Source organism: Hippoglossus hippoglossus, chromosome 11 (genome assembly GCF_009819705.1).
Source record: "Hippoglossus hippoglossus isolate fHipHip1 chromosome 11, fHipHip1.pri, whole genome shotgun sequence".
Classification (NCBI taxonomy): domain Eukaryota; kingdom Metazoa; phylum Chordata; class Actinopteri; order Pleuronectiformes; family Pleuronectidae; genus Hippoglossus; species Hippoglossus hippoglossus.
Genome location: NC_047161.1, coordinates 5,545,429 through 5,827,885, shown reverse-complemented (window position 1 = coordinate 5,827,885; position 282,457 = coordinate 5,545,429). Strand labels below are relative to the sequence as shown.

At 42.5% G+C, this 282,457-nt stretch overlaps 21 protein-coding genes, 2 long non-coding RNA genes and 3 other non-coding genes across 31 annotated transcripts; 16 read left to right on the top strand and 10 right to left on the bottom strand.

The window, feature by feature from the left end:
• The first annotated feature begins 9,868 nt into the window (after window positions 1-9,868).
• On the top strand, window positions 9,869-28,889 carry LOC117770903 (TGF-beta receptor type-2-like). Its single transcript, XM_034600747.1, has 7 exons — window positions 9,869-10,188; window positions 13,837-13,978; window positions 14,773-14,963; window positions 18,147-18,910; window positions 20,379-20,520; window positions 27,021-27,145; window positions 27,793-28,889. The coding sequence occupies exons 1-7, from the start codon at window positions 10,116-10,118 to the stop codon at window positions 27,970-27,972; spliced, it is 1,617 nt and encodes a 538-aa protein (XP_034456638.1). The 5' UTR covers window positions 9,869-10,115; the 3' UTR covers window positions 27,973-28,889.
• Window positions 28,890-40,537: 11,648 nt separating this feature from the next.
• stt3b (STT3 oligosaccharyltransferase complex catalytic subunit B) lies at window positions 40,538-106,241 on the top strand. Its single transcript, XM_034599169.1, has 16 exons — window positions 40,538-41,126; window positions 68,694-68,802; window positions 75,329-75,616; window positions 82,388-82,453; window positions 88,338-88,437; window positions 89,858-89,956; window positions 91,849-91,995; window positions 95,256-95,304; window positions 95,953-96,107; window positions 97,757-97,968; window positions 99,321-99,508; window positions 100,299-100,470; window positions 100,950-101,123; window positions 101,904-102,017; window positions 103,793-103,999; window positions 104,425-106,241. Exons 1-16 carry the CDS (start codon window positions 40,867-40,869, stop codon window positions 104,497-104,499), a joined length of 2,415 nt encoding a protein of 804 aa, XP_034455060.1. The 5' UTR covers window positions 40,538-40,866; the 3' UTR covers window positions 104,500-106,241.
• Window positions 105,327-107,526, bottom strand: LOC117770127. The gene is made up of 2 exons (XR_004615350.1): window positions 106,561-107,526; window positions 105,327-106,529 (listed from the first exon to the last, which is right to left on the bottom strand). It is a non-coding gene; the product is annotated as an uncharacterized LOC117770127 (long non-coding RNA).
• A 2,164-nt stretch (window positions 107,527-109,690) lies between these two features.
• On the bottom strand, window positions 109,691-160,673 carry LOC117770113 (oxysterol-binding protein-related protein 10). 2 transcript variants are annotated; one of them, XM_034599170.1, is made up of 13 exons: window positions 160,003-160,670; window positions 150,289-150,464; window positions 144,984-145,063; window positions 141,696-141,764; window positions 137,109-137,306; window positions 130,013-130,253; window positions 125,271-125,401; window positions 114,776-114,925; window positions 114,200-114,698; window positions 112,605-112,791; window positions 111,825-112,007; window positions 111,585-111,738; window positions 109,691-111,024 (listed from the first exon to the last, which is right to left on the bottom strand). In XM_034599170.1, the coding sequence occupies exons 1-13, from the start codon at window positions 160,296-160,298 to the stop codon at window positions 110,980-110,982; spliced, it is 2,409 nt and encodes an 802-aa protein (XP_034455061.1). In that variant the 5' UTR covers window positions 160,299-160,670; the 3' UTR covers window positions 109,691-110,979. The 2 variants fall into 2 exon arrangements, with proteins under 2 accessions (XP_034455061.1, XP_034455063.1); XM_034599172.1 differs by lacking the exon at window positions 137,109-137,306 and having other exon boundaries at window positions 160,003-160,673.
• Window positions 160,674-166,971: 6,298 nt separating this feature from the next.
• LOC117770125 (transmembrane protein 42) lies at window positions 166,972-169,894 on the top strand. Of its 2 annotated transcripts, none has more exons than XM_034599189.1 (4): window positions 166,972-167,276; window positions 168,661-168,807; window positions 168,920-169,115; window positions 169,213-169,894. In XM_034599189.1, exons 1-3 carry the CDS (start codon window positions 167,100-167,102, stop codon window positions 169,064-169,066), a joined length of 471 nt encoding a protein of 156 aa, XP_034455080.1. In that variant the 5' UTR covers window positions 166,972-167,099; the 3' UTR covers window positions 169,067-169,115; window positions 169,213-169,894. The 2 variants fall into 2 exon arrangements, with proteins under 2 accessions (XP_034455080.1, XP_034455079.1); XM_034599188.1 differs by having other exon boundaries at window positions 169,208-169,894.
• A 4,412-nt stretch (window positions 169,895-174,306) lies between these two features.
• zdhhc3b (zinc finger DHHC-type palmitoyltransferase 3b) lies at window positions 174,307-181,366 on the bottom strand. Its single transcript, XM_034599176.1, has 7 exons — window positions 180,735-181,366; window positions 177,555-177,886; window positions 177,338-177,462; window positions 176,647-176,743; window positions 176,476-176,557; window positions 176,064-176,194; window positions 174,307-175,121 (listed from the first exon to the last, which is right to left on the bottom strand). The coding sequence occupies exons 2-7, from the start codon at window positions 177,855-177,857 to the stop codon at window positions 174,963-174,965; spliced, it is 897 nt and encodes a 298-aa protein (XP_034455067.1). The 5' UTR covers window positions 177,858-177,886; window positions 180,735-181,366; the 3' UTR covers window positions 174,307-174,962.
• A 13-nt stretch (window positions 181,367-181,379) lies between these two features.
• exosc7 (exosome component 7) lies at window positions 181,380-184,156 on the top strand. Its single transcript, XM_034599177.1, has 8 exons — window positions 181,380-181,514; window positions 181,676-181,777; window positions 182,120-182,214; window positions 182,877-183,042; window positions 183,157-183,227; window positions 183,343-183,466; window positions 183,546-183,701; window positions 183,989-184,156. The coding sequence occupies exons 1-8, from the start codon at window positions 181,458-181,460 to the stop codon at window positions 184,091-184,093; spliced, it is 876 nt and encodes a 291-aa protein (XP_034455068.1). The 5' UTR covers window positions 181,380-181,457; the 3' UTR covers window positions 184,094-184,156.
• A 1,286-nt stretch (window positions 184,157-185,442) lies between these two features.
• On the top strand, window positions 185,443-187,322 carry LOC117770123 (tetranectin-like). Its single transcript, XM_034599186.1, has 3 exons — window positions 185,443-185,643; window positions 185,817-185,915; window positions 186,830-187,322. Exons 1-3 carry the CDS (start codon window positions 185,556-185,558, stop codon window positions 187,234-187,236), a joined length of 594 nt encoding a protein of 197 aa, XP_034455077.1. The 5' UTR covers window positions 185,443-185,555; the 3' UTR covers window positions 187,237-187,322.
• Window positions 187,323-189,589: 2,267 nt separating this feature from the next.
• cdcp1b (CUB domain containing protein 1b) lies at window positions 189,590-200,223 on the bottom strand. Its single transcript, XM_034599168.1, has 13 exons — window positions 199,974-200,223; window positions 197,636-197,860; window positions 197,192-197,527; window positions 196,693-196,908; window positions 195,722-196,072; window positions 194,889-195,104; window positions 193,943-194,296; window positions 193,014-193,373; window positions 192,620-192,814; window positions 192,076-192,432; window positions 191,357-191,713; window positions 191,179-191,260; window positions 189,590-190,490 (listed from the first exon to the last, which is right to left on the bottom strand). The coding sequence occupies exons 1-13, from the start codon at window positions 200,035-200,037 to the stop codon at window positions 189,986-189,988; spliced, it is 3,618 nt and encodes a 1,205-aa protein (XP_034455059.1). The 5' UTR covers window positions 200,038-200,223; the 3' UTR covers window positions 189,590-189,985.
• Window positions 200,224-202,541: 2,318 nt separating this feature from the next.
• Window positions 202,542-204,593, top strand: limd1b (LIM domains containing 1b). Its single transcript, XM_034599187.1, has 7 exons — window positions 202,542-202,691; window positions 202,855-202,956; window positions 203,514-203,581; window positions 203,691-203,756; window positions 203,837-203,967; window positions 204,133-204,184; window positions 204,325-204,593. Exons 1-7 carry the CDS (start codon window positions 202,658-202,660, stop codon window positions 204,406-204,408), a joined length of 537 nt encoding a protein of 178 aa, XP_034455078.1. The 5' UTR covers window positions 202,542-202,657; the 3' UTR covers window positions 204,409-204,593.
• Window positions 204,594-205,225: 632 nt separating this feature from the next.
• nrm (nurim) lies at window positions 205,226-208,893 on the top strand. Its single transcript, XM_034599181.1, has 4 exons — window positions 205,226-205,424; window positions 206,566-206,759; window positions 206,990-207,166; window positions 207,548-208,893. The coding sequence occupies exons 1-4, from the start codon at window positions 205,274-205,276 to the stop codon at window positions 207,872-207,874; spliced, it is 849 nt and encodes a 282-aa protein (XP_034455072.1). The 5' UTR covers window positions 205,226-205,273; the 3' UTR covers window positions 207,875-208,893.
• On the top strand, window positions 205,611-205,683 carry trnak-cuu. The gene has a single exon. It is a non-coding gene; the product is annotated as a tRNA-Lys (tRNA).
• Window positions 208,894-210,372: 1,479 nt separating the features above from the next.
• On the top strand, window positions 210,373-219,807 carry ppp1r18 (protein phosphatase 1, regulatory subunit 18). Its single transcript, XM_034600316.1, has 3 exons — window positions 210,373-214,335; window positions 217,407-217,626; window positions 218,767-219,807. The coding sequence occupies exons 1-3, from the start codon at window positions 210,388-210,390 to the stop codon at window positions 218,808-218,810; spliced, it is 4,212 nt and encodes a 1,403-aa protein (XP_034456207.1). The 5' UTR covers window positions 210,373-210,387; the 3' UTR covers window positions 218,811-219,807.
• A 721-nt stretch (window positions 219,808-220,528) lies between these two features.
• Window positions 220,529-229,049, top strand: cratb (carnitine O-acetyltransferase b). Its single transcript, XM_034599173.1, has 15 exons — window positions 220,529-220,932; window positions 221,765-221,989; window positions 222,708-222,826; window positions 223,607-223,660; window positions 224,258-224,423; window positions 224,918-225,092; window positions 225,238-225,328; window positions 225,641-225,728; window positions 225,804-225,904; window positions 226,016-226,135; window positions 226,847-226,969; window positions 227,081-227,216; window positions 227,307-227,369; window positions 227,682-227,819; window positions 228,297-229,049. The coding sequence occupies exons 1-15, from the start codon at window positions 220,882-220,884 to the stop codon at window positions 228,498-228,500; spliced, it is 1,854 nt and encodes a 617-aa protein (XP_034455064.1). The 5' UTR covers window positions 220,529-220,881; the 3' UTR covers window positions 228,501-229,049.
• A 602-nt stretch (window positions 229,050-229,651) lies between these two features.
• On the top strand, window positions 229,652-243,035 carry ppt2b (palmitoyl-protein thioesterase 2b). 2 transcript variants are annotated; one of them, XM_034599175.1, is made up of 9 exons: window positions 229,666-230,136; window positions 231,383-231,536; window positions 232,075-232,170; window positions 232,321-232,428; window positions 232,532-232,615; window positions 232,738-232,822; window positions 233,289-233,343; window positions 233,880-234,035; window positions 242,987-243,035. In XM_034599175.1, exons 1-8 carry the CDS (start codon window positions 229,948-229,950, stop codon window positions 234,021-234,023), a joined length of 915 nt encoding a protein of 304 aa, XP_034455066.1. In that variant the 5' UTR covers window positions 229,666-229,947; the 3' UTR covers window positions 234,024-234,035; window positions 242,987-243,035. The 2 variants fall into 2 exon arrangements, with proteins under 2 accessions (XP_034455065.1, XP_034455066.1); XM_034599174.1 differs by lacking the exon at window positions 242,987-243,035 and having other exon boundaries at window positions 229,652-230,136; window positions 233,880-235,787.
• Window positions 236,963-239,972, top strand: rps5 (ribosomal protein S5). Its single transcript, XM_034599185.1, has 6 exons — window positions 236,963-237,094; window positions 237,971-238,074; window positions 238,343-238,552; window positions 239,075-239,203; window positions 239,625-239,723; window positions 239,860-239,972. Coding segments are annotated over exons 1-6 (612 nt in total). The 5' UTR covers window positions 236,963-237,093; the 3' UTR covers window positions 239,929-239,972.
• On the top strand, window positions 238,126-238,257 carry LOC117771174. Its single transcript, XR_004615528.1, has one exon. It is a non-coding gene; the product is annotated as a small nucleolar RNA SNORA3/SNORA45 family (small nucleolar RNA).
• On the top strand, window positions 239,418-239,548 carry LOC117771173. Its single transcript, XR_004615527.1, has one exon. It is a non-coding gene; the product is annotated as a small nucleolar RNA SNORA3/SNORA45 family (small nucleolar RNA).
• ddah2 (dimethylarginine dimethylaminohydrolase 2) lies at window positions 240,318-246,698 on the bottom strand. Of its 3 annotated transcripts, none has more exons than XM_034599178.1 (6): window positions 246,555-246,698; window positions 244,307-244,817; window positions 243,544-243,732; window positions 242,167-242,286; window positions 241,700-241,843; window positions 240,318-241,080 (listed from the first exon to the last, which is right to left on the bottom strand). In XM_034599178.1, exons 2-6 carry the CDS (start codon window positions 244,604-244,606, stop codon window positions 240,961-240,963), a joined length of 873 nt encoding a protein of 290 aa, XP_034455069.1. In that variant the 5' UTR covers window positions 244,607-244,817; window positions 246,555-246,698; the 3' UTR covers window positions 240,318-240,960. The 3 variants fall into 3 exon arrangements, with proteins under 3 accessions (XP_034455069.1, XP_034455071.1, XP_034455070.1); XM_034599180.1 differs by having other exon boundaries at window positions 244,307-244,796; XM_034599179.1 differs by having other exon boundaries at window positions 244,307-244,805; window positions 246,555-246,689.
• A 4,630-nt stretch (window positions 246,699-251,328) lies between these two features.
• Window positions 251,329-255,424, top strand: lypc (ly6 domain containing, pigment cell). Its single transcript, XM_034599190.1, has 3 exons — window positions 251,329-251,543; window positions 252,997-253,116; window positions 254,223-255,424. Exons 1-3 carry the CDS (start codon window positions 251,498-251,500, stop codon window positions 254,432-254,434), a joined length of 378 nt encoding a protein of 125 aa, XP_034455081.1. The 5' UTR covers window positions 251,329-251,497; the 3' UTR covers window positions 254,435-255,424.
• clic1 (chloride intracellular channel 1) lies at window positions 255,311-262,990 on the bottom strand. Its single transcript, XM_034599182.1, has 8 exons — window positions 262,777-262,990; window positions 262,443-262,507; window positions 259,997-260,106; window positions 259,577-259,702; window positions 259,019-259,125; window positions 258,454-258,635; window positions 256,396-258,357; window positions 255,311-256,111 (listed from the first exon to the last, which is right to left on the bottom strand). Exons 2-7 carry the CDS (start codon window positions 262,482-262,484, stop codon window positions 258,196-258,198), a joined length of 729 nt encoding a protein of 242 aa, XP_034455073.1. The 5' UTR covers window positions 262,485-262,507; window positions 262,777-262,990; the 3' UTR covers window positions 255,311-256,111; window positions 256,396-258,195.
• On the top strand, window positions 262,083-262,931 carry LOC117770128. Its single transcript, XR_004615351.1, has 2 exons — window positions 262,083-262,514; window positions 262,785-262,931. It is a non-coding gene; the product is annotated as an uncharacterized LOC117770128 (long non-coding RNA).
• A 3,040-nt stretch (window positions 262,991-266,030) lies between the features above and the next one.
• Window positions 266,031-267,764, bottom strand: LOC117770102 (sperm acrosome membrane-associated protein 4-like). The gene is made up of 4 exons (XM_034599162.1): window positions 267,662-267,764; window positions 267,552-267,624; window positions 266,756-266,866; window positions 266,031-266,362 (listed from the first exon to the last, which is right to left on the bottom strand). The coding sequence occupies exons 2-4, from the start codon at window positions 267,601-267,603 to the stop codon at window positions 266,139-266,141; spliced, it is 387 nt and encodes a 128-aa protein (XP_034455053.1). The 5' UTR covers window positions 267,604-267,624; window positions 267,662-267,764; the 3' UTR covers window positions 266,031-266,138.
• A 111-nt stretch (window positions 267,765-267,875) lies between these two features.
• LOC117770103 (lymphocyte antigen 6 complex locus protein G6d-like) lies at window positions 267,876-270,579 on the bottom strand. The gene is made up of 3 exons (XM_034599163.1): window positions 270,329-270,579; window positions 268,836-268,946; window positions 267,876-268,238 (listed from the first exon to the last, which is right to left on the bottom strand). Exons 1-3 carry the CDS (start codon window positions 270,378-270,380, stop codon window positions 268,018-268,020), a joined length of 384 nt encoding a protein of 127 aa, XP_034455054.1. The 5' UTR covers window positions 270,381-270,579; the 3' UTR covers window positions 267,876-268,017.
• A 2,120-nt stretch (window positions 270,580-272,699) lies between these two features.
• On the bottom strand, window positions 272,700-274,942 carry LOC117770662. Its single transcript, XM_034600315.1, has 3 exons — window positions 274,672-274,942; window positions 273,414-273,689; window positions 272,700-272,944 (listed from the first exon to the last, which is right to left on the bottom strand). The coding sequence occupies exons 1-3, from the start codon at window positions 274,844-274,846 to the stop codon at window positions 272,700-272,702; spliced, it is 696 nt and encodes a 231-aa protein (XP_034456206.1). The 5' UTR covers window positions 274,847-274,942.
• Window positions 274,943-275,975: 1,033 nt separating this feature from the next.
• Window positions 275,976-282,250, bottom strand: LOC117770661 (lymphocyte antigen 6B-like). The gene is made up of 3 exons (XM_034600314.1): window positions 282,199-282,250; window positions 277,309-277,419; window positions 275,976-276,338 (listed from the first exon to the last, which is right to left on the bottom strand). Exons 1-3 carry the CDS (start codon window positions 282,248-282,250, stop codon window positions 276,109-276,111), a joined length of 393 nt encoding a protein of 130 aa, XP_034456205.1. The 3' UTR covers window positions 275,976-276,108.
• Window positions 282,251-282,457: the final 207 nt, after the last annotated feature.

Below are 282,457 nucleotides of genomic sequence, written 5' to 3'. Positions count from 1 at the left end.
CTCGGTCAAATTTTCCAGGACATTACATCACATCTGAGCTCGGACCTCGTGATGAAATTCCCAGCAACAAATAAATGATTGAACAAAACCAGCCCTCGAAGTCGCACCAGAGCAGATCTGAGCGCTAGCGTCTGATTTCCCGAAACATCTAAATCATCCCGGAGTCAGAGGAGGTGGTGGGAGCGCTCCGTGAGGAAATTCCTTGCAGCATGAAAAGCTGGCAGCCGCTCTGTTTGGATAAGCACACTGGGACCTGGCAAAGGGAAAGACATGGTTTGGCTCCAGAAACCACAGAGAACTTCATTAGATCTGATGAGTAAATGTGTAAATGAGGCCTTTTTGTGCGCATGGAAAAATCATTTTATCCGGTAGCATTGTTTTATTCTCGTCAGCTGCACTGTAGGCGACTGCCGTGCGGCGGTCGTGCAGAACAAAGCCCTCAATGGCTCTCTGGGAGGAGGGGATGCAATTTCCCTGTCATTAACATGCTGTGTTGATGCACAGACTGTGTGGGAACATGCAGAGATTCAATCTCACTTTATGTCAAGTACAGTTTGTTTAAAAGGGAAGAATCTGCGAGCAGGTTTTTTTCAGTGATCAAAGTCGTCCACCAGAGCTGAGCTGAGCCCCGATTTCCACGAAGTGGCTGAAAATAAAATGCATGTTCGCCGTCACGGTGAATTTACAAACCGGCGAGGGAAGAAATGATGGCTTCGGCCGGGAAAAGACTTCAGGAAGGAGGCGTTAAATTAAATCCATTTGGGCTGCTGACGTCACCGCGCAGCAGTTTCAGCTGCTTCTTAAAATGTTTGGCATATTTCTCACTGGGCCTAGAGACGGAACATGTTGGCCACCGGCCGAGTGATGTTTCACTGATCTGGACTCTTACAAGTGATCCAAGGATTGTTTTTCACTTTCTTTAACGTTGCAACACAGGGCGTGATTCAACATTTGTGTTTATTCCCCTGAGAATAATTCAAGGATCTTGATTTTAAAAGACATGTTTAGGGGACTGATCCAAATAAAAATGCAGATCTAGTGAATTTAAATGTGTTTTCACAAGGGGACTGTACTTTCTGAGTGACATTCTAGTTTAATTTCTCCATTAACTGAGCACCTTGACATGCTCACAGTATTTATGTAGCACTTAGATTTGCCTTATAATCAAATTACACACAGAAAGCCCACTTTAAACAATATATTAGACCTTTGGACAATTTATAAAATATTAAATAATAAGCTTTGGAGATGCTGGTAGGTCCATTTTTTTACTTTGAAAATGTGTCTCTCTGTATTAAAGTGTCAAACCATTAAAAAATTCTCATCCTTCCACCTGTTGTAGGTTATAAATAATTCGATAACAGCTCATTATCTGCTTTTTGCGGAGGAGGGATTGAAAGTGAAATGTTACCAGCAAATTCCAAATTACTGTCAAACTATGACCTTGCACATGAATCTTTTTATTTTCTCATTTCTATCAACCTCTTCTTCGCCTTCTCTCTCCGCTCGCTCTCACATACAGTTTTTACACATATGTGGTGTGTAACAGGGTTCTTCTATTGTTTACCACGTGGCCCTGGTTCAGCCTCTCGCTCTTATCAGTGTTGGGTCATGGTGGTATTTCCTGCCTGCAACAAGAGCATAAGGTGGCACAGGATGAGCGCTGCTTCCTGTGGTGGTACACCCAACATGTACCCACTGGCCCCGGCCCCTGCAGTGTGTGTGTGTGTGTGTGTGTGTGTGTGTGTGAATGTACAGTGAGATTTCAGCTAATAACTGTGCATCTGTTTGCCTGTGTGTTCACAATTCAAATGATCTTTACTTGACTTATTGATGATTTTACACGTGTTTGTGCTCTTTGGACAAAACACTGCTGAGTAACATGAGGTAAAATGATTCTGTAGCTCGGTCCTCACAGGATGTATTTAAAAGGGAGTCAATGATTTCTCCTGATATCTAATCAAGTGAATATCATCAAAACCCTTAAAAAATTCTGTTGAATGATAGAAGATCGAGTCAAACAGCATCTGAGACGTCAGATCACAGGACGTTAAGACTTAAATCGATCATGATTCAGATGGAGGAGAAAAAAAACTGACATCCAATTAAAATGTCAGTTACTATTCAAGGCTTTGTGACAAGAATCTAAATGCGCATTATTAATCTAATTATGTCTTATCAAAAAATCTGTTATGCACATATTTTCACAGGACTTTTACTGCAGCGTCTGATTGTACATGAACAGATAAATGTCAGAATTAGTAATTATCCGTTAATTTTGCCTGTGATACTCTGTTTTGATTTTAATTCCCCTCCAGCTCCTAACGGGCCCCTCTGACATTAATACGCTGCTCACACTTTTAATTGTGGAAGCCTGGAATGTCGTTTCATCCCGATCCCAGCGCAGCCTGTTTGTCCCCTGGGAAGCGCACAGAGGAATCTTTGCTCTCATCAGGGGGAATCTGCAGATGTTTGTAAATACAACGTGTGGCTGCTGGGACCAGGGAGGACTTGCCCTTCAAACACTCTGATGTTGGATGTTTATTAGAAGTGGGTTCCTCGGGAAACCATGATCACTGGGCTCGCTCCCTCTGCGCTTTTTCTCTTTGGAGTGCGGCCTGTTGCATGTCATTACCGATCGGGTTTTCGTTGCACACGCCCATCCCCTGCATCTCCGAGCTGCGTCGCACAATGAGCCGACTATAAATCAGTAGGTGCTGTTTGTCTATTACAACCTTCAGTGGACCGCTGCCTATTTCTGTCCCTGAGGCTTGATGCTGGAGGACTTTGAATTTACCAAGTAGAGGGCAACAGAAACTTCATCTCAGTTCCCAAAAAGAAAAAAAGAAAGAAAAATCAAAAGCATCAATTTTGCAGTCTCATGCATAAAGATGACCTTACAGCCACATGTGCTTCAGGACAGAAACCACATGTTTCTTGATTTACAAGGAACAATAAACATTACTTTACATGTATGTTAAGTCCAACCTGTACATTTTGATTTACATTCACATGTTTTATACGATCTCAGTCCACAGAAGCGTTTTGGCTCCGTATAGGTTTTAATCCCAAACCATTCCAACACGCCTCTCGTCTTCGAGGCATGTAAGCATTAAAATGCGGAATTTAACTGCACAACAGCATTCAGCAAAGACAACAGGGTCAGGAACGCTTGTAATCGATTCTCCATGTTGCGTTCTACACTGGTAGCCAATGCTCATAGTGTTATTGATGTTTCTTTCTCGAATGTTGTCATGTGATAGGAGCCTGACAAATCACGCGAGGGCTACACTGGGACCAGAAAGACACATATTAAAACACGTGTCATCTACCTACGAGATTTATTGGACAAGAACTTCAAGAGTGGTAGTTTTAACGCTGGCGAATCACATCGGGTGTTCACCGCCACTGTTTAAGTTAAAATAAGCTCTCTGCTGTGTTTTTCCCGGGCTGAACGCAGCTCCATGGCAACAGGCTGTAAACCGCAGCACTGATATACTTTCAGTTTATTAAGTTGTTTTGTAATGACTAATGTTAAAAGCTAAAAACACATTTTTTTCTCAACCAGCCGACAGGAAGCAGCAACAGCTGTAACCTCATGTTTCAAAATGCAGCGATGTGATTCTGTGGTTAACAGGTCTGTGAACACACAACCTATTTCTCATGACTCTTATTAATGCAGAGATCAGATGCAGTGCATATGTTCCTCGTTTAGTTTGCATGAAATTCTTCGCTGCGTCCGCTCCCTCACGACAATCCTGGACCACATCGCAGACCCACATTGGAACATTTTATTGGGGGCAGGGAAACTGAATCGTTCCTCTCTTCGCTCAAATAGATGTTTCTCTGTAATCTAGGTTTGGTGAATAGCATGACCATCATCTTTGTGCTCATCTCGCTGCCCTCATCACAGCAGGCCTCAAACTGACTTAACCCTGCACTGCACAGATCACAGCCGGTTTCCCCCTTGAAGCAACTGGATCCTTTGGACTCGTCTGATCTGTGGTAAAAGCCACTGAAGCTGGTTGACGAGAGACATCATGCACAAAGGAAAGAGTTGCTTTATAAATCATTTCCATAGGAGAAGAAAGAAAGGGAGCTTTTTTTTGGTTTCTGTTTGTTTCCCTTTCCTCTTGTCTTGCTGCTTTGTGGTCTTTGGTGGTCTGGGGGGTTAATTCTACATTTACAGTTTGTAACTGCTTTGATATGTTTTCAGATAATGAGAGTTTTTGTTCATTAAGCTCCACAGAATCCCTGAATATACAAATTTGTGGTTTGCGAGGCTGCAGTTCATGTCCTGTACATTCAGGTCAGTACAAGGGGCTTTCATAAAGTAAGTAAGAATTTGTCATCCGTCAGTCTCCACCCCTCGAGAAACAGGATGTTGTCACGCAGCGATTGGGAGTCACATGCTGCAGCTTTCGCTCATGCACATGTTCGCTTCCCCCTGCGATAAATTCTCTTTCTAAAACAAGGTCTGGCACAGTTTCGGACACCTATTGATGTTCTACCAGAGAACAATGGCCCTGGCCGTGTTGTGATACCAAAGGTTGTAACCTTTGGAGCTCTTAAGATAAACTTTCCCTTCCTTCCCAGTGACAGACTGACGCTGGGAGACAAAGTCAGTTCACAGCGGCAGCAGGAGGCAAAGAGGGCTGTTGTTGTCGGAGTGAGCCGTTGCAGCTTCCGTAGGTTTTACCAGTGGCACCGAGGGAATTGTGCCAAATCACTGTGTGGGGGTGTGTGATATTGTGCGTGGCTGTTTACTAAGAGTGTGTTTGTGCACCGAACCCCCACATGCAAGCCACAATGAGTCAGATTTCCTGTATACTCTTGTTTTTTTTCTCCGGCGGATCGAGCAGCAAAGTGCGTGCAAGGAAGTTAAAACCACAAGGTTGTGTTTAGCACCCGTATCTTCAGCGAGCATAGCCTGGATTCCTGCACGTGTGTGTGAGTGGGTTTGAAATGATTTGAATGTGTTTGTATGCACACTATAATGAGTCCTGTTCCTGTGGGGAGCTCCAGTTGTGTTTTTCTGAGCGTTAGATGGGAATAACAACCCCCCTCTTCGAGTGTGGATACTAAATATGAAGATACTGCAAACCAGTAAGACTGAAAACAAGGAGACAAAAACCACCAGCCCCACTAAACTCTCAATTTAACTCCAAATGTGTTATTTTATCTGTCCAAAGACTGAGGTTTTCACTCCCCTTTTATGTCTCATTTGCTTTTCCATTTGGTTTCCACCATAATATTATCTCTGAGCCACCTGGAGTCTTGCTGGGTGTCGGAATAATCCGAAAAAGTTATTTCCCAAATGGGAAAAATCATGTGCACGTCCCCTTAAGTCGGACCAACAACTCAGAAAGTCGGCAGAAAGTTTGGTACGTGAGAGGCTGACGTCATCACTCACAAACCAATTAAGATAATTTAACAATCAACAATCATGCATACATAAATTATTTATCTACACCTGTTCCTTTTTCTTTGGCCTTCATTTTAATGCAAATATCGGACAGAGGCATCAAGGTGCTGTCTAAACGCGTCCAGGTTTTTTGCCAACAATAGAATAGCTGGTTTGTAAGAAGCTGCTGGCGTTCACCGCAGCTTCATATTTAAAGATGAAAGACTTATTGATCTTCTCATCTGATGCGGCTCCTAATAGACAGATCACATTGTCAGCTTCTAGTCACTGGAGGCTGTTGATTTTCTGTTGCTGTGAAAACAGGCACAATAGATTTGATTAAATCCGAAGAACTCCAAATACACAAATCCTGACACGGGCACTTATTCCTGACACGTGAAATAGAAAATGAGAAACAGTACGAGGAGAAAGTCTCTGCCTCTCTGGTTTATTTTGCTGTTTTTTTCACCTTCTCTCACTTACTTGATTTCACCTTTTCACTCTCTGTTTCCCACATCTCTCTCTAATGAATGCGCATTCATCTTGAATTCTTACAAAGCTACCACTGACTTTAGTACAGTGTTATTGTGGCATTATGAGAAGTGAACTCTCCGGGGACGAAGCCGCACGTGAAGCACTGAAGAGGCACATTCAGACAGATTGGATCCAACGGCAGCGCTGCAGGTGAGACAAACATTTCATATTCCTGTTGCGTAGGCACCTTAATCATGTGCAGTGTAACTGAAGAAGGCACTGATTCAAAATTGTTTTGTGCCACTATTCTCACAAGCAATTTACAAGTTGTATTACATTACTATCTGCTGCGCAAACACACCCGCCCCAGGTTGTGGGAGTCGAGAGCAGAGTTTAAAGATGTTTTTCTTGTGGTGTGAGCGGCATTTGTGCGTTTTATCTTGTAACAAAGACACAATTTGAAGTGGTTTATAGTGACAGGCGACATTAGGCGGCTGTGTGAGCAGTAATGCAGCAGCTTGTTTGATTTAAAAGTCAAAGGACTGAGAACGTCGGCGGCAGATCAGTGATTACGCCTCCTGCCTTTAGTTGAGGGTGGATCTGGTCAGAAAGAGAAGATGGTGCACAGTGTTTACAAATCCGTCGTGTTCAAGGTCACCTGAAGAAGCAGATTTCTCATGACGATGCCAGAAATCTCAGTATAATCTGAGGTTCAGATTTACAGGCTCGACATACATCTCTGTTTTTTGTGAGAGATCTTCCTCCTCTGACTCCCGACACCAGCGGCCTCAAGATGACGGTGTCCAACAGGGGCTAAGATCCTGTGCCAGTGTGCATTAATGAAAAAAAACCCTGTTTAAAAGATTTGACAAATTGTTGTCAGGGTGGTGGCAGCAGGAAGGTTCCCGGTTTGAATCCCATTTCAGCCAGGGTCCTTCTTTTAGGAGTTGATAATACTACTAATAATAATCATAACAAGAGAAGAACTGTAAGATGACGCATCTTTAAAAGCACACATGCTGATCTGTACTTGTGAAACTTGTTTTGTAACTGATTTGTCCCAACTTGTAAAACTATGACACACTAACCTGGCAAATTAATATCAACAATTTCCCAGTGAAAAGAAAGACCAAGCCTTAATATTTGAGCCAATTCTATGACCCAACTCTAAAGAACTCTTTAAAACTCACGCTCTGCTTCATTATGAATAAAAATGAAGACAATCCACTGCAGTAGAGGGAGACGTCCCCTGTGTAACATGCTACCGTGTCTAATTTTAAATACCGAGAACATGAAGTGAAAAATTCAAAATGCCGTGGGAATCCAAAGCACCTTTTTCTTTTAACAGTTTCATAAGTTTTAAATCCAACGTGACCGACTTAATGTCCAGAGAAAATGAATTCAAACCCTTTCGGAGCTGAACTTTCTCAGAACGCTCACGTGTCTCTGTTAAGAGCCATAAATTCACAGTCTCTAACAGCGATTCAGCATCTTTCTCACTTTGCAAGACTTTTCTTTTTTCCGTGACTGAGCTCAGTATCCAGTGATGACTCAATATTCCTGTGTGGCACACATTCAGCTGGCTCTTCGTGCGGAGGAGAGAACTTATCGAAAGTGGGCATGCACTATATGCATAGAATCTTGTGTGTGGGAGAGACACCACTTATTTTCTTCTAATGGAGACCGAAAAAAGAAAGACGCAGAGAGACTGACACCTCCGAGCGCCTCTGTAATGTGCCGCATGCTGCGTTTGTTTGCCGCCGGTGTTATCTTGAGGCGTGCGTCCAGAGATTTGTCATCAGGTTTCGCTGTTTGCTTTTCACTCGACCAAAGCAGTTTACAGGAATGTCAAGCACCTGCTCTTGAGTATAATACGACTCAGGATGTTTGCCTGGTACTTGTTTATCTGTGTTTGTGCAACGAGGGGGAGAGAGAAAACTGTTCAAAGGCAGAAGGAACGCCAAGGAGCCACAGCAACAGAGGAAGAGCTAAAAGTGACACATGAAGCAATGCCAAAAAAGAGCAGGTTTAAAAAGGCCTCTCTGGACACACTGGAGTGTTGTGTATTCCCTGCTGAAATGAGGCAGATAAAGTGGAGTTATAAAAGAGTTTGTTTGGGTGTTGTGGTCGGCGAGCAGGATGTTGTGACCCGCTGGGAGCCCACATGTGCTGAGGTCAGCAGGGAAAGGGACGTTTTGGGCCCGCAGCGCTGTCGGATCTCCACCTTGTGGCTTGGACCCCATCCTGCAGAGCTGAATGGCCGCCTGGCACACGGACTTGAACAAACACACACATCCAACCATCCGCACCGTCCACACCCACCCGGAGGCAGAAGTAAAACAAGGTCAGTGAAATGGGCTGAATGAAATCCCTCCCTTGTAGACCAGGGCCTTCCAGAGACTCAGAGTTTGGACAGCGAGGCCTGTTTTCTTTGCCTGTACTTGTTTACATTATGGCAAATATGCACCATGAAATGTATGCTGAATTAGCCACTGTCAATCCCTATGGATCCTGGACGTATACGTATCAATGGAGTACTTTAATAATGAAGTTAACTTAAAGTGTAACTTCAAGTTGTGGGTGATGTAACTCTAACCCCACCCCAAACACACACACACACACACACACACACACACACACACACACACACACACACACACACACACACACACACACACACACACACACACACACACACACACACACACACACACACACACACACACCAAGTAGCTTGCTAAAGCTAAGTTATTGTCGCTCAGTTATTTTCTCGCTATGACTCCAGCGATGACACTTTTCAACACACACATGTCGAATCAAGTAGACGGCATCTCACCTTCTGAGTTTCCTGACAGTCATTAGGGTAAGTTAGGGTGTGTGTGTGCGTGTGCGTGTGCGTGTGCGTGTGCGTGTGCGTGTGTGTGTGTGTGTGGGTGGGTGTGTGTGTGGGTGGGTGTGTGTGTGGGTGTGTGTGTGTGGGTGTGTGGGTGTGTGTGAGACAGTCGAGGGGCAGGAGAGGATGGGGGAAGTCTCTGAATGGTAGACAATGCGTTGGTTTAGATGTTTAGTTACAACATGGATTTGAAAAGGAGCTCAGTTTTCCAGATTCCTCCTCGTGAGCGGTCGCTGTTTGCGGGGGGGGCACCCACCTTTAATCAGATGGTATTCACTTTTTCAAACATACATAAAGTTCATGACGTAGGGGACGTCCCGGAGGATTGACATTACGTTCAGCCCTGAAAGGTCAGAGACGGTTTGAAACACTCGTGTTATGACCCACGTTCAACCCCATCAATGTACATTTTTTTACTCAATTGGTAATAAATGTGATTTCAAAACACAAAACCCATGTAAGTGCTGCATCTCTTCGGAAACTTGATGATTCTCAAGCTCAGCGAAAAGCAGCGAGGGGCGTTGATGAAGCCGAGTGAGTCTCGGTGGTGTGAGGAGTTGACATCCTGTGGGGGGGGGGAGAGATGCAGTGTGAGCTGGTCACAGGGTCAGGACTGAAAAACCTGACGTCACGGCTGGAGTATGCAGAGCAGAAACACATGTGGGCCATAGAGGGTGTGATTTATTGGTGTCACGGTGGACTTAACCTCTGTGTCTTCAATAAAAAAGCAACACTTTGAGATATGGAGGGGCCCTGGGCTTTACTTATGTCACCCTTGATTAACTGGGAGGCCTGGACCCCCTCCAGGAAAACATGGAGCAGGGGGACGTGATGTAGGGACTTGGCTTAAATGAGCAAAATGTGTAAAAATAAATAAAAATAAATGTGTTTTCTTTTCTGATTATCAGTTTTCTGTGAGATCTGAGGGCTGCGAGGACACTTTGAAGAGAACCAGGGTGTTTTTGCTTTTACTTGCAGGCTATAAGGTGAAGCCTCCGGTTATGTGAGAGCGTGTCATTTCAAGTCCCAGCCTCTTAATGACAGGGTTCGAGTCTGCCACAGGAGTCAGGCTGAGAAGAAGAGGACGAGGAAGAGGAAGAAGAAGAAGAAGAAGGGGAGGAAGAAAAAAGTGTCCAGCCCCTCTTAAGATTTCCTGTTTCATGAGAAGTGCACGTTACTGTGAGACGTGTTGAGCAACTCCTGCCTGCGTGTGTTTACTTCCACCCGGAGCCGCGCGCGCGTCTCTCTTCTCTTCTCTGGTCGTGGAGCGGCTCTAAGTTCGGAAACCCAACCAAGGCTTCGGTGAATTCATGAGAAAGAGGGAAGTGTGTTGTCCGTCTCTCCATGGAGCTACTTCGCTTTTCCGCTTTCTGGTGCGGAACGATACTGTTCGGTGTTTTACTGCTGGAGGAGACGGGTGAGTCCAACTTTGCGCACACGAGTCTGGACGAGTGTCGGTGAAGCGACACCTAAGTTTGCTTGAAGTTTATTTCACACGCGATGTTTCCCCGCAGACCTGCAACACTTTTAATAATTAATAAAAAAGTCCGAATAAACTTAGTAAAAACAACAGAAACCGCCGCAGTGCGCAGGTTATTGAGATCCAACAGTCACCTGTAGTCTTCCTCATACGGTTAAAGTTTGTAATGTTTGTTTCAGTCCATATCACGATTATTATCATATTTATCGCGATAAACGTCACTTTGTTATAACTTTTAAGTTGTCAGACTGATTTTTGCTTCTGAGTGAAGGTTTTTGGTTTTAAACTCTTAAAACGACAAACAGCAAAACATTTGTACGAATCTGAAGTAGATCGTATGTGTTCAAACTCGTCACCGTGCATACAAAGTGTTCGTATCAGTCCACATCGTGATAATTAATTCCATAAATGTCTTATTGTTGTTTCTTTCAAGTTTGAGGACTGATTTAGCTATTGATGAAAATGATAATCGTTATTTTTATTGATATTTCTTTATTGTCCTACCTCCTCACATGGGTTATCTCTGGGGTTGGGCAATTTTAATTTTAATAAGATTAATCAGAAACAACAGAAGCCGCTCTACAAGTGTCTTATCTGTCTGATATCACCTGTTAGCCTTTAAAGGCCTCCTCATAGCATGCTGCTAAAATGATATCAGGTAGAAAATGTTCATTTCAGTTGATATCGATTATTATCTTGTGATAAACCACGTGTGGAAGGGGGGCTATTCTATATTTGTCCTTCTCTGTCCCTAAAGACGAGTTTCAAACCACAACTCAAAACTTTAGAGTAATAACAATGTGACATTTATGGTGCTAATCATCGATATCTATAATTGTCACCTTGATAAAGTTTTGGCCGTATCGCCCTGCCCCAGTTTGTCTCCATCTTTGATGTGGCAGCCACATGACTTCCTCCGAGGAAGACTGGGTTTTACCTTCATCTGTCCCAGGCTCAGTCCCAACGGCACCAAGTGGCTTTGGCTGCTCCTAATCCTCTTCCCCCCACCTCTGTGCAATTATATGTAGCCCTGGGTGACAATTACCACCATTCATCCCCTCCATCGCCCGCCCCCTGGGTTTAAAACGACGCGCTCGTCTTTCAGAGGAGTCGCTCTAATGATATAATTACTCCGGCTCAAACACCTTCACACCACTGGACTTATCCCCTCACTGCTGATTTACTTCAAACCCCCCCTCCCCCCATTGGCCCACCGGGCAGAGCTGAAGAGGCTGAAATGGCTCTGAAATGATTCAGGCCGGAGTTTAAGTGTAATATCTTGATGGGTTTTGTTTGTTCGGGGGAGTTCCCTCAGTCAAGAGGCCGGAGAGAAATATTTCTCTGCGAGACTTTGCTCTTTCACGCTGCAGGTTGTACAGTATTTCTGTTGCTCTGTCGGTCTAACCCCACCCTGCCGACTGGGGAGGAATGACACAGTAGGCTTTTTGTGCCACAGAGCACACACACACACACACACACACAAACACACACACACTGTATCACACACACACACCACAGCACCTTTTCAGGTCAGTGTGAATTCAGGGGCGAACGGATACTGAGCAGACTTCTTCGCTGACTGCTGACACCGTCGAGATGTCTGTTTTCACTTGCACTTCCCTGTCTGAAGCGTCTCTCTCTCTCTCCATGTGACTTGTAGCTTCAGACACCCACCCACCACTTCACACATATCTCTGTGGTGTTTTTGTGCAGAAGTTATTGTCATCGGTAGAAGCGAAGCCACTTTCTCTCTTGGCCTGCTCTCGAGATGCATATTCTGATGGAAGGAACAGGTTCCTGTGCACGTGGTGTTGGCGTACAGTAGAAAGTGTGGTTAAGTGGTTTAACTGTAGCAGTGCAGTCACACGCTCATTCTCTTCCTCTGCTTTTATAATTCAAATGTTTTCCCGTCAGACTATTCTTCCGTTTTTTCGTTTTAAACATTAACCTAAAAGATCTGGAGGAGTGGAGTTCAGTGATCCAGCTCTAACCACGTGGAAATCTCTTTTTCCCTTCTCCTTTTCTGTTTACTCAGTAGACTCGCAGCGAGAGGCTAAAGTACACATGATCATCATCATTACCGTCATCATACCACGTTGTATACGCCTCACAAATCATGTGGGATTGTCTGTAGAGAGATTGCTCACCCTCCTCTTCCTCAGTCTGTCCTCTCTGTCCCAAACAGAGGCATGATACCTGGCTGCTTTTATCTTTCCAAGAACTAACAGGAAACCTGTCTGCAGAAACTAAATTCCTCACAAACACACACACACACACACACACACACATTACGCCGTCCTACCTTTTTTTTGATATTCATGAACAGAGTTGGCGCGGCACCTTTCTTGTCGAGGAGCCGACTTGACAAATTAGAGAGTTCCCAGCGAAGGAGATGAGATGAATCCATGTTTTTCTTTGTTTGTTGTTCTTGCCTGTCTGGCAGTTGTCTCCTCAGATGATTATCAAACCCACAGGCACTCATCACACAATCCTGTCTTTCACTGATATGGGCCTGCCTGCCGGCAAAGTCAAGTCTGAACAAGACCAGAGTGAGGTGGAGGCCTCTGAACGCTGCTCTTATTGTTCCCACTTCACAGGCAGCGAACATGTCCGTGCAGTAGAAAGACATATTTTGGATTTGTTTCGTCTTTGCTCCAATTTATTGGCAAATTCCAAAAGAATCCCGGACTTTATGTACATATGTGCGTTACTGATCAAGCCTTTGTCTGATATTTGATCAAATGTTGCTTAAATAACCAGTTAAACATACAAGGCATCAGGTTTGAGTCTGTATTCATTCCTATGGAAACCTCTGTGATCTCGGATGTGTTGCGAAAATAGTTAGCGGTAGTTTTTCGTCCGGAATTTGCCTCCATGTACGTTGAAAAACTGTAACTTTTGCGTATGTATTTCGGACAGATCGTATGCACTTTGTACCACAGGAAGTTACCATGAAAACTCATCATCTAAGAGGCTAGTTGTTTGACATTGTTAGCTTTTGTCCCGATATTGCTCCGGACATATATTCCGTTAAAACAGCTGGCGCAAAGAAAGGCATTTCCCTTCATCGAACACTTGGGGGCACTTGGAGTCAGTGTATATATAACAGACTTATTTACGAGGCGTTCATTTTTTTTAAATTATATTTTGAAAATAAAAGGTCTTAAAAAGTATTAAACTGCCTTGAATTTAAATTGCATGGGTCGTAAGGTTTTTGGGCACATCACTGCGATAATGTCTCTACTCTGCCAGACCGAAGAAGGAACATTACTATGTAATTATACCAGTATGCAAGTTTAATGATAAGTGGCTTGAGAATAACAAACTGTGCTGTGTGTCGAAAGTGTTTCAACAACGGGGATCAAGGTGAACGGATATAAATGTGTTTTGGAACAAGTAGATAATTTCACTTTTTGTTTGTGTGTATTTCCATCACAAGTTTGGTCTTAAATCTCATTTCAAGTGTCTTAAAAACACTTAAATTCAACCTGTTGTTTCGTGTTTCGACTCCGTGTTACAGTTTGGACTGAATTTTTTTTATTTACTCACCAAACTTCCTCTGTCAAATCCCTTCTCTTTCTCCAGAGGCCATGATAATGAAGATGAAGAGGCTGTGCATGTTCTGTGACAGGCAGCCAACCAGCTGCATGGGGACAGGGAGGTGCAAGGTGGAGTGCAACATCACGTCCATCTGCCCCCATGACGACGAAGTGTGCGTCAGTATATGGTGAGTGTCCACTGGATGTGAATAATAACAAGTTATAGTTGGTTAAGTATTAAAGTAAGTTGTATGAAGGTTATTATATTCAGATCTTAGATCATAATAGTGAGAAAAGAGGTGAGGAAATGATCTTTCCTCATTCAGACCAGTTTCCTTCGCTGACCTTTTCCTCTAAACACTCCGTCCGTCAGCGTTCTGGGGCAGACGATCGCACATGAGCCTCTAACCACCCATCAGCATCAGATCTGACTCCAAATGTGAGAAGCAGCAGGAAGCCGATTTGTGTCGGTATTAGAGGCTTAAGGCCACGCTGCTATTTCTAATTATATTCGCGTCGTTATGGGCATGTGAGGTGCTGAGGTTAGCAGAACGCCAACGGCACGTGGACGGCTGCACCTCTTGAAAATGTCGCTCAGGACAGCGCCGCTCTGCAGGGAGGCGGAATTTAAATATTTATGTATTGTGCAGGTTCAGGGTTTTTTTCTCCTTGTTTCCTGTTTGTAATGATATTTCAAACTCACGCTGTTTGTAAATGTGACCTCTGTGTTGCAGTGATTTACATAATGCTGAGGCCGTGGACAACCCTGGCCTTTACACTAACCACTTTATCACTGTACGGCTGAAAAACTGCATTATTTGCACAACTTCAGTCCTGCCAGTGTTACACGATGATACAGATTTCTGAAAACGACTTCATTTCCAAACTATTCTTTGTCGTTTTTGTTCCAAAACAAAGACTACAAATCAAATCAAACCAAATAGTGGAAGGGTTTTCAATGGGTTTTTTTTCTGTTTCTCAGGAGGAAGAAAGATGACAACGCCACCTTTGAAACAGTCTGTCACAAACCAGCTGAGAAGCTGTACGGCCTCGTCCTGGAGGACTACAACAACAGCAAGTGTGATATGAAGGAGAGGAAGGGAATGGGCTCCGAGTTCTTCATCTGCTCCTGCTCGCAGGATGAGTGCAATGAGCACATCATTTTTAACTCATGTAAGTTAAAGCAGCAGCTCTGTAGTTTCTTCTTTTGGTTTTGTTTCTTGTTTTTTGTTTTTGGGCCAAAACTCTGACTTATAAAGCTGAAGCGAACATGATAGAAAAGAGTTCCCTGCAAATTCAAAGCAACATTAGCCCGATCTTCACCATCTCTTTCCCTCGGACCTGTGACCTGCTCAATAGCTGCTCGTGCTCCAGAGTTTTCACAAACTATGTGAATCATTGTCTCTCTGCTGTTTGGTGCAGAGCGAGTCTCCCACTGTGGGTTTATCAGAGCTTGTTTGCTGAAACAGCTGGAAACGAGGCTGATGAGAGCAGAAATACTGAACTAAAGCAGTGAAACTGCAGGACGTAAAACCAGAGCAATTAGATAAAAGATGCCAAAACACTCCCCAGAGCTGAGGGGAGCTGCAGTCTGCTGATCATGAGGGGCTGTTTGTGGGAGAACAAATGTCCAAGTCGGTTGCTCCGCACACTTTCCGGAAGCTCAAGCACAAATGTCAAATGTGGGAATACAGCAGGATAATATCTGGAAAATTCACAGCAGGAGAGTAGGTGTGTTGATGACACTAATAACTTGCGACAGACGTGAAACTGGAGGAGTTTAGTGTCTCAGAATGAAAAAGAGGCATCGTACATGAGATTTGAGAGCTTTTGGCGATAAGAACAGACTCCAATGTCAATGTGCTGTAAACAAAAGGACTCATTTCTGCAATTTCCACGTCATGTCGGGCCTCCTGCATGATCGACCCAGGCGACACCCCTCGCCTGAGTGTTCCGGACATTTTCCTGTTGTTGTGAACACGTCTGACCTGGAAAATCTCCTGCTGCATTCTTCAGAAGTTAAAAGGCAAAGAGTCATGTTTATTATACAGCTTTTGGTATGGGTACTTTTCTAAAAGCAGTGGACAAGTGGTGCAGAAACTCTGCATCAACATGTATGAGGTGGGAGACCTCACGCTTCCCACATCTGCACAACACAACATGCTAACGTCATAGTCACGGTCCACCTCATATTATCATGCCAGATCCTCTCGGCTTGTCATGTAAGGCGTCATGCATGAAGGCTAACACGTGTGCACTTTAATTCTCTCCGGCTATATGATCACAAACAGGCCTTTCGGAGACGTTGACCCGCGGACTCCAGTTGCAACACGGGCCCTGGAATCAAATGTATTTTGACTACAGCATCCAGGCAATAATAACACGGAGGTACATTTCCGAGACCTGGCTCCGAGCAGGGAGCCAAATTGAAAGCATCTGCACAGTGAAAAAACCACGTCATGGAAACCCATTCGCTCACTGTCGAGAATGTCTGAGCACTTTCTGTAACTTCTCTGTCACTAACCCGAGGCCGAGCTGTAATGAAAGAGCTGCAGCAGAAATCAAATATATATATATATACATATATATATACTAGTTTATGTTTTACGAGTTAGTGACTGTGATGATCCTTTGAACAGTGTTGTTTTTCTGATTAAACATTCACTTATGTTTCCTAAACTGTATAACAAGGGTTACTGCAAAAATCACAGAGCTAATTCATAGGTTAGAGGAAAAGCCAAGTTGTTCACATACCAGCTAAAATATATTTAGAGTTGCTACGGTAACGGTTGTCAGTCTTCTCATCCAAGTCTCGGCAAGAAAGCAAATAATCTTTTTTTCCCCTCAAACTATTCATTTAAACAATTTTTTCAGTTTAAAAACTACAGAGCAAAAACTTTCAATTTAAGGAAAAGCTTAATTTGATGGTTTTTGATTTAACCAGCTGGACATCAGATCCTTTCTCCCTCAAAACGTGAAGTTATACAACGTGATGCTCTGGCCAAAGCCGTCTGGGAGCGCTGTCTGGCAGAGGCACGGTGACAGGTTTGTTGTGAGAAAGAGCTTCTCACTCTACCAAAAGCAAAACAAACTGGTCGGGGCCATGTTGAGGATTTCAGACATGTGGTTTCCTGTTCAGGAAAAAAAAAAAAACCTGAGAGAGAAGCAGAGGGCTTGACTGGGCAGACGACTAGATCCTGTACTCCTCCTTCATTTTGACCCGACTCTGCTCCTCACATCTACCATTCATCTGAAATCTCTTTTATTCATCTTTGTAATTCACCTGTCTGCGATTCTGTTTAGAAACAATCGTCATCTAAAGCTAAAGGGGAAATTAAGGTCTGTAAAAGGGGGAAATTGGTAAATGTTGATCAAATCCATGTGGGACTGGGAGCAACTAGACAACACAGTGTACAAGTAATTAGATTTAGATCTCGTCACATTGTGAACCAGTGGGTGTGCTCTCGTTCCGTATGTGTTGTCTGGTTATATACAGTTTATAGGTCTTCTCTTATAACCGCAGCTCAAGTATAAACTTTCACTCCTCGCCAAAACCGGAGCAGCTACCAGACGCACCGCCTCCTAAATTACAAGAATCAGACGTAAACTATAAAGAGACACAATATGTGGTTGACTGGGTCAGGGTTTGGAGCTGTTTGCATTTGCGGCCGAGACGCTAACTTTAGCTTTCTGATGCTTATGGACATTCCTTATGGGAGGGTAAGGCCCCCCCCCCCCCCCCCCCCCCCCCCCCCCTGCTCTGAGAATATACTACTTTAGTCCTGACCAGATACGATCTACACAGATACGAGTTTGACTTTAATTTGTTTCTTGTGGGAAACAAATTTTCCGTTAGTCATCATCCCGAAAAAAGGACAAGTGGGAAAGCACAGGGTTTTGAAAGAACCTTCGTCTTGTTGACACAGAGAAAAGGAAATCCAAGAGATTAATCTTGAATTATACAAAATCCCTTTATAATCATAGTTCTGGGACTTTTGATCATATCACATGATCACAGTTCATCTTGTAGATGCTCCAATCTTCATTTTCCTTGGCCAGTTCTGAATGTGGCGTATATTTAAATGGAATCTACAATTTTATTACAAGTGGACAAACTGATAAATGGACCTTGCAGGAAAATTATTTTTTGTTATCAAGTTCAAGAAAAGGACTTTTAAACCCGGGTAAATTGTTCTGGTCACTTGGGGTCAGAACAACAAGCTGTTGACATCACATTTTAAAGTTGAAATGCTAAAATCCTGTGCAGAGCTAAAGAGAACAGTCCAGCGATCATCCTCTGGGGACATATTCACGAGTGTAGTTTTAATCTTAGTCTTCTCACTTTTGTTCCCTCAGACATGGACTCTCAGGTGGTAGCGGTCATCTTGGTGAGCCTGGTGCCTCTGCTGGTCATGGCTGTTCTCGTCATCACTTCCTTCTACTGCTACCGGGTCTACCGCCAGCGGCATGCCAGCTCCAGGCGCAAGAAGGGCTTCAGCGACGCTCACGCCATCATGATAGACGACGAGGGTTCGGACAGCAGCTCCACGCTCGCCAATAATCTCAACCACAACACGGAGCTGCTGCCCATCGAGCTGGATGTCCAGGTCGGAAAGGGACGTTTTGCAGAGGTTTACAAAGCGAAACTGAAGCAGGGCTCGTCGGGCAGCGAGGAGCAAGGGTTCGAGACGGTGGCGATAAAGATTTTCCAGTACGAGGAGTACGCCTCCTGGAAAAACGAGAAGGACATCTTCTCGGACGCAGACTTGAGACACGAGAATGTGCTTCACTTCCTGACAGCGGAGGAGCGGAAGGTGCAGAGACAGTACTGGCTCATCACGGCCTATCACCCCAGAGGGAATCTGCAGGAGTACCTGAGTCATCATATTATCACATGGAGCGACCTGTGGCTGCTCGGGAGCTCGCTCGCTGGCGGAGTGGCTCACCTGCACAGCGACCACACGACCTGCGGCCGCTACAAGGTGGCCATCGCACACAGGGACATAAAGAGCTCCAACATACTGGTGAAGAGCGACCTGACCTGCTGCCTGTGCGACTTCGGCCTCGCACTGCGCCTGGACAGCAATCTGTCAGTGGACGAGCTGGCCAACAGTGGGCAGGTAAGGCTTTTCTCACTTTGGCTTTTGATCCCCTTCAGAGATAAGACATAAATCCTCTCCTGCTATAATTTGCACCGGCACCCCCCCGACACAGGCCATTCCGAGCCCTGTCATATATTTCTTTTGAAGGTATTTATTCGACCCTGAAACGAGCCACACCATCGATCAAACTTTTCATTTCTGATCCTCATCGCTCAGGGAAACCGGCTCTAAATATTTGCCATTCTCTGTATCTTATTCCCCCGATGGATCCTGTTGATGGACATTATGCCGTAATTCTTCCTGGGTTGTCATTTTATTATAGTCACAAGGCAAACAGGCTAGATTGATTCTTAATGGACTCATTACGCTGAATAGACCAGAGTTATATTAGACTCCATTATGAAAATGACTCACACCTAATGCATTGCACTGCCCTTGGAGGGAAGCGCCATTGAAAACATTTTCCAAAGCGGTAATTATGTGAAGATAATCAACATGTTGTTCAGCTCTGAGCTCCCTTTGTTTTCTAAGTTATTTAATACATCAAACATGTTTGGATTCTCATGAATGTGATGTGACATCTTGCTGAAGCAGGAAATAACCACCTGTCTTTCCACCTCAGGTTAATGTTGGGGTGTGATTCTTACTGACTAGATGTCCTGTCCTGTTTAAAGCAACACCATGTTACTTTTACTGAGCAACAGCGCCCTCTGCAGCTAGGCGGGGTGATTGAATCTGTCGGGCTCCGTGTCCCAGTGATTTACATGTAGAGAAAAAACTGTCTATCACTCTGTTGACAGCTGCTCTGAGTGCGTGGTCCCACTCACTGAACTGAAACACAACTGAACGGTGGATATTACCCATAATCCCCAGCTTCCTGTCACAAATCCACAAAACTCTGTTTTTAAATTCTTCATATTTTAAAAGATTCCTGGCTGGTTTGTTTGTTTGTGATCAAGACCGTAAAATTCAGTAGAAGGATGTGGTATGGGTCAGGGAAGAAGCCATTACATTTTGGTGCAGATCTGGATCAGGGGGTGGATCCAGGAATCTTCTTAGATTTCCCAGAGAATATGTTTAATGGATCTTGATGGGAAAAATCTGCCTTTTTTTCTTCTGTGTGCGATTTGGTGCGGATCCAAATAAAAATCTGGATCTAGTCAATTTAAATGTGGTTTCGTAAGGGGAGTGTTGGCAGAGGTGTGTTCTCTGCTGATTGCCAGTTTAAGCTGCAACTATCAGTCAGTTGAAGTTACACAGAGCAACAACATGCGTTCAGGGTGACGAGTGGGAGTAGGAGCTGCACCATTCTCTCTATTCCAAGTCAATGTACCATCACACTTATTTTGAAGCTTGGACTTTTGGGTAAAAAGGGCGACATACTGTTGCTTTAACCCATAAAAAACAATATTATACTATGTTATCTTTTATTGTCATCAGCTGACTTCAGTGACACGGATCTCCCTTTCTGTTTTTCCTCCTCCAGGTGGGTACGGCCAGGTACATGGCCCCAGAGGTGTTGGAGTCGAGAATCAACCTAGAAAACATCGAGTCTTTCAAACAGGCCGACGTCTACTCCATGGCTCTCGTTCTGTGGGAGATCATTTCCAGGTGTAGTGCAAACGGAGGTAAGATGAAGTGCACGACTCAATAATCTGCTGTGGTGCCTCCATGAGAGAAATGACCACTTCTTCTAATGACGTTATCTGATCAGTGTTTGAAACTGAAGGCCAATGCATCAGCTTTACAGCAGCAAACATTTTGTGGAGTAAACTGTTAAGCTGTTTATTTTTTTATGCCAAATAGTTTAGTCCGATCCTGGGACTTCAAAAGCTCCTCTGAGTCCTCATCAAAATATTTTGCTCTTTCAGGTTGAGCTACTGGTAAACAACTCTGGTAAACTGATAAATTAGGCTTTGAATTAATAAGTAATTGATTTTAAAATTACTGAAGGATTTGTGAAGAAAAACTGCAACAAAAAAAGAATCACAAATTTAAGTTCACAGTTTGCAGACCTTACTTACTGTGTATTCAAGAAAGAACAGTTAAGCTGTAAACAACAATCTGGGCCTGTATCCAGGCCAAAGGCAGTTTAACTTAACCACACAGTAAATATAAGAATAAGTATTTATATTATCCATCTGGCTGGTTGCGCTTTAGAGATTCTGAGTCAGCAGAGAACAGCAGGGCTGACGGCAGCGTCTCTCTCAGAAATACTACAGTGGATATTTGCTCTCATTGAGGATTTGAACGCCTCCTGAAGGTTGGACTCCGTCCTGGTGGATGGAGGGATCAACATTTTGGGGGAGATGCACTTAAGCTGCTATTTCCGTGAGCCCATGTGAGGAAAAACAAGAGAATACATATCTCAGTATGAAAAAGAGGTTTCATACACGTAGGAGACGCCGACAAAGACGTCAACTTGGAAACCACATTTTTCCGATATTTTCTGGAGTTTATGTTTTTTACATATGAAGAACGCAGCGGGAGAGTTAGATGAGAAGATTGATGCCACTCTCATATCTGCAAATTAAACTACAGCCAGAAAAATAAGAACAACAACAACACAAACTGTAAAGTGTAAAAACAAAAGATTCAGAATGTCGGCCAAAAATAACAGTCTTGCTCATAAACCCTCGTGGATTTCCCCCAAAATGTTGAACTGCTGTGTCACATCCCTCAGTTTCCTCTTTGTTAATCATGATCAGTTGTGTTGAGTGCACATCTTCTTTAAATGTATTTTTACCTCTAAACCCATCATGTGTTGCCCCACTGTTCACACATAAACATCACTGGTGACCTTTAGTTAAAAATAGAGATAAGTGTGTGTTTCCTTGGTAAATTAGAGATTAGCCCGGGTGATTGAGGGGAAAGGAAATCCATAGCAGCACTGATTAAGGAAATTCCCTTTGGACTGTGTGCAAAGATCCTCAGAAATACTGTTAAGAGAAAATTTGCCTCCCTGGCTCTCGCTCCACCTCTAAGGAGAACAAGCACATGGACGACTTTACCAATTAGGAGCCCGGTGACCAGCTCCACCTCGAGCTCACTCACTGGATGTGTGACGGGACCTGTGTGTGTGTCCTCCATGTTCCATTAATCACTGTGGGAACGAATCCTAAAAGGGACCCAATCCATCTTGTCGACGTCTCAAGGATCAGCTTTCACTTCACTAATGTCGCGTTACTCGCGTTCGTCATGCCGAAGCAAAAACAAGGCCAGGATATGTGCAAATAATAGAAATGGGTGATTACGTGAAGGAGAACTGCGCGGCAGTATTTCACGTCGACAGTCAGTCATTTGTTTTCACTTCCTTTCAGTGTCTCTGTGGTCCAGTTTGTTTCTGTGACTGCTCCCGTCTCCATTGTGTCAGCGTCGTGATTGAAAGCCGGGTTTGGACATGAACGCGTCTACTTTGGTGTTTTCCTGTTTTTGCCCCCACTACCCGAACCCCCAGGGGGCCCCCCTTGAAATGTGTCGCACCGTTATTTTGCCCAGGAGAAAAAAAACATGGTTATGTGACCCACAATCCCCTTTGCTTTTCCTCTCCCAACAGTAGGAATATACAGTATGTGCCCTGTGGGTACACCTTTGAAAACAAAACAGACGATTTCCTGTTTTGCAAAGAGCACGGTCCCTGGACGCACTGTTTTGAGAGGGAAGTTAACTCTGTGGATGATGTTTTGTGGCGAGTGTCTCCTGAAAGCAGACCAGACAGGATACATCGAGATGGATTAAATTAATCCAGGCTGGATCAACGTTAGCTTCACGTTGTTTCCTCTTGAGGGACAAAGGCTTTATTCATCCTACTCATCCATCCACTTTATTCACTTCTCCGTTTATGCTTGTGAGTCTTTCCGCCGCTTATTTGGGATTTATTTACATCTCAACAAACGGGAACTGTGGACGACAGCAAACATTATTATAGACCCAGTTCAACCATGTTTTTCTGAATAGACAGACAGTAACTACAGAGGTTGATAGATTTAGTTTTGGGGGCAGAGCTTTGATGAGAGGGGGGGTGGGATGTATCTGTTGCAAGTGTTTCAAGTTTCCAGGATTACCAACCCGAGCTTTAAACCGGACAAACACATGACTTCCTACCAAATCTTGACAAATAATGTTTTCATATCAATATCGTCTTTATTTCAGGGAAGTGAAAATATCGCTTCATTTTCCTTCAATACAGTTAATTTACCAAGTTGTAGCGTCTCTGTCTTAGTTTGGAAGCTAGCTAGCTAAAGGGATAGATCAGTAGGATGTCAGGTTAAGGGAACCTGTTTTGGATTTTAGCTGCTGTGTCAAACCAGACATTAAGTAAAAACATTAAATCCAATAAATACATTAAATAACGGTATAACATTGGGATTTGGTGTTTGATATGGAATGGTATGGAATCTACAATATGGATTTTACTCACACAAGAGAATAGTAATGAGTCGCACGTGCAGCATACATGTCGGATTCATTCTTCGTCGTCTAAACTCGTCGGCCTCAGCTCAGCTTCTCTACATTTCTCTCCCCCATGTATCTTTCTTCTTTTTACCCTGAGGCAGGTGAAGCAGCGATTAATTACTCTCTCGCTGCGCCGCAACGCTGCAGACAGTCACCCAGCGTTACTCATGGCCGGCACAGGCAGACAGGGAGGACAGGCCGGTGAGGATTTACTGGAGAAAGGGGGGGGGGGGGGAGCAGATGGGTTCCCGTCCCACCCTCGGACCAGAGCAGAGACTAAAGATAGAAACCGCTGGGGTAGCACATGTGTTTTTCCCATGTTCTGCATATCTTCATCCACGTTTTTCTTGCCTTGGCAACTCTCCGAGGCGAGCGGGGGGGGAATCTGTGGATCGTTAAGCTGAAAACCCAAGGAGACGGTTCTCATCCTGAAAGGTTAAGATGTTGAATAAACGGTGAAAGTTTTCCACCTTGAAGGGCCCAGAGGAAGGAGGCAAGAGGCTGCGCAAATGAGATGCAGTCGTTCAGTTGTGCTCGACTGGCAGATAGTGATAGTACGCTGCCAGAGATCTGGAGTGAATGAGTGAAACTGATGTTGACTGAGTGCTCAGAAAGTCGTCCTGAAGTTGCCAAGTTGTCCCTGGAGGTCGCTGACTCACTCATGACTCTCCGAGAACTCACCTCGCTGGAGACGAAACACGCACGGCTCCAGGAATGACGCATCCCAGACGATCATTTTAATGACCCGGGAGAAGTTTCCACTCATCGCTCTTGTATCTGATGCCACCTGCCTGTGTGTGTGTGTGTGTGTGTGTCTGTGTGTCTGTGTGCGTGTGCGTGTGTGTTTGTAGAGGACAGATGTCTGATCAGCTATCTCAGCGCCTCAGTGGCAGGCAGCCACCTCGCCGCTCTGTCACGGTTCCTGGGGCCGTGGTCTGCTCTCAGATGGCAAGGAGAACACAGCCGTCTGTCGACAGCGCCCGTCAGCCAGGCAGCCACGAGCCTTCGCTTTGCTTTTCTTTATCTTCCAACTGTAAAGACAGAGGAAGGGCTGGAACGAGAGAGAAACAGGGAGATTAACACACCTCGGAGAGAAGGGAAAAGCTGGATCCAAGGCTCAGGCCTTTTTAACTCCGCCTCTGTTCTCCTGTATAATTTAGCTGGTCCAGATTTAGGGCTTGGAAAAGACTGCGAGGGCGTTCCTCAGGCGGGTGGGGCTAAGTAGTGGGATAATAGTGGAGTGGTGTTTAACGTGGAGCTGCAGACAGAGAAATACCTTCGGTCCCTGGAGGGAGAGGTTGGGCTAGACTGGAGAGGAGGAGAGGTTAGGGCAGCTGCGCTCCAGATGTCAGACCAGCAGCTCCTTTGGAACTGGAGGGCCTGGTGGACTGGTGTGTGTGTGTGCGTGTGTGTGTGTGTGTGTGTGTGTGTGTGTGTGTGTGTGTGTGTGTGTGCTCGTCTATATGGGTGTGGGTGTGTGTTGGTTCTGCCATATCCCACAATTGGGGGAACTTATGTCTTGATTGGGGACGAATCTGGGACAGAATATTCGGGTTTGTGCCCAATTCGGTTTCATTGAAGCTTCATCCAACCCGAGCTGGAATAGCTCCGGTCTTGTTTTAATGGGGTTAGGTGAAGGTTAGTGTATGTATCAGCCATAGTTAATGGTAGGGTTAGCCTCCAGGGTAAGTCAATGCCATATGTCCAAAGTAAGCTCCGCACATGTATGCATCTGCACGAAATGACTTTAACAGCCTGCGAGCAACACAAAACAAGTGTCACAGCCACCGCAGCCTAATCAAAACCAGCAGCGGCGGCTGTGAGTGGATTAGTCATCAAGCTGTTCCTCCAGACGCAGACTTTGGAAAACAGACAATGTTATTGTGATCACATCACTAATTTATTTCCAAGTGCTTGTTCAAACTCTGCTTGGATCAGCTTCCCTGCATTATTTATGTGTTTAGGTGATGGGATTCTCTTTATTTACGCCTTATTGAGAATAATTAGACAAAAATGTTCACTGGGAAGGGCAGCGGCACCAGGAAATCTAACAAAATATCTGCTTGTGATGACGTAGAAGGGTTTACAGATCTCCTCGAGCACCGAGATCTAAACATTAACCACAAAACTTTGGAAACTTCAGGACTTGTTTGACTGAAGCTAAGAGTTTCTCTCGTCTGCAGATTCCTGACATCTGTCCTGAGAAACAGACATTTAAGGATAAAATATGTGCCGGCGTTGCAGAATTCACATCACTGCATGTCAGCTGTCGTCGGAGACACAGCAGAAGTTCTTCTCTCTGTGCAGAAATCTTGTCAGTATGCAGCGTGTGACTTTTGCAGACCACAGCATTCCTCTCTGACCCTGTGTTGTGTTTTTTCAAAAGCTTTTCGCCCGTTCAGAGTTTAATTTAAGGTTCGCCCTGGAAAAACCACCTCTCCTTTTTCAAGCGGGATTCGCCGGCCCCTCCATCCTAGAATACACACAGAGAGCTCACGAGTATGATTCATATATTTTGGGCCCATTGTTTGGGGATGAACACGTAAACATGTTTGCCTGACGGTTTATAAAGTCCAGAATACGGTTATACTCTCGCTCAGGCCTGTCAAAACAAAGAGAAACATCTGTCTCCTTTTCTCTTCAATGTTGACCGAAGGCTGGGTGGGGCTTTGTTTCAGATTTTACCCCCGAACCAGAGGAATTTCACTTGCAGAATAAGTTTCAACTTCTGAGAAAAGCCCCCTGTTGTATTGGTCTGTGTCCCAGAAGTCTCCATTTCCTGTCTGCAGGCTTCATAGCTTCCTGTGAGCCTCTTTGTAACCATCCACGGGTTCATCCCACAAACAGTTTACTTAGAAGTGGATTGTCTTCTCCAGCATTCCAGACATTCAGGATCGGTTGTGGATTTCTCATTCCTTAACTTTGACATATAAACGTTACAGGTGGAGTCAGTGAACTTGCAGCGAACAACATGTTTGCCTCGTGACTGAACTGATTCCTCCACAACTCGCTGCGGCTGGTCCAGTTCTCTAAACTCTGTGGGAAAGATTTTCATCTCGAGCAAAATGCAGAACCAATCTGCTTTTACCTTTTTTGTTAGTTTAGGTGTGTGTTTAGGATATATTATGTAAGGTTACATTTTCTTTGCAAACGGTTGACCCGGGGTTTGCAGACTGCATCGTCCTCTTCAGTGCTCTGAAGTCTTGCCCCCGAGTGAACCCGACTGCTATTTTGCCTTTGAGAAGCACTCTGCGTTTTGTTGTGCAAGAGAACTGACACAAAGCCAGAGCTGAGATGGTGAGCTACTTAAAGCCTATTAATGCTGACGGTAAAAAAAAAAAAAAAAAGAAAAGAAAAATGTGATGGAAAAAGTGTTTCTCCTCAGCAAATCTCCCCCTCGGCCCTTCTATCAGTGGAGTTGTTTGTGCTGCTGCGCTGCTGTTTACACTTTGCAACCTGCAGCTTTTAATTTCCAGCGCACAGTGGCTCCTTTGACAGGTGTTGTGGCTGCGTGCGATGTGGGCCGCTGCCATCTGATCCAGCCGCTCCATTCAGGAGAGCTGCACCAGTCCTGCACATGCGAGTCTGCTCTAAAGTGCATTACTGAAGCGGAACACTTTGATGATGTTTTTTTGTTTTTTAAACCTGTGTCTTGTTTCTCGTTGACGTGCAGAGGTGAAAGAGTACGAGCCGCCCTTCGGGAACCTGAGGGAGCACCCGTGTGTGGAGAGCATGAAGGACAGCGTTCTCCGAGACAGAGGAAGACCTGAGATCCCCAACACCTGGAACAACCACCCGGTAAGAGGCACCAGCACCTACTGGACACAACCTGGTAGAAACCGGCTCCATGTTTTAACTCAATGATCTCCGGTGGGATGAAGCGACTCTGTGACTACTGAGGACCTCAAAATGAGGTTTTCATTGCATCTTAATTATGTACTAATGCTTTTTATCATTGGTCAGTTTTAGCAGCAACTATAAGCACAGATTAGCTGGTGAGCTAAGAATACATAAGCAACAGCCAGCAATTGGATAACCTACAAAATGCATCATATAATGCAAACCCATATAACTAGCATTAATATCGTTAATAAATAATTATCAGTGCAGCACTTATTTCCTAATTAGCTCATTTCTATTCTTTGTGGAATTTCTGCATCGGGAAACTTGGTCTCTTGAATAATGTTTCCTATTTAAACAATGCAAAAATTAAATATTCAAAGCGGTTTGATCATGAAGTCAAGAACAGGCCATCTGCTAAAATCAAATATCCATAATTCTGTTGCATTATACTTCATTAATAGAAAACACACTGGTTAACAGTGATTTCCATCAACACAAACACAGATGGAAGCACAAACACACATGAACGTTGATGGTTTCAGCCACAGACTGAGTCAGTGTTCCTGACTGATCATACCTGTGCTCCACTGCTCCCCCTGCAGGGCATCCAGCTGGTGTGCGCCTCCATAGACGACTGCTGGGACCACGACCCAGAGGCCCGCCTGACGGCCCAGTGTGTGGCCGAGCGCTTCGACGACATGGAGTACCTGGACAAGCTGTCGGACCGCTCCGACTCGGAGGAGAAGATCCCTGAGGAAATCTTTGTTGTGGATGAGAAGTAGAGCGCAGCAGAAACACCGCCCCCGCCAGGAGGGGTGAGGAGTTACAGCCAAGCAGCTGGGAAGGAGAGAACCTCCAGTGGACGCTTTGCAGTGGGTTCGTCAGAGATGAGTGTCGGAGGAGAGCACTGGAACATCGTCGAGAGGAAAGTGAACTGTCACCACAGAGAGGATTACTGCAGTATATTCATCAGGACCAACACAAACACCAGAGACTTTATTTGTTTTCTTCTTCCTGCTTCAAAGACTGGATCATAAACAAACAGGGAAATCACATTATTAAGCTTTTTTTTAACCAAATACTATTTGCACTTTATCAATATCTATGCACACCAAATGATATATATATATATATATACATATATAAATATATATGTATTCAGTGTTGTTTTTGTTTTGAAAATACATTTCAGGTGTAGGAATTAAATGGACCGTATGTATTTAGAAAAGAGGGTAAAAGGGAAAAATGCAAAGATATAAAGATGGGTTAATAACACTAATGATATATATTGGATTTATTGGTCTGGTGGCTTCAGATAGATAATGATGGAAATCACCCAAAGCAAAGGAACAGAAAACCCATACAAGGCAGTTTTCTACAGGGAAATCAAATCTCAATGACAATGAACTGTTGGATATGGCAAATCAGTCTGAAAGTTAAAGGTGTGTGTGTGTGTGTGGGTGTGTGTGTGTGTGTGTGTGTGTGTGTGTGTGTGTGTGTGTGTGTGATCTGACAATAAGGGACAGAGATACAGTATGTACAGTATAAAGGATTTTAAACTGCTCGCTGCCCATAAACCATCAAGCTGAACTTGTTTGAAGATATTTTTTGAACAGAAAAGTGAACTCTGGTCTTGTTTTCAGGGGAAAAAATAAAATAATTTTTGTAAAAAAGAGTGTAAAGTCATAATTAAAAATGTCCAGAGTGTCCATTCACTGTTTTCATTGCTTTTTAAAATATGTCTCTTTTGATTACTCTGAACTGCTTCACAGCCCAAAACACACAACAAAGCACATAACCTTCTCTATTATTCACTATATCCTGCAAATGTTGCAAATCCTCATTCTGCTTTAGCCATTCAGTTCCCTCTGGCTCTCACAGATCGCCACATAGAAGATTTAGCATTTTTCTACAGCGTGCACGTTAAATTGACGGGATATCATCAAATGAAATAAAACATTAATGAAGTACTACGTCTTAAGAGCTAATATTTAGGATTTAAAGGGATCAATTGACCGAAATAGGATAAAATATGTATGTTTATATGTTTTCATTAGTGTATAATCACCTGTGTTTTTGTCTCACCCCTTTATATCCTCATCATTTATGTGTCTCCTCCAGTGTCGGCCATGTTGTAACGCCATCTTTCTACAGCAGCTCAGAAGGGACAAACCAGACATTCTCCTACAAGAGTGGAGACGAGGGCTATTCAGCAACTTGCAACTCCACCACTAGATGTCACTAAATCCTACAGACAACCTTTAATGTGACAAATTGGATACCCAAACATTGTACGTACTGAAAATACTTAGAATATTTATACTTTCAGCTTGAGAACATCTAATTCTATTTGTCAGGTTGACAACTTCAGGTTAATGTGACACGACACTGTACTGATCCATCAGCGGCTGTCAGGCTTGGAACAGGGAGTCCATGTTCCAGTCCCCGAACACTGTGAAACCAACTTTAATCATATCAGCGTGTGTCATGCTTGCATACTTTATGCACAACACATATACGTGCGCACACTTTCTTCTTAAAGATATTTAATGTTTCATCTATCGTGCAAGATACTGTGCGAATGGTATGTAACAAAAAAAGAAGGGCATAAAATAGTAGAGCTGAATGAATGAGTGAATGTGTCTTATAATGTGTCATAAAGTCCATTTACCACCGTGTTAAGAATGGAGTGTATCTTCAGTATATGCTGCCGACAGTCTATTCATCTGTCTGTCTGTCTGTCTGTCTGTCTGTGTGTCTGATTGTTTGTGTCTGATTGTCTGTGTCTTGCAGGCTTTTATTCATGACTCTCTGAATCTCTAGTGCAGTGCTGTTAAAACAACTCCTCCATGCAAGAAACGGCTGCTCAGCCTCAACCATAAATCTGTTCTCACAGCATGAGAATCCCCAGGAAGAGAATCCGGTGGTATGTATGTGTAAGTGGTCGTGTCAGCATGTGTGTGTGTGTGCGTGTGATTTAACTGTTCTGCACCTAACACTCATTTTTACTACGTCAAATTAGTCAAATTCTAAACACATAAACCTGCTGCAGTCGTGAAGCAGCAGCGAAGATATAGAAACGGTTAAAGAGATGCACTTGGGAACAATAGGAAAGTGATTAATCAGCTCCACGGTGCTGAGTTGTCATCGAGGAGATTTCCGTTTGCCCTTCCTACGCTTTACATGCTCTATTTACATAAACTATGCCCCAGGCACTGTTAGTGTGGGTTGCTCTGCAGATGAATCGGGCATCGCCGTGGGAGATACAATACTGGTGATAAATGATTTATAGTTTTACAATACAAAAGGATTATTGCAGTCGTGTCAAAAAAAAAAAAAAGATTCACAATCAAATAACGTGAGGGCAATCTTGTCTAAAGGGAAAGTGAATTCCGCTGAATGTTTCCTGAAGCACTTTATTTTGTTTTATTGACACAACCTTTGTTGGTGTCAGTGGAGAAACTACAGTATATCTTCATTTCAACAGCAAATTCAAATCAGCTTTTACCATGTTATTGCAGCAGCCACAGAATATTGATGCCACAGGAAAATCAATTACACATGAATCATGTAACATACAGGCAACCATAATTCTGTTGTGTTTAATCCTGTTATTCTATTTCATACAGCTGTACCATAAATTAATGCCCTCAATTTTAAATTTAGGACTAGTGATTAATAAATAGAAAAGATTAATTGTATGTGAAGTTATTTTGTTTAATTAAGGGAACATGGGAGCTTTTGGACATTTATTTATTAATTCCCAGGAAACACATATTGCCCTGGATGTGCCCAGCGCCCTGCATTTTATATTTTGACCAGTAGAGGGCACACTGGTTATACTGATAATACAAACAAAGCCACCATTTGTACCTTTTGCAGCCAAGTAGGTTTCACTGCTAAAGGTGCAATTTGCACCGAGATTACATTTATTGTCTGAGGCTGAAAGAGATGGAAGCGGTGCAGCGTGAGAACAAAGACGCTCAGCTCGAGATGTGACAGGTTTTTTCCTTTGCCAAGACTCGGTGGCACCGACCAATCACCAAAACACTGGGGTCATTTTCTACCCTGGTGGAACCTGATTGCATTTAAACAGCTGCTGTTGGCAAGCATAACTTAGCAGAATTTCCCTCCATCTGATTCTCCCTCCCTCCCTCCTCGTGTTGCTTCTCTCTCTTCATTCTTCTCGCAGCACTTTCCGTCCGTTACCTGTCACCGTGCATCAGAAGGCATCAGCTCACAGCCACGTGTGTTCAGGCCTCCATTAGAACTGGTTGAATCCCGTCATCAGCTCCTCAATCCTGCTACTTTCTAACCCACTCCATCCTTCTGAGTGGGCAAATGCTCAGATGCCACCCCCCAGGAGGTCTCGGTAATCCAGGAGGAGATACTCCCCATGCCAAAGTCACTCATCATTCCCGCACGCCGGTTGCCATGGCGACGCTTCGTACATCAATCAAAGGTGCCGAGCGCTGCGTTGGTTGGTGAGGGCTATAAACAATATTTTAAGCTCCAGTAAGGAGATGACAAGGATGACGAATTACTGCTCGCTGCGATATCACCTCCTTTCCCAGCTCTGCGGGTCCAGTAAACGTCAGAGGCCATTCACCCCCCCCCCCCCCCCCCCCCCCCCCCCCCCCACCGGCCCTGGTGTTTATAGATCTTTGCTTTTTTTCCTCATTCCAAATACCCATTTGATTTAGACGTTCACTTGACGTATCACAAAGCAGCTCGGTTGCTGGCAGCAGCAGCAGCAGCAGGAGTCACGCGTTTTGTAGAAAGAGTCACAATCGCGTGCAGCAGTTGTCCAGAGGATGATGGGCCTGTTAGGACGCGAGCAGCAGGCAGTCAGGGCCCAGGGATGGACAGATGAGACCGCTGGTGTATTAGGAGCCATTACCCCCGCTGTCCTCGCAGACGTTTCTGTCTCACGGCACCAAACTTGATAGTTCCGACATTACTTTAATTTGCTTACGCCCGAGTGAACTGTTGTGTCTCGGCTAGAAAGCAGCTCGGTAGAAAAGAGAGACCAGCCCATCACACACAGCTGTGTCAGACATGGAAGCAGGCTATGTTAGATCTGACAGCGTTTGTCTTGGAGGACACATCCAGATTCTTGTTTGCTCACATTTAACAAGACCAGTGCTCGACACTTATATCGCAATTTCCCCTTAAACAAAAGCTGGGATGATTTGATCATTGGAGCCGACAAGGACAATGCCAGTCCGCTTAATTTCCTGCATCAATCATCCTCTAGTTGCGTGTGGGGTGTGATGATGATTTGGGACTAATTCTGCTCGGTATATCCTTTAATCCGTGCTCCATATTAATTTGTCTATTTAGCAATAATTTACTGATTGCTGTCCTGTTCCAGTTAATGTTCCATAAAAGACTGCAGCGGCCCTGCTGTGACGATAATAATCTGAAGCCATATCCACTGCATCACAGTTAAAACCTGTCGGCACTTTGCAGTCGACTCATTATTAAATTACGTGTTTGAATGTTTTCCTCAAAGAAGGGACAATAAATAAATAAGACATACCCGTGACTTTCTTGTTGATGTCAGAGTGGAAACTTCAATCTGCAGCTGGATTATTAAACTTCCTGAAGGACGGGCCCCAGGTGAATCAGCAGCCTCCTCGATGATCCTCGACATGGGCATTCCACAGGGTTGTGTTCTCAGCCCACTCCTGTTCCCTCATCACAAACAACGATGACACAGTCAACAAAGGGAAGATGAGGACATAAAGCTCTCTCTCAGCATCAAAGAAAGCACACAGATGATCGCGGGACAACGGAAGACAACAGCGGGGTGGACATCTGCCCACACACAGTGATGAGGAGTCAGTGTCAACATCACCAAGGCCCTCTATTGGTCACTATACCCTTACTCCATGCTGGAGAAAGCTCAGCAAGTTTGGTTACATCTTGCTGAGCATGTGCTGTATAGGAGTCGCTCTTCTTAAAGCTGCAAATCACCACAAAGACAGGTGGAGGCAGCGCAGCACGTCACTGGCACCAGACTCCAGGTCGTGAAGGACAACTTTCGTATAGCTTTACCTGTGAAAGTCACACAGCATCATCAAGGACTAAAGCCACCCAGCATGCAGGCTGTTCTCCTTGTTACTGTCTGGCAGACGATGCAGGAAAAACTGGCTGTTGAACCACCGGGCAGGTCATCATGCCTTTTAAACTCATATCTAAATATTCCACATAACAAATTTGCTTATGCCTGCTTGTCTGCACTGTCAACGTTCACTGCACTACTTACATAAAAAGATGCAACCAAGCAACAACGACTACTGCTACATGTATTGAACCAGGACTGCTACATTCCCCATGTGCAATATTATTTTTATACATATATCCTGATTTACATGCTTTTAGATCTCATTACATCTTATTCTATATTTTAGATTTTATAAAGGTAGTGCTCTGATGCTGACCTGTTTTCTCATCCAACACATTTGATCTGTGTTAACCTCCATATGATGAATAAAGCTGAACTGAGCAGTGTCCACCTGCTTCTAGTCTTTATGCTTAAGTTAAACTAACCATGTTCTGGTTCTGATTCCTTATTGAAAAGACAATAAGAGGTGTCTCCAGGTCTGCTTTGACATGCATTTTTTTGTGTTGATTGCCTCGACACACCCTCATTGTCTTGTTTGTGTGTTCAATAATGTATTTTTAAATGCATTGGATCATGGTGATGAGCGATGTAATGTCCATCAGTAAAGAGCCTGCAGACAGCTGGCTCTCTCTCCCTCCTCCTCCCTGTTTCTGTCCTTTCCTCACCTTCTCTGCTCATCCTTCAGCCCCCCCCCTCCTCTCCACCGCATCCCATCTCTCGCTTATTCATTGGAGAGGCCAGCTAAGTTTAACTTTATTTGGGAGGCGTGAATTGTGTTCTGTCAGATGAACGATCGAGGGCAACCAGGAGGAGAATCGATTGGACACAGGCTAAGCACAGAGATGCACAGTCCTGACCGAGAGGCCACTTTGGTATTGAACGGCCTCCTCAGATTGCTGCTTGCTCAGAAAATACACCGGAGTAGGCCTTTAATTTCATGCATTTACACATTGGTCTATACAAAAGGGCCTCACAACAAAGGAAGTAAAAGCAGCAATGTGGTGATCATATAAGAGGAAACGTTAGCAGCATCCGTAAAATCCTTCCTTACAGGTTAGATCATGAAACGAGAAATGCACTTGCAGAGCTCATACCTCCACCAAGGCTGATTGGCCACGTTGTCACCGTATTGAGTTCAGATACAAATACTATGAAATATTCTGCAAACCACTCCCATTAAACACAGGCAGAATGTCCAGTCTGTGATATAGTTAACCCTGAGGGAACATTTGTAACCGGACACTAACTGAATAAAGATCAACGCCCAAATAAAAGTTATTATATTATCATCCGAATCCGCACATAATTTCCCCAGTTCACAGATATTAGCAATGTCTACATGTCTGATTTTTTACATAAAGATCTTTGAATTTTTTCTGGAGAAATTACAACAACAACAAAAAACTGCTATTTGACATGTTAGAGAAAGCGAAAACAACTCGTGGATCAACCCTTAAATCGATTCATGCATTGATCTCTGTATGAAATTTGAGGGAATTGCACAGACATGCTTTGTGAGCTTTGTGTCACATGATGTATAAAATCATTTTGCTGCCATTGGGGTTTCAGGGCTGTGATTAAAGCCACGTCACATAAATCTGTTGTCTTCCCAACAGAAACAGGCCGACCACTCAGGGAAGTAAAGGAAGGGTCATTTGTCAAGCTGAGGCAGCTGGGAAATAGCGAGGCACGCTTCAATTTTCAACACGTGAGCCATATTTTCCGTGCCCCCCCCTGGTGATCATGTCAGACCGAGTTCAACTGTTTTCTACACATCGTATTTCTCACATGAGAATGGCAAGCCCCCCCCTGTTCGCTCGCTCTATCAATCCAAACTTTCTTATAAAGTTTTCATGCGGCATGCCAATAGGATTTGAAGAATTACCTCCGGCACTTGAAGCCGTGTCGACGGGTCAGAATCAATGTTGATGAATGTGGTGAACTGTGAAAGTTTACAGTGCGTCTTTATATGCTGATACATTTTTAAGGTTGTTCTCGGGAAAAAAAAGAGGATAAACTAAAGGTTGTGCTTCTTTATTTGTGTGTAAAACAAGGATGCAGGAGAGGATCGCCAGCATCGCGGCTGCAACCACATCGTGGATCGTAGATCGCGGTGGCAGCTGAAAGTTTAGATATACAAAATGTCTACTCTTATACACAACTATTACTGGTAATACCAAATAAAATGTGATTCATTAATTGCTAGAAGAGATTTTTCTTTAATTGCATTCCCCCGGTGAAATTACTGTGATTAAAAGCCTGATTGAAAATTTAAAAAGCGATAGATTCGGCAACTGTGCTTTTATTCAAAAATGGGATTTCTGCTTAAATACAGAAGTACGGGTCCGACTTTCATCAAAAACAGATTTGCTTTTTATTCAAGCTGTCAAAATGAAGCGCTTTCATTGACACCATTATTGCATTGATTGCTTTGTCGTGGTAGACGAAAGCGATTTGTAATGAAAGGGGAAAGATATCGTCAATGAATGGGACGGATTGTAAAATGAATTGCCCTTAATAAAGTTTCCTGAATCTGAATCAATCATAGCGGTTATTGTGTCGCTAGCTCGCATTATTTTAGGGAGAAATAACTTTTCATACGCTTTGGAAAATGACAGATGAATGCGAGAGCGTCCTGAGGCAGAGGCAGCCTCCTTGTGAATTGAGCAAAAGCCCTGTGATCTCCAGGATGATAGATCACCCCGCATTGTTACAAAATACCGCAGCTTATCGCACTATTTCATATTTTATCACAACAGGTAATTTTCTGTAAAGCAGGAGTCTGGGCTTGACTGCTCCATGGTGCTAATTAAAAGCCAAGCAATGTAGTGATATAGATAATCGCCGAGGATCAAGATTAACAGGCCCATCGTATAAAATGAACCTCCGAGCCGATCCCACGCCAGCACACCTTCCATCAAAGTCAAGATGGAGATGTTGTTTGCTTGTAGAATATCATCTAAATGCATAGTGCTCAGTGTAATGGTGTGTCACTGATGAGGCCGCACAGGTAACCCCCGAGACCGGAGGCCTCCACGTCGTCAAATGCAATCTAACTCAGGTAATTTAATTGTATATTTACGTTATTAGTTTCATCCTTTGACTTATCGTTAAGACTTGCACTCTGGATGTCTTTAAACTGTTGTCATAGAAACCTCTTCCACGCTTTTCACAATAAAATAATGACTTCTTTTCAACGAGATGAGAAACTTGACCCTGAGCCAATTATCATGATGCTGAACCGTTAAAAACCGGCTGTCTAAGTCTCTGCTGGCTTCAGGTAAATAAAAGGTTGATAACACTTGGACTCCCATCATCCTGTTAGCCTGGGTCACACAGCCAGACTCTGTGGAGTCTTTAAAGCTCGCTTCTCTCACAACGAGCAAAACCTGTTCTCTTCTCATTCTTTTTATAGAATATATATGTAAAGTGTTACAGTTGTAGTCCTGTGTTCTCGCTTTCGTTTTCTCCAGGTTCCTCCCTCCACCATTTCCATGCACAGTGGATAAAAACTGGATCCACCGCCTGGATCCACATTCCTGATTTACCTCACCCTTTTTGACCTGGAGCAGCGTTTCAGTGGTGCCAGTGGGCCTGTTGCAGCCAAAGGAGCTGTATGTGAGCACATAGTCCTGCAGCCAGTACGTGATTATGACTCCTGATAGAGAGGAATGTGGCATTTATTTCTTTTTTCTGGCCTGACCTGATCTAATCCATTTGCTATGTTTCAGTTTTAGATCAATCTTACTCACTTTCAGTTTTTTTCATTTCACGGGTTCAAAGTTCACCGAAGTTGAACTCCACATGAAGCCATATTACGTTTTTGCTTTGCAGCAGGAAGCGTAAATAAATTCTTGAATTATCCACATATCAGTTTTCCTCATCTCTCTTTTTCTTTCCCGGTTTTGAATTGCATCATTTTGTTGCTCCCCTCACCCCCTAAATTTTCCGGGGCATAACATATAGATGTATGAATTTCCCGTCTGTTGTGCTTTGCAGGGAGATGATGCATAATGCAATAGGTGAAGAGCAATGCCAAGTAAATCAATGTCTCAATTTTCCTTTTCTGCGTGTAGTTAGAAAGACAGAGGGCTGATGAATCAAAGACTCTACATAGGTGTGTAAATGTATTTGACACCGTGTGTTGTCCCAGAGATGGATTGGCAATCAATCCACTGTGCTTTTCTTCCTTCCTCCCTTTGCATTCTGGGGAAAGAAGCCAAGCCTGCATACCACTGACTGTCAATAGGAATGAGTGGGTATGGATGATATGTAGGCCTATAATTCTCATTTGTGAAAAATCCCAATTTCGATTGGGATGCGGAAGTGTGCTGCAACGATGTCAAGACTCCGAGAACACGATGTGCCGGCTCCCCAGACATCCCTCGCACTGCAGGATGTCTCTGCCATAAAAAAACTTTAAAAAAAATACACAACATCAGTTGCCTTCCTACTGTGCACCTCACATGCCATCTGTATTGGATTGGATGTTTCCTTTAAAAGTATGCAGCAACTTTGCTCTCATCGGAGACAGCATATTCATGGAGGATTCTCTGCTTTGTCCCATATGCTTACATAACACCGTGTACAATTGATTGAGAGATTTGAGATTATTACCCATCGTGTGGCAAATTGCCGAATCCAGTCCATTCTGCATCGAGATGATGCCGCGGCTGTTTTTAGCTCCGAGGCTTTCGCAGGCTGCACCATATTTCAGATATCAATTGAAGCAAAAAGTGCAAAAAAAAGGGCGTAATGATAATCATTTTCCTGACCAATTATGACACCTATCTCTCGCTTTCTGCCTCTATTATGCATGCATTCAAAGCAGAGGGCCGATGACAGAGAGAAAGGTGCAAAGAGTTCCTCATGTCAGGCATCCTAAGCTATTGTTTGCACGACTGGCCTTTGGCAAGTAAAGAAGTGGAGACGCCCAAGAATGCCAAGCATAAACTAAGTCTTTAATGTTCTCTGGAGGAGGAAAAAAAAAAGTCAAAAAGAAAGACAAAGCAAATACAAACATTCAAGTCTGCCCCTAGAGACGGAGGAAAAGCAAAGCTGCCCTGCCTGGCAACTGCACTCATTGTGGCTGGCTTTCATCTGTGCTTGGCCTTTTGACAATAGATGCAATTGAAGTAATCTTACAGTCTGCATTTCTATTTGTCTCAAAGGTCATCCATTTAAAATGTGGAGGTTCGGGGGAAAAGGTGAAGCGGTGGCGTGTTCATCATAGCGTCAGCAGGCCTTGATGAATGATGAAGGAGCTGGGTGCACACTTCAGTTTGTGTACTTGTGCGTGCATAAAGATGTATCCCTCAGTATGCACGGGCTCATGCGGGCGCGTTCTGTGAGGGTGTGCACAAATTCTTTTTCGGCAATGAGCTTTCAACACATTCCTGCGATGCTGCCTGTCGAGGCTTTGGTCTCTGATCTTCTCATGAACCCAAAAGTCTTATCCACTTCTGCCACTCCATCTTCTCTCCATGACGACCCCCATCAATTTTCATAATCATCCTTTTACTCTTCTTTATTATCTGCCGTCCATCTCCCCGTCTCTCAAATGCTGTATCCTCGTCTCCCTCTTATCTTCCTCCTCGTCTCCGCAGAAGATCCACAGCTGGGCTATAAGCTTGCTCAAACTTCTGTCCAATTCTCCTACATGAATATATCACTTACATTTTTTCCTCTAAATCATGATCGTATGGGTAGCAGGGAAGCTGTGAAAACTGTTGAAGCAAAATGAGGAAGTGAAAGTTTCCTCATAGTGGATATAATCAACAACTGGCTTTATAATGCAAACAGAAAGATGTACACTCTGTTAAACATAAGCAGTTTTTGCATCTGTTTAAACATGTTGAATAAATAACACAAAGCAGTAGGAGTTGAAATCAAACTGTAAATTCCTTATTAGAATTCATAAGTAATGTCTTGGAGGTCAGTGATTGAACTATATTGCTGTGTGTGCAGAGACAGGCTCCTCTGATTGTGCAAAGCTCCAGGGGTTACCTCAGAGCAGCTGGTACAATTTACATAAAGCAGCATGATGTGCAACAAATGCGAGCGGAGACAGTTACTTCAGGATACATTTGTTTCCCTATATGATGCAGTACAGAAGAGAAATGCTGGACTATTTTTCTTCCTCCTTAGGGACTGAATCATATCTCGGATAAATCAATAACGCTCCCTGCCACTGTCTCGACGTTATATGAAAAAGTGCAAGAGCAAAATGAATGCATGCAATCAATCAAAAACAAGAAAAACTTTGAAGATTCTTTATAAATGTAGGAAAAAGAGAAAGGCGTCTTATTCTGACACTGGCTTTCAAGGTTTTGGAAAGGAGAGGGGGTGAGTTGTGAAAAGTACATCCCAAGTTTAAGCGGATGATGAATGCTGTGCTCTTGTTTTCGCTGGGGGACATAATAATGATGAAACACATCAATCTTTATTACCACTCCAGCACCCAGTCCAGAACAACCAAGGGCACCAAAACAGAAAATATTGCACTCCCAGATAGCATCTCTACTGTGGCCGAGAGAGCTCAATGCGCATGCAAATAGAAAATAAATTCAACAACACATGCACTGCAAGAAGTCACAACACATGCAAATACAGAAAGGCAATGCAAATTGTTGCATCACCACTGACAAGTAGCAGACTTCAGTAACTTCACAAAGTATTGACCTACAGCCAGGTTTATGACTTATTCCATTGTCGTTTTTCGCAATTTGCAACGTGTTTCTGTATTTGCGTGCATTGTGACTTTTTGACATCAAATTGATTAAGATGTTTTCTGAGTTTGCACGTGTTTTTTCTCCCATTTGCATGCGTTTTTTCTATATTTGCAGTGTGTTGAGCTCACTCGGCCTCCGTACATCTACCTTCACAGAGCCTCCTGTGGCCTCTAGCTTCAAAGGGGGAAACCACCTCCTTCTTTGAATCTTTGAACATGACCCTGTCTTTGTTATTCTCTTTGAAAATATCTGAAATTCAACTCAACACAGACAACTTTAAGTTGAGTAATAACTGCTGAGCATGACTCTCCTTCACACACAACAGGGGGAGGTTAGTTATCTCAATCAGGAACAGCCACAAATACTTGGTCTGTTTCGATTGGCGGGCTTATCCGTCTTTCGAGAGGGTGCGTGATTCCGATTGGCTTGGACACGCAAAGCCCCGCCTTCTCGTACCTGTCGGCGCGCGAGTGGTCGAGAGCGCTCCCTGACGCGTCGCCCAACCCCAGAAGTCCCGCCCCCTTTCCGCCGGTTCAGTCGTGAAGCAGATTGACTGTTGCGGGCTCGATGTGGCGCATGAGCGTGCGTGACGGGACGTAACGGCGATCTATCGGTGGAACGACACTGAATTCAAACCCCGCACACTCGGTTGCGTATGACCAGCGGGCCTCGGTAGGTCGGATACCGGAGGAGAGCGGGATCGACGTCGGGGGAGTTTTACGGCAGCACGGACCGGGAGCGTGGCAGCAGCAGCAGCAGGGACGCTCGAGCCTGAAAGGAGAAAAAAAAAAAAAAAACCGTCACCGCGCGCAGAAATGGCGGAGCACCACGCAGCCAGCGACGGGAAACACAAAGCGTCCGCCAACGCCGGGGGCTCGCTGCACGGGAACAGCCGAGCCGTGGCCGCGGGTGGAGCACCGGGCAAGGGAGGCCTGTCCGTTGGACTGGCACAGCCGGCAGGGTGGCAGTCCCTGCTCTCGTTCAGCATCCTCTTCCTGGCCTGCCTGGCGGGATTCAGCTCCAGACTTTTCGCCGTGATCCGGTTCGAGAGCATCATCCACGAGTTTGACCCATGGTAAGCTAGCTAACGTCCGCCAGGCCCCGGGTGGCTTTCCCCCCTCGGTCTCCGCCGCTCGTAGAGGAGGCAGAGCTCCGAGTGGCCCCCGGGCGGTGTCAGGTTTCTTTCTTTCTTTCTTTTTTAAAAATTTAAATTAAAAGATCATTCATATGAAATCCACTGTTTTTTATTTGAATCTGTAGAAGTCGGCACCACAATGGAAGCTGGTTTTTTGAGCACATACGTGTTCCCGGCGGTCGCATGTTAGCTCCTCATGCGGAACAGTTTCTCCACAATGAACAACGGCCGGCTCTCATCGGGACGATCCGCGTGAACATGGGGGGGGGGTCCGCCGGCCTGACGTGTGTCTCCGCGCCGGGGTGGACCCTGACATTTTAAACCACGCCGCTAGCTCGTGCGCTTTTGCTTTAGCCTCCATTCAAGTTTTATACAATAAAGACATGTGATGCACTTTCATCCGCAGACACAACTTTTCTTTTTAGGTTTGCTGGGGGAAAAAACGTGCGTGAACAAGCAGGTGGAGCGAGTTTTAAAATCGTCGGAAAGTGAATTCAATGCGGTTGATTGAGTGTTTTTAATGCGTTGATTATTTAATTTTTTTAAAAATCCATATGCATTAATGTGTTTCTGAGATAAATGCACATTGGGAGAAGCAGGTTTTTTTGCACCAAACGCCGCCGGTGCTCCTCCCACCAGCAGGCTGTTTGTAACCCGGAAGCCAACTGATCCGGTCTGGTGTGCCTGTCATCACAATGCAGGATTATTCCGCTTTGTAACAGTGTCACATGGGCCCACGTGTGTGTGTGTGTGTGTGTGTGTGTGTGTGTGTGTCTTGGTGAAATGAAGGCACTGTCACTCCCCTCGCAGATCCCATGCACATGTAAACTCCCGTGGCGTGCAACCACACAGCATGGCTGAGGCATTCCTTTATTAATCTTCAAGGGCAGGTGCTCCGTCTTGCCCAGGGTGACATTCCCCTTTTTGCAATTATGTTGATAACTTGATTGCATTTTATAGCCAGGGGCCAAGGCGCGGGGTTAGGAGAGGTTTACCGCGTCCGCATGGTTCAGGTGAACTCGATCCCGCTCCGAGGCTGACATTCGCATCAGGGATCTAACCTGAGCACCGATAATGAGCACTTCCATGTGTCACACGCTTGTTAGGAATTGTGCTCTTTCTTTACAGCCCAGCTATATCCGATTTATAATCCGCGGTGGCCACACACTTGGTACATGCACCGTGTTACCTATGGTATTTTGTCACGCTTCACAGTCCCATTAGGAGATATGTTGCCGCGGTGTAAGGCTATAAAGTGGGCATCAGTTTCCACAGTTACAGAGCAAGAACTGCAGAGCTCTTTGGCAATGTGTCCAGAAATGAAAGCAAAGGCATTCTTTGATATATATAAAAAAAGAAAAAAAAAGCCCTCACAGCGTTGAGTGGTCTGCATCTGTTGTTCTCCCAACATTTTTCTCTTGGACCCTGAAAACAAAGCCATGCTTGAATGGAGCCTTCTGTTGCAGGCTTAAATGTGCAACATGGTGAAATTCAGTCACCAAGTGCTTCTTTTTTTTAATGAGAAAAAACCCATCTTGCAACAATCACCCCCTCCCTATAGCCATCCTTTGACCCTGCGTGTAATCCTGATCAGCTCGCTGAGAGCCGCTGGCCTACATTATTTTGCAATAGTTAACACTCTCGGGCGTTCTTCGGTGTGTATGTCAGCACCAGTGCGAGATTAACACATAAACCTGACCCCGGAGAGTGGTGTTTTTTGCCCCCGAATACTAAATGGGCCATTATTCAAATATGTTTCCTGTGTTTTGATATATTCTGTTGACTCCAAGAAATGAGCCTTTATCTCTCGAAAAACGTGTTTTTCTATGATTACGCTGCACAGTGTATTATTGCTTCCTCATATTTTCGACTGTGAGGAACAAAAATGCGTATTCTACAACTGCAGGCACATGATTGGAAGTTGCCGTCACTCCCAGACACGCATGATTAGTGCCGTTGTCGTCTGAATGCTTGGATGCTGTTAGTGATTTTCCTCTGCGCAGAGCTCCAAATTATCTACAGTTAACCATTACATTAAACAAGCAGGCAATTTCAAGAGATTTGATTTACAAGCACCAAAATAACAAGCTTATTCTGCAATATGCAAACACCACGAGCCGTACTGATTGTGCAGGCGAGTCCCTGATATGATGTGTCTGTTATCTAGCCACGCTCATTTTGGTTTCCTGATATTTAATTGTTTAAAAACCAGGCAGGCTTTAGTTGTTTCTTTTTCTCTATTTCATTCATCGAAAGTAATGAAATTCAAAAATTGTGTCCTGTGCATTTTACTTTCTTAAACCAACTCCATATTAATGCTCAGTCTTCTGCAGGCAAAGAGTCAGTGGCTGCTTGCTAGACTTTGCCTTGTGGAGGTTTAACTTCCCAAGTGTGCAGGTACAAATATACACCCCCCCCCTTTTTTTGAAGTAATTGTATTAAGCTACTGCTGCCCCTCAGAAGAGTGATATTTGTTCCTGCTCCCTATGTTGGCTTTTATACAAATTCTTTGTCCGGTTTATTGAGTTAGCGGCAGGAAAATTGAATTAGACTGGAAGCTGTATGGTGAAGGTTCCATGGAAGCAGTTGAGTTTTTTCCACCTTGGCTATGTCGGGGAACCATTCAGTCCATTCTGACAGTAGAAAAAGGGGAGAAGAAGCATCTCTGGCAGGCAAATAATGAGCTGGATACTCTGGTATAGCAGGACAGACATGTACATTCACACTCACTATACTTTCCCCTCAGCCTGTCAGCATCACAACTGCTGCTTCTTGCATGACCGGAGCTGTGCTCGAGGTCTAGATGGATGCTTCCTATGTGTCATATAGGACGTTAGCTTTTAGTAGCCAAGTCCATTAAAACTGACATGCAGGGTTCTTCATAACTCTGACACTTAGATGCAGCAGCTAAGAGTTCATTCACGGCACTTTAGCTGAATGGGGGGGAAAAGCTATGCAGACAGGTTTTGACCACATTTTGCTCTCATGTATGGACGGGCTAGCTTCTCAGTCCTCTGCCTGACCGAGGAGGGCTCTTATCTTCTGATGTTACACACGCACACACAACACATCCCTCTCGAGCTCTTCCTTGTTCTATGTGCAAACACACACATAATCATTGTTTCTGCTCATAAAGACCAACAATGTGTGTGCAGAGCAGAGGAGGTGGGAGCAGAGCTAATCAATGCACTGCACAGTCGTCGGCATTGATCTACATTGTGATTTTTCATTTACTACTGACGATATAGAAAGAATAATTTGGTTATATTCAAAATTTAATTAAATTATAATCCTGTTCTAAATGAATTTTGTTTTATGATAATTTAATAAAGTGCATGCATCAAGGTGCACGGAAATCTTAACCAGTAAATGTCTAATTTATGTCGAGTTCTTTTAAACTGCCCTATTAACCACCGCCCCCAGAACCCAGACAGCACCCGAGAGTTGAGTTGATAATCGATAAGTACATTTTTCAGACAATCCTCATTTATTTTGTGGGAATACCAAAAAGTTTCAGGTCACAATTAATTGGAACATTTTTTTCGTGTTTGCTGTTCCATGTTAGAGCTGTATGGGTTCATCTTACCATCAGTGGAAAGTGCCTCACCTAAAACTATCGTCTTTCTTTCTGTTCCTCAGCTCATCCTGCCCGTGTTCTCTCTCTCACCTGCCTCTCAATGGGTTTATAGCAAAATTTGGATGCACGGGTTTGAACATTTTTCAGGCAACACACAAACTAAAAAAATCAAGTGATATTTAACACCTAAAATGTGTCAACAGTTCCACAGAATTTCTCCACTATCTCAAACAACCGTTTGATAACAGCACACACAGGATGCAGTAGTGTTTCTGACTTCATTGATAACATCGTTTTTTGCTGCAAAAAACTTGTTCAGTGCTGTGAAAATGAAATTGCCCCACAAGTGATGTTACCAGCTCAGCTTTTTTTCGTAAGGCCAGCAGCATTAGTGCGGTTTGCAGCTTTTTTGTGTGTTCACTCTCTCGCTCGCACGCACGCAATCAAACATCCTGTTTTTGCTCTCCTGTCTTTTTCACACACTAAAAACATGACATCTAGCTGAAAGTAGATTAGGCCATCCCAGTAGCAGCTGCTGGCACAGCAACACTGTAGCCAGAGCAGTAGTGTGGGGAAAATGGAGAATAAGTCGTGATTGATCTTCCCACCAGACACTTGGCTGGTGCTGTGATCCCAGCTTAAACCCCCTGACTGACTGTCCAACAGCTTATGAAATATTCAGTGTGGATACAGTGTCCAGTTACCTGCAGCACGAAACATTTTGGTGTGCTCCCTTCGTTGGTCATTACAATAGGCAGGTTTCCTAGACCCACATTTAATAGATTGGAGTAACCACGGCAACTTATTTTCCATTTCACAGCATACTTCAGTGCCAAAGCCAATGACTGTTTTGGCTCATGCTCTGTTGTCTCCACTAAAGCCTCACAGTTCAGGCCCTCGTGCACTAGAGTCGTATCACAACATGTAGCGCACACAAGAAAACCAAACACATCCCCATTTTTATCCCCTCCCTTGCAGAACTGTTTTATTTTCTGGTTTCTCCCCAGTCAGAAGGCTTGATGTCAAGCCCCTGATGATTAAGTGCTATTTCCCAGACCGGGCCTCCCAGCGGACTAGTGTCAGGCATAGCAGGGGAGTCTGTGAATCCGAGGTGTGCTGCATGTGTGAGAGACGGATCTGTTCCGGAGCACCTGGGGCATGTGTGGATGAGCTGCTTCTGACGGGAAGAAGCATCCGGCATGACAAAGCCACTGGCTATCACAATGAAAGGCACACAAACACATTAATACCAGATTTGGTTGGCTGGTGTTTGTTCTACAGAAGCCTGGGTTTACAGTGAGTTATAATAATTGTGCTAATTATTCAAAACATCTGCAAGAGAATTTTTTATCTCCCATAACTATTAATGCCAGCAAGAATGAATTTCTTCCTTTCTTCATACCCTCGATTCTGAGGTTATCCTCTTTGTTGTGCAAACATTTGTGTATTCAGGTTTTTGCAGGCTTTTCTAGGATGCTGTCCAGGACAGTAACAAAAGGCAACCTGCCGTATAAAGAACAGCACTGGTCAATTCAATCTAAGCTGAATTGAGGTGGGAAATGGCCTGGTTTTTAGGTCCCACTTTGCCTGTCAGCCAGTTTGGTGGAGGCCATTGGAAAAAACTACCACCTAACAAGGGTTCTTTTCAGCAGCTTTGAGGCCACACGAGTCACAGATGCCTCGATGGCGACACCTTAATGGTAGCCCAATTTGTTAGCATGATGAATTACCTCTGCTGCACATTCTCAGCGATATTAGTGTGCAGACTAGCACAATATAAGCATCACAGGATGTTTGGAGCCAGTTAAGTGTTTAAACTTAACATTTAATTACGTGGGGTGGGAGAGGCTTAGCATAGCTCGCTGTTTGCATTAGATTCAGCACAATGCTGCCATGGCTATTATTCATTGCAAATTACATTTTGTCTGTCCTCTGCCCTACCTTTCTTAACGACAGTCCTGTAGCTGGTGTTGGCAGTCATTCACTAATGAGCTTTTAAGAGCAATGTCCTCTGACAGCTACGACCTGTGTATTACAACTATTCTCTCTTTATTGAAGTCTAAGGAGTGTGATCTTATGCTCTTACAAATTTCAGATGTGAAGCAATGTCTGCGTGTCCTCACTCCCCTGCTAACCTGTGCTCACTTTACATGTTAAAGATAAAAAGCAACACATCAGAAATTACAGCTAACGCCGTTATGTTAACTTCATTGTTGCAGAAGAAGCGACGCCCCATTTATCCAGGAACATAAATATTAATTCAGCAGGTTGTTATAAAGATCAGTTCTACGTGTGAGTGATTAGAAAAGAGCTAAGGACCGGCGCTGGGTTTGGCCAGCCGGTCCCCGCTGCTAAAGAAATCCTTAGGGAAACACTGATGTTTTCCCCCCTGTCTTTGTCAGTAGGATCACGCAAAAACTATTCGAACAGATTTCCATGAAACTTTATGGAAGGGTGGGCGAAAGAACCTATTAAAATTTGACCCCCAAAAATGTAATGCTTGCATTTGACAAACACTGAGCAGAGCATTGATGTCGAAATGTGAGCCCACATGACATGGCACAGTTGTCTTTGATAATGTTATTTCAGAGGTGGTTATTTTGAGGAAGACAAGTCTTGCTCTGATGAAGGGATTATCTAAGTACTTTTATCGTGCTACAGTTGTTACAAGGTTCAATTTAATAATGCTTACCATATCATTAGATATTTGCACCAAAGGCAGTATTTACCTCTGCCAAGGAGGTTATGCTTTCATTACCATTTGTCTGTCTGTCAAAAGGATTACTCAAAAACTACAGAAATGATTCTATGACATTTTGTGGAGGGGTGGGGCACGACCCATGGATGAACCTGGATAAAGGGGCAGATCCAGGAATACCTTTTTGCTTTTTTTTTTACTTGGCAGGATAGGGCGTTCTCAAAAAGGCCTTATTTTGATCTGTTTTTCTTGTTTTGTGAATACCCTAATAGGTCTTGATATAACAGTCTAAGTAGTGTTTTCCTTCACTGTATCCACAACTGGAACTGATGTTGTGGGTGTGGAACCATGAACAAACCTGGATAACAAAACAAAATGTATCCTCCGCTTTCTCATCTTCAGAAAATGCTACAGGAACAACTGGACTAACTTCATGCACACAGACTGGCACATCAGTATGTGTCAGGCAGCGTGGGGATGTGTGGCTGATGCAGCTTTTGTCTCGCAGTTTGTTCTGTGTTGTCATGGGTACTTTGATGTGATTGTTGTTCCATGACCACCCAGCCTGCAGAACCCATCCTCCCAGGGAAAAGCAGAAGGAGCGGTGTTTGCGTTTAACAAATGCGAGGCTGTAATTGACTTCGCTCCTTTCAAGCTTGTTGGTTTTTCTATAGCGGTGCTTATGTACATCAGTAGTACAACTGGTCAGCAGGCGGTCCCCATGCTTTGAATTTATTTAGTTACACCACCAAGCAGAACCAACATCAAAATGAACACGTTGAACAAGTAATATTAACCATAGTTTACAGGGTGTGCTCTTTTTCAAATTGGGCTGCAAAGTGGGGGGTTGTATTCCTTCTAGATGAGACCAAACAACATAAGACCAACAGGTGTAGATGATGCATGTGCTGAGACAAACCTAAAGTAGGGCTTATCCTGAGGGTAAACAAGATGTAGTTGAATAAGAAAATAGCTATCTGCTTGTTATGACACTCATGTGACTTTGTCTGTGGTTACTGTAGATTACTGTTGATTTTACAGTTCTCAGAATATTGGCTCGCTTTATCCCCCTTCAGCTCTCCTCCACGTTAGCTTTGAAGTATTCATTGATGCCCTCTGGATGGAAGGCAGAGGTTGGTGGGGTGGAAGTGGGGCAGAAGGAACAGAGATCATATCATACATCCCTGTCCTCTTACTGACAGGAGTCAGCATGCAACTCTGTGGGCGAGCGCACCTGTATACAGAGAGGAGAAGAAAGGAGGAGTGAGAGAAACTGTGGTAGGAGGCGTGAAGGAAGAGAAGAAATGAATGCCTGCCAGACATCCAATCTGAGGGAGGTTTTGGTGGTGGAGCCAAAGAGGATTTAATTGTTCAGAAAACTGCTTCATCAGTTTGTGTGTGCGCATGTACATGCTTGATGTTTTTGTTTTAATGCAGAGAGGATAGGTTTTTTTTAATTTATTATTATTGTTATTTTGTCAGCCTCTGCCTCAGGTTAAATTGAATGTCTTCTGTAGTTGATAGATTACTTACAGCAGAGCCAATTTAATAAGATCAGCTGCTTAAAGCATCTCTAAAGCATTACTGAATACTTCAAATAGCTCAATGCAGCTTACTCTTGAGTAATTTTTTCTCCTTCCAACTTAATCCCTCCAATGTTTTGCGGAAAGTCCCTAGAAATTCCCTGTTTAGCATCAGCAGCAAACCAAGGTAGATGGCTAAGAGCGGGCTTAATCAAATAAATCCCAAATGTAGTGGTTATTATGAAGGTTGGGTATTTGTAGCAACCCCGTGGTGTTTGTGCTCTCTATTCAGTGAGCCGTTAATGTGTTGTATTAAGTCTTCACTGCAAGTTTTACATTGAGAATTGTCTGCTTATTTCTGTGTGTTGTGCCCATTGGCTGGATCTCTGCTTGGATGATTGGCTAGCTGTCAGTTTTGAAGTCTTTCAAATGCCTTTTGTGCTGTTGTCATTTAGATTATTCCGTCTTTTTTTGGAGGTATTTTATTCCCCCTCCAATTTTCAAGGTAAGATTTCTGTAAGCCTATTGCATATGTTCATATCGTATGCATTTGAATCTGTTATTTAGTTTTCAGATTCTCTTATAGAGTTGTTGCAGTCAGCACAATCCGTTTCGCTCTTATTTCTATGCAGATAAACTAAATCCATTACTAAAGCTAATCTCAGAGCTGATTACTGTATTTCCTAGACAGGTTTATGTGTCTGCTGCCTCTTCTTCCACCACTCTGTTTTAAATGTCACAGTAAATCCCTTACCCTGCCATCGTTGGTTAGAATATCTACACTTTGGTGGAGCTGTCATCTTTTTGGGATTCTGATTGTATGTTAGACCCTGTGATTAAAGGAGTTGGTTGGGTCTTTGGTTGTAGTTCACCAAGGCACCGACCTCACAACTTAAACTGGGACCCACATGGTGGCTTCCCACAGCTCAGAAGAAATTAGGATGTATCCAATGGAGAAGAAGGTTTACTAATGAAATCATGTAACGAATGCTCAGTTTTTCTATAAGAAAGTGAATCTATGTTGAGGACAGGAACTAATTAATATTTTCACAACAGATTAATCTGCTTCAATCTGCTCTGTTCATTTTAACAATTATTGTTTGACTTATGAAATTATAGAAAATAGTGGATAAACTAACATCACAAGTTAGTTAAGTCTAAAGTCTTTTTTATTATTATTATTATTATTATTATTATTATAGCTGAGACTGACTCGTGATTGGTTGAGTGCATGGATCAGTGGCACAGGTCAAAGTGCAAGATGGTTGCACCTTTTATCCAGGATATTATGGCCTCATTTTTTACTACAGGAGGAATTGGAGATGTTTCATGCATCCTTATGAGGTCTATTCTTTGACCATTTCCTTTAAATATAAGAAATCAATACTGATTCTATCCTTGATTAGTTGAGTGGGTTTGGTTTTGTTTTTAAAACAATGTGTCCAGATTATCACATCTTTCCATTTTGGCAAAACCTACTCATGTTTTCCAAATTCAGATGTGTCCATTGTTCAAATGTTTATTGTCTTGATGGTCATTCTCGTCAACCCATTGAGAGGGGGATTACTTAATTGTCGCAGCCTGGCCACTGGCAAGCCCACCTGGTGTGACATTACGAAGCATTATGGTCTGAGGCTACAGCTTTGTATCAGGTCGCCAGAATGGATGACAGCCAGGAAAGGACACCACTGCCCAGGGTTGCTTTCTGTTGTTGCAGGGCACAGCTGAATGGAGGAGTTGTTGAGGGGCGGACTCAATGTCATTGACCTGCAGAGCCAGAGAGCTACTGCAGATCTCCAGCTCTACCCCCCACCTTTTTAGACTTGTGCATGTGTGTGTATATATATATGTGTGTGTGTGTGTAATGTAGTAATTTTTTTAATATAATTGTAATAAAAATAAGCCTTGATAGAGTTCAGTTCTCCTGGTTTTCCGCGTAAGTCAAACTGGTGGTGCATGCGTACATCTCTACGGTGGCTGGGGGATTTGCGCATGCGTACTTCTGGAACGGTGGGGGCTCTGAAGGGGATGTTTCTCGGCGGAGTGGGCGGAAGAAGAGTCTGGGCAGAGGATGGGAAATGACAGCTGGACGAATGGAGTGGTGTCAAGCGGGACAAAATGACAGCTGGAATAGGTTGTCAGTGTGTGAGTGGCAGAGAAAGACGAACTTGTCAGGAGGCTGTCATATCATTGTGGTTATCGAGCAGAGCAGCTGGCAGGTCGGCTGGGCGAGCCGCACCAGCTATAAAGCAAGGTAGAGCTCGGTCCACGGCAAACACTGAAGTGGGCCTGATGTAAGGCCACGTCAGAGATTTGTAGATCATATTACATGCAGGTTGCAAATATCTGGTCCTACTGTTGCTCTTGCACATTTCTTTTCACAAAATTGTATTCGCTTAGTTGTTAGGCTATTTTTTACTGACCTCTAAAACCAATGATGGCTCTGGATCTCTATGTGGCAAAGGTGACATTTCTGCTCAAAAGGGGTGGAGGGAAACTTAGATTAAAAGTAGTCATCTGAAACCAATTAATCAAGAAAGTTAAATGTCCCTAAAAATCCATTATAGACATTAAATATCCCATGTGAGAGGTTTTGAACCCCTGCAAGGATAGAGCCATAGGCCTATATTTGTTCAAACTGTTGGCTTAGGACAATGTCAGTCAGGTGTGTTTTAGTCATATTTTGATATTGATAAAACTTTTCACTATCATCTCCATGCCAGTCAGAGTGACAGAAGGTATACTATATTGTAAGAGCTTTCTGAGAACATGTTCCTTCATGGAAACAGTGGGCATTGTTGGCATGCATCTAACCTGCTGCTATAAAAAGTCAAAGGAGTGCTTTGAGAATAGCATGAGTCATTGTGGCTCCAGGCAACCCGCAGCAGGCATCAGTGCAATTGCCGGCCATTAGATAAACAGTTTGTTGTTCGGCTTAAGACGTTTCCAATTTTAAAATGCAACCCTTTCAAATTCAAGTGAAAGATATAGGCTTATCACTGAATGCTTTTTAACCTTGTTGGACTGATGAATAAAGTAACATTGTATAGTTTATAGAGGCCAAAACGATTTGTAATTCCCTCTGTCTTTCACCATGTACAAAAAACTCCTCTGCTGCTGCATCAATGACAGTCGAGCCACACAGATGCATCAACAGGTCGGTTTTAGTGGCCAATTTAAGCTAATTGCAGATAATATCTGTTTTAAGTGTTTAATTGACAATAAATATATAATATTTTATAATCGTTTTCTCTTCCCACATCACATTTCTACAGAAAAAAACACATCTTCCCTCTCACTTTACCATTTAACATCCCTCCACCTGATCCAGCCAAGTCTTCCAAACAGATTCTCTGATATTATTAAATAAAACGACCCCCCCAACTCTTCAATTTAATGTGTCCTTGAGAAACGAAGCACCACAGGAGTAGAAGAGCTTTTCCTTCCAAATGCTAATCATTGTCCCAAATGCCGCAGTCCCCCACGTCTGCTGTGGTCGCTCGGCTTTTTCCAACCACAGGATGTACTGACCCACTTGATTTTCTGCTTTAGTCTTTTCTTACCACTGATACGCTGGAAACTTGCTGTCATCCTCAAAAGCTTTTGGTCTCATTGTTCACATTTCTGCCAAGCTGATTTTGCTCAGTAGGGAAGAAGAAACCCAATGAGTCTTGGACTCTGTAGTTACTGAGTCAGAGCAGAGTCAGCTGCCATATGGGCATCATGTTGATGCCAACATATCCTTCACAGGCCTCACATCTTCTTGTTTTGTCAGGAGAAAACATGGTGAAAATGCAGTGTCTTGTATGTTGTTACAACATCATCACAATGCATGCTGCTAAATTCTGGGCTGCATGTAGATGCCCTGCACACATGTAAAACAAACAATCAGATTTTATTTGTATAGCCCATATTCACAAATCACAATTTGTCTCATATGGCTTAACAAGATTCAACCTTCTCTGTCCTTAACCCTCAACTAGGGTAAGGGAAGAAATGCCTCCAAAAAAAACTTCCAAAACCGGAAGATATAATTTAGAATTAGTTTTTGATCTAAGCACAAGAGGGATATTGTACATTCTTCCATGGTTTTCATTTTTGCAATTTTAATCAAGCACAAATTTGATTGACTTCCTTCTTTTTGGACCCATGTTCTAAAGATTTGATGTAAGAGCACTGCAGGAATAGTGAGAGGAATCCAGATGAGATTTTCTGCTGTGTAAGAAATAGTAAAGAGGCTTGGCTGACTACCATGTGTTTTAGGCCACCACTGCCAAGTCCTTGTAAAATTGAATGATACAATAATCATAGGGTCTTAAGGCTGCACTTCTTCTTACTTCCTTGTTGATTTCTTTTTGTGTAACAATATGTTACATTTGCTCTACCTCTTAAGGGTCCACCATGAAAAGGTCTCTTGGGTTGACCTGCTTGCTTCATTTGAGATGATTGATGTTTTTCGGGAAGTGTCCTTTTGTCTTTTAGTGCATAACCTATAAAGTTACTTCTGGCTCTTGGTAAATGTCTGTCATTAATAAAATACAGCCAGTTGTTAATTTTCTTGATTTGTCTTGTCCCTCAACTAATCTGCTCAGTGTGATGATGTCACTGCTTGGAAAATATAATAAATTATCAACTCTGTATTTCAATGTTTCTGTTATAGCTCTTCAATAGGTTTATTCACTTATTTTACTTTTGTGTTCTTGTTGTTTTTCTCTTTGTGACAATAACTGCCTTCCTGCCTCCCCCGGCCTGGTCCTTTTTGTATTTGACAGTAAAATCAAAGCCTGTGAAGTTAAAGTCAGGCTGTGATGGTGTCATCTTCTCTCTGAGAGGTTTTCATTTCAACCTGTGGCCTTCAAAGCTTGTTTCTTTTTGAGCAGATACACTCTAGTTAGCAAGATCAAGAGGATAGTTCTTACACTTGAGCAATGAATCCAGCTCTGATGATGACATCTCTCCATTAAAAATGCTCCCGAAGCTTCATTGGAATATATGAAGGAGATCATTAGGCACTTGATATGATTTCACTCAGGAGAGCTAAGTGACCCCCGACTTTGACATTTCCCTTTCAATGCAGTCCCAGCAATTTGGACGATTACTGTGGTCATTAGGATTTCATTTACCATGACTGCTTATCTCGACCTTGAAACATACTTTTTCAATTCAAGTGGCAATCTGACTGAGATACTATTCTGTCATTCTCAGTTTTTTATTTGCCACTTTCTTTGGTTTCTTTTATGGGTCTCTGTTCTCTCCCCATGAGTGTGTCTTTGTAACTTAGCAAGCAAGTCTTGTTCTAAATCTGTGATCCAACTCCCAGCCAGCCCTCCCTGCAGCCAAGAGTTTCATTTCAAAGCGAGATGAACTTGTATAGCTCTGTCACCTGTCATCCTACTTTTCTTAAAAGTCACACAAACTTGGACCCTTCCATTGGTCTAGAAAATTATACTGTTATAAACCTCAGTCTATCACAAGAAGCACTGTTGTTTTTATGGCTCATGTGTATGTTCTGCTGACTTTGATTGCATGCTTACCCCCTGCAGTCAGTGTGCCGGCAAGGTTGTCAAAGAATATTATTTTTTGACTAAGCTCTTACTGTTACCGTCTGGTCACATTTGAAGTAATTTCCCATGTGATTTGGCTGCCAAAATCCATCCATGTTTCTCTTCATCAGGTCTTTTAAGGCTATTTTGCTTTGAAAATGGCAACGTGAACTGTTTTTTAAACCTTTGGTGTTGAATATTTTGGAATGTAGAACTTGCCTTGTGGAGAAATAATACATTTTGTTTTTGGCTGTTTTAGCAGATGATTTTATTTATTTTTCACCTTTATCTTGAGCTGCCCTGTTACCACATGTTGTTGAAGATAAAAAGTATAACTACTTCTACCTCTTCATTGATCAAATGAAGATAGTTGTCAAGATTTCTGACATTAGCACTAAGCTTGTCTCTTTTAGAGGTGCAGGGACGTAGGGTCTGTGACATTAGTCTTGCTGTCTGCATCAGCATCATTCACTTGCAAAGGTAAATCAACGGGTCTGTTCCCTCTTCTGCATTTCTGGGCTGCAGTTCAATCAGGAGTCTTGGGGAGTCTGAGAGAGTCATCTGTCTCTTTCTCCTGTTCCATCACCAGCTCTCATCATTGAAAACACACACTACTACAGCTAGAGCTGGCATAATGTCATTACAACACTCCTAGCGAAGGCTGGGTCCTATTTGATGGGGCCTTTTTAGACCAAAGCTGAATTTGGCTGCAAATGAAACGTAGTCCCATCTCTCAGGCTCCCTGTAATAGGGTGCTGGATCTGTTTCCCCCTCTGGCTGGGATTTGGAGATTTGCTACCCAGACAAGAGAGCGGGCGGAAGCCTTTGGTCTCATTCACTACTCCAAATCTGCTGGGAGTTGGTGAGAGAGTGTGGAGTTTATATCCAGGATGAGTTCATTGTTGTCCTATGTATTCTCTTTGCCCGGAGCCCCGTTTTCTACTAAGATGCTATCACTGCGCATTTCACACAGATACATTATCTGACTGCTTGTGCTGCTTGATTTTTATCTTTGCTGAAGTTTCAAAGTCAGATCAGGGCAGCTGTGTGTTTTCCGTTAGGAATGAATGATTCGATTTTTGTTGGTGGGGCTGTTGTAGACACCATGCTCATACTAGAGCAGCGCTGACCATGAAAAGCTTTGATATCCGTAATGAGGAGGCTGTGTTGTTCTAACACATTTTTTCAGATGTGTTGTTAGTTTATTTTAGTGATAACCAGAGGCTGTGCAACAACTTGACAGTAACTGACAGTAATAAAACACTGGATGTTTTCATTGTCTTTCATGTTTGAGGAAAAAGAACATGTATCCACATTACAGCAACTTAGAAAGGTATTGCGTTCAGAGGATGTGGAAAAGGTTTCTCAGTTCTTCTCCAGTGTGACTAAAATAGGTCATGCAGCTGTTTTAGTTGGCACCACATGTCAAAAGTTCCACAAAACTGTGGTTACTTGGACTACAGTGACTCAGCTTGGGAAATAAGATCTCTTGCTGCTCCGTCTCAGTCACAGAACAAAACTCGTCCCTGTGCTGAGATGCATTCGGGATGCCTCGACCTAAATGAAGAGCAGCAGGGCATGCAGCTACAGTATTCTCCATTTAGCCACAAGCAATCCTTCCTCCTTGGTACTGAAGCCCTTAAGCGTGCAAGCTTTACCATGTCTGGGGTTATATTCTATTGGAGGAATGACAAATGGCTAATTGTGTTTCCTCTACTGGAAATTACCAGAGTCATTTTGCTCAACACCCCTCTAAACCAAGCAATGTCCTCTTCCCTCAGTACATTTATGCATGCAGAGTCACAGTTATGACAAAGTTGCTTTTCTGTGTTTTACAAGTTCGGGAAACCCCCCGTTGATGTCTGTATTCGGCATGGTTGCTCATTAGATTGCGTGGATCATTAAGGACTGCTACATCAAACAAGTGCTCTCTGGGATGCGTGCACTGGGCTCATGTTGCCTATATTGTCGATGTTCATCTTAGCTTCTACAAAGAAGAGCTGATCTGTCAATGGATCTTTGATTGTAGGGTTCATTAGCAATTAATATTGTAACTGAATCTAATATGATGACATTTGTTTTTAAAATGCGTGCCTGTAACTGTTTTCCAATCCATCCAAGGAACTGAGTAAAGCCTTTTTAAATTGCTTGTTTACACATTGAGTCACTGAACTACTGAAGATCTTTCTTAGCATCTTTTGTCATCGTTAACAATGCATTCCATCACATTAGTTCAGTCATTCAAGTCCTTACACAAGCTCAGTATGCAGAGGACATTTGTGCAGTCATTAAAATGGCATCTCTAGTAATAGTCCAAACAAAGGCTGTCCCCCTAGTCTAAAGATCAAGTTCAAATGTAGTTTTAATGACTTTTCACTTGAAAATTGGAAAAACTTACAAAATAGATCAGGAAATGCAGTTGCCTTTGATTGACGTCTCCTCTGTATGTCCTTATCACTTGTTGATTCTACAGCAGTACATGGCAGAGCCCTGTCTATCAGCAGGGCATGTTCAAGTCTCACAGGCATCTTTTGCTATTCAAAGAGCAGTGTTCTTCCCTCGAAGGTTCATTTTGAATTAACCAGTTACAGCAAAAGATCTAAATTTTCATGCAAAAACAGCGTATACCCCAGGCTAGTTAGTTAGTAGGATAGATACAGTAGGTCGCACAGACTTCATGTATTTGTGCTCTCTGTGCACTGAAGAGGCTGGAAGATGTGGGAATTTATAGTTCCTCAAAGAGTCCCCTGTGGGAGAATGAAACATTGCATTGTCACCACTCTAGAGAAAAGGGAGAGTGGGAGAGCAAAGCACTCTGCTCTGTTATCTTTCATTATCTCACAGCTATAGAATATGAAGTGGCAGCAATGTGTTTGGAAATAATGATGGTGGGACCACAGTGTTACATAAGACTGTGTATAATTACTCAGCCCTGGCAGTAAATCTTGACCCCTCAGGATTTCTGAACCAGAGTGACAAGCCCATTCATGCAGATATGGCAGCTTTGGGGCACCAGTAACTTGTGTTATGATGTAGGTGCACTGTCTTAATGATTGCCAAGTTTGCAGTGAGGGGTTGTGTAAAGTGTTTAGTATCTTCTTGACTTGAGTGTTATTGAGCGTCCTGCACTGATGTTTAACCCAATGAGGCGTAAATGTCTTACTGGCTTTTTCTACTGTCTCCTAGTGGCTCTCCAGCTCATAGCAAAGGCATTATGCTCAAAGGCAGAGCAATAATAACCTTTTGTCCTGGGGAATCAGTTGCATGTAGACAGTATAATTGTCTGCAGCTGTGTTCCTTTTTTCTTCCAGCTTCTCCCTTTAGTGCAGAAGGTGGATGTTTGGCTGAAGAGAAGAGGATTTTTAAGCTGTAGATGGCTGTGGGCCGCTGCCCTGAGTTTACCCGCACTACAGGATTTTAAGCATGGACCCTCACGGGGGGGGGGGTTGATATGTGTTAGTCTGGCTCTTAAGCTTTGATGTTGAATTCATTCACATTTGTAGCATAAGGACATTTTGAGGGCAAACATGAGTGAATAATCACAGGTTGTACCTGTGTGCTAATTTCCTTGCATCTTGGTAATAGTTTTACTTTCAACCTAAAATCTATTTTTTCCAAATTATGATGAAACATGAGACATTATTTCTTTTGAAAGTGCCTTCAATAGAGATTTCAGCCTGTAATGATTAGGCATGTAATTATTGCTGCTGCTGTTGCTGTATTTGTGATATCGAATTGATTAGCCGCTCGTTATGGAAGCAAGCTCCTTGCACGCCAGTAATTACTCCCATTTTCCGGGATTCACTGCTGCCTGCTGTTAATGCCTGGCTCTCCCAGTGCCTTCCCTATTTTTGTTCAATGGTAACAGTGGGTTTTTGATAAAAGAGAAGCCTCTGCCCCAGTGGACTTTTTGCTAAATGTAGAATTGGCACGCCTTTCATCCATTCCCTTTGATTCACGAGCTGCAGTTTGAATTTCAGTGACTTGAGCTTTTGGGAACGTCACATTTCTTATCCCCTCCTTACCTTTTAAATTGGCTGAGAGTACAAATCTTTAGTTGCCTTTGAATCCTTCCTGTGTCAAAGACATTTAACATTATTTTAAATCCGGCATTGTGCAAAGCTTTGTCACCTGAAGGCCCGACTTGGAAAAATGCGCTTGAAGAAAACTTATTGAGACAAGTCTAAATTTCCTTAACACTTACTGTACAAGCCATTTAAACACAGTGACTGCAAAAACTGTTTCTGGCTTCTTGGGAGCAGAAGAAAGGCGTGAATAAAACATGTATAATAGGAAATTGACATAATGACGTTGTTATTAAGGTGTTGCCATAATAATTGACTGTTGCTGATAACCTGGCATCACTACTCACTGTTTTAGCTCGATTTTTGGTCTCTACAATGTCCTGAGGCTCATTTCCCGGAAAAATGCTTCACCCCATTAATAGTTGGTCCATTTATGGTCTGGTCTGTAAGAGCTAAAATTGATGTGAGCCAGCTGAACTAAAATTTGTTATTACGACAGTTTCTGGCAAGTAGTTTTAATTTAGTTTTTCCAAGAAAGCTTTTTTACCATGTTTTTTTGAGGTAATGATGAGTGGAGACATGGCAGACTCAAAGTGGATTATCATTACCTCAGATCTCAAAGAAAACAACGTTTTGGATTTGAAACAAGGTGAAATGGTTGTTGTAGGACATATTAAAACAATAGATCTCATTTGTCCTGCTGATTGTGGTGCTGCTTCTTACTTAGGCTTTATTGGCCGTTGGTAAACCAACTTAGAGGTGTATTATCACCAAGCGGATCAGAGACACTACACCCTAATTCTTAGGCTTTCTCTGTCCACTCCATGTTCCACTCAGGAGTGTCAGCTGAGGGAGGTGCATCAACCAGTAGTAAACTTTGGTTTACGAGACCAGTGCATTGTTCGGTTTAATATCAAACTGGTTTGAATTTAGCCCCACCCAAACCCTGCTTTGTTCACCAGCTATTCACGAACTATGTCTGTCTGCTTTTTGGTGCTGAGCAGGTAGTGTACATTGAGTTTTTGAAGCTTTTTCAATAACTCACTACTGTGGCTGAAAATAACTCTTATGAGAGCAGCGAGAGAGAACCAGAACAGTAAAGTAGCAGGCAGACAGCTAAAACAATGAGCTGAAACTCATTATATAGCTACTTAAAGCAGAGGGGAGCTGCAGACGCGGGCAATAACTCTCTGAAGGTTTCATCACTTGGAGAATCCCCTTTCACACACTCTCATTGCTATGTCATTTCAAACTACAGCTGCTATAAGTTTCAAGGCTTTTCAAAGCTCACAGACACAAATATATTTGAAGTAGATTCTTGTATTGCCTTTGTGTTATCCAAGCTTGATGTGTTAAACTTAAGTGAAGCACGCGGTTGAACATATGGTGCAAACAGGTATTTTCTATCTTGACTGGTATATATTCTTGATATACCTGCAGAATTAAATTTGATCAATTTTTCATGACTAGTTTGAATATTGAACGGTTTTCTACCTTTTTAACATCATTGTCCACTCACGAGTAGATTAAACAGCCTTCAGTATTGACCGTTTCTCCTTTGCTTGTCCCCTACAATCTTTAATTATCCTCAGCGATTTAACACTGACCTGTTTCCGTTGGGTCTATCAGAGGTGGGAATCTCTTATTGGCTTTGTAAAATGAACTGCTGTGAGCTTAAAACTTTCACTAGCTGACTTATATATATGTGGAAAATCAAAACCCCACAGTTTGCACATTCCTGTTAGTGATGCTCATCTTTTCGCTTGCGCTTAATCTCGACTGCTAGGATCCATGCTTATGATTTGCCCTCTGGCATCCATGTAGCATGCAGCAACTGGCACAGCAGCATCTGTTGCAATTAAAGTCCACCCATCAGTTGTCAAACCAACGTTCAGAGCGTTCCTTTGGAGGAGTCACATACAAATATGGATAACTGCGTGTCTGAAAACAGATTTTTAGCAAAGATCATTGATTTATCCCAAAAATAGTAGGCTTTGGGAAATGTTAATGGCCTGTCGATCAGTTTTATCTGTTAGGAAAGAGATGACATTTTGTTTTTGTGAGCTGTACCAAAGTATTATTATGTATGCTAATTCTTAACGTGAAAAGTTCAGTATCTCGCTGCATGTTGGTGTGTATTTTGAGAGCTCGATATAAAATTTGTTGTTGTGGAGTGATATTTCAGTCGCTCTTCTGAATCTAGTGTAAAGTGTTATTGGAAACAGAGAGCACAGTTGCTTCGTGGTTTTGTCATAGATGGTTTTCCAGTACATAGTACTGATAATCTTAAACTAGCCTTTTAGTGCTGACCCCCAAGTCTCTGTCCTGTTTGTTTCTACAACAATATTCTAAGCATGTTTTTTTTTATGAAGCTTTTCCCAATCATCATACGCTCAGGTTATTTTCAGACAGTAGACCCATCTGCCTCCCTCTGTTCTCCTTTGCATACTGAATGACCAAAGAGTAGAGTTCCCTGTGCGATGAATCAAATATACCTCTGTGAGACTTAAGTGCCTGCAATTCTTTGTAGGGAAAGAGTGGTATATTTTTAGTCCAACCCAGATGCATACAAGGGCGGGGGGGAAGTTCTGCCTCTACTGTCTGTACAAAATTCTGTGCCAAACCATCAATCAGATTTTTTTATAGTATAAATGACAACTTGTGACTCGAGGGTGGCGCTAGAAGAAAGGTCATGGTATCAACAAAGTAATGAGGAGGAACGATTCACACCAAGCAGTAAAACAAGGCTATTTCTCACATCTTTTTAGATGTCATTCCTATATTGGGAGAAAACATTTTATGGTTTTAGGGTGAGGGTCTGTCTCATTGGGTCTGCCTCATTGGACGCAGTTGACCAGGCACATTCTTCGACATCTTCCTGTCATGGTGATCACAGTGAGCACATGCTTTTTTGCCATCACAAATGTCTTTGTTGTAGTTTATTCCTGAAAGCTATCGAGTATGAAATGACTGTTGTACAAAACCTCCTCTTTAGTTTTTTTAATAGACCTCCACTGGCAGCAGCAGCAGACCTCCAGCTTAAGCCACAAGGTTAAAGTTTTATACACATGCATTTAGTCATTTGCTTCTGAACAACTGCAGAGTTGTGCTGCCTCTGTTTAAGCTTCCTTAATTATCACTTTATCTTACATGCCCGTACCTCATCACTCTGGACCTATCACATGGTTTTAGTTTACCAGCAGCCAAAAGAGTAATTTCATCAGCTTCTCTAGTCCTGTTCAGCAATGAATGAGCCACTTAAATGAATCCAACAGTTAGACAAGGTTTCACATTCTTGCCTTGGACTCTTTGTCTTAGAACTGCTCCTACTGCATCCTTGATCACTGTGCATTCTCGACCCTGTTTGGATAATGTATTATTCAGTGCTTCTCCTTGTCTGCGTATAGCTTGTGTAAGCATCTTGTCTAGCTTGGCTAAGGACATAGGCTAATTTAAGATCGATTGTTCTATTAGACCCACGGGGTATTATTAGTCTCTGCCATTGTTGGTTATTACCAAGCTGTTTTCACACAGGTGTGATGAGAACTTATGTGTCTGCGGAAACATAATTAGGATGTCAATAGCAGTGACTATATGCTCCTGTCTAACGCTGCAAATTAGGGATATGTGGAGCTCATTGGCTGATTGCCATTATAACTCTGTTATTGTACAAAAAGCAGTATGTTTCAAAACTGAAAAAATATATTGAACCACAGACTTGTAGTGCGACACTGAATAAACACATTAACAGACCAGCACCAAGGCATAGACAAGTCTATCAGACTGTGCTCAATTTCAGAATTGTATAACTCTGCTTTGAATCTTTATTTTGACTGTCAAAATGCGGAGGCATTGGTGCAAATAAACAATGCTAGTTTATAGCTGTTCCGTGTCTAATGGTCCCAGTTAGAGCTGAAGTAATGTGTATTGAAGTTATTCCCCCCAGGCAAGTCAATATTTATGCCATTATGTCTCTTCACCTCAAGATGCAATGGTGTTTTTCAATTTTCATTCATTAGTTTACACAGGCAGCAGTTTGGCTGTTTTGCATATTGACACGATGATCTTACACCCCATCCCTGACGTAGAAAACAAAACCATCTGTCTGTGTTACTATTGCCAGCTGGTTTATTCTGAAAAGTTATGATCAGAGGGATATTTTTTTTGTACCAACAAAGCAGTAAAGACTGTTACATATTTAATCAGTCCAATATTGTGATGGAAATTCCTGTGTGGGTTGTTCACAGTGTTCTCTTGCAATGTTCTCAGTATGTCCTACTGAGTACCCATTATTTTTGTAAATGTTGCCCCCGTTTTCATTAAATTTGGAATACCCTTGCTGTAAGCGCTGCAGTTTTCTATTTGCTGTCCTTGGGATGCTAGGGAAGGTTATATGACTCTGCTGAGCCACATGATGTCCCTATCCACTGCTTTCGACCTGCTTTTGTCACTGCAGTCCCCCTGACCAAATGGTAAGACAGGAACCCCAACAGGCTTCACACTCATCTCTACATGACCGCAAACTAAGTATTTAAGTATGTATGCTGAACCCTTTGCTATTGGACTGTATTTAACTTGAAAGAATTCCTTTTAGAGAGCTTTGTTTCAAGCAGTGTTTAATATATTGCTGTGATTAACAGGTATTTTTATTGCCGATTAGTTTCTCGATTAATTGGTTTGTCAGTAAAATGTCAAAGTAATAAAAGGGTTCCCGCTGTAATTTCCTAAATGCCAAGATAGTGCTGTGTATTGAAATTGTTTTATTCAGCAAGCAATCCACAACATGAAGTTGTTCAGAATGACAAAGAAAACCAGCACATGATCTCAGCTGAGATGATGAACCTATAAGAAAAACAATTATTAAAATCAAAACAATTTTCTAAAGATTGGCTGTGAGATTTATCAACAAAACAGTGAAGCTTTATGGTATTGTTGAGCTATTTTCATGTTGGAGTTTCAAGCGCTGCCTGATTTACAAAAGCTTTGCTCTTCCTGGGCATTTTTAATTCAAAAGAGCAGCTCTACACTCAATATTCAGTGGGAACATTGCTCACTGCAGTGTCAGCAGGTGTTCACTCAATGAAATTGGGATAATAATGTTCTTTTCCTATTTGGGATTTTGGAAATGGTTGACCTGGCAGAGTAATTAGTTTTATATTTATTATTTATTTCCTAATGATTATTGTTCTCGTGTTCTTTCCTTAGCCCGTTTGTGTAAACAACTCTGCATCAACCAGGACAGAGCCACATTGAGCCTTCTGCACATCCTGGTTAGCCAGTAATTGCAGCCAATATTTCATTTCATATTTAGCAGCTCATAAATCTTGCAGCATTTCCACAATATTGCAGCCCCACATCCACAAAATGCTGTTACCTTGCACATGCACACACGCCTCCACCTTTAAAGGATGCGATGCCCAGGATGCCTCATCTTGTCAGGTGATGGCAGGAATTCTGGACACACTATTAAAGCTTTGGCAGCTGACCAGCAAACCTGTGCATTTGATGATCCAGGCCACCAACGTCACCCTATCTTCATCTAAGGACCCCTCTTTTCATGGCACACTCTTTGATGAGATGTCATGTGCTGTGCTCCTTTCATTAACTACTTTTGAGACTGCTGCCTTTCAAAAAAAAAACCAATAACATGATACCGTGGAGATGATCAAACCTGGCCATCTGATGTGTGAAGCCCATGTTGTATTTGCTCTCCTTCCTTCTGGGTCCCCGAGCAGGCCCTCATTTACAGGTTATTCATTCAGGCTTTGAACAGAGGTGGCTAATTAGTCAAGTCGGTGATTACACCCCTGGATCCAAAAGTCTATTTAGACACATTTCACCATATTGAGAACAAGTGGGGGAAAAGCAATGATGCATCTGATTATATAGTCGCTGCAGAGTGAGGCATTACTGGCTTGTAAACAGCAATGGAGCCCACTTAGTCATGCTGCTGATGATGGCCCTGTCTCAACAGGAATCTGATAATCAGTGAAACGGACCTTGATTAAAATGAATTATGATGCCTGCAGGAGGCCTCGAGTGATCTAAAGTGCACAATATGCCACTCCTAATTGTCTTTTTTTTGGCTTTGAGATATTATCTGAGGATTTGATACAGGGGCCCCCTTTTCCCCTTCATCTTCCTTGCTATTAATCCCAGGGCTCGACAGTGCCACCATTTTAGTAGCATTTGATACTAAAAATAGACGTACGCTGTAAAAATCTATTTAGTAGCAATCACACTGTTAAGAATTCAGCACAAGCAGGTTCTATTTAGAAAGTCTTGAGGCGTTAAAGCGGAAATGTTATAATTTGTGTACTTATAGATTCAGATGGATAAGATAACATTGGAGATGACGTTTTTACCCCTGTCTGCTTGTTGGTTGTATTTTTTGCATGTTTACGCGGAAACTACTGGAAGCATAACCACAACCAACCACCACTTGGTGGCAGCTTGGGAAATCGGACAGCAAGGAACCCATTAGATTTTGGTGTGGCTCCGAACCAGGACACATTGTGATTTAGACCATTTTGCTCCATTTTTCTTGACTTCTCAGAGAATGATTCATTGATCTTGATGAAATAAATCAGGCATGTTAACTGGGACTGATATGTTTGAGTGTGTGCAATTTGACGTAGATTCAAATAGAAATCCAAATCTAAAGAATTTCCTGAATGTCCTTGACGCAGAGTTATTCTTCTTAATAAAAAGCACATTTGTGTTAATGTGCTATTAAAATTCTTCATGCTCTACTCTTTTTTTTTTTAACTGAGTACCACATGTGCTCTTCGGGGAAAAGAGTAGGAATCAAGCCATGAATCCAGGAGTGAATTTTGTGGTGTAAAGGGTGTGTTGCTCAGCATGAAGTTTCTCTTGCCAGTGGTTGGAGGTGCTGCAGTGGCATCACGAGTAATCATGTGCTCTGTCGCTTGAGACCATATTGGCAGCTGCACATTAAATTGCTAATGTGGCTGGCAGAGCTACATTATCCGCACCATCAAAGTGACAAGGGCAGGGATAAAGCACTCTGCTTGGCTGTCCATGAGATCATTGGAAAATGGGGTTTTCTGGATAAGGCTTGGCAGTGTACAAAGTTGTCTTTTATAATATTTTCTTAGAATTTGCTTGGTTTCCGCTGATTTGACAGATGCAGAAAGATGAGGCAGAAGTGGCCAGTTCCACCTGCATTGGAGGTCCCACTGTGCTCGAGCTTTCTCACAGCTGGCTGCCTCGTAGCTTTGTACTTAATAACACCGGGGCTCTTTGCACACCTCAGTATGTAAGGAAATGGACTCAGTCACTGGAAGAACAATAGTATTGTCTGGACTGCTATCCATGGAACGAAATAGCAGTTTGATTAGTTTGCGGTGCAAGTAATGTGAAGCCAGTTAAGCTTTTCCAGGACAGAAGAATTACATTGTGAAGGACATGAGTCTTTAATTGCTTATTAAATTTAAATATAATTTTACTTCACCAGCACTGAGATCCAAGTATGTTTGTGTCTGTGTGGCAGTTTGTTTGTCCTAGACTGTCCTGCACCCAGATTCCAACCCTCAGGCCGCAGGTTGTTGAGTGATATATGATTGTCTGAGGAGCCACAAGGATAAACACTCAGGCCAGCTCCTCATAGCGTCTCAAGATCACTTTAAGAGACACAGTGCCCTTTAAAGTAACACTTTCTATTCCCCCCCATGTTTTCATACAATGTATGGAGAAGATTTCACATTTAATTTCTATTCTCTTCACTCACAGCAGCAACCTTATAATAACTGTGACTTAAATTGTAAGTGGGGATAAAAAAAATCTAGGATATTTTGGGAAAAGTGGACTTTTTTCAAAGGATGAAAAACTGGGCTCAGTATGGAGACGAGATCAGTTCCCATTATTGGATTTGAAGTGAGGGGCCACCCCGTGCTGTCTGGGAAAGAGAGCCAAGATGGGAGGCCCTGGATGATGGAGGAGGGCTTCAGGTGCAATGTGAAGGCGTTAGAAAACCAAGCACCTTGTGATGATAAATGAGCCTCACCTCATGCCAGCATTTTAAGCACACTGTACTGATCGCAAGTGTGAGCAGCCCACACTGCTGCTGCTTTGTGACCACGACTGCTTCCTCTCCCTCTAGCATCGGCTGACTTGTATTTACACAAACACTAACAGCCATAAACCGAATAAGTGCCTGCTGAAACTCAAGTCTGGGGATTTGGTTTTGGGCTGATGACGTGCTTTTTTCCCCCTGCTCGTGTGTCTGAGTCGACTCTTATACTCAGGCCATGATTAATGTAACAGGAGACTTAATTGCCAGAATGTCAGTAAAAATTTATTTGCTCATAATTACCTCTACTAAGCAGGTTATGTGTTGGTCCCATTTAATTGTTAGTATTTAAGGGTAGTAGAGCTTTAAATTAAATTTGCGGAATGTTACTACTGCTGCAAGTCCAGAATGGTTTTATTTCCTGATTGAAGGTATTTAAACATTGCAAAATGTTCTGATATTCTCATTAACGATTGCAACTTGATAAATAAAACATGCACGATTGTCTGTCAGTCCATTACGATGCAGATTTTGATTTAGACGAACATAAAACGTTTTTTTTTTAATTTGAGCACTCAACTGTACTTTTGTGGCTCTATAGGTTTCTTCCATACTACTATGTTTTTAGTTTTTAAATGTATCACTGTTTACTTTTACCCCCAACAGCCACACAACCGCAAACTTTTTAAGCACCTAAAGCGGAGAAGCATGGGAGTGCTGCTGGCTCAGTTTTATTTTGAAAACATTTTGACACAATGACGCAGTTCACTTCCATTCAGTCACAGCTCAACCTCCATAGCTGAAGACAAAACATTGTAAAAACGATCTGTAGCAGTTCTTATCCTTGGTTCAAGAAAATAAATCCCTTTTCTTACTTTTTACCATTAGTTTCTTGTTTCTTTATGTAACAGAGCAACCAGCTGCAGAGTAGAAAATCTGCTTCTCGTTCACACCAGTACGCACATGCCCAATGTATGTAAATAGTCATATGATGTGTGTTCATTATGGACAGGGAATATCACTGATACAGAGATTAAATGCTCAGTCAAAGATAGTTTTAGAAGGTTTTGGATGAAGCCATATACTCTCTCTGACATGATGGGTGATGAAAGCTTAGTAGTGTATTGAGTGAGTTGTGGTGACCAGATGATTTGCGAGTGCACACCATGATACTGACAATCCGCAGCTCACCAGCCATGCATGTGAATGTTGCACTGTATTATTTGGAATTGCGTAAGCTCCTTATTGTACTCCTACCTTTTGTTGGTTGACAGTATTGTCATACATATGTAATACGAATCAAAGATCCTCTCCTGAGCCGATTAGTCACACATACAAGGTTATCACTCCTCCTCTTTGGTATACTGCACATCAATATTAGACAAAGCCAAAACGGGTAACTGTCTTTTTTTTTTTTTAGCTGTGGTGTGGGTTCTTTATGCATCAAGTGTATCGGGTACACGGGCCTCTGAACATAAAGCAGCCCACATTAACGAGTTGTGTAGGGAAAAAGGTGCCTCTGAAAATGTACCTAACACTTGCTTCATTCTCGTTGGCAGCAGTCCTCTTAACACTGTCAGCTCTTTCGTTCTGCTTCTTGACAGTGATCCAACCCCCTCAGCTTACCACAGCTACAGTGTGAATCAAGGCCTGTTTGCAGTCATATTCCTTATTTTGAGTATTTTTTTATAGTCATATCTCTGTTCCAACACCAGAGCCATTTATGTCTTTGTCACCTCAGCACAAGCCAGTGGTTGCTGTTGGAATTATCTGTACAATAAGTGGGCTTTGTTCTGAAAAAATGCCACAATGTGTTGGAGTTGTTGGCGTGAGCACAAAAGCTCACGCAGCGAAATTGAGGCTTTATCTGCCCAATTCTAACAAGGCAACGTCTCCGCAGCTTACCCATTCCTCCTGCCCCCGAAAATCTGAAAATAAAATAACCCATTCTTCCTCGAGTTTAGTGTTTTTTTTTTTTTTGCTCTGTCAATAGCTATAACATTCTGTCAAAGTGTGGTCTATAAATGGAAATATATAGTCTTCTGTGTGTGGTTAATATCTTACAATCTACTAATCCATGCCTCTTCTCTTTCTCTTCTGTTGCCTCAGGTTCAACTATAGATCAACACACCATCTCACCACAAATGGCTTCTATGAGTTCCTCAACTGGTTTGATGAAAGGGCCTGGTACCCCTTGGGCAGGATCGTTGGCGGCACAGTAAGTTTTTCCCACATTCACTTGTTTCATTATTTGTCATCTCTGGGGCGTCGTTAGTAGAGTTCAGATTCAGTCAAAATGTCATCCCTGTGAAGTAAGAAGGAAATTATGTCTTGTGTTTGAATTATTTGACATGAGCACATACAGCCATGGGAGTGGTGGTTTGCCCTTTTCAAATAAGGGAGGAGAAAAATTATGCTTTTGCGGTATCGTACTGCTCCTCCTGTCCCGGAGGGCTTATGGAAAGCAGATGCAAAGGAGGCTCCATCCTACTGACGAGGAGCAGTGCAGCCCTCCTGGACAGTGTCCCACTGGGTGTCTGGTATGATGGGGCGCATTTTGGAAATATGAAATGCTGAGGCCACTGATAGAGAAAGTTGTTTGCTAGAATGAGAGCTCTGTATGCAAGACGTTGGACTCCACCAACGTTTTTTCTCTAGTTTTCATGATACAATCTAAAGGAACAGCAGAGAGGTAGAGAATTCCTAATTTGGTCATCCACAGATTGGTTTGCTAATTTTTTCCGGTGATGCACAGCTGTCAGCTTAATCATTGTGTGACCTGCGATGTGAAGTGTTTTTGTGCATCATAATATGAAGTGGCTGGGCCGAGAATCAGATACTCTGCCAGAAAAAAAGAAAAAAAACAGTTTGGCCACTTTGGGAGTCTGATCAGGAAACCACCCACACAAGTCCCCATGGAGATGGTCAAGACACAGAACATGCTGGAGGGATTACTCACCTGTCCTGGAAATGCCTTGGGATTCCTCAGGAGGTGCATGCTGGGAATAAGGAAATCTGAAGTGCCTCGACATGGTTTCTCTGACCTGGTTTTAAAACGAGGGATGTGTGAAAAAAAGTTTAATGTGAAAAACCACATCAGCCTTTCTGTAACACCAACCTGTCTTTAATCGTCCCAACAGTAAGTGTCAGTCAGGCATTGAATTATGATTTAAGTACTTATATATATATATATATATATATATATATATATATATATATATATATATATATATATATATATATATATATATATATATATATATATATATATATATATATGCTGTTTTAGCGACATTGCAGTAATCGTAGTACTTTTGATAAAGGTAAAATGTACTTGTATCTTAATCACAATGTGTTGAAATTATCAAAATAAAACATTTTGTGTGTTATTAAGCCCTATTCATGAGCACACAGCCATTATTTATGTTGTACTCAATGATTAATACGAGGAACAGTCTGTTGTTATGGGAGCGTGTTGTGGGAGCATGGGATTATCTGAGGTGAGGTTCGGCAGTGCACAGATACCATAGAGCCGTCCAAGACTCCGCTGGGCAGCATGGATTTAAGTCACTATCAAGTAGCAACACTGAGCTTTCAACTTGACGGATCCCCGTAGACCGCCACTGCTTCCCTGTTTACCTGCAGTAAGGATGGTTGTGAAACATTGAGCCTTTCCTGTGAAAAATACAATGCGCTGATTCCACGCAATTTATCTCCCATTTCCCTGCCTCCCCTCCTCTGTGAGTCTCTCCCCCCGACCTCATCTTCTCAGCCCTGCCTCCTGTGAGCGGTGAGGTCTGTGTGAGTAAAATACCTCTGGCCTATCCATCTCCCTCTCGTCTTTAACAACTCCACCTGCCGTCTATTCTCTCAGCCGAGCTTCACGGACCCACCAGGGCTGCACTCTGAGCTGTAATTGCACTAGCTAATGATGCATCAGGACTACATAATCCGGGTCCTCCGTGTAAGATAAATGCTGAAATTTCTCCCAACGTGTGTTTCCGTTATTGGGTCCAGCTAAGAGGGTGTTAGCTCTTTCTTCTTTCTTCTTGTTTCTGCATAGACTCAGACCTGCAGATTAATTTGAATGTCTCTTTGCATAGTTGAGACAGGGAGGCCGGTTAATGCTGTGCATTGCATGTTGTTACCGTTACAGCACCCAGCAGATGGTGCAAGGCAGGAGCTGTAGCTGCTCTACATTCTGATGTTAGAATATAGTATTCATTACTGAACAGGAGACCCTAGGCACTGGAATCCAAAAGCCATCCATCAGCATTCATCCGTCATAAGCAATTACCATCAGCTACTGGTAATTGCATATGACAAGCCTGGCTTATAATAATGGATGTGCTGGTTCTGTACATGGATACTTGAGTTAGGCCTCGTACCCACAAGGTGCAAACTGAAACTCATGATTAGACTGGTAATCAGAATCGCGATTCCTGGGAAGAACAGCGCTTTATCTTCTGCATGCAAATAAGAATATCCTTCCTCTGTAAACTTCTATTGGCATTTCATAAATGAATGTGCAAAGAAATAAATAAAACCACTGAAAAAGAATTTACGTCAAATTAACCATGTTCTTGAAGGAGCCTTTTCAGATGAGAGGTGAGATGTTTTTAAAAGCCCCAAGCAAGTACAGTTGCCTTTGTATAGCACTTAAAAACTCCCCTGAGCTCACATTTAGTTTCACTTAAAAATCATTAGATTTTTCATTTGATCATTGCTTTAAATATTTAACTACGCTCACCAGACGACCCTCAAACTAAACCAATGTGAAAATAGAAGACATGAGAGCTCGCACTCTATCACAGCTGGGGGTCCTGTGTGAGGTACAAAGACAAATGGGTGCAGTGGTGAGTCAGTTTAATGTTTAACTGGGTCTGGAGCGGAGCTGACTTATATCTTTAGATGATTTCACTTTATGAACATCGACTACGTTGCTCTGAACATAATCTGTCATAAAGTATAACATTTATCTTAGATATAAAATGTTGCTTTGACCTTGGATGGCTTTGTCAGGCAGGTAAAAACTGAAAACAGTTAAATATCATACCAACACACAATGTACAATGACTTGAATACCTTTTTAAAGCAAAGACATTAGAATTAAAAGTGACTCTGAGGCATAGCCGTGTGAATCCTGATGCCCCTGTCTTCGAAGTGTTAAACCGAGCAGTGAGTGTGAGCAGAGCGGTTTCAGCGGGTATAATTTGTGGAGCGATTCTTCTGGCCAGGGTGCGTCTCTTAGCAATTACAAAGCCATTACATAGGTCATGTTGTCCTTGCAACGTGTGCTATTTTGAACAGTGGATGAATGTTTCCACACCACTGCCACTAAAACAAATTACACCTTTAGTTCTAGACGCTAAAGGATGCTACTGTTGGGATATGTTAGACACAAATAGTAGGTCTACTGGCATCATTTTGTTGATTTACGTGCCACTTTACGCAACCAACTATGTCCCAAAAAGATGCGCTGTAGTAGAATGATTGTATCAGACTGAGAAGGTGTCAGTCTAGTCAGGTGATAAGACCACTATCGACAGTGAGATCAAGTATTGTCTGTGTACGGCTATTTTCTATGTGCCAATTGAGTTCCATTGCCGTCCAAAGGCTATTATAACACATCAATGAGCCCCTTCATTGTAATGGGTTGGCATTTCTTACCATAACCCTGAGTTCTCAACAGATTAACTGTTTTCTTCTGTTTTGTTGAGGTTTGTTTAAAACTATAGTTCCTGCTTGTGTTAGGAAATTACTCTGAATGTCATAGTTATATATTTCTGACAGTTTCTTAAGGTTTATATCGTAAGTAATTAATCTTAATTGGTATGACTGCCACAGAGAAGGTAGGGAAGTCAAACTATTGAGAGTAACACTAATGCATTGTTGTTTTGGTCTTTTAATGGGATTATAAGAGATGACAGCAAGAAATTAAATATATCTTATTCTTGAAGGGAGCAGATCGGTTGTAGCCCACAGTGGACTTGGAATAAGTTGAGTTGCCAGATGGAAAATTAACTCTTCTGCCGTTAACTGGCCTCAATAGCAGGTGGACGGGTCATTCTGTCGGCCGTACTAAAATGCAAATGTCCTCCTATATCATGCAAATCTATGCAAAATAGAGCAAGAACCATGAATTGATGCATAGAGGAGATCTGACGGCTGCTGCAGAGACCTGACCAGCTGGCTCAGCAATGGATCCATGTCAATTTCTGGCTTTTACCTGAAAGCCTGAAATTGACTCTGAGCGGCTTGGCTGTGACTGGTTGCGAGGACAATCTGATGCTTTGCTCAGAGGCACCACAAATGTAGCTGCTGCAGAAACAAATAGCCACTCACTCATTTACTGTGAAGGTTAATTGTCAAAATCCCACTTGTTTGCATGACTGAGCTAGATCAATTTTTTTGTAAGGCATAAACAGGCTTCGGGGAAGGAAGGCATTTAGCTGACTCCCACACTGCATTCACAATCATAAAGTCAAAGTGCGAGAGGTCTGATTTGCATCAAGCACGTGCCTGTAAAGCATGCAGGGGTGTTTTTATAAGCACCGGGTTCGTCTCAGATTGGTGGTTTGTCGCACAGACAACAACACACGGCCTAATGCTTGAATTTAACTTAAAGTACAAGCTTCTCTTCTTATTTCCACCTGTCGCGACATGTTGCCAGTGTGAGTGGTGGTCTGTTACCCCTCCAGATCCAGGTGGAATTCGTAAAACCACCTTTGTTCCAAGGGCCGTGATGGAGACTGTTTTACCCAGCCTGCACTCTGTTTTACACGTCCCTTCTCCCCCTTCAACCCCTATAGCTCACTTTATCTCTCGCCCTCGCCCTCTCCCTTTTATCTTTTATCATCTCTCCTCTACTGTCTGCCTCTGCCTTTCTCTAATGGGCCACTGTCCTTTCTCACCCCCATGGTCGCTCCCTCCCGTATCCTTACATGCCCGACTTTCTTTTTTTATTCAAAATCAGACGGATAATGCTGACTATCCTCATTAATTGTGTATGGTAGCGTTAAGTCTCTGAAGCACTCAGATGGGTCACAAGACAGATGAGCCAGTATCAGTTAATGTGACCAGTCCAGCTGCCCCCTCCCTTATTGTTTGCCTTTGACTCCCACCGACCCTCTGCTCCCCAGAGGACGACTGCCAGTGGCTTTTTCCTCCTGAGCCACAGATGAGGAATGAAGGCCCCTCTAATGTGACAGTCCATATAACAGGACGCAGCCGATGCCACTCTTTGTTGCCATAAGGACAATGAGTCAAATGCATTTTTTTGTTAACAGCTTTTGTCACTTCTAGTTGCTGACATTGTCTTAATGAACAGGCTTTGTAATGCGTTTTGAATGCCAATTTAGAGACCATAGACTTGTACCCATCAAGCCGAAGCTTGTGCAAGAATTAACTTTGCTGTGATGAATCAAGATCTCAATCATCTCTAACATTTTGGGGACCTTGGCCCCACCACAGAGTTCAAAATGACTAATAATTACAAGAGTAGTTTTATAAATGGCAGGATACTGCTCCATTAGACAGAGTTCAATCCCCAGAGCCAAGAGGAAAGTCGAGGTTGATTTTCATTGAAGCAGATTGGTTGGTGAAGCTCAGGTCTCCTAGGCACTGGCTAATTAGAGACGTGAAAACCTGAGTTTATTAGCTGCAAGGCAAAGTGCATGGACTGCGGCTACAGTGAACACACATCAGGGACATCACTCACACGTTAAACATAGCCTTGCTTTTTACTTCAGACAGCCAGTGCACTGCACCGGGCCCTAATTGGATCTGCTCATGTACAGACGAGACAGGGCCACGAGGCCTCGCCAACTCAGGCCCCAGCCTCAACTGTGTGGAGGGTTTAATTATTCCTCAACTTTGTTTTGGAGAACAAACAATAGTTTTTGATCATTGATTTTTTTTTGAACACAAGCAAAAACTGCCTGTTCCAGCTTGTTCACCTCTGTTGTCTGCCATCGGTTTGAAGTGTTAGTCAGACAACCTCGGGCTCTGGAAAAATTGGATTCTGCATTTCTTTCACTATTTGCTCACATCGTATTGACTGACTAATGACTCGATCAATTCATGAGACAAGAGAAGACTGAAGTGTAACTGTCAGAATGAACTGTAGATTAATTTAGTTGTGCCACTAGGTGATGTCCGTTGCACGTATTTGCAACTCTGTGACTTTTGCAAAGCACTGCTTTAACTACAAACAGCCACAATACATGTTGAAGTTCAGCGGATTTAATGTTTACCATGTTCACCGTGTTATTACAATGTGTTAGCATTCAACCACTTACAGATCTACCTACAGAGCTACATGCCATCTGTAGAACCATGTCTCTGCTGAAAATATCTCAGAGGAATCTCAGGAACACCTACAAGCAATGTCTTTGAATTTAGCACAAAAGCTCACTTGGTGTCGAGGATGAACTGAGTACATTACGGGGTTCAAAGGTCAAGCTTAATGTGCAAATGTTGCAGAAAACATTTTTAAGTGGAGCATTCATGCACTAACTAATGGCCAAATACAGAAATGCCTGCACAGACACAAATATAACCCACTTCTTGACTGGTTGGCAGAGACATACAACTGTGAGGTGGTAATTCTAGTTTTCTCATTCTACCTCCACAGATTCTCTGTCTCTTTCCCTCAGCCACCATTTCTCATGTCGGACTTGCAATCTCACCTACTTTTTATGTTGCTCTCCTTCTTACAACCTCTCTTTTCTCCCCCCCCTCAGGTATACCCAGGGTTAATGGTGACTGCAGGCCTCATCCACTATGTGCTCAACTTGCTCCACATCACTGTCCACATCCGTGATGTGTGCGTCTTTCTGGCACCAGTGTTCAGCGGTCTGACCGCCATCTCCACCTTCCTGCTGACACGGGAGCTGTGGAACCAGGGTGCAGGGCTGCTGGCGGCCTGCTTCATTGCCATCGTCCCTGGCTATATCTCCCGCTCGGTGGCAGGCTCTTTCGACAACGAGGGCATCGCCATTTTCGCCCTGCAGTTCACCTACTACCTCTGGGTATGTACATTTTGTACTTGATGGAAAAGTGCAATAAGAGAGAATCTTGTTGCAAATGTATGATAGACGAGGCTCGCTAAGGTATTAAATCTGTTTTAGCAGGAAAAATATGTCAAAGTCGACCTCAGTTGAGTATATGCTTTTTACTTTGTAGGGGATATGCTTTATGAAGCCAGAAAGGAAGCCCTGTTTTCAAATGTAGCCTGGCCTCAGATGTTGAATTATTTATCCAGAGCCTTGAAAGGCACACCGACCATGTGGAGCCCAGGAAACGGCATGCTGCACTCTAAAACCTTCAGTCAGATGACCTTTTAAAGAGTTGAATTGAAAATATCTCAGGTTAAAGGTTGAATTGCCCCCCCCCCCCCCCCCCCTCCTTTTCTGCTGTCCTTTCCAAACATACTTAAGGGGAGCACAGCAGGTTACGCCACAGGTTAACTGACCTTGTTGAATTTATTGCATCACTGTTTTCAACACGTTCACATTTATTTTGTGTTAGATGTTATGTTTTTTTTGTTTCCTTCACTGCTTAAAACATAATTTGTCCAGTTCAACCTTGTCTGTACCTCAGTCTGTCCTCTCCTCAGTTGCATCAGCAGCTGCCTTGCAAGCCTCCAGCCACAATACTTTGAATGCTGTCTTTGTGTTTTATGCATTTCTATAGTTGTGAAGACAAATTTTGGTATGTAACAAACCTCACATGACTGTTTAATGGTTCAGACTGTGTTTTAAGGTTCAGCTCATTTATGCTGAGTGTTTCTGATAGTTTAGGTTAGGGGTAGGATGTCCTTACAACTATAGAAAGATCACTGTTTGTGTATGTGCGTGCGCGTGTGAAATTGAAGAGCACTGCTTTTCAAACAATTTTATCAGCATTCCCTTCTTCCTTGTTACTGGAGTTGACCGTGACTAGTATTGAGACAAGTACAGCTCAATTCATTCTGCATTGAGCCGTATTCCGTTCAGTGACACGCGCTTTTATCTTTTACTTTTAAACCCACAATAAACATGGCTACACCCAGAAAGGATGCAAGTGAAAATACAACTTTGGAAAGGAAATTTGAGATGTAGAAATACTTAATGTATCCAGATAACACGCTTAATGAGTAATCAGCTATTTCTAGTAAACCAGGTTTCTCCTAACATTAAAAAAATGGGTTGAGAATGTACACACCCTTGTGTATGCTACATCAACTGATAAGAACAATGCAGTAGAAAATAATCTTGTTGCAAAAATACAATTGAATGAAATAACATCAATTAATTTATAAAAATAGATGTGGAATAATGTTGATTTTGCTGACATTACTTCGAACACGTTAGATAATCAACACTTGTGGATTTCAAACATCTGTGTTCTTCTGTCATAAAGATCATAGATGTGATCAATGCAGGATAATGTAGAAGTCAATGTTAATCTTGTTCCTGCCTCTGAGGCTGGATGGAGGCAAACTGCGGATACTATGAATGCATAAATATTACTGCCTGTCGTTAGAGCACAGTGGGCATACTTCTCATTTATAGAGCATCATGTCATCTTCTTGAATCCATAAAATGATTTTCTATTAAGAAAATTGCCTCCTTTTCATGTCAACAGCATTGATGGAATATAAAGTTAGAGCAATTACCGTCATTGCTGTTAAAATAATTTTAAACGCCGCAGAGTTAACCTGTGCGGGAGCAGGTGTCAAATGAATATGGCAGCATATTTAAAGTGAGACTTGATTTAATGTTGTAGATTTTATCAATGTAAAAAGATATATGGCAAAAGATAAAATTTATTCTAAGGGGAATTGTTTGTAATTTGCACAGGGTTTATTTATTAAATCCAAACCGAGTCATTCACCTCCACCCGATGAACCTCTTCCAAAAAATTGCATACAACAGTGAGACACTGATGAAATGATTTATTCTTAATACTTGGCTGTAAATGAAAGCCTGATTTTGACTATTCTCCAGTTGTGCCAGTAACTTGGTGTTTAAACCATATATTTATTAATTTGTTAGAGCAGAAATAAAAGAAACTCAGATGCCAATCACACGCTGCTTACATTCTTTGCCTTTTCATTGCACCTGCTGCTCAGTTTACTTTGCAGAAAGGACACTGTCTTGTTTTTTCTTAGCCCAGAAGCTGTTATTATTTAGAAGAGATTACTCCATGGTACGATGCCGCAGTGAGACTAGGGCAAATAAGCCGCGTGTCTTTTATTGACCCAACGAAGCCGTGTAGTTGTAGGGAGATGCATCATTCACTGCTGCTTCAAAAGCGAGACTCGAGCTGCTCAAATAATGCATACAAACGCAACCACAGTTTTATTTAAACTAGATTGATTATTTTTTCATGATACCCCCGGTGTTCAAGCGTGATCGCCTGCAGCTGCAGCAAAATACCATCGCTTCTCAAAACAGTGCAAGACCCGCAGGAGTCCCACATTTATGTGGACGCGTATTTAGACGCTAAACAACGGTGCACGTCAGCGTTCAGGATAAATGTTCTGGCTTAGCCGAAAGTTTGGTGAGCCGGTTACTGCACAGCACACAGTCGCAGATACAAAATACATAATCTATCTACACAGCTAATGCAAAGACACGCGATGATGAGCAGGAAAATGTAATTCTCCAACTGTGTTTATATATGACACGAGGTGAGTGGTAGATTTTACTTTAGGCTTTCACATTGCTTGATGCTGTATTGTAAAGACATGCTGCACAGTGGCTTTCATCCAGGTGGATGTAGTGAGAAGTATTTTAGCAGGTATTTCATCATGCCATGTCTTACTGGTGTTTGGCATAGCACAACAAGCTTTGCAGTACAGTTGGCGCCAGGTTGGAAGGGACCTTTTTATCCGTTCAAGGATTCAGCCACCCCAGTTTGTCACTTTGTGTAAGGCTGCATCACTGCATGTGGTTTCAAGGTAGCATGAGTCACTAAGCTCGACTGTGCTTGCACACAGCTCTGTGGCTTTTTTGAATTCGCTCACTATCACTGATCTGGCAACGACCCACCGTTTAGTGTCCGGGTGGCTGGCTGAGCGCGCCTGTTGTGTCTACAGCTAAAGTCGCAACACAACACAACTGGATCAGTGTCTGTGGGACTGTGCACAACGGAGCGCAACCAAGCAGCTGAGAGTGTCACTCACTGGGAGAGTCTACACTACAACATACAGCCTGGCTACAGAGAAACATAAAACAAACCCTAACCCACAAACCAAGATATGTATTGTCTGGATATGCGAGATTAGAGTGGATTAGACGTCGGCCTGACATCTGCAGAGAGCTGTTCGCTAAGTTTAACAACACGACAGGGACAGATTGAAGAACATAGAATTCACACGCGGGACAGTCGACATCCTCACATCAAGTAGCCAGAGATATCTCTTCAACAAACACAAAACACGCTCTGATCAGTGTCTTTTCCACATTCTATCCATTTTGTAGATATAACTCTAGAGCCACAACAAGATAAGATAAGAGTCACAATCCGTCCCCAGTCACGACAGTCCCCTGTAAACTTCAGCGAGTCCACAAGTACTGTAATTATTCACTTTAGAGTGCGTAATGTCGTGACTCACAGCGGCTCATCTGTCAGCTCTCTCGTATATGACCGTTAAACCTAAAATTACCTTTTTTGCAAAAAGAAACCACTTCACACTTCATCGTGCCGCCCCGACTGAACAACAAGTAACCACTTCATACCGGATTTACACTGAGAAAAGGCTGATATGCAAAGACTGAGTTCAAGATTTTAAAGAATTGATATATCAGATTTTTTTTTTTATCCACCACTAGTAGCAACAGAAGGCGAATGGTTTGAATAATGTGTCTTTGTCAAAGAACCCTCACAACTGTAGCACAGCTCAATCAACCCTCCCTTTTTAATTGTTGTCTGTGAGCTTCTGTAAAGCCTGTTAGTTCTCATTAGAAACATTATTTGTGCTTAAACGGTAATTAAGCTAGTTCTTTGTCTCAAAATGTGCTGTGTCGGGTTCTTTAATTTATTGGACTTGGGCTGAGAAAAGTCATTGAATAGGATTTTTGAGTAGATGTGTGAACCCTAATCCAAAGTCATTTTTTTATTCTGCAGGAGCCTTCAAATCCCCCCATTTAACTTTTCAGGGCTCATCGAGAAAACTGTCACCATAATTATTTATCTCGCTCCTGGAAATGTGTATTGGGGGGGGGGACATCTGTTTGTCTCTGTGTTATTCTAATGGCCTCTTGTCATCTTGTGTGTATGGACAATACACAGGTAGGCAGGTGCTCCTTGTGGCAGCCATCACTGCCTCTCAAGGTGATGTGTCATCAGCGGAGCGGTGCCATCAGAAAAAAATCCCCCCGCCACTCACCCACCACCCTCTTGCGTCGTCCGTTCTATTTGGCAAGGGGCCGGAAAAACAATCATCCCGGCCATGCACCACTGCTTCCCATTATCAGTCCCATTTACCCACATTTGTCTTTGTGTTTTCCTTTCCTCCACTCTGTCGTTCTTCCATCTCATCTCTCTCTAATTGTCTTTGTCCCCGCCATTGTTTAGCTTGTGCTGCGTTCTGCTATCTGCCTTTTGTCTTTCATCTTGTTCTTCCTGCCTTGGTTTCTCTCTCTGTAACTCATTATTGCTCATTCTTTTCTCCTGCTCTCTTCCTCGTCTCTTTCCAGCCGTCCTCTCCCCCACATGGCAAACGCGTCGTTCTCTCAAGTCTCAGCCCAATCTTCATTATCCCACTCCTTCATTTTATCCACTAATAACCCATCCAACTCCAGCCGCTTAATCTGTGTTTACCCCCCCTCCTTTCTCCCAAAACACACACGCGCGCACACACACACACACGCTCTCTTACCCTCCCATAATCTATAATTGAATCCTCCCTAACCCAGGAGAGCTACTCTTTTTAACACTGTAGCTCTTCATAACATGAATACACATACAGATGCACATACACAACCACCCACCCACACAGCGTTGCCCTCCTGCCTTCCTCGTTTGCTCTAACCCCGTGCACCATGCCTACATTGTTGTAACAGTAATTCCACTCTTTCTCCCAGCTCAAATTTAATTAGCTGGACCAGTATCACGCTGTGACTTCTGTGTCTTCACAAAAGGAGATGTGGCTGGGAGGGCAGTTGGAAGAGTTGGGCTGAGGCACCAGTTGAGCATGGCTCGTACATGCACTGAAGGGGGTGACACACGGCTGAACGCTGGCTGTGACTGAGTGTGAATATTGTCTGAGGAAAACAAAGCAGTTTGTTGTCCTCCTACTCTCATCATCATGCGGTTTCACCCATGGGCAAAGGGCAGTGTCCACTCAGTTCTTCAGTGTAGCTAAAGCTAATATAGTCTTATACAAGAATATAGCAATACATTCCACCATCATGACAGTCAGGTCAAGTGTGTGATATGTGTCTTTCAGGTTCAGGTTACTGTTTGTACCTGTTGGTTTGTAGTCTAAGAAAGAGGCAACTGTTTGACAGAGAGCACAGTAAAATCTAAAAAACATTCTAAATAACATAATGAAATAAGAGTGAAATAAAAGGGTTCCGGGCTATCAACACTTTTAAAGTAATTCAGTGTCTCTTAAATGTCAACTTTAATAGTAAGAAAGGCACTGCAACAAAATTATTTACAAAATGAACTCACAACAAATGATATCAGTTTAACTAAAGCAAAATCGGACTAATTAAACCAGAATCATCTTCTAATGTGACATTACAGCAGCACATTAAATTTCAGGTTCTTGGTCTCATAAAATCTGTTTTTTCTTTTTTCTCTTTCCCTGTTTGATTTGACTGCCTTTAAGAAACGATCTATTGAGTAAAAAAAATCCTTTTCTTCTTCACTTGCAACACTGCAGAGCTGACGGAACTTGGCAACAATAAACCAAGCTCTTTGTAAGAATCCACTTCTAAAATGGAAAATGTCTCTCCAGACTGGACCTAAGTTAAGGAACCAGCAAGTTCACTGTAAGCAAGTAATTACTGGCTTTTATCATCACCATCATCGGTGTGATCAGAGAATAGACGGCAGAGAAAAATCAAATCAGACATATGCTCTCTGGGAGGAATTAAAATCAATGATCAGTGCACATATCACCCTGTGTGCCCTGGAGAAATAAATCCCAAGTGAATGGGGCTTTGGTCCTCTTATGTGATCAGAGCAACAAGAGCCTAAAACGCTGTCATTTCCTTCTTCAACAAGCAGATCGTCCACTTTCTCATGTGACAGAGTGATAATCAGGTCACTACAGACCTACTTACCGTGGCCTTCCTCAGCACGCGGGGAAACTCGAGGACGATTTATTTTAGTCTCAAGTTGTTTCTGCGTGCATCTGCAGTCTGAAGAAGTGTGTGTGCATGTGTGCGTCTGTCTGTGCAGCTGATTGATTGGTGTTTGATCCACGGTCGGTCTGTGCCGGGTATTTGGGCAAGGCGAGACCACCTTAGGTCCAGCCATCATTAACGGCCCCTCATCAGTAACATCTCATGCATTGTTGGATGTGATCAAGCCTCTCGACCACAGCGACAGCCGTGGACTATAAAACAAATGGCGACTGAAAGAGACGCGCTGCCCTCTGCACAGATTTCAGATGTTCCTGCTATGATTGAAAGAGAACATGTCATTATCACAGAAAATGTGCCGCCTGCGACGCTTCAGTTTGTAGTGTCCCCGAACCGCAGACTGTAATTCTACGCGTCTCATTTGATGTTGAGGCGTATATGGAAAACATACTGCTGTGATTCTTGTATCACTGTTTGTTCTTTCTTTCTCTCTTGCAGGTGAAGTCGGTGAAAACAGGCTCGGTGTTCTGGACTATCGGCTGCTGTCTCTGCTATTTCTACATGGTAAGAATATCAAACACATGGGTATTTACAGTTTTATCCATAGGCTGATTTGACTTATTTCAACAGGAATTTTTTATATATTCCAAAAAGATATGTGGTACAGATGATTGTATGGATTCCTCTCATCCAAATTTTTTATTTTAATTCATTCATATTTAACTTAATATATAATTTCTTTGAAATTGTGCAATCTGCTTTTACATATGTCTACGATAGTATTTCTATCACACATATGATGTGAATGGTTGATATTTTTATGTTTTTTGTTTCTATTTCACTAATGTACTAATAATCTGCAACTATTTTGCCACACATTCCAGTTCTAGTTTATCATTAGTGAGGATTTTCTGTTCTTTTCTGTTTTGTATGGATTTTAAACTAATTATGTTTACAGAACAAATCATTTCTAAATTAAAAGTTTTTCCCTATTCTCCAACAAAACAATCAGTTGAGAGAATAATAGCAACTGTTCTCTGTGTAACATGGACAACCCAATGCATTGTGCACTTAGGCCAGCGGTTTCTGCATTATTTATAAATTCAGGCACAGGCCCATCGAGGGTTTGATAAGAGAGATTAGATAAAAAAAAGATCCAGGCACACTGCCTCAGCGACAGATTGTTTGGTCGTATGTGTGAGTGGGAGTGGGAGAGCCTATGATCTCCAGTTTCTTGCCCATTCCAGGCTAAATCTCTATGGCCAGCAGTGAGATAGATGTCAAATGAAACAGATTACTGAAATCTACCTTCATCGATCACTCTGGGCCACAGCATCCAATGGCAGTGCAGAGTATTGTAGACAAGAGAAGGGGAGACAGGAGTTACGGAAAGACGAATGGGAGACAAAACCGAGAGCAGAAGAGAAGGACTGGAGAGAGGTGTGGACTGATAAATATAATATATTGCGATGTTCCACACTCTCAGTTAGAAGCAATGGGGACATGAATCTTCATGCTTCTTTCTCCGTATTCCTTCTTCTCCTCCTTTGCACCCTCTTTCTTTCCTCTGTGATGTGATGTTCCTTTGTACTGTTTCTGCGGCCCACCCACTGATGCAGATGATTCCTCTCACAGGGAGTAAAAACTGTCCATGTTGGACCTGCACACAAAGTGCCGCATACACTCGTTGACCCCATCTACCTTTTTTTTTTTAACCACCCAGACACGTTATGCTGTTATTTGAAGCAGGATATAGCCATGGATAGATTTTCTGATGGGATTTAAGTGAACGTGAAGGCAGATATGGTGACGGAGAGGGAGAGAACTCCAACCTGGAAATTGGTATGATCAGAGAAGAGAGGGATGGGATTAAGAAGAGGATCAGAGCAGCCATAACCACTGAAAGACAGCAGCCACAGGAAACGGGCGGTTGGCATTGCAATATCCTCCTACTCTTCATCCCCAGAGAGGGTGAGGGTGGAGCGAGGGGGAGAAAAACGGAGGACAGAACAAAAGCAGAAGAAAGGACATTTTGTACAGACGACAAGATGAAGCCTTTTACTAACGCCAGCAGTGGGTCAAAAAGTTTTCATTTGTCCAGCCAAAAAAATCTCAACATCTGCAAAATAGATTGGCACTCAAATTTAATCTACTGAAACGGCATATTTAAAAGATATGGTTTTTTTTCAGGGCCAAAATCGAATCAGGGAGACTGATGGGAGATATGTGGAATCAATATGCATTTGCAGTAAAAATCAAAACGGTGGTGTTAAAATTTTGAATAATACAAACTCCAATATAAAATTTCTGCTATATGAAGTCTATTGACTCTATTTTATCCATCCCATTTATAGCAATGAGAGGAGTTTCAAAAACAGGATCACCTCTGTTTAATCCAAGTTTAACATCCTTCAGAATCATCCAACAGTTGCTTCTGTAAAACAATTATGATTCCAAACTGGACCCTGAGTAAGGGAGGATTAATGCAGGTCTGTTTTAGACTGCATTAGTATTAGCTACATGTACCTAATAAACTGCCACCTCAGTGTATATTTGTAATTATCTGTTTGCACAGGCTGCAAAGTGCCTGACTGCAACTGAATTAGTTGCTTTCGGTGCACTTCTCTCCTGGGAATGGAGAGAATACGCTGGTAGCCCCAAGATGTTCCTTTAATTACAGCAACTAAATACCCTCTGTACATTTAAACTTACACTAGCTGTGCTCACATTGCTTTCTACTTCTTTAAGCAACTTTCTGGCTAATCATTTACAGGCTATTTAGACCTGCTTCTTCCTTGAGCTGTAACTATTGAACTTGTTCATGAGATGAGTGTGTTTTTAAACTTGAATGGAGAAGATGTCGATGTAACAAGGCTGACACACAAAGACAAGCATCTATTCTCTCACACATTCACATCTACATCCAATTTAAAGTCTCTGCTATTAGATCGATAGTGCTAACCACTGTACCACCATGCCACTCCCAGTTTTTTTCAATGCACATTTTATCCCTGCAAAGCTAATGTCATTCACATCCTCCCATTAGCCTCCGCTGTAATTTGGGTTTGGCTTAACAAAAATATTAGCTTACTAACACTCTGAACTAAGAGGAGGAACATGGGAAACATTATACCTGCTGATTATCAGCATGTTACCATCGTCATTATCAGCATGTTAGAATGCAGACATTAGCATTTAGTTCACAACCATCCCTCACAGAGCTATTAACATGGCTGTGGAGCTGGATAGTCCTGTTTAATTATAAGTAAGTGATAACAGTCTAGCTTATCAGGAGAGTAGAATATTACCGTGGTCAGAGAAAAGCCTGCAGGGGAGCGGCCTTTGACCGAATTTCGCTGTGCAGCGATCAGCATCTGACTTGTGTGCATACACTCTAATACATGACCTGCTAAAGAACTGTCATCTAGATTCACAGTTTCTGTTACAGCCGCACAACCTCTGTTGACCTTGATCATGAAGTCCACTTAAAGTCTTTTTAATGAACCTGAAAGTCTCCAATGTTATTAGAGAGGAGTACACACACACAAACGGAACATTAATTTTCACTGTCATAAATAGAAGGGAAGATGCAAATACACTGGCTGGTAACAGATGTGCGCAGACACACAGAAGCAAACACAGTAAAGCCTTTCTTCCTGTTGCATGCGGTGTTCTCTATATACTGTTGAATGTGGCCACATGGTCATCAGATAAGCCCTGCATGAAATGCAGAAAGCGATAACGGCAAAGACTTTGCTCCCAATATTTTCCGATTCTTGCCCTCAGCTGTTGGCCGCTGGCTCGGGCGGATGACTGGCTGTTAGAACCACGGTTTCAAATGGAGCCTGTTCGTGCAGACACACACGTATTTGGTATTTTGTCACAGGCATTCATCTTTGCATGGTCCTCTAATGTGACCAGATGGCCACTTTCTCCCAATCTTTTTTCCTCCAGTCGATTGTTCGCTCTGCTGGTTGGACCATTTATTCTGAAGATTGGGGAAGTAAATCTGTAACCTGGGTGCATTGTGGAGTTGGCTAAATAACAGACGATCACACCATCTTCACATTTATATAGAAATCAAAGTATTGACTGGTTTTTTAAAAAACCATTCAGGACAATATCCAAATGACATTGGTGGTCATCTGAATTTTGAGTTGCTTTGTTGCCCTGAACATTTGAAAATCGTGACTATGGGAACATTTCCAGTCAGTATCTTTCATCCCATTGAGCTGGCATTGAGCCTCCCACACTGGTGCCCAGCTAAGTATCCAAATGGGGAAAACAAGCCAAAAATAATGTTGTGTAACTTTGAATTTCTAAGTCAACGACAAACCCTGCTGAATCAGGGAGTCGATGTTTGAAAAAAGCTTTTTTTTATTAGTTTTACCTTGAGGAAATCTGCTGAGGTTGCCAGGTATTTGTAACAAATGCAGGTAATGGTTATAAGCCAATGGGTAACTCCACTATCTTTAGTCCTTCTCTTATCATCTTGTAGGTTTGAAGTAGATTAGTTTGTTTGGTCAATCTGTGCTGCTGGTGACCTCCTTCACTGGGATTTTCAAGTCTTTGTTCCTTCGAAGTAAATTGGCACCGACAGTTTGTATTGCATCATCAGAACAGTGTTCACAGGCAGGTGTTGCCAACTTTGCACTTTTGCAGCTTGATTTACTGACTTTTCAGAACCTTTCGAGACATTTTTTCGAGTGACAAATCCAGCAATTTGTTAGATAGACTCACTGGCGGCAGTATTTCCCTGTGACAGAGACACTCACCTTCCTGTGTTTTCTCGGAGTGGCAAAGAGGCGGAGCCATGCACTAGGTTTTGACCTCGTCTTGTTAATACGTTCTCAGCCAGTCAGCAGCAGAGACTCTTTCCGCCGCCTCTGTTCCAAAATGAGTCTTAAATTAAAGTCATCTCTGGTATTCATTCAAATTATGGTTCGCATGATACTGACTGACAGTCACCATCTGGAAGAACAGATGCAGATGGCTGCCAGAACATAATTGTACCTAAACATTTAGCAAGGAACTTATTTAGGAGTTTTTTTTCTTGCGTTAATGTAGCGCATTAATGTGTTTATCAATTAGACAGGATGTTCTTGGTTTTCCTGTGATACCGGAAGTGTAGACTGATCATTGCACTCAGCAGGTGAAATGGAGGCGTTACTGACAAGCTGTTGTCTTCACTCCCTTTTTATTCTTGCTAAATTCATTTTTCCTTTGCTGTTAACCTTCTCTTTTTTTACTCTAGTACTCACTCTTTTCTTTCCCTTTTATCTTTCTTAACACCTTATTTTTTTCTGGTTTCTTTTACTCTTCTTTTACTCCTTCTCCATGCCCCTCTACCTTTCAGTCTGGTGCTCTCATTGTTTCAAGTTGCAGTCAACTGAAAACTAATCATGGACGGTTTTAGGTGGTAGATGTGTGGACCTCAAAAGCAGTTTGGCTAAATTTGAGTGGAGCTTTTAAGGTTTTTGTGCATCTCACATTTTACAGAACATATATCTTTGCCTAGTTTTGATAGATAATATCTATGTACTCTATATCACTTAGCTGCTTGTGTCTAATCGTGTAATCTAAATGATACAAATGAGTTAAATCATTGTTATACATGTATTTTGCACCTATTTAGTTTTTGTAGCTCATACTTCTCAAATGTGGGGGTTTTCTGCTTTTGCAATAAAACGTGACTGATGTTATTTCAAAGTCTAAACAATTGATAATTGGGAAAATAATCAGCGGGCTAATTAGCAATAGAAATGGTAATTAATTGATCCTCTAGTCATTTTAGGACTGTTTAAGGGGCTAAATGAGAATTGTCTGACAGCTTCATTGCATGAAACATTCAGTGTTGCCAGAGGTTAAAAATTGATTGTCGAAGCTGACTCTGTAGTAGTAGAAGACTGCAAACAGCAGTGAATCCACAAGCAACACTAATTGTGTCATGTGATCGCACGTGAATAAACAGGTTTTTGTATCTGTCCTTTCCACAGAAACCTTTGAACAATAAAACGCTTGTTTGCGTTTGATGCTCAAATAAATTGTGTTATTGTTGCTGTTTTCATGATAACCCTGTAAACCCTCTTTTTGTGACAGGTATTTTTCCATTTTGTTTCTAAATTATTCCTGTTTTCAGTTTGAGAAACAGGAGAAATTTACTAACACAAATAAATATTTGGTCTTGCAGTTTTGCTTTAAAAAATTGTAGAAGTATAGTTTTCCTTTGACGATGAATGTGCTGTGTGTCTCCACTGGACCTTTTTGAATAGCTCCCTTCACGGGGGCAGACCTGAGCACATTTCCTGCTGAGCTAATTTGTTGGAGGAAAGCCTCCACTAGACAGGGTTGGCTCATTTAATTCAGAAAAAAACAAACCCAAGAATCTGAAACAAATGAAGAACAGTGACAGTATGTTTACCAGTGTGTGTTTTTGTGTGTGTTCCAGGTGTCGGCATGGGGAGGCTACGTGTTTATTATCAACCTGATTCCTCTGCACGTGTTTGTGCTGCTGCTGATGCAACGCTACAGCAAAAGAGTCTACATCGGTAAGGGGCACACGAGCACAGGCAATTAAACCAGGCAATCACTTTTAGTGTTCAACATGATGTTTAAAACTCCCCCACATACACTATCTGAAATGGAAAAGTGTTTTCGGATCTTCTCCCATTAGAATAGCAGTGAATGCAATAAGCAGACAACCTGCTTGTCCTTTCCCGTGCGTCTCCCATCATTGTTCCCCATGCATTTGACCCTGAAACGAGCTCAAATGCTCAGTCATGCTTGTGCTCATCTCTCACTTCCATAAGCATTCCATCATTGACAGTGCAGACAGCCACACACCCACACACCACTTAACAGTAAATGCAGCCACCTGCTACCTGATCCTCATTTTGTTCACAACCAGACACCGAGCGCTGGTGAAGTGGATAGGCTCTGTTATTCCACTGAACATCCTGGTCACTCGGAACACGTGGCTGCTCCAGCGTAACTCGAGCTCAATCCTTCCACCATCCACACTGCTTAGCATTGAGCTCGCAGCAGGTGCTGCTGCTCTGGTCAAGATAAATGATACCATGTCAAGTATCATTTACATATGATTATATGTTTTACTCAGTCTTTTGAGAGCTTTGAAAACGAATTATGGCCTCTTCAAAGTAACCTACCTCTGCTGCATCGGTTCTTCAACAGTGAGATTCTACTTGGTGATACAGGCTGTCAGACGAAGTGGAAAATTTCCTTCTCCCTTCACTGTTCCTCAAGGATATCTGCAGCCTGAGCATCATCCAGCAACCCCTTTGCACCTTTAGGTAGCAAATGAGAGCCGGAGAAATATATTTGTAGACATGTTCTGTCGGCGGAACAGATATTAGGTCTTCAAGCGCTTTCCGTGCTCCTCACCTTCCCTCCTCGCTTCATCTTTCAGCTCTTCTTTTCAGAGCCAGGTGTCTCTCGGCTGCAGCACGGGAACATACAAAAGGAGAAAAAGTAATAAAAAATGCCTCGGAGTCGATGTTCCTTCACTATTCATCTCGCTCTGTCTTGAGTCAATAGCAGATGTGAGGAAGAGATCGCTGAGGGCGGTCACAACTAAATCAAAATAGAGGCATACTCTTCAGGAAGAGTATGAGATCTTAATTTAGCTGCTGCATCTGTGAATCGGTTTCATTCGCAGATGCTACGAAGGTGCGAGTTCAAATGTTCTCAGCGCCGTTGTGTCACTCCAGACTTCACCGCCACACTGCGCCAAGCCAACTCTCATTAAATGTCATTGAATTAGGTATTTTGTATTTACTCCCTCTGAGGTGCCACAGTGAAAGTCAGTCGACTTTAAACACCAGGTTTGAGGTCGATTTACTCCCTCAGTGGAACCAGAACTTGAGTGGTGGAGAGGATTTTCAGTGGTGAATTGGATAGTTTGATTAATTGATTTCTTGTCTGGTCTGGTTTGTCCTTTTCTCTTCACAGCGTACAGCACTTTCTACATCGTGGGTCTCGTACTGTCGATGCAGATCCCTTTCGTCGGCTTCCAACCAATCAGGACAAGCGAGCACATGGCTGCTGCCGGTAAGTGAAACTATAACTTGACTCAGCAGTTTCCCTCAGCTCTGCCGAGTGTTTTAGTGTCTTTCAACTCATTAGTTTGGTTTTATGGCAAACTTTACTGTCTTGGTTCACTCTCATCAACTTGGTTTCTCACTGCACGCCTCCTGCCAAGCACCTACCTGCATATATACAAACTGCATATTAACTCTTATTTAGCACAGGTTAAATAATGCATAGAGAATGACTAATAATAGAGGGAGGCAGAAAACCCAGTGAACTTACTTTAAAGCCCTTATTTAACATTTCACAAAATTAGAAAATGCTAAATTAACAGCAGAAAATTGTGATTAGCAATGAGAGTCAGCAAATTAACACCATGTGTAGCCTAATAAAAACATCATCATGAAGTGATGCTATGAATATGTTATATATGATGAATTATGCTAATGTTGTATTTTAAATGTCTTAATAAGCAGCTTCAGTTATATCAATTTAATGGGTGAAACTGGGACAGTGTTGTGTGTGTGTGTGTGTGTGTGTAGAGCTTGTTACACAACGTACGACTGACCCCAAAAACAGGAAACACTAACAAATGTGAAACACAAAGCTCCGGGGAGAAGGTTCAGGCTGACTGCAGCAGTTCATGTATTAAAGGTGTGACTTTCCATAAGCCACTTGCTTGTTATCCCAAGCACCTTACAGCAGCGTGGATACACACTTGAGATTAGTTGGCTGCAGCGGGACTTGAATCCGTCTGCTCTGATTGCGTTAGTCATGCTTTGTCTGTAGAGGAACACAACAGGACCTGCCTGGAATACATTAACCAAGTAGAAATAAGTAAGCAGCTTCGCGTGTCACCCATATAGGTGTTTAGCATAAAGTACTTTTTAGTTTTGGCATGTTGGTACCTGATTAAAGCTTCATCTTCGCCTCCAGAGACGGCCCATCTGCTGCCTGACAGCATGGATGTGTGCATTTACGTGCACAGATCTCGTGTTCGTATACATCCAGATTGGGAGGGTGCCGTCGTTGACATCTTTTTTGAGAATTCTCTTTACACCGCAGCACGCGTATGTTGAAGTGTCCCGGTTTTCCTGGGTGTCGGCTGCACAAACAACATCCTGAGAGGCTTTGAAGAATGCACCACCAAAAATCATCTCTGCCTATCGCTCAAAGAGCAAGTGTGTTTTTTCATGTCACCGGGGTAGCAGCTGCTCAGAACATCTGGTGGTGGCATTCAGGGAGCTCAGTGGGGGACGGGAAGAGAGTGACAGCGCCGTGGACCTGTCGGTAACGCTGTGATATCATCCTCTGAGGCAGGCGGGCAGAGAGTGACAAGAGTGTGAGCCCCAGTGGCGCCTCTCCAGGAGACGTTCAGGAGCGTCACCTTAGAAGTGGGTGAGACCTGCTCGGGGTGGTTGTGGGCCAGAGGAGGAGTAAGGCTATTTCACACAAGGTTTGTTAAAGGATGGGAGGTGACGAAACGGGGGGGAAACCAGGCCTCTTCTCAATTTTTTTTATGTTGAATTCACCAGACAAACAAAAAACAACTCACTGGAGAAAACGTGACAGAGCAGAGAAACGGGGGGGAGCGTGACCGAAGGAGCTGCGACAAGTAAGACAAGGCGAGGGAAAGAGATGGGCTTATTTACACAGATCTGTTTCTTGAATTTGAAATGTATTGTCCTCCCAGTATTTGTCTTTCACATCTGGATGAGCAGCCAAAGGGGCTATTGCGATTTGCTTTGTCTGAGATTCTGCCGAACTGACAGTGGCACTTCTCCACCACCTTAAACCCAGTTTGTTCCCTGCAGGAGGCAGGATGAATCAGGCCCTTGTCAGATATTCAATGCGAGATTCACTTTTTTTATGTCTGCTCATTCTTTCTGCTCCTCCCTGTGGCTTTCTCTCAGGTGTGTTCGCACTTCTGCAAGCCTATGCCTTCCTGCAGTACCTGAAGGACAGGCTTACCAAACAGGAGTTCCAGACGCTGTTCTTCCTCGGAGTCTCTCTGGCTGCCGGTGTGGTCTTCCTCACTGTGATCTATCTCACGTACACAGGTCTGTATGTCCTGCTCACATGTAGAAACAGTTTTGCACTCATGTAAAGACCATTTCATTTAGTGAATTGTGTTTTATCTTTTGAAGTAATTGCCATTAATACTTGATTTGTTGATTATCTGAAAATCTATTTGAATTGTAATCAATTACTTATTTCAGTCAATTATTAGGTGAAAATTCTAAACATTTACTCACATTTGGTTGTTTTCTCTTCTGTTAGTTTTCGAGGTAAATTAAATGTCTTTTAAACCACAGACTTTATTTAAGATGGAGGACAAGATGGCTGCCTAAAAGTCAAGCCAAAGCATGTTTATCTCCACCTGGTGGCTGGCTGCAGTATAGGTCATAAATCCCATCTCCTCCTTGTTAATGGAAGGGGGACCAAACTAAAAATCACAATACAGGTCAAATCAGTTTTTCTCAAAGATGGTTTCTGTCATTTGAGATGCAAGTGTTAATTTTACAGGAAAGTTTGGTTTTAATTAGTTGTTTGATGCTATAAAAACAGAGTGAATATTCAATTCTTTGGTCTATGGTTTTAAACCGTTGATCAGACGAAGCAAGAAAAATGTAGTCATCACTTCAAGATCTTGGAAATAGTCGGAGTCTGTGTGTAACACTCCTAGAATGAAATAAATTTGTCAAATTTACATATGGTGCTATGAACCAGACAAACAGCCAAAAGTGGAAATATCCTCTGAGGGTTGGTGAGCAAATGGCCTTTTGTTCAGGGATCAGTTGACTTGAATTTTGATGGTGATCCAGATCTGGGATTTTAGCCGTTTTAGCCGATTTCATTTGAGTGTTTATTTATGTGGTTAATGCACTATCCCATCATGCCCTGACCTCCAGTCCCCTGCTATAGTGGGCTGCTAATCGGCGCATGGATTGTCAAAAAATTGCCCAGAAGGCAAATGATAAACATATCTAAACTGATGCGTTGAACATTGGTGGAGGATCGTGCTCTATTATCCAGTGACTTTTTGTGAACTTGTGTAGTTTTAGTTTTTGACTGGCCTCGTTGAACCCTGGTGTGCACAGCCAGCTGCTTGATCTTTGTCCCGGTTAATGTTTTCCTCCAGTTTTTTCCCCAGCTCTGCCTTTTATTTCAGCTCTGTCTGGGTTTGGGTTCACAGTGGGGGGGCTGGAGGTTTCAGGCAAAGTGTTGCCTCCTTGCTATTTATTAATTGTATGTCTGCTGAAGTGTTTAGATCCAGGAGGACCAATGCGGCATCTTGAACTACTTAAAAGAAATACACGGAGTTCAATCTTATTATAAAAGCACCGAGAGACAGAGAGTTTAGTGCACAAATTCCCCAACAGAAACTATTTCTAAATCCTCTCCGCAGCATCTCACTGGCTTTACTTCTCTCATCTAGTGGTGTATTAGCTCAGACTGGTCCCAAGAAACCTAATAGAGTTTATTGCGTAGAAAGGACACTCACTTATCCCCTTAGGTAGTGTTCCTGCTGTGTAATGAGCCTTAATAAAGTATGTGACTGTTCTTACCTGACATCACATATTGGTTTTCTCGCTGTGATCTAGGTAGCAGATTATTTACTCGCCTTAAACCATAATCTGACTTTATGTCAATCCAGTTTACACTGCAGCCACACAGTAGAAGGAATGGTGGCACATTACATCTGCAGTGATATATCGGCGTCCTCAGATTGGTCGCCCGCCTGTTTCAGAAGTGACTGGCCGCTCCTGTCTGATGCAGACGACTGGTCTGTTGGGGATACTGGCTTCGACTGGCCCGGCCTGAAAACGTTGCTATCTGTCAGCCATCTGAACGGAGTGGGGGCGGAGGGGAGGGGTGCAGGCAGTCAATGCTTGGTGATGAGCCAGTTTTGCAGCAAAGCTCTGCATGTCCTGCCCTCGTCCGTCTGACAGACGTTTTCATTTCATAAAGATGAAAATGGCGGGTTGGTTTCCTCTGTATTGTGAACACGGAGCCAAGTATTGATTGGTTGAATCAAGTGTCCTCCTTTAAATCACCTCTCGAAAAATATCTCCATCGCACGTTTGCTGCTTTTAAACTTCATTTTCGCGCCCGCCCTGGTTCAGTGCTCTGTAAATTACGTTAGTGCTCTTTTTTCTTACGCTGTTCATTACGACATCATCGGGATTAAATGTAATTTTCACAATGACATGATACAGTTCTATATGTTGGAGGAATTTTGAAATATGGAGCCAAGCCTGTTGTGTTGTTTGTGTACATGCGTGTGCGTCTGTGAGCCTCAAGGCAACAGTTCACAGCTAAAATGTATTCCAGATCAAAGCTAAACCAAAGTAAGACATATGTATGTGCACATAAATGCCCTGTGCGCTCTCATTTGCAGCTTAAACGGTTTTAGTTACATTTATAAACAAGTCAATTGCATTAATTAGGTATCATCAATAGAATATATTTCCAGCGCTGACGGAGCCTCTTCTGAGTGTTGCCTTGGTTTTGAACCTCAGTTGGCACCGTCCAGCGTCTCACAGCTTTGTCACTGAACACATGAACGTTCTGGAAACCGATTTTCTCCGTCAAGTTCTTAGTATAAAGAATGTGTGCACGCGCCAATCAGAGCTTTGCATCATTTCAGTTCTAATGTGATGGTAGATGAAGGGGTTGTTTGTGTATATGCCAGTGCTGTCATTGGATCAAACCACATCCACACAGTCCTGATGAAGCAGATTAGCTTCGGGCTTTATTTTTACCGGGAGGGTCTGAAACTGCAGAGTGGTCATTTAAGTTGATTGTTAAAGCCGTCTTCTAACGAAACAAAAGTTTACATTCACTGTTCCTCACTGAAAGTTTTCTTTAACATGATGAATGAGTTTACTTCCTCAGAAAGCTCTGGTGCTTTAGATAAGCAGATATAAAGTTTATATTCCAGTTTAGTTTCCAGCGGTAAACAGTAAGACTTGTACTGTAGATATCTGTTGTATTATCCTCAGGCAATTTCTGCCTCACATTTCTTCTGCTCTTTAGGTCAAATAGTGTTTTATTCATTCAAAGCTGCACAGTTGGGTTGAATTTGCCGTATAACAATAATTAAACTTTGTTGTAACAAACAAAATGAAGTAGTTTTAGGGTTGTTTTAATGCATTTTTATGTAACTGACCTTTAGCTCACTTGTCTCTTTACTTCACTCAGTTAAACAAACTTCCTGCACACGTATCAACAGCTCTTGTTTACCACAGCTCAAGTGGAAAGCTTTTAAGTGGAGAAGTTAACATTTTGCTTTACTGATTGTGTTTTCCTTCTCTAGGATACATTGCTCCTTGGAGCGGTCGTTTCTACTCTCTCTGGGACACGGGGTAAGCTGCGCTGACCTTCACGCTCTCACTATCGATGGATACACTTGTTCAATCGAATGCATGCGTTTGTTTTCCAAGACGGCTCTAAACCCCGTCTGCACAATCCTACATGCAAGGACAGCACAACACGGGCTCTGTGCTGTCCGGTGCTCAGTAGAGTGCACTGCAACATGTGTGGTATATCCGCACATCATCAATTCTTCTGACGTTTGCTGACTCAAGCAGATTAGAATGTGTTTTTGTTTTTTTCCCTCTTTCCTTTGGAGACCTATACTAATTTGTTAATGTGCTTTGTGTTTTCTTTCCCGGCTGTAATCACAAAACACTTAAGAGAGAAAAATGTAGAATCATATAGAAACTGCTGTGTAAAAGCACATAATGAATAAAGAGGGAAGAGGCAGATCAGAAACTAAAAAGCAAAACAAAGAACCGTACTCATCAGCAGAGCTAAATGTCTTCATATTTTACCAGAAGCATGCTAGGGGAGCTGAATTATCTATTTTGCTGCTCATAATTCTGGAGTTAATCGGGAGGATCTATTGTATAATTTGTCTCGACACTCCCAATGCGCTAAACCCAACATGAATTGCATCTGTCTGTCTCTCCCCCCTCACCCCCTCTCCCTCCCTCCCTCCTTCATATCTCCAGCTATGCCAAGATCCACATCCCCATCATAGCGTCTGTGTCGGAGCACCAGCCGACGACGTGGGTCTCCTTCTTCTTTGACCTTCACATCCTGGTGTGCACCTTCCCAGCAGGCCTCTGGTTCTGCATCAAGAACATCAATGATGAACGGGTGTTTGGTAGGAAACCTTTAATCTAATTTCCCAGCTCTATATTTATTTTACCCCCAAGCTTCAAAACCTTAATTTTTCCTGTGGCACAGAGTTCTAAGGTGCAAAGAGCCGCCGGTACCAGAATTATTTTATATTTCAACAACTGTTGGATGTACTGCCATGCAATTTTGTACAGATAGTTGTGCTCAGTAGAGGATGATCTGCAGCTTGGTGCGTACCCAGAAGTACTACATTACCCAAAAGTACTTTCAGGTCTGTGGTTCGATCTCTAGCTCCTTGAGTGTACATGCATAGGTGCCCTTGGGCAAGATGCTGAACCCCAAATTGAGGGTGTATGAGTGTGTCTGGGAGAATAAAAGCTATATATAGAAGTATGAATGTGTGTGAATGGGTGACTTGTATTGGAAAGAGCTTTGGGTGGTCGATGGGACTAGAAAAGTGCTACATAACTACAGTCCATTAAATACAGTCCATTTACCATGAGCCTCAGCTGCAGTTGGAACAGAGGCCGGAGTCAGCGGTTACAGTTGTGAAAGCGTTTCAGTTCAGTCGTTGAATTCATCCAAGAGAGAGAAATAATTGTGTTGAGGTTTCACATCAGCATAATTTGTAACTTCCTCCAGCTGTTAGCATCACACATCGCAGAATTTTACTCTTTGATTGGACTGTTTTATCATAAATATATGAGAGAAAAAGCAGCTTCCTTCCTCAAGTGTTTTATGAACAAAAGGTTTGCGCGTTTAGCGTTTTATCAAAGAAGTGGTCGAGAAGTTCCCTTTCTCACCTACCTTGACATTTTTTCTGCTGATTCATAGTTCATATCCCTCCAGCCGTCAGCCACCTAACTTTCTGAATGTGATCCTCAAACAGCTCTTCCTGCATCACAACTCTCTTCTGTCATTCATCATTTCTGTGTAACAAGAACAGTTCATTACTCACTAATTGTTCTGCTATTACTGTCGTTTATCTGCTTTATTAACACTAAACAGTGATGAACGTGCCTGATTTGTAAACAGTGTATAAACCATAGACTGTGTATAATGATGCATCAAATGAAAACCAAACACATACACTAGTGTGATAAGAACTACCTAAGATTAAAGAATCCATCAGGGGGCATTTGAAGCGCTTGGCTTCACTCATGAGTGGATATGTCCTCCATCTTTATAAACAGTCTCTAAACATAAAACATGTCCAGATCAGAACAGATTCCCACCTGTACCCGTTTCTTCTCTGTCTCCTGTGTGATGAGCTCTTATCATTTAAACTGCACAAGAAAACAACAAGAGAAAACAACTTAGCAGCCACATGACGGCCCGGATCAAGGGCAGAGAAGCTCCGAGAAACACAGTCCTTCGGCTGCTTGTTTCTCCCTCAGACTTAATCAGCCAATTACAGCTATCGATTAGCCGTGCACCTGTTGAGCCGGGTCGACGCTTCTCAAGGACGGAGAGAGACCAGCTCTGTCTCCATGGAGAGTTTTGAACACAGCTAACACAGACTGATTATGCAGCGTTACTTTAACAACTAAATTTCTCCTGTTCATGTCTATCTCTTTTTTTCTCTTATCTCTACATTTCACACCATCCTCCTCCTCTTCTGACCTGTCTGTTTTATTTTCTCTCTCTCATTATCTCCCTCCTTCTCCGTTCCAGTGGCCCTGTACGCCATCAGCGCCGTGTATTTTGCCGGTGTGATGGTGCGTCTAATGCTGACGCTGACCCCGGTGGTGTGCATGCTGTCGGCGGTGGCGTTCTCCAGCGTCTTCGAGCATTACATGGGAGACGACACAAAGAGGGAGAAGCCCCCCGCCGAAGACAGCAGCGACGAAGACGACAAGAGGAATTCTGGGAATCTCTATGACAAGGTGAAGGCAGAATAATGCATAAGTCTACAGTGGTACAAGTTATTGAAACACCTTTTCAGGTCAAATTGTCAGGACACTTTAACCTGCCAAGTAGAAGGCTAGAAAAACAAGATGATTAAAAAAGTATCATAAAACAGCAGTAGCTGAGATGTTTTTCCCAGTTACTGTTGTTAACCTCTTTTATAGCACATACTGGGATTTGGATTTGTCAGCTCCTCTCCTCACCCCCCCACCACCACTTTTGATAAACTGCCATTCAACTGTGAATCAGCCACCACGATTTTAGCAGTTTCCCTTTGGTCAATTTTGAGCTGATTGGTGTAATCACAGTTGAGCTGTGTGTTTTCCCTCTATTCCAGTTTGTGTCATAATTACATAATTTCACACCTTTCATCCAAAGCTGCGTGAGACGTTCTGTGAAAATGACATGTTTAGTTTTTGAACATGAAGACTTCAGTATGATTGTGATGTGTTTTATGCTGAGTCTGGTTGTTACACATCCTCGCTGCCCTGCACTGGCAGAAAAATGGGCAGTGATGCACTTTGGATATACTTGAAGTCTTCGCCTTATTTTAATACTTGCTGCCTGCGCATTTTAAATAAACTGATAAGTAAAACAGAGACGTGCCAATCGGATAGAAACAAACTGGGCTTATAAACAGAACAGCTCTGTAGAAAAGAAATGTTTTTTCTTCAAGATGAAAGAAACAGAATTTATTTTTGAAGGAAAAATAAATACAAAGAACAGTTTGACATAGCAAGTCAGCTGTGATCTCCACAAGTGTTTGTTTTCTTCTCAAGCAAAAAAAAAAAACATCTTTTAGAGGCTCACTGGATTTTCTGTAAAAACTGAACACCTGAAAAATATTTGATTTTAAGGTTCACATTGAAAATGTAAGTTTCTTGTAGCCCAGTTACTTTTATGTTGATGTAATGAGTTATGTTTGTAATTCAGCCCAACACAAGTGATCTCAGCGTTTGGTTGTTTCTCACATTGACAGAATTCAGATGTCGTTATGTTAACTAACGTCTGTCATTGCACATGATTAGCCCTCGTTTCAGTGTCAGTGAAAGTAGTTGGAGGAGAATGTGAAAGAAGCACATTCATATTGTGCAAATCATCGTCTCACCAGCATTTCTCTGCAGCTGCTCTAAAATAATATTAAATAATCACAGGGTTCATCTCATAATCCCCACAGATGTGTCTTCAGATATAAAGCTTGAGGATACGCTAAGATACAATTACTTCATTCAATAATTCATTTCAATAATTTATCACACACATTAATTCATAATTCTGGAATGTGTCAGGCTTTCCCCTCCTTTACGAGAGTGTTTGTCTCCCCCTGCAGGCCGGAAAGGTGCGCAAACATGTGTCAGAGCAGGAGAAAGCTGAGGAGGGTTTGGGTCCAAACATCAAGTCCATCGTGACCATGTTGATGCTGATGCTGCTGATGATGTTCGCCGTCCACTGCACCTGGGTCACCAGCAACGCCTACTCCAGCCCCAGCGTGGTGCTCGCCTCCTATAACCACGACGGGTACAGACACACACACACACACACACACACACACACACACACACACACACACACACACACACACGCACCTGCATTGTAACGTGTAAATGGATTTTTAAATAACTGCAAAGAGTGGAGCAGAGCCCTGAGTAATGGGTCATAATGCAGGCGGATGGAGTGCTCCACCTCGTGTGCAAATTAGCCCGTGTGTGTGTCTGTGTGTTTGCATGCAGAAACACAGTGCAGCAGAATAGAGAGGGAGTTCATGTATATTTCATAGTAAGAGGTTTTGTGGAAATATTGGTAAGTGCACCTATAAGCTTCAAGATGATTGCTTAACTTAGAGTTTCTAGGTCACAGAGAAGAGAATGTCTGCGGACCATCGCTGAATTTACTGAAAGCTGATATATTATTCTCTCTGAGCTCCTTTACAGGCGTAATTATTCTCTTTAAGCATTAGGGGGGAATATCGAAGGCCAAGACTAAATGCTAGACTCGAATTCACACAGCAATACACTGGCAGTTGCTCTTTCTTATACACACACACACTCGCGGACACACAGATGCGGTGCGATTACCATACCTACTGTTAATTAGATGTCTGGCTTCATATCTTGCTGCTGCCGCTCAAGGTAAATTGAGGACACAAGGGTTTAAAAGTGTGAGGTCTTCTTTTTATTAATATTACTACGCATGGATGCTCTATCTCCAACAGTTGCTGCCCTTGTTTATTGAAAGTCTCAGTCTGAAATATTAATAGCCTCCGCAGCGTGTCAACACCGTTACCTGTCAACCATGTTTTCCTTGTTAGGACGCGCAACATCCTGGACGACTTCAGGGAGGCTTACTACTGGTTGAGACAGAACACGGACGAGCACGCGCGGGTCATGTCGTGGTGGGACTACGGTTACCAGATCGCAGGCATGGCCAACCGGACCACGCTCGTAGATAATAACACTTGGAACAACAGTCATATAGCCCTGGTGAGCCCTGTTCAGTCTTTATCATACTCTCTTTCTCGCCCTCATCTCTACGCTCGCTTCCTGTTTCTCTCTCCTGATTCAGGCTCTTCACTGATTTTTTTTTTTTAATGTAATTACCACAATGTATAAAAGTGCTCTTGCCAACAAGCCAGATAATCTTGTTTGTTTAAACTTTTTCCTGTTGACTTTACACTGTAGGGGGATGTAAGTTAATTGCTGTCAGGTTCTGCAGTTTTGATAGATTTTTTTTTTATTTCTCACCCTGCTGCCAAACATGGAGGAATGATTTGTCTTTTCGTTAACTCTGTGAAAGCCCTCTAGCTTTCTTCTCTTTTCATCTGTCGTCTCCTCAGCGTCTATGATGGATCTCTGTTTAATGATTCCCGTTTTTTTTTTTTATACCTCTGCTGCATTTAAAGCACTGTTTGGTGAAATGGAGGAAACCCCTATGGAAGTATGACTTGTTTTTTCGTTTGTAGGTGGGGAAAGCCATGTCATCCAATGAGACCGCGGCCTATAAAATCATGAGGTCGCTCGATGTGGACTACGTGCTGATCATCTTCGGAGGAGTGATCGGATACTCGGGCGACGACATAAACAAGTTCCTGTGGATGGTGAGGATAGCGGAGGGCGAGCACCCAAAGGACATCAGGGTAAGTGTGAGACGTTCTGCAGGAAATCATGTGGTAAACACTGTGAAATCAATATTCTTCAGGCTTCACATGTTGCTTCGGGGCCAGACTGATGTTTACACATGTTTGTAGCTTAGACGAGACTCTGTTTAGCCAGTTATGACATATTCATTATATGTAATCATTGACTTGGAGTTACCAGTGGAACATCCACCTTTGAGATCAACGTCCTTCAAATCCAAAGTTTAAAAAACACAAACTAGCACCTTTTTAAAGTTCACAAATCAACTATTCCTACACACAAACACTGATTGAAGAATGCAGTCAGTAGTTATTGCAGAGATCTACTGTACATGCCATTGTGTAGCATTCAATGTGATAATTGTCATATTTATGTGTATGTGAACATTATTAATTTGACCCATCAATTAGTAGCTGCTTTCAGACATGTCCTCTTTCACACATGAAGAACGCAGCAGGAAAATGTCCAGAACATTCAGGCGGGGGGGTGCAGGACTCTCTCACTGTAACCTTTCCAGACATTTTACTGTTGTATTCTCTTGTGGGCTCAATCGGACATTTTACTTTGGGGGTTGACAGGAAAAATTTCTGAAAATGTCCCGGGCAGCCGACTTGGACATTTGGTATCTGACATACAGCCCCTGTGGAAAAAATGTCCAGACTTCAGTGCATGTCTGAAAGCAGCTTGTGTGATAACTCCCCCCACCTCCCTAACCCATACCATCATCATATCCATCTCCTCATTGTCTGGACCTCACTCTCCCTCCTCGTCTTCTTCAGGAGAGCGACTACTTCACCCCACAGGGCGAGTTCAGGGTGGACAAGGCCGGATCACCAACCCTACTCAACTGCCTCATGTACAAGATGTCCTATTATCGGTTCGGTGAGATGCAGGTGAGGAACACAGACTCATCACTGAAACCATGCGTTTGATCCTTCTTCCACCTCTGTCGGGTAAAGTCAGAGCTTCAGAGAAACTCTCCACTGACTACAGGTACAAACAATAAGTTCCAGGTCTGTGCTGGGATCAGAAAGGAATGAGCAGCCGCTGCCACCAGAGGTGTCGAACCTCTTGCTACTGTGTCTTAAAAGCAGAGGTGGCTGACAGGGGAGCAGAGCAGGATTTAAGGAGATGCCTCTGGGATTTCCTGAGGTTCAGAGAGTGGCGAGTTGGAGGAAAGAAAGGGATGGAGGAGGAATATGAAGGATTGGCAGAAGCTTTGAAATGTGCCACGGCTACTTCTGGCAGGTAGGAGCGCAGAGATAAGAGGGATCCTTCCTGCCAGGTGCTTGCTTCCCCTCCCCCCCCCGTAGATGTGGCCCGGCCAGCGGCTCGGCTGAGATGGGAGAATCAATGCAGCCGCCATCTGCAGACAGACAGGCAACGCTCTGTGCAGCTCACAGCCATGATTCAGGGTAGAGACACGGAGGATGGGAGGGGAGTGAGTCCATCGAGGGAGGAAAGAGAGTTAGCATCAGGGGAGTAGATTAGCTTCATGGAAACGGTGTGACGAGGGGAAATAAAGGCTATGAGGACAATAAGAAGAGTGGTGGGTAGAGGATGGTTGAGGAAGCTGTTTAGAGGCAAGTGGAGAATAGAGGATAATAGAGAAAATGTGTAATATAGTCCAGAGTAGAGAGATTATAATGAATAGAATCGATAATCGCTCCCAGAAACCGGCACATCTATCTCCTTCTCTAAGCATTTAAATAGAGAGTGTGAAAAGCAATATCTTTGTCAAGAGAATAACCTTCGGTGGCTAATAATAAACTTAACATTTCATGGTCTGTGTCCTCTGAAGCAGCTTGAACCCTCACAGGAAATACTGTAGATAGAAACATGGGGAGGAGACTGGAGGAGGAATAGAAGAAGAATAGAGGTGATGAGGGCGCATCAAATGTGAGAAGGACATTTTAACAGTAGGAGACACTGGAGGAGACGTCAAAGGCTTTTGGAGCAGAATATTAGGAAAGAGTGGGTGAAAGTGGCTCAACCCAAGTGAAACGTAGATGATGCTTATTTAAGTTCTATAAAACAGTTTTTCTCTTTTAAACCGGTTTTTATTTTTAAAAAGCTAAGGTTTTCCAGCTCCTCCCAGTTAACTTCTCGTCTAACTCTCAGTAAAAAGTGTTGTTTCCTGGAATTCCAAGCCATTACTGTGCATCTGCGGCTATTAAAGTCTTTAAAAGCTTCATATTCCTCAGTGAAAAGCTTTATAAGGTATTAAGAAGTCTTAGATTTTAAAGACTTGGATATTTTCTCGCCTGCTGTTTTATTTTATCTCTACATTGATCTGAAGCTCAAAAGATATTTTCAGCTCCTGCTCTACGCGACTGAAAAAAGATCATTTTGTTTTCAATTTGCTGTAAATGACACGAGCAAGATTAGTTTATGATGAAGAGTAATTTTCTTTTGACAGACTCTGGCATTCGTTGACTCATCATTGCAGTTCAAAAATAGTGAATTATTTTTAATTGGTAAATCCATTAATCCGTTCTGCTGCTCATCCAGTTTCAAGACAGAATCATTTAATTAATCATGACCTTAAGTCAGCGTGATCATGGATCAGGTATCATCTCGCATTCATGTCTTTTCATGTTTCTTTTTCAAAAGATCTTAGACGTGAATTTAAGTCTAACTTCAGATATCAACCTTCTCCGTTTCCCAGCTGGACTTCCGGACGCCACCCGGCTTCGACCGGACGCGTAACGCTGAGATCGGCAACAAGGACATCAAGTTCAAGCACCTGGAGGAGGCGTTCACCTCGGAGCACTGGCTGGTCAGAATCTACAAGGTGAAGAACCTGGACAACCGAGAGCCGCTGGACCACAAGCTCCGCAGCGTCGTGCCCAAACAGAAGTACACGTCCAAAAAGGTACCGGGGATATTTCCGTGATTCATGTCGCCTCACAGCGTGTGGGTGGTTCATTATGTCTCCCAGCTTTAACAGGATTATTATTATTATTTTTTTGTACTAAAAACTACATCATTGTGACATTATTGGTCAAAGTACATTTCATTTAGAGAAAACACTGCGTCGTCCCACACAACTGAACAGAGGATATTACTCATGATCCCTGTGAAGCTGCTGTTTTAAGGTTAAAAAGTTGCATCGTGTTTTTTAAAACCAGTATTAATCATTCATCCGAATCATTAGGTCGTAGGAAAAAAGTTCAGTTTGATACCCAGTGATTCATGTGCAGTGGTTTCTCCTGGATTCTGTATCAAAGCTGTTTTGGTTCCAGAATATTTTGTTGAGATATTTTTTCGATATATATTTCCTCTTCTGTCTCCGACCAGACGGCCAAGAGGAAGCGAGGACACATCAAGAACAAGCTCGCCCTGAGGAAAGGCAAGAAGCTACAGAAAAAATAATGACGACGATGACGAACTCTTCTAGGAAAACAAACAAACAAACAAATGCGAAGAAACCTCTAACAACCAATGAAGAAGAACACGGGGGGGCCGTTTCTGTGGCACTTGGTCTCAAGAGCTTCTCATTAGGGCGTCCCTGTGTGTTGAGGAAGTTGAAGTGTAAACGTCTGGCTAGCACCAGAACTATTGTCCGTTTTTTCCCGAGGACTGCTGTCTTGCTTTTTTTTGTTTTTGTTTTTCTCCTCCCTCCTGTTTTAGTTTTTTCTGCTGTTGATTTTTTCTTTTGTACTTGAATGTTTGGTAAGGTATTGGGCTGCTCTACGTGTTTTTTTTGGCGTCTGTTAATTTTTTTTTCGTGGTACGTTAATCGATTGCTTATCAGTTGGGGGTTCGGGGGTGAAGGGGAAACGAAAGAAGACTTAGGAACATTTGCACCAAAGACCCATCGACCTTGCTCCGAGGCACATGTGAACTTCTTGCTGAGAATGTGGAAGTGCGGGAGTGAAAGCTGAGGACTTTGTTCCTGACACGTGTACAGAGGACAGTATGCGGTATGGAGGAACGTTACCGTCTAGGCACAGCTCATCTGTAATATTAACCTTTTTATCATCATCATCATCATCTTCTTCATCTTCATCATCTCCTTTCTGTCTGCTTGGCTCCCTGACCTTTATTTTTCAACTAATTCTTAAGACAAAAAAATTGGCCGAATGTGTAAATATGTGATGTAAAGAAAATGTCTAAAAGGATGATAATATATTGGATTATTGTGGTGATTTTTAAATATGCAGTTTTTCTCTTAATTACATTCTGTGATTCTTTTCGGAGTTTATTATTTTTTTTTGTATGACAGCAAATAGAACAGTGAATGCAATAATTCTTGTACAGAGGGGCTCGAGATTTTGTTGAAAAGAATGAATGTGAATTTTTACAACGTTCCCCCCCCCCCCCTGTTTTTCATGAATTGCGTAGATTGTATATTTCTGCTGCTAGGGTTTTAAAGACGGACGCGCGCGACTGTGTGTAAAAAGTAGTGCTAATAAATTAGGCGGAGGGAGCTCTGCAGTTCAGCGAGCGAAGCCTAGTGCCTCATCCCTGGTCATCGTCAACCTCGTTAATTTGTAACCGTCGCCCTCGTTAACGTTTCGTTCGACTGCTTCAGCCGCGAGCCGGTGAAGAGGTGGAGTTCGTTCACAGACACTGACGGCAGAAAAAAGAAAAGAGGCAAGAACTTCCATCACTGTCTGAAACTTTAGGATAGAGCTGTGTCCCAATTCCACACTACAGGCGAATCCTTCAAGTCCGGCTGCTGTTCTCAAAACATGTCACTAATCATTAGAACCAACTGTTAATCAATGACTTCTTTTGCCTGTAAAGTAAAAAAAAAAAAGAAGCCTGGTGTGATGCATTGAAACATCTCGTCTTGCTGCTAAACGGTTTAAAAAGAAACTACGATAATTGATCCTGATATTGAACAGGAAAGCAGCAAGTTCTCACATGTATGAAGCGGAAACAAGTATTTGTTGATGCTTTAATGATTAAAATGATTTATAATTAAATAACTTTCTAGATGTAGTTTTAAGTTCTCTGCAGAATTAACAGCAGTTCTCAAATACGTCTCTAACAAGGCGTTTTGATTATTGTTCATCTGCCAATTTGTTTCTTGATGATTCGATTAACTTTGTTGTGTTTAAAATGTTGAAAAATAACAAAAAAAAATAGGAAAACGAATAATACAAAACCTAAAAATATAAAATCTTCACATTTGAAAAGTTGGAAATACAGAAATCTACATTTGGCTTTTTTTGCCGAAATCGTGACTCCAATGATTGACAGTAAAAACAATACTGGGATTTTGCAGCGACTGAGATTTCCTGACTTAACTTCTCTTATGTTTTTCAAATTGATATCACTTTGTCTCATGTGTAAAATGGTGGAATGGCCCTTTACCTGTCTTTATCATGGTTTCAGCTCTAGAACAGATACGAGATTCAAAATGTTTTTGGTTTTTTTAAACCCTTAAATCTGCTCTATGATAATACTTTAGAAATAATTCTTTACTTGGTCCATTCTTTGTAATATTAGTAAACAGTAGAGCTGCAAATCACTTATTTCATTTTCAAAAATCCAGGTTTGACAATATTGTGAATGTTTTTCTGTTTCTGTCCAAAAACTCAAACAAATGTAGGTTAATATCTTAGAATTTGCTTTAAAAATGATGATTTAATAAATAATTGTTTTACTTCTGTTAATCGATAAGTCATTGGATCTGTGGATGAACAGACTGGGGTTGGGACATGGCTCCGATCAGCAGTGACCTCTGACCTCTGATCGGGCGCTGCACTGTTCTTTATGTTGGTTAAACACGAGAGGAGTTTCTGTACGTGCACGCTTCAGCTACCTTTTTATTTTCTTTATCAAGTGACACATCAAACGACTAACACATCAAACAGTGACTTTATTACTTTCACCTGTTCCTTGTTTTTTTGTTTTTTTCTTCTACTTAAAAACAAAAAACAAAAAAAAACTTGTCTCCATCACTTTGTTCTCTTTGCTTTTGATCTTCTCGGAAACTGAACGCCACCGTTTCAGGCGTCAGACCTTCAGCTCGGTGCCGCGTCGTTTCCTCCTGTTCGCACAAAGCCTGGAACTGTGTCACGTTTTTCGGCTTTTAGGCTCTTTTTGATTTCTCATTTGTGGAGAGGAGAAGAAGTTGAGACTAAGCCTTAATGTGATGTACAGTTTGTCGCCCTCTTACCTTCTGATTTGTTTTTTGTTGTTTTTCTTTTTAGAACAAGTAACGGTGGAACAGTTCTTTCCTCTACTAAGTTTGCTCATTTCTTAGTAGCTCAGTGCCGTCTGTCCCAGACACCGTTCTTTTGTTTGATGCAGTCCCCCCCCCCCCCCCCCCCCCCCCCGCTTCTCTGCTCACCTTCAAAGTTTACATTTTTACATTGTTGTTCTGTTCAGTCATCGTTAAATATACACTTCAATGAAAAACTTGTGTCAGTTGTTTATTGTTGTCTCCTCCTCCTCAGAAGTGTCGGTTGATTAGACCGTGCTGTGCTGTCACATGGTGAAGACAGAGTTAACCACTAGATGGCAGCAGTAGCCTCTGAATGAAGATGGTCGCTCTGGAGTCTGCAGCAGTTTGTGCAGAAAGTGACGTAATCCTCAGTGTGTTGAGGGAAGCTGCTGCTGGTCCTGCTGGTGGTGGTGGGGGGGGGGGGGGGGGGGGGGGTGGGGGGGGGGGGGGGGGGGATTCAGACGCAGCCACTTTGCATGTGCGTGAAAATTGGTCGGGTGGTGTTGATCTTTCGAGTAGAACCTCGTGAAGCGTTGTACTTGTACACACAGTTTGAAAAGCTGCTCGCCACACGCTCAGCAAATCCCTGAATTAAACATAAATTGGATGTAGCTGGTAGCGGCTGATCAGCGGCTCCTGAAATAGCACTGACGTCACTTTCCTCAAAATAGGACTTGGGAGGTGCCGAAGTCTAAAATTTAATTTTCAAAAATCTGAAAACACTTGTTTTGTCCGTAAATCCGTCCAAAACACAACTATTTTTAATGTATTACCATGAACGTGAGGAAAAAGAAGGTATTTACAGATTGTGGGTAGAAATTACAAATTTATGTTTGATCCATGACCATTAACTGTCAAAATATTTGCTGCTTTAGCTTCTTTTGAGAATTAGTTGCAGTATTTTAAAGATAAATGTTGATCCATCGTTCCAAGATCTACTTACTGCCACCGAGGAACTGATTATTTAATGTTATAAGTTTTCAGTGGTGGGGAAGTAACAGAATACCAGACATGTAACATATTTGATACAAAGTATGAGTCATTGATTACTACCTGTATAAATTGTAACTAGCTATAGAGTACAGTTACTAAAAATACATTGCATACTTTTTAAACTTTGAAATATAAAAAGTAGTTGAATGCTTAGTGGTCTTATTGGCTTTTGGTAAATTCAACATCAACCTGTTGGCTTCAACATATTTAGAGGTCATCAAGTTGTACTCATACTAATTTGTCTTGGTGGAAATATAAAAACTGATAAGTAAAATGAGCAGTGACACAGTGTAGAAGTACACAGTAAAAACTACAATAGATAAAGTCATGCATTTTAAGTCTAAAGTAAAAGTATTCAAACTGCTCCGTTCAGTTGATGAGGATTAAATGATCCATGTTGAAGTGTGTTTGCCAACCAGTGGCGGATCTAGGATTTGTCTCAATCGGGGGCCACAGTTTACACAGAGGGGCCAATTATATGTCGAACATACATACAACATACAATACGATATTTTGACCAGTGCCCCCTGGTCCCCCTCCTGGATCCGCCCCTGTTGAAGAGGAATCCGCAGATGCACGACATGTCACAGTTGCACATTCACAACGAGAGGACATTGTTTTAAAAAGGTACAAGGTCTTTATTAATGGACATTTCCTTCATTTATCCACAATCACTGTCTACTCAGGTGAGTCCGGATCCTCTGGAATATAGAAAACTCCTTGTTGACAGTTTCACGTAAGGCGAGTGTCGGAGAACAGGGTGGAGCAGAGGTGACGGGTTTCACTCTGCCCTGCAGTGAGATGGAATCGGCCGTGTGCTGTCACGGCCGAGGCTACAAACTGGCATCTGGTAAATTCACCTGGCTAAAAATATCAACACTACGAATACAACTGAAGGAAGAAGCAGTGAAGAGTGAAAGAAAAAAAGGCCATAAAAGCAAACGTTCGGTGACGAACAACATGATTCATTGGATATGTTTGTATTTCAGTCTGGTTCTACAGTCGTCTGACCCTTTTCTATCCAACGGGCCGTTACCTTCACAGAACCAACTTTCCAACACCCACCCCCCATGATATGAGAACATGGCCGCTCTCCTGTAAGCCCTCATCCATATTCATCATGAGGGGAAGCGTTGCCCTGGACGTGCGGCGGCTGCTTAGTCACCTCGGCCGAGGAGGTTTTCATACCCGTCCAGTTTGCTTGTTTTGATTGTGAGCGAGATTCTGTTAAAAACTACAGAACAAGACGTGGGTCAGGGAAGAACCTGTTGAAATCTGGTGCGGATCCAGGAATCTTTTCTTTAACATAATCTCCTCTTCCACTTGTCAGAAAACCCCACAAACATCAGGCTTCTGTGGCGTTTACGGGACAAACAGAAAGGCAAACTCACCTGGCGATGGGAAAGGAGTTCATCACCTTTTTTGGCAGGTTTACCCACATTTTAAAAAACGTGCCATATGGCGTTTTTCAACATTTTCACCCTTTTCCCAATTCACGGCTCACGGGATCAAATCAGGCAGGTTAAGGGGACTGGTTTCTATCTGTGTAATTTGGTGCAGCTTGATTGAATTCAAGGGGACTGGTGGAGGTGTACACTCTCCTGAGAGCCAATCTAGTTACTCAAGTGCCATAATGAAGGGCACAGATTCAGAAAGGGCTTGAATAGCTCGATCTAGACTCATCATTTCCTTTTTGAGTCCTTCCTGTGCGTTTTGTGAAATCTTGCTCACAAACAAAAGGGGTGAAAACTGTCTCCTAGTGTCGAGGTGATTCTACTTCACCACAGACAAACCTGTGTTTTCCTTTTGGAGTCATAACGTCACGATGGAGAAGCTGAATGAGAGAGGTAGTAATGGAAAGTGGAGGCGTCTCACTCGGTGGGTGAAATACAACAGGAGACACAAAGAGCGTGAGGTGAAGTCGTGCACAGGACAAGATGGGGAAATGTGGCGTTCCATTACAATGTGTCCAGATACATTCATAGTGCAGACAAAACAATCAGGACCTCTTACTTTCTAGTAGCTCACTGTAATGTACTGAATAATAATATACTTTAACACATGATCTAATGTAGCACACACTCGGTTTCTATCTGATCAGGTGGTCTTAGTTTTCCATAAAGCTCTTGGAGACGACCCTGATTGGTAAAAGCCATAGATATAAAATATTAAATTTATTTCTATGGGAAAAGTGCTTCTTATAAACGACTCTTTATATGTACTCACACACAGCTACAGTATTATGTGTTACAGGGAACGTCCATCCACTAACGCTGCACGACAAACTAAAAGCTCTGAACCAAATGATGTCTGAGAGAAAACCGATTGATCATAAAACACCAGTGGCAAACGTCATAACTGTGCATGTGCAAAAAAGGCCTTGGCAAGGTGAAAAATAGAAATACTCTACTTTGAATAGTAATACTATTAACTGTATATAAAAATGTACTTCTGTCCCAAGAGCTCTGGAACCCCCCCCCCCTGTCTCGGTTCTAACAGTGGAGATCCCTTTGGCACCTTGCTTGTTTGTATGATTGTGTCTCCGTGGTGTCGCTCTGAGAGTCTGTAGGTCCAGAGGCCTGCGGGAGGCGCTGCTCCCTGCGTCCGACCTCCGGACCTCCGCCCTCGGGGGGTGGGGGGGGGAGGCAGGGTCTCGGTTGTTGAGAGGCGTTGCTCTGGTGTCAGGTCGACTTCCACAGTGAGTTGTTGTAGATCCAACCGTCTCCCTGGAAATAAGATCGTTACCAAGATTGTTTTCAGGAACTCAGCTGGATTACTCAAAAAATACTGAACCGATTTCCCGGAATAAACAGGGATCCGGGAATTATCTCTGTCTCTGTCTTTAGTTTGGCCACAGGGGGCAGTAGCCTTATCCGAAGTACAGTTTTCACCCTACAGTTCACAAAGTAAACAGCGGTGGCATCATAATACGTTGAGAGATGGACATTTCCTGTTGTGTTTCCCGACACAGTAAAAATGTCTGCTTCAGAAACGCAAACGGGATTTTCAGTCCACAGTTGACATTCTGTGGCTTTAGATCCTGGAACATTTTGGTGCGCAGGCGATTGTTGGTTAATCTGGATCAAACGTGAATTTGCTGAAATCAGTTTTCAGAAGAAACACTTTCGACTGAAGAGGCTGTTTAAAGTGACGTCAGGGGATCAGCAGGGTTCTAACAGACAACACTACAGTAGAGTGTGTGTGCACCTCCACCAGGGCCCCACAGTCTCCTTATGAAACCACATTTAAATCCTCTAGTGAGTCGTATCAGGAGAAGTTCATGTACCTCTTTAGTGAAGTACTTGGGCGTCCATGGTTTGTTGTCGGCCGCTCTCTTCCTCTCCTCCCCCCTCTGCCGCTCCTCCAGTCTGTGTTTGTGCTCCGTGGCCTCGTCGATGTTTCCTTCCTTCAGCGATTTGGTGACGTGTTGCCATAACAACCTGTAAAACACACGGTTGCATTAAAAGCTCCCAGATCAGTGACGTCACTCTGCTTTAAGTCAGTGTTTAGTTGTTGTCTTTTTAACCTGGATTCCTTTCTCCCCTGTTGTTCCACCGGCCGCAGCTTCTTCCTGGTGACCGGGAGTTTGGCCGTGTCGATCACTTTGGTTTCCCCGCTGCTGTACGTGAACTCCAGCGTGCCGTTCCACTCGCCCTGCGCTTTGCACACGATGGTGTTGGTCGGGTTGTGTTTGACCTCTGCCGTCACTCTGCAACACAACACACACAGAGAGTTGGAACTCACAGACCCACACATTCAGGACAGCAAACTTTATCTTGAGCGTTTTCATTTGGCATTTTTGAAACATTGTGTCCTGAGCCTCACAAGATCATTTCTGAGGGCCACAAAAAGGTTGTGGAGAAAATCAATTTAATATTTTATTTATATGTTAATATGAAATGACATATTTTAGGCAGGGAATTAGTTTTTACATTAAATTGTCTGCACCAGTGATGAGATCTGATCTTAAGATGTTATTGTTATTAGATATGTTTGTGAGAATCAAAGACTGTGCACATGCTTGGAAGAAATATTTTAAAAAAGTGAAATTGGCTTAAAGCGCCACAGAGAAATTTTGATTTGTGTTGTTTAAAGTTTTACTTGAGCAGCTTTTTAAATCTATCTTTTAAATCTACACCTATTTAAACTTATTAAATGTTTTTTATGCAGCCATTGCTTTTATTACATCAGTAGTATGTGACATCCTCAGCCTGATATCTGATGTTACACCGTCAGTGTTTGTGTAACGGATGAGTTTTAGGTGATTTCTTCTCTCAGTGACGTGGACGCGTGGAGAGTCTCCCACCTGTGCACCTTCCCTCCGTAGAAAGGCTTGGTGTGGAAGGTGACGGTGGCTGAGTAGCCGCTCTTGACGCAGCTGATGGACACTTTGCCCCCCAGCTCCACCCAGGGCACGGTGAGGATGGAGCGGGCGTAGGCGCAGGGCAGCGTGAAGACGTACTCCTCGTCGTGCTCCAGCAGACAGAGGACTCCTGGAGGAAAACGTTTAAACCGTGATAAGAAAATGCTGAAATTATCTCCTCATGTTGGGAAAAATATAATTCTGGGGAGAACTTAAAATCAGAAACCCACAAGGATAAACATGAATTCCATCGTGTGCCTGCCACTGATTTTCATTATGTATTTGTGAAAGCCAGCAGCTGAATATTCCATATGAACATCACATTAAAAACATTTTATAGTGCTTTTAAATGCTGTTAATATTATTCAAGAAACCGTCTCTGAAGCTTTTAATCTTCATGTTATGTTTTAAACTCTGGGTGCTTCTGGGTAAATAGGGAAATACATTATTCATTAACCTGGCTGGAGGCAGCAATAATTGTTTTCTATTACATGTGATGTAAAATACTCAGAATTGATTTTCACCACTTGTACGGACGTTACAAATACACATTCACTCGATGTTTTACTTTAGACACAAGTCATCGTGATCAACGGGTTAATTTATCTCGTCACCACTTTTCCCAGGTTCCTCAGCTCCTCACATGTTCTTTGTAAAAACTCATGATTACAAGAGACGACTTGTGCAGCTGCGTTTCTCCGACTGACGCCTGCAGGGTTGAACTGCACGAGGCGTCGCTGCGGCCACATCGTGACACAGAGCGATAAATCCACTGAGCGAAGCCCCAGAGCCACGACACAGAGGAGGTTTCAGTCTGCTCTCATGTGAGGAGAGAGAGAGCACCTGGTGGGTTATCAGTCATCGTCTAAAAATGTTCTGTTCCTCCTGTGATTCAACTGACATCATAAAAACAAGTAATTTATATTAGAAAGAAAGAACTGTGTTTTAAGGGCAGTGCTCTTGTTTTGATCTTTGGTTTAATTCAAAGGCTTTTTTTGAAAACTTTTAGTATTGTTTAAAAAAAGATATTTCACTGACTGGCCTCTTTCCCTCTTTAACTCATTGGTTGTTGTGACCTTTCAATTTTCAATGTTTGCATTATTTTCAATGAATAACAATAATCAACCTCTATCAAGTGAATGATAAGTTTTAATTGTGCATCTGTGCATCCTCCATCCATCCATACACATTGCATTGTCTTTTAGCTGTAAAAGAGCATGTGTTGATTGTTTAGCCTATTCTGTACAAATAAAGGGTGAATAAATATGTGTCATTACTGTATTTATACTGGCAGCCTAAATGAACAAATAACCTAAATAATCACCTAAGGTTTCTTAAGCCTGTTAACTTTTCTCATGTGTGAACGCTAAAGTGAGACGTGTCAAAAGTGACAAATAAGACCCGTAAAAGATTCTCCAACACCACTCGGAGCGCCTTGTTAGCTGGACCTTCATGACCCGTAAAAAGAAAATTTAAGGGTCCAGATTTTAAGTGATTGATATAAATATTTCATGAGTGTCGTGTTGTGTTTGATTCACCTTCTCCCACCATGGACACTCCTATCGACATCCCCATGAACTTGCTCTTGGTCCAGACGTGTGCGTTGACGCACATCTGCCTTTCCCGACACTCGCAGTAAAACCCTGACACCGGTGGATGATGGGAAACCTGCTCGGCCACAAATCGCACTCTGTAGCAGCCTCCCGGCGACTCGTCCCCCTGCTGCGTGTTGTTGGGGCCCCTGCTCGGCTCCCAGGTCGACCCCTGGTTCGATCTGACCGAAGGCTTGACTTTGTCCCGCGGCACTTCCCACGAACAGTGAAAGGTCTCCCCCAGCACAGGGTTGTAGGGCTTCTTGGCCACGGCCCCCTTACGTCCCTCGTGGAAGGCGGTCAGGTAGTACTCCACGAAGCGGACGATGCGGTCTTCTGCCGTGGCCCCGGCTGTGATGGACAGGAACATATCGGGGTGGGCCATGAAGTTGGCGTACATCTCCAGCAGCGATCGCTTTTCCAAAATGAAGGTAGGCAACACCACCTGAAGAAAAAGAAAATGTTAAAGGGATAGTGTTTGTTCAGGGAAACACAGAACATCCATCCACACTTTGTTCTTACCCGTGTGAGGTCCATGCCCAGTTTGAGCTGAGAGAGCAGGTGGAGGATGATGCTCCGCTGGTCGTCCAGGACGCCGAGGTCCTCCTCGTCGTTGTCCTCCGTGTCTGTGACCTCTTCACTGGGGCTGATGTCTTCCAGCCCTGGGGGGTGCTGTGAAGACAAGAGGAGCGGGGAAAAAATCTGATGAAGGAGCATGTGAGAGAATCAGTGTGTTGTGTTTTCACCCTTGTTTGTTTGTTGGTTTGTTTGTAAATTACACGAAAACTACGGTTGACACTTGGTGGAAGGATGAAGTATGAGTCCGGGAAGGAATTCAATACATTCTAGTGCAGATCTGGATCAGGGGATGGATCCAGGTATTTGTTTTACAACTTTCTCAAATAAAACCCTAAATGATATAGACTATTACGAGCCAACAAAGGAAATTAAAAAAAAACCTTCCATGTAAATTATTCTGACTTTTGGAGAGGACGAGAACAGAGCAACTCAAATTATTCCACTTCATCCTCTACACTCACTGCTCCTCACAGGTTCCTTGTGGAACCTGTCACTAGAAAAGGCCAAACGGAGGAAGATGAAGCCGTTTTTCCTTCGCCCCCAACGTTCAACTGTCGATACCAGCGATAAGGTCAGCCGGCTCATTTAGAGACGAGGCGACGACCTGTTCGAGAAGCAGCCTACAAATACCAAAGGGCACAACCTCATTTACTTGACACTGCCTTCCATTCATACTCCGTTCAGCCATGTCTTTTGAGCCACTCTCAGAGTTTCACGTGACAATGGAAGCAGCGTATTTCCTCCGAGCAGCCGGAGCCCCCCCCCCCCCCCCCCCCCCCCCCCCCCCCTGTTCGCCTTCAGCATTGATCCGCACAATGCCTCCATTGGCCGGAGCACAGAGACGCGTGTTTCGTTTGTGTTCCAGCATTCAAGTGGAAATGGATCCAGTGGAGGTTAAAGAAGAGCACATGTCTTTGATATCTCCTGCAGTGACTCGGGGCAGGAAGGAAGACGGAGAGGAAAGAAAAAAACAAGAAAGAGGCTGATGTATAATGCAGAAAGTGCTCTGGAGCCTGTGGGCAACAACAACTCCCTGCACCCCCCCCCCCCCCCCCCCCCCCCCGCCCCACCGCTCTTTATCCTCCGTCTCTATCTGTGTCTCTGAGCAATTACAATCATTTATACATGCGTCCTGTGTTCAACTTGATATCTCATTTTAACGCAACTGCAGCTTGATTTAAAAAAAAAAAAGCTAAGTAAGCAGAAAAGCTGAGGAAAGATCTGAGATGAAACTCCAGGCAGCATAATTACATCGAGTGGCCCTGCAGAGACGGGGGGGGGGGGGGTAAAACACTGAAGAAAACGAGATTTCCAGGACCGGCGTGCCTGCCTGTCACCTGAATATTTCATTCAATGCATGCATGCCAAAAGCTCCACACATCCACTCACACATTAACACAATGAGAACACGTTTATGCACAAAAGTCACACACACACACACACACACACTGACAAGGGAACCCACATACAGGAGCGGGTTGCAGAGTGATATATATAGACGTGAAGGGAGAAGGAGGATGGGGGAGGTCTGTTATGATTCCACTGGTTCTAACTAATTAAAGAGGCTCCTGGCAGCAACAGGATATTACTGCTGTACAGTGTAGCCAGATGATTATCGTATTTGTACGATCATTTTTGGCCTCTGTACGATGTACGATCAATAATTCATCATGTGCGATAATTTGATCATTTTGTGACACTTCCTGTATCATGTTTCAAATTAAAAAAAAGAATCGTTTCTGTGACTAAATCGCTTCGGAATCTCGACACTTGGAAACGTCGATATGGAGCGTCCCATCCCTACTCTGATCATGTACGATAATTTCCCCCAAAATACGATAAATTTAAGCTTCTGGTACGATACTTCAACATTTCCCATGTGGCAACGTTATCTTTCCAAAAGTGGAAAAATAACGTGTCACAAGTCACACATTAGCACAGAGTGTGTTTGGGTTGATGATCTGACACTTTGAGGGGAAAGAGAGGCTGTAAAAAAACACAAGAGGTTTAAATCACGTTGGTCATTACAACATGAAATCTTTTCACTTTAAGTTGTAATATGATTTTACGCCGCGAATTGAAATTTCCGACCCCCGAGTCGGAAGTTGCAACTTGAAGATCGGAGGCACCTCACCGGGGTGGTGACTTCAAAATCCAAGATGGCCGCTCCGCATATCAACAGTAGTGAAAGCTGTAGTTTTTACTGTTGATCAGCACTTCCTGTCATTAAATGTGTTAAATTAAATATTCGTAAGATAAACATACACATTATGTATCATTAATGTTACAGATGCTAAAGCTGGGGCTAATTTCTACTAGCCTACCTCTCGCAGTGTAGCTTTATCTATAGTAATGTAATAATAATAATAATCAGAAATTATAGTTGATTTATATTTTGTAATAATAATCAGAAGCTGCTGTGTAACCAAATAAATGATTTAGATTAAAAAGCACATTATTTGCCTCCAAAGAATCGAGGTATTAAATAAAATGAAAGGGAAATATAGTTATTAAAGATACTTGTTTTCATTCTACCAAATCTATAAGTGGATTATTTCTGAATAGAAAGGACCTGACCAGAGTAAGTTTTATGATGTATACAGCATTAGTTTGTTTAATATTCAAGTACTTTACATCATTTTTAAAGGGTCTATTAATAAAAACTTGTTCTATTGATCAGATTTTTTATGCTTCACAGTAGAAACAGATCCCATTTTCCATCGTCTTCAGTTTGAAAAATAATTCCAGCAACTTCTGCAGATGCTCTAAATGTTGAGCAGCCCTGGGGAGATTACTCCATAATTTATGAAGTCAACAAAGAGCCTCGGTGTTGCAGGAAAACTGGGCTCAACATTTCACACGAGAGATGTTTAGAACCAAAATGCAAAGAGTGCGCCCACAGGCTGCAGCTCCACTGTTCACCCCACATCCACAGCAGATAACACTTCATCCTGCAAAGTTGCATCCACACAAACACCAGCTGATACTCACGCTCACACTCTGCACGCTGCATTGCTGTGTAGCTACAGGCTTGACCTGCATGAAGCTGGATCTCATCTCAGAGCGGCCTCAGGTGAACACCAACAACCGTGAAATCCAGCACGAGGAGGGAAGGGACGACCACCGCTCAGACAGGACGGGACTATAATCCAATTACACAGGTGAACTCTGTCAAAGAGAGTTTCGAGGGTCTCTTCACAGAGCGAGGGAGCCGCTCTCTTACTGGCGTCCTGGGTCTTGTTATAGAGACAAAGTGTGAGTGGAGGTGGTGGTGAGCTGCTGTGCGTGACAGAGAGAGTCTCTCCTCTCTCACCCACCACCCACTCTGAGGGAGAAAGAGTGAGAAACAGGGAGGAGGGGAGGAGGAAGCTGAGGAAAGTCCCTGTGACGTTTCCCTCTACACCCTCCTATCGTCCCTCTGCTACATCTCCTTCCAATTTTCCCTCCACCTCCTCCCTCTCCTCGTCACTACCTCCCTCCTGTTCTCCTCTTGACATGACATCCCTCCTTCCAGCTTCATCCCTCCTTCCACCTCTACTCTCTCTCAGGAACACATGGACAACACGTCTTCTCTTATTATTTTTGTCTTCCTCCTGCCTCTGTGCCCGTCTTCTCATCCCGTCAGCGTCACTTCTAACTCACTTCACTCTTGCCTTTGATTCATTCTTCTTCTTCTTCCTCCTCCGCCCTCGTGCTGTCATCTCCGTCGCCGCTTCTTCCATTCACCCTCCCTCCTCCTCGTCTCCTCATTACATCACACCATCCGCTATTCTGTTTCATCGTCATCCGTCTCCCCCTCCATTCGTTTTTTTTTCCCTAACTTTCCTCTCGGTCTCACCCTCTGCTTGTGTCTCTCTCTCTCTCTCTCTCTTGGAGCATCAGGGGAGAGTGTGGGCGGCTGCAGGAGGCTCAGATTGGGATGAAGATGAGCCAGAACTCCTTTTTCCTCCTCACTTCTCCTCCTTCACCATCCATCCTCCTCATCGCTCTATCCATCTATCCATCTCCACTCACTCACTTTGTCCTTTTGCTGTGAAGTCACTGACAGACGTGCCCTGTTTTGTTTTAGTTCTGTCTTTCAAGTGTGAGTTTCAGTTCATTTCTCCTCCTTCTGCTGCTTTTTGTACCGTAAAGAGCAGAAAAGATGGTAAACTGAAGTTATACCTATCACCAGGATCTCGAGCAGCAGAATAAATAAAACTGCATCTACTAAGATGTAGTTTTCATTATGTTTAGCGGCTACGATTCAAAATAAAATCGAGCGGCTCACACTTCTTTGGCTGAAGTTAGAACATGTTAGAACAACAGATCCATTTCAATAGTAGAGTAGAGAGTTGTCAAGGCAACGAACAAATGTTGTCATTATTATCTCCATGTGTTTTACACCTATTTTTGTTTGTTAGTAGGATAACGCACAGATTTCAAAATAGAAACAAAATGCAACTTTAAAAATGAATTATTATTTGATAACTAAAATAATCTCATAAGCAACAAATCAGTGCTATTTGTGTGTCCACATAATCATGTCATTGCTGCCCAGACACATAAAATGCCATCGTGTTATCCTCCTGCCTGTTGATACTGACGGATAGATCACACACATCTGCAGCTGTTGTGGAACATCTGTTTTGTTTCACATCATTTCTCAGTTAAGTATCTGACACCAAATATCTCAACAAGCTTAAAAAATCAACCTCCTGTTCGACAGTTTGACATTTAGTCAAACTGTGACTCAAGTCCCTGCGTGAGTTGAACTCATCCTTTATTCAGACCAGGATCGCTGCCTGCAGGAGCCAGACATTTAAATAACTTGATGAGTTCACAACTTAAGTGGGAATTTTTCTTCTTTTATTTTTTCCACCCACTCCTCTTCCTTCCTGTTAAATGTCAGGTGTGTTTTGAATGTCAGCTTCTTGGGGGAGATACTGAGAAGCTTTTGAGTTGCAGCTTCTAAAGTTTCCAGCTTGGGTCCCGGTTGGCATTCATCTCAAAGATACTGTTTATTTACCTGGTATGTTACTTTATATTAAGTACATGAGTGTTCATGGTTTATATTTAATAAGATCCACAGCAATTTTAAGTTGATTATGAGCTTTAAAGAGATTTTAGTGATGAACAGATGTCTGGAAAGACTAAAGCACTAAGCAGAGACCTGAGGCACAGACACAACACACGTGATTAACAATAGATTTTAAAGCTATCCAGTTATTTTGGGGTAAAGCTGCAGATCTAAATCAGCACAAGGTTTTCTGCCCAAACTGTAGCGACAAAAATGATGAAAACATCATTGAAGCAGAGATTGAGACAGACCAGACAAAAGCATAATAGTGAATGTATTAAAAGCTGTAAAGCAGTGAAGGTAAAGGGAGCGGCCCAGTAGCACCAGCAAGACAAAAAACTGCCACTAATAAAATTAGGGTCAGAATCAGAGACAAATCTCCTAAATCTCTCCCTCCTCCTCTTCTTCTTCTTCTTTAAATAAAAATGAGGCAAGTGGGTCTGAGATGTTGAGTTCCAGGGCTTCATATATAAATTATAATGAGCAGTTACATCAGTGCAGCATCTAATGAGGATATGAAATACAGCCGGTGCAGACTCACACTCACACACGCACACGCACACACACTCGTACCAACGCCAAGATTAAAGGAACTAATTGCACTTGAGGGTGAGTCATCTTCAGGCTGCTACAAGTTTAAGCTCTAGCAGCTTTTAACAGTAAAACAATATAACACGTATCCATGTTGAGATAATAAACAAGTCAGTGATGTGCTTTATGATAAAATTGTGTCTTTTATCAGTTTGCTCTGAAAAAAACGAACAAGTGTTTATGTTTAAATTGTCATTTATATTTTACTCGAAAAAAAATATTTTCTGCAGTAAAGTTCTATATATTTTGGTTGTATTTGTGTATTTATATACAGTTATGTGTTTAATATCGAGTGTTTTACTTATAACTTCACATGGAAATCTCTTTAGTGCCAACTTCTCCATCTCTGATATAAAACCTGAAGAAGATCAAACACTGAGCATCAAACTGTCTTTGTCAAGGAGCTTTGAGGCGATTTAACAACAAAGAGTCGAAGCAGCCGAGGAAACTAATTTTAAAATGAAACTCTTCTCGTTAAACACTCAAAATAACCATAGAAGGAGCAGAGGAGCAAATTCATTCCTGTTGTTTCAGCTGCACTTCTACATTATCATCAGGTTCAAAGAATCCCTTTGTGAATATAACGTAACTCAGTCTGATCAGAGGATTCGTTAACTGGATTAATATTAATTAACTCTGTGTCAGTTTCTAATAGACAGGCGTCATATTTACTGTCCCAAACTAAAACTGTGCTTCAGGAGCAGAGAGTAATTCAGTGGTTGATGCTGAACAGACAGAATAAAGGTGGAGAACATATCGAGTGATTTGGAACCGACAGAACATTTATGTCTATTGATAAGATTTAGGAAAAACAACATTTTAACATTTTGAAGCTCACTACAAGAGCTACAAGCCACAAGATTATTAGAGGCAGATTTCATTGACACTATTTAAACAATGTGACTCATCTTGTGTACACGTGTTGTGCTTCCTGGGAGAAACTTAAACACTCTGCTGCCCTCTGCTGGGAAAACACAGACACAAACTCAGAGAGAAGGAAAAAGGAAAAGAGTTTTTAGCTTAAAAACACAGGAAAAGGACAAGAGAGAAGGAAGATGAAACTATTTTTTGACACAACCGTTATTATTGTTGTTTTTTCTGTTTATTCTGCACACACAGCACCAAGAGGGCAAAGTCAAACACAAGCAAATATGACAGGGCAAAGTTCCCCAGAGTTTTTAAAGCGAAAAAATAAATTCTGTCTGATATCAAAAAACTTCAGTAAAATAGTGAGTCTGTGATCAGCGCTCTGTTCTCCAGCAGCAGGTTGAATAACAGCGGACAGGTCTAATATGTGTCTGGGGAGTTTTGCTGCTGCTGTTTCCAAATGCATAAATCCTCCTGATTTCTGCCAGCATCAGCAATTCTTCCTCCATAAGCCCCTGTGCTCGCTCGCTCGCTCTCGCGCTCTCTCTCTCTCTCTCTCTCTCTCTCTCTCTCTCTCTCTCTCTCTCTCTCTCTCTCTCTCTCTCTCTCTCTCTCTCTCTCTCTCTCTCTCTCTCTCCACACTAGCTGCTGCGCTGATACATAATTCAAGCAGAAAACCTTTATTATTCCGAGGTAATGCGTTTTCTCCCCAGCTCTGAAGACTACTCCCGAGATTACAGGGGAAATGGTAAACTGGCCAGCGACCAGGATTATAAAAGCAAGATTAGATCGAGGAACTGACCTTGAGCTCTGATGTTGAAGGTACAATGTCACGGTGACACCTGAGTCACAAAGGCTGGAGCTTGCAGCAGTGCAAGAACATTTAATCAAAAGTATTTCTGTCTCTCGTTGGCCTCGTTCTAAGAATAAATATCAAATATCACTTTTAAAGTCGTCTTGATCAGAAACCTCGTGATTCAGTGGCCCAGAGCACTTTGCAGTTAATCCTCTGCATTGTGTTTGCCTGCCACAAGATGGCAAAATAACCATCTCACCACATCCACCTTCACAGTGACAAGCACGTAAATGATCATACAAATCACTTCACTCCATCATCTAAACATTAGCTTCCTAACTAAAGGTAAGACGATCGACTGAAGAGACCTCAACCTTCCTCCGTCTCCTGCTCTGTTCTAACTTTCACTCTGGACGTGATGCAATCAGACGCATGACGCTGCTGATCGTGTTAAAACGTGAATAAAGTGTCAAGTTGCACTCATGTGCCTCAGTAAATCCGTGCTGCACAGATCATAACATCTCTGTCCTGCTTCTTCAAACAGCAGCCAGAGCATCTTCCAAAGGCTCTGATGAAACCTGCCACAAGCTGCAGAGCACAGCAACGTATGAGGAGTGATGGGGAGCAGCTACAAACACGACTTTAAGTCTGTTGTTGCAAATTAAGATGTTTACGCTTCTTTTGACATCACAAATGTTATGGTACTATTTCAGAAGGAAATGTGCACATCTACACAAGCTAGAAAATACTTTGATTTGATGTATGACGGGTTAAAAAAGATCCAGAAAATAGCACACACACATATATATATATAAATATAAATTGACAGGTTTCTCGTTTACAAACAATAAAGGCACGTCTGGGGGTCAGTGGCCATCCAGAAAAGATTTTACTGTCTTCAGCAGTGACGTGGTGACCACACCCCCACCCCGGTAAAAAGGAACAAATCACCTACTGGGTAAAACCCACGTTGACACCAGGTCCACACTGTTTCCCTAATGTCCTGTTTTTCCAGATTCTGTCACAGACAGCACTTGGGCAGAAAACATATTTCCTCGTGTCGTAACAGCTGATCATTTCCACTAAAGCAGCTGCAGGAAAATCCCTGTTTGACAGTGAATTTGTAAGCTGCACACACTCTTGCATTGCTCACATTTTTTTTTTTCTTCAGTTGACAGACAACTCTGGCAGCAACTATGACACATGAGAAACAGCAGCTAGTCGCAGTGATAATGCTGCATATGATGATCTTAAAATATTGAAGGGCACAGCTTTCATTTTTCTGGCCTGACAGATTCATGTCTGAGGCCTCAGTGTTTAACACAAAACAAAGATCTACGTCTGACTTTTTTTATAATTTCCTTAACGTCCATATCGTAGTTTCTTTCATTTTAAGACTTGGCATTAGTGGAGCACAGTATCCTACTTTATTTGGCAGAAATCTCTTTCTTGGCCGTGGCCTCCTGAATCATAACTGCAATAATATCATCGTGAATTGTCTTTAATGCGCCAAATAGCCGTGAGGAGCTGCCCTCGCTCCTCCGCTCTTCGCTGAGGACCATGACGAACGTTGAACAGCTCGACAATTAGCAGTAAATTAGCTGACACCTCAACGCTGTTATATCCATTTTACACTCATATGTCAATGGGAAAGGATCATTAACGTGACAGAATACATCTCGGTGTCTGTGGAGGAGAAGGCTGTGGGCACAGGAAGTCCCTCGTGGGGTTGAGGCTGATTCACTGCTTATGTGAAAGGTGAAATGTCCCTTCCTCTTTCTGCAGTTTGGATTTAACACCACAGCGAATGACACGAGTGTAACATTTGACATGGAGGATGTTATGGGCGGCTGCTGAGAAGACGCCATCAATCATCACCTTGTTATGAAAAGCTCATTATTCTGCAGAGTTTGAATAACAGAGCCAAGGATTTTCTTTTCCTGATAATCACATTTAAAAGTGCAAGCATCAGAAGTGGAAGTTTTGATTTTTTGACGCCGCAGCCTCCGAAGAAAGCGACGCCTGAATTGAGACACAGCTGATGCACCCGCCACTTTATCAGACCTGTGACCAAGCTCGAGAAATAGTTGATTAATCGGTGAGACTATCGAAAGAAACTTACGTTGGATAATGACATGATTGATAAATGTGACTATGATTCCGTCCAGTTAGGATTTGGCGTCTCTGTGTTCCCTCTAATCCGTTTACAACAGAATAACTGACTTAGTGAAACTATAAGAGACGATGTGTCTCTGATATTAGAGCATATATCTATTGTAGCTATAGATGACACATCTCAAAGTGATCTGTTTCCAAGGCAACAGGCCAAAATACGCCTCCAACATGCAAAATGCAACATATGGAAAAATTAACAGCTTTTTAACAGCATTAAATCTCTCATGTACAATTAACGCAGCAGTTTGTAAAAATGATTCCAATGGATTAAAACAAGTTATCAAACAGCAATTTTAACTAAATTATTGAGACGTGATTTATCCATGTGGGACTGAAGCCAAAGCACCGATGTCAAATCCCTTCTGAGCGTCACACGTTCACCCACGACTCCTTCTCTCCACCTGACTGACGCACGTTCACGTCATCGCCGAGCGGCCCCACTGAAGCGGGGGGGGGTCTAGACAGTCAGACAGCCGCTCTCTGCAGCAGGCAACCAGGCAGGAATTAATGAAACCCCCTCGCGGGATCGGGCTCAGTTCCAGCTCTATACTGTGTGACCCACTTATCCGACAGTAGCTCTGTTCAAACTTTGAGAAGCCACGGCTGCTTCCCCCCGCTGCGCAACAAGGGGGCGAAGAGAAGAGAAGAAAGCGAGAGGGAAAGATCCTCCCTTCCTTTACATCGTCATTACTGCGGAAATGTTTCAGAGTCTGCAGGCACAGCGAGGAGGATTCAGATGTAGGAATGAAAATGGTTTCCTTAATTCTTCTTGATTGTGCAGCCCGACAGAGTCTCAGTCCCACATCTGACACATTATAAACCCTCCAACACAGCGAGGAAGACAGAGAGAGAGAGAGAGAGAGAGAGAGAGAGAGAGAGAGAGAGAGAGAGAGACGAGCACGATGGAGAGCAGAAGGTGATAATTGACAATGTGACATCACGTTCCTCACCTCAGCACCATGGGACAGACTCCTTATCCTGAGGGCCGGCGAGGGCTCGGCTGATCGTAGAGGGGTCAGACCTCCGTTCTTCAGCTGCTCCCCTGAGGGCGACTTTGGTACAGTCCACACAGGAACACCATCTGAGGACATGACAGAGCCGGGTCAGAGCCGGTTACTGGCTGCTAGTTAACAACAGTGAGGGGAGGATACTGTATGTGTTTTACACTGTTGTGTTGTTATAGTGTGTGTGTGTGTGTTAATGCTTAATTTAAGGTTTGGCAGAATCAAAGAGGGACGAGGGAGAAGACTCACACGCCTCCTACTCATCTCCCACATTCAATATTAAAGTTCTCATAAATGTTATCGAGCTGAGGGTGTGTGATGGACAGAGGCTAGACAACAGGAAATTGTGTGTGTGTGTGTGTTTGAAATGTAATATTTGCTCTTTATCATATCCTGGATCTGTTACGATGTGCCGATTCACCTCAATAAACAGAAAAAGACTAAAAATGACGATCCGTTTTCACTCCGAGCCACAAACAATAAACTGCAGGGATATAAGAAACCTACGTCCAGGACTGTTTGTCTCATATACAGTAACTGAGCCTGGAAACAGCTGCAGTTATTACAGTTATATAGGAAATAAATAGTGTGAGAGCAGCCGACTTCTACTGACTTTGGACTTCAAGAGGTGATAATTCAACGCCAGGGTCGTCTTTGAGGCCATAGTTTGCGGTGCTGTTCAGATAAATCTCTACAAGTGACTTTAGAGTCTACAGCCACACTAGCTACGAGCTCAGAGCCATTGTGTTGTCATGTGTTCGATAATGTTTCTTTTCTAATCTATAAATGAACTCGTGACATTTAAAAGTTTTTTTTTTCATAAAGCAACTTCATAAAGTATTCAGACCTCTTCGTCTTTGGCAAAAGTTGTGTTGTAGATTTAACTGGGAGTTTTGTCCATCAATAACCCAAAGTGACGATTATTCAGACCCTTAAATTCTTCATGGGAAAGTCTCTACAAGCTTTGTAGCCTACATCTTGATTTGGGCAGTTCTTTCCTTGTGCATCCTCTCAAACACCATCAGATTGAATGGTGGTTCGGAACTTTTAATTGATTACAAATATTCTTTTGTAGTTGTAAAAATAAGAATAGTTCCCAACACTTGATGGACAATCTTAACCTGTCTTTTGACTCTACCTTCCTCTGTCCATAATGTCCAAACTGTTTTAGTTTTGACTCATCAGACCAGAGAATATGTTTCCTCATACTATTACACAATTTACTGTGGAGGTCCAAAGGGGTTTTTAAGATTTCATCATTTGGGTTTTGTCCTGAGTAAATTATTGGATCGTATGTACACAGCTGTTCGCTTTTCTAACCTGTGTCCAATCGGTCCACTTCAATCAAATTCTACACACATCTCAAGCATAATTAAAGCAACAGACGACAGTTGCGAGCGCCACAACAGGTCGGAATAGTTCTGTGAACAAGAGATATATCATGTCTAAATTCCCAGGCATCCAGAGTGGTGGGCAGAAAGGCAATGTTATCCCCTGAGAATATATTTCACAACACAATAAATAAAATGCGCCAAAAGAGATTGGGTCTGAGTACTTCCTGAAGCGACTGTGCATCTATGCAGTAGATCCCATTTCAAAGTACTGCTAATGGAACAGCCCCGGAGGCCCCTGCTCGTCTCCAATCCCAATACCGAAATTGGGTTAAAAGTCTAATGCACCAGGAGGTTTCTTTAATATCCATTAGTGAGAAGCAAGCTGCGCTGACACAAGTCAGGACGCTGCCGAGCCCGAGGCCAGACTGCCTCCACCGAATGTGCTGCAGTAGCCCTCAGGCCAGGCCGGCGCTTCAGTCGACTGACAGTCTGAGTGACGGGAACATGACGAGTGTTAGCGAACCCGCCTCTACAGATCCCTGGAAATGGTTCAGCGGAGACATGAGCTCGAGTGGCTCTGTGAGGCGTGAGTGAGCTGGAAATACGGCGAAAATTGAATGTTTGAGGTATTTCTTGAAAGTGTGATTCTCAAGACATTTGGAGGTTAATGGGTTCCTGAGAGTTCATTTCAGGATAAAGATATAAAGGGACACAAATGGCTGGTTTACAAATACAATCACAGACACGTCTACGTTCTCAGAGATGTCACAATGAAGCACCAGAAGTAGAAATATTCAGTGAGCTTGGGGGGAGGGGGGGGGGGGTGTCTGGGCCATTGGATAAAAAGCATGCAGGTGAATCCAGAGGCTGTTGCAGATCAAACAGTGAAGAGACAAACATTCATGCAGAAGATGTTTCCAATGACTTCACCTTCCATTTCTGGGCAGTGACATCAGTTCAGATTTTGTGATCCAGCTCTGACACTACGTGTTCTTCTTGCCCTTTTTTTCAATTTCTCATGGTGCTTTAAATTCTTTATGTTGGGCTGCAACAAAGGTGTTTGCAAAGTAAATTTCCTTTATGGATTTTTCAGTCCTTTAAAGGAAAATGTGTGTGGGTGGTGGAGAGTTGGGCTTCAAGCTCTTTAGGGCAATAACAGAGGGAAGGAGGGATCCACAAAGAGCTGGAGCAAGCAGCAGAGATCCTCCCTGACTTCAGCTGATAACACACTGTCTGGTTTGTGACTGGCAGGTTGTTGGTGGCAAGATCCATTCAAGTTCCTTGACTCTCTCGAGCCGACACAAACAAGCTGCTCTGGTTCTGTCGTAAGAGGAGCCAGGAGGGACCGACGTGCCGGCCAAACTCAGTCCGACCTCATGCTCGGCTCTCTACCAAAGGCTTGTGTTGCCCATGCAGTGGCAAAGCTTCCCCGTGTGGTCGTAACACAACCATTCAGCCAACCAACCAACCAACCAACCAACAAACCGACCAGCCAGCCACTCCCTTTATCAGCTGCAGCAAATCTGGATGCTGCCCATGCCAGTGAACCACGCTACCCTTCCCCCGGTTGAACCGAGGGTCCTAACAAAAGACTCCTCACTGAGGTGTGGGGGGTACATGCCGGAAGCAGGGAGCAGCTGGACCCCCACAGGACTTATCAGCCAGGCAGCGGAAGGAAAGAAGTTTGTACTTGCGGCCCGGCGTTCCCACTCCACACCACCCCCTGTCTGATGAACAGGCACAGGGCAGGGGGATCGCTGGTGCAAAGAGAAGACCAACAAACTGTGAGGACCAGCAGATTCTGGATGGGATCCAGCACCCAACCAAACCCAGATCCCAAAACACCATCTCAAGGTCATCGGTGGACTACGCTCAACATTCATCACGGAAGAGACGAACCTGTAGGGTTTAAAAGATGGCTCTGAAATCTTTGTAGTTTGCTAACTGGGAGGAAAACCGTTGGCATCAGTTTGGATTCACGGCAATTACAATGGTTTCCAATGACTCTCATAGGATCCATTGTAAACAGCTGTGAATCCAAACTCACTACGCCTGCCATCGCACAGCATCGGAGCAAGTTATAAACTTCCAGAGCCACTTTCCAAAACCTACACACATTAAGCTCAATTCATGCTTCTGTGTTGAAGCTACGCTGTAGCTACGCACGGGGCCGGGTATTTATAGTTGTGCGTAGGTGTTTGTGAGTCGCGCTGCAATTACACAGCCGAAACACTAGTGGTGGTAGAGTTTCTATGCTGGTGTTGAGTGTCTTCCGGTTTCCAGTTCACATATTTACAAATTCTCTGGCGTCTTTGTGAACCTCAGTTAGTAAGCGGATCGTGTTGGAGCTGATAGATGTTGAAGAGCAATTCGTTTTTCTAAAAGAATTGCAACGAAGAAAAGAAAGAGCTTCGACGAGGAAGCATGAATTGAGCTTCACGATTTTCAGTGGAATATTACTTTAAATCATCTCTACTACTGGATCCTGGAGGAAATATTTCTGTTGCTGTTGATTTACAGTAACCAGGAGACTGTTACTTGATTACAAATGTTTTTTTGTACTTGGGAAAATGAGAATAGTTCCAACACCTGATGTTTAATCTCCACTTAACCTGTATTTTGGCTCTACCTTCCTCCTTTAGGGAACACTTTGCTAATCCTAATCCTTGGTGTTATGCCAATAGAACCACCCTCAGGCTTCAAATGGTTTAAATCGAAACAACTTTATTGGATCCATCCTGACCTGGCACAAAGAGGGTTAAACATGGCAGAGCTCTGACATTTTAGGCACCAGTGTGGATTCCTTTGGCAAATTACGTAATCCTTCGAGGAGATTCAGAAGTGCATAGTATACGTCATTATAATTAGTTTTACCCATTCACACTGAACCCTGATTTTTTTTCCGACATGCACGTAAGGTCACAGTTTGAAATGCTATCAAAGGTTCTGTAAACATTATTATTATTGACGAGAAGTTCAAACACACTTCACATTCATGCTTGTACTTGGCACAACCATCTGGGAGGAGTTACTGTCATTTCAATGCAACTCAACGTACAACACTTAATGGAACACAACACAGAACTGCACAGACAATTATAAACTATGACAAGAATGTGAACGGAAAGAAATTTACACTCAAATGCGACGTTCAACAACATTTACTACAAACACGGAAGTTCATGGTACCAATCAGGCAGGGACAAGAGCCACAGTTCAGCTGCCCCAGCTGGCCCTTGCCACTGGTGCTGGGATCTGGAGGAGGGTACTGGAAAGACAAGGGGGATAGGGGAGATGGAGGAGTCGGGGGCTCCAGTAGCAGCACTGGAACGGGGCCCGGGGCGGCAGACTCACCGGAGGTGGCTCCGTGGTCGGCGTGGTTGCGCTGGGAGGCCTGAGACTGAGGTGGCGCCTGGCTGTGGCTCTGGCTCTGTTGGAGGATGTTGAGGCACTCTCCCAGGCAGCTCAGTGTGGCGGCAGATGTGGCTTTGAGTAGCAGCAGGTCCTGGTCCAGGCAGGAGAGGGGGCCTTTGGTGGGTAGAGAGTCAATGGACTGGACCAGGTTCTTCTGTTGGCCCTCGGCTTGGGACATCACCTGCGTACAACAGTGATGCACAGTATTTAAATACACAGTTAACAATATCATTACTCAAATTAGACACCGTTTTCAGAAATGCACTCTGGAAAACTGGGTCTGGACATTCTCCGGATTATTGCCTCTCTTTTTCCTCCACTTTCATGTTCATTTTTCTTAGAAACATCATCAACACGTCCACTCGCTCGCTGTGAATTCACATTTTCTTTCTGGATTTTTTACGAGGGGGCTGGCAGAGAAGGTTCAGAAAAATCTGACTCTGACGTTTGCATTCTCACAAAAGGCCTCTCCAGAAACTTGTAGTTCAGTGCAGGTCTGAAAGCAGCAATACAAATCTATGCTCCCCATCCCAGGGGGTTACGTCCAACAGTAAAAGAACCACTGGTCCATACTTTTTCTATTATACCCGACATAACATTAATTCTTGTGGTCTTCAACACTGACGTCAACTGATCCACACAAGCATCTGTTGCGTTGCCGAAACTATAATCTGCTAAAACTCTGCAAATAATAAAACTTCTCCACATGCTCTCACTCTGAGAATTATTTATGCGTCTCAACCCAGCAGAGTCTAAATGTATCAGAAAAGTAAAAAAGAAAACACGAAAGAGTCAGTCCTCGCTCGCAGGTGATAAGCTTCTCCCGGGGCTAATGAATCTGGGTTGTTTATCAGCCTGGAAATGTTGTATTCATTAATATTGTATGGCTTCACGAAATCTCGTCCTCCACACGCACCTCAGTCGCACACATCTGTCTGCCTGCATCCGAACGCAGAGCTGTTTCCGAGCCACCGAGAGCAGCGTGTTTATGTGGCAGAGATGTTCATGTGAAGCGAGTTTCTTTTAGAAAAAAGCACCGAGCTCGTCCAATTATTCTGCTAATTAAACTGGGGTCGGATGTTAAACTCCTCAGGCAGACGGAGCTCAACTTTTTGTTTCCGTTGCTTGTTATAAATAGATTCTTGGTGTTCAGCTGAACTGATCCCCTATCGTTTCCTCACTGCCCTTCAAATAATCATGACTCGCTATTTCATTTCACACAGCCCTCTATTTTTTTTTAAAGCTATGAGACAGATGTTGATGTGGCTTTTTAAAGATGGACAGAATTTTTACTGCATGTACGGAGTTCACACACGGCTGAATATCATAATTTACCTTTTTACTTTATATCGTGACAGTTTTTCTCCATTACATCAACATATAACAATTCTCATGCAAGTGTGATGAGTTCAATCTGACCAATCTGCTGCAGCGTGAGATCATAAGTGCTTAATAACATATTCATGATGGGAACATTCACTATGGATGACGAGGGGATTAGGATGCAGAAGTGGCTCCAGATGTTACTCTGGATGTTTTTAATCATGAAAAATGATCTTTAATAATAGTCAGACTGTAAGATAAGATTTTTGAAACAGATGTGGACCTTTAAGGGTTATTACAGATCGGATAATGGTATTTTGTGAAGAGCTAAAAAATAAGTCTATATTAGACGACTGAAGACTGATATAGTTAAAGAAGTTGTACGGCATTTATTATCTGTATGTATTTGTTATCCAAAGAGTTCCACCTGAGGCCAAACAACAATGATAGCATCACTTCCATACAGCGTTAGTACAGCTGTGAAAACACACTGTATCATTCATTTGGTGTCTGATACAGGTGTCTCTGTATATGCCGACAGAGAACATCTCTATTTAAAAGTATATACTCTCATTTACTGGAGCATAGGCATCATGTAACATAACACTGAGATTTAGAGGACGTATAACTGCATCTGTGCTTGACTAATGATACCAGAAATCAGAGCTGCCTCTGCGCCTATATTCTCCAAAGTGGCCTTTGGCGGGTGGCAGTACATAAAGTGTGTTGCCATGCAACCATATAACATAGTCGAAAATAACACAGCTCACTGGGTTTTATAGTGCCGAGTAAAATGAGACTGAGCCACCTTTTCTTGACAGAAGCAAAACATGACATTTTCCCAGAAGCATGAAAAAGCGCCTGTAGTGGAGGATAATCAGACCGAGAGAGACGCAAGCACGAGATAAAGAGGACGAGATGAAAAGAGATAAATAGCTACTGAAAAAAGGAGAAAAACAAACATAGTATTTTTTTAAAAAAGGAGAAAACCAAGTCTAAAGAGTAAAAGCTAAATATGAACTAAGGTTTAATCCCTCAGAACACCTGACAGAATAAGGACACACAACACAAATCCTTGTACAGGTCCTGAGTGTAAAGCTGTCAGCAGGTGAAGATCATAAATGAGCCTTCAACAAGAGTCACCTTCAAACCACCACACTAAAACACTCATAATAAATGTTCTGCATAAAACTAATTTCTTCTTCCTCATATTACAACACAAACAAGCTCATAAATGTCAAAAAAGACAAATATATGCATAGAAATTGAGTTGTGAATTGATGTTGTTCTCTGTGATACAGTTAATATTACATAATACACATTTCTTTGGATGGTTTTAAAGCAGGTTATTCTAGTGGACATGATTATAAAAGAAACACAAAGAGTCAGAGGGCTGACGGTAAAGGCAGTTTGGTTGTGTTGTACACACTTATAGAACACACACATGCACACACACACACACACATATAGACATGCACGCACACACACACCTCTGGAGCCAAGAGGACCAGTGCTGCTTCCAGAAATAGCCTAACCCAGTGATCCAGCTCGGCTGCAGCAGAGTAAGTGCCCAGTGGTGCTGCTGCGCCAGGAGGCGTTTGATGAGTTCGTGCGGTGACAAGCAGGCGCAGGAGAGACAGTGATGTGGTCTGACTCCCACTGTCACACACTCAGTGGACAGACAGATGCGTTCATGGACGGACAGACGGATGCAAGGCGACAGCACGACAGCGACCTGATCCCGAAACACAAAACCACGGCAACATGCTGCTGCTTTACAGAGAAGTCAGCGTGAAATCTGTTGTTTCAAACATAAAGAGGAATATTTTAAAGTCTACTCTGGACGTTAAATTATTCCAGAACAAATTATGCATTTTGTAAAATGCTACAACCTGAAATTTATCAGGACTAATAATCACAAAACATATATTGCATAAGCATGTTGTGCTTAATTACAACTTCAAACATACATAACAACAGTATGTACAGTATGTACTGGTATAGAGTAATTCGAATGTTTTATCGTTAAGATGAAGCCAAATCCAGAAACAATACAATTATACCTGTTTTACACCAAAATTAGCAGGTATACATGTTTTTTTTCAATGCAGGTAAATCCAGAAAAAAAAAACGTTATTCCCTCTTTTCCAATTGAGAAAAGAGGAGTTTGCCTTTTTGACTTTCTTCTCAGCTGAGTCATGCTCGATGTCACAAATGCGTCAGAAACAGAAGTGACAGAATCGGGGAAACAACACACAACAGATGAAAGCCCCAAATGGAGAACCAGTGACAAGGCTTCTGGTGGTTACACTTTTATATTGTTACCTCAATCCCTCTTTCAACTCTAGCCGAGACTGAACTTTTTTTTGATCACTTGCATCTAAGCATGATACACAGAAATGATTGCTGTTTTCCCAAGATGTAAAAACAGAAAAGAACAAATATGTTTCGCTAGAAGCAGTGAAGGCAAAATACTTCCACCTCGCCCTCAGTCAAAGAAATCCCTCATCTTCCATTTCATCATTGCCGTTTCTCCTTCCTTTTATTTTCTGTAGGTAAGCGAATCGGCTGCAAGGTAGACAATCTACTTCCTGTTTACACTGGCGCACACATACCCAGTGAAGGTGAATGATCTGGGGATGTGCATTTTCAGGGTTGTTAGTTTGAACGGGGATTATTATTACTGACACCGAGCTAAAATCATATTTGTATGCACGTAGCTTCAAAGTTCTTTATTGTGCCGCTTGTTATTGCTGTTCTCACACCTCTAGCTGAGCCACAGATCCAGGTGAGCGGTGAACACTCAGAAACAACAATCATGTCCGACTCGGTGGTGTCTCTCGTTGTGTCTCTCGTTGTGTCTCTGCCTGGTTCAGCGAGCGCTGCAGGGACGGAGCTCCACAGGGCAAATCTGAGGAGGGAGATCCTGTGGAGATTCACTGAGGTGCAAGAACCACTTTCCCTGCACGACCCAGTTGTGTTGGACAGGAAGAACCAGAGTGGTGTTTATGATTATCATCAGCAATAGTGACCAGGAAATCAAATGGATAACGCAACATCTTCTGCTTGACGATAAATCGCCTGACAATCAGCACGCTGCAGGTTTCCGGTCTCTGCCGTGACCAGTGGTGCATTAATCACATTTCAAGCAGACTCCTTTACCGTCGACTCAAGCATCCCCCGGCCCTTTGCCAGACCCGTCAGACAAGTTTATGAGCCTGTTATGAATAAAGGGATGGAGAACAACAAATGACAAGAGGAAGGAGGGGGGGGCTGAGGCAGGAGGAGCAGTGGATGCGGAGCGAGAGATGACAAGAGGAGCTAAATCACAGATAAGAATCAGGTCACAGGAAGCGGCAGCCAAGCTCGTCTGGACCGCAAAGAAACGTGAAGCAGAACAGAAAAATGAATCGCACAATCACAGAGGGGCCTCGTTTTCTCTGTCTGCGGAGACAACCCGGGCACCAGAGGAGTGTTTGTTTTGCTTAATGATCACACCATCTGCTCGCTATTTACTCAAAGTGTCCCAGGTCGGTTTGAGGAGGCAGGCGCCGCCCCTGAGAGGTGAGAAATTAGTCTCCGCTCACATTGATCGCTGGTTGCTCTGTTTCTGTGAAAGAGTGAATCATTTAGGGGAGATATTCTTAGCAGAGCGGCGCAGACACACAGCGTGACGCATCCGAATGGGGAATTTAACAAGTCGAAGCCAGGCAGGTCCTCAAAGAGAGAGAGAGAGAGAGAGAGAGAGAGAGAGAGAGAGAGAGAGAGAGAGAGAGAGAGAGAGAGAGAGAGAGAGAGCTTTGCATGAAATACTGATGCTCCTCAAAGAGTCATCAGGAAGACGCGTAGAGGAGCCAGATGAACTGCTGGGGTGAATACCAAATTTCTGTTTAGCTGGTGGTTTTAGTCAGAATATTCCCAATTGTTCCAGTTTTACTGAAGGTGCTCAGATCCGACTGTGAGGTTTCCATCACACAACAGGTTATTAGGCAAAATGTGTGTGATTCTTTTGTTCCTGTGGGGTGTTGACTTTCAGACAGGTCACAAACTGAGAGTCGTACAGGGGAAATATTGTATTAAACTTCAATGAGCAACAAGATCAAAACCTTTGCTCGCAGTGTCTGAATAAAAACTAAACCTTAAATAGATATTTACACAGAAAAGAGACGGAGCCTTCTGTCCGTACTCTACGTTCATTTCTTCCGTATTTGACGATTCACTTTTTGTACGTAAAGGCAGCATAAATAAGCCTCAAGAAGACAAAGTTATACGGGTAATTACTGCTGAAACAATTTGTCTCACAAAAAAATATGTATTCACTTCCTTCATTTATTCAGCAAAGACAAACGTCCAGTGGTTCCAGCTTTTGAAATGCGATGGTTTGCTGCTCATCCTGCGAGGATCGTACGTCAACTTGTATTCTCATCATCTGCACCAACAGTTTACAGCAGCAGAAGTATTTTACATTTAGAAAGCCTCCTGTCTCTCCCGGTCCACGCTTCTTTCACCTGTGAGGACATTTCATCTCCATAATTCAGAAGCCAGGTACACACAAGCTTCCTGGTCACGATCCGAAAAACCACATTTCATCTCCAAACAAAAAGGGGAAGGCAAAAGTAGTGCAGCTGATGGATCTGCAGTTTGCGGGCCAGGTATACAAACATATATTTGTTTCTGTATCTTTTTCTCTCGCCTGCCTTCTGGTCAAATCTCTCGTAATTAATCACCAAAGCCCAAATGAAGACAGGCTATTAGGACGAGACGGGGGGAAAACAATCTTCTCCAGAGATAAGCAGAGAACAGTGAATGACTGTGATGAGTGTGTAGAGATGTAGCAGATGAGGACAACGTGTTAACCACAACTGACAGGTCTGGTGACCTATTTTTAATTAAGTCCGAATGTGCTTGCACAACTATAAATGTTTAAACTCATGGAAATCGTGGCAAAAACTATTAAACTGCACAAGCTTTGCTCCATATTCATTCAGGGATTAAATAATATGAAATGTTCCATATGGACAAGCTCAGTCACTTCTCTCCGCTCATCACCTTCACAGTTTATCTTCTTTGCCAACTCATCTCATATGTTGATGACTGAACACACTCCACCACACGGACCCTGAATCCGCAGCCTAAGCTCCACCAGCTCTTGCCTCTGTCACAGACATGTTAAGCAGTATTGATATACTGCACACCGCGAAAATGCCAACAAAGCTAAAGGTGCAGCGGGGCACTGGGACGCTCTGCAGTCAGAGTCAAGGCTGCCAGGACGCCACAAATATCTGCTGAACTCACTGCACCACGGTCCCACCTGAGACCAGAGGAAAGGCTCTGAAGACAGAGGCCACGCAAACTGCAACGCAGCTGTGTGGCTGAAGTCACTGAGGACAAACTGTGTCCACGTTTAAAATTGTTTTATGTCTTAACTACAGTGTATGAGTTCTTTTGAAGTTGTATCCATTATCTGTTCAAATATCACCTCATTCTAATTCAGGACAGGCACCGAGCGCCTGGATGTCATGCTGAAATGTAACCATGGTAACCTAAAGACAGCGTGGCTGTGTTTCCAGATCTCAGCAGCAGATGTGGTGACTACGACAACGTGATCTTAACCGGTATAAATAATGAAAATGAGACCAACTGTCCATTCACGCTGTCTCAGCTTGTTGACTCTCATACTGTGCAGACAACCGTCATTCCTTTCGACACCCACCTCTTTGACCTCCAGCAGCCGACCCGGGTACTGACTCTTGGCCCGCCGAGCCGCAGCCGGAGATTTGTGGTGGGTGATGGAGACGATGTTGCCGGGCGCGGGCGCGTGGCCCAGGTGCCTCTGGGAACCCGGGGATGAGGATGGGGTTAGGTGGGGGAGCAGGGAGAAGCTACGGGTCCGACCGGAGGACGAGTAGCCCTGGAGGAGGGATGGAGGGAGGGAGAGGGTGAATGAACAGCAACAGCATGAGCTATTAATGTTGGGTAAACAAATAAAGTGCTAGTAGCTATTTTGATATCAGCCATTAGTCGGCTAATATTAACCACTAGCATTCTTCTTGGTTCTCGGATTCAAGAGAGATGCTGCCCTTCACTGTACATCAATACAATTCAAATTATCTATGAACCTAACAATAATTATTTAGAGCTGGCAGGTCGTCAATGTTCTGCTTATTAACCTTGAGGAAAGTACTTCAAGAAATAAAACAATAAATCAATAAAGAAAATAGCCGAGCATCATTAATAGAATGATTATTTGTGTACATGTAATCAGATTTATGCTCCTGTATCACTGTATATTTGTGTGTAAATGCAAATACTCTGTGAAAGTCAAGAGTTTAAAAACATTTTTGGGAATACAAACGATTTATTCTTCTGATTATTATAACGTTTATATCCAAAGGTTCAATATAGAGAAGTTAATTATTCTTTTTTATTATATATGCAACTCAGGTGGGTAAAGGTTCATAACATAATGATTTTATGACTTAAAGAGCAACATAACACCGGGGTGTAACAGTGTTTTGCTGTTTAAAGTTTCACCTGCGTGGTCATAAATGTGTTCTGAAGCTGTAGCCGCACCCATCAGTGATGTCACCGTGCATGTGAGTACACGTGCACGGAGCTGCAGGTGAGAGGTTCAACGAATGTTTTTAAGATATAAAACAAAACTTACAAATCCCTAGAAAGTCCAATAATGTGTCCCCTGATGAGTCATGACTCCAAAACATTTGTCCCTGACGTGTGCAGCTACATTTGATGGATTATAACAGTCATTTTGGTGTCTAGGTCTGAGAATTGAGAAGTTTTATTTAAAAAAAGTTCCAACAAAGAGGGAGCCATCCATTATGTTGTTTTGTTTCTCTCTGTGCCAAAGCAACAGTCACATCACATCCTTCATGCTGACACCTCCTGCACTGCCCCTGTGTGACTCTTTCCTCTTCCGCCCGCTGACCTGAGCGCTCACACACGCAGCCATGTCAGACCAGTGTCTCTCTCCCTCTCGTCCGTCCTCGCACTCCATTAGTTTACAGCAGCGCAGCGAGGAAAAAGCCACCAGAGATTCATCCTCCAGAAGACACACAGAGGTCTGGTCACTGCAGCCGTGAAAATAAAATGGATCAAATAAACAACTTCCACCCCAGCGCACTGCTCACCGAGAGGGACACAACTCGCATTTGTTATTTTGCAGAAACGCTGCCAGCTCTGCAGCAAAGCAGGAAAATCAAATCTATGGCCAATGTGCGGTTGTAACATGTCACATTATGATTTGGGATAACAACTTTATTGTTATTCTGCTTGTTTGAGTTGTTCTTTTGGGGGCAAAAACATCACATTTATACAAACATGTTAATATAAGTGTCAGAGGTTAATATAACTGCAAGAACATTCTCCTGATTAGATTAGATGCAGCCAAACAGTAAATAAAGTGAGTTATAGTAGGTGGGTCCTTGTGTAATCATTTTAACGGAATATAATCAGCTTACATGAGAGAACACTGTCGTATTGTGCGAGGCTTTGGGCCACGAGCCGTGAGTAAGCAGAAAAAGGAGCCGTGCTGAGAACAGATCGACACTCGGAGGTTTTGTCCTCCAAAACTGGCACAGAGCCCCGAGAGTTTCCGTAGACGTCCGTAAACTGGAAGACGTCCGACCAAGAGGAAGAGGAAAAGAGGGGCAGCGATGGAAGGGAGGTGGAGAAGTACAGGTGTGAGCAACGCAGGGAATATAAGAGCTATAAACTAAAACTGAGGTGTAATCACATCACACAGCAGGGGGTCCAGCTCCTTTGGGCTCGTCACCGTAGACTGTGGAGCTTGTGACTCCTTTAAAATGAAGCAAAGTCTGATTGCGACCCCACGTCACAGGTTCTGGCCTCAGCGTGAACATTTGCTGTAAGTGGTTTCCTTTTTCCCTTTACAAGTGAATATCAACTACTACTAAAAAGTCCGGAAGAATGAATATAATTGTATTTCTTTTCCCCCCCAAAAATCTCCCTCTTATCAAGTCATTTGCCTAAATTTACATTTTAAAACCCAAATTATCTTCAAACAAGTGAAAAAAAAGAGAGGATTCCAGTTTATAGTAGAAACTTGTTTTTAAAATGTTCAAGAAATGAGCGACTTGTCTCCAAGAAGAAAGATTTTACATTACTAAAGGAAAAAAGATTTGTAAGAAGAAGTTAATATTATTATTATTATTATTAGCAGTAGTAGTAGTAGCATTCAAATGTCAGGTTTTCAGACAAGTAGACTTAAATGTCAAACCTGTGAAATCTGCCTTTCCAATTCAAATTTTAAATACACTTATGACATAAATTGTCATCCATTGGAAAATTAGGGGACTGGTGTGACTTAAGTTCTTTCTGGGTATAAAACACTGTCTCTTCTTCACAGGTGCTCTGTGGTCACTCGAGCGTGGGCGGACTGGGCCCCACGTGAGGCAGCGTGGGTCGAAACCAGTCAGCTGCCGACCTGTCATATTCTACACAACAGGGAACAAAACCAATTACACGCTCTTCAGCGTGCTGTTCAGGAACAACCTTGGTTCAAAGTTGCATTCAGATAAAAGTATCAAGTGATTCTGTTTCAGGCCTAAAGGTTTATTATTAGGAAAAGCCTCGGAAACAGCCTCCTGGTTTCTTCTTTCCACCCGTATTTCAACATGTGGAGATTTGAGCTCAAGCTGAGTTTGAAAGACAAACACAGCGGTGGAGCCTGAGCTGTGCAGCAGCCGCAGAAATACACTTTAGTCAAGCAGAGAGTAAACAACATTACCAGCAACTCAAAGTCCATGGTTTGACTCATGTGCCCTTCCTGTCAGGAGTTGTCAGGAGTGTGTGTGTGTGTGTGTGTGTGTGTGTGTGTGTGTGTGTGTGTGTGTGTGTGTGTGTGTGTGTGTGTGTGTGTATAGATTCAGCTTCACAACAAAAACAGCGAGCTCGTGGTTCACGGCTAATTCATCAGCTCGATAACCTGCAACTACCCGACCGAGCCGCCCCGTCTCTCCACCTGCAGCCAGCTTCCCGACACACCTGTGGGGGGGGGGGGGGGGGGGGGGGCCTGATATCTAGTGTCTCCTACAGGGACACATGATTGTAAAGCCACAGACTGATCCACAGGTTTCTCCTTCCTGCAGCTCTGCTCACACACTCGCACTCTGCAGCTGCACGACTAGTTCACTCATTCAACTGTGCAAAACCCATTTGTTTGTGGAACTAATATGTCCCTGTATTTTCAATACATAAATACTTTCAATACAATTTTCAACACTCTATTTATTCTGTTTACATTGTCCATATAATTGCTATTTTCATATTTGCGTAGATTTTTATATTGTATATTTACTTATTTATTACTTTTAAACTAATTAGATTTTATGAACCACAAGGAATATCCTACCTCACCCACAGAAGCACCACCAGGTCGTTACCCCCTGCAGATTTATCCACAGACCAACTACTGTATTATACAAAACGCTGCGAGAAAACTAGCACCCCAACATACTAAACAAGATGAACTTCAAAATAAAGTATACTTTGAAATATGCATTTACTGCACCTGCATCGATCAGCAGCGTAAAATGAGTCAGCGCTCTGTCAAACAGCTTCTGACCCTTTTTTTTGTGATAAATAAATTATTCTGCCCAAGCTCCCGTGATCAGAGACGGTGCAGAGCCTCCCACCGCTGGCAGCCTCATCACCAGAGTAGCTGCGATAACGATCTGAGAGGCAGACAGTGCAGCTCAGGGAAGGATTAGACCACAGCAGTGGGTATCGTCACAACAGCTGCTGCCGGGGAAAAGCCCCACAGTCACCGAACAGGAACAAAACGCCCGCTCGGCTCCGCAGGGCAGAGGAGAAACAAAAAAAGACAGAGAGAGGCCGTCTTTCTACTGCCACTTTTTCCTCACTTATCCAATTTTCTCTCATCTTTTGATTGCTTTTCTCATCACGGCTGAGCAGAGTAATAGGACTCCCCCCCTCCCCCCCCTCGCTCCAGCTGTGCAGCAGTTTCAAGTGTTGAGGAGATATATACATGTTGAATAAGCGAATCGGCAATGAGGCATTATAATGAGGCTGTAGTATTTAATTGTTTAAAAAGACACATGAAAGAGTGTGTGTGTGGGGGTGGGGGTGGGGGGGGGAGAGTACAGCTTGAGGGAGAAAATGGACATTAGAGGACAGACGGAGCTTTCCCTTTCATTTCCTCTGTTTGAAGGTGAAACTAAGTTTGTGAAAGTAAAGTACAGAGACGTCAGGTGCTCTGAGATGTGTGTGTGTGTGTGTGTCTGTGTGTGTGGAGACCCACCAGCACCTCCTGGCCTCCTCCTGCTCTCTCCACACTCAGGTGCTCATCTGAGCCCTTCAGTTTCCTCACCTGAAATCAAACACACACACACACACACACACACACACACACACACACACACACACACACACACACACACACACACACACACACACACACACACACACACACACACACACACACACACACACACACACACACACACACACACAAAGAGAGCGAGAGAGAAATGAAATGAGTCGCCTGAACAACTTTGAGAAGAAACAAAACAATTGTAATTTCCTCGCAACAGGAAACAACTGGACACTGAATGGTTTGAAAATGTGTGAAGTATTCACTTTAACTGTGTTGAGATCTTGGAGGCTAAAACACCTGTGGAAGGTTCTATGGTAAAAATTGTCAGTGCTCATCATTAAAACTCTAAATGAGGGAATATCTTTGATAAGTGGTGTTTATATATTTGGTAGAGACTTGGACAATCTCGTCCAAGGTGCATTAAGGCTGTTGTGGCAGCTTGTGACCCAACACCTTGATAAGACGCCTTATCTTCCTTCTTTATCTTTAATTGGTTAACTATTTGTTCAAGTAGTTTAGACAAAACTTTCTGAAAGTTTCCCCAAATTTGCTGTAAAGTCACAGTGATATTTATATAATTACTTGTCCCCTTATCACTACGCATACATAGTACAATTGGAAGAGTTTTACTACATACTATACAATTGGAAGTATTTTTATATTACAGACAATTAACAAAACCACGTAAACCAATAAATGAAAAAGTTAGTACAGTGGGAAGTAGTCGGATATTCATGGACACTTTGCTTTCAGCCAAATTCTCTAATAAATTTGTAAAACAACTCATGTCTTGTATGAAAAATGTACAGTATGCAGCTACTCGTATGTCTGCAAACTGGGTGGATACAGTAGAAAGATCTATTGATTTAATGCAATCAAATACAATAAAATCTCTAACGAGCATAAAGCAGAGTTTAATCAACACCTGTCTGACAGGGTCAATAAAAAATACATTTTATAAGCTTCACAAAGTTCAGATTTACTGCAAGGTTTTATTGAACTATAGCACAGATGCTCCTAAACTGATAAAGTCATGCATTTTCCTACAATGATAAACGTCAGTGGTACGAAATTAAATCTTTACAAGGCATCAATATACACGAGACACGAACTCATCACGACCAGCATCTCAACAACATCAGCTCGTTCCTTCAAAGCTGCAGCGAAGAGCAAGGAAACGACCTCCCTTCACAAAGTCAATGTACAAAATCCACTTTATTGGAAAAGTCGACGATGGAAATGATACATCCTGGATTATTTCTGTCCCTCGAGTGCCGCTGATTCTCACATTGTCACGAACTGTGGTGCAGCTCCAGAGGCAGCTCGATAACAAGCCTCATTCTCCACTGGATCCGGCCAATGGAGAAACACCCCACGGAGATACAGTCAGCACACAAAGACACACACTCACACACAAAGACACACAGACACACACTGTCTAATCCCTTGAAACCCACGCTAAACCCCCCAAAAATGCACATGACTAAATATTAATCCATGCAGCCCACGTTAAAGAAAGAGTGGTTGTGGATAAATGTGGTTAAACTACGTCCGACACAGTAATCTTTCAGAAATACGCCCACAGAGGGATTTGAGGACGACAGTGACACCAGGGACATTTAGCTAAACACTCAAGTTGAAATGAAGCAGCAGGAGCTTGCTTCCATATTTACCAAAATCATCTTCTGTGGACGGAGGAGCTAAAAATACACTCGAATTAGACAAGTTTCACCTGGTGGGTGGAAACTCAGCTCTTCACTCCGTGCAGAAGAAGCTGTGTTTGGAAAGACCCACATCTTTATGTATTTTACATTTTTAAATTTCAAATTCTTTATTTCTCAGTTCTAGTATCTTATCATTAGTTTTGCTTTTTAAAATAGCTTGTCTCATTTATCCCCCCCATGCTAAATTTTTATAATTTCTTCTTTTGTTAAACAAATTTTTCCTCACTTTTCAATAATTTCCTTACTTTTGTTAAATGTTTCCTTTCTTTTTTGAGCAGAACGCTGAGTTCTCATGTCAGAGACACGCTGACAGATTTAATTAATTGTTGTCTGCGGAGACGTGGCATTTATACGGATGACATTTGTTAACGCGTGCGACTGTGGATTTGCTCTGTTTGTGTTCACGAGGAGAAAATGAAAGGGAGTCCGAAAATTAAAGGAAGCTCTGAACAGCACATGAAAGAAAATCATGTGGTGCATTGAGACGAAATCCCCCTTGAGTTGGCTCAGTCGTGTTTTGCTTTCATGCTAAAATATCTGAAGAAGGCTTCCACCATCTGCTTCAGGTCATTCATCCGCCCCTCAAAACCAAGTCACTGGTAAATCCACACACTTATATTAGCTTCAAGAAATTCAAGATACAGAAGGAGGACATATTTTATATTACAGCTGTTTGGTAAATGCCCACAATAAAACAACAAGGTTTTACCAAGTAAATAAATTCATATTTATGTATGAATATGAAGAAATATTTGATTTAGACCTAAATAGTTTTCACACTGTTCAGAGAAAACAGAGCAAAGACAAATAGCCTCACTAAGTGTTATTTAGCCAAAAGGTATTAGCATAATATTCTGTACATTTATTATTATTTAGCAAAGTGATAAAATAGTCTTTTAAACAGCATTCTAATCAATTACCTGTTTAGATATCAACCACATTTCATTAGTTTGTACTTTTAAAGAACTGGTGTCAATTCAAGACTTCATAGAAAGAACAGCTAGTTTTACATGGACCAAAAAGATGAAGGAAGGAAAAGAGACGAAGAAAAATGCTGAAACTATTTAAAAAAACACTTCCCACCACTTCAAAACTCTGGAGTGTTAAAAGAGACTCGAGGGAAAGGAGATAACACCATTTAAATTAAAACGAGAAGTCACCTTCACACTCAGTAAAAGCAGAACAGAAAGAAAGACAAGGCCGGACGGAATGTGGTGGAGATCCTGCTCATGTGTAACAATGACCAACAGCTGAACTCATGAACCTGGGTGTACTGATACAGTCGCAGTTATAAACATACAGGAGAACAGGAATCCACAGGGAAATGTCGAGGCATTTCCTCCTGAGCAGCACACAACAAGAGCTTAGCCAACGGTTACTGTTCGTGTGTGTGTGTGTGTGTGTGTGTGTGTGTGTGTGTGTGTGTGTGTGTGTGTGTGTGTGTGTGTGTGTGTGTGTGTGTGTGTGTGTGTGTGTGTGTGTGTTTTACCTTGGCGCTGCTGTCGGAGTGGCGTCTGGCACATGCTTGGAGCTGAGTGATCCACAACTGCTGTTCTTTGGCGTCAGAGGCTGCAAAGAGACATTCAACAAGAAGATGTTGATAAAATTACAAGACACACGTGACATTCAGAAAGATCAATAAGTCCTTACATGCGTTCACAGTTGTGTCAATATGCAGTTATAGAGTTGTCTGTCTGTTGAGTGTCTCCACATCCACTGATAGTTACTATTACATTGATATTATTGTACTGGAAACAGCAGCTTGTGGAACACAATGCTTGTGATCGAAGACAATTCAAAAAATTGCACTTTTTATAGTAAAATTATTGTCTGAGCACAAGGTACGAAGCGAATGTTGAATCTTGAGAATTTCTAGGATTTTGTGACTTTTAATGATAATAATTGCAGGTTCTTTTTAGGAGAGACAACAGCCAACATCAGTGTTTATGTGATTTAAAGAAAGTTTCCCATGTGGACAAAAGGTGACGAGGACAGTGTTTGACTGAGGACGTCCTGCCGGATGTCACTGATCTCATCTGCTGCCACATTATTATTATTCAACTTGTCAACAGTCTACCTGACCATTTGATCCCGTTGCCCTCTGAATGATGTCCTGTAACATTCAGTATTCAACAAACACCAGCGACACATTCGGCCGATTTGCACGCAGCACAGGAAGTGGATTGATTCCCCCCCCCCTTGGCACAGATTCCGTCTATCTGAACAGAAATAGCCAAAACTTGATGACGAACACGGAAAGCTGCAGAACTCCAGGTGAAGGAGACGCTGACTGTTTGCTTGTGCTGACTCGCTCCAGGTCAGAAAATGATATCCTTCTGATCCCATTTCACTGACTAATTATTGGAGAGGTCAGTATCGGGGCAGATGCCAATCCGGCGCACCTGGTGCATCCCCAACAAGATATCTATTACATAAAGTATCTATTAGTTTTTCTTTGCCGCCAGGTTTGGAGGTGTCAAACTACATACGTCACTTTTTGCATATAAACCCATTCACAACACTTAAAATGCACAAATGTTTGCACTTCCTCCCCCTATCCAGAAATGAAACGCTGCCATGTTTGTACACATGGATCCAGAGTTGGATCAGAGTGGGGAGCCGCAGGGGGAAGGTCCCCGTGATACACATGCTCCACCAATCACGTGTCAATCAAGGCATTTCATCCTGTTTTTATAACATCGAATAACTAATCAAGAACAAACTTACTGTGGAATCGAACACTTAAACACTTAGATCCACTTAGGTCCATGTCCAATTCTTTAACATGCAGGAGGTGGGGTTTATTTTACCGCAGCCCGCCCCCTGGTGGCAATCAGGACGCTTTGGCTTCACTTTTGCAGAGCTCTCAAGTCGTCCGTCTTTCTGTTTAAAACACACTTAACACTTTAGTTTTATATTAAACTTAACTGTATTCTTTACGAACTACATTAAGCGTTTTCTCCCCATGCTGATGGAGGCTATTTCAGAAGTATGGAGAACTCAATTCACACTTGTCAGTCACCTGCACCGCAGACACCTGCCACCGCCATGAGAACACCTACAAAAGTCCTTTTTAAGTGAAGAGGCAAGTCTTGAGAAAACGAGATGAAACTCTTGTCAAGTGCTGCATTTAGACGTGCGCTCTCCCACTGGGAGCGTCTGCTCGCCTCGTACAGAAACACCTGAACCAAGAAAATATACCCAGCACCCAGCACTTTTCCTCTTCTTGTCATCCGAGTCAAAACGGGACCTCGTACCCTGACAGTGAGCAGGCATCTAAATCTGATATTTTCCTATGTGATGTGCACAAGCTTAGCTGTGATTAAAGATAATTAGTTGTCTGTATTGAGCAGAGCAGCCTCCGCATGTGGCTATGCTAATAAGCACCTGTTCGTGATGTGGTGACGCAAACGACATACACACCGCTCTCCGCCGACAGCAGGACGTGATGTTCTCATTCAGGCAGAATTCTATGATCCTGATACTTAAAAAAAAAATAAAAAAAAAAGGCACAGCTGGTTGTTTTTGTCACAAGAGACCTGGAGGTGACGTTGTGCCATTTCCGATTCGTCTGATGAATTCACAGGGCTCGTGTCGGAAACTGAGGAGATTAACAATGAAATGAGAATCTGGTCCATCTGCAGGTTTCGAATGAAAAACAACAGACACCCCCCTTCCGGGTCTGTGCATTATATTCCACTGGAAATATCCATCCCAGAAATGATATCAGGACATTACTGAGTAAGAGGGAGAGAAACTTCCTTCCCACTCAATCATTCATCACCACCATCATCATCTAATTACACAATTTTTAATTACAGCTTTGTGAGAGATGTGGTTATGACGATGGTAAGTGTGAGGATTGATCGGCAGTTGGATTTGATTCAAGTGCTGGGAGGTATTATGAGCAGGGCACTTTAAACATATGTATTTGGTCAATATGACACAATGTAATTCGACCCTGTGATAATTCATACTCGGGCAGTAACACTATATTATACACTAAAGGTGAATTAGTCCTTATTTCAGGTTTAATTGCTTTGAATGGGCTTGAATGTCATATTTAAGCAGAATGATATTTTACCACATTGGCACGAAAGGTGACACAAGTGAAGCCAAGAGCCTGAAACATCCAGGTAAATTAGCTTTTGCCACATATTTGTGAATTTAATCAATTTATTCGAGATACAGAAAAGTACGCACAGGCTACTCAAAATTGACTTAGAGGAATAATTGTGTCTTTCTTGCTGAAAGTAAGACGAGAAGTTTGATATCATTATATTTTCTGTACATATAAAGCTACAGTCAAAACCACCACACGCACCAAATAAAGACAGTTGTACAGATTAAATAAAACCTCACTTATCAAATTGTCATATTTAGACGTGTTAGTAGGCCGATGTTGTTTTAGTGACCAGGGTTAGCTTTGTCCCACTGCCTTAGATTCTAATGCTAATCTAAGCTAAGCGTCTCCTGATGCTGACTCCATATGTAATGTTCAAATGTAAGAATGGTATCAATCATCTTCATCGGTAACAGCTTTTCCGAATGTCAAACTATCCATTAAATCAAGTCGGAGGACACTTAAATGTTTGTAGCTGGCGAAATGTGATGCTCACTTCCAGCAAGATAATAACGTGGAGGACGCTGCTGTGGATAATCACATCAGCTGAAAATGTCAAGTCTGCAGCTAAACGGCCTCATGCTGTTGCAGAACGCCGCGTTTGTATCGTAATGTCTCGGCGGGTTTATAACCATCAATCACGAGGACGTATCGAAATCAAAACACAGGATGAAATGTAGAGTTTTCATTCTTTCTGATGCATCTTAATCAGCCCTGTTGAACACAACTTGACCCTTCCGTTGGCTGACGTCGTTATGATTAACAGCTTAATTTACAATCCGAGCATTCAGACATGATTTAAGTCCCCCTGCTCTTCACCTCTGCTCAGCAGCACAGACGGAACACAAGGCCCTGCAGTCTCCCTACATCCAATAATGAAATACTCCCTTTCTATTCCTCGGCTTTAGCTAATTACACTGTGCTCCTTTTGGTTCGGAGCCAGAAAAACCCTCAGGCTACATTACAGCTGTGTTAGATGTCACACGAAAGTCCCCTGATGGATTAAGTTAGACGTTGAGATCAGTGGTTGCACAAGAGACACCTCAAGGCAGCTGTGCAGGTTTGGATTCAGGTATTGGTGGTGTGGTTAGGGGCCCCGAGGAGTCGATGGTAAATGGACTGGATGTATCGCCAAGTGGCAACCCACTGTGACGTCATCATTTTGGTTAGTGGGCTGCTGTTTTACAGTCTTTGGCATTTTGGGCAGCGCCATCTTGGTTTTTGTAAAGCCCACCTACACCTGACACCTGCACCCATTGGATAATAATAGCTGTCAATCAATCGGTATCTATGCCCCAATGCATATGGTGTTTTATTGTCTATTTGACTTTAAATGGGACCATAATTCATAAAATGAACATCATGCTGTATTCAGGAGGACTTGAAACAAAACTCCTTGATGACTCCCAGACCGTCTCTGATCTGGATTTGGGCAGTTTGACATTCAGAGGAGTGAATGGTCTTTTAGAGCGTGAATTGAAACTATATAGGTGAGGAGTGGGCTCTTTGCATTAGCTCCAGGTTCTCTCTGTGTCCAGTATCTTCTTACACCAGTTAGCGATAAGGAAATGAATTCAAAACCTTCTTGTGAAAAGAACCACAGAACAAAGGTGGCATTTAAAGCTTCTGTAAGATGATACGTGCTTATAAGTGAAGCCGGAAAAACAGTGACTCTTGACTGAACCTTATAGCCCCCCCACTCCCTTAAGGTGGTCTTTTGGGATGTTCCCATGGTAACCACATCTTAGTGTAATGGCTAATCTTAATCACAGGTTGCAGAGGACTCACACATGAGGCACTTTGTCCCCTGCTGTTCAAACAAATTGAAGTTTTTTATCAATAATATTGCTTTTTCGTCGCTGGCATAGTTTTGGCAGCAGCTGAACCTCAAAAAACAGATCAACTTCAAAAGATAAATATTTTTCCCTCAGAGACTTTCTTGATATTTCTTGAATCTCACAGAGCTGTTGGAAATGAAAACACCTCCGTCTGTGAGCTGCTCAGCCCCTCAACCTCCTCTCCTCAGTGGGATCAGTGTTTCCTCTTAGCTTCAGTACACATGGATCACTGCGTTACACAGGGAATATAGGCCATGTTATTCTGATATCCTCCCCCTTGAGAGTGCGAGGGGACATTCCAGCGACTCAAGTGGAGCAGCAGTGAAAAGGAGTCTCTCTTGAAGCAGTGGATACAGGTCACTGAAAGCAGCGGCCTTCAGCACAGGGACCAGCTACAGGCGCTTTGTCAGGAACCAGGTCTTAAAGAAATATTCCACTTCGGTGCAGCGGTGCTCAGAGTTTGGCCTCGGAAACATCTTTACTATAGTTGAGGATTGTGCCGACCAAGCCAGTGAAGTTATTGAGCGTTAAACCCAAATAATGAGCTGCAAAGTGCGAAATGTTCCATCACTAATAACAGACTTCTTTGGTTTTAAGCATAATAATTTCATAAAAATATGAATTAGAGCAGCTTTAGAAATAAAACACGTTCTTTTGATAACCAGCGGTTCTGCACATTCAAAAATAACACAAAGAAAAATTCAATTCAAATTCATTCATAACTCCCAGCATGCACTCTGCTCTCCAAGTGACTCCCAACATAAAACACACACTCCACTCAGTGTTTGTGCTTTGCCATATACGGGCAGCCTGAGGACGGCGTGAGGTCATACCTCTGAGCTTGTACAGCTCTCCGTTGACGGAGTTTACGACGAACATGTGCGGAGCCTCGTCGCTCGGGGTTACGGAGGCACCAATCAGGGGCAGGGACCCACGGGGCTTCTGGCTTTTCCCCTGCTCGTTGACGAAATACTGCAGCTGTCCCAACTCTGGATCCAACACAAAGTACCTGCAACGGAGGAGACGGAGAGAGGGAAATAAGAAAGTAATGAACCAGAGAGGGAAATATTGGAAGCGCCAGCAATGTTATCATCATTTTGTTTTATGCTCTCATTATCTTGTTTACCAGAGAACCTTTTTTTTTTATTTCCTGCATACACAAACTTTCCAGGATGTGGGAGGGAGAAGGAAAGATGAGGAGGAGAGCGAGGAATGTGTGTGAGATGACACCGAAGGGAGATGCCGTAAAAAAACGAACGCCTTTAAATTTCTTACCTCTCATTCCAACGACACCTGCGGGATATTGTTCTGTTCACACAAGATTCATAAAAAAAAAACTCCCCTGTGTGCATATTAAAGTTTGCTTTAACCAACATAAAGCTGGTAATCCTCGTTCCAAATTACTAAAGGTAGCGATTAGTGTGGTCATCTTTGGCAGAACCCGCAGCTCCAGGCGTGGAAATTAAACCCCACATTTCCCCTTTTGTGATTAATGAATCACATTCAATCACTGTGTAATTGACTCGCTGGATGGAAGATTTAATGCCAGCCAGACACACAATCATATGCACACACACACACACACACACACACACACACTGAGAAAGGCAGACACATTTCATTTCCTGTTACCAGAAAGGTTTCTCTATGACATTTAAGAAACAGGCCACTCCACTCGACTCTTTGTTCTGGTTCTGCAGCTCAACACAGCGGAGAGCCACTAGGACACTTTGGCTAACCTTTGCATGTTTGTGCAAAGACACCCGAGGTCACGGCGGTCGTCTTTGTCCGCGTCTTTCGGTTTGGAACACCGCTCCTTGCGCCGCCCTCATTCCTCCCCCGCCCCCGAGATTCACCATTTTACCAATCAATGCTCCCCTTTCATCCCCGATTAAAGAAGCTGCAGTATTGATCGGGCGTTTATCGAGCAGCTTCGTCCATGGCACAGATACAGATGTTGCTTCTTCCTATCGCCACATCGCGGCTGCATGTGATAATTGAAGAGACTGCGAGGAGACACCTGTCCGCCCCGCTGTCTCTCAGGGTTTGATTTCTCCACGGATGTGTCAAAGAACAGCAACAGTTGATTTCAACCTGCCCTCTTAGACTTACTGCTTTTTATTCAACAAAAACTGAATCATAAAACCTACACAAACGCTGGGTCTATTGCAAGACTGTTTTAGTTTTAGCGAGATGTGTCTAAAAACCTGGTACCTAAGTGTATTAAGATTAGGAAAAAAAAGCCCTGGTAGCAGTATTCTGCAAAAGTTGGATCTAGTTTCTCGCCATGTTAGCTTCGTGGCTGCAGCGACGACACGTGCGTCTGTGAATCACTCAATCATGTTGGTCCAGACTGAAATACATTAACATCTGATGGATGGACTATATTGATATTTCTGAGAGGATGAAGCCCAGTAAATGTTGCTGGACTTTTCCGCTAGCGCCACCATTTGCAGCCTTGAGTGAAATGTCCCAGCGTGTGGATTATCATGAACCTTGCTTCAGATATTTGTGTTCACCTGCAGGATAAACTCAATAACTTGGCTGTACAGTCCTATTATATTTTTTTAATAAATCAATAGTCTATAAAATGTCAAATAACAAAAACAAAGTCCCCAGAGTCCAAAGTGACATTTTGAAATTGCTTGTTTTGTCCGATTAATATTGCAAAACCCAAATATTTTCTGTGAGCAATTATATTTCGGCACTAGAACATCGAACAGTTGTTATATATTAGGACAGATGACATCAGAAATAGCTTTAGCTTTCAAATATGCCAGCAGTAAGAGGAAAGGGCGCTCTGTGTGTGTGTGTGTGTGTGTGTGTGTGTGTGTGTGTGTGTGTGTGTGTGTGTGTGTGTGTGTGTGTGTGTGTGTGTGTGTGTGTGTGTGTGTGTGTGTGTGTGTGTGTGTACATCCTTATTACTGGAGGCATTTTCCCATGAACCCTCTGGAGTTCCCTGAAGAGGAAGCAGTGAATGGTGCTGTCTGAAAATGTATCCCTGCTCACAGGATTGCCGCCTTCTACCAGGAGAGCTGGTGATTTATGTCGACCACAGCCAACCAGGGAACAATCTGCCTGCGTCAGTTTCTATCCAGGCTTCTCGCACACACACACACACACACTGTCCTATGTATGAAGTCTTATCCCTTATTCCGTCAGCAGTTATGTTGACCCCCCCCCCCCTCCAGGCACCAGTTAAACCATAACGCAGACCTTTAACATGATGGATGGAGCTGGACAACAAAGCTTGGTCCTTACATTCGCTGGTGTCATAACAGTGCTGACATCACCCGATCAGCGACGCTGCAGACTCTGAGCTCAGGCTGAACTCTTAACCTTTGGAAGCAAGAAGCTGCAGCAAACCGGAGAAAATGAAATAGATGATGGACTGATGGATCAATGAAGTTTGGCACCGCGCTTGTTTCACCACTTAGACCACGAGCAGTCAATTTCACGTCAGTTCCAGTGAATTAGTTTCACGGTGTCGAGTTGAGCTGAAGATGTTGTGAACTTAATTTAGTCTACATATTTATCTGTGTATTTTAAAGATATTTTTGGGCCTCAATCCCTTATTTGACAGTATAGATTTAAGCGTGGAAGGAGGAGACAGAGCAGGGACGACGAGGGAAGGAATCAAACCTGTGGCCACTGCAGGACGACTGTACTGTGAATGTACCTGGAGTGTGTGATAGAAGAATCGCTGCACGGATGTTTTAGTGTGTGGGACTTAAGACTAGCAAAGTGCTAAATGAATACAGTCCATCTTACATGCAGGTTCGGTTCATTGGAGATCGTTTGTCGATATATGAGAGCCCTGTGATACACTGGCGACCAGGGTGTACCACGCTTCTCAACCAATGTCAGCTGGGACTGACTCCATCCCCCTCACGACCCTCAAAGGATAAGCGGTACAGATGATGGATGGACGGATCTAATACCACGGCCGTGTACTAGAATAAGGGAGGGAGATAAGGCGATGTAAAAAAGGAGAGCCTGCATAGTGGGTGAGGATGAAGCAATATGCTTGTTTGGTTCGGTGTAAATGGGAAAACGCCAGAGTAATGACTCGTGTTTTTGATGTCTGAAAAACCTCAAGATTGCTTTTCTCAAACTGGGCTTACTGGGTCATGTTTTCTCATCGGCTTCTTGATACATCACAGGATTACCACTGCAGCTCCTCGTGACGCAGGGCTGTTTCCAGTCCAAACACCAACATGCCCTCACCCACAAAAAAAACCCAACTAAATATTTCCCCCTTGGGCATTAATGGCATGATTTTAAATGATTTGTTGTCAGGGTTTGGGAAATAGAATCATAACATTTTCAGGCAAATTTCCACCTTATCTGTATAAGGACATGAACACTTTCTAACTTTTTCTGGCAAGGAAAATTCGGATCTATATATAGAGGCTTTTCTGATCCCTGGCTCACAGCTCAGAAATCACTCACCCACTCAAGAGCAGACATCTGTAACAACAGAGAGCTTTCTACTACTGAGCATTTGTGCTGATATCATTCAAATAAATCACCGACATAACGAGAATGACGCCGTGACAAAGAGCTTAGTCGAGCACATTCGCCCACGTCCACAGAAACACTGCTACTTCCTAATGGCATTAACACGGATTCTGCAGGAAACCGCTCGTCAGCAGGATTTGTTGTGATGTCTCCTTGCTGCTCTTTTGGCAGATAGTTCTTTAAAAAAAATGCTCAGACGATAATCGGAGCAGGAGGAAAGTTGTAAAGCACAGCGGTTATTGGCAGGAGATGTGGCTGATGCTTGTCCTGGAGTCAAATGTGTAGCACTGCAGTGTCACAGAGGTGATGTGAGCCAACGTTTTACTATCACACCCTAATCAAAGGAAAATATTAAAGGAGCAATAGATGATTTTTAACTAATGTGGGGCAAAAAAGGGTTGAGCCATTTTCAGGAAAACGTCTGGACTTCAGTGCACGTCTGAAAACAGCTATATTGACACATCACAGTAAAAAAAAAGACTTTACTTTATAATTTATATAAAAGGGAGACATTTTCAAAAAGTTAACATCAAAAATATTGATGCCGGACCATTTGGAGCTGCAGTTAAAAGTTTGTTTGACGGGTGATTCCTGACCTGAGAAACAGAAGGTGACAAAATGATCCATGCTTGTTCTGGAGCTTTTAACCGCACTTTGAGTTTGAGCATGTACAGAAAACACAATCTGCCAACGAAGACATGTGATCAAAAGCTCCAGAACAAATGAGGAGGTGAACCTTGACTTGAGATGTTTTGTCAACTTCTACCACACCTGTTGTTTTGAAGCTACCAGCATAAGAAAAGAAATCATGAATCCAAATCTTCCTCCTCCTCCTCCTCCTCCTCTTCCAGAGAGACAAACAGCAGAGCCACATTAACTCAACTCACAGCTTTGATCTGAGAAGGCGCAGCGGTGCAGCTTTCCACCGAGCACATCTGCAAAGAGATGATTCATCCCTCACAATCCTTAACTCCCCACTCCACTGGCCACTTAAGACCATATAAATGCAGAACAAACACGTGTAGCATTACTTACAGCCTGATTTTCTACAACGTGATGTCTAAAGAGGAGACTGAGAGAGAGCTCTGCACGATTTCTGTGATCTGCGTGTAAATGTTGGGCATTAGGTGCACAAACAATCCTCAGGATAAACAGATGACAACCTGAATTAAAAGCTGAACGCAGAGGAATATCTCCCACATTTGTTTGATCAGTTTGCAAATAAATCTGGTCTTTTTGCGACAGCCCGACCGATTTATAAGCAGCTGGACGATGACAAATCGTCCGATATGACTTTCACAGACATATTGTATCAGGGTTTATGTTTGTTGATATGTTCCAATATGATACGTTTTATCTTGCAGAGAAACAGTGCAGAAAAGTTATGTTTAATATTGTATTTCTTGTATCCATTTTCTACTGTATACACACCGCTTATCCTTTATGTGTGGTGGAGCTAATCAAAGCAGACATTGGGCCAGAAGCGTGGTACAGCCGGGACAGGTCGCCATCATATCGCAGGGGGGCCAACATCCCCGAGTACCCATATGCGCTGAGAACATGCAATGTCTATTATTATTATATCATGAAGAAATGTATGGGATCTTAGGAATTATTGCCTTTTTTTTATATACATATGTCAAACCTACAATAGTAAGAAACTAATTATCTTTTAAAGGTGGAATTCAAATTGCACGTTAATTTGAGGGAATCCCGAGAGACAGATTAAAAATAGAACAGTCGGGGCTCCAGTGATTAGGTCACATTCCACAAAACCCAAACATACACGGTTTGACTCCTGGCTGCAGAAGCTTTGTTGCACTTCATACGCGACTCTGACCCAGTCTAACAGAACCAAGGTGATTATCTTTTGCATTATTATCTATTATGGGTCAAGCTCCAAAAAACGCTGAATCCTACGTTTCCTCCAAAGCAATTCAAAAGCAGCTTTGTAGAGCAGCCTATCTGCATCCTGACTGCACAGGAAACACCACACCTCCAGTTTGTAATGCGGCCGTTCTGTTGCAATTTACTTAACATGTCTTCATACATCTGTTTTCACAGGCTGAGTCTGAACGTGTGCAAATATACGTGTGTGCGTTTGTGTGTATAGAGAAAAAACTGCTACCTTTTCACATTTTCTCTGACACACACACACACACACGTCAACCTAGCAGCACTTCACATTGACACATGGCCACCCACACAGTGGCAGAATTAGCTCCACTCAGGTCCGCGGCCCACCACGACACCACCAGCCAAACACACACTACGACTCCCTCCACGTGACGAACACTGAGAACGTGACTGTTATTACTCCGGCACCGAGTTCCACCAGTCGCAGTCTCTCCTGCTTCAAACGATTCTGTGTTTGAAAGCTTCTATAAGAACCAGAGCCATTTATCCCATGTGACCGAAAAAGAATCCGCACTGAAGTTTTTCCTGAAATGTATTACACACACACACACACACACACACACACACACACACACACACACACACACACACACACACACACACACACACACACACACACACACACACACACACACACACACACACAAAGGAAAGCAAATATCTAGAATATATTCAAGCTGCTGATAAGAATCTGGAGGACAACTCTGCTTTTGCAAATCAAAGCCCCCTTTCAGTGAATGACATAATGGCTTTATACAACATAATAATAGCACGACCCCAGGAGTCATTTAAATTCACGTAGTGTAGAATTAACTCATCTTCATTTCAGATTCACTTCACATGAACAACACGTGTATTGGATGTGTGGAACGGCAGCATTCAACAAAATATGAAGCCTTTCCCTTCCTTCTAAAGACTAAACTAAGAAATTTAATTTCATAAATTTGCATTCAAATGACACGATGATTGTTCCGTCTTTGTGCGCGGCTCTTTGAGAGATCAAAACTGCTTCCTGATGAGATAAGAGGAGTCTTGGTGATAATTATTAATCTTCACAGGCGACCTGGGAGGTACAAGTCATCATAGTTCTAACGAGGAGCAGTACTGCAGAAAATCAGGGGTTTGTGCAAACATCTGATCTGATAGCATTTCCAGCTCTGGGCTACATATTCAGGATCCTTTAGTCGATGCTCACGATCTGCGTGTGCACAGTGGAGCTCCAGGCCGAGGCTAAGGCTCTGGTCAATGAACTGAAAGGAATCTCCGGTTGAAAGCGAGACCTTTGCCTTCAGGCTCTGTGACACTGGAACAGAGCAGGGCACCATCTCAAAGGAAATAACCTAACCCTGCAGAAAACAGCCTGCACAGCATGTCTGTTTACATACATACTGTGTGTGTGTGTGTGTGTGAGTGTGTTCAAGCAACTGACGACAAATCCCACATGAACATCGCAGACATAATTTTCTTTTGATCAACGCCACCTCGCTGTTTCCTCTTTGAAGAGAACATGTGTGTATTTTTTTACCCAGGTATCTCAGGGGGTGCAGATCGAGATCCAGTTCAGTGCATCATCTGTCTGTCAGTTTGATAGGAGAGCAGGGAGCAGCCGTTCGTTTTCTCCACCTCCACCTCCCTATATATCCCCACACCTCTCCCACTCACACTGGCTTCCCTCTCCTCCGCAGCACTGCTACAGCGAAGCAGCACACATCAGCTATTTTTGTGTGCATATGGGTAAAAAAGAAGAAGAAATTCCATTCACAAAATTATACAGCTGCAGAGCCGAAATCCTGCATTATTCATCAGCTGTACAGGTGTTCAGCAGGGCACAGGAAATTTGCAAGAAAAGGCTTTTTCCATTACATTAAAAAACCTAAACAGCAACCAGATGTTGTATGTGTTGCTCAGAGCAACAAGTGCAGGCTGCAGTGATGTTTTCAAATTAAAAGCACACTCACAGTTTCTCTTAAAAACTTGGTTTCCGGCGTGGGAGTTGAGTTAATCAGGGAGCGAACCCATAAATGCTACATGACGTTCAGTCGCACAGTAAAGCACTGAGATATTCTGTTCCCAACGAGCAACGGAATATCACACAACCACAGGTAAGATGTCTGAAACAGTAAAATAAACCCAATAAGTCATATTATTACTACAACCTGCAGCAGGAAGCGCACAGCGCAGCGTGAACGCCCCCTATACACTTTTATGCTACCATATTATTAGGTACACCTGTACAATCCAATGCAGCAGACCTTGAGTAAGTCCTATCTTATACAGTTGGTCAATTAATCAATTAGCCTCAGACACCACACACACACACACACACACACACACACACACACACACACACACACACACACACACACACACACACACACACACACACACACACACACACACACACACACACACACACACACACACACTAACTGTCTAACTGTCACTTATCCTCAGGAGTTAAAGAGCCACATCAAGCTTTATGTCTATAAACATCAGACTGATTAATGGATGATCTATTCATTATATTACTATTTATTTATGATGAAACGAGATATCTAAAGATTTTCTGACATCTCACAGGCCAAATGATTAAGCAATTAATGTGAAAAAGGAACCAGGAGATTAATCGATAATTAAATTATTAATTTGTTCAGCTCTACTTATAACAATTACTTTTTGCTGACAAGAAATCATATATATTTTTAATAAATATAGAACATAAACATCCCTTAAAGTGACCATCATGTGTATTTATGTAGTTAAGACATACTGAAGTTGAAAACAGTGTGAGGATGTGAGTCTGCAGCTCCTTTGTACTCCCGACTCATTGTTTCTCTGTCCATCTCACAACTTCACTCGTCTGATTCCCTCTCGCTGCTCTTACCGAGTGATTTTCAGCCGCAGCGGGCACCTGTCTCCAGAGAAAAGCCTCTAAAAACTCCCACTGGGCTTTACCTGCTCAGCACCAAACAGCAGACACACACAGCCGAGGGATAAGCTGGTAGAAAAGAAGTTGCTAGAAAGCAAACACAGACTTAAGAGAGGGTCAGTGTTGGACTTACACTCATCAGGTGGCCAGAAACACGACTGCACATGAATGGTGATGTTTCTCCATAGCTGCTGCACGACTGACTGTATTTAAGTATTTCTGCCATAAGGGGAAATGTCAATGACTACTTTTAAATGGGCAGCAATATTCCTGCTATTGACATTATTTCCAAATAAGACATTATCATGATGTTTATTATATGAGTTGCTAATCGAATATTGCATTCATATTCCTGTTTACATGTCAGAAGTATACATGCTCTCATGAGGGCACTTATTTTCTTTATATGAATGCAGCGTGTGTTGATATATCCTGTCTTTAATAAAACATACTTGCCACTATACAAACATGAGGCAACTCAATATTGGAAAATGCAATCCAATAAAACTAGAACGACAAAGGGTGATTACTTTCATTATCAATTAGTCTTTAATATTCTCACTGTCAAATGTCAAAATAGTGGAAATTGCAGTTCACAACTTTCCAAACAGATATTCCTCTATTACCATTATTGATGCCAAAGAAAACCAGCAAGTATTTAGTCAAAAATCATTGATATCTAATAGTTTTTAGTCAAAGAATGGCTTAAGTAAATTATGAATCAATGAAACACCTGCTGATCCAGGTCTAAATGTAACACGGGCCATGTGATTCAATGCAGGAATCTCTGTAAATACTTATTTCATTATAAAATTTGCAAAAGCAGAGTTGAACTTTAGATTCTTAAAATGCATCTCACCATCAATACACTGTACAAAGAAGTTTGATTTTACTCATTTGAAATGTACTGTAAATACTTAATATATGAAGGTATTAGTGATAATGGTCAGTCACCATCAGGCCTGTGTGTGTGTGTGTGGGGGGGGGGGGGGGGTGTTTGGATCTGAACCCCACAACCTCCCACCTCCCTTCCCCCCCCCCCCTCACAGTGACGTGGTGGTAAAAGTGCAACGTGGACGGAGCCAAAACAACATGAAGCCACGGACACATGAAGCCAACACCTCCTCACACCTCCTCCCACCTCCTCCCTCCACCTGAACTCCATCCGTGCTCCTCTTACCTGTTCTGCCAGCCCTGGATCAGGTTGGTGTATTTGCTCAGCACTCCTTCCAGCTGCCTCCTCCTCTGCTGCACATTCATGCTGTTCCCCAGCCCCGCTTCCCGGCTGCCTCCTGCTCCGGCCGGGCCGCCCAGGGAGCCGGAGCCGGAGCCAGAGCCGGAGCCGGAGCAGGAGCTGGAGCCGGGGCTGTGCGTCCCGGTCCGGCCGCCGGGCTTCCTCGCTGAGTTCCCCCGCTCCGTGGAGGGAGAGTTTGTTTTGTTGGTCCCGTGATGCGGACTGCAGAGAGACTTGTCCATCCTGGCGACGGGACGGTGAACAGCAGCAGCAGGAGGAGGAGGAGGAAGGAGGAGGAAGAGGAAGAGGAGGAGGAGGAGGAGGATGGACCAGCAGCAGCAGAGAAGCCTTCAGAACATAAGTGTGGAACCAGGCGGCGAGTGTCTGCTCAACTACAGCGGAGGAGGAGGAGGGCGAGCTTGGACCGCGCTGCTCCGGTGGTGTGACCGTCCCTCGGTGCGTGAGGAGGCGGACATGTTCCTCCTGGTGTTCCGCTCGCTCCTCTGCAGTGAGTGTGCGTGTGCGTGCGTGCGTGTGTGTGTGAGTCCGGTTCTCCTCCAGCGTTTTTCCTGGTAGCCAGCGCAGACACGCCCACTCCACTGTGGACCCGCCCCCGGATGTTACAGTCTTGATGGACACATCATCGCACTAAAAGAAAAAGTGACAGAGAAAATTTATCAAATACAAATACTGCAAATACCTGCAGGAAAAACTCAGATGACTCATGCAGGAGGCTGGTGGAGCCTCATGGAAAATGGATCATGAACATGGTGGCATCTGATCATCACAAGACTGATTTTCCATTATGCTAAAATCTGTTTCTTCTAATCAAATGCACTTCTGTCCGTCTCTGACGTTTCTACGTTATTTTCCCATGATAATAAAAAAAAATTCTGGTAGTTTTTCCTTACACTTGTCGAGGGTTAAGGGCAGAGGATGCCGTGTTAGCCTTGTTAAGCCCTATGAGACAAATTGTGTTTTGTGATTATGGTCTATACACACATGTATGTCCTTGTGATATATAAACTATCATTATACATTTCATCAAAGTATTATGTAATCCACTCATATGCACACTCACACGTTAAAGGTTCAGGGTGTAGAATTTAGTGACATCTAGTGGTGAAGTTGCGTGTTGCAGCTGAACACCCCTCACCTCACCCTCCCCTTCCAAACACGAAAAGAGAACCTGTGGTAGACTTCAGTTGTCATAAAAACTCAAAAGGTTTAGTTTGTCCAGTCTGGGCTACTGTAAAAAACATGGTGGCTTCCATAGAGAGGACCCGCTCCTGATGTAAATATAAAGTATTTAAATATAAAGGGCCCATTCTAGGGTAAAAAAAAAAAAAAAATTGTACTATTTAGATAAAACTAGTGAAAACATCAGGTTTATTTTATATTCAATTTCTGCCAATAGATCCCTTTCACCTAAATCTTACACACTGAACCTTTAATGAAGACCAGACTGAAGAGCACTGCAGGCTATTAGCAGGAGGCCGAGATTGCGCTGAGCAATCGAAGGCGTGAATCTCCACAGGACACTTATAAGAGCACGGATAGATTCCTGCTGCTTGTCAGCTGAGGCAGCCACAAAGCAAAGATCAATACGAGGCAGCGGAAAAGAAAATCCCTGTGCAACCGAGAGTTAGTGGTTTGGTAAAAGCTTGAGCTGAGAGTCAAGCAACGGTCAGCTGCATTTCATTATAAGAGGCCATGGCAGTTTGACTCTGAGGCCTTCATCATCCCATTTCAGTTGATAATGTATCTAAAATATTATAGAAAAATGTAATCATCATGTTCATTTTTCAACATAAAGGAAATTAGCATTTGCTAAACCCTTCCTTCACATAGTCAATGTATAGTTTGATTGGCTATGTATCTTTTTTATCACCAGACCATAAAACAATATGCAGCCAATGATTAAACTGTGAGTTTATCTGCTCTAATACGAGCCGTCAACATTAGCATGCTTGGCTAACTAGCTTACAACCCACAGTGATTGGTGCATAACCGTCTGTGTGTGCATCCCACATAGCAAAATAGTTTTGGCCCAGATCGTCAAAACAATTGGGATGAAGTGGCTCACTGATTGTTAATAGAATAGGAACATTAATATATTGCATGTCCATATTTTTTCATCCATGAAGTGTAGTGGGAAGTAGTTTTGTTTCAGAATTTTTCAGCATGTTGCCGCAGCAAAAGTTAAGCAAGCAAAACTTTACTTGATCAAAGCGAGCGGCTGTCCAGCACCGGACGTCTGACAGCCTTTAAGAAAATAATTGATGATTGATCACAATGCTCAGCAAATAAAAAGCCAGAGACTCAGCGTTAAAGATAAAGTCGTGCGATGACGTCCTCCCTCAGGACACATCTTCATCTCTCACTTCTAATGCATCAATTTCCACGACATGATCTTTCACAGTTTTTAATGGATCCTGGCATTTCGAGCGCGTCCGTCGTGAGTGGCAGGACAGAGAGTTTTCGTTGATACTGTTTGTCGGAAAGACCATCGTTGTGCAGTCGGTGCACATCTTCAAAGGTTACCGGAAAAAAGTAGTGCAGGTTCTTCTGGAGCAGGCTGTCAGAATTTGAATAAGGATGGGTGTATTTCATCAGTGAAATCTCATCAGCGTTTGGCCGTGTGAGCCTCGCTGTCCTTGCCCCTGACAGCTATCTGCACCCTGCTGCTGTCCATCCCATAATGTACAAATACACATAATCCACATCCTCGAGTTTCTGAGAGCCCAAAACAAAACACAACTATATCGTACAGACAGCTTCGGCCGACCTTGGATTGTTTCCGCGTTCTGCTTATGCTGCGTTCACAAAGAACAGCTGGATCAGATTAGCATCTCACCTGCTCTAATTGTTCCTGGCAACAACAGGAACGGACATTATCTGGAGTCTGTTTGTTTTAGGAACATTTTATCTGCTCGATGTGAACTCTGCCGCCCGGCAACATGGCTCCATAAACCGTCTGGAGAAGAACCCCAAACGAACTTAACTTTGTCTCTGGGCTCTTACTTTGATTTGACCTGGGGTATAACTGTGATTCGGCTGATTTCATTTCTGCCTCGGTTCAGTCTAAAGTACAACCGATGTGTGGGGATGCTCGACTTGCCAAAAGCTTGAAACTGTTTGCACAACAGCCTGCATTACTTACAAAGAGCTGCAACCTCGCCAATAATGGACTGGAGGGGGGCTATTGACCCTGCATGTTGACAAGGTCAGCATAGAGCGTGTGTGTGTGTGTGTGTGTGTGTGTGTGTGTGTGTGTGTGTGTGTGTGTGTGTGTGTGTGTGTAGCTGATAGCAGGAGCGAGAGATTTTATAGTTCAAGGATGTGGGCCCTGCCTGTAAGTGAACATTTGACCGTACCTCTCCCTGTGCTGCCTCTTTCCATGCAGAGCTGAAAGATGACGCCATGACTATCAATTGGATCAGCTGAAGAATAAAGCTCAGTGATGAACAGAGATGAATATAAAGGCTGTATATTCTTACTATTTTTACGTCGTTGTGTTGGAAACCCTCAGTTGTCAGGAATCTCCCTGAAGGTCAGAGCATCTTTACATCTCTAAAAGAAAGAGTGAAGAATTAGGAACAGCACATCAACATCCAAGAGACCATAAACCGATGGAGAACATTGTTTTCAAGTCATCTTTCGTGTTTTTATATCACAGACACTCAACAATCGAGCAAAAGTAGCCTGATTATTGCAGTTTGACCAAAAAAGAAGGTTTGTTCCTAAGGTATTTATGTCCTTGAACATCCTCTCTGCTCCATGCTATGTAAATTTAAATATAGTTAAATGATTTTTAAAGAAAATGTGATTAACTATGTTTCGATGCATCTCAAGATGAAATGAACAGGTCTCGTATTTAGATGTAATCAGGTAAATGGATGCAAAGGAAATGGAGAGAAAAATCCTGCAAATATAAGAGGTCCATTTTAAAACCGCTAAATTCTTCCTTTAATTCATTCAAATCTATTTCTGATTTATAGGAGCTGACATCAGACTTAAAGGTCATAGTAAAGGTTCTTACACTAATGAACCTTACACTTTGAAGAAAGCTGTTCCCCCCCTATTAAATCACCTCACTGGTCCAAAAGCACAAATGTGGACAAAGACACAGGAAGACGATGACAGACCTTCTGTAAAAGTGTCACTGAAGCTCTGTGGGCTCAATTATCGCTCTATTGAGCAGCAGCACGAGGGTCCCAATTAGTGCTCTAACCTGACACTTGTGTTTGTCAGCGGAGCTTCTGGCGACAACAGCTAATGGCTCAGTTGGATTTCAGACTTTTCCGACGAGGCAGACAGAACGATGACTGTGTGACGGACTGAGGGCGGTCGGCCCCCTGAAGCTTGTTTCACAGAGATCAGAACAGAGGACACTGTAAGAGAAACAACAACCTCTGCTTCTCGGCTCCGTCACAACAGCTCTAATATCCTTTTTCACAAACAACAGGAAAACACACAAACACAGACACATACACACACACACATGGAAGTCTTGGCTCTACATTTTTATTTTACACCTCCACGCTGGCGACAGCTAGTGGCCGGGGGCATTATTTTTTCTGGTTCTCCATCCGTTCATCCCGTTTTGTGAGCGCATTATATCCAGAAAGCCTTGAGGGAATCTCTTCAAATTTGTTACAAACCTTCAGTTGGACTCAAGGATGAAACAATTTGATTTTGATGGTCAAGGTCACTGTGACCTCACAAAACACATTTTTTGCCTTGTGAACGCGATAACTCCGGAACACATGGGGGGAATCTTTTAAAATTTGGCTCACACGTTTACTAAGACTCATCAATGAACTGATTAGATCTGGGTGGTCAGAGGTCAAAGTGACCTTAGATCAATCTGACCTTTTTTTTATGTAGACAGGTAAACAGGTAGAGGTAAACAACTGCAGGGCGATACATTTAGTTTTACCTTACTTCCTCTGTGATCCCTTAGCTTAACTTAACTGAACTCACTTTATAACTAAACTTCATGCGGATATATTCAAAGCAGCGATGACGCCATAACAGCTACTTTATAAACTAATTCGAATTTTATTGCTCACAATTGCTCAAAATGACAATGTAAGACTGAGCTGTGTAAGTAAAATACAGATTTACACATGTACAGCCAGTTGTGGTAAATGTGGACGTGTCTCTCTACAGAAGCACACTGGAGACATCTGCTGGGCAACAACACCAATTTAGTTTACATTTGGTCTGGCGGAGAAAATGATGAGCTCATCTTCAGTGTGTGATGTATTTTTCCCAGGAGCATTTAGGAATTCCACCCTCCTCACTGAGATACAGCCAAGTAGACTTTCAGAAGACATGTCACAGAAGGAAAAGCGCAGTCTTTAATATTTGAACAGTTGAATTCTATTTGTCTGCTTCCATTTCCGGACCCTGGTGTTGTGCGGCTGCCTCCTAATATAGATTATTTTCCGTCTGTAAACTTTTTTTGTTACAGAGAACTTTTAATGAACCGAAATTTGGAATTTGTCTTTTTGTGTATTTGCTTTTTTGTTTATTTGTCAGCAGGATTACCCAAAAAGAAAACTACTACAATTACCATCAAACTTAGTAGAGGGATGCGGGTTAATGGGGCGGATACAGGGTCTCACTATTTTTAACAATGTTTTTTGATAAATAAATCATTTAGGTCTTCAGCCCACTTCCTTTTTTGTATAAATATATTCCTACCATAAGAACTAAACAATCGTTAGTAGGAATGTCGACCTTGGCGGAGGTACGAGCCATTCTTGCTTGCCATCGAATTTAATGGTAACTTTTAATCGTGACGCTCTGATTAATACAGTCAGTACAGGCCCATACATTCATGACAATGGCTCCTTTCACTTCCCTAATAAGAAGAAGAATTCAGTCCTATTCTGGTTCGTCCTCTTTGACGAGCTCATCTCTCTGTAAAGGGCACAGAGCAAAGAGAATGAGGATCATGTGTGGACGTACATGTGCAGCCATCTACTGCCTATACGCTCACCTCCCACACATCCCATTTATATGCTTTGTGTTATAATGATTCTTTATAATGCAGCTCATCAGTATGCTGGAGGGAACTGAGGTCTGACCCTGGGATTCAAGCCGTTTGGATAGAGTGGAGTCGTTCCCACACTCAAGGACATTACGTTAGCATTGATTGCCCCCTTCTCCAGCCTGTATCCCGGTGCAGAGGAACAGGAGGCTTTGCTTGAATACCTACAGTCCCTCTTTAATAAGAAGAATAATAGTTATTCTTCTTTTTATTATGGTGTCAATTATTATAATTCCAGCATGTTCAGAGACACCTTTTACTGCATCAAAGTTATTTTTTTATTCAGCCATGGTTATGAAATTATTGAACTACAATTCCTAGAATAAGGGTACAGAGTAGGTGACTGCATTGTAAAAATACTATATTAATATATATATTAATATACGTGTTATTTGAGTATTTAATTATTGATTTTGTATTATACATAACATTAGTATTATTTTATTATAAAAATGAATTCGCAATAAAGATGTAGTAGTAGTAGTTGCTGTAGTAATGATAACAAAAACAGTAGTCATAATAAAAGTATTATTATCAATAATACAAAATCAATAATACAATAATACTCACACATATAATAATATATAAATATAATGAATACAATATAATCATAATATGTACTTTATAAAAAATAAATCCCAGATTAAAAAAAAGTTGTTGTTATTATTTCAGACACCTTATTGCAGCTACTAAGTTATACAATTTTTTATAAGGTTATAAAATTATGTAACTACAATTCCCAGAATGCCACGGGGTCTTATCGGTCCAACCACTGCACTGCTCCGGGTTGAACATGTGCTGTTTGACTGCCACCGGACGGTTGTGGGTAGAAAGTGCAGGAAAACGTGCTCGGTGACACACACACACGGACACACACAGTACGATGCGGGCAGCTCGATCCGGACCAGCAGCAGCAGCAGCAGCAGAGATGTGGAGGTTTGTTCGAGAATAATGAGCCTCGGCCGCCGCCATCATCCTCATCATGTTCCCGGGAGTTTGCTATGCACTGCTGGCGGGTTTCCTCGGGGCCGTGGCGTCGTCCTCGGCCAAGCTGTCCCTGGGAGCGGACTACCTGAAGGGAGTGTGCGAGACCGGACTCCGGACGTGGGGGGAGCAGCGCAGATTCAGACACGCGGACGAGACCACCACCTGTGACCGGGTGAGGAGGCTCCGCCGCGGTTACTGTGAATTATTCACCTGATGAGGATGTGATGTGAATAATGCAGCGGCGAGCGTGTGTGTGTCCGAGAGAGGGCTGGGTTCTCCCGGAGGAAGTTGGGACGGGAGGTGCTGGTGATCCCTTCTTCTCCACCTCCTCTCCTTTACTCTCCACCTCCTCCATTACTCCATCTCCTCTCCTTTCCTTTACTCTCCACCTCCTCCCTGACTCATCTTCACCTCCTCTCCTCTCCTTTACTCTCCACCTCCTCCCTGACTCCATCTCCTCTCATGTCCACCTCTTCCCTGACTCCATCTCCTCTCCTGTCCACCTCCTGCCTGACTCCTCTTCACCTCCTCCCTGACTCCATCTCCTCTCCTTTCCTTTACTCTCCCCCTCCTCCCTGACTCATCTTCACCTCCTCTCCTCTCCTTTACTCTCCACCTCCTCCCTGACTCCATCTCCTCTCATGTCCACCTCTTCCCTGACTCCATCTCCTCTCCTGTCCACCTCCTCCCTGACTCCATCTCCTCTCCTTTCCTTTACTCTCCCCCTCCTCCCTGACTCATCTTTACCTCCTCTCCTTTCCTTTCCTGTCCACCTCTTCCCTGACTCCATCTCCTCTCCTTTCCTTTACTCTCCTCTCCTCTCCTCTCCTCTCATTTACCCTTCACTTCCTCCCTGATTCCTCTCCTCTCCTTTCCTTTACTCTCATCTTATCTCTCCTCTCCTCTTATCCTCTCCTCTCCTCTCCTCTCCTCCCCCCTCCCCCCTCCCCCCTCTCCTCCCTGATTCCCTCAGCATCAGCAGCAGCATCACACGGGAGACCCCATGCTGCAGCTGCCGTGTCCTCGTGCTGAATGACATTGCAGTGTGATGTGTTGTTGCGTTGCTCGGTCCCTGACGGTGTCTGAGCTGGGGAAGGGGGGGGGTCATGTTTCCTCAATGACCTTCATGCTCTCTGCACACAGTGATGTCAGAAACCTCCGCAGGCAGCAGTTTGAAGCGTGAGGCAGTGGAGACGTCAAACAGTGACCTCTAATCTGCAGGAGAACCAAAGAACTGCATGCGTCTAAAGCCCCAGGTTTAAACTCGGCACAATTAGATTTCACAATAGAAGTCACGTCCCCGTGGCCCTGGCTGGCAGAGGGATGTTATTTTTAGTATTAATCATGTGAAACTGTAGGAATCCTAATTTAGTTGCCTTAGAATGGATGTTTATATACAGGGTCTCCTTCCACGGAGGCCGCCATGTTTCTAGAGTAGCCCAGAATGGACAAACCGAGCCACTTTGCTTTCTCAATCGAATGGCAACCCCACTGTCTTTGAGTTTGTCTCGAGTTGTCGTGAGCTGTCTGTACGAGCTCGTGTTTGTGTTTTCCAGCTCCACATCCCTCTGAGGCTGCTGTGTGGCGGACTCCTGTTCACCTGTAACGCTGTGATGTGGACCTTCCTTGCCAAAGCACTCAGGTATTCCTCCTCCTCCACCCAAACCACTGTGACCACCACCGCCTCCAACTTCGTATCTTCCGTAAGTAGCCGCCTCTCGCACAAGTCCTCTCGTTTGCTCTCATTTCCTTTCTCGTCTCAGACTCTATTTAGAAGGAACTAAATTCACCCTGATTTATTCTCCACCTCCGCAGGCTTTCCTCGGGCAGCTGATCTTTGGTGAAGCCCAGATAACACTGTGGTGGGTTGGGATCTCTCTGACCTTCTCCGGTCTGCTGGTACTGCAGAGGGTCTCACCACAGGAGGGACACCGGAGCGCCGTCGCCCAGAAGGATGAATAATATGTCTGGTCTCCACTAGTTCAGTTCAGCCTGGCTCCTGCTGGCTGTGGTACGTGGTGTGTTTCAGTTCAGCAACTCCTCTGATTTTAAAATAAGATTTAAAATACGTTTTAAAAGTATTTATCCTTCTTTTTGTAACAGTGCAGGTGGTGAAGCCGTGCCAGCTGCTGTTCTGAAATCAGAGGAGATGCCGTCTCTGTCCACGGTGCAGCTTCACTGTGGCTGGTGGAGACAAAGTAACAGACGCCTGCATCCAGTTTCCCCTGAAGTCCCAATATCCTCCTCCTCCAGAGACTCACAACGAAGCAAAAATTACACTCGCTTTATGTTATGTTTTGGAAACTATTTATTCAACAACAGCACAACAAGAACTCATGGGCTAACACAGCAGATGTGAAGGAAGAATAATTCTACATTTTGTGAAATACTTTTAGTTGCTTTCTTGCTGAGAATAGAGAGGATTTGTTATTTGAATAATGCCCTAAACTCGCAATGTAGTTGAGTGATAAAAACACATTCTGGATCCGAACCTTTAACCGGATCCACTCTGGAGCCGGTGATTCTCTCCTGGTCTTTGCCTCAACCCTCCACCAGGTTCGGTGCAAATCAGTTCTGTTCTTTTTGTGTTATCCTGCTGACAAATAAGGAAACAAACAAGACACAGACACAGACATCAGTCAAAAACCCAGAAGATTCACATTTGAGAAGCTGGTGTCATTATATTTTTTGTTAATTTGGCTTGAAAATCTAAAACGTTAAATCAAAAATTTAAAGTGCTTGGAGCTTTTTGGAGGAAAAGCACTGATCCTCTCTTTTAACTCTCAGCAGGAAAAACAATAAGCGTATTTCAGGGAGGAAGAAAACACGTTATGTGAATATAATGTGAGGACCTTTGTTCATATTGACAGAATCTTTTGGGTAAATTGCTTTATTTCCCATGTGCATGTTACCATCTATCAAACTGTGCATTATAAACTGCAGCTGTTGGATCACGACAGCTTTCCTTACTTACATTTTCCTTGAGTTACTAAGACACTCACTGTAAACATCCTACACCGACATTCCATCGTCTGCATGCTCAAAGCGATGTTGTATACACGAAGCTAACGAGGTGTATTTCACAAGTAATAACCCCAGTGATGTAGCGCTGAAAGGCTCGACCCTGGTGTGACGACTTCGCCCCGGCACCAGGGTCTTTCTTCTTCTTTTTTCTTCGGCAGCTTGAATCTTAACCTCAAGATACGAGCATGCCGCGTGTTGTGATCCGGAAGCAGCTGGTCTCTCCTGCAGCGTCACTTCACGTCGGAGGGACGTCCCTGTGAGCCGCATCGTTTTATTTATCTCCTGACTTAGGCGGTCAAACTGTCTCTCCAGCGTCAGACACATCACACTGGACTTTTTTGGCTGCTTGAGATTTATATATCCCTGCATTTGCAATCTCGTATTATTCTGTTGCACGTCGGAAATATCAGTCCATGGCTCGTCATCTTTGTGGGTTTATTAGAGCCCTAAGCTTCCCTCTTCATCCCTGGAGTTGTCTGCAAGAGTGCAATAACGTACTTCCTTTAAAGTCTCATGACACTGTGACGTGTGTAAGCGAGGGAGCTCTGAGCATTACTAATGGAACATAGAAAAATGGCAATACCTGCTACAAGACGGATGTTTTCTGTTCGCATGACATCTGAGGCTGCTTCGTTGAATGGCGTTTAAAAAAAAAAAAAAAATCACACTGTGCTGTTGTTTGGATACATATCATAATATAACTGCATAATGGTAGCTATCATACCGGGCTGTAATATCCCACAGCAGCGTCGCACAAACATTCCTACCACACGTCCTTCCAACCGCTGCTGTGCAGGAATCGTATCATGAGATTTACATGCATCCCTGTTAATGTGACTGCAGTGACAATGTGACTAGATCTCATCCTAAGGATCAGCTGAGTGGTGTTTGTAGCAGGGCCGTTCACTCACCGTGCAGGATTTTTTCAGCCCTTGTTTGTGCCTCCGTGTTTTGGGATCCTGGGTGTGTTGAGTCGTTTATAAGAGTTGTCAGACGAATTGGGAAATTCTGCTTATTCGCGTTTTGTTTTGTTGTCTGTAGCTGGAGCCAGAAGTCAATTAGCCTAGCTTAGCATAAAGAGTAGAAACAGAGGGAACAGGTAGCCTGGTCTTTGCAAAGATAACAAAACCTTCCTAGGAGCATCATTAAAGGTCCAGTGTGTAAGATTTAGGGGAAAGGCAAAAATTGAATATAAAATAATCCTCATGTTTTCACTAGTGTGTAGTCATCTAAATTGTAGTGAGAAAACGAATACAAGCAGACTTTCCCAAAACGTCAAACAACTCCGTTAACATACGGTACCTTTAATATCTGTGATTTCTGCTTTTATTTTGAAAATGTTATGGTGCCTGGCTTTTGTTTCCACTTAACGGCATGACATGATGTGACCTGAGGGGAAACCATGGACCTGTGAACCCACTCTGTGTAATATAACCAATCAGAGCTCTGCAGCCCTGTGGCAGAGGCATGGCCCTGAGTGGGATGTATTTATGTCCATGTGCACATAAACTGTAGATGAGCGTACGGAGAAATTATAAAACTATACTGACGAGTTCATGTGCTGCACTGCAAGGAAACAAGTATCAGAAACCATTGAATCAATTAAGATGTTAAGTATAGAAGCTGTTCTGTTGACAGCAGAGCCACACAAGTGTGTTCAGTCCTAATATTTTGAATTTAAAGTGAAGGAAGCTCATCTTTGTTGGTTCTCTCCACACGAGCAGATCCTAAGAGAGAGAGGCTGATTGCTCTGATATAAACCTGACAATGTGTTTTACAGATGTTTGTAAAAGTGTAAATATATTCTGTTGATAGCAGACACTTAATGGATGATGGGTGAATTGTTGTCTCCGCCCGAAAGAAGAAACACTGTTAAATTATTAAATAAACATCTTATCCGACAAACAAGTTTCCTGTTTCCGTCGCTCACGTTGGCTTTAGGGAGACGTTCAGGAGACGGCCTCACACAGAGCAGCTTCTCCGAGCTGCTCTTCATCCACATAAATACAATTAGATGTGAAGGTCTGTGGTTTTCCTGCAGTGAAGAGGAACTGAACCCATTAAGCTCAGTGTCCTTTCTTGGACAAACCATTAAATAATGGTATGCAAAAGAAAATAATCAATTAGTTTAAAGGATATTTGGCTATTTCCATTACAATTTGTAATTTTTTTGTTTTAGACATAGTATCAATTATATCCATTAAATTAAAATCTAGTGCCCAAATCTTCCTCAAGTGAGACCTTATCTACCAAAGCAAAGTGATAGAGTCAATAAACTATAACTAAAACTATAAAGCAGTCACATAGTTTTATTTCATTCCCATTTAAACATACCACAGTCAAAATTAACAAAGAAAAACAAAACGTGGTCCTCGGTAATTCAAACCCCGACCACGCAGAACACTGAAGAAAAAGAAAAACGCTGGTTTACTGTGTCTGTGCACCGTGTAGCAACGTTTTGACATCGATTAAAAAACTCCTAGTGATTTTAAAAATCTAAGAAAACGTCACTCCTGACAATGCATGCTCTACACTTGAAATGGTCACTTCACTGCCTCCGGTGATCAAGGGGGTTCAATTTGGCAACACGTAGGTTAATGTTCTCAGGATTCTGCTCATCATCTATAAAACATGATGCAGTAATAAGTAAGGCGTTCAGACACATCTGGGCAAAGGCCTTTTTTGTTTGTGTGGAAATGTTCGGAAGTGGCCCGTTTCCTGTCCGGGTGAAATTCTCCTCGTCACACTGGGTGGCCCCGGCAATGTCCGCAGCTGTGACGGGCATTTCTAGACTCATTCTTTCAGGCAAACGTTTTCCACTCGCCCCAAATTTGTAATCACACTTTCACCCTGTGAGGCTTCACCGCTGCCTCCAGTCAGGCTCACGTCCACCATCTATGACAAACTGGATTATCCATGAACTAATTCCCTCAAATGAGAGCGTGTCAATTACACTCCAGTGCATTCAGAGAGCAACGTCTTTTTTTTATTCCCTGACTTTTCCATCTAAGCTGGTGACTGTGATGATGATCAAAGCGAGGAGGTCGTCTACGTTTACTGCACAGACGCGTCAAATGAACAAAAGGACGCCGGTCAAACTGCCTGATGGGAGTTTAACACACAGCCTTCCACATGTTTCCTCTTAGATTAAAAACAATTGTCTTCACCTGCAATGTCTCAGATTTTAAAGTTGTAATCCTTAAGATTGTCCTGAAATGAATCAATAGTAATTTTTTTTACAACAAACAGCAATTTTTAAATGTTTTTACGCTTGGCTGAGGTGGAAAAGTTTGTGTAACGATAAAAACAGAATGCGACAAAAGGTCAACGAAACTTAGTGACTTAGTGTAACAAAAATAAATCACAAAACATTCAATTAATACGTCCACTGCAGAGACAAAGAAAACTGCTGCAGATTAAAACATCCGATCGGGGCTCCTCCACTTGCGTCATCTCATTCTTCTGCAAATACACACCAACTGTCTCTTAGAACGAATGTGGAAGGAAACGGGTACTTCTATTTTCTTTCGACTCATTTCTGCAAATTCATTTAAAACCTGTGCTGTGTTTACTGACACTCTTTACATTTACCGTTCACACTAAAAGCACTCAACTTGCAAAACACTTACTCGCTTTCACTGTGAAGGAATCCAAAGGAAACAATTGATTTGTCGCAAGAGTTGGCACTGACAAGCAAGCAGCACTGACTGAGTGAGACCACTGGCCCCTTCTCCATGTTTGTGGACGGGACATAGACCAAAGTAAGAAGTCAAATTATTATATATAATATTTTTGACATGATTTCTGGATAGCAGGAGGCAGCGGATACTCGTCGTTCGTCTATGGTGGTAAACTACTTGTGCAGCATGAATCAGATCTAATTTGCTGATGATCATGTAAAACTACTAATTATTGACCCACTTCTTAATTAAAGCAGCATGAGTTTGTTTGGTTGCAATGTAAATAAACGCCAAATCAACCAGGACTAAAATCTTAAGGATTAAGACTTTAACTGGCCACTGTGAGACTAATGCTTCTCTACTTCTTCTTACAGCACTAAAAACTTACTCATATTGCTCTTACATGTGATTTGTTCTAACTTTCTCGGAGGTTTACTTCCAACAAAAACTCCACAGAGTAAATCAAAACTTTATCAAATGGACAAAGATCACCTGAACAAATCCACCAAAAGTCAGACTACTTTCCCCATTTACTTCAACGAGACTCGGGATTTAAAACAATATGAACTGGTGTCTCACCCTGACTTTCACATTAAGGCAAAAACAACATTTCTTTTAAAAACAATAGATGCCACCGTTCACTAATGCACTGTTCTAAGGCAACATGATCCGCAGCATCCAGCTAAATACTATTGCATCAAGAGAAATACAGAAAAAAACAGGACAGGATCACAGAGATGGTGAAAAAAAAAAAAGAAATACATGGACAGTGCTGCTCCGTGCAAAAAAAAAATCCTGCACTTCAGTTCCCATTGTTTAGTATTGGAAGCAGGAAATGATGCAGGAACATGGACTCGGGAGAAGGCGGAACTCTCTCTGTGTCGTTTCACCAACTCTTAGTAAGTGCTCCTTTGCAAGTTGCTCAGTTGGTTTTGTTGAGCTACACGTCATTAATCTCAGTCAGCACCAAGAGGGAAACTATAAAATGTAAAGAAACAACAACACTAGAATACCCTGAAATTTCAATAAATGAAAGAAAATGTGTATGTGGTTGAAAGGAGTTCATGCTCGTTCAGGTCCGGCCAATAGGACGTCAGACCCGGGACCGATCAGTCTTATTCCACAGCAGCAGAGCTCAGCTTCGTTTCCGGCTTTCACACTATGTACTGGTAAACGTCCGCCTTGCCGTGGTCGGGTTTAGCAAACGGGCTCAGCCAGGATACGGAGAAGGGATGGCCAAACACCAACTTCAGATTCATCCATTTAGACCTTTTGGCCCATCGTCGCTCCTCCTTCTTCAGCTGCTCGATACCCTGCAGGAGTGAGATAGGATGGAAGACTTGAGAAGATAGAAAGAGTCTCCAACACTCAAATTCAAAGCTGATGCAAAATACAGGCTGTATCAACTGTGAAGATAAAGCTGCGTCTTTAAAATTGAATGCACAAACAGAAAAATAACCACAGGGATTTAAAAATGAAGCATAAAGCTCTCTGAAGTCTTTATCAGGGTGAAGTGACCCACTCCCAGGATTGCCTGATGAGACACACACACACACACACACACACACACACACACACACACACACACACACACACACACACACACACACACACACACACACACACACACACACACACACACACACACACACACACACACACACACACACACACACACACACACACACACACACACGGCTCTATGAGACAGAAGTCGACTGAAACAGATGATCTCTGTGGTGGATATTATGACAGTGTGAGTCACCCTCCTAATGGGGGTTTGGAGCAGATACCTTATGAGTTCATCTCCCTGGAAACTGTCAATTACCTGTTGTTATTTACATCGGAGTATTATTGTAAACACCAACTGTGTGAATTTAGAACCATTAACCCTGTGTGACGTACTTCAGGATGACAGATCTGAGGCATAAATTGCAGCTCCACTGCAAACTGTTTTCCTGTTTATAACCTTCACCTGTGCCCGGTTAACTAAACTCGATGGATCGGGCCTGGTTCGGACAAATATTTGAAATGATATTTGGGCTCGGGTCGAGTTCTGTCACGCTGCAGATGCCTGGAATCGGCAAAACGTTGGGTTCGGGCATGTTCAAACAGAAAAAAACAAAATGCCTACATCCTAACTCGACTGCCTGAACCCAACCGTCATCACTGACACTGGGCACGTGGCTGAAATTCATTTTCAGGAGGGTCACAGTGGAGCGACGAGGAGGAGAAATTACCGCAGCCTCACTCACCGTCTCATCGGTACAGATGGAGTGAACCTGAGTCCCAAACATGACGGCGGTGAAGATCAAAAAGAGGAGAGCTTCAAAGCAGAGGAGGATGAGGAGGATGACGGTCGCTGGTGGAGAGAAGTTGCTGCACTCTGAGGAAGAAGAGGAAGAGTTTTCATTTCAAAAAGAAGTTTGGTAGCTGTATAAAACCTTTGGAAATGGAGTTGTACATTGAAAATACAGCTCCAACTGATTGGTTTTAAATGCTAAAAATGACTTGTAATATATATATAGTAATGTATCCTAGGCCCTTTTTAAAATAAATCAAAATTATAATCCTGCAGTTTTCCATTCAAGAAGATCTACCCCCAACCAGTCCCTTGAAACTGAGGTGGTAAACCAGTACAGTCACTGGTGGAAAGTGGTAACTCACTTGTCCAGTCTTCTTCAAAGCAGAGCACAAAATGAAAAGCCACCAGGATGAGTGCATGGAAGGATATAAGTGCAATGTACATCTGAAAAACAAAATCAGACAATAATGTAAGAGGTGAGCATTAATGCGATTCCTTCATTATTCTGCATCATGTCGTGCTCCAACACTCACTGTGAAGAGCACAAAGTATTTCTGGTTGCTCTCTCCGACACAGTTGTTCACCCAGGGACAGTGGTGGTCCATCTTCTTGATGCAGCGTTTACACACACTGTGGACACACACACATTCATCATGACGGTGAAAAAATGGGACAAAAATAGGCAACAGACCAATCTAGATGTGGAGTATATATATATAGAACTTTAATAACAGACTGTCAGTCCATCTTCAGCAGTTTCAAAAGCTCCCAAACTGTGTGTAATATATGATTGTTACGGGTCATTAGAGACGAGAGTGTCATCTGAACCACAGGCAAGGATGACTCAATACTAAGCAAAAGAAAATCATCCATTTCTTTCAAACTGACTCACTGCCGTTACAATTCAATTACTCCGCAGTGTTATTGCACTTTTCATGCCTCCAGATCCCAGGATGCACACTGAGCAGCCACAGAGGAAACTCCCTATGATCAAGCTGCAGAGTCTACAGGGAGACGCCTCATAGCTACCCCTTAAAACAAAACACAGAGGGGAGACGGGGGAGGGGCAGGAACGCAGAGGAGAGGAGTCCCTGTGGGAGAGGCTCTCCAGGACTCTCCCCTGGAAGCTGCACACATCAGCAGAACGCTGCACGCCCAGATTCACAATCAGGGTGCAGGGTTTTGCAATGAATCTTCTCACACATTGACTCGGTGTCAGTGTACCTGCAGTGATGAGCTCGGTCCGGCTTGATGCTGCAGCACTTGGGACACTTGTACACCACCTGTCCTGGTTTGAGCTGCAGGCTTTCGATGAATTCTTTGGTAGCGTTTCCTTTAGGCACGGCTCCCTGGGTGAGACGGGGGAGAAAATAAATTGTAGTATCTGTTACATTGGGTGTCACCTGATACGTTTCCTATAGTCTAATTTAGTCTTACTGACCGGGTCTGTGCACATGGCCTTGGCGTGAGAGGCGAGGGCGAGGAAGGCGAGGCTGCTGAAGAGCACCCCGTTGAAGAAGCTGTAGATAATGTTCTTGGCGGGCAGCAGCATCACAAACCCCACAACGAACTCGGCGTAGAAGATCAGGAGCCAGGTGATGACGCCGCACACGATGCCGCAGCCGTCGCGGATGAACCACATGGTGTCGGAGCTGTTGCGGAGCGGGGGAGGGGCACAGTGCTCGGGCCTCAGGTAGCCAGCTTGGCGCTCGATGTCCCTGGTGCGGTGCGCCGGGCTCTTCATCCTACAACGCCCGTGGCCTCGACCACATACTGCGACGAGAGGGGAAGAGACATGAAAAGAAAACAGAACGACAGAGTTAGACAGGGGATTAGGATTAAGTTTGTGGTTTCATCGTAGCGCTGCTAGTGGTGATTATTTTCATAATGAGTATTAATCTGCTGATTATTTCTTGATAAAGATGTTTATAAAGATGGACGATGCATCTCCACGTCCTCCCACTATCCAAATATGAAGCCAAAACATCCCAGATATCGATCAAGAGATGAAGCTGCAAACTCTGCACACAGAGAATTCTTCTACTGGCAATGGGAAAGGAGTCAATCGCCCTTTTGTAAGCAGATATGTCCCGACTGCATTCAAACTGTAGGAGTGCTGTCCCTCAACAATTAGCGGTCTGTGTTAACAAACTAATGAGGACACTACATCCTTGAGGAGTATGGAGAAGGATGGGAACTAATAAGATAAAGAGAATCAGCAAATGAGGTTGAGGACAAATCTCTGGAGGAAGCTTTAACTGCAGGAGGAACAAACACTGACTGATCTGATCCCAGGAGGCCAACTTTCCTCTCACACCAAAAAGAAGATGGAGTTGGATTTAGAGGCTGAAATTCACATTTGGTCTTAAAACACAGTTGAATCGTGAGCTGCACTGGACCTGAGTGTGAGTCCAGGTCTGTCTGGAGACGAGGCTGATGAATAAGCGATCGGTCTGAGTGTGTGTGGACGAAGATGAAGAGACTTCAAAGAGGATAAAATGGCAGAAAACCTACAATAGGCCTCATTATTATACACATAACAAAGAGTGGAATAAAACTGCCTCTTCCCTGAGGACGTCTGGACCTCAGTGTAGTTCTAACCTAAACCTGAGCTTTCAGTTAGCGTATTTAAAAAGTCTGGACATTCCTGAGGATTCAATCCAACCATTAGGTTTAACCTAGCGATAGACTAATCTCACTTTTAAGTCCGTATCAATTAGGGCCCGGTTAGTGATCCTGGCAGAAACTCGTGTTCACAGAGGGCAGGAGTTTAATGGGTGAGTGAAAACGACACGTCTGGGAGCAAAAATAATCAAAGTCAAGTCTGGTTTAAACAAAAAGGTCCTGGAATACAACTTCCGTTAAAAGCTATGTGTATGTGTTGTTGTCTCAGTATGTTCACTATGTGGAATCAATGTTTTTTTTGTTACTTTCCATTGTAGTCTATTTAAATGTTATATTTTTACATTTAGGCTAACAGAGACGTGAAATTCATATATTTTTTTAGGAAGGAACCGTAGAATTCTGCAAAACAAACATTTCAACCCAACCACTTCTCTTTTCCAGTTTCAGCACAGGCAATCTCATCGAGGCAATTTCACACATCTACGTCAGAAAAAGGACAAAACAATTTCAAGTTCTTGGACGAAATCCTCGTTAAGCAGGTTTTGGTTTCATCAGTCAAAATGACTGTTAGTCATCCATGTGACTGTGTGTCAGACCCATTCAGATGCTGGAAGCGGAGCCATTTCAAGTCAAACTGGTTCCAGGACGGGGGATACAGAGATTGAAAACTGCTCGACTGCTTTAATAACTTTACTCCACCAGACAAAAAGATTTAAAAAAAAGGGGCCCTAAAAAGGATGTTTACTGAAAATGCAGATGATCAGATAAAACCGAAACACACAAAGTCACAAGAGACCTGGGATGAAACTGAAACTGAACAACCAGGGTTCATTAACAGCTCAGTGAATGGATTCTTTTGTGAAAGTCTATAGATTTCTTCTTTCACTCATTGACTATGTGTTTACACTTCGGGGGACTGACTGGATGAGTTGAAAGTAACAGAAACTCTCCAGAGAACAGCCCTTCTTCATGTGTACAAAACCAGAGGAAAAGACTCAACCGCTGAGAGCCGCTGAAATGCTGCTAATCATGACGTCCCTGCAGGTTTACAGCCCCCTGTGTCCGGGAACTAACTCCAGATGTATACACGGCACAGACACATATCCAGGCAATGATTTACAGGAATGTTCATGGGCAGGGTTAGGATGATAAGAACTCAGAGGTGTGGGATGCAGAGATGAGAAGGAAATAGATCTGACCTCCCGGTGAGATAACCCTTCAACTAACGGTGTCAGTTTACTGAGATTTTGTGAAATCAGAGGTTTGTGATACTGAAAAAGTGGAAACCTGTAATTTCAGTTTCGTTTCCCCCGGGTGTATTTATTCAACTTCATCACATCTTTCCAGCAGTAACCAAACACGGTGCCTCCGTGGTATTTAGACAGGGTCATACATGATGATAACTGGGATTTGAGTTGAGGGAAATCTGTGGCACTGGAGGGGTAAATACACGGGAAACCTCAGATCAGATTTGAAAGGTAAAGTGTTAACAGAACTCCTGATTGTGTGAAGCTTGAACCTGGAAAACTTTGCATTCACTCTGTTTGAGTTCGATTCATATGATTGAAAGAATATATAATAAATATATGGATGACAAATGATTTGATAGTGAAAGTGAATTGCTTGCAGAATTACTTTTCATTATACTGATAAGAAAATGCACATGGCATCTTTGTTTGCACATGTTTTGGAGTTTGATTTAATGGAGGATAACGGAAACAAAATAAAACTTAATAACGGGGATTTAAATGAACTGTCCTGCTGTAGTGCCTTTGAGCAGAGGTTTCTTCTGCTGCTAAAATAACCTCTGGTGCTGATTGCACCGTTATCATGAGGATCACAGCGGTATGCAATGAGTGAACTTCCAGAAAGTTAAGTAACCCGGAGCAGGAAGTAACTGTGCAGCCGGGATATCTCTGTGTTTCCCGGTGTTATAATTTAACGTTATATTAAATTACATAACAAGTAGAGGGTCGATATGTTGTGAAACACAAACCTCGCAGTCTCCCGGCGGCTCAGCACAAGTTTCCCTGAAGTCCTCTGGTAGTTTGGAGGCTTGTGAGGTTAAAACAGATCCACCATGGGGGTGGGAGTCTCCTCCTGATATCTCAGCCCCAGCCCAGCCTCACCGATCCCCGGGCAGCTGCTCTCCGCGGCCCCGCTGCTCCCGCTGCCTCTCTCCGCCTCTCTCCGCCGCCTCCTCGGTTCCGACGAGCCGGTCGTGGGTGTGCGGACCGTGTGGAAACTACGGCCGAGCTTCCGAACAGGCCTCGGGTCCAGAGAACAGCTCTGCGGGCGGAGGGACAACAAAACCCCGCAGAGCCAACCCGGAAGTGTCTCCCTGTCTGTGTGTGTGTGTGTGTGTGTGTGTAGCACTGCTGCCCTGAGTGACGTCTGACAGGGAGCGGCTCCTTTCAGCAGTGAGAGTGAGACTCTTTATTTCTCTGTGAACCGCTGTAATACACTATGTTCAGCTGAAATACATAATAACATGTGAAATAGGCCGTAAACGCACAGAAAGGTTATTTTAAAAAGAAGTGTTTTTATGTTGAAGTCTGGCTGCACCGGTTGGGCGGGTTCTTTCATCGTCCGGGACGCGCAGGTGAGCAAATCAGACAAAAACAAGCGAGAGTGATTCTTTTTCTTGCCGTCGTCTTTTTATGACGTAGAGGAAAAGCGACCCCCACACACACACGCCGCCGGTGGTTTTCACAGCATTATGGCGACTGTAAGAGTCAGTGAGGCGGAGAAAGTCTACATTTTACACGGAATACGGGTGAGTTCGTTTTCACACGTCGGTATCTAACTCTCCAGCCGAGATAGTGTCCCTGTGGAGCTGTGGGTTGCGCCGTACGACGCCGGAAGGCGAGCTGCGTCCGCACGTTGCTAACAGAGCCAGTGTTGTTGTTGTTGACATGTTGATCCTTTGACCGTCAGGATGATCTGAGGGTGGATGGACGAGGCTGTGAGGACTACAGACACGTGGAGATAGAGACTGACGTGGTGTCCAACACCGACGGATCTGCTAAAGTCACACTGGTATATACACACACACACACACACACACACACACACACACACACACACACACACACACCCTTAACCTTAACCCTTTATTTATTTAAAACGTCTATACACCTCCATGTCTATGCTTACAATGACCCCCACACATATATAAGTACTGGAACACACACCTACAAAGTATCTCAGCATCTGCAGCTCAAGTCCAACATTCATTTCATTTTCTCTTTAAACTAAAACAGGCTCTGACTCGTTTCTTGTGCACACAACTAGCACATTGTAATTGTGTCTTCCCTTTTTGTTGTGTGTATTTTCACCGACTGACTGATAGTCTATGATTTTGTGTTGTGTCTCCGTCAGGGCCACACTGCAGTGCTGGTTGGGATTAAGGCGGACATTGGCAAACCGAGGCCCCTGGTACCTAATGAAGGTTACCTGGAGTTCTTTGTTGACTGGTAGGTGCGGTGCACAAAGTCATGAGTTACAAGAATCAAGTGAGATTTAGTTTTCAAGTTAATCAATTTGACTAATTATACTTTTACTCAGAATGTATTAACTTCAATCTTCCTTTCATCACTTCAATTTTCCATTTACCATCCATTAGATATATACACATGTATATTCAATAAAATGGGATTTTAATAGCACACCACACACACACATTCAAACTCAGTCACCTGGTCTTTTCCCATCTGATCTGGAACGAATCCCTCAGTGTTATGGGAAAGAAGATAAAAAAACTGTGAAATGTTTGGTCTTCAACAAATCCATGTCAACCCAATTACTGTATCAAAATGACATTTGTCATAATTAATATATTTAAATTTTAGGTGAACAGGTTTAGTAGTGTTTAATTGATTCCCTGCCACTAGGAGGAGTTGTATAGTCTGTTCCCTGTGTAATGTAACACAATCAAATCCAGGTGATGTGTGAACCTACTCACAATCAACTTTCAACATGCATGTGGAGCGGTGTAGTAGGCTCAGTCAGTCTCTGCTCTCCCTTCATATTCTTCCTCACCTCTTTCCCACTAACTCAAGAAAGAATAGAAACTCAGACGGATAGACATTCTGTTACAGCGCATGTTTATTGTCTTGTTTTCTCCTTCCTTCACTAGTTCGGCCAATGCAACCCCCGAATTTGAGGGCAGAGGAGGCGACGAGCTGGGGACGGAGCTGAGCAACACTCTCTACAAAGTGTTCAACAACAAACACAGTGTGGACCTTAAGAGTCTGTGTATCAGTGCAGGAGAACACTGCTGGGTGCTCTACGTGGACGTGCTGGTGGGTGGTCGCACATTGCCATCGTCTGTCCACATTTTAAGGAGTTTTGTAGGATTTTTGCCCTAAGAACTGCTTATTTGATTGATAATATTTCACTCCTGTATGTTTCTACAGCTCCTGCAGTGCGATGGAAACTTGTACGATGCCATTTCAATAGCGATCAAAGCAGCGCTCTTCAACACAAAGTAAGTAAAGTGTCATTCTGCTGTTTGTTTTAAGTCTGGATTGTTAAGCCGGAGATCTCTCACAGCTGTTATATTGTTCAGTTATAAAAAAGTCTTCTGACCTCATTACCGACAGAATTCCCAAAGTGCACATTTCCGCAGATGAGGAGGGGGCAAAGGAAATTGAGCTGTCGGACGACCCGTATGACTGCATGAGACTGAATGTAGAAAACGTCCCCTGTATCGTGACCTTGTGCAAGGTGAGCTCACTGACTGGTACTCTATTTATAAAGCCCACGATCGCACAAACGATGACACGTACACACTGTTTATGTGCAGGTGGGCCACAGACACGTGGTGGACGCAACGCTGCAGGAGAAGGCGTGCTCGGTGGCGAGCCTCATCATCTCGGTCACACACAAGGGCACGGTCACCTGCACGAGGAAGGTGGGCGGAGGCAGCTTGGATCCAGAGAGCATCTTTGAAATGACACAGGTGAGTCCGGCCGTCCTCCTCCACCATCTGGCCCTCTCCCTCCACAGCTGCCACATTAGCATAATGTGCTGTTTTCTATTATTATAAATCGTTACTATGACAAAAGCAGCGAGAGTCGACCTTGAGCTAATAACCAGGTTATTGTGTCAGACGGGTGAAGCTGTTGATGCATCTTTAATATGCATGAAGTATATTTACCAAAATGTCAGAGTATTGATTATTTTCTAAATGTAAATGTTTTTTTTATCTGATTGTGCATGAATACGTTTTTTTTTTTCTGTCTCCAGGCCGGTAAACGGGTCGGTAAAGCTCTTCATGCTCCGCTCATGAAGCTGCTGCGGCAGGAGGAGAGTTTGGGAAAGAAGAGGCAGAAAGTCGGCTTCCTCGGTTAGGACTGTATCTACATGATGTGTGTACATGTAAACGTAGTTTTCTAATAAAACTTTTAATTTGTAGAGTCTGCTTGTTTTTGTGTTTGCTGAAACTTGGAGAATGGAGACAATGCAGTGTGGTGTTAATGTTTTTAATAAACACAAAAAGATGGGATTTACATTACGTTAGGCAGCAACTCCTAATTGATTTTACTATCACTGATAAGTGATCAGTTAAGCTGCAGTTCACAGTAAAAGTCCAGCCTCTGTGCGTCCTTCTGTCTTTGCCACGTGTCGGTGGAGGATTGTGTGAAGCTGAAGTCTTCACAGAAACACCAGATGTGACTGGACCGTTTCCACGCAGCCTGTTGTTGTGCAGCAAACAGCTCCCAGGCAAATTCATATTTATGGCCTGAGCTCTCATTGCAGAGTTTGAAACTAAAAGATACAAATTCATCATAGAAGGATTCATGAAATGATGAGATGTTTCAAATGTAATGATTGAAGAACTTTTGATTTCAGTGCTTCACTGCAGCCAAAAACACCTGGAAATCACATTCTTTCCGAATGAGGCCGGTAACTCTGAGCTTTCAAAGCACCTCTTGGCCGTTTTTTAGGAAAGAAAGTCTTATTCTTTCTTTTTAAGGCAAAAATAAACTACCTGGGTTATTGAGGCTTTTATGCAACAGATGAGTCAGTGTTTATTTCTGTTTCATACACTTTGATGAAAGCTGCACCAGGTTATGTCCTAACCTTTTCCACACGGTCTCGCCCTGTCTGCCTGGCTCCACCTACAGGCCTCACCTGGCTCTGGTTAAGTGTCTGGAGTCAGATGAGACACACACACACACACACACACACAGTTAATACTTACATAACCCCGAACCTAAACCTAACCGTAAAAATATATCTTCAGCTTAAATTTAATCATTTATGTTATGGGGTCTGGTTGTCTGAAGACAAGCCCCCATTAGGTGACTGTGTAAATAGATTTAGGTCCCCACAACATGAGTAATACCTGGAGCAGTCACACACATAGTTACTACTTGCAAAACCCTAACCTTAAACTAAACCTAAACCGAACCTAACTCTAACCTTGAAATATGTATTCGTCTTAAAATGTAATAATTTACGTTGGGGCTGTTTTTGTGGCACCATAAGGAACACAGGTCCCCATAATGGGACTGTGTAAACAGATTTAGGTCCTTACAACATGAGTAATACCTGGACCACACCCACACACACCCACACACACACACACACACACACACACAAACACAAACACATCCACACCATCCTTTAAGGCTCCTGAGGTTGAATTGTTATTCCTGCAAAAGACAGTTTTGGACTGGAGTATTTTCCCCCTGTTCTGAGGTATGAGAGGGAGGGTGTAAGAAGGAGAGAGAGAGAGAGAGAGACTGAGGGAGAGAGAGATAAATTGCAGACGTCCACGTCGGAACAGTTTCATTCCACAGGTCTGATCATGGAGCTCAGAGGAGTGTGCGTGCTGCTGGGAGTTCTTCTGCTGGTGAACTGCTCGCTGCAGCAGAGGAAGAAGCCGGTGAAAAAAGGTAGATTCTTCAGAGCCTCTTCTTCAGAGCCTATGAAGAATGGAAGCTTGTTATGGGCTGGTTGAGATTGTGCTGTCAAATTGAATTTTCTTGATTTTCCTTTTACTCTATGAGGTGTTTTTTATGCACAACTGATATGAACGTTCTTGTGTCTCTGCTGCTGTTGGACTCAGAAGCGACAAATGATTCTGCCATCGAGAAGCTGCAGAAACAGATCAACGACATTTTCGAGGAGCTCAACCACCTGAAGGAGCAACAGGCCCTGCAAACAGGTACACGGACACATGAAGGTCCTGATGAATACTAACAGTGGTGTTAGTCTGATCGATAACCAAGGTGGACTCCTAATCAGGCAAAGTGCACAACTGCATGAAAATCAGTAATGCTTAACATGTGCAATTTCTTTTAATAGGCAGAGGCATAAGTGGATTAGAGCCTATATTAATTTAAACTGTCATAGCATAGTGTTTTTAGCAGTTAGCATAAGTAAATATCAACATAATGTATCTGCTGGTGCAGCAGCGCTTCACACCTGGCCTTTTTAAAAACCTGCAGACATATTGCAATCCAGTGGACCAACCTGGGAAAGTTCCTGTATATTAGTTTCATTTATTCATTATTATCATTTAACCTATTTTATTCCAACTGCATGTGTCACATGACTGTTTTGGTCCAATCATGACTGTGTGATCACATCTGTTCTAAAAGTTAAGTTATACTAATTAGCTCAAGGTGGATAATAATAATGTCGAGATTACAGATTGTGGGCACATTCAAGTCATAAAAAAGAGACATGGTTTAAATTGTTAAATCCTTTAATATCATGACATGAGCTACATCAATAACACCACAGATATTTTTCCAAGTTGTATCCAACAGACTGAGCTCTGCTTCTTTTCAAAATAAAGACAGATGGGATACATGTGTAGCGTTTGAACCACATCTCTTAATGTGGAAGACAGATGGCAAACCTTGGTCTGCTCTCCAGGGCAGAACACTAAATGATATCCAGTTGTTCCTGCACATCCAACAAATCTTCAGTGCTGATGAAAAGCGTCTTTCTGAGGATATCTTAACAACCTCAGAGCAGAAAACAGAGCACTAGTATCATCGCTAGAGAAAAAATTAAAGGTGACACTGAATCACAGTTTATTTTTACATGACTTTCTTGTATGTCCCTCTTTAGTCTGTTTGAAAGGCATAAAGTTCCATGGCAAGTGTTTCTTAGCTGACCCCGTGAAGAAGGGCTATCACACCGCCAGCGAAGACTGCAACGCCATGGGCGGAGTCCTCGGCACGCCCACATCCAGCGACGAGAACGACCAGCTCAGAGACTACGTCCGCCAAAGCATCGGCCCGGATGAGCAGATCTGGCTGGGCGTCAACGACATGATCACCGAGGGCACCTGGATGGACCAGACCGCCTCCAGCATCACATACAAAAACTGGGACACCTCCAACTCCCGGTCCCCTCAGCCGGATGGCGGCAAGTCCCAGAACTGTGCCAGCCTGTCCGGGGCCGCTCGTGGGAAGTGGTCTGACGAGAACTGTCGTGACGAGAAGGCGTCTGTCTGCCAGTTCAACATTGTTTGAACACATTTATCGCATCAGTGACTCCGCATGCTCATAGCTGCTTTGTCTGTGTACTCTTGCTGCAACGCCACTTTGCCTGCTACTTTTAAGTTTAAAGGAGTTTTTAAGCCAGTGGTTCTCAGCTGGTTTTTCACCTGAAACCAAATTCAAATGGAAAAAAGTCATGAAGTGGTTATTTCTCACAAAATAGACCCGGTGATGTGTAATTTGCAGCTTTCTCCATGGCCACAGTAAAACCAAGGAAACCCAAAAAGTTCAGTAGAGAGTAAAAAAGAAATTATGGGACATTGTCTTATTTCCAAGGCATCAGTAATTTTGCATCTTCTATCATTTGTTTAAAAAGAATATGTACACAAATTTTATTTCCTCCAAGTATATAAAAACATAAGCAGGCTGTTAGATGTCCATGATTCAAAATACCAATGTTCCAGCAATAAGAGTTGTGTGAAGGTGCTGGCACCTTTCACAGTCATAAAAAACTGGGTGTAACTTCACTTTTCCACATCTCTATTACAAAACGCTCCTCAACTCACTGGTAGAGAACCGCTGGTTTAAACTCAGGCCTCCCTTCACAAATAATAACTACTGTAGTTTCCCGACAAGACGCACATGGAGCCAGAATAATATATAAGACACATAAAGAAAACAAACACCTTAATTGAGAATTCTTTTAAGATTATTTCAGCTTGCTAGTTTTTGTAGTCTCCTATAATGTCAAGCCTGATATAAGCTGAAGAAAACAATCAATAAAATACAAAAGAATGTTCCTCTATTGTCACTTTGTGTTTTCTTGTCGAGTTTTTATATGAGAGGATATGAAGCAAATATGAAGCTGCAGCCAACAACCAGGCGACAGTTTCCTCTGCTTTAGTTTTCCACTTGGCAGAAACACTGGAAACAGCTCTGTGCAATGGTCACGTCTGCTGAGTAGAAAACTCACAAATTAACATGATGAATCTGGTTCGGTGTGTGAACTGCAAAGAGCTTGAGGTACAGGAGTTATTGTGAACTCTTCACTGGTTGCGTTGCATTTGGTACCAGCCTGGACAAAATCAGAAACCATCTTGGAGAAAAATATTTATGACATGCACTTTTTAAATTGGGTCCATGTCCCATCCACTGACAGGGAGGAGGCAGGATTCATAATCTATGCTGCAGACAGCCACCAGGGGGTGATCAAGACACTTTTCGGAGAGCTGATATGTCGTCCATCTTTATATGCATGCTATGATGTGACCATAGGGGGGCGCTGCTGTTGACCCCTGATGTTGTTATTCAGTCTTAAATGAGGAAGTGAGGAAATAATAAATTCTTAATAATTACTAGATTATTATTCAAAGTGTCAGAAGCAGCTCGACAAAGGACCTGCGAAATAAAAGTGTTTAATTTCAACGACGTGTGCCTGAAAACTGAACAAAATCAAATCTATTTAAATGGAGTCAGGTACTTCACCGCTCCTTCACTTATTCGAAGACTGAATAATAATTATACAGAATTATCCCCTGCAGAATATGATTTAACACTGAATATGTCGCACCCTAAAGGCTCAGAACTGAAAGACAAACGCAGACTCTTCACACTTACAGCTACGAGAAATGTGATGCAACTATGTGAACATGGCGTCTGGGTGTGTTGTTTCCAGTGAAACACTTCTTCTCCACAGTAAACACTGGCTGCAGCTCTGCAGTCGTCTCTTCCACACCCTCCTTCCACCTGTTGTTCATGGCTGGAGTTCCTGTGGTTGAAATTGTTCTGTGTCCAGAAGTGTGATGGCTCCCATTACCCCCAAGAAGAGAAGTGCTTCCCCAACAAGCTATTTAGCAAGAATTTATTGCAAAAGAAACAGCAGTATTTACAAGTAAAGACAAAAATATTTAAAAGAGACTATCAAACATTATAAAAAAACACATTTAGAAACACATTCCTACTCCTGAGTCCACGTCACATGGGCTGTGTATCAATTCAGGGGCTGCATCCTCCTCCTTGGTGGGCCGAACCAAAATGAAAGGTCTGCTTTGAAAAAAATGAAGCGACAATGAGTCCTGCGAAGGATTCACCCACTGGAGGCTTTGCTTCTCAGGGATGGAAGGCTGCATTGGGAGGAGCCTCTGCAATGGGACAGCCTCGTCACACTGCTTGGACGCAATCCGCCTTCAAGTGCAGCCTCCGAAGGATGCGGCCCCCGACTGGAGACACAGCTACAGTCAGAGATTTAATAAATCTAAACAAATCAAACTTTAAAAGGAACAGTTTGACATTTTGCGAAATATAAGTGTTTCGCTTTCCTGCTGAAAATTCGGAGAACATCGATATTACCCTCATGATGAACAAGTCGCTGCACGGAGTAAAAGTAAACGAGATATAAAAAGGTGCTGGTGGGTGAGTGAGTTCAAGTAGAACCAGTCAAGCTGTTGTCCTGTTTCAAGCCTTTATGCTAAGCTAAGCTAAGCTAACCAGCGACTGGCAGGAGTTTCATATTTACTTCACAGACATGAGGTTGGAATCCGTGCTCTTGCCGAACTCTGCAGGAAAGCAAAAGTATCTCCCAAAATGTTGTTCTTCAAAGAAGACGATCACAGCTTCTGCTCCTGAAGCTTAAGAAATTAACCGACGAAGACGACGAGCGTCACATTAAAACGTAAATGGAGCTCGGGTCCACTGTGTGTGATGGAGACATGGACATTCACATCAGCACAGGCCAGAGGTACGGAGTAACAGCCGTCCATCACCCAGCGCCAGTTGTGACCCACTACAAGGAATCCTCAAGTATCGACGGCTCCGGCTCCAGGTCAACAGCAGAGAGCCGGATGGTGTTCATGTCCCCGGTGCTCTTGAACGTGTACAGCTCGTTGTCCACCATCCTGCGGTCCTGGAAGCCGAGGCTGTCCTCCCGGGTGATGGGGGTGCGCGGACGGGACGGGATGAAAGACTCGGAGGGGTCCAGGAACGTCTTGTACTGGTTCATCTCGGGCTCGGGATCCGGTTCATTGATTACCGGCAGCTGTCCATCACTGGGGCCCGTAAAGGTCTGATAGGAGTCCACCGGCATCCCGTTGAAGTGGTCCTGCATGCTGTCGGCGTAGCTGGTGTCGCCCAGGAGATGTCCGTAAATCATCGACTCGTCGATGGAGGCGTAGACGTGGGACTCGTTGTCAGAGCGGTTTTTGGTGAAATGACGGTCACCCGGGCGGAAGACATTCCCCTTGGCGATGTAGATGGAGGATTCTTTGTTCATTCTTTGTTGTTTCTTTTTCCTGTTTTGAAAAGATGATGCAGAGCAGAATCGATGAGAGAGAGCTTGAGAATGCTGCCAGAATACAAATAAATATCATTTTATCTAAGACAGCGTCGACCTGCTTAGAAACAAGGACCCAGTCTTCATCAGACTTAAGAGTAAAGACTCAAAACTGACAAAATGTAGTAAAATATCTAATAAAATATAATATGTCAACAATTGATCAAAGAAAGCTTATTAAAAGAAAGACGATTATAATCTGGATAAAATGGAAACAAACAAACAAAAGAAAACTTGACTGAAGTGGAAATTCCACTGTTATAATAATAATAATTCATCATCAACAAACTCATCATAGTCAATGATAATGAGCTTCAAAAGTGCTTAAAAGTAAAAGTGGAGGATTCGTTCATTTATTTTGTACTTGTGCGCAGAATGGGATTTCTAATAGTTTGTTAAATACGGACCCACATATTATAAAACTTACTAAAGCTGACCACGTCAGAAATCATTACCCTCTGAACCCTCTGGTTTTTGACCACTACTTTCTTCACAGCAAACATTTCCACTCATATTTTCCTGTCCTCGGTTTGTTTTTATCTTTATTCCCCTTTTCTAACTCTGTGAAGCGGCCTCCGGTACCTCGGTAGACGCTGAATAAACCAAAGTTGTTGATATTACTATTTTTATAATTCTGGTGTACTCACTTTGTGACGACACAGACCACAGCCAGCACTATCAGCACAAGCAAAAGGGCTCCTGCTATCCCGAGGAGGATGGCCAGCAGATCTGTGGCGGGAATAAAAAAAACATTATTTGTTTAGTTTTTAAAGTAAGTATTTTTTTTAGAAAGCACTACAAAGGCTGAGACTAGTGCTTTCTTACTGGTCTTCTTCTGCAGGACGATTTTGGTGACTGCAGCAAAGTGTCCCTCCTCCGGTATGCAGTTGGACATGTTGAGATAGAAACTCTGCGGCACCAGCAGCTTGTCCTCCGCCTGCTCGTCCTCCCTGCGGCTCATGATCTCCTCCTCGTAGCCCAGCATCTTCACCGTCATGGCGGTGTGCCGGTCGAGGCACTTGGGCTGGCTGACGTTGACAAACTGCAAGTGCGCCTGGTACTGGCTCGGCAGGGTGACGATCCAGGACATGGTGGAGGACGGCTTCATACCCTGGGGCCAGTTGGGGGTGGCCAGCAGGGTGGGAGAGGTCGGCTTAGGGCTGATTCTGTAAATAAAGGTCTCTGAAAGAAGAGCGGAAACATGCTGAGTCTCAGAAGTGTGAGTCGCTGCTGGTCAATACATTCAGAATGTGTCTCCAGCATTTGCAGTACAACAGTGCCCCTGAGTGGAATTTCAAAGTAAAACAGATAGAACATATTTTCCACGGCTTATTCCAGATCAAAATGACGGCACATTACAACCAATTTTATTTTCATTATAGATTCATCTGCTTATTATTTGCTCAAAAGTATTTGCATGTACTACATTTTAGTTTGACCTGAAGTCCCAAACCCACAGGTATTTTTTAAATAAAGTAAGTAAAATAATCATTACGTAAAATAAAGTAAAATAATCATTAGCTACAGCACATTCCTCGTTTTACCTGGGATCTCCTGACTGAAGCTGACGTTCGGAAAAGGCCCCCTGAACTTGCTGATGTCTTTGGCCGTAGCCGTGATGGAGACGTTGGCGTTCGCCTGGATTTTCTGGATGATTCCAGTAAAGCAGAAATCTCCGAGCGAATACCCGTCCCTCTCTGCCACGTTAAATAAGACTTGCCCATTACACCTCTGGGCCGGCAGGGACTGCTGGAAGCCCCCCTTGGGCGACACCAGGTTCACTGTGCCGTCCTGAGGGACGTCGATGTGCCAGGTGAAGCTGTGGAGGGGCATCGGTAGACAGGAAACCAGTTTGGGCAAACCGAGGCGAATCGAAGAGCACGACGACACATTCTCGCAGCCTGTTTTAAAAGAGATTGAGAATATTAGGGTTTTCAATGTAAAGGATCAGTTTAGGCAACAAATACAAGGATGAAGGTCGACATTTATGAAATATGCTGATTCACTTGCTTTAATGAACCATTCTTAAAAAAAAAAAGTCAAATCTTCATCGTCCAGCTATATATAAAGAAATAATAAGAATTGTACCGATGACTTCACTGGCAGTCAGGCGCACTTCTTCATTGGGACAGTCGAGGAAGGACAGACTGGCCTTTGTGCCTGCAGCCACGTTTATCTTCTTTTCAACCTTGGAGCCGATGCTCATCTCACAGTACGGATCAGAACCAACTTTCTCTATCTGCAGGGACACTCGTCGACTGGTCAGATCCACGGTGCACAGAACTGAGAGGGAAACGCAGCACGGACGACATTCATCAACATCATGTATCAAGACAGTTTTATCATAGATCCTACAACATCTAAAATGTGGAATCGCCTTTTGTAAAATGCACCATTAGAAATTCACATACACATCCCTTCCTAATTATGGCTCATTGAATGGAACATTTAGTCTGTTTGGATCTAAGTTTGAACACCGTACCTGGATGACCACTCCTCATCACAGAAACTGTGTAGTTCAGGGTGAGTCCTTGCAGCGTCTGGTTGGTTTGACAGTTCTTCAGCACCATGTTGAAGTTGCCCTGCTGATGCGCCGGCTGAGCGTCCGTCAGAGTCAGCGTCTTCCCCTTCTTGTCCTCTTTCTTGTACTCCACCTCCACTTTTTTGCTGAGACACTCCGGTGCCGTGTGGTCCCGAAAATGCACGGTGTAGTTGTGCATGCCGGGCACCGTGAAGTCCCACTGCATCTGCTGGTCATCGGGGAAATTAGCGGGATAGTTGGCTGCCATGAAGTCTGTGTCTGATACACCTCGTGGTAGATTGACCTTCATTATGGCAGTCACTGGAGGGAAACAAGGAGAGAATGTGATGGTTAGAAACACGCACATATACGGTTTATCTCTTACGCTTTGACTTGCAACTATATGGTATTTACAGCCTGTAAAGAAAAATAGTAAAAGTAAAAATATCAGTAATAATAATTAAGAGAAGCAATGATTGCTGAGATTGAAAAGGTCTTGATGTCAAGACTAAATAAAAAAGGCATTTATCTGGAGAGGAAACATGTGATTTTGTTGACAATATTGTTTAAAGTTTATATAAGAAGTGATGATCTTTACGTGGCCAGCTGAGATTTGATGGTGTGTTGGACTAGCAGAAGAAAAGGGCAGGTGGGTTTCATAAGATCATGTTTGATGTGCTGTCGAAGTGTTTTTATTATTTTGTCCACCCCATTTGTATCAATGACAATAGGGTAAATAACAGGACATTACAAAGAAGTATATATAAAGCTATAACTGATGTTTATAGTTCTAATTGTTACTATATGATTTCTATATTCTAAAGGGGTGTCTTCCAATCCATTGTGCGATGGACCAAATGTTTATCGTGACCAAAAACTCGCCAACTTACTGCTGGTCTCTGGTCCAACTCTGAGTTTGAAGTCAACAGGGTTGAGCTTCGTGTCCCCGGCCACCTCCAGAGACACTCGGCCCTTGTAGCGAGCCAGGATGGTGGTCACAGTTCCCCCTTTGCAAAAGGTCCCAACGGTTGTCACCCCACGCAGGTACGTGATAAGAGTGTACGTGTGACCGTCCGGACACGCCTCCTTGTTGGGAATCTGTCGCATTCCCGTCTCCGGGAAGTCCAGTTGAAAAGCCCGAGTGGCGACGACTTTCATGTCCCAGGTGAAGGTGCGGTTGAAGTCGGGGAACAGCGACGACTCGGCCTGGACGATGTCACCGGAGCAGGACGTCTCTGTGCAGTCTGGGGATCATAGAGTTAGAGGAAGAGACGGGGATTTAGGTTTTCAAAGAGTTTTGTGTTGACAGAGACTCAAATTGCTGCGTTGTCAAGGCATAAAAATGAGTATAAAAACCAAACCATTTTCATTTTTATTGTTAACTAGACTGAAAACTTGTAACAAACTCACTTAGTTTGGGGGTTTGTGCGGGAAAAACATCATCAAGAACATTACGTGCTTATTCTTTTAATTATTAGGACTTTGAAAATGTTTTAAATGGAAGGTAAAATTTAAAATCCAGAGAATCTCCAGAAAAAATACATACATTGACGGTCATAACAAGATGGCTCTGATATTTCGGTCTTCGTTGATTTCATTGTTTTAAAAAAAAATATTCATTCCACTGTATTTCTCCACTGGTTGGATGAGAGTTATACTTATGTTTAAAGACCACAGTATATTACAGACTTGGAAATCGAACTCTTAGTTGTCTATTTTTAATTTGTCGATCATACATTTTGCAAAGTGGCCGAGAAGCACTTGTGAGAATCCCAATGAAACATATTTTTTTGAACAACATAAATATCCATAATGACCATAATCTGATATTCGTACCAATTTCTCTGTTGATCTCCACCCTGAACACATCCTGAGGGTGAGGACAGGTAAACTCCACGGACGTGTTGCGAGGGTCTACGATTCTCAGATGCCTCGGGTTGCATTTCTGCTCAGGAGCCTTGTCCACACACACGCTGCAGTCGGGCTCGTCTGACACCCTGGTGATGAGGATGATGGTTTTGGGGTCAGGGGTCACGGACATTATTCTGCTGCCTGAAGAGAAACGCGATAAGAAACTGATCACACCAAAGAGCCCAGACATTCTGAGAACAATGGCTTCTCAAGTAAAATGAGAAATTTTGTATCAAAATACTACACATCACTTTAATGTTTCACGTCAGTATAAGGCTTCTCTGTAACTTTACATTTTTTCTCTCAAGTTGATCACTGGCTTTGTAAAATAAACTAAAACTAGTCTATAAGTTTTAGCATTTGGTTACCCAACAGTGACTGTAGGAGATTTACACAGCTTAATTAAAAATTATATCAATATGATTAATGAACCATATTTGTGATATAATTATGTAAAAGACATTTTTAGTTTGATAAAATAATACGTTAACACACTTATAGCTCATTCTCTTTCTTTCTTGTCTGAACCATAGACTAATAATTCAGTATAATAGTATTGTACATAAAGTAGTGGTAGTGTAGTAGTGTAGTGGTAAAGTACCTTGAGATACAGTATGTTGTGATTTGGCACTATACAAATAAATTGAATGGGCGTGTGTGTGTGTGTGTGTGTGTGTGTGTGTGTGTGTGTGTGTGTGTGTGTGTGTGTGTGTGTGTGTGTGTGTGTGTGTGAGCAAAGATCTGGAAAAGCCTCTTGCCTCTTGGTGTTGCTTTAACACTGAAAACCTTCTGCTCCACTTCTCCTTCTTTGGGCACCTTGACCGTCACCGTCGTGGCTCCGAGCAGATCCAGGTGAGACACCGTCCCGCCCCTGCAGAAGCTTTGATCTTTGATGCTTCCGTCACCTTTGGTTGTACTCACAGAGTACTGGTAGCCATCTTTGCAGCTTTCTGCTCCGGAAATCGCCTTCAGTCCAGCACCGGTGAAATCCAAAGATATCACGGTTCTCTCTGGGACTTTGATGTCCCACGTTATGGATCTTTTGAAATCCACGAAGAGGCTGGGATCCACGTCTCCTGCCGCAGGAGCGCAGGACGTCTGTGTGCATTCTGAGTCAAGAAACAGAGAGAAAATGGTTGACACTTTTCTTTTCTCACATTTTATAAAACCAGAATTTTTTAAATCAAGAAGATAATTGGCAGATTAGGTAATAATTAAAGGAATCTTAGGTTGCATCCCAAAAAAAAAAAAAATCACAAATAAATGTATTGAGCTAATAAATACATACATATATTCCTACAATTTCTATTTCTGTATTTCCACATTTCAGATTTTATTTGTTTCAATATTTGTATATTTCTGTATATAACAGAAAATACAGAAATGAAATTAAAATTTCGAATTTATAGTAGAACTAGTAGAAATTGAGTAAACAGTGTCGTATACATATGAATGATCAATATTTATTTATTCAATTACAGATTTAAGTTGTAATTTATTTAACATTGCAATACATTATTATATTATTGTTGTTTATTATAATAATCTAGGAATTAATTTATCTAACTTTTATATATTTTTTACTAATTGACCATATTATAAATTTATATATTTATTGATAAGTAAGTTATGTCTTTGTCTTCCATACATGTGTAGTTATTTTACGAGCATCAATCCCATTTTTTGCTGGCAGATGAAATAAATTGTATAACGTGTCCAAAGCTCTCACCTATCTTCTTCTCCATCTTCACACTGTACATTTCCTGGGGTTTGGGGCAGCTGAACTCCAGCGAGAGTTTGTCAACGTTGGTCAGCGTCTTCTCTGTCGGGCTGCAGTTCGGGACAGAACCATCAACGGTGCAAACTTCACACTCCGGTTCGCCCGAATCCCGGCTGACGACGGCAGTGGTGCTGGGATCGACGCTCACGACCATCGTTCGGCCCTCTGGAGGAGGAGGAGGAGGAGGAGGAGGAGGACAAAGTGTGAGCTAATTTCAAAAGGGATTTCCTACAGCGGGCTGAATACACCATTAGAAACGTATCGAAAAAGTTTGGAGCTACAGTATATTTAGTGATGTGTGTGTATGTGTGGTGCACATAACCACAATTCGTTCATGTTTAGCGGCAAATATTAAGTGACCATTATATCTTGGGTACGTTTGAACAGCTCCAACTAAAAACATCATTGTAATAAAATAAAGTGTGTGTATTAAGTAAACGTTTCTTACTTAACGGTCCAGCAGACGCCTGAAACACAGATTCCACCTGAGCCTTTGGTTGAACTGTCAGAGACACGACGGCTTCACTGGGCAGATCCAGACGAGTCACCGATCCGCCTCGACAGTACTGAGTCTGACTCTTGCTGTCTGTTTTGGACGTGGCCACCAAGTACTGAAATCCATCAGTGCACGGTTGGGACGTCTCCTTCAGTCCGTCCCCGAGGATGTTCAGACTCACCACCGTCTTCTCGGGGGCCTTCAGCTCCCAGATGAAGCTTCTGCTGAACTCTGTGAGGATGGGTTGAGTTTCTACCGTCGCTGGGCTGCAGGCGTCTTTAGTACATTCTGGATTACAATTAAAGTCAAGGGAAAACATCACAGGTTGTTATGACTTAACAACCTTATGATTTGATGAGGCGTCATTTCTGTATATTTCAAATTAAAAACACTCACCGATGGCCCGAGTTACCGTGACAGTGTAAGACTGCTCTATCGGCTGCGAGCAGTTGAACAGCAGCTTGACCTCCTCCTCAGGTACCAGAGTGAAAGAGGGGTGGCAGGAAGTCTCTGTGTCATTCACTCCGCTGACCGTGCACACGGCACACTGATCCAGAGGCAGCTCGGTGGACACCGTCACCACCGAGCCATTGCCGGACCGGACCACCGTCTGCAGGCACTCTGAGGACACAGGTCAGACGGTGAAAGAAATTAAAGCATATTTACAAAGTAAAATGAGAGAAAGGATCTTTATGACCAGTGTCGTCCTGTTTCAGCTGCACAGTAGAATGTCTGAGTGCATGCTTCGACAGATTCTCGTGTTTAGACATCAGTCTTTTTGGATATTGCACAATCATACACTCCAACAGGCTCATTACACTATCTCATAAAAATATCATTCAAATTAGCTGAATGACCTGCAGAGCTGAATCTGAGAGGACTAACTGTTAGGTCATTAAAGTATCGTGATGATATCTTACATCAGAGAGGAGGAAGGAACCAGAGAAGCGAGTTCACACAAAGCAGATGTTAATCTAAGGTACAGCATCAGTTCGAGAAGGACAAAAGGAACCAAACACACACAGTCTGATGCTTGAGTAAACACAGAGGTCCCAGACACACCTATCCTCGTGTACTGTGGTCAAACTTCTGTTGATATGGAGCCTCATCCGTTTACACTGTCATATCAAAGTATTTCCTGTGTAACTAGACTGATACACCAACAACTTAATGCACATAGATGTTAATCAGTTTTCAAAGTATTTGTCGGCTGAAAAGAACCAAAAATTGCAGAACAGACATTTTAAAAGTAGGTTTAAGGTTGGTCAATAATCAATAGCCTATTTATCATGGTCACAGTTAAAAACTAACTGACGGCCTCTGATTCAATGTTATCCACGTGTTCTTTTTCTGTATGCTTATTTTCTGTATATGTCTATATATGTAGTTGCTCTGGCCATATATATTATTTTATATATCATTAGAGGAGGTCATCCTGTGGCTCGGGAAACACAAACACATTTTATGACATTTTCTGAACCAAGCAACGAATCGATTAATCAAGAAAACACTCGACAGACTAATCGATCATGAAAATAATGGTTGATCGCAGCCCTAATGTTAACAATGCTTAATGATCTCTTAATATATACAAAAAAATAGGAACAACATGAATATATATACCTGCATACACATTTGCTTAGCAAATAGGATTGAGTACAAACACACTGGCTGTATTACAGACCTGCACAGCTACAAGCACACAAACAAAAAAACCTACATACCAACATAAACAAATCTACTTCCTCTCATTGTTCTGTATTTCATCACTGAGATTAATGTTTCACAGACCGGTCACATAATCTTCTACAAGTCTTTCCTCTATTATGGCTGTGTGGATTATTACCTGATGGGACTGTAGACGTCACAGTCTACAGGATGTAAATCAAATTTATAACCTAAAAGGACTCCACGGTGTGAGCTTCAGGCCACTTTGCATTCATCTAAATGTCTCTGCAGTTTGGAGTCACTCACAGACGAGTGTGTGTTAAGATATGAGAAACCGTCCGCCTGACATTGTGAAAGCTCGAAAGCAGCACAGAACAAATCTGCAGCATTTACAGGGATCGTGTGCTGACGTTCTTCTCGACGTGACAGCAAACAGTCAGTGTTTTGGGGACATCACAGAGTTCAGAAGGATCATATTTAACACCAATAGAGAACATTTGCACAGATGTTTATGGCTCCACCAGGCTGCTGGGAACAGAAATGGATTAAGTTATGGGAAGAACAAAGCAGCAGAGCTTAATAATATGATTCAGAGCTCAGCAGCAGATTGCTTGGTCAATCATTAATGACGCTGTGATGAATTCATGCCTCCAGGAAGCTCCATAAATGCCTCATAAACAGTTTGAAAATGGAGGTCTAGAAGTCAAGGCTCGGGCTGATGAAATGTGCTGCAGTCATTTCTCATCTCCCCTGTCAATCAATCAATCAATCACATGTAATGGTGCCTCTGCTGCGCGTTCACACCCACACAGTTTCACCCACACAGTTTCCCACGAGTGCATCTCTGCGTTCTCCCACACCTGAGCACGTCTGAACCCAACGAACAGAGGATCACAGCTCGACCCATTTGGCACAATGTTGTCAAGAGAAGTCCGGGATGTTTCCTGAGGATGTTTTCCTACTTTTATTCTGACATTTTAAACTCAAACAAGCAACGAAGCTTCACCAAACATTAGATGAACATCTGCTTGTTGCCGAGAGGGAATATTTCCCTGCGTTTTCTCACCTGAGGACCCGAACACTGTCCAAACCAAAAGTCCCAGCAACGCGCGCGTCTCACGGAGCCGCATCTTCTCCTGACAGAAATGAGGATCTTCCTCCTGTTTTTAAAAAAAGAGAATCCAAACGGTGTAAAAATAATAAAAGCAAAACCAAAAGCAGCTCTTTTAAGTCTCAAACACTCCGCTGCATTTCAATCCACAACAGCAGCGACGGGGTTGACAGCAGCCACTTCCTGTTCCACATTACCTGTGCGCAACGGCGCGGCGGAGGGCGTGGACCTTATAGGTGGTTTACGGTTACCTGTCCAAACTTGACGAGTGTGGAGGATCAGGTCCTGCCGAGGTGCCCCTGAGCCTGCAGGACTAACACACACACACACTCACAGAATATGGACTTGTGGGGTAGAGAGGAGTCCTTGTGTGACTGTGCGCCACAATGACTGCCCTATTTAGGACCCAAACATGCCAAGGATTGTTGGCATGGGGCTGAGTATCCCCAAAAGGAGGCAGAGGAGGGTGTGGAAACTGAGCTTAAAGCAGAAGTGTATCTGTGTGTGACTACGTTAAGGTTATTGTATTATTTGCACCATTAAAAACATAAATACATATATATATAATTTGTCCTTTAAGACCCAGACATGCCAGGGATTGTTGGCATGGGGCTGTGTGTCCCCACAATGAGGCAGGAGAGGGTGTGGTAACACAGCTCCAAGCAGAAGTTTCTCTCTAACTTAAGTTTACAGTGTTATATGCATGATTAAAACCCAAATAAATGATGTGGAGATAAAAAGCAGAGAATAAGGTTAAATCCAATATCACAAGTTTGCTGTTAATGTTAAAAATCTCAGGTTGTGTCACGCTGGCAGGAAGTTCTCTGCTTTTGAAAAATGATGATGACAATATTTGTGATTGTGTGTGTGTTTGTGTTTGATCGCAGACTTCGTGAATAACACTCCTGTGAAGAAGAGGCTCCCTCCTGCCTCCACACGCCTCATGACACAAGACATTCCTGCTCAGAAACATACCTGAGGGCACGACCACTTACAAACACCCACATGTGCTCACTTTTTTAAAAACACTTATTTGCTCTTCGTCACAAATTACACAATCAACACAATGTTTAAAACAAACGACAAACGGCCAAAACCCAGATTAACCTCAGTTTAACCCCGTGTAGCCTCAGTTCAACTTTAAGATGTTCTCATCTAAATCTTAAATTTAAGCCACAAAACATAAAAAGAAGAAAAGAAGTTAGAATTCTCTCATTTGTCTTAATGTTTGTATTTGTATAAAAGCTCTTTAATCCCCAAAACAAACACAAACACACACACATACACACACTCACACACCTTTACGGTCACACAGTGGTGACACAGAGAGGTTTTGGCTGAACCAGTCTGGCAGCATGCAGAGTGGCTGCTGTGGTGAAGTTAGACGGCTTCACACACTGTGTCTCAACAAAGGAGCTCAGTGGAGAATCGGCAGCTGTCACACATCCCCCCCCTCCCCTCCCACGTTACTGTCGATCCACGAAGGCCAAACATTTGCCGCCGAGAGGTCACGACGAGTTTTAAAACCGATACGGCACTTTTAACTCTGAGCTGTCCATGTATTATATGTCGCTTTTGTATTATTTTAAACTGGGTTGTGATAGGTTGAAGTGGAAAGGTGTAAGAATGTGAAAGTCAGGCGTCGCCTAATGCCTTCCTCATTCCTTATAAAGAAAAATATGGGACATACAGTATATAAAAGCAGGGCTAATGTAAAATTAGCGGAGGAATTTAGACTAGAAAAAAACAGACTCTATGAATTGTTCGGTTACATCATCCCCGCTCTCTTGGCACAGTCGGTTAACACAAATACCAACATGACTGATATCTGGGCGGGTCTGGTTTTTAGGTCAGGAGGTACTGCAGCTGTGAAACGAGGAACAGTCCAGGTGAGGGCAGCAAATATACACAACCTGGATCAGCAGCATTTTTATTAGAATAATAAACATAAAGGTAAAATATCATTTATGGCCTCGAGAAGTTTCTAAATGTAGATTTGAGTGAAGCACAGCAGCAGCAGCAGCAGCTGTCCGCTCACCGCTAATGATTCAACAGATTCTGGACCCTGATCGAAATGAAAAGTTCAGCAGTGAGGCTCAATCAAAGTCCAGTGTGGTTTTTACAGTATAACATTCACTGGAGCAGGAAATGGTTTGGAAAAAGCAAAAAAACCTACAGCAGCCAGTTACTCATTTAGTTTCACTTTACATGCTGACCTCCAGATGTTAAAAATGCAGGTGTGATTCACTGTCACTCATTTCAGAAACATTATCTCATATCCCGTCACCTATTATCAGTCTTTTGAAAATGAGTTCAAAGTTTTATTTTACATCATTTGTCATAATTTGCGGAGAGTAAATAAGTGACAAGACGATGACAATAACCTTAATAAGAAACTGCCCAGGATTTCTACGCAGGTTCCACGTGTGAACCAAGTGAAATATACTGGTTGACGCCTGCTCGGCCTCGGAGGAGTCAGAGCGTCTGAAGACTCGTTGCCCCACTTGAGACCAAAAGCACCGAACACCCATAAACTGAGATGGGAGCTCCCCTTACAGCTGTCACATAAAATTAGACCCCCACACAGTCATACTGCAGCCTCCAGCAGGACAGGACAGCTGAGGCAAATCCTGCAGGAGATGGACCCCAGCTACAGAACCAGTCTTTACTTTGGTAAGGCAGAAATATACTGGATATTTCAACCCTCTGTAGGTTGAAGACAGATCCTTGATCAGCACGTGTGTGAGTGTGTTGTCAGTTTGTTTTCAGTGAATGAAGTGGACCATAGTAACCACGCCGTTGTGTGTCTTTCTTTTTGTCGTGTTTTTGTGTACAGGAAGTTGTACAAGATGCAGTAAAGCAGTGTACGGAGCAGGGAGAGGCTGCCGGGCGATGGGACATTTATTCCACGACACATGTTTCACCTGCAGCGTTTGCAGTGAGTCCTCTCAGTGTCTGATCTTACACTTACCAAAAAAACTGTAACTTTGAATATTCACAACTAAAAATACAAGAATGTTTTTATTGATAATCTGCTTCATCGGAGAGCGGTTTCATCAAGTTGGCTCAGAAAAGCCGGGTTTGTTGTGAAAAGCTTGTCTCAAATAAACTTAAAAACTGAACCAGGATCAGTCATTTTCCTGCATGTGACACTGAGTCATTTTCCTCAAAGGTTTTGTGGAGATAATGTGAACAAAGACATGTTTGTTTTCAAGACATTCAGACTTTTGATAAACATTTTCACTTTTGATGCTTTTATGTTTATTGTCTAGACCCTTCCACAGCTGAAATATCAGTAAATGTTGAATTCTCCAGGTTTACAAAATTAAACATCATTCAAGATCAACTATTAAAACTACTGATAGAATGTAACGTTAAATGTGTCACAGTATATTTAGTGTTTAAAGTGATTTGTCAGATATCAAATGTCACATTACGGGAAATGAGAGATTTCCCTGTATTCAGCTTCTTCCCTGTGCTTTGTTCCATGTTCAGGTAAAAAGCTGAGTGGCCAACCATTCTACACAGTGTCGGGAGGAATCTACTGTGAAAATGACTTTTTGGTGAGTACCTACTTTTTAATCATGGCTGTAAAGTTGGTTATAAAGTGACAATTTGAATCCACGTTTAGAAAAACTTCAGCAAATCTACAAATATTGTTATTTACCGTAGTACTCAGGAGTTCATCCGGCCCCAGAGGTGTGCAACGGCTGTGGGTCTTTAATCATGGATAATATGGTAAGTTGGATTTTATTCACTACAGTATGTGTGAGTGCACGTGACAGTGTGTAAAAGAAGAGCTCGTCTTGCACGCTCAGGTCCTGCAGGCACGTGGAAGGTCCTACCATCCGTCCTGCTTCCGCTGCGTGGTCTGCAGCCGGAGCCTGGAGGGTCAGCCCTTCTCTGTGGACGCAGACGGACGGGTTTACTGTGTCAGCGACTACCACAGGTGACTTTCTTACCCTGGATCTACACAATGGGCCCCAAGCCTTTGATTCACACTCCAAAGAAGAGATTTTTATCAAAAGCCTGTCAGACGAGATACGTCACACCCACAAGTGACCTCACTTCTCAGTTTCTGTGACTTTATATTGAGACTCCTCTGTGGTTTCAGGCTCCGGGCCCCCTGCTGTGCCGCCTGCAGAACACCGATACTGCCAACTGAGGTGAGCTGCAGCTACATTCAAATTCATACATTTGTGCCTTTGTTTGATAAATGGAAGATTTAAAAAAAAAAAAATTAACATATTAACTTTTGGACAGTTTTTAAAAACAGTTTCCCTCCATGTGTTGTGTTTTATTTCAGGGGTCTACAGAGTCTGTAAGAGTGGTGTCACTAAGCAGAAGTTACCATGTCGAGTGTTACAGTGGTGACGTGAGCCTCATCTAAGGACAGAATCCGGCTGACGCACATCTCCCTGCTGCTCTTTGTTTGTACATGTATATAGTTTATTTATGAGTTCATTCCTCAGTAAGTGGTTACACCATTTGTGGTCTGCAATAAAAAATCCCCAGAAAAAAGACTCAAACTCTTGTGTGCACTTTATTTCTTTATACTTTCTATCTATCTATCTATCTATCTATCTATCTATCTATCTATCTATCTATCTATCTATCTATCTATATTCACATTGTTTATAAGATGTTGTCTGTAACTAAATGTGATCTTTTCTGACACCTTGTGGTCAAACACTGTTGCTTGTTTTTCCTATTTAAATACAAATAATGCACAATTCTACTTCTAGAGATCTATAAATCAAATACCTTGACTCGACTGTATCAATGTCAGGTCGATAAAGCTGAAATAGCTGTGCACACATTACATGGCGGCGGTTCTGCAGATGGAGTCACACGCGTTCTGCTCCTCGACACTAAATAACGACGCTTAGATCAAAGTGGGACAGGAAAGTTTTAGCTCAGGCTTTATTTGATGTTTAAATTAGTTTTCCACATTTGAATAAACTAAGAAATATTGACAGATCCGAGTCTAACAAATCTGTATCAGTACATGTAAATGAATATCAGTATACATCTTACATTGATTCTACTCAGTCATATACTTTATTTTAGTTTATATTTTATTTTAATCCTCTAGTTTAATTTCATATATTTTATTGAATCGTTGATGATTATAAATGAAGCATGTATCATCAGAAACAACTCCCTGTAGCGCCACCGTGTGTCGGTGAGCGGTACTGCCTCCAGCTCCCGGAAGAAACCGGGTGAAGTGTGCAAATGAAGACTCCTGGATTGAAATGGCGTCACTCACGGGTCGCGGCTGCTTCCTCGGCGCAGTGTCGCTGCTGAACTTCGGGTTTGTCTTCATCTCCGCCGCAGACTTCATCCGCTTCGTGTCGTTCCGGGCGATTTACCACAACATCACCGGAGAGACGAGCCTGTGTCAAGGTAACACTCACCGAGCCGGAGCACAGCACGAGGCTTCCGGTGCTTCCGCTGCTGCTGTTGTTGACTACAAAGTTAAAGCTTCATGATTTTAACAACAACATGATTCATAACGAAGTAGAACAAGAGTCTATATAACTTCTGACTTCCTTGATGTTGATATAGGGATCGCCGGCAGATGGCAGCACCGCCCGGCTAGCTCAGTCGGTAGAGCATGAGACTCTTAATCTCAGGGTCGTGGGTTCGAGCCCCACGTTGGGCGATTACACTTTTCATTTTCCAGTTCAGTGCCAGTGTTTAAATTCCAACTGTTTACTTTTTGCGTTGGTTGCTGACGTAGTTTAATATTTATATTGGAGTAGTTTGAGTTTGTTTCAGCACTTTATCTGATAGCGTGTGTCATTTACTGGGATTTATCTGTTTACCCGTCGAATAGCAAATAGTATCATCCTCATGGAATAAGTTTATAAGTTTATAAGAGTATATCAGATTTGTTAGGACAGATCAGAAAATGTTGATTCCTGCAGCCACAAACATTTCACTCACACGACACCACCGAGGTCTCTAAAGTAATAATATCCCAACATCATTATAAGCTTTTTTTGTAGTTTGACCACCAGCTGTTCAACGGCAAATAACATAACACAACAACAAACCATAAAACACTATGGTCACAAAAAAACTAAACACAAGACCAGCTAACAACAACGATTTGTTTTGTTGTCCCTCAGTGGAAACACAAACACTTTCCAAAGATCTCAGGGAAATTACATCAATTGTTTGATTTGATTTAATTTAACTCAAATTGAATTTAATTAAATTCAAGGATTTTATTTGGACAAAATGTTCATTTGTGTTGCAGTGAAAATTGGTCTTTGATGTAAATCCATTTAGAACATTGTGTAAATTCTGTCGCACGTTTGATGCCTGAGTGCCTGTGAACAGTAGTGGTGTGTTCTCAGTGGCTCCGTGGATGACCGCGTGTTATCAGGCCATGAATGGAATGTACACAACTCTACAGTGTTATGAGAAAACGATTAAACAGTTGAAATAAAGTAGGTTTCTACTGTATGTGTTATTTAAACTAACTAATGTTCAGTATACACCCTCCTCCTCTTGTTCCCGTCGTTTGCCTGAACCTCAGACTCCATCCCGTGGGCGGAGGCGCTGCAGGACGGCTCCGTCCTCTGGTCGCTAGTTGTGGACGTGGGGCTGCTGGCTCTCTTCACCACCCAGCACAGTCTGCTGGCCTGGGCGCCCGTCAAACAGGCTCTCCAGTCGGTGCTGGGGGCCCTGAACCGGACGGCATACTGTTTCACCACCGCACTGGCCCTGCAGGTACGGCAACACACACTCTCATAGTCTCAGTATGTAAATGCTGTTGTGTTTATATAATATATAACAATAAAAAAGGATATGTTTGTTATATGGGACAAACAGAAAGAAAAAAAATCATGTCACGATTTTATAATTATTGTATTATCAATACACATTTCAATGCAAATACTTAAATTCATCACACATAGCACCACATAAGCTTTAAATATATTTATTTCCCCCTTTGTTAGATCCTGATGAGGTACTGGCAGCCAGTGACTGGCGCCCCCTGTCTGTGGTCGGTGCGTCATGCACCCTGGAGTATCTGGTTCCCTCTGCTCTGCTTCACTCTGCACTTCCTCTGCTGGGCGATCATCTGCAGCATCCTCATGATCTTCGATTACCCAGAACTGTTGGGCATCAAGCAGGTACCCAGGGACTCAAACTACCACCCTTTGTTATTAAGGTGTGTGGTGTGCATGTTAACGACACCACACCTTTGAGTTGTGTGTATATATACGACTCATCTCTGGTTACAGGAAGGGTTTATTTTGTCTAACCCACACATTTCAATTAATTCAACGGCAAACTCAAAAATCCACATCATTCGACAAAAAGGATTAATGTCCTCATTTTAATTAAAAACAGCAACATGAGATATTTATAAAACAGATGTAATTAAGTGTAACAATGTAATCTGTGGCAATGAAAACCGCTCAAATGTAAATAGAGATTTATTCCTGGTGCTGTTGCTCAACCACATTTCGGTTCCACTGTCTCACCCTCTCCTCTCTCTCTCTCTCTCTCAGGTGTACTACGAGTGTCTCGGTTTGGGAGACCCTCTCTCCTACAAGTCCACCCGCACCCAGCGCTTCCTGGCTCACCTCCGCCACCCGGTGTGCCTGGAGCTGGGTGTCGTGCTGTGGTTTCTGCCGGCCTTGTCCCTGGACCGGCTCCTGCTGGCGGGGACTCTGTCGACCTACCTGGCCCTGGCACACTCTCTGGACAAACAGGATTTAGCCTACCTCTGCGTCCAGATTAGGAGCAAGATGCAGCTCCTTGCCGAGCCACAGCGCGGCATCACCGACACCACTGACACCACCGACACCACCGACAGCTACAGCAAGGAGAAGTGAAGCAAAGGTGTGACTGCTGAGGTGTGACGCTGACTGCTGTCTTAATACTAACCAAAAGTATTTTTGTAAAACTGACTTCAGCAGAGACTGTGATCCTCTGTAAGCCTGAAATCTGCTGTGCTGAATAAGAACATAAAAAAAACGTAACCTTACTTTACATTATCTTTTCAACATTTTCTTTTTAATGGTTTCAGACAGGGAACGTTGTATAACAAACACCTCCTCTACTACTGATGATGATCAGCTCTCTGAAGGTTGGCCACTATTACTGTTACATTTCTGAGCCAACTCAATTTAATGGTTATATTTTTTATAAATAAATTTATCTTCACGTTCAATTTTATAAGAAAGAATTAATTTAAAGTGGATATTTTATGTCATGTATCGTATAGCCACACTAATACCAGATTTTTTGGGCTGATACTGAATAGTAGTAGTAATTAGTACAAGTAATATGTTTACATTTGCCTTTACATTAAAACAATATGTAGTATTAAATATTAAACAAAAACTAGATGTATGTAGATTTATCTTTAAATTGTCACCAAGATGCATAATAAAAAATAAACACTTAAAGTTGAAGCTGAAATATTTTTGCAATGAATATGAGCATTGAATGTCATTATCAGAGTATAGTTTTATATGCTGTTAAATACCATGTGCCAAGTAGGTTTATTTTACTGTATTTTTCAGTACACTGATTTTGAATTTGAATTGTCCTTGGAAGAGAATGTAAAATTGAGATTTCACACTGGCAAAACGAACCTATAGCTATAATGGAAACAATTTCTCAGATTGTGAATGTATTTGCTGTATTTTTTATGTCGTGGGTGCATCTGTGGTAACGTCAGAATAAGCCACTGGAAATTTAACTACTCGTGTTTTCATGTATTTCTCTTATTTCCCAGTTCATGTTACGTGAAGTAACATCCTTGGTTTCATATGTATTGTGCTGTATATACATATGTATAAAGTTTCATTATTTTCAAGACAATGTTGAATAAATGTAATAAGCGGTATAACGTAGGTGGGTGACATTTTCATTTCTTGTTTAAATGTATGTGTCCGTAATCTTATCTGGTCTGTTACTTATTTTTAATAGTCACACAAGTTTAAATAGCTGCTTTTGGTTTATTAACATTCTTTATAAAACCTCTTTTTAAACACATAATTTAAAACAGCAGAGAGTCATTGATACTGTCTATTGATCTGATCCGAAAGTGTTCAAAAGACAGGAGACAGATAGTGAATAGTATAAAAAAAATATACAACCAAAATGTACATTTGTTAATATTCCTGAGCTGCTACAACATTAAACACCATTTAGACGTTATGTTTGTGTAATAATCATCAAATTACATCATATTCAATAATAGAATAGAGTACTTTTGATTTCTTTAATGAAATGAAATGCAGTGAATTCAGATTTTGCAAACTCAACTTGTAACCAGACACTTTTCACCGTGTGGTGTTATACTTGTATTTCAGTAAAGGATGTAACAACCTTCTAACACGTGTTGACAGGAATCAAACAATCAGGACTAAACTCAGTGTAACAGCACAACACGAGTGTGTTAGTGTTGCTTCAGGTAAACTCCTGCACCTCCCACTCACACAGCCTGCATGGTTCACAGCCACACCTCCTCCACCTCCCTCCACCTCCTCCTCCTCTTCCAATTAGCCCCCGCAGGACGGAGGGATGAGACGGGGGAGGACAGGAGGAGGGTGGGGGGGGGGGTTGGTGCCCGGGCAGACGGCTGTAAACGCCTTTTCTTAGGTCCGACAATATGGTGTGGGGCACTAAACTCTCCTGACGGAATTTAATGTAATTATCGGATTACTGCGCTGCTGCTCCGACGCTGCAAATATTTACTACTATACCGACGACGGAGGAGTTTTCCTGCTCCGATGCGCAGGCAGGTCAGGGGGTGATTTGACTGCCCTCAGGTTTTTAAACCCTCTTGTTTTGACAGCTTCGATTAGACGCGGAGTTATTGGACTATTTTCCATCGAGCAACCGGAGCGCGCATTACGCACAGCCAAGACGCACGAGTGGAGATGACAACTGTAAAGGCGAAGCGGATGCAGTGATATCCAGGCGAAAACTTTAGGTGAGTTTCAGTTAATGTTATTTTAATCAGTAATTCATATGCATCATGTGCTGCAAGTTAATCTGAAGAAGTTGAGGATATTATTAGTTAGAAATTTAGACCCAATAGACAACAGATAAAGTTAGACTGCAAGAAATGATCAACACCTTGTGATGGTGCATTAATGTGTCTCTTCCAATATGCTGTTAAACATTGTTAATTATATACCAATTACTTGATGTGAACTCAGTTCGTTCAGCTGTCTTCTATATGCCAAAAGTTTTATTTTGGTTCATGCACACCTTTATTTAAAATGACTGTCAGAGACAACTTTATTTTACTTTATCATTCCCCGTTTTTTGCAGACCATTCGAGGACCAGCGCCGACCGTTTTGACCAGAAACCCTGCACCTTTTTTCTGTTATGTCTGTCTCCTCTCTGCCGGAATGGAAGCAACTCCTGCTGGAGAAAAAGAGGCGAGACGAGGAGGAACGAGAGAGGAGAGAAAAGGAGGAGGAGGAGAAGCTTGCCAGCATGCCCGCCTGGAAGCGAGGGATCATCCAGCGGAGGAAGGCAAAGCAGGACTGTGTGGGTGACAGGGAGAAGGAGAGAGACATGTGTTTCCTGCAGGTGGATTTCAGATCTCCCTCTGAAGGCCTGAGCGACACAGACAGCTCTGTAACGGTCAATCTGGGAAGTGAACCGTCGCTCAGTCCAGATCCGGGGCTATGGTTGGATGCAGACCCCAGATCAGTGAGTCAGGTGTCTGTGGAAACTATAGTGCCGTTCCATGAAAACCCATTTATTCGCACGCAGAGTGCATGGAGGAAGGGCAAGGATGCAGATGTAGGGAATGAGTCCGAGAGGGAGAAAGACAAATCCAGCCCGAGGGGTCAAGATGGAGACTCAGGAAGAGGACGAGACATAGAGCTGAAAATCGAGAGGTTCAGAGATTTAAGTGAGGGACGGGAAAAAGAGAGAAGCAGGGACAGGAGTCAGGGAAGAGAAAGAGATAATAGCAGGGAGAGATGGGAGAAAGATAAAAACCAATGGAAAGAGTCGGTTAAAGATGTAACGAGGGAGAGGGAATTCCTCAAAGTAAGAAAAGACGAGGAGGAGAAAGAAACAGATTCACCATCTGGATCGTTTTCTCCCCATGTCCCTTGTCTGCGAACCATCCGAGCCGACAACATCATCATCATCGAACAGGACAGGAAGGGTAATGACGAGAGAAGGGGGAGATGGAGGGAGGGGGAGAGGGAGAGGCCAGAGGAGGATCACCAGGGGAACAGAGGGATGAAGATGAACCTGAGGGAGATCCTGGCCGGAGGAGGGAGCGTCACCGAGATCCGAGCCTCTGAGGTTCTGATCATAAAGCCCTCGACAACCCCCGAGGAGAGGAGTACAGGAGGAAAAGGGAGAGAGGATGGAGAGATGAAGTGCGGCATGGATGTAAGGAGGGAGAGCAGGGAGCTCAGGACAGACATATCCTGGCTCAGAGAAAAAGAGCCTGGGAAGGAGAAAGAAAGACCCTGGGGCCAGACGTTAGTTATCAAGGATAACAGGACAGGCAGCCTGGAGGATAATGTGTTTATTGAGAGAGGAGGGAGGGTCAGCCAGCTGCTGAGCAAATTCGGCGAGCTCCCGAAACCGCCATCTCGATCCAAAAGCTCTGATAACTTCCTCCGGCCTGGGAGGAGAAAATACTCCGATGAAGATGTCCAACAATCTGAGGAGAGGAAGGTGGACGGGAGGAATATGCCGCTGAAAGGCATCCCAAAGCGTTCATTTAGCTTCTCTGATCGAGTCATCTGTGCGAAGGAGAACGGTTTAGATGACGAAAGGTGTTACGACTGGAAACTGCGTGAGAGGATACACTCAGACAAGAGCGTGGCAGCGTGGGTGGATGTAGCAGGTTTAGGGAGGGACGCCACGGCAAAGATCAAAATGGGGTGCGCATGGCTTTTAGACAAGTCGGGAAAACACAAGGATGGGTGTGTGAAAACAGATGAAAAGGCAGGATCAATGCAGAGGAGGAATGACGCCGACATGTGCATCTCCATCCAACAGAGGGGTGAAGCTAAGAGAGTCGAGCCCATTGATAAGAGGGCGGCAGAGAGGTCTGGTAATGGAGACGGAGATGAGGGGTTCACGGTTGCGTCTGTCAAAAACACAGAGGGCATCTCATTTGCTAGAAGAGTCCCAATCAGGCAGGATGGGAAAGCAAGAGCTGAAAGAGAAGCAAAGCGACTGGCGGATGAGAAAAGTTTAGAGCGAGAGCTGAGTGTAGAGAACGACCCAGAGGAAAGAGTTGAGGCACAAGTTAGCAACAAAAAGGATTTTCTACGAGGAGATGGATTTGAAAGCGCAATCCCAGCTGAAGCGACGCAGAGTTACGTCATGGCCACATCGGCAGACACGACGAGTCCATGCCTCAGTGCGGAGACTCACTACAGACATGAGTCAGCTTTCACCGAGTGCTCCAGTCTGCTCTGCACAGTCACAGACAGGAACAGAGACCCCCAACGAGGGGCCGAGTGGACTGGACCACGAGGACCCTTCCCTACGCACTCCGTTTTGTCTCAGCACACAGAGGAGCTCATCAGTAAAATAGAAAAAATAGGGGACACAACTGTTTATGGCAACGAGAGAGGGGAAAGGCCTAACAGAGGTCACGAACTGACCAAGGAGTGCAGGAAGGATGGACAGCATTACAGCGACGTCGGATCAGAGAGTCTCGTCCAGGACGCAACACCCAGATCTCCAAAAAGGGTCGCGCCTCCAGGTCCCCTCGAGATTCAAATCCCCAGGACTGTGTTTTATGTCGCAGAAGAAGTGGTGGAGAGGAAAAAGGTGGCCGTCCAAAACGACGAGGGCCGAGACAGGGAAGGAGGACAAGGGGTCGAGAGGAGGGATAGCTGGAGGATCGGGAAGCCCCTGAGCCGCATCGAGTCCCTGCGAGAGAAAATCAGACAAAAGGAGCTGGAGAGGCTGGAGAGGCTGAGACAGACGCGGGATGGAGAGGGGAGCGCGGCTGCAGAGGACAGTGATACTCCGACAGCTGGGGACATGCATGACGAGAGGGGAACTGAAATAGAGCAAGAGTGGGAAGCTGCAGCTCATATACGGAAGAAGCTGGTCGACGCAGATACTGCACAGGAAGAAGCAGCAGCGCAGTCAGCCACGGCTGCATTTGACGTCACGCAGGAAGTGTTGAAAACCTGCCCTCAGCTTCCTGTTTCTGCCCCACACTCACAAGCCGCCGGAGGAGAGGAAGTATCAAGCGGGTACGCCGCTGCTGCCGCTGAAGTTATCTCTGACGGCTCTCTGATATCTGAGGATGAAGACGAGCCCCTGAAACATGAAGAGGAACAGCTGAGGAGCCACGGGGGCCGACGCGAGAGCAGAGAAGAGGAGAGTGAGGAGGAGGAAAAGCTGTCGGACGAGGAGGTAGAGGAATATACATCACCCCTCGATCCAACACAAGCTCTCTCCCCTTCGCCCCCTCATCCAAACTCCCTTGCAGCCATGAGCCGGATCTACAACTTGGAAACTGTCGGCTCAAGATCAGGTTTGTGCCTGAGGGACAGGACCTGTCCATCGGTGCATCTTGTAAAAGTGACGCCCCACATATCAAACTCACAGCAGGGGGACGGCAAAACTTTACCGGGTGGAGACGTCTCTGGGGTTCAGACGATACAGCGACAGATAGAGCAGTTTCAGCTGAAAGAGCAGGAAGCGCTGAAGTCAACAAACAATCCTCTGAGGGACAAAGAGACACAATGGCAGCAAAGCCCCAGAGGAGGGTTAAAGCAGCAGGTGAAGGACGAAGTCAAAAGCCAGGAGAAGGATCAGTCAGAATCAAACTACAAAATGTCGCCTCTACGTGTTTGTTCTCCGACAGCTCAGCTCAAACAAACCGTCGCTGTTAACCCCTCATTTTTCCGAAGCCAATCCCCAGACAATGCTCTGAAACCCTCTGATACGGCCCCAACACCAGCCTCCTCCCCGTGTTCCCCGTCTCCCTCCCAGTCTCCCAGCATGTCTCCATCACACAGCCCGTCGCCCACGCTCTTCTCCATCAGGAGTGCCTCTGGGGGCCAAGTGAAGAGAGGCGCCACCGTTACAATCAAACCAAAGAAGCCTGTCGCTGCTGGAGGAGGAGGCGAAGGGACGGCATCCGCACCCTCAGCGGGATCATCGGCTGGGTCGAGTCCTGCAAAGACTCCATCGCAGCAGGCCCAGACAAACCCCGCTGTGGCTCAGCCAATCAAGAAGAAGTACCCGACAGCGGAGGAGATCAAGGTGATCGGTGGATATCTAAATCTGGAGAAGTCCTGCCTGGTCAAAAACAGAGGGACCCCGAAAAGGGTGAGTAGAAACTGCACATTTTCTTTTTGGCCTTTGACCTCTTGATGATACAAACACTGTCACCAAAACTCAGAGAACATATCGTCCTCTTCCAATAATTCTGCCATGTCCTTGTGCGAAAATTGTAAGACTGCAAAAATGGTCGCTCCCCTACTACAGGTTATCGTAGGTGGTCCAGACGGTGTCACCTTGTGTCACCTGTCTGACGGCCCCCCCGGTCGTCAAGCGGAATCCCCTTTCACTGGGAGAACATCCCTTTTGATTGAGAAGTGCGATCACAGAGACCGACCTAAGCCGGTTAAAGCCTTATCAAGCACGACATCTTGATTCTTAGCCATAAAATCCCGCTGTGATCTGCTTTTCCACTCGGATGTGCAGTCTGATGCTTTGCAGACTTTTGACTTTACGCCCCTGATTTGGATTCGCCACCCTACGCATGTTCACCCCAACACGTGTAAGCAGTGGCTTCGACAGCAGATTGCTTTAGTCCGCAGTAATTGAAGCTATTTGTTTTGTGGCCTAACGAAAACAAAAGACCAGTGTTTTCATCTTCACTCCTCTGCAGAAACAGACAGTTCACAGGAACGTTGCAGACGTCACTGACAGACAAGTTGAGTAGGAAACCACAATGAGACACAGCCAGCTCCTTCCTCCGTCTCTTCTTTTTGTAGCTAACCTCTCTGGTATTTACACTAATTCATTCTGAGACCTGCCAGCTGAAACTGCAAATGAATCTTGCTGTAGTTAAAGTTCACGTAAGGACTTTGTGTTTCCTCTTTTCCTGAGTGGAAGTTATCCTGACTCTCCTGTGAACACAGGATGGTGTGCTCATGGCTTTTACTGCACCTGACGGCCTGTTAGAAGAATTGCATTGTTTTTTTAGTACCATTTTCCTATAATAGGAGTTGTCAAACTGCTGAGAGTTTCCCCTCAGTCTGCATCTGAGTGCGTTGCGGGCTGCTTCCTCGTTCCCTCACACCAATTCTGCCACTTTTTGCAGAGTCAGCCCTCCCTTCCCCTCAGACAAATCTCTCTTTGTATCTTCTTGGCTGTACAGCAGGGGTTTGGTTTGTTAGACTGGAGTCTTGGCAAACACTTTTTGACCACGCTGACCTTCCACTGCACGCCTGAGTGTTTCTGACAGCGGGCCGCCCACTCACAGTTTGACACGGGCGAAGGGAAAAGAGAATAAAGACAGAGAAGGGTGCTGCAGAGAGACGGGAGGAAAAAGCTCGATGGAGGTCTGACACCCGCCAGGAGAGGCAGGGCAGAGAAAAATGACAGTTTGACAGTCATACTGAGAGGATTAAGGGTGATTAAAGGCTTGTGTTAAAAGCTGCATGTTTTTGCTCACTTCCTCTTTAAAACTTCTGCACTTCCTCCAAACAAGAGACAAAGATCGACATAGGGAAGTGACGTGGTGTCACTTTAGCAGGTGTCAAAAGACTCGACTAAAAGAGCGAAAGAGAAACTATAGGTCAGAAAGATTAGGTGCTTTTCCTTGTAAATGTATTTCTGCAGGCGCAGGTTTCCCATCTACAGTGACTCCCAATGAAATAACTAAACATTTAGTTTCATCCGTCACGGTTTGTTTTTTAGTTTCAGGAACGCAGTCGGTTAATTCCTCTTTGACCACCCGGTGATTCTCTGACCACCTGTCACTCTCACATCCATGCCCTTCAGACTCTTTGACGTCAGGTCGCCTTTCCTCCCCCCACCGAACCACGGCATCATGGGGGGTGGGGGGGGGGAGTTCACCTGCTTCCTCCCCGCCTTCGTCGTCCTCTTTTACTCTGAAGTTTCTCCTCGTACATGTGCTTTCTTATCTTGGACATTTGTGCATCAAATCCTGAAATTATCCTGAATTATTTTTGTCAAAATCCCCCAATAGATTTTTTTGTTTTTGTTTTTGTTGAAATTAACTTGTATCTAAATATTCACTTTGTCTTCTTCTGCTATAGATGCATGCATTTTGAAAGGTGAAACCTCTCCTGAACTCAGAAGATATATATATAGTATGCAGTTATATAATATAGCTTCAAACTTCCCTCTTTCCGTCTCTTCTACTGTTTCAGTTTCTGTGTCTCCCTGGTCGCCTCTGCTGTCCTGCTGTGCTGCCTGGGTTAATCAGGTTCAGGGAGGGAGGATTAGCCTCCTGTGCCTGACCATGATTGGCCCAGCCTCTCTAATGCAGAGCTATTATCTGCACTACTCTGCAGACGGCCACAGCCCCAGGGTGAAGTGACTTGTAGAGCGTGTGCAGTCTGGTGTCTGCGGGTCTCAGGCTCTGCCCAGCCTGGCTCTGTACATCCGGGTGTGTTTACAAGTCGAGGCTGCTGTTGTTGTAAGGCACACTGTGGAAGTGCTGCTGCTTCCTGTCCGTCAGTTTACTGCATGTTGACCTTTGAGTAAACAAACTCAACGTAAGAATCTGAAACATCTCGTTTTCCTTTTCAACACTTGAGGAGAAGCTGCAAACTGACCTTGTGTTTCTGTTTCTCCAACTGAACACGTGTCACATACTTTCTCAATATGATATGAATTTCCCTGAATGATTAATAACTCAGTGCATGAAGTGTTCAGTCAGTAAACACTCTCACAGAGGGAGTATTTCTGCTGTGTTAAGCCTCATGCTGTCAGTTAACATTACACTGACAGCGTAAGCACTACTCAGTTCCTCCAGACTGTTTTTACGTTCACCATGTCGGTCTCAAAAATATAGTGATTATTCTGCAGAAAATGTGTATTTTAACTTTGAGTTTTTCTAATTTCCTTTGCTTCTTTCATGCAATTTTTTGGTCACAGTACACGCCTTTTAGAAACAGCCTAGCAAATTTATAGCCACATTTTTCTCACATTATCTGAATAGAAAGACAGACTACACTATAAGAATGAAGCCTTTTTTAACTCCAACCAAAGTGCTTTACACGTGGCAGCAAATTTGTTTACACAAATGTAGCTGACTGGAGCTAAAGGCATAATCTCAGCTCGTGGGTGGTTTGAGTCCACGCTCCTCCGGTCCACACATCAAAGTGCAGTCCATTTACCATTTCCCCTTCTCGTGTTTCCAGGGGAAAGTGTGCTTCAACGAGGATCGGCTGGAGCAGGTCTGTGAGTACCCGTCAGAGACCTCCATGCTGGCGTGTGTCCCGCACCCTCCCGACCTGGGGAGGACGGAGAGGCTGCTGGGGGACGAGGCCCAGGAGGAGGAGGCCGACATGGACGGAGAAATGATCGTGTCCAAGAGCACAAGGAACATTGGGACTGCGACAGGACGAGGTCTAAGAGTGGGTCAGTGTCACCCTCTTCTCAAAAAACATAGCGTGTAATGATGATTGTTCTGCTTGTCAACATTTCTCACAGTCTTCTGTGCTCTGCTGGGAAAGTTCCCACAGACTTTACTTAAAGGATGAGGATGGCGCTATTTTATATTTTTCTACAAACTCCATGAAAAGCCCAAAACCAACAATGAATTTATCCAACTAACAAGTAAACCTGATGTATCTTATTCCTTTGTGCCATAGAACTCCAGTAAAGACACATAAAGGAATCAAACCACATGTTCTTTCATTACAGAGAACATGAGCACTCTGTTAAACCCACATACTCACTAACACAACAAATACAAAATCAATCTGCAAAAAATAGTCCCAATTGTAGCTATAAAGTCCTTAATGAATGGGCTGTTTACTCTGAAACAATATATTTGTGACCTGTTTAAAGATTGAGGCCACATCTTCAGTATCATCCAATTAACTAATTGCTATACAGACAGGATAGTGAATTCTGAAAAGAGCCAATTAAAAGAAAACTCTACGAACCTTTTATTTTCTCTGTACTGAGTTTATTGTGAATAACAAAGCCTGTTTTGAATAAGTGCAAACTATTTGTAATATCATCAACTTCTGACCCATATGCAAACATTTTCATATACTTGGACGGAGGAGTTTTAAAGTTATCGGTAAAACAAGTTGCTGCTTTCATTTTGGACAGTTTGCTGTTTGGCGAGTTCATTCAGTCGAACTAGAAGCACAAAAATTATGCACCTGACTGGGACTTGGCCTTAACATAATTAATGCCATCGAGTTTGTTGGTAAAAAGAAAAATTTGGAATAACACCAGCCTTGTCCTTTAAACAGATGAACTGGCCAGCTTTCAGTCTTTTCTTAGTGGTCGCAGTGTGGGCAAGCTCAGCATAGGGAAGAAAGGCACATTAACAATCCCACGCAACATTAAATGCAGCAATATTAAATATATATAAAATGATGATTGTTGATTTTTGGAGAACAAATGGAACGGTATCGTATTTATGGTTCTCACGAAACCATAAATGTCGCTGTTGGTAAATGGGATCAAATCAGATTCCGTATTGAAACATGAAATCCTCGATTCCCGTTATTTACCTTCCACCTCCATCTCTCTGTCTTCCAGATGAGTCTTGCCCTCGGTCTTCTTCGCCAAAATTGCCCTTGTGATGAGATCACCAACATTTTAATGTGATTGTTATCATGTTTGGTTTCATTTTAATTATTGAGTGTTTTGTAATGTTGTTTTTTTTGTTCATTGTACCTAGATATAGCATCAAAATGAAAAACTGTTGAGTAAGAAATGTACAGTTGATTTATCCAGATGTAAAAAAAAAAAGACATATTTGTGTTTACTGGGGAAAATATGACCTAGTTTATTTTCAGGGAAATGGGGGGGGGGGACAAATGTGAATGTATAAGAATGGTACATATTGCAAAAATATTATAAATCCCATTTGTAATATTTAAAAAGACCCTCAGGTGTGCACTGTCGGGCGATGGTGGGTCGCTTGTCTATGCAATATATGGAAATACTGATTGAAGATTTTATTTTTTAGTTAATGTATTTGATAGTTTCTTCTCTGTTCGTTATTTTCTAAGTTGAAAATCAGCACTGCCTCCGCACAGAAGAGTGATGTTCGTGTCATCTGTTTTCATGTGCCTGCCGGATTTGCTCGTACGGATGATGTGAAAGATGAGTTCGTGAAGACGTCTGAAGCCTTTCGGGAAAAAAAACCTCCTCTCAGCGGCGGTCGTGTTGAACGTTGCAGGAAAGGGTGTTGGTGCAATGTGTGGGGTCTCTGTCTCATGGGGGGGTTTAATTGAGCCTGACTCTTCAATAAACAACTCTGGAAACGTAACAGTTAAAGTGTGTGTGGATTAAAATAAAGGTGTTATTTTGTTATTTTTGTGGAAGTGGAGAGAGTTATGTGAGTGGAAGTCCCTGAGAGGAAGAAGTCTTTATAACTGGATTAACATTATATTGCAGCTGATCTGACTTTTGGCTGTATAATGTTGTTGTGAATGAATAATTGAATTGGTAAAAGAAGACGTGTGTGATATAAATGATGTGCACATTCTTTGCAAATTAATTTTTTCCTATATGAAGGATAAGAGAAGCTGGCTTCGAGAGAAACAAAAATCTAATAAATAATTCTGAAAAAAGGTTTCCTGTTTTCTTTCATTTGTTGATATCGTATAAAACAGAAATTCCCCCCAAAATACCCTTTTTTTTAATTCTATGTATCTCATGGTCTTTCTCAGAGGATGGTGCTTAACAAATATATTATCACATGTATATTCTTTTGAAAATGAGCAGATTACACCTGAGAAAACTGTTGAAATATTATAATAAGTTATAGGCCTGAATCTTTTGGAAGGTTCTTCTTCTGCTTAGTCACATCAAACTGGTAACTTGTGTTTAACATACTTGGTTTGATTTAACAGGAGGAAATAAGCTTTTTTGGGCTTCGGAATTCTTTAATTGATTTTAAATGGTTGATTTCATGCTAATTTTACGGATTTTATGTGTTGTTTTTGCCTTAAAATACACAATAAACACAATAAACCATCTCTCCACGACTTGGCATCAGCATTTCTCAGAATTATCCCATTATCCTTTTTCCCTCTACTGTTGTTTTCTTCCACTACACCTGCAGTTATAGTACCAAAAAGAATAGTAGTAGTATTTCATAAGTACCTGAAGTATATGTACTTGTATATGTATATGCATCATCCTGAGGTGTAACAGCGTCTCTCTGCGGCCACAGGCGGTACTGCATGCTTAGCAACAGCGACACTTTCCATATACGGCCACATGCGGTACTGCATGCTTAGCAACAGCGACACTTTCCATCTGCGGCCACATGCGGTACTGCGGGCGAAGTTTGGAGTCACGTAGCTGTTTACGGAAACACTTTTAGGTCAACACGTGTGCAGGCTTGTATGCACCTTCAGTCCAGCTCCGCTCGGTACGTGAACCCGTGCATGTTCGCAGCCTGGACGCAGAAACCAGAAGGGGAGTTTCTCCTTCTCTGCTTCGTGCACATGACTTTTCAAACCCGGATCTGAAACTCCGAGGACACCGCGGACTCTCGTCTGGAGGAGCACCGAGGAGGAGCAGGAGAAGTATGAGGAGGAGGAGGGCTGAGCTTCTCTTTGACGATCACACCCTGAGGAAACTGTGTACAACGCGGACACACACACACGCACACGCACGGGACCAGTGATCTGAGGAACCATGCTTTTCAGGAGGATCCAGCCCGGGTCCTGCAGAGCGTGGCTGTCCCGGGTGAGTTTGTTTTTCGGCTGCTGGACTTTGTTGACACTCGACTTGCTCGGCCACAGTGTTTGTGTTGCGAGCTGCGGGCCCGTGAAACTCCCAGGCTCCTACACTTCCTCTTGGTGATACGCCCTAGTCGTGCCCTGCCTGTCACTGGCATTTGCCCACAGTGTCATGGAAGAGCTCATATACACACTTACTGTTCTGTCAGGACACTTTAACTGGGTTTGCACTGTAGAACATGAACATACCTGCAGGAAACATCTAAACCTCTGCAGGCCTGGGAAATAAAACAGTACAAATAATTAAAGCAACAAAGTTTTCATACTATGGGGAAATTATACCCATTTCTTTCTATCTATCTATCGATCTATCTATCTATCTTATTTTGAAATCTCCATATACTAATGCACAAATACAGTTTACACCCTCATGCAATCATCCAGTGTCCCTTTGCTCTACATGTACATTTGTAAACAAACATTATTTCCTTAGTGAAAGGTGTACTTTCCCCGGGCGTGGGATCAATAATGTTTTATCTTATCTTATATTCATTGAAAGCAGAACTTAACAAAACATAACAAAGGTTATTGACACTGTACATGTGAGGAGGTATAACACACAGTTGATCTACCTCAGATTTGTACATTGTTTTGCAGTTTGTCAACTTACACAGAAAAGTTTAAAACCACAACATTCACTCAGGATCAATAATCAGTCTTTAAACTTAAAAGAAATAAAAACGTGACATTTATCATGATTATTATCGACTGATATGTAAATTCTTATCTAGATGTTTTTTGCCATGTGGTCCAGCCTTAATCTTCTCCCTCTCTTCCAGGTTTCATTGAGGCAGGAGCTGTGTTTCTTCTCCTCCGTGCCCCCCCAGCCGGTGCCCCCGCTGGCCCACACCTTGCAGGGGTACCTGAGGGCCCTGGAGCCCCTGCTGCCCCCCGAGGAGATCAGCCACACCCGCAAGATGGTGCAGGAGTTCGGCCGGCCGGGCGGCCTGGGCGCTCAGCTGCAGGAGGGGCTGGAGAAGAGAGCGAGACACAACAAGAACTGGGTTTGTTTTGTCCTGCGTCAGTGTGGGAAGTGGGACACGTGTCGGAGAGGGATGTGGTTTCAAATGTAGATACAGCTGGTGTGGTGTGTCTGAGGCTATGATTTGATATTTGATATTTTTGTTTAGCAACATTTTCTTCTGTTTTCTCATGTTTTATAGACACAAACATAACTTAGGATCATCCCTGAGGATATTGATTTGAGCTTGTTTGCATTAAAACTCCTTTGTGCACATGTTGCACTCAATCCTATGGTTCTATAAATTCACCTGCTGCCACTGGTGCTTTGACTAATCTCATAATCACCTCAGGGGTCACGTGGGGATGAGGAAAATAACAAAATGGTTGTTGAAATATTTAAAATTTGCACAGCTTTTGTAACAATTACAGCTAAGATATTCTATTTTTAATTGGTTTTAAATTGTATTTGATCATTTCACGATCACCCCCTCCGTGTCTCGTGACCCCCAAAGGCATCCAGGCCCCTAGTCTGGATTAATCGATAAGGAAAATAGTTGTTACTTCCAGTTCTGTAGTTTTTATTTTAATACGAGCACATTCCCACAGTTGTGCTAAATAAATGAATATAGGCTAGAGAGTGCTGGTAAAGCGTCGCTTATAAAAAGTTACAAAGGGCTTCGCAATGGAAACAAAATCAACAATTTGTTAATTTGTTAATTTGAAAGATTTGTGTGTGTGTGTGGTGTCTCCTCCCTGCAGATCTCAGACTGGTGGGTGCAGTGGGCGTACCTGGAGAGCAGACAGCCTCTGCCCGTGCACTCAAGCCCGGCCATCTCTCTGCCCAGGAGAGATTATAACGACTGGAGGAGCCAGCTAGTGTGAGTCAGCACAAACTAACAATGACACAGCAGAGAAGAGTCCAGGATAAACATCACTTCTTTTACCACGAAACACAATTTAAATCTGTTTAACGATTGTTAAAACACAGGAAGACCATGTTCCTACTGAGAAAACCTTTAGAATCTGCACACACCTGTTGACTGGTTCACCAATAGACTGAGACATTTTGAGTTGATAGTTCATTTTCTGTAAATTTATCGTAGATATATGTCAATTTGAAAATTAGCTCATTCTTTCATTACATTAAATATTTTAAAATCTGCTTTGTTTCAATGATTTAAGAGAAACACTATTACTAAGATACATATATTTCCAATAGATCAATTAATCAGCCACTTCAGTTCTATTAGTTTTGAACTCCGCTGCAGCGTGAGAGCAGATAACATGTTCAGTGTTGTGTTCCAGGGTCATTCGCTGTGTTTACAGTCGAGGTGCTGGGCCTGTGTTGCTACGATACAAACACCTGTTTATCTGTCCCACTGTGTTCATAACAAACTCCACAACCTTTAAACTTATAACAAATCATTATGTCGAGTTTAAAATATTGATTATTTGAGATTCTTCCCCTTTTCCAGTGTGATGATGCAGAGTTTTCACCTGAATAAACAGAAAAGTCCTTTTTAGTCCTGTTTAGTTATTTATTAGTGATTTCTAAATGTAAATTTTTAAACCTTTTGCACATTTTACTGAATGTGAGCCATGAATCATTTGCACGTTTATTACATAATAAAATACTGACCTCATGTTTGTCTCCGTAGGTTTGCATCCAAACTTATAGCAGCAGTTCTGGACTTCAAGGCCAAAATCAAAACGTAAGTATATATATATTTAATTTTTTTAACCTGTCGTCCAACAGACTCTGTCGCCTGCCTCGCTTCTATTTTAGTGGTAGTATTTTAGGCCTCGTATTTCTCTGCTGTATTAAGTTAATCTCTGTCTAAATTTATTTGCACACCCTGTCAGTAACTGCATCGTTGCTAAGTCAACAGCTGCTCGCCGCTGAAACACAACTTGTCATGAAAACTCTTTGACCTGATGGGTGAAATATTAGCTGCACACACATTTCAGTGCCAGTATCATCATCTAATGGTAACAGTCTGTAACAGTTTGCTGCCCTGCAAAGGCCGAGAGCGGTTACTGCACCAAGTGATGTGTAAAGTTTTCAACCTCGAAAGGTATGAATGGTTTTTTTTTTAGGGCGCTTATTTTACACTCCCAAAAATAATTGTCACAGAACCCACACACACAATACGTTAAGATCAAGGCTGCACAAGTTAATATTTTGCAGATACCCTCCTAAGTAATATTCCCACAAAGTTTGGTGAAAATCTGCTCGTGCATTGCTGAGTTATCTTACATACTGCTATGGCGCCGTGCAGGGTAACAACTATTAAACTTCTCTCTGTCAGCGGCCAGCTGCCGGTGGAGTACATGCGAGGGAAGCCTCTGTGCATGGAGCTCTACCCGCTCCTCTTCTCCTCCTGCAGGATCCCTGGTCCCAAACACGACCACATCGCCCACTATGGCCGCTCGCGCCGCCTTCCGACGCACATCACGGTCGTCAGGAACTACCAGGTGGGACGAGCCAGCAGCCAGATTCACATTCTCTCTTTTGTTCTCTCCTGTTTGTTGACTCAGCGTCTGTTCCAATTACAAGTTGTACGACGCAGCAGTCGTGTCGGGTCTTGTGCTGTCACACCTGAACCCAGCCTTGTGAACACCAGTCACATGGCCTCACCAGGAGCTCTGTGATTGGACAGAGGTTTGGCAGCAGGTCGTCCTGTGAGATTAGAGATTTTGACAGACAGAGAAATCAAAACAAGTCAGATTTTTTATTAAGATAATCCTGCTGGATATTTATTTAGCTTCTCTTGTCAGACCCAACCCTGAATATGTGACCTGTCCCAGACTCTGTTTTGGTCATTTCAGGTTTCTTTGTGTGTGTTTTGGAAACACAGAGTTGTGTATGGGACTTTGTGGGTCAGGATTAACGAGTGCTGTCTCACATCTCTCTTTCTTTCTACACGTTAAATACTGACTGCTGTCTCCTGATGTCTTTCTGTCCCCAGTTCTTCCAGCTGGAGGTTTACAACAGTGACGGCTCTCGACTGACGGAGAGTCAGATCCACAGCCAGCTGCTGAGGATCCGGTCTCAGTCCTGGAAGACGGACAAGGAGCCGATGGGCATCCTGACCAGCGAGCACCGCCACACCTGGGGACAGGCCTACAACCGCCTGCTGAGAGGTAGATACCAGGAAGGAGTACACTCCCATCAAACAGAAACAAAGAAAGCTGATTTATTGATCACTGTTGAATGAATAAGTGAAACTGTTATATCGGACATGTTCTTATGTTCAGGTTGTGTTTCTATCGTCTGTGTGTGACTCAGATAAACTGAACAAGGAGTCAGTGCGGATGATAGAGACGGGACTTTTCTCTCTGTGTCTGGACTCTCCGGTGATGAGGATATCAGATGAGAAGTATGTATTACACACAGGATTACACAACATCCGGCAAACACAGAAATACCAGAGTGTGGAGGGTGGAGAGAAATTTAGTTTTGACATGTTAACATCCTAATTTTAAAATAGGTTTGAGGTTAAACCCAAATATGTTCAGTTCAGTACAAAGGTGGAAAATCACTCACATTTTGACTTAAAGATTTACTCAAACAATTATTCATTTACTATCTCCAGATTTGGGAAAAACTGATTATTAATTTATTCTCTTTCTAGCTACTTGGCAATTTTATTTTCTTAGTATCTTGTTCCTGTTCCAACTTTGACTGACAGGTACGCCAGCCGCAAAGCAGCTCAGATCCTGCACGGAGGCGGGACCTTCTCCAACAGTGGAAACCGCTGGTTCGACAAAACGCTGCAGGTGAGCAGTTTGACCAGGAAACGTCAGATTAAGTAGAAGTGTAGCTTTAACTCCGGCCTGTGTTTGTTTTGACAGTTCGTGGTGGGCGAGGACGGATCGTGGGGTCTTCTGTACGAGCAGGCCACTGCTGAGGGTCCGCCCATCGCAACGCTGCTGGATCACATCCAGCAGTACTGGTGAGACAAAGGGGTTAATTAAGAGCAAAGTGGTTGTTCCTGATGTTTTATGCTGTTTATTTTTTCTTTTTCTACGTTGGATTGAGGTAACGTGTGTTTTCTTGTCTGCAGTGACAAACCAGACCCGAAGAGAGCGCCGCTGGTCCCTCTGCCGATGCCCAAGAAGCTTTACTTTCACATCGACAGAGAAATCAAGAGGGACATCGAGCACGCCAAGCAGAACCTCGACATGTAAGCTCTCCGTCTCCCCGCTCAGGGCGGAGTGAGGGTTTAAACGTAAACAAAACTCGGCACCCGCTGCTCAGTGTGAGCTGGATGTTTGCTTGTTCTTATCTAACAAAGCTGAAAGTGAGCTGAAAGAAAAGCCACAGCAGAGTAAACACATTTATCTCCTCTGCATTGACGTGACCTTGAGGAAATAGAAGAAGAAGTTGTTATTGTGATCCAGGCTTTTTATTTCCTGACCACAAACCGACTTCATAGTTTTTTTTCGAACACGTGCTGTGGGTTTGGATTGGACAGATGTTACCACTGCTGTAAATACTGAAGGATTATATTCCCCTGTATTTATCATTTATAAGCAGTATTTAAATATTTAAAGGTACATAACAAACTAACTTGACAAATGTTTTGCATGAGAAAACCCTTTAAAATGTGCTTATAAACAACAGCAACAGTAATTATAATAACTCTACTTGTATAGAGCATTTAATACACAAGATGCCAGGTTGTACTAATGTGTTTTTAGCTTTTTTTTAAGTTTTAGAGGTGGATGGAGGTTAAGTCATGGCTTCGGTTACACAGTCACCTGTTATCACACGAACAAGCTTCCATACTCAGCCGTTAAATTGCCTTAAAGGACCTTGAGGTTTGACCAGAAGTTCCAGACAAAACCAGATAATTTCATCGCAAATCTTGAACGATATTTCAAATTTCCTGCAGATTGATCAACGACCTCGACGTCAACGTGTTCAACTTCAAGAGGTTCGGGAAGGAGCTTCCCAAGAAGCACGACATGAGTCCGAACTCCTTCATCCAGGTCGCCCTGCAGCTCGCCTACTACAGGTCAGAGATTATCAAAAGATTTCCATCCTTGTCAAGTGTTGTTGTTGTTGTTGTTGTTGTTGACTTGACAAAGAGGCAGTTTTAATATTGCGCTCCTTTTTATTTTTCAAGAGTTCACAATGAGGTCTGTCCGGCCTGTGACATCGTATCTCAGCGGATGTTTCGAGGAGGAAGGACGGAATTTATTCGCTCGCCAACAAACCAGACGCTGAGGTTCATACTGGCCTTCGGCGATCCCACTGTGTCGGTGAGAAAAACAGCACTGACAGTCTATTAACAGGAGGGAAATGTGTTTGTAGGTTTGTGATCATTGTGTGTTTTTATTTTTGTGTTGCAGCGGGAAGCCAAACTACAACTGTTCAGAGAAGCTGTCGACGCCTACACAGCGCTGACTAATCTGGTAAATACTGAGTGAACAAGCTCGGACCAGAGACTGTTTATAAACATGGACGACATGACAGTTCCCAAAAGTGAAGCTTGCTGCAGCATAGGTCATAATCCCAACCTCCTCCATGTTAGTGGACGGGACAAGGACTAAACTAAAACGTCAAAGTACACGATTAAGATTATTTTCTGTCATTTTAGGTAGTTCTTGTCACACTGGTGTTGGTCCAAATGTTAATTTTTCAAATGAGTTTGGTTTTAATCACTTATTTGATGCTGAGAAAACGGCTAAATGCTTATCCTCTATTGTTTTTGCTGCTCTGTTCAGACACTTAACGGACTCGGCATCGACCGACACCTGCTGGGGCTCAAGCTGCAGTCTATCGAGAAAGGACTGACCATCCCCAAGATCTTCATGGACACGGCGTACGGGCTGGCGACGCACTGGAAACTACGAACAGGGCAGGTGTGTTCCCGTGTGACAGGGTTTATCTGATTAACAGAGGTTCATTAAAAATCCTGCAGCACAACAGGAAGTTGGAATATTTTTTGTTTTTACATGATACAACAAACATGTGAGAACTTTGCAGTTCCTCCTGTTGTTTACTATTCAATTGAAGAGGGATACGTTTAAGAAGGTTTTTCTTAGCAGAGAGCAAAATCTATTATCAAAATAGTCATTTTCATACATTTTTAATTTGGTAAACATACCAATTACCATAGTTACCAATTATCCAAACCCTAATAACCACAAACTTCTGAACTATGAAAAGGAAATATTCTTGAATAGGCTGTGTGGTGTGGTGTGATATGATCACATTCTGTTATATTTTATATATCTGGTCAATTATCAATTTAGTCCATCAAAGGATTCATTACTGTTTACTACTAGTAAAAAAAAAAGGAGCTTTAACAGTCATATTGTCCTCTCTTGTCCCTTCAGGTGCCTGCGAACACTGACAGCGTGATGTGTTTCGGGCCCCTGGTTCCCGACGGTTACGCCATTTGTTACAACCCCCAGGCGGACCACGTCCACTTCTCCATCACCGCCTTCAACTGCTGCGAGGAGACGCACGCTGAAACGCTAGCGCTCACGCTGAAGGACACGTTGGGTCAGCTCCAGGAGCTGCTGCAGCCTACTGTGTAGAGCTGCTCCATCCGCACAACATAACCAACAGGTTCAACCCACTCGTCTCCACCTGGAAAAAAAAACGTTCTTTTCATTCATTTTCAATTCTGGATGAGGTTTGTTCTCTCTTATCTGCTTTTGATGCTTTTTTTAAGCTTTTGAAACAGTAGATGTTTTTTTAGCTGCATTATATTTGCTGCAATGGATGCAAGTGTCTTCTATTTGTAATTCCGAATGAATCCAAAGCAAAAGTAAAGCTAACCTGACACTCCAGCATTTATCAGATCAAGCCAAAGTGTTTTTGAAACTGTCCGCACTCCTTTTTCCAAGTCATGCAATGACCAGTATCATTTCTAGTTCCCTCTACAGAGACTAAATGTGCTGCACTGCCGTCAGTGATTATTGTCAAATGTTTATAATCCCTCTGATTTTGTTGGATCAGTGATTTCGCTTGAAAAGGACCAAAAGTCAGAAAGCAGGTTGTTGTTGGTGACGGTACAAAGGAACTGTGTTCACTGTATGTTGTATGTGAAGAGGACTGGTTAATAAAGCCTTTTATCACATGAATCATCATTGAAACGCTTTGTGTATGTGTGTGACAGTGATGAGGAAAAACTGCTCAGAGGTGTGTGTGTGTTTTGTGTTGACTGGTGCAACTTTCGTTGCATCACTACGGAAATCTGAGCTATGTCAGCCATGCAGAAAAACCACAAGTCGCCACGTGGCGCTCACCAAGTCATTTCTACAGCAGTGATAAGAACTAGAGGCTGGAGGGGGAAACCGACAACTTCCTCAGGACCCAGAACATCAGGGCCCCAAATACCACATATTCATATTTTAGTTTTTGTTGTTCGAATTAGAAATCAGATTGATATATTGTTCAACTTGTTTAAAGAGAGAAAAGAAAATGTGTGGCAAAGAAATATATGTATTAATAAATTATGAATATGATAATAAATATGTGTATAGCACCTTTCATACAAGAAATGCATACAATATACATGTAGATAAAATAATAATATTAACAATAATGATGATAATAATAAACTACCAAAAAAGATTATTGAGGTTAAAGATAAAAGTGGTGCTGTTTAGGAAAGGAACACTACGTCATCGGTTTGCTCGACGCTGATTGGACAAGCAACGAGTAGGATGTGACGCCCCGTCTTGTGGAAAAACCGGAACAAACAAAAAGCAGCAGGAGCAGATCAGCTGTTCGTGTTTGAGTTCAGATTAAATATTGAAGTTCCCGGTGTGTGTGTGTGTGTGTCTGTGTGTGTGTGGAGCAGAGTAACACACATTTCATCTGCAGCCGGAGAAAGAAACTGAAGATGTTAGCACAACATTAGCCAAACATCAGGATTTCATGTTTTTATTTTATTTTAACATCACCTATTGTATTTTTTAATTCGTAAACCGAGACGTTTAGTTTGGATTTTTTTTTTATAAATCATTTTGCGTGTAAATGAAGGGCTCCCGCTCCCTCATGTCGAGCCGGAGGAGGAGCAGCAGCAGCGGGGCGGCCGGGCTCCTGTACCCGCTGCTCGGTGCGTGTCTCTGGGCTGCGGTGGTCGGATTCAAGCCGGTGATCATCGTCCACGGTTTGTTCGACAGCTCCGGGGATTTTAAAAACTTGCAGCGGTTCATCAACGAGGTGAGTGGGCAGAAGGAAGAGGAAGTTTCCCCCGGTGGGTTCGTTCAAAGTACACAAACTTGTGTAATGTACAGTTTCCCCTCCCAGTGTCAACACAGGCCTTTCATCACCTCCTCAGATACACTGTGTACTATTCACTGGTTTTAATGGTAGAGCCAGGAGATTGTTTTATAACGTTAACTGTCAGGTACATTGACTCAAGTACTTTGTTTATGTACAATATTTAGTTATTATACTTGAGTATTTCCATTTTATTCGCCTTCATAGAGGCAGATGTTGTACTTTTTACTCTACAGGTGCTTTAAAACTACAGTTACTTTGCATTTTTAAAAATTAATAAAGCAACATTTTATTAAAACAGAAATATATGATCCTATGTTAGCACAGGTCAAGATTAGAGTGTATTAATCTCTTTATTGGGATTCACAAGTTTCCCAGTAGAGCTGCAGGTTACAGTTATTTGTATCATTGACGAATCGGCTGATTACTTCCTCAATTCATTGTTTTGTTATATAAATGTTAAAAAAAATATATCACACTTTCTTAGAGGCCAAACTGTCGTCGTCAGTAAAACGGTATCTCCACCGTATAAAGCTACAACACTTAAGTCATGTATACATTTAAAAAATACAATAAAAATGTTGAAATCACTGTATTTCTATAAGTTAAAGATCTGACAACAGCAGGAGAGAGACTGTAATGTGAGTCCATACACTTGAAGGTGTGACAGAGTTGTAACTACATTATTTTTGGTTTAATTAAACCTGCAGTTTTCATTTTAATGTTCTATTATGTTCATTTGGATTTCAATTCATTTTTGGTGCATTACGGTCGTGGGAATCAGTTTTGTTTTATTTATTTCAGATAACGAAGAGATTCAATTCCATGTAACTGAAACTCAGGACCACCTAGTTAAGGTGGTGACGTTTCACACATGGAGGTTTAATTCAGGGGACAATGGCGAGGTCGATGGGGTTAAACCAAGCTTCGGTTCCTGTTTTTCACCTCCGCTGTATTAGAAAGAGTCAAACCGAAACAACCACAAGTGCAAAGTCAGACCTTGCTCTTTCTGCTTCAGTTAGTTTGTCTCCTGCCGTCTATGAATCACTGGTATTTAAAGCACATCCAGGTTAATTAGAAGCCAAACGTGCACAGTAGTGAAAGTCTGCTTCTTAACCCTGTTGTTGTTTAAATGCTAAGGCTCGTGTTTTGGGGGAATAACTTCCACTCCTGCTCTCTCCCGCAGTCTCACCCTGGAACAAACGTGACCGTCATCGACCTGTTTGACAGAAGTGCCAGCCTGCAGCCCATGTGGAAGCAGGTGGAGGGATTCAAGGCAGCTATTTATCCACTCCTTCAAAACGCAGCAGACGGCGTCCATTTCATCTGCTACTCTCAAGGTGTGTGAGTGCATTTGTGCAGGTGAAATAAACATGTGATATTTTTTAAGATAATGCTTGGTATGTATTTAATTTATTACTTCATTCTGACAAAAACTGATCTCAGTATGACACTTGTTTCTATAAACTAAATGTTTATCATCATATCTTTATTTAAAGATAAGGCTTTAAAAGATTCAATTTTAGTTTTCTATGACACATTTTTATGATTTATACTTTCACCAGCCAGCAGCACTAAATGTTCCTGTTTGTTCAAATGAGATTTTCTTTTCCCAACATACATGTAATTTACCATTGGGCAATTTTGTGGAACAATTTTCCACAGAACATGAATGTTTCTTTAAAGAAGTTTGGATTTCAAATTCATTTTCACATTTTTTCAGATTAAAAGTCCTGTATTTTCAGGTACATCAATGTGAAGAATAACATTACATGTATTTAATATAATCAGAAGCTGATAAAAGATTTTTTCTTTGCAGTGTCCTACTTGCATCCTCAAAGCCTGATGGGAAATATTCTGTGTGTTTTGTTTTTACAGGCGGGCTGGTTTGCAGAGGAATCCTCTCCACCCTGCCCGACCACAACGTCCACTCCTTCATCTCTCTGTCCTCGCCTCAGGCCGGGCAGTATGGAGGTGTGTTCAACTTCACAAGCTGAAGAGTGGCTATAGTCAAGATTCTGACTTTCTGCTGAAGTTTGACATGAAGCGTGATGACATGTCAACTGGTTTCTGGACTGGGTTCTTCTCTCCAGCTCTTGATCTCGTCTCTTGTTTCCCTTTCAGACACAGACTACTTAAAGTACCTCTTCCCTCATTTGGTCAAGTCCAACCTCTTCCACCTCTGCTACACTGGGTTAGGTCAGAGAATATCCATCTGCAATTACTGGAACGGTGAGAAACATCTGGAATATCTCACACATAGACTGAGTGAGCTTGTGAAGCCACGTGAGCCTCAGGTTGACGTACTGGTTGTTTGTCATCTCTCCTTTTCCAGACCCCCACCACAGAGACCTGTATGTGAACAGCAGTGATTATCTGGCTCTGCTCAACAGTGAGAGAACCAATCCCAACTCGACAGGTCAGCGCATTTCTTTAGCAGCAGAAGATTGTTATTCCTGAGAATACACCAAACGTGATGGATATGTAATTATCAGCTACACAGCATATTTATCTGTTCAGTGTTTCGCTTCTAAATCTCAGAGTGGAAGAAAAACTTCCTCAAGATCACAAAGCTGGTGTTGATCGGTGGACCTGACGATGGCGTCATCACTCCCTGGCAGTCGAGGTGAGTTCATCCTCTGTCCTGTTCAGCTTCTTGTAAACTGTTTTGGTTCTCGTGGATTTTAAACCTGACAAACACTGCGATTTCATGTCGTGATCTTTCTTACAGACGCATCTGTTTCCCAGTAATCTGTGAAAACACTGCGCATGTGATTTTGTTGTAAAGAATCAGAACATAGATGCACATTATTCCCGCTTTTACAGAGTGAAAGTTGTGGTTTTCACAATTTCTTTGCATTAAACTGAGCATGATGCTAAAATACCTCTTAAGAAACCAGGGTTAATGGACTTCTGTGAACATCGCTCGTACACATGGTTCCCACAGGAAAACAGAACAATTCAGTAGTTGTTGACAGCACAGTCTGTTTTTTTTCCACTTTCTGTTCACACATTAGGGAAATGTGTTTTTATGACCTGATGACTCTCATGTGATTCTCACACGTTATTTTCATCCTGTCTGAACTTTACAGTCAGTTTGGATTTTTTGACGACAATGAGACCGTTGTGGAAATGCAGCAGCAAGATGTGAGTGTGCACCGTGCAACAGACACACACACACATACACAACACTGGATGTTGGTTCATGTTTACGGCCTCTCTGGTGTTATTATTAACTTTTTGTTAATTATTTATCGTGTCATCCACAAGCAGACACGGACACGGTGCCACTGTAGTGCTGAAACAAGATTCTTAAATTCTTAATATACTATATAAGTGCAGAACTCAAAATGTGTGGAATTTGGCCTTCAATCATAACATTTTTTTAAGTTTTGGTCAGTCCAGTGATATTTGTCTGTGCAATCATGAGTCCACTGCAAACAGAGACAGACAATATTCAATTTAAAGCTTTAATGGAGCCAAAGGCCAAAATGTAAACATGTATAGGCTTAAAATATTATCAGGTTGTTAACTATAATTGTTGCCCCACATTATGCTTCCTCTTTACATCCCCTTAAAATATAATAGGAACTGTAGTAGATCCATGTATAGAAGGAAGATCAGTAGTACATTGTCTTAACTTAACTTAACACTAACTGTGGGTTTTGTCCGTCTCGTTCCAGTTCTTCTTGAGGGATGTTTTTGGTCTGAAGACGCTGTCGGCTCGCGGGGATCTGATGATCTGTTCTGTTCCCGGCGTCGTACACACCTTGTGGCACTCGAACGAGACTGTGTTCCACATGTGTATGGAGAAGTGGCTGGTGTAGATCCAAACTCCTGCACACTCACACGCACACTCACGCACACAAAGATATACACATTTGCAGATTTATAAGCTCTTACCTTTCCACCTGTTTGAAACTCGGGCGCGGAAATCATTTTGTAGTATCCTCACAAACATTTGTGAGTTTTAAGGTCATTAACACACTTTGGATTACCCTTCACAGAGATCTCCTCTCAATCAAACAGTGCTATGTTTAACTTTTCCTCCTATTTTTCTCCTTGTTTTGATCAAGTTTATGTTTTTAAAGATTCATTTTGTTCTTATGTTCATCCTGTTGTCTACGAGGTAACTTTAAAATGAATGGTTTGACATTTTCCATCATTTTCCAAAATTTCAAAGTGTTTCTTTTAAAAAGTCAAATCCAACACAGATAAGCTTTCATAAACCTGGTAATGGTTTAACTCTGATTTATATTATCACATTCTGCAAAGGGAAAAGCATATCCAACATTAAAGGAGCATTCCGTGAATTTGAGTCTGCATTTTCATGAAGTTTGCAAGGAACAGATTAAAAAGAGAAGACCCTGGTGAGAGTTAAGAGGCCATCAGAGCTACAGTACCTGTCTAATGCTTGGACGGCTTCTCTCTCCTTTTTAATTCTTTACACAATTATCTCATGTTTATTTATTTGACTGTGTCAGTTTTCACGTGAACACAAATGCGACAAAATGAATGTCTTTCAAGAGAGACTGTCTGAAAACGTTTTTTCAAACAATACCTAAAAATTGGTGGAGTGCCCTTTTTAATTAATTAATATAAAAAAAGCGGGAGTGAATTACTATCAAATACCGAGCCCTCATATACATACAGTATACCCATGTGTGTGTTTCCTCACACATACCTCAGAAACACCCCCACAACAGTGCCTGAGCGACGTTCTGTCATCCACATGTACAGACTCACTTTCCCGCTCATCTTTTGATGCAGTAATTTATGTATTTTTTTTAATCCTTCCATTTTTAATCCTTTTTTTTAGTGTGTACATCTTGCTGTCTTTATCATGCAGTGCTTCGGAGCTGTACTCTATCGTGTTCTTAGATCGAGCCTTAATATTTCCCCCTCATGCCTCAGTGTTTCATGTCCATTACCGAAGTGCTACGACCCACTGCCTCTTGTGTCGGTGTTACAAATAATGATTGGAGTCGTAGAGTGGCTGGAGAGCGGCAGTGGTGTGTCAGTGTTTACTTGTCCACCAGACTATTGTACGTGACGCTCTTTACCTCCCATTGCGTTTAGATATCTCAGGCGTTTGAGCAACCATGTTTGTTTGTCTCTGTTAGAAAAAGGGATTTGTTTTTATTGTAACTTTGTAGGATGTTATATTTGCTGCCTGTTGTATTTACAGATATTTGTCAAAGAAGAAGAAATTGAAATATCTAATCTGTGGTCTTTAAAAAAAAAAAAAGAAGTGAACTACTATTGCACAATGTTCAGCCAGATGAAGGGAAATGATAAAGAGGGATTTGAAGTATTTGAAGTTGCTAAATTTGATGTATTGCTTTTAATATTGTTGACTGATGCTTGTTAAAAATGAATTGATCCTCAGCGACTGCATGTGGATAAAGGATTTAAGGGACGTCCTCTAAGCTCAGTCTTCTTGCAGGTATTAAATGTGGATATAACAACTTTTTAAAACTCAAACAGAAATTGCTATTTTGACATTATCCCACTGTTTCTACAGTATTTGATCTGCGACTGAAAATGTGTCAAATTTTGTCACGTCCTCAATAAAAGGCTGTTTTTGAAGATCTGCTTCAGGTTTAGTTTTATTTCAAGTGTCACAGTCTGGTCAGCTCACGACACAAAATACCTCAAATGAACCAAACTAACACAGACTGACACAGAAGCAAGGCTCATACAGTCACACACATTTTCTTTGTGTTGATGAGTAAAAAGAATATGTAGTAGAAACATGACAAATATTCTGATCATACTCTAGCTGTCAAATAAAAGAGGGGCGTAAAAGGTAGATTTCTCTCAGTCATGTAGTTGTATAAAAACACAGACAGTAGAAATGCTCATGTAGAACAGCGAATCAGTCAAGTAACATCAGAAATGACACTAATGTATAATAAATAACCCATTAAGAACTAAAAGAACCACTGAATTTTATTTTTGTTTAAAACTGTTTGTGCAATTACAGGTTTATCATCCATCTTTCTATTTATATATGCAAATACTGTTCAAATATTTGTATACATGCACACAATGCCCATAACCGCCTCCTGCGTGTATAAATGTAAAGCATTACTTTCAATACTTTTATTTATTACAGCTCTCCTGCACCAACTGTTTAACAACTTCAGTAAACTAGTCGACTTCTATATAGATATTGGATTTTGTGTACATTATTGCTGCTACTTTTCATTTTCTAGTGTTTAAATATTTACTCAGTCTCTACCCTCGTGTTTATCTTCCTGAACATTCTCTCTATTGAAATCCAATAAGTGCAATGAAATCCACCAGAAACTGGAGTCAAATTCTGTGAGCACAAATAGGCTTGTGCGTGTACGTTTTATTCTGACGGAGTACAAGTACCACACAATTGTACTTGCGTATAAGCGCACTGAACCCCCCCATCATCATTTTAAAAAAAATAACGAGACCGAGCAGATGCTATTTGCACTAGTTTTTACTGTATTTTTATTTTACTCTGTATTTTGCATCCACAGATATATGTTGTGTTTTTATTGGGAGGGGGTTGTGTGTTTTGTTTCTTTCCTTGTTATTTGTTATGCTGTGATTGTTGAAAATACATTTCCACCACTTTTGAGTTTAATGAGTTTGGGCCCAAATAATAATAATAATAATAGTAAAATAATAATAGGTGCTCGAGCCCTCAATGTAAAAGTATAACACCAGCAGCATTAAAGTTTCCTTATTATTTCCCTGCCTCTAAAATCTGGAGGATGGCGCCTGTTGAACTCCAGGACTACATTTCCACGCATGCCTTGCTCACCGGAAGTGCCCGGCCAGTCCACCGGATATCAGTCCGCGGCGCCTCGGCAGGCCCTTTCCCGTCTGTGAGCAGCGTCGTACAGAGCGACAGACACGAGTGAGTGAGAAATTCTCCCTTTTACTCGGTTTATTTCACGCTGAAATGCATGTGATCGTGCAGAAGAAGCCTCGCACGATCCCGTTGTTCGGGACAAACCACGCGGACGCGGTAGTTTGGCGGAAACGAAGGTTTTATTTCCTCCTAAATGTCACAACGGCGGTTAGCGTTAGCATGTGGCTAGCTGGTTAGCACGTGTGGATGCGGCATGTCGACCAGCGCCGGATGGAAGTCGCTCGATTTCACGTTCAGAGGGTTTATTGCGCAAAAAAGTTGCGTTTGTATTGATCTGTATCCTCGTATACTCGCGATATGAAAACCCGCCGCTGGCTAAAAGACGCGTTATATCGTCATTATAACGCTGGTTTCTCAGCCTCCATGTTGGAAACGGGCTCCATCTCCGGCCCTGCTGTGAAGACGTCTTCACTTCTGCCTGCTCTGGTCTCTGTTCACTGTTTATCTGCGATGTTTTTAAAAGTCTTAGACATGATATCTGCAGCTTAACGATAAATCAAAACTCGTGGTTTCCTCTATTTAGTAACATTATGCGTTGTGAGGCGGCACTTCCTGCTTTCATCTGCGTCGATTTATAACATTTAAGTCGTGAATGATGCTCAAACCTTTGTAAGTAAGTAACACACGGTTTGATCCATGGGAAACTTTAAGTCATCTTATAATAGTTTACGTGTTTGGTATAAATTAATTAAAGCAGACAACAGATGAGCTACTCCCACCCGTCAGTCATTATTTCTGTGTCGAAGTACATGTTATTTATAATGTGAATTCAGAATATTGTTTGTCATTGAGCCATTCATCTCTGCCACATGCCTGGATGATGTTACCGATCATTAATTATCCATTTCTCTGTCCCTTCAGTGACTGAGTGGGAGACTGCCCCAGCCGTGGCTGAGAGCCCAGAGATCAAGCTCTTTGGCAAGTGGAGCACCGACGATGTTCAGATCAACGACATCTCCCTGCAGGTGAGATTTCCCCTTCTTCAGCTGCTTGTTGTTGTAATTTTGATGATTCAAAGCGAGGCTAGAGTCACGCCTGGATACTACTGTTGTCCTGGTGTGCTAGAGTGCTCGCAGAGGAAACGATCTTTGCTTATTCATTGGCTGTAGTCTCATGTGTCCCAGTCAACCACCAGCTCAGATACATGATGTCTCCATATGTGTTGTGCAAAGTTATTCTTTAAAATGAACCTGTATGAACCACCTCACCTGAAGTGCCCCCTCTTCACTACAGGATTACATTGCAGTGAAAGAGAAGTACGCCAAGTACCTGCCACACTCTGGAGGCCGCTATGCCGCCAAGCGTTTCCGTAAGGCCCAGTGCCCCATCGTGGAGCGTCTGACCAACTCCATGATGATGCACGGCCGCAACAACGGCAAGAAGCTGATGACCGTGCGCATCGTCAAGCATGCCTTCGAGATCATCCACCTGCTGACTGGAGAGGTACACACGGCTAATGTGCAACACCTTCCACCATTGTTTGTCAAGACGACACCTTCAAATAGTCTGTAATCAAGGTATAAAGAGTAATCCGGAAAGTAATTCTACACTACTTACTTTTAACTGTTAAAAGTCTCCACAGATTCCAAGTTCTTTGTCGTCCTCTAAAGACCCTTAACTGTGAATGTTAAAAATGACTTAATGTCAATAAATTCCTACGTGAATATTTCACTGTAGGTTTGCACTGGTTGTACTTACGTTTTTATCCAGTATGACCATGAAAGTGGTATTAAATGGTCTAAAGTTGGTTAAAGTTTAATTTAACCAACACTCAAGAAACACTACAAGTCATAGTGCATGTTACATAGGTCACTTGTTGGCAGAAGCTGTTCTGGTGTGAGAGCAACTGAAAAATATCACTGTTGGCAAAACACCACATTAAGCAGATAACAGGCATGGTATTGGTTACCCGGTGTTGTGTGTTGATTTGGATATTTCTAAATACTATTTTAAAATTCTTTCCAGAATCCCCTTCAGGTCTTGGTGAACGCCATCATCAACAGTGGACCGCGTGAGGACTCCACCCGTATCGGTCGTGCCGGTACCGTGAGGAGGCAGGCTGTCGACGTGTCGCCCCTCCGCAGAGTCAACCAGGTGAGATGACCACACCTGTTCACTTTAAAAACTGTTTCCTCTTTTAAATATGTGGAATTACAATAAAACCCTTTTACAGCCCGACATCAACAGGATGTAGTGCTTTTAAATTAGATTTAAGATTTAGAAGTTAAAATTTTCACTGTAAATATTCCATAAATTATCCATTCACTGCTTTATTTTCACGATGTGCATTACTCTGTTTTCTACTGTGTGCGAGGCTAGAGTCACGCCTGGATACTACCGTTGTCCTGAGTGTGCTAGAGTGCTCGCAGAGGAACGTCTTTGCTTATTCATTGGCTGTAGTCTCATGTGGCCCAGCCAATCACCAGCTCAGATACATTTCACCACCTACCAGGGTTTTACTTCACTGATCATTTGTCAGATTGTTTCACATCCTCTCTCTCTTGTTTTGTCTCAGGCCATCTGGCTGCTGTGCACAGGAGCAAGAGAAGCTGCTTTCAGGAACATCAAGACCATCGCCGAGTGTCTGGCTGATGAGCTGATCAACGCAGCTAAGGTAAATGTTCACACCGTTTTTCCTCATTCTTGGTGTGAAACTCTGTCTTCCTTGTTGTCCCTAATGACTGGAAATGACATCAAGTCTCAAACATCAGTTGTGATGCATTGTAAACTTTGACTCTCTTCTGTTTCAGGGTTCATCTAACTCCTACGCCATCAAGAAGAAGGACGAGTTGGAGAGAGTCGCCAAGTCCAACCGTTAAACATGTTTCCTTTCTAACAAAACAAATAAATTTGAAGAAACTTCTGTTTGGCTCCAGGCTTTTAATGAAACTCCTCACAAATGTTTTGACAGGAAGTGCAGTATCTAAAACAGACACTCAGTTACCAGTTTATTAGGAACACCTAGCTAGAACTTAGTCCCTTCATGAAGGTTAAAATCAATCTAAGTTGTGAAGATTCAACAGTTTTCTGGTTTAAGGATGTATTTGTTTGTGCTGCTGTTAAACCTTCATTATATAGGTGTTTATTTAGCCTCAATTCATTAATAATGGGACAAATAAACATTTGTAAAATGCAATCCATTTAAACTGCAGCCTCCAGTCACCACTAAGTTGACCGAGCTTGATTTCAATAAAGACATAACGCAGGATTAACTGCACATCTGTATTTATACTGTTTTTATTTAGGTCTTCCAAGTAAACTAAACAGGAGCAAGATGAACAGAACAAGTATCGGTAGAACTTTATTGACATCTACACCAGCTACAAATTCATACATTGAAAAAGTTAAAGCAAATTAACGTGCAGCTATTTTGTCATGAAATTAATACCAAACTTGTATTACAATGTAAAAGCTATAAATGGGTTGGAATTAGATTTTGGTACCACACGGTTATAAAGGTTAGTTAACTGAAACAGGCATTGGAGGATTATAAACAGTCCAATTTTAAACATTTTTATTTTACATGTCCGTCAGTTTCTGCAAAGCGTCGTCGGCTCACGAGCGACGAGTTGAACAGTGAGAAACTACAGATGAATTCAGTGGCTTCATGAGTGGTTTTAAGACTTAATGGGCTGCACTGTTTGTCCAACAGAGGGCAGCTGTGCCAACAATCAGCTTGTTTACCACAGCAACAGATGGATCATACTCTCCTTCATACAAATACTGCATGTCAGTGTTTCCTATAACAATAAATAGACAAGGATTTTGATGAGGGGGGAAAGTGTGGGAAGCCTCCACTGCTACATGAACACGTGCAGGTTAAATGCTGCGTAATAAACTGAGCGAACCCTTCAGAAATATGTGTGTTTTCTGTTGATGAGGAGGCAGAGCGACGACAGAGACGCTCCCAGCTTGGAGGCCTCGCTGCAGGCTGTAGGCAGGAGGGTGTAGTCCTGCAGCTTCTGGAAGGCCTGCGGAGGGGAAACAAGTTACTCATCCAGACGCACACTCGTCTGCAGTGGAACACACTGAGCTGGAAGAACACACTAAGAGGAAGAAGTCCAACAAAAGAAGGAAAAAATGCTTCACTGGCTAGAATCAGAGGTTATATTAGGAAAACATCACACCATGACTTTAGTGATTTATCTTCACTGTAGTTTCCCCTTTTCTTCCATATCTAAAAGTTAGATTATGAGTCTTAGTAAGATGACGATAGACTTAACTTTGCAAAGAGCAACAACAATACCTAATCCCCTTTTTTTATCGTTTAATGATTATTCCTGTTGCCGTCATCATTTTCAGATTTTACTTAAGTGGCCATTTTCCTGTGTTAAATCTACTGATCATCTACTCCTGCACATCTGCCCCGTAAATAAAACCAATTGTGTTTGAATGCTATATTTAGATTTTCCTGGGGCCTGCGATGGAAACGCAGAGTTCCTTCAAAGGTTCCTAGTTCCTGGGGAAAGAAGCTATTAACGCTGGGCTGCCCTCTTAATCCCAATAAGAAACAATGAAGGGAAGATGAAAATCCTTTAATTTGACAAAGATGAGGCTCCTTTTGAACGTGACGGTTCTGGCTGTACTCACAGAGACGCTCTCAGGACACTCCTCCGCAGGCCGGTGCACCAGGAAGTCGCGTTTCGATGGACCTTTGATGTAGATGCAGTTTGCGGCCACTTCCTCTGGGACCGTCAGGATTTCATAATGGTGATCAGTCAGCTGTTCCATCATCTGGAGACACACACACACACACACACACTTAATGCAGTAGACCACACCCAGCATTACACACACACACACTCGAGGACAACAGCATTAATAATATGACGTCAGCAGCTTTGAGATGATGTCTGTGGTTCACATTAGGACAGAGAAGAGAAACACACGCATGATAAATAACAAGGGAGAGATGTTAGAGTCTAATGCTAATGAATGGTTTTCTAATACTCAGAGAAGCAGTTAATGACTATTGACAGAAAATTTGAAAAATATGATTTTAATTAAGACTCGTTATCTTGTTTAACTGCTCATGATTTTCAAAATGTCATCAATACCCGGAGTGTCTTCTTGGCCCCGTCACTGTTGCTGATGATGATCGTGTCTGGTCCTCCCATGGAGCAGATGTTCTTCAGTCGGGCTCCACCACAGACGGGGACAGTGGACACGGCAAAGTCCTGAGCAGTTGGAAATTCAAAAGTTGAATTCACACACACAGACAAACACACACAGATACACACATGCAGGTTTAAGTACAGCTTCCCCCCCCCCATTCTAATTTACCACTTATAGCCACGTGTTCATTGTTTTCTCCAAATGTCAATTCCTCAACAACCAAACATTCAGATTTTTACTTGAATATACACTAAACATGCCTGATTTTTTAAAAATCAAGATCCATGAATTATCCCCTAAAAACGGCTTTTGTTGCAATGTTGAAGAAAGTGAGAAATCCTTCCTGAATCCAACACTTAATTAATCTACATCAGCACCAAACTTTGATGGGTTCTTCCCGGACTCAGGCCTCATCTCTCCACTTAATTTGGTGGAAGTCATTTTAGTATTTTAGCACCCGGAGATCCCATTCCTCCGCCAAAGCTAACGCCCAATCTCACAATGTTAAAGATCCGCCCATTTATCCTGATCAGATCTAGAATGTAATCGGTTCGTCCTTTGGTCACAACCCGAACCCCTTCCACAGAATGATCTGAAAATCAACTGAGTAGTTTTTGCATAATCCAGCTAACTAACAAGAACAGACGGGGGGGGGGGGGGGCCTTGTGAAAACCTCAAGTAACAACTGAAACATGACCTGTTCAATCTGCTGCTCTTCCTCTTTCACCCCCTCCCTCCTGATCTGACCACATGAAACCTCCCACACACACACACACACACACACACACACACACACACACACACACACACACACACACACACACACACACACACACACACACACACACACACACACACACACACACACACACACACACACACACACACACACACACACTGATTCATACCAGACTGACAACACACTCACACAAACCCCCACCCAACACACACAGATGAAAAGTGTGTGACATGCACTTAAGTGAAGTGAGGGGATCAATACTGATGTGTGGAGCCAGAGGGTCCCTCTGTGTGGTCTCTGTTATTTGGACAAAGGAACAACCTCATTCATCACTGTTTACAGACTATAATTCCCCCAATGCATTGCAGCAAGTGGCCACCTGCTCACTTTGGCAGCAGGGGTTCATCTTCTGACAAGAATCTTGACAACACAACCATCTTTGTTGCACTGGCGACAAACTGAAACTCCACTGGTTATTTCACGGTTTATTGAGGAGCTTTTGTCTGATGTTTTCACAGACGCAGCCAGAGGTCGGACTCTGATCCACGCACCGATTCACATTCATGCATCCGCCTCTTACCCTGAAAGTGTCTGCCAGCACCTCGGCTCCTCTGCGGTTGGTGTGGGACGAGATGCCGACAAAGAACTCCCTCCCCGTGAAGAGGACGTCGCTGCCCTCCAGCGTGGCTCCTCCAGAGTCGCCCTCCTCGTTCCCCATCTCCACCACGGTCAGGTTCAGCTCCGACATGACCCTCCTGACCGCCTCCGCCTGGAGACACAATGAGAGAGGGACCAGCTTAACAAAGCAAATAATCTAACGTATGCAAATCATAAACTTGCCAATAATAGCAGAACAATCATTTCAGGTTTTTGGGGCTTTTGAGCTGTTTTTCCTAATTAATTCCTGTTTTGTCGATAGAAAAAAATATTAGGGTTTTACAGACATGTTAAATAAGTAACATTTGAAAGCTTTTAATATTTTATCAATGTTTTATTTAATTGGTCCATTATTTCCTATAACTACAACCAACTTACTGATTAACAGCTCTTGAATAATGTGTCACAATAATGAATGTGTCATATTTAACAGGTTGTTTTCTGCATTTTACTCTCAAGTCTGAAAGGAAACTAAATTCATCCAGTTAATTATGTATCAATACTGGAACTATGGAAGATAATTCATTGCCAGTTAATTTCCCTCTTCGTACACCACGATGATATGAACTGAAACAAAAGGCTTCTCCTCGCTGCCTGTTTATCTCACGAAGCAAGATTAAGTGCTTTATCCTAAGATTAGAGGAAGTGGGTCACTAAAAGCATTTTCTTCCCCCTCCTGGCGTTACCTCGCTGCGTCTCTGCTGCTTGAAGGGCCTGGTGATGAGCGCCGTGTCGCCCTGGATGACCACCACGTCCTCCATCCTCCAGCTCTCCGGCAGGTCCGGGTCGGGGGGGATCTCGATGAGCTGCAGGCCCACCTTCTGCCTCAGGGCTCCCGTCAGGCAGCCGAACTGACGCTGGGCTTTGGCCAGGTCCACCGAGGCCTCGCCGTTCTCCCGGGCGTCTGCCGCGGCCTTCCCAAAGGTCTCTGGGATGCCCCGCACCACGGCGTGGGTGAAGCGGCCATATGGACACATGTTGGCCATGTTTTCACAGAGAGGCTGTTTGTAAAGTGGTAGCGAGTATTAGTGTTCAGCCAAAAGGAGCCAGTGAGATAGATGTGATTGTGTATGAAGGGAGATGAGCTGTGGAAGCTAATCGGATGAATCAGGAGGTCCAGAGGGGAGCGGAGAGCATCTTCGTCTTCATCGCTGTGGTTCCTCTTTCATCTCACCGCTTCACCGGCTGCTCCTCCGTCTGCAGAGAGACAGAAACAGACCACCTCAGCTTTAGAGACAAGGAAACAGACACATCAAGGAAACGGCCAAACACAATGACTCCTGACAGTTCGTTTTACCGTCTCAATCTTTAACTACCATGATAACCTTGGTGATTTAGTTAGTACTGTAACAGCAGGAAGGCTGCTAGTACTCATATCTAGAAACTACTAGCATCTACAAATTGTGTGTGTTTAAGAAACGCTGATGTTTGGTCCTGATTCAGACATTTGGGGTCAACGTCTACACTCGACGTGAAGAGCTGTCGCCCTTATCTCCTCCACTCTGGCTCCGCTTGCTTTGTGTTGTGGTTTTATGTCTTTAAGCTCTAGCCTTGTTTACACGTGGTTGTGTTACTGTTCTGTGCACATTTGATGAACTAATTTAAAGTTTCATCTAAACCTGCATTTCAGGAAGTTTTCAATGTCAATTTGTTTTCATTATAAAACAAAAGACTTATTTAATAAGCTAAATGCCTTTTTCTTCCATGGTTAGGTTGTAGATCACATTACTTTTGAGACTTGGTGACTTGGTTTTCAATTAAATCCATCAAAACAAATAAAAAGTTAAGAACCTGAGTGTTACCCTTGACTCAGAACTAGATATTAATCCACACATAAATAATGTCACGAAGATTTGCCTTTATCATTTAAGAAATATGAAGTAAGACCATTCCTCACTCTGAAAGATGCCAAAAGATGCCATTGATCTGCTCCAGTTTGTACAAAGTCTGCAATCTGAGTTTTTACGAGAAAAAGGAAAATAGATCCCATCACTCGGGTTTTGTCAATGAGGATTGATTTGTTTTTAAGTCTCTTAATGGTGCAGCACCCTCATACATGTCTGGTTGTTCATCCCAGTATGTTCCTCACCGTCCCCTCCGGTCTTCTTGCTAAACAAACCAAAAATTAACTACAACAACTTTGGGGAAGCAGTTTTCTGTTGTTATGCACCAACGGTTTGGAGGAAACTCCCACCATCAGACAAACTACTTCTGTTCATAAGAAACAACTCAAGACCAATTTCTATGATCCTGCTTTTATTTTAATTCATTTTATCTTTTTTTATACCTTTTACTAGTTTTATGCTTTTACCTTGAGTCTTAGTTTCATCGCTACCATGTTCTCATCGATCCATCTTATTTCATGTCTTGGATTTTATTGTAAAGCTGCAAATAAAATGTACTATTATATATTATTATTACAATAAAAACCATCCACATGCAGCTGAAACAACAGAGAGAGACGACCGAGCTGAGAGCAAACAACGGGATCATTGTCCTGCAGACTCAGATCCTACAGAAACAATCTGCTGCAGAGCTTCTCTTCTTCTGGACTCGGGTTCACATCTGGGACAATCGCTCTTTCATCAAGTTCCTGAAAACCACAGACTCCCACTGGGGCACTTCCACACAGGACGTGTCCCCAAAGAACCAGTTGAACTTTTAACACTTTTACAAGAGTTTTACTAAAAAAGTGATTTTTTCCTCCTCAAGCAGCACGTTGGAGTTCGGGAGGAAAAAAAAGGTGTGTTTGTTTTGTGCAGCTGCAGAGACCGAGGTGAACATCAGCCAGAACACAACGCATCTGGAGGAGCAGCGGAGCACCGCCCCGCGGATCAACTCCGTCTCCTCCCGACAAAACAGCAGGAAACTGTCCGCAACATTCACACGAGTCCCTAAACATGACGAGTATTTAAAGGTGTGTTTGTCGCTCACCAGGTTGAAGGTTCGATTCCTGCCGCTCGACCTCGTTTCCCTCCGCAGTGATTTAATTTCCTAACAGACCCCGCTCCGTTATTCCCTGTGTGCCCTCAGACACCTGTCAAGATGGCCGCCGTGGAGCCGAGTAGTTCCGGTCACTGCTTTCAAAATAAATGTGTCCAAGGGTGAAAAGTATCTAATAAACTGTACTAAAGTGCATATTTGACTAACTTTGAGTACTTTACTTTAAGTACTTTCCACTTAATGAACTTTATATATTGCATTGAAATTATTTACTTTTTACACTACATTTATTTGTCAACATTTTACAAAGAAAAAACACACTAAGTATTTATAAAATACAATGTTTTGATATACATAAAATTGCCAAACAAAACATAAATAAATAATGCGAAATTAGACATGAGAAGATTAATCTATTAATCAGTTAGTATTTTGATATCCGTCAATTTTAGAACAGATATCAAACATGTCGTGATCCCACGGTATGAAAAGGAATTTATTAAAAATAGGAACAAAATAACAACAACTACAACAACACACAATTAAGACTGCTACAACTGTACAGTGCAAACAGAAACAGACCAAAGGACACAAAAGAATATTGAACACAAGAGAACGCACCAAAAAAGTAACAATATAGAAACAAGTTGAAAGAAAATGTAAAAACAGTTCATTTAAAAATGTATATAAAAAAGTTCTAATTAAAGGTTTGATTAGACTGATTGTGACGTGTTGCTTCTTGTTGAGCATTTCAAACAATAATTAACTGAGTAATAAAGATCAAGTGATATGAAATATAACACAACACCTTTGGATCCAGTATGAGCTGATAAAAATAATCTACACTGTTGCATTCATATTTAATTCAACTAAAGGATCTGATGTTTCCTCCCCTTCTGATAGTTTTAATTAAATAATGACTGTGATATGAATCAAAAAGCAAAACAAGTTTTTAAAAGTCTTAATTTGTCAACCATAATGCTCTTATTTTGGAAAAACATAGTGGTTCAGCTTCCGGTCCTCTTCGTGTATTTATGGTCAGTTTGACGAATCTCTCTCCAACAGTTCCATCTCACCCCCCCATCCCCCACACGTCCTGTCCGGATCCAATCAGCGTTGATTTGAGTTGCTTCCTCCACAGTCACTGTTGTAGCAGCTTTAAATATTGTTTGATTTAATTTATTTACACACAATAAACGGAAGCAATCACTTTAAAATCAATTACTTTATTAGAACACTTTCAGATGAACACGAGCGGAGGCTTTTATCTTCGTTAACAAAAGGCATTAGTTGATTTTAAAGAAAATCTAGTCACTTTACTGTGTAGAGTTGGACTTTATTGAACTATGATTTTGTGAAGTAACAAACAAACAAATATTTGAAGTCTTACGTGAGGCGGATTTCCCTCAAAACATAAACTATTCTCTGTTTTGACCAGTCTTACCATTTTGGGGCCTTTTGACCGAAAACCGACGACTTATTGACAAGAAAACAAAAAACTCTATGTCACTCAGGGTAAAAAATAAACCAGGTTAATTCAACATGATATAATATTAGAAAAATAAAACAGGGCCCAACTCCAAACATCTTAATTTCTGACATTCTCTTTACCCTTTTCCTGGTTATAAAATAAAATACTTTATATGAAGGTATGTTTCATATCCCCCATAATCCTGATGAATAGTTTACGAAAGATCAGATCACAACAGAACAGTTTGCTTCTATATATTTCAAAGTTTGTAGATATATTAAAAAATATAAAATTTTAAGTTTATATTTTAATCTATCTATCTATCTATCTATCTATCTATCTATCTATCTATCTATCTATCTATCTATCTATGCCACAGAGGTCTAGATAAATGTCTGCATTAATTATTAATTTACCAGGTTTACAGTTGATAAATTTGACCTGTGTGTATAAACAGGGTTCACTCATCTTCCTCCTCTTCCTCTGATCAAACTCATCATAGACAAAGGCCTGTATCTGTATTACTGAGTCCTCGCTGATCCCTCGCTGTCTGTTTTTGTCTGTGTGACATGGCCAAAAAAAATGTATAATCTGGTTTTCCTGGAAATGTGGGTCAAATGATGCTGGACTCAGCAGAGACTGAAATAAACAGGTTTCCTGGTCAGACCCCAGAGAAGCTCTACTGTTGATTGTGCCCTCTGTTTAACCTGCAAACCTGCTTTTTGGCAAACCTGATATTTGTAGATTTGGACGGCGGTGATGTTACCATGCAGAAACACATCCCAGGTACCGGATGGCTGTGAGCTTTGTGTATGTAAATGTGGACGCTTGAGTTTGTGCAACTACTTTTTGAAACGGCTGAATTGCAGCAGCTCCAGGTTGTTCGGCGACAGAGCGTCAGAGATACGGAGGCCACACGGTGACTAAAGAAGAAAGAAAAGACCTCAGTGTATCATCAGTCAACAGTAAAAGAAATATGAGGTTTGTGTAGAAGCAGAGGGATGAAGAGGGAGGGGTGGGGGATGGGACGTAGAGGACACAGACGGGATTAAAGAACCATCTGTCCACAGAGATCCTTCAGCCAGCACAGGAAACATCCCTGTCAAATATCACATCGCTGGGTTTAACACGCTGCACTTAAACACAACGCTAGAGTTAAAGTGAAACTTCTGTCCTCACGTTTTTTCCAACTGGCCTGTGTTTTCTTAGAATTAATTCATAGAGACAATAACAAATGTAGTTTGTGTGAATGAGACGGAGTTGCCCATAAACTCAGGTTTGAACCATGGACTGTAAATAAAGACGGATGACATGTGTCCACATTCTTCCACTATTCAGAAACTGGATACGAACATCGCCATCTTGCCCAGTAGGGATTGGGTCAGGAGGTGGAATTTGTGACCTATACTGCACCGAGCCACCAGGGGGCAACGATACACTTTGGATTCACTTTAGAGGAGCTGTCATGTCGTCAATATTGTCGTCTATGGTTGAAGCTTTGCAGATTCGTTAGTGACGACTGGAAGAAAACTGATTCTTAATTTGTAAGACATCTTTATGTCAAACAATGTCATCACCTAATTGAAATGTTTGTGAACATACGACAACATTTTATCATCTGACTGAAGAGAACTTGGTTCCACGTTTCATTTAGCAAGATATACATTTTTTGATTGTGCATTTCTCGTGGAGGTTAAGACAAAAAAAATCATCTGTCAACAGCCACGTGAGAATAAAAGAAGAAACATAATCAGTTTCACACCAAACTCAGTTTCACACCAAACTCAGTTCAAAAAAAACGTTTGCTTTAAGAACAAACTTCAGACAATGTCATAAAATCTATATGATATTTACGACCCTTTCGTCATCCTGCTCACACGCCCGTCTTCATCCCGACCTATACACCCTGTTTTTCAGGCTTTTCTCTGTGTAATTAATTAAGTGGTAAACAGCTTATTCAGTCTGAGCCTGTTTGGATCCCTCCATCACAAGACTGCTGTCAGCAGACTGTCCTGCATGCTGGCCTCACGTCTCCTATTACAGCCTGAAGGATAATTCAGTTAAACAGGCTCTCTCTCTCTCTCTGTGTTCCTCTATCTGCTGACTCTTCCTTCACTCTGCTGACTTTATCTGACTCATTCTGACTTCCTAAGTTTTTTTTACTCCGTTATGTCACACATACATAAACACAAACGTTCTTATCCAAATAACAGATTCTAAAAAAAATTCCATTTAACAAAGGTTTTAATCCCCTAACAATCAGGTTACTTTGGTAATTTTCAGACACTCCATTTATTCATATCTTTAGTTACATGTCCGCCTTATGATTTTGTTAATTTAACAAAGAATTAAGCTCCTGGGACAAAATAATGCAAGAAAGATTACACTGAGTTTATGAAAAACTATTTGCTTTTTAGAAATAACAGTTCAAGGATGTAAACAAATATTTCACTATTTATACATACATTTACAGTAGGAAAAATGTAAGGAATAAAACTAAAATACAGTCTTGTAACATGTTAAGTAATTTTACACCAACTTGTTCCTATAACCTTGTTCACAGGCAGACAAAGTCGTCTGCCTGTAAATAACTGAAAATATGCATTTTTATCGTCAAATTCAGATGAAAGTACAACAACTGTTCTTTCTCAGCTTGTCATGTTAAAGTAAATAAAGTTAAATGACTGGGAATAAAACATGGTCAGTATAGAATGATAGAAGGCATAGAAATGCCAAATTCTTGAGATTAACTCGATAAAAACTGTCCCAGGTCCTGAAGGAATCATTTGTAGTAACCCAGTGAAACGTCCTTCACACATTTTTAAATTCTAAATTTAAAAATTTGGTTTAGTCTTAAATAATGCATTGTATTTTATAAGATTATGAAACGTATTATTATTATTATCCACATGTTCAGTCTTCATCTGAAAATTAACTGCAAGAACAAAAGTTGACAAGTAAAAAATTGAGAATTGTCAGGGAGTGAAAGTATAAAGTAGCATGAAATGGAAATACTCAAGTAAAGTACAAGTCAAAGCAGAGAACTGAGAAAATGTAGTCGTCTCATTTGCTTTGTCCTTGTTTGTTCATTTATAAGAAATGATAACAAAACGCTGAGTGAATTTGTTTCAGATAGAAATCATTTGCATTTTAAATTCGTATGATCAGAATCAACTCTCCAAATAAAATTACAAGTTTTAGGGCGGAGACGCTGACGGCCGGGGCAACACCAGTTCATATTTAACCAATGATGATATGTGAGGAAGTGCCAGAGCAAAAAAAAGTGTGACAAAAAGTCGAGAGTTTCAGGCTTGTAAGAAAAACTAATTGAATTTAGGAAGGAGTTGAGGGCGTAGATCAGCTGCAGTTGGTTAAATGAGAGACTTGTAGCGCCAGGAGGGGATTTTATTTTCTGTATCAAGCAGCTTGAACAGTTATCTCGAGACGTCTCACTGGAAGAATCATGAAACAGCTTCTCTTTGTTTTCCTGTGTTGTCTTCCGTTGGCAGGTACGTTCAGTGAAAGTGTTTTTAGTTTCAGTTTAAAATTTCTTCTTCAATTTGTTGTCCTACCAAGAAACAAAACGGGGGGGGGGGATTTTACACTAAAAAGATGATAAACCATTTTATTGAGATAAATCTGCTACAGATAAACTTTGGAAAACATGTTTGCACAAAACGAGGGCTGTGGAAATTTGTCCCTCATCTCGAGGCTTATTAGGAAGTTAGAGGAATAAATACAGCAATAAAAAGATCCTTTAATCTCAATGGTGGAAATATTACAAAAGTGGACTTAAAGAGTGTTTGACTCAATGTGAAACATGTTGATTGTAACATTTTTTTACATTTCCTCCTCTTCTGTTCAAGATTCAAGATTCAAGAGTTTATTGTCATATGCACAACGATAACATTAAGCAGTCGCTTGCAATGAAATGCTTGGGTCACAGGCTCTCTTATAACAATGCTCAATCAAAATTTAAAATTTAAAATAAAATATACATATCTAAAATATATATATACACCTAAAGAAAAAAAGAAAAACAATAGTGCAAGTGTGTGCAATAGTGCAAATATGCAATAGTGCAAATATGCTAAGGTTACGTTCAGATCTGCTGTCAAAACATGTGGCTCTTCGATGACTTTCGATAAGAGTTCTTTAAGTTTTATAATTTAAAGAAAAGCCAAATGTCCACGAAATATTTTGTCTTTATCTTCCTCCACTTTATCTTCATCTTAACATTCGTATTGCCTGTAATTCCTGCTTTTTCCTTTTATACTCTCGATTTGTGTGTGTGTGTAATCAGGCGTCTACAGGTTCGGCCCACACAAAATATCCTCGTACGTGTACAGTGACAATAAAAATCCAGCGCATAGACAGCCCCATTAACCAGCTGACTACTTTCTGTCACATTTCAAATAACAAACCATGAAACCAAAAGAACAAAAGTTGAGCACTACGTCCTGTAACCCTTCACTCTTCATCAGAGTTACTGAAGCGATTAGATTCCTCTCCCTTCATTAGTTATGTTGTCACCTCTGTCTGTTTGTTTGTGAGTAAGATTACATAAAAAATAATCAACGGCTTTCCAGGAAACTGGGTGGAAGGATGTGGTTTGGGTCTGAGAGGAGTCCATTAAATTTTGGTGTTGATCCTAATCAAGGGGGGTGGGGGTCCAGGAATCGCGAGTTGGGACGTTTTTCAACATTTTCCCAGGGATTCATGGATTCATATTAAACAAATCAGGCACATTTAGGGAACTGATAACTCCTCGAGTGTGAAGTGACATACATTTTAATTTGTTGCAGTGACAGGTTAATGTGCTGCTTGGTCTTTAGGAGACAAATTACTGGCTTGTTTATGTTATGTATTAAAACTCAAATTGATTTCAGTCCCAAAAATCCTGAATCAGACAAACTTTACTCTGAATAACTACTTTTGATTCCTTCTATTTTTCCCCGTCAGCCTGTTTGCGCTGTTACACCTGTGTGTTTCCCGCCATCTCTCCTCTGGACTGCTTCAGGTTCCCTCAGGAGTGTCCGGCCGGGCAGCGCTGCCTGTCGAGTACTGCAATCGGAAAACAAGGTAACATACATGTCTGTGTGCACACGTGTGCACGTGGACTCGTTTTACTGTCTTGTGGGGTCTGGAAACCGGGGCCCCAGCGGTACTTGTGAGGTCCAGGAGCTTCATGGGGACTTGACGTGGTCTCAGGGTTTGGTTAGAGGTTTAGGTTTTTAGTTGTCATGGCTACCGTAAGGGGTTATGTCACACAAAGACGTGTGAACATGGATGTGTGTGTGTGTGAGTTTGTGTGTGGATGAGGTTATTTTTTGATTGTCGAGGGCACAATGGTCATGAATGAGCAAACAAAGGCTCATTGTGCAGAGAACTGTCTGGGACTCGAGAAATGTACCGTCTGTATTTATGAAGACAGTTTTGTCGCGTTTTCATCTGCAGACGTCTGGATTTAAAGAGAAATGCTGACTTTAATCTTTTAGTTTTAATACATGTGTTTTACACCCGGACCCAAAGAAATGAGCAGAAGCTTTCATCCTTTGTGTAACTACAGCTCCAACACTGTTCACCAAGTAAAGGCCAAGTTTTCTATAAACAAGTAAAGTAGGAGTTTACTTCCTATAAATTAAAAGTTGAACTCAATACAGGAAAGTGATAGTAATCTACTTCTTGTTTTTCTGGCGATTTCTTATAACGTGACACTAACCCATGAGAATCACTTCAGTAAACATGGTGTCCTAACATCTTGTGATGTTTATGTGACAAGATAAAACAAATAGCAGAATTTTGAGAAATTATTGTGAAAATCAGGTGATTTCCTGTATTTTGAATCACCTCTTTGGAAACTTTCTAGATTTCAAATTGTGCAAGGAATTTTTTTCATTCCGATTTTTTCACGATTCCAATGTAACCAACATTAATAAAAGAAAAACTGCACCATTGTACAAGTCAGTATCACAGTGGACGATGGTGAACACCCGAGCTAACAAAACCTACCAAGAATAAATATTTCATTAATAAGTCAGTCTAACCTCTGATTCAAGAAAGGTCAATAAATGTTTATTAACCTATTTCTATTTATTTATTTTATTGTATTAATATCAAATATTATTTCCATCTGTTCCACATCACTGCACCACAATAAATCTCTTGTCCTCTCTCTGCTCTCACAGGAGCTCTACAGGTGACGATGTACGAGAAGAGCTGTGCCGTCCCCGTCCAGTGTGACGTGAGCGGACAGAAATACGCCTCGGGCCTCTCCTTCAACTACACCAACGTCTGCTGTGACACTGACCTGTGCAACGGTGCCGTGTCCTTTGCTGCCCTCAGCTGGAGAGGAGCCGCCCTCTGCCTCGCGCCTGCACTCGCTCTGCTGCTCGCCTGAAGCTGGAGCCGTCAGACGTAGAGGTTGTAGGTGCCCTGAGAGAGATCATCTGGAAAAGATGGATACAAATGTACACGCACTTGGGCACGAAAGAAGGCTTAAAGCAATTCTGCTTTTAAAAAGAATAAACATGGCCACACAGCAAATAACAGGAGTGATTCACTTAAATAGATTTGAAAAGCCTGTAATAAGATATGCTACAATATTTTACTACACGCTGCAGACTAAAACCTTATGTAAAATGTGGATTACATAAACAAATATGTTTTGATGTTGTCAAATATACAACTTGATAGAGAAAGAATTACAGAAAAGCCTAGAATAAGTATTATAAGTAGAATTATACTGGGTCTCTTTATATTTCTGACCTCCAGGTTGTAAACCATTTGATAGAAAATTAAATATTGTATGGATTAAACAAAATAAAAGATCATTAAAATGCCAAACACAATTTAGGAAAATACAAGAAAATGAAGGAAAACTTTATATACAAAATATACTACAATATATCACCTCTTGAATTATACCTTATATACCTTCATCCCTGCCTGCACCAAAATAAAACTGTTCTTTTTCTGCTCACTTTAAAACTTTAACCATAACCTACTCTATTCAATATCATGTTTCTCATTTGTGTTTTATTAGTCATTTTTTAAAGTTATTCTTTTTAACATGTTTACAGATGTTTCTGTCTAAGATTCCAATGCACTGCTTCTAACAGACAATTTGTTGTTTGCAATCTTTTTTTGACACTTTCTTCCATCTCGATGTCAAAGTTACTCTCTACAAAGATTAAAAATGAAAACACATTTGTCACAGTTTGTTTCGTCATGAAGATATTTTTATTGGGACATTAATAAATGTGGTTTTTTAAAAAAGAGCTTTTAAGTATAAAATGCATTTCTGCTGTGCTATTAGTTGGATGTTTTTATTGTTATTTAATGTCCACAGCACCGGTTTGAACCAGCGGACGTTTAAGTGCAACTGCTTCAGACTACATGGCAAACAGCTGGGGCAAAAAGACAAAGGCTAAAATACTGGGAGGAAAATGCAAAGCGGCAGGAAACAAAGTGAAAAGCACAATATAGGTCCCATGCATGGTAAAGATAAAAAAATAATAATAATCAAGGGTTAAAAACAAAACTAATGAAAATAAATGAATGTAACAGGTTGAATGGTCCCTGAAATTGTATGAAGTCCTACGGTGAGAATGAAAAACTCTTTGTCTTGGAGAGAAGAGATATTGAAATACATTAACGATTAAATTATTCAGACTTGATCCCTTTAAATGTTTTTGAAACTAGATGAAATCCACAACAATTCAGTCAAGTACAACATTCGGTTTGATCAACACTTGAATTACACAAAACAGTAAAGACAGCGGAGGGGTTCAACATGTTTCATTAAACATCTGGGGGAAAAAATAACCAACTGTGATGACACCACATGTCTAAAATCAAAGTCTGTGCAGAGGATTGTCTTTTCAGTTTAAATTGCACTTAGGTTTCATTTCGTTTATGTGCTTCACCCTGATCTGAGAGACCCGACATATGAAGACGCCGACCAAAAAGATGTCTACACTGCTATATACGGTTAAAATTAAGTTTTAATTGCAAACAGCCTCAGTAAATGTTAATGTGCACGGTGCCCTGCGGTTTATAAAATCCTCTACACAAGCTGCTGGTACAGAGTGTTACTGACTATTTTCAGGCCGGTGGAAACACATGTCAGACTGCAAACTAGTAATATTCTGTGTTCTTCTTATTGCCAACAAATCCCATGAAAAGAAGAAGCATCACAAATACCTCTGATTCAGTCAGAGAAGCCGGGTCGGGCATCGACGAGTTCGGAAATCTATGTGGCGATCGGATATTGCCATTTCTTTCTCTCTAATCAGACACCTTACAGGGTCACAGCATTTCTGCTTCTTCTGCACATGTTGTTGAAAGATAAATAAAAACCTGACGTGTCTTTTCTTTTGCTGCTCGAAACCAGCAGTTTTGGCAATTTTGATTTCCGGTGGTGCAGCGTTAACCAGTGTCAGCTAAAATGTCAGGAATCGCCAGGAAGTCCAACAAGTAAAACGGCAAGTGTAGATATGCAAGACTTCAGTTTGGAGGGGTGGCACTAGTGTTACGACAATTATTTGATTATCAAACTAGTTACAGATTCAGTTCTTATTAATTAAATAATCAGTAAATTGACTAATCACTGCGGCTCTGAACAGAAAGTAAAGAGAGAGGCAAGCACACCTTACTGGTCTTTTCATGGGATTTGCTGATAATATAAACAACATGAGCCTTTTCTTTCTTTTTTTAATAACAAACTACAACATAAAGTTGCAGATCCTATTTTCATTTTGTGCATTTTAACTTTTACTTCTCTTTTCCTCCCCCCCCCACGTCATGAGGAACATGACAGAGCTGTTTGCACTGAAAACTTCTGCAGTCAACAAACGACCTTCACCTCTTCCTCCACTGACGACCCGATCTCCTTCATTCATAGGATTCTTCAACTACATTAAGATACTTCATACATGACGGGCAGAGCAGAGCAGGAGGCTCTTACAGCGGATCACAACCGAGCTAGGTAATCTTGAATAATCCTCCGCGCCTGCTGTGGGAGCAGAGAAAGAGGAAGCCCGAGTCTATTGAAACCGTTTCCTGTCTCTACAACCGTTTTTGGCCCTGCCTCCCTTATGTGGCACCTGGTGTGCACCCCTCTTCCTCTCTGAGTGAAATAATAAAACACTGTTTGAATGAAAGTTGGCTTTAATAAAAAATTCAAGGCCTTGTTCCCTCAGTAATGAAATAAAAAACTCAAATGTGAAGCATCTGCGATTACAGACAAACCACAAAAGACACTTTGGCAGGTGAGCTGGTAATTTTAGTTTTTTAGGATCGTCAAAAAATGTCCTTAATACCAAGACGGAAAATAAGAGCTGAATCAGCTTGTAAGAGGCTTGCGAGGTTCTAGTGAAAGTCTGATCTCGTAGGCAGCTTCGTGTCTGTTTGATTCTCCGTAAATAAAAATTATTAGGAATAAACTGTAGCCACTGTCATTGTCGAGAAGGGATGAAGAAACATTTCCAACGTTACAGTGTAAATCTACTGATGGTGAAAATGTACACAAGCAAGGCTGTAGTTTTAAGTGTGTGTGTGTGAGTGTGTGTGTCTTCAAGCAACGTGATGAGGTTGTGCAGGAAAACTCAGATGCTATGAGGGCAGTCAACAAGTAACAAGTAACTTTAATCTGGATTGAACTTTTTCCCTCGGCCAAGGAGGTTATGTTTTCGCTTTGTTTTTCTATCTGTAAATTAGCAGGGTTTCACAAAAACTACTGGATGGATTACCACCAAACTTGGTCGACGGATGTTGTATGAGTCGGGAAAGAACCCATTTGTGTCAGGCACACAGACTTGAGAGTGAAAGAAAACTTTACACATACGAGAAAGAACTACATCCACGACTGCAGCCGAAACTATGAGGTCGAATTGTCTGCGTAGACGGTAACAACTTTGTGGCTCGATAGCGGAAGGGAGCATCCTTCAAATACTTTTAAATGTTTTTGGTTGGTTATGAAACCGTGATGAGTACAATATGAACTTTTAAAGCTGCATGAAACAAGGAAACGGGCATAAAAGCTGCAGGAACAGAGAATCAGAGCCATCACGTTGCTTGCAGATTGAATGTGTGTTGTTTTTGTGCTTTTTGTGTGTTGTTCTGCTGGTGTATGTGCGACTTGTGCATCCTGCTGTCCTCCTACTTGAGAGCTTTGGCTACAGAGGAGTAGGCGATGTGGATTTCATCGTCGACCGGACAGGTGGAGGCAAACTCCTCCCGGGCGTACGCAGCATTCAGGTACCTCCACAGGTTCGTTAGATACTGAGGGATGCTGAATTTCCTGTATTTCAAACACACCACCTGGAGTAGACACAAGCAATAAATCACAAAACACATTCGACTACCATTCAACCCAGGCACCATCCCTGTGCTGCGGCGCTTTAAACAGAAGATTACCTTCACGATGTGGAGCTTAGGCAGCAAGTTGCAGTCAGACAGAGTAAGCTCTTGGCTGTCGAGGAAGGGGCGGGATGAGGTAGTGACCTCATCGGCGCTATTCTCGTCGATTTCATCAGGAAGTGGGGAGCCGAGGTAGTCGTCGAGCTTCTTCAGAGCCTTCAGCAGGCCTTTCTCTAGATCTGAGCACAAGAGCACAGACAGAAAATGTGATATTTCATCAAGTAATCAAAGCTAAAGAACTAAAATAGATAATCCACCCTGAGTCCAGACTATGCAGCCTTCTTTTGAGTGAATTATGTTCAAAACAAAATAACCATGTCGATTAAATCCACACAGTTTTCATCCGACCACAGGGACATTGCCAATGAGATCACCCAACTCCGAGTGGCTCAACACCCAGAGCAGCAGGTGACCTGTTTGCAGCGAGGCAGAAAAGCTCAGAACATAATGTTATTAACTGGGACGCTCCCTGCTGGTTGCCTGTCTGTCAGGGGGAGCTCAGCAGCATTAGTTACAGAAAGGCTCAAATTAAACATCATTACAAAGGTTGGTCCTCACTTACTTTCGTTGGCCTGAGGGTTTGAGTTCTTTACGTAAGCCGAGAATTTGGAGAAGACGTCCATGCCGGCTGTGTTGGACTCTGGGTTACGACTGGCCAGACGTGGATATCTAAGCAATGGAAAGATGGATAATAATTCACATATGGTCCAAAATATAAAGCTTAGACCAAGAGGAGCCTGAGTCCCTCCAACAGGATGACACACAAACTGAGAGGAAGTCAAACTAGGGGACAAGCTACACCACCAGGGCTACAACAAATCTTTGTTTTCATTAATGATTAACCTACTAATGATTTCCTCATTTGAGTCATTAATCATTTGTTCTAAAATATGTGTGAGGTTTTCAAAAAACAGCATCTGAAGTATGTGTTTAACAAGATCTTCAACGATATTCAGTTTACAACCAGATAAGGCAAAAAAAACACCAACTGATATTAGAAAATGTTCAGTATTTTGGGTTGGAAAAATGATATAAAATGATTAGTCAATAATCACAAATAGTTTGCTAATTAATTTTGTGTGAATCGACTACTCGTTGCAGCTCTTCAAACAACACTTACTTTGGAGGGCAGAGACTTTCCTCCAGGAACTCCTCAATCTTGTTGGTGTCAGTTTTCACCTCGCCACCGTACAACAGGAAGGGCGGCTGAGCGCCGGGAGCCAGGTCCTTCAAGATGTCAGGCTTCCTGGACATGGATGGAAAAGGAAACGGTCAGAGCGACAGGGATCGAAGGAGATTTAACAGCAGGAGAGGAATGGAGGAAAAATCGAATAAGGAAATGACTTCTGTTTGTGGCTAAAACCTGCCAGCGCAGCTACATATCTTTTAACACCTGTTAAACGAATGAACTCCACAGCACATAAGGGAGAATTCAAACAGTCAGCGGACATACTTCTGTTTTGCCAATAGAAACCTGCAGCACAGGCAGAGATTAAAAACAACACACACACACAGGCAGCTGAGAGAAGTGTGTTTTCACCTCTTCATGTCCACGGTGGTAACGTCAAAGGTGACTCCTTTCAGCCACAGCACCATGAAGAGACGCTGGGAGAAAGGACAGTTTCCGATGCTCTGGCCGTCGCTCCCCGCCTGGCAAGCAAAAACAAATATGAAATAAAAATCACAAAATCATCACAACTGATTTTAAAAACAGTCGCCAACTTCTGTCACTGGACAAGCTGATTACCACTTCAGCTCTGTATATGATAATAAAATAAATATCTTTCGGTTTTGAAGTGTTGGTTTGGTCTTAAGTCGGAGCGATATGATTTTTGGCGGCCAATCCCAATACCGATATTATGTTTATACAAAAAAAATTGGGCAATGATTCCTAAGATGTCGGTATCAAGCCCTTAAGGCAAAGAAATGTAATTGAAGCTTGATATTTTACAGATTAACCATAAACTTTATGAAAATAACTATAAATGAAATGAAAACACAAATACAAACTTGAATTTGTATTGACTTGACACAATTTCCAACAGCAAAAGTGATATTCTGCTTTATTTATTCTGTAAAATAAAAGTTTTCATATCAGCAAACATATACATTGGTACTGATATGTCTGATATGTCTGTGAGATGCGTCTATCGGCTGATTCTCATCTGGACAAAACATTCTGTGTAAAGATTTGTTATCACTGTCTTTGTCTAGCTTTGCTTTTTTGCAGTTTTGTCGACCAAATGTTCAGAGCTAAATAAGTGGCCCAATGAAGAAAACAATTGTCAGAACATTGTCAAACGATCACATATGACTGTGGAAAATGGAAAATGTACTTTCTTTACCATCTTCTGACCATTTCAAAATGGCAGAACAATCAATTAACAGATCAAATAATGAGAATCCACAATGAAAACAGCTGTTTGGTTGAGGAAGCAACATAAATCAAAAGAAATGGAGCGTTTCATCCTGTCAGGAAATGACCGTACAGCTGTGAAATGTGCTTTGTGTGGCTGTAGGAAGCCATTTCTCATGTTTCACTCGCTCTATACCTCCTTTAAGGGTCTGTGCCTGTGCGGCCTGTACAGTAAATCAGAAAACTCTTTACTTTTACCACCGTCCACGTGAAACTAGGCTTAGATATTCTTTTAATTACAGGTATCGAGTGTCATGGAGGAGGGCGACTAGAAAAACAAAAAAAACAGGGTTTAGAGACGTTACAACAGCATCATTCACCCCTGAAGGTGGAGAAGAAAAAAGGAGAAGAGGGTGGTGTTCACATGTTCATACAGAGGAATCATTATTGAAACTGGTGTGAGACCACGAGGGGAGGCAGGGGGGAGACATATTGGTTATATTGGAGCAACAGCTCAAACAACATGGGATTAGCCGTCCCCTGGCTAGCATGCTAAATATAGGTTAAAGTCGTCTGCCCATTATCTTAATGTGCTTTTAATTAGATTAGTCCTAATGTGGTTTATAGGCGTGTTGAGTCAGCACAGGTGGTCTGACTGACATGGATATGAAAACACAGACAGAGGTACGTTACCAGTGTGTAATAAACAGAGATAACAGAGATGAAGAGATAAGATACCAAACATCAGCACTCCAGCATGTGTGTGCACTAGAACAGACGTCTTGGTGGGGACCAGTTTGAGACCTAGAACGTACAGATTCTGAGAAAGCGAGGACATCTTGGAGCCGGTCCTCACTTTCTGACCCACCGTTTGAGGGTCAGGACTTGGTTTGAGGATTAGGGTTAGAATTAGGTTCGGGTTCAGGTAAAGGTAAGGATGACGGTGAGGCATTTGGTTGTGATGGTTAAGGTTAGAGGCTCTTAGAGTGTCCTCACTAAGAGACAGTAGGAGTACAAACATGAGTGTGTGTGTGTGAGTTGGTCATTTTGAGGACATTTTGGCGGTTCCTCACAAATTCACAGGCTTGTTGGGGGGGGGGGGGGGGGGGGGGGGGGGGGGGGGGGGGGGGGGGGGGGGGGGGGGGGGGTGGGGGGGGGGGGGGGGGGGGGGGGGGTGGGGGGGGGGGGGGGGGGGGGGGGGGGGGGGGGGGGGGGGGGGGGGGGGGGGGGGGGGGGGGGGGGGGGGGGGGGGGGGGGGGGGGGGGGGGGGTTAGTTTAGGTTAGTTTTAGGGTTAGGGTTAGTTTATGGTTAGGGGAAGGGCTGTGTACGTATATCTTTGTGAGACCATTTTAGCATAGACCCCCGACAGAGTGAGGACACTTTTAGAAAGTGAGGACATTTTGACCCCTTTTTTCTAATGAGCTGTTTGAGGTTTTAGGTTTAGGTTCGGCATTTAGTTGTGATAGTTACGGTTAGGGTCAGGGCTAAAGAAGGATTTGAGTCAATGAGTGTCCTCACTAAGATAGGAGTGCATGTGTGTGTGTGTGTGTGCAGTTGAAATACAGTAAAGTCACATCGTGTCTCTGCGTCACCCTTCTGCGTCTTTTCTCCTCCGTTCGCGTCTCTTACCTTCACAAACAGCTCCACTTTGGGCTGAGTCGCGTCGCTCATCTTCTCCTGCGGATGCACGAAGCCTGTGAGGTTTAGATTAAAACAACAACACGACGACAAGGAAACAAACGCGGGGTCAAAGCGAAGCCGAGCGAAACAGAAAGTTGAGTTTTGACAAACGAGAAACCTAAAGCGGAATCTCCCCCGTGTCGCTGTGTTCGAGCCCCGCGGAGGAAGCGGCAAAAAGTGCGAACATTTGCAGCGCGAACACGAAACAGGATGTTACCGATGATTTTAACGATTTGAAAAGTTTAATAATAAACTCTTTGATTGTCGTTTGCGTGTGAAATACCTCTCAAGAGCTGGAAGTCGTCGCCTGTCGTCTCGGTTGTTTCTCCTCCCAGTTCTGAGCCGCAGCTACAAACTCATCCACCGCGGCTCTGCCTCCATTTCCTGGTGCCCGGCGACGCCACGACCTCATGATGGAAGACGCGTTGAACCAGAAAAGAAAAAAAAAACAGAAAACCCCGCTGAAGGCAGACATGAAGGCGGATGAGGATTGAAGCAAAGAGGTTTAAAGATGGAGGCTGTGCTCTTATATTCACTTTAAAGGCAATTAAGTCCAAAAGAGACACAGCTTTGATCTGTAAGGTATAAACCAATTTCACCAAATTAAAGGGTACTTTCACTTTTTTTTTCTTTTCTAAAACACTTTATTTACTATTCCCCAGTGTCATGTTAATGTTGCTGTGTGCGATAATCCAACCGCTGTGACATGACGTGTTATTTTGGCTGTTTGTCGGAATTACCGCAGAGAAACCGCCAAACAGGTTCCTCGACAGCTAGCCGGTGGTTTCGCCCCAGTGGCCAACGGGTGGCTCCCTGCTGAGCCGTGAGGATTCCAAAACTGTGCTAGATATTAAAAAAGCTGAAAGTCACGTGGCGGATGACTTTGTATGAAAGATGGACGACATGACAGCTACCCAAAAGTGAAGCCAAATCATCTCAAACGCCCCCCTGGTGGCTGGTTATAAACTCTGCCTCCTCAAATGTTTGTAGGTGGGACATAAACCAAAGTACAAAAACTCACCACATAAACGTTTCCCAAAGATGGTTTCTGTCATTTCAGGTATTTCCCATCATACTGATATATATGTTTAAAGGTTAATTTTCCTAATAAGTTTGGTTTATTTAAATATATAAAACAGGGTGAGATGTCATGATTTATTGCTGAGTTTGACCCATGATTCACCAGTGTCAACTTTACATTTACTGTTACAGTTTTTTTGCAATAACCCAACCACTGTGAAATGGCTATACGTATATTTTTTGTCTGTATATTATATCTATTCTTGTTGGGTTTAGTGTCCCTGCCTTTTTATGTTTGCACATGGAACTGGGAGAAACACAATTTCCTAATTGTTGTATAGTCTGAATGACAATATGTCTCACAAAGAACCTTAAAGATAATCTTAACACTTTGGAGTAAGAAGGATGGGATTCTCCTGGAAACTCACAAAAAAATGGTGTTTGACAAGAAACTATAAAATATACATTTGTTTTAAGCTTAGTCTCCCCAGAAGTTTACTTACCTACAGCTCACTCTGTAATACAGTTAAATAGCAGCAGAATTAGTATCTATATATGTTTTCTTCCTGTATTAGATCATATTATCTTTTTAATTCCTTTTGCTTAAATGTAAAAAAGAAACAAAAGCACAATAAAAACACACAAGAACACAGGCAAAACTCATGATATAAAAACACAAAATAGAAAATATTTAAGTTCAGTGTGTTGCAGTGCAGTAAGGGACCAGTAGAGGGGGATATTTAGCTGTACTTTATTTGCTGCCTTCAAAGATTGAACTTGACATGAAAAACTGTGGAAAACCTATAAAGTGTCATTCAGAAAGTTCTTGTGCGTTCATCTGCATCCAATGAACTTGTATCATCAACAGTGAAAACCTTAACTCAATACTGTGTGTTTCTTGTCATTGGTCCCAAAACTGGCATCCAGGGACCTGCAGGATTCTGACCCACAGAGACACTTCACTTGGTTAAAGAGCTTTTTTAAACTGATTATAGATTTGACTTTCAATTGTGAGAAAAGAAAATCTCACACAGGGTGTATGATAAAAACTATAATTATAAAAAAAAAAGGTAAATTTCCAATATATACAGAACTGGAAATAGGTCGTTTTAAGAATGATGTGAATACGTTTTCAAACAACGATAGAAAAAAAGAAAAGCTTATCTAAAACAAGAAAAAGAAAAGCATTTTTTGTCTAAATGACAAAACATGGAGAGTGTAAAACTAGAAACATCTGGTAAACAACTCTAATTATTGCTAATTAAAACATACTTAAAAAAATGATCGATGGCTGTTGATAAATCACAGCTCAATGCTTCAGCTACAGCTCTGCAGAATATTCAGATAGGAGAGTAAATGTGTCGTCACTGTTCCATACTGTTCTGTTTGCATGCACCAGGGGGCATCCTTGGCTTTAAAGTACTTAACAGGAAGAAGGGGCGAGTTAAGGATAAATTCAGTCATCCGACTGTGGTGAAAACACCACTCACCTGTAGCTGTCAACTGCTGTCAACTGTTGTCAGCTCATAAAGCCACACCACACATACTCTTGTATATAAAATGCAAACAAACCAGTTGTGTGTCTCGATGACTAAACCCTTCTCCTGCCCATCAGCCAAGCACTAACAACACTGTCATTTGTCCGATCAGCTAATATGCAGTGAGACAACAACTGATACAAAAGATACCTGTCAATTTCTATATGATCCCAATCAGATCTGACAGTTATAATGTCTGATAAGCTCCATGTAGAGCTGCGACACACTGTTTATGTAATGAGTAGTTATTGTTTCTTTTTTCTTTTATATAAATCAAAGAAACATTTACATAAAATAAAAAATACAATTATATTTTGACTCCATCTACAAGATGGGCGCTCATAACCAGGTTATAATGCAGCTTTGGCTTCACATACAAAATTAACGAAGTAGTCTTCGGTTTATCAGATTACCACGAAGAAAACGCCAAACAGGTTCCTCGTTAGCTAGCCTGTGGTTTCGCGTGTGGCCAACTGGTGCCTCCACTCATCCGTGATTATTTAAAAACTGTGCTAGATGTTAAAAAGCTGGAAACAGGTTTAATAACAGAAAGTCATGCGGCTGATGACTTTATATAAAGACGACAGGACAGCTACCCAAAAGTGAAGCCAAATCATCTCAAACTCCCCCTGGTGGCTGGTCATAAACTCCACCTCCTCAATGATTAAAGAATTAAAGAAAATCGAAAAACACACCACATCCATTTTTCCCAGAGATGTTTTTTTGTCATTTCAGGTAGTTCCATCATGCTGATATACGTTGAGAGGTAAATTTTTCTAATAAGTTTGGTTTATTAAAATATATATATGTCGGGACCTCGGTACTGAGGCTCCACCAGGCCAAGATGGCAGTGACCATATCCCTGTCCTTATCATGATTTGACTTGTTGACTGTTGGCGCTGGCTGAATTAAAATCCATCGAGCTCGTTCAAACACAATACTGGAGGGAGACGTCAATAGTATTCAATTACACTCACACTGAAGAAGTCGTAATGTTTTTTAATGATGATTCTTGGATTTAATTGAAATGATTAGTACAAACAGTAAAAATCAACAACAGTAGACACAGGGGTTGGATCAGGCAAAACTAGAAGTCCCAGGTGCCCCAGAGAGAGGACAGGAGGACGCCACACAGGGCCACGGTCAGAGAGAGCTGGACAGAGGAGGCTCCATTACACAGACTTGTGGTACAGCACTTGAAACTGCTGGTGTAACCAGCACCGAGGACGATGCCGGTCAGCGTCTTCCCACACAGGTCTGAGTCCAGGCAGCCGCGGGTCTGCAGGGTGAGCGACCCGGTAGCATTGAACTCTGGAGGGTTGGAAACAGAAGGATGGAGATGAATGTGAAAAAATGTATTGTTAAAATAATGATAATAATAATTGTTATTATTATCAGGTAAAACTAAACTACACATCCAGTATTATCTATCATATATATATATATATATATATTGACTACAACTATTCACATGAAATGTTTATTAATTTAAAAGGTAAACATGCGATACAGCTATAACTAAAGCTTAAATAAGACTTTGAAAGGCTGATAAATGGCTTAATAGTAATTTACTTTGCAGAGATACTCAGGCAAAAGTGGATTTTAACCAAATGTCCCTATTTGGTTTCCTTTACATATTTGTACACTGCTATACATTTCTGTATTTAATATCTCTGTGTGTCTGTGTTGTAAACGTTTCCTTACGTGCTTCTCCACGATAACAGCTCTCAGTCGCATTATTACATGTGACGTCGCTGCCAAACAGGCATAACCCGATCACACCTAGAGGACACTGACGGCAGTTAAACCCCTGTGCTGTTTATTGAAAAGAAAGAAGGAAAAAATAAGAGTCCACCAGTACCAGGAAATCTGTGCAATAGTGTCCAGAAATGTTCTATTAGTTTGAATATATCAACATTTACTTGGCATCTTGGTTATCTTCAGTATTTGTATTTTTACATGTCATCATTTTAAATGATTCATCTGCAAACCAGGACATTTTCTGTTTTCATTCTTAATTCTACAAGGAAGCAAGAATCGCTGGAAAATTGTTTATTTTGCTTTTAAACAAGTCTCATAATGTGTATTAATTCAGAACAGGACCCGCCTCTTAGCTCTGTGGCAATTACAGATAAACAAGTCACATGTTCCCGGACTCGATGTCATTAAGCTGCAATGCAGTGAAACCACCTGAGACTTATCAAGCATGGATAATGTCCATTAACCGTTATCTCTATTTGTCCCTGGTAATGAACCTGGGTCCATTCGAAGTAACAGCCACAATTGTCCAGTAATTAAAGTGTTGGTTGATGTTTTACACAGAGAATCATGTCGGAAAGATTTTGAATTAAGGACATTTTATGACACAAAAACAGAAGGAGCACTAATCCAAGAAGGTACAAATCCCCCATCCGCCTGGTCACAAAGAAAGAATTTGGTTTTTGCATCAGTGAGTGAAGACAGTTTAAATCTGCACAGTCGCCTCAGAAGTTAAACTTACCCACTGCGATGACGGCACTCAGGAAGGTCACAGCTTTCCAAAAGGTGTTCATAGTTCCCGGGCTTACAAGCTCACCGGGTTTCCTTTTTTTATTCTTTGAATCCCTATTATTAAAAGTTCTGAATCCCTCAGGCTTTGTCAAGTACAGAGAAAGTGTTGACACGGCTTTGGGACTGAGTCAATGGTGAAACAACCTGCAAGAATGAGGTTCGTCAGGTTTTGTGTTCCAGGAAGGTGAAGAGGAAAGAAACAATTACTGAAAAGATTCCTCACAGCACAAAGATTCCCAACCTACAGGGAAATAACTCCCAGAGTCACTAGAGTATTTAAAACAGTTTTATTCATCCATCTTATTTATTAACATGCAGTAAAAGGTTTCATGCAGTCACTTGTTTCCCATATGGATGAAGATGTATAGTTTTTTCAAGACGGCTGAACCTGCTTGTAATTCTTGTTCATTTTAGTTTTAAAGGCAGCAGTTGCTCCAAACAACCATTAGGGCGGCGGCCAAAGCCGCAGTGAGAGGGAGCTGGACGGACGAGGCTCCGTTACAGAGGTCGGTGCTGCAGCATCTCTTGGTGACAGTGTATCCGACGGTCAGGAGAGCTCCCACTTCAGTCTGGTTGCAGAGGGACGAGGCCAGGCAGCCTCGAGTCTGCAGCGTCATCAGACTGCTGACGTTGAAGGCTGGAACGGGAGAAGGAGATTAAAATGAAAGACATTACTTTAAAATGAAAGATGTACTTATATTAACATTCAGTCTCTGACAGTCCAGACAGTTCCCTGAGTTTTTCCCGCCGGCCTCCTTGTAAAATGTCCGGAAAAACATGAGCCAATGTGAGAATACAGCAGGAAAATGAACAGTGAGTGAGTTTGCAGGTTGATGACGATTGTAACACGCGACAGACACAAACCTACGACAAAACAAAAAGATTACAAATACTTAAGTTAAAAAAAAGGTGTCAACGACAAACACAAAGATGTCAAATTGGAAGAGACAAGAGAGATTTTGAGGATAAGGGCCGACACAGGTCTGTAAAAACATCATGGAACTGAACAGGTTTGTCGGGTGTCCAGCCACACCTCTACCTGAACTGTCAGGGCAGGTTTTTCAACTCCAGCACCAAATGAGTTTATGTAAGTGTCCCAAACTCAGCTGGGGTGGAGACAAACACACACAAACACATACACGCACACACAAACACACACATCTTTCCTCACCCTTTACAATTTTTTTCTGTTGGTCTCATTGTACCAAGGCAACATAGTCAAAGTGTCACTCACCCAGGTTTCCGCAGTAGCAGTTGGGCTCAGAGTCACTGCAGGTTTCCGTGGAGCCGAACATACATTTACCTGCGACCCCCACTCTGCAGGTTTCACAGGTCAGGGACTCACCTGGCAGAACGAAAAGGGCTTTTAGGAGAGGGATGGGCAGATGAAGGGAAGGACAACAGGCTCTTTTCTCATAAGTTATACAAACAACTCAGGAAGCCACACCTTGTTTTAAATCTTCTCATCATTATTGTCAATGTCATCAAAGTTGTCATCATAGATGTGCGATAGTTATCGTATTTGTACGATACACGATCAATAATGCCAACATTTCCATGACGTACGATTATTTGATCATTTAGTGACACTGACTATTATCAGTTGTAATCGGGATTTGCTGACTTGCAAGATACGTTCAGCTACTCATTGACTTTCAGGAATCATAACCATAGCTCCTACCTTCGGTGTGATGCACTGAAGCATCACTTAGCCACGGTCACGTGTCTTGACCGCTTTGAACCACATTTCGGAGCAGTGTTTCTGCGCTTCGGAATCTCGACACAGATTTGAAACGTCGATATTGAAGGTCCCATCCCTACTCTGGTTGCGTATGATGATTTCCCTCAAAATCCGATAATTTTACATCCTCTTGTACGATAATTCAATATTTCTCAGCTGGCAACGCTGATTTGCATAAACACCATCTCAACATGAGTTTTTTCAGTTTGTCATATAATGTGACTAATTGATATACATCATTCTGCAAAAACTTTGTTCACACATTGTAACTATGATCAGTAAAGTGGGAAAAACCCAGGTGGAAATGTCTGGAAAAGATCTCCCTGTTGTCAAAAACAACCTGTTGTCAAAAACAGGTCGAACCTGTTGGCAGAGCTGTTCAAAATGTCCCATCGCTGACAAGCTTCTTCAAAATAAACCTATACACTGCCTCGTTCATATGCTAACAGATGCATCACAACAAAAGTACAGTACTCATTTAATCAAGTGTGAGCTAGAACCTAAAATAACGCCCGTCTTTCTTTCTTTCTTTCTTTCTTTCACTAACCTCCCAGTTGCAGATCAATAAAGTAAATTTATCTATCTATCTATCTATCTATCTATCTATCTATCTATCTATCTATCTATCTATCTATCTATCTATCTATCTGTCTGTCTGTCTGACTGTCTGTCTGTCTGTCTATCTGTCTGTCTGTCTATCTGTCTGTCTGTCTGTCTGTCTATCTGTCTGTCTGTCTGTCTATCTGTCTGTCTGTCTGTCTGTCTGTCTGTCTGTCTGTCTGTCTATCTATCGACCCCCCCCCCCTCTTTTTCTTTCTTTCCATCCATTGAGTAAAAAGGAAGAAAACTTCATGCAGGATTTTGGTGGAATCGACTATTGTGTTCTCATTAAGTTATTGTAAATATTTAAATATCATTAATTCAACTCATCTTCAGGTTCAAATTTTATGATCACTTCAGTAAAAAACAGTGAATACAAGGCCTACCTGTCACAAACATCGCCATAAATACCGCGCAGACCAGAAGCAGCTTCCTCATTTTGCTCTTACACAAATGTGTTTTTATCAAGAATTTATCAGCACAAACACAAATATCCTGTGTGGTCAAAGAGACTCAATAATCCAACTGTCCCAGTCCGAGGAGGTGTTCAAATGGGCTTCACCAGCGCTGGTCGACTGGTTTTATGTCCCAGGTGCTGCCAGGATCTCAGATTGTTCATTAAATAAGATTACAAAAGGTCGTTGCCTCTGATGTTCTTTTGTCAAACCCCTGGTGTAATGAACCAAGAGGGTGGCTTTTCACGAGAGCTATGAAAAACCAAACAAAGAGAAAAACAGGTGACCGATGGTCTCTTTGATGTCTTTGTTTGTGAAACCAATACCATCATTTTCAAAAGCATTCGATTACAAAAGGGGACAAAGCTTCAGACAATGAGGAGTAATTCCTCAACAAATATTGAAGTATTTGTGAGGAGACACTCCCTTTACCTAATGTTCATACACATTTCCAAACATAGGAATTCGTTCTTTACTTTGGCACCAAAATAACCCAATTCAAAAGTCCAGTGAGTGTAAGACAGAGTCGAAATGGAGAAATAAATAAACAGAACTGAAGCTGTGCGCTCAAAACATTATTAGGAGCTTCATGTTTTCACTCCACTGCCGACTTTTGGCTTTTTAATTTTGCAGAATTTCTACGTACTCAAACAAACTATTTAACAGGAATAAAAACTGGGGAAAAAAACCCCCAATGTGACTCCTTTAAATAAATACCCATGAATTTCTATTTAGTTTCACCTTTATCAAACAAGCGCCTCGTGTAATCACAAGGTAAACATCAGGACTTTGTTTAATAACCTCTCAAGGTGAACGCTGGCTGTGGAGGCGTTATCTAAGATGTGGTTCAGTATGATACATATGTTTGACTTTGAGGACTGCTAGGCAAAATGCTACTGCTTGTATTTGCTCAAGTTTAGAGATTCTGAGATTACTGGCTCCTCTCTGATTATTTACAGCTGGATGAAGTTTGTTTTGTGGCGTCACAAACATCGATCATACAAAAACAAATGCAGTTTGGGTGAACTGCTGCTTGAATTTTGCCAATATTATCAATATAATGAATGTTTCTAATCTAAATTATTGTACAGTTCTGCTCTAACAACACTTTTTTGTTGAATGCACTGCTGAATATGCACAGAAATAAGAGTCAGTACGATTTAGCAAATGTGGAAGGATGTTCAGAAATAAATGAAAAGTGAAAGTTACATCATGGACAGTCACCTCTGCTGAGGAGGTTATGTTTTCACCCTTGTCGATTTGTTTGTTGCTTGGCTTGTAAGCAAGATTACACAAAAACTACAGGACCAATCAGCATTAAACTCGGTGGAGAAATGTAATATGGACCAAGAAAGAAGAAGTAACATTTTGGTGTGGATCTGGATCAGGGGGAGGATCAACAAACATTGTGAGATAGGGTGTTTTTAAATATTTTCACATATTCCCTGGCATATTTAGGCGGCTGATATCTATGAATGTGTGAAAATGTTTGCAGCTTGATTGAATTTAAGGACACCCCTGGGCATTGGTGGTGTCATGTGCTCTACTGAGTGCCATTCTAATTCAAATTTATTTTTTTTCGCGGTGTCTCTGCATCTTGTAGACACGACATTAAAGCTTATATAGATCGAAAAGTAATCAGTGATCATATTTGTAGGAACGACATCATCATGACATCTCTACAAAGTCAGAAAATGCAGAAATTCATAAACTTTGGCCACAATTAACAAGAGATGCACGATCCATGGCTTGTTTGGATAAAGCAACCATCATCATTTGGTATAAATTACGTCATGATGTAAAGGCATAATGACAATATAGAAGATTATTATTGCCTGACTTATATACAGCATCTGAAGCTTTTCATGGTAAATCCATAATCAAACTCTTGGGTACAAGTATGGTCTGGTTGAGAATCATTAGAGGAGAGAAGTGCTGGAGATGAAGATGACAAATAAATCAATATGGTCGTTATGTAAAAATAGGAACAAGCAGCCGAAATAATATTAGATTTTGTTTATTTCAACATCCCTGTTTTGTACAGCAAGAAACATTTTAGTGAAACGATAAATAAATGTATTGATTAAAATAAACAAAAGCAAAACAGCAACATGGCAGGTCGACATACTCAATGCTCAACACAATGTTTTCATTCCATTGATCAACCTCCATGATGTTGATTGTATCTAATGTCATTGTACATCCCAAAAACCTGACATAACAAGAGGTGAGTTATGAGAAATAGAATCATAGGCTCAGTAGCAGGGGGGCTGCTGCTGTTGTTTGGTTGTGGCACGACATTTTACTGCATGCTTCCCCACACGGAGGCCAGGAGAGCTGCCCCAATGGCGGCGGTGAAGGTCAGCTTGGTGGCCGGGGCGTCGCTGGTCAGGTTGATGGGGTTGCATTTGTCTCCGCTGCAACATTCGGATTTGATATTGTACGAAAAGGTCAGCAGGGTATCGTTCCCGGTCGCGTTGCAACCAATGCTGCTGACCCCGCAACCCTGGGAACTGAAGCCTGCAAAGTCGGGCAGTTTGGGGAAAGCTGCGGAGGGAAATGGTTTGTGTTAGACTGAGGAGAAAAACAGAGGTGGAAACAAATATTTCACATTAAAGTGTTAAGGTTCTGGTTTATTAGACTTTACACTGCACGTAACGTTTTTTATTTTACTTTTTGTTGCACCAAATTCACTTTGAATTCACAATGCTGTAGTTTCTCGTATGTTAAACACAATGGTGCAGATATACATTTTAAATTCAACATAAGATATGCTTTTAAGATCTGTAAAAGTAAAGTATTCTTTACTTCCTTATTTTACTTCTTAAATTGATCTAAAGTAAATGAAACACTCAAAACTGGAAATACAAGTTTTTGTCCAACACTGAAACTTAACTGAATCCTTTTATTTTGACTTCCTGACCATGTACAATCTACTTCTTAAAACTTGTGTTCAGGTAAAGAAGTTATTTTCCACTGGTGCAGTGACCATGAGTTATAGTATCAGCATCTGGTCACATGTGATACTGGTTTGGCAGCTGGGAGCACTGGGGTGTGCTTGCTGATCTGTGTGTCTGGGCATCACAGTGTTTGGGAAGGACTGAGGTGAATGACGCCTGTGCTGCTGTGTGATGTTTGAAGGGAAAGGGTGTGAGCATTTGGAAATTCCGAGGTGACTTACAAGCTTTTGCAGTGAAGCATGTGGTGGTGTTGTCTGCGCAGGTCTCAGTGCTAGAGCTGATGCAGTAGCCCAAAAGACTCAAGCTGCATTTGTTGCACGTGAGCGAGTCCACTGAAACACACAAGTAAAAAAGCACGAGAGTTAGATGCATTTCAAATTTTGTTTATTTGACTGTTTTTGTACAATCTCCAATCATCGAAACATCACTTTATCTATAGTGATTCAATAGATTTAGTTTATTCTTCAACATGAATATTTTGTGGCCCAATCTTTCTAAACATTTCCCAAATTTGTTTATCAACATTAATATGTTTTAATTGAATGACAGTGATTACTTTGTAAGAGTATAGGTCTAATAGGTCTAATATTAGCAGGTGGTGGTGTAAGTCTTTCTCCTGAACGTTCATTTCCATCTGTTGCCAGATCGCTCTGGTTCAGTTTGCACTGTGGCCCAAGGTGAAGTTGTTAGACCCCGCCCAGATGAGCTGAGGAAAATCCAATTCTAACTGACAAATCAAACGATCGCCTTGTCGATCAGTGGTGCGGTTTCACAGAAATGGGGATGTACAGTTGGATTTAAAGTAAATACTCGGTTGGTTTTATTAAAGAAAAAATTTAAAATTAAGACTGAAAGTAAGTAATTTCAGGTAAATTTCATCTGTGGTTCTCAAAGCATTGAAATACGATAAACTTATATTTAACCTGCACTTAACCGTTTTTTTGAATTGAGCTAATTTCTTAGTCCGTTTGAAAACTGTTGCTGTAGATAAACCTGTGTGAGCGCTTCCCTTCTTCGAGTCTCTTTAAGTTCATGATTCACTTTGGTTACGTTGTGATGACAGCAGATTTTTTTTGAAAGAATGATGTCATGACACATACAAGTTAAACTACATGCTATGTACCAGCGCGACACCATTATAAACTATAAATTATTAGAATCTGACAGACAAACCTGAATGGAATTGAGACATTTCTGTATTTTATAAGATTTTACAAACCAAAATCTGATCAATTACTGCCAGATAATTTGTCCAAAAGAAAATTGTACACAAATCTTATCCAGTGATAACATTGATTGATTGATTAATCTCACCCAGCATGAAAGATGCAATTACTGCAACGATTCCAAGTACGATCCTGGCCATCTTGGTGTGTTGGTTTGGTCCTGGGTTTGAGCGGGGAAAGAAATCCTTGTTCAGAGAAGCTTGTAGCTGCTTGGATCCTGTGAGGAGTACAAACTGATGAGCCTGCTCGGCGAGGTCTACCATTTATAGGATGTCATCGGGGAGGGGACAAGTTGGGGATTTCAAGTCGTCTGTCTCTACCTTCCCCTCGAGGCAAGAGTTACTCAGAGCTAAGGAATGGAAAGGATGCACAGGCATTGCTTGCATTGCCAAGAGATGAACAAAGTGCACCTGTGGTAGAACAAGTTATTGAATGATGAGCGCGAGTTTATATTTTTTTCATTTCTCGATTGACTGACTGCTTAATTTTGAAATATGGCAAAAAAATAATGTTGAGTCAGGAAACTGTTAAAACTATTTGTGAAGTTAAAACTAGTTGGTTCACACTTTATAGACATTTCTCTCTTGGGTGTCTCTAAACTTTGACATCATTGAAGCCTCAATAAACCACCAAAGCCAAAACATACTTGACTTTGGAAACACTTCATTGGAGACACCAACTCAACCAACCCACTTATTTGCTCAAGAGTTCTTTTGTTTGCAGACGGCTCTTCTTGGATCTAAGTGCCAAAACCTGAACTCATCTCTGGTGTGGTGCACTGAAACCTGAACAACCTGCTGTTCCTGCAGGATGACACTGATCCGATACCAAAAATCACAGTAAAACCACACAGGAAGTTGTTTTTTTTTGCCGCATTTAGGCGTTTAGTTCATTCTTCAAATTGTCTACATATCCAGCTTCACAGAAAACATTCAGACATACATGCTTCTTTTTCTTTGGGGCCAAAAGTGTGGAAAATTGGTTCATTCTCAGTTACATTTCAGTAAAACACATTAATGGAACCATTGGAGTAAAAAAAAGAAGAAGGTACGACCAGCAAAACAAGAGAATAGTTTTCACTGAAACTGCCAGATTTATTGAGTGAAGACAAAGCAAATGAAATGACTAGAAATAAAAATGTTTATATTAAAGCTTTGACATCATAAATTGGTTAACAAATCATAAATTCACGTCAGGGTTACACATTCATTTTTGACTTTAAATTGTTTGTCCGCTACACATTTTAATCTCTTACAGAGAAATGAAGGCTGATACAAGGAAGATAGGAAAAGTAGGAAAGTTAATTTTAACGGACAAACATTAGTGTGAAATGAAAAAGAACCCGGAGAACAATAAAGACAAAGCGTGTGAAGAGAAGAAAAAAACGTTACAAAACCAAAGAGCTCATGTCTGAGGTGGGCATTCAATTTAACCCTGGTAGTGCTTGTGTGTGTACAATATGAAATGTGTGTGTTTTTGCGTGTGTGTGTGTTTTGTGTCATCCAGTAATCCACTGTATCTTCTGTCAAACCAGGACTTGGGCCATGAGCAGAGCAGTGACGGTGGCGAGGGCCAGGCTGAGCCCGGAGGCCCCGGGCAGACCGGGCGCTGCATTGCAGAGGTCAGTGTTGCAGCACGTCTTGGTCATGGTGTAGACAGTGGAGTTGGAGTTGCTGAGAAGGTTCCACGACGTGGTCTTGTTGCAATAAACCTCCGCTAGACAGCCCTTCTTTCGTATAGCCACGTGGCCGGCGGCTGAACGACAACAAACAAACAATCACCGTCAGTGTTCTTTGTTCATTGTGTTTGACACGGCTGCCTGAGGTTGCACACTCAGAGGAATGCACTAGTAAGTTGTTGTACGTTTGAATGACGATATAATATAAAGTTACACAACTTTAAATCTCCCCTATTCAGCATTTAAAAACTACAGAGCTAGCAAATACTTTATAGATGATCATATCTGCATTGAATTTCTTTCTTCACAGCCATTCATGCTTTACACCACACAGCAGAACTAAAGTCTGCTCTAAACTACTGATAAACTAGAGGGTGGAATGAAGAGACTGCATCAAGTTGCATTTTGTGGAATGTAATCAATGTAATCAAGTGTTCACAGTGTTTAAGACTAAGATAAAATAATCTCATAATTAAGATTACAAAAAAGGCACATTTCTAAATCACTACGCATTTATTTAATGACAAAGGTTTTGGTCTTGGTTTCAGAATCGTTCCAGTTGCAATTGTTTTATAGACCTGTAATTTTAAATAAACTATTTTAACTGCAATGTCTCATATAACTTTAACATAACTATTTTATTTGAATTTTAAGATTGCAAACTCATGTTCAAATCATATCACATAAAAAATAAACTGTATTTGGAAAAACTAACTTAGTAGCTTTGATGTAAATGAGTGATTTTAATTGAATCCAATAAAAAAAGAATGAAATTGACATTTTTCACCTGACAACCTCATGTTTACTGTATCTTAAAATCCAGTTTGTAAACAGACAGTGAACTAAATGAATCAGTAGCTTTTATGTGCATTTCTTTCCAACCTGTCAGACTGAAGAATGATGAGGATGTAACCCCAACAAGTTAGATACTGAGTGTTTATCTATTCTTATTTTGAAAATGCAACTGGTTTGGTTTCTAGAGTTTTTATGGAACTTGTTGAGATGAACGTTGTCCCATGAGAATGTTTAAGCTACTGAGCGTCTTACCTGCCGTCCCAACACCACTGAAGCAATGCTGTCCGGCTTTACATGTGATTTCAGAGGTTATGCACATGCCCCACACGCCTATAGTGCATTTGTAGCATTGCAGAGCTTGGCCTGATTTCAAAAACCAGGAAAGGAGGGAGGGAGATGAGGAGAAAAAACGAGAAAAGTATAATTAGTTTACATACGTTTTACAACAGGCAATACTCATGGGGCATCTTCAAGACAGGAAACATGCTTCTCACATGTGTCGTTTGGAAAGGTGTATGAAGTGGTTGCATCTAAAATGGTTATTGATCTTCATGGAATTTGATTCTAGTGCTTTTGCATTACTGGAGCTGGGGTTAGCTCATTTCCTTTGTACTGTGGATTGTGCAAATTCGTCATCCATCAACATCAACGCAAACAAATCCAGTCTGACCACACTTCAGACCTTAAATGTAAATGCATATTACGAGTGTCCATGGGCATTTACCAAAGCTGCATTTTGGGAAGTGTAAGTTCAGTGTATATAATCTTTTCTAGCGTTTTTGACTCATGTTGGAGACAAAATGTACTTGCTCCTTTCATTTTGACCCCTCTTTAAAGTCTGTCTCTTACAAACCCTAACATTTAAAAGTTACATTTCTAAATCACGGCACATTTCAGGACATACCAATCAAACAAGTGTATGGAGATGAATTGGATAGAAAATAAAAATAAAGTCAGACTACTGGTTGCTGAGGCTTAAGATGAAGTCACAGAACGCTGTAGGAGAAATTCTTCTCGAGTGTTGAGTTATTATTTCTCTGAAGAACTAGAGACACGATGAGATCAATCAAATGTATTGACTTCAGGGGAGACAAGAACCACGTGTTTGTTCTCAGACTCTCTGAACATCTTGTTTTCTATTGTCCAAGACAATTGGTGAGTCATGACAAGGCAGATAAATCAGTCAGGTGTTGATCAGGCCTTTCCCTGTATAATTAGTTTCCAGCACTTCATCAGCTGCCTCTTTAAGAACCTCCCAAAAGATCACTTAGGAATCATTTGACACAGACACATGTATTTCCTCCTAAAACTTAAAGGTTTAGTTCCCTCAAAATTTAAATAAAATTACTTAGAAACTTGAAATACTTAGTTGTGCCACTGGCATTTACTCCCAGTGGCGCAACAAACATTTGTTGCTCAAACACTGGTAAAGAAAAACTCCCTGCCTCCTGTTAACGATGGGCAGGTTTTTCCATTCACCGGAAATCAATTGTTTTGTTCAGAACTGGTTTTGACAAAAGGTTTCTGTTGACTAAAGTCACCTCAGAAAGAACGCCCAAACCATCCCTGGGAGTTAGGACATTATGTCTACATTGATTTAAAAAATATCTAAAAAAGATTCTAGATTGAAAGAGAAGGAACTGCTCTCTGTTGCCATGGTGACACCAAGCCTCATAGTGGACATGTGGAGTTTCCCAGTCTGCGCTGGGGAGGGGGACACATGCAGTGACTACAGTGAGTTCTATTGAAACTGCTATTTGAAAAACCTGTCGCTCCAGTTTCAGCGTCACAGTCTCATGATTGGAGGTTGGGTTGAAAGTACACAATGAAGTCATCGTACAAAAAAAAAACGTGTCTGGAAAAGTTAACAAACGTTTAAGGGCAGATCCGACAGTTCTCACGTTAAAAACAAAATAAGGAGAGTGTTTGGCTCCTGCAACATCTGATTATCATGGTGTGATAATCAGATGTTAGGCTCAAACAGGTGTGATATGATAAACAGTGTTTATCATATCACACCTGTTTGAGCCTCTTTACACCGACTCCCTGTTTGTTTTGTGTGTGTGTGTGTGTGTGTGTGTGTGTGTGTGTGTGTGTGTGTGTGTGTGTGTGTGTGTGTGACCTGGCTCCAGATCATATTTTAGACCTTAGCGTAGGGGACGGGGGCCTTTGCCTTCAGGGCCCAGAAGCTCTGGAATGACCTGCCAGAGGAAATCAGGCCGTCCGAAACGGCCCCTTCTTGAAATGTACTCCTAGCAGAAAGCCTTTCCTGATTCTATTTTGGTTGTTTATTTTAGGTATTTAACTGTTTATTGATTCGCCGTCTTGCATATTGTGAAGCCCTTTTTAACTGCTACTGCTATATCAATAAAAGTTCATTAATAATCATTATTCGGGGTCCCAACCCCCAGGTACTTTTGGTTGCAACCCCCAAATACGTCACACTGTGAATCTAAGGGTTTTACAAAACAACTAGTTTATATGACCCGGATTTGTTTACGTCTCCAGGCTTCTAACACGATTCAAATTAAAACTAAAACAGACCTTCTCCGAAAATACACTCGAAACTAAATTAAACAGACACAAAATGGTCACAAGCAAAAAAGTCACACCTGTCTGATGTTGTGGGAAAAACAGATTTCAAATCACAATCTGGTAAGGTAACACTATTCTTTTCTTTGACACGGTAGCAACACACCCTGTTCAGCTGGTTTCGGTTACAACCGAGCTCAAGTAACAGCTAAGTACAGTGAGTACAATTTGCAAACTCTTTGACAATCATTACATCCTCTCATCATTCGTCCTAAACACCCCCTACTAAAATATACCCGTGCATTTCATTAAAATATATTCTGCTGTAACAGTTGTATACGCCTGAAAACAGTCGTGGCATGTGAGCAGAGGGCCACACCTTGCAGCACTTCAGCGCTCCGGAATGCCGACTAACATCTTTCACAAATCCCTTTTCGACTACTGCTGCTGACAAGAATGTAAAATCCAGATCAACTTGATTCTCAACGCCATTGTGTCATATGCACAACCAAACATGCACTCCCAAGCAACGGTTAGCATTTGTTATTGAAAGAAATTAAAACAACACAAAACAACCACATAATAGGTTCAAAATATCTGGAGACACAAACAGCCAACAGCAATGGAAAAATGTCAATCAAACTATGTAAAACAACCACCAGGCCTCAAAATGATCACTATGACTCAAATGAACCACAGTGAGATGGAAAGTGTCTGAATTTGGTTGTGTGTCTCGCCCTCATGTCAGTGCCCAGGGGCCATTTATCTCCTAATCTGTTTAAGGCCAACGTGAGGAGAATCTAATGCAGTCTGAAGACGAAGACACATGGGAACAGTAAAACTAATCACGTTAATTACATATGACTGTTTGTTCACTGCAGCAGAAGTGTCTCAACTTATAATTGGTCGTGTGTTCATCTCTGTTGTTTCTACACAGCAGCACACCTCTTAGAAGAACAGGCTCTGAATAAAAGATGGGAAAAACCCCGTCATGAGCAGGTGCAGTCAAAAAAAAAAAAGAAGATCATCTTCCCATGATGTAATGATTAGAGGCGCCCTCTATTGTTACAGTAAAAATACATTTAAATCATTACCTTGTACTTTTACAGTACAGGGAGGACAATCACCATTACATAATTTCTATATTATCATCCTCGCCTGATGTAAAGGACATCTTGAGTAATGAGGGAGGCCTCAATTTTAGGCCAAGTTAATCAAACACACCCTTCAAATTAGTGTTTGTTATGAAGACAGCTAACAACAGGGTCATGTCATTTACTGTTAATGAAGAGACATCTGCTTCTTTAGACCGGGTCTGTTTTGTTTGAATAAAACATCCAATAGACTGCATGAATGTTATAATCTTTAGATATTTTATCTACTCTTATTGTAGATTTTGCTTTCCTGCCTATGAAATATTTCTATGCAAAGAAATACTATATCGAAGGACTTACAGTAAAGCGTTACCTCTCTTTCATACTTTTGAATCTTTACTCGGTGGGGAAAACATAATAGACCCATTTAAAAAACTAAATGATAAATCATTAATACTTTTTTTTCATTGCTTTGTATTTTATCTTTTGTTTTGTGCTTTATTGCTGTTTAATTTATTTAAAACAATAAGTCTTAAAAGTCAGATTCTCATGTTAGTGTGACTCAAGTTCTCAGAAGAACAGTTGCAGTCGTGCACCTCATTCTCTGTAGAGTGGTTTCAGGTAAAAATCGCAGCAGCAGCGTATTTCCTGTTTAGCAGACAAGCCACACCTGTAGGGACGTCCTCTTTCTGCATGCAGAAGGACATCATAAGCTAAACCGAGGGCACGGATTATTAAATTGAGGGCACATATTTTTTCTTTTCTTCACCTGATACCAGGGGGGGGCTCCGTAGTCCATTGTGAAAGCAGGGAATTCGAATTTTCAGGTGTGGCACTGTCCAAACACTGTGACCTTCTATATGCAGTCTCAGCATTATACTGCTCCCTACTGCTCATTCACTAAAATTACAGGTCACAGAAAAACAGGCCCCAAGTTTTGTCATTTGGATGTGAAGTAGATTCTTACTTACAACAGCAACATCCTTCATGGATGGGAGTAACCAGGCTGCCAGAGGAGCAGCCAGATGAAATATTTGTGGCGTGGTGGCAGCTGCCAGTAGAGGGCGTTAGGGTGACACCCCACCACTCCCAACATGAGAAGTACTAGAGAGACTGTCATTGGGAAAAACTAAAAAGGAAATATTTGGGGGTGCTTGGACCCCCACAGCAGGAGTTGAGTTTCAATTCCGAAATGAAATGAAAGTTTTTTAAAGAATTGCCAGTAAACAAAGATCAAATACGGCTCACACAGATAAAAAATGCTTCCATTTCATTTTCTTCTAAAACAATCTCATGATTTCAAAAGAGAAATGCAACAACTGCAATCAATCACTTAAAAAAGAAGCCACACATCAAACTCTGTGTAAAAAAACTTTGATTTAGTCGAGGATAAGGAAACATCTGTTCTTACACATTTCTTTTTAAGGGTGAAGTTTCAACAAGTGGGGTTTTAAATTAAAGCAGAATAATATGAATTTCTATTTGTATAAATCCCAATATTAAAGTTTTAACTCACCGATTGCGATGCAGAATCCCAGTACAAGGAGCTGGAGGATAATTCTGTTCATGTTGGAGGATGAGAAGAGTTAGACTCAGGCCGTGAGATATAGAATAGCACTTTTTCTCCTCCACTCTCTACACTGTTTGAGGCAGCTGCCTTTGTTGCCACAATGTTTAGAGGCAGCTGCCTTTGATGCTTCACTGTCGGAGGCAGCTGCCTTTGATGCCACACTGTTTGGTTGGAGGCAGCTGCCAAACTGTTGCCAGTGTCTCCA

Bases quoted from the DNA above. Each gene is read 5' to 3' on its own strand.
- LOC117770903 (XM_034600747.1), top strand. From the start codon at position 10,116: ATGGAGCTACTTCGCTTTTCCGCTTTCTGGTGCGGAACGATACTGTTC. The intron at 13,979-14,772 runs GTGAGTGTCCAC...TCTGTTTCTCAG, and splicing joins GAAGTGTGCGTCAGTATATG to GAGGAAGAAAGATGACAACG. The intron at 14,964-18,146 runs GTAAGTTAAAGC...TTGTTCCCTCAG, and splicing joins GCACATCATTTTTAACTCAT to ACATGGACTCTCAGGTGGTA.
- stt3b (XM_034599169.1), top strand. From the start codon at position 40,867: ATGGCGGAGCACCACGCAGCCAGCGACGGGAAACACAAAGCGTCCGCC. The intron at 96,108-97,756 runs GTAGGAAACCTT...TCTCCGTTCCAG, and splicing joins CAATGATGAACGGGTGTTTG to TGGCCCTGTACGCCATCAGC. The intron at 101,124-101,903 runs GTAAGTGTGAGA...CGTCTTCTTCAG, and splicing joins AGCACCCAAAGGACATCAGG to GAGAGCGACTACTTCACCCC.
- LOC117770113 (XM_034599170.1), bottom strand. From the start codon at position 160,298: ATGGACAAGTCTCTCTGCAGTCCGCATCACGGGACCAACAAAACAAAC. The intron at 145,064-150,288 runs GTATGACCTCAC...GTCTCTTTGCAG, and splicing joins AGAGCTGTACAAGCTCAGAG to CCTCTGACGCCAAAGAACAG. The intron at 125,402-130,012 runs GTGAGTCTGCCG...TCATGTCCTCAG, and splicing joins CGACCACGGAGCCACCTCCG to ATGGTGTTCCTGTGTGGACT.
- LOC117770125 (XM_034599189.1), top strand. From the start codon at position 167,100: ATGTTCCCGGGAGTTTGCTATGCACTGCTGGCGGGTTTCCTCGGGGCC. The intron at 167,277-168,660 runs GTGAGGAGGCTC...TGTGTTTTCCAG, and splicing joins AGACCACCACCTGTGACCGG to CTCCACATCCCTCTGAGGCT. The intron at 168,808-168,919 runs GTAAGTAGCCGC...CCACCTCCGCAG, and splicing joins CCTCCAACTTCGTATCTTCC to GCTTTCCTCGGGCAGCTGAT.
- zdhhc3b (XM_034599176.1), bottom strand. From the start codon at position 177,857: ATGAAGAGCCCGGCGCACCGCACCAGGGACATCGAGCGCCAAGCTGGC. The intron at 176,195-176,475 runs GTGAGTTACCAC...CTTCTTCCTCAG, and splicing joins CTTTGAAGAAGACTGGACAA to AGTGCAGCAACTTCTCTCCA. The intron at 175,122-176,063 runs GTGAGTGAGGCT...TCACTCCTGCAG, and splicing joins CCATCTGTACCGATGAGACG to GGTATCGAGCAGCTGAAGAA.
- exosc7 (XM_034599177.1), top strand. From the start codon at position 181,458: ATGGCGACTGTAAGAGTCAGTGAGGCGGAGAAAGTCTACATTTTACAC. The intron at 181,778-182,119 runs GTATATACACAC...TGTCTCCGTCAG, and splicing joins GATCTGCTAAAGTCACACTG to GGCCACACTGCAGTGCTGGT. The intron at 183,228-183,342 runs GTAAGTAAAGTG...CATTACCGACAG, and splicing joins GCAGCGCTCTTCAACACAAA to AATTCCCAAAGTGCACATTT.
- LOC117770123 (XM_034599186.1), top strand. From the start codon at position 185,556: ATGGAGCTCAGAGGAGTGTGCGTGCTGCTGGGAGTTCTTCTGCTGGTG. The intron at 185,644-185,816 runs GTAGATTCTTCA...TGTTGGACTCAG, and splicing joins GAAGAAGCCGGTGAAAAAAG to AAGCGACAAATGATTCTGCC. The intron at 185,916-186,829 runs GTACACGGACAC...GTCCCTCTTTAG, and splicing joins GCAACAGGCCCTGCAAACAG to TCTGTTTGAAAGGCATAAAG.
- cdcp1b (XM_034599168.1), bottom strand. From the start codon at position 200,037: ATGCGGCTCCGTGAGACGCGCGCGTTGCTGGGACTTTTGGTTTGGACA. The intron at 196,073-196,692 runs GTGAGAGCTTTG...TTCTTGACTCAG, and splicing joins GAAGATGGAGAAGAAGATAG to AATGCACACAGACGTCCTGC. The intron at 192,815-193,013 runs GTACGGTGTTCA...TTTCCCTCTCAG, and splicing joins GATGAGGAGTGGTCATCCAG to TTCTGTGCACCGTGGATCTG.
- limd1b (XM_034599187.1), top strand. From the start codon at position 202,658: ATGGACCCCAGCTACAGAACCAGTCTTTACTTTG. The intron at 202,692-202,854 runs GTAAGGCAGAAA...TTTTGTGTACAG, and splicing joins CAGAACCAGTCTTTACTTTG to GAAGTTGTACAAGATGCAGT. The intron at 203,968-204,132 runs GTGACTTTCTTA...CTGTGGTTTCAG, and splicing joins TGTGTCAGCGACTACCACAG to GCTCCGGGCCCCCTGCTGTG.
- nrm (XM_034599181.1), top strand. From the start codon at position 205,274: ATGGCGTCACTCACGGGTCGCGGCTGCTTCCTCGGCGCAGTGTCGCTG. The intron at 206,760-206,989 runs GTACGGCAACAC...CCCCTTTGTTAG, and splicing joins CCACCGCACTGGCCCTGCAG to ATCCTGATGAGGTACTGGCA. The intron at 207,167-207,547 runs GTACCCAGGGAC...TCTCTCTCTCAG, and splicing joins AACTGTTGGGCATCAAGCAG to GTGTACTACGAGTGTCTCGG.
- ppp1r18 (XM_034600316.1), top strand. From the start codon at position 210,388: ATGTCTGTCTCCTCTCTGCCGGAATGGAAGCAACTCCTGCTGGAGAAA. The intron at 214,336-217,406 runs GTGAGTAGAAAC...TCGTGTTTCCAG, and splicing joins ACAGAGGGACCCCGAAAAGG to GGGAAAGTGTGCTTCAACGA. The intron at 217,627-218,766 runs GTCAGTGTCACC...TCTGTCTTCCAG, and splicing joins AGGACGAGGTCTAAGAGTGG to ATGAGTCTTGCCCTCGGTCT.
- cratb (XM_034599173.1), top strand. From the start codon at position 220,882: ATGCTTTTCAGGAGGATCCAGCCCGGGTCCTGCAGAGCGTGGCTGTCC. The intron at 220,933-221,764 runs GTGAGTTTGTTT...CCTCTCTTCCAG, and splicing joins GCAGAGCGTGGCTGTCCCGG to GTTTCATTGAGGCAGGAGCT. The intron at 223,661-224,257 runs GTAAGTATATAT...TCTCTCTGTCAG, and splicing joins TTCAAGGCCAAAATCAAAAC to CGGCCAGCTGCCGGTGGAGT.
- ppt2b (XM_034599175.1), top strand. From the start codon at position 229,948: ATGAAGGGCTCCCGCTCCCTCATGTCGAGCCGGAGGAGGAGCAGCAGC. The intron at 230,137-231,382 runs GTGAGTGGGCAG...TCTCTCCCGCAG, and splicing joins TGCAGCGGTTCATCAACGAG to TCTCACCCTGGAACAAACGT. The intron at 233,344-233,879 runs GTGAGTGTGCAC...GTCTCGTTCCAG, and splicing joins TGGAAATGCAGCAGCAAGAT to TTCTTCTTGAGGGATGTTTT.
- rps5 (XM_034599185.1), top strand. The intron at 238,075-238,342 runs GTGAGATTTCCC...TCTTCACTACAG, and splicing joins TCAACGACATCTCCCTGCAG to GATTACATTGCAGTGAAAGA. The intron at 239,204-239,624 runs GTGAGATGACCA...GTTTTGTCTCAG, and splicing joins CCCTCCGCAGAGTCAACCAG to GCCATCTGGCTGCTGTGCAC.
- ddah2 (XM_034599178.1), bottom strand. From the start codon at position 244,606: ATGGCCAACATGTGTCCATATGGCCGCTTCACCCACGCCGTGGTGCGG. The intron at 243,733-244,306 runs GTAACGCCAGGA...TTGTGTCTCCAG, and splicing joins AGCAGCAGAGACGCAGCGAG to GCGGAGGCGGTCAGGAGGGT. The intron at 241,844-242,166 runs GTATTGATGACA...GTGTGTCTCCAG, and splicing joins GGGCCAAGAAGACACTCCGG to ATGATGGAACAGCTGACTGA.
- lypc (XM_034599190.1), top strand. From the start codon at position 251,498: ATGAAACAGCTTCTCTTTGTTTTCCTGTGTTGTCTTCCGTTGGCAG. The intron at 251,544-252,996 runs GTACGTTCAGTG...TTTCCCCGTCAG, and splicing joins GTGTTGTCTTCCGTTGGCAG to CCTGTTTGCGCTGTTACACC. The intron at 253,117-254,222 runs GTAACATACATG...CTGCTCTCACAG, and splicing joins TACTGCAATCGGAAAACAAG to GAGCTCTACAGGTGACGATG.
- clic1 (XM_034599182.1), bottom strand. From the start codon at position 262,484: ATGAGCGACGCGACTCAGCCCAAAGTGGAGCTGTTTGTGAAG. The intron at 259,703-259,996 runs GTGAAAACACAC...ATCCATGTCCAG, and splicing joins ACCACCGTGGACATGAAGAG to GAAGCCTGACATCTTGAAGG. The intron at 258,636-259,018 runs GTAAGTGAGGAC...TCTTGTGCTCAG, and splicing joins AAACCCTCAGGCCAACGAAA to ATCTAGAGAAAGGCCTGCTG.
- LOC117770102 (XM_034599162.1), bottom strand. From the start codon at position 267,603: ATGAACACCTTTTGGAAAGCTGTGACCTTCCTGAGTGCCGTCATCGCA. The intron at 266,867-267,551 runs GTAAGTTTAACT...TTCAATAAACAG, and splicing joins GAGTGCCGTCATCGCAGTGG to CACAGGGGTTTAACTGCCGT. The intron at 266,363-266,755 runs GTAAGGAAACGT...CCAACCCTCCAG, and splicing joins CTGTTATCGTGGAGAAGCAC to AGTTCAATGCTACCGGGTCG.
- LOC117770103 (XM_034599163.1), bottom strand. From the start codon at position 270,380: ATGAGGAAGCTGCTTCTGGTCTGCGCGGTATTTATGGCGATGTTTGTG. The intron at 268,947-270,328 runs GTAGGCCTTGTA...TCGTTCTGCCAG, and splicing joins TATGGCGATGTTTGTGACAG to GTGAGTCCCTGACCTGTGAA. The intron at 268,239-268,835 runs GTGAGTGACACT...CTCCCGTTCCAG, and splicing joins CTGCTACTGCGGAAACCTGG to CCTTCAACGTCAGCAGTCTG.
- LOC117770662 (XM_034600315.1), bottom strand. From the start codon at position 274,846: ATGGTAGACCTCGCCGAGCAGGCTCATCAGTTTGTACTCCTCACAGGA. The intron at 273,690-274,671 runs GTGAGATTAATC...TGTGTGTTTCAG, and splicing joins AATTGCATCTTTCATGCTGG to TGGACTCGCTCACGTGCAAC. The intron at 272,945-273,413 runs GACCAGATGCTG...TTCCCTCCGCAG, and splicing joins GCCAAACCAGTATCACATGT to CTTTCCCCAAACTGCCCGAC.
- LOC117770661 (XM_034600314.1), bottom strand. From the start codon at position 282,250: ATGAACAGAATTATCCTCCAGCTCCTTGTACTGGGATTCTGCATCGCA. The intron at 277,420-282,198 runs GTGAGTTAAAAC...TTTTGAAATCAG, and splicing joins GGGATTCTGCATCGCAATCG to GCCAAGCTCTGCAATGCTAC. The intron at 276,339-277,308 runs GTAAGACGCTCA...GTTGTCGTTCAG, and splicing joins CAGTGGTGTTGGGACGGCAG to CCGCCGGCCACGTGGCTATA.